The 288,358-nt window shown below is 37.3% G+C and overlaps 2 protein-coding genes across 3 annotated transcripts; one reads left to right on the top strand and one right to left on the bottom strand.

The window, feature by feature from the left end:
• Positions 1–86,209: 86,209 nt before the first annotated feature.
• LOC145991684 (uncharacterized) lies at positions 86,210–137,366 on the bottom strand. The gene is made up of 4 exons (XM_083127766.1): positions 137,343–137,366; positions 103,810–103,925; positions 101,208–101,408; positions 86,210–86,325 (listed from the first exon to the last, which is right to left on the bottom strand). The coding sequence occupies exons 2-4, from the start codon at positions 103,893–103,895 to the stop codon at positions 86,304–86,306; spliced, it is 309 nt and encodes a 102-aa protein (XP_082983892.1). The 5' UTR covers positions 103,896–103,925; positions 137,343–137,366; the 3' UTR covers positions 86,210–86,303.
• Positions 137,367–160,802: 23,436 nt separating this feature from the next.
• Positions 160,803–264,769, top strand: muskelin (muskelin 1). Of its 2 annotated transcripts, XR_014442399.1 has the most exons (16): positions 160,803–160,908; positions 171,734–171,803; positions 175,351–175,493; positions 178,267–178,465; positions 192,761–192,953; positions 204,771–205,012; positions 216,660–216,773; positions 217,267–217,433; positions 227,583–227,760; positions 231,054–231,251; positions 233,597–233,676; positions 235,280–235,391; positions 239,463–239,602; positions 258,453–258,555; positions 260,702–262,574; positions 262,608–264,769. XR_014442399.1 is itself a non-coding variant. In XM_083131287.1 (15 exons), the coding sequence occupies exons 1-15, from the start codon at positions 160,823–160,825 to the stop codon at positions 260,873–260,875; spliced, it is 2,199 nt and encodes a 732-aa protein (XP_082987413.1). In that variant the 5' UTR covers positions 160,803–160,822; the 3' UTR covers positions 260,876–264,769. The 2 variants fall into 2 exon arrangements, 1 of the variants encoding a protein (XP_082987413.1); XM_083131287.1 differs by having other exon boundaries at positions 260,702–264,769.
• The last annotated feature ends 23,589 nt before the right edge of the window (positions 264,770–288,358 follow it).

The raw sequence follows: 288,358 nt of genomic DNA, 5'->3' as shown, positions 1-288,358 counted from the left end.
CAGTTTTTCACTTAGATGTTCGGAATATTTTATGTCGAAAACGAAGCGAATACAGGCGTTCTGGATTCGCTGATAGTGTTTAACTTGCTAGTGATTAACGTCCGAATTAACACTGTCAAAGGAATCAATTATAGGGAAATCAAGAGATTGGACAAGTTTGGTTTTTATACTTTGGGGAGGTAGTTCTTAAGCCGGTAGAGAGAGTGTGGTGTACCAAAAGCTCTTTTACTCACGGAGTTTACGTGTTCCCTCCAGGTAAGATGATAATTGAGTGTAATTCCCAGATTTCTAACTGTACTGTAGAGAGGCAAGTGTATATCATTCACCGTGAGTTTAGGGAGATATAATTCGTCAACATATATTGTACATTCTGTGAAACATTTTAATACGTTTTCGACTTTCTGTAGATAACTTTTGGACGTATTTTGGATATCATATGGATCTTTTTTGGATATGATATGGATGATTTCTGTACAGTTTGGGACATCACTACGACTTGGCTTATGTGATTGGGACGTTATCTGAATGGTTTTATTTCATTGTACATAAGGATATATAAGAATTTTACATTAATTTTACATTTTAATTATAATTACAAGAAATATAGGAAATATTCATAATGGAAACATCCTTTTATTGTTAGGTGGAAGATGTACAGAAAATATAATAGGGAAAGGAACTACCTCCTCCTCCCTTCCCACCCATCATAACTTTGCTAAAGGACGTAGGGCAAAATTAAATTGAAAGAAAAAATATTATGTTTCCTGACCAGAAGAGAAGCATAGATGAAGAGAGACACACTTTATACACGTAGCGGACATAAAGGAACCATTCCAAAGTGAAAGCCGCTTCATTTGAGAACTGAGATGGCTGGGTTTTGCATTACATCGAGAAAAGTATCCAAAGTATTGAGTAGAATTGGGACAATTTCTAGAACTTAATTTTCGAACTATCAATTAAGCTATTTAATTCACAATATGTTTCTATTATTGGTGACTGCCTAATTGTTTCATTAAAAAAATCCCGCAAAATACGTTCCTGCCAACAGGCACTGGCTGGAGAGTGTGGAGTAGGCTAGGCACTTACAGTCCCCTGAAATTGCTCAAGAAGTTTACACACGCTGGCCATTAAGAAGATCCCATACAGCACATAAATGTCCAAAAGACATCCATTGGATATCGCTTAGAAATTCTTATAGGAAGTTCTGGATATCCAATAGATATCCAGGAATATCCGATAGATATCCATTGGATGTCCCCTAGGTATCCATATCTCCGCATATGTGATATCCAGAAAAGGATATATTATGTACGTTTCTTGATAACTTTCGGACATGTTTTAGACATCAAGTGGGACATTATGTGGACATTATCTGGAAGTTTTAAGCTTTGATTTATACATTTCTATACATACTTTGGATATTTTGTGCATAAGAATAGTACAATTTTTAGGCTACATTTGAATCTTATCCGCACATTATTAGATATGAAAACAAAATTTTCTGGACTGATATTTAACATATTCTTGTCATTTGAATGTAAGAAGGATCTTTTATGTATGTTTTATTTACTAGATTGGAACTTTTTCTGGACACTTCTTTTTAACATTATGTGGATTCAACAGGAACATATTTGGGTTTTTTCATATATTTTATGAGTCATTAATAATGACGTATCAAGTGTACAAACTTATTTCATTCTAATTGTCTAACGGTGTAATAAACTGGCCTGTAATAAAGGCACGCCTTCTTTGGTACTATCCTGGAATTTAGGACACATTTTATAGTGTATTTTCATTCAAATGGATCAAAACTTATATTCTTTAAAAGCTTATGAATTGGGCTACCATTTTTATTTAAAAAAAATTCCTGTCATTTAATTAATTCAAGAATTACAAGATAAAAACTTCAAAAAGTGCTAGAAAAATTACATATTTTAAAAATTATGTTTTAAGTTGCGGTGAAACCATTGGGTTATCTGTGAAAAACTAAACAGAATCTTTTTTGTAGTCCATCTAATGAGGATCAAGACTAAAAAAATCTGTTTTTTTACCATTGGTTACTGAGATATAGGCCATTAACTGGAAATTTCGCCATATTGGACGCCACCTTGAATTACTCAAATTGCTCAAGGTTGACAGAGTAGCATCAATCGGATCTGAAATATACATAACGTAAGCTTTCAAAAACAGTGAAAGCATTTTATTCATTCCTCAAAACAAGGTTATGCTACTTTTAGGCATTTGGCACCGGGAATACTGCATGAACTCCATAAACTTATGTAAATAACAGAAAAATGTTGCTAAATGTAAAATGAAATGTAAATCTATGCCTATACATGATGAAAATGAATAGAAAAATTACCATCTTTCATGTATATCGTTTCGTTCCATTTCTTGAAATGGAATTATTAATTAAAGAACAAGCAAATAGAATTTGTTATCAGTGACAAAGTTTCATCATCATCTGCTGAGCTCTCATCATGCCAGTAAAGTTATTGGATATAAGGAAATTACCAGTAATTAAAGGAAATTCCATTTCTTTCGTTAACTAAAATTCTCACATTCTTAAAAATGTACCATATTGTGTTCATACCTGGGTGCATTCCAATAGCAAAGGAATTTCTGCATTTACAGAATTTTTCATACATATCATACATGCATTCCGAAGTACATGTTCCTTTAGAGTAATATCTGAAGTACTTTCCTCTGTCCCTTGGCAACCTACAGCGCCTTGCTCCCTCTGGTAAATCTTCCACAGCCCTATCGAAGTTCACCTCCCGAACAAGCACTTTTACGTTATCTGTTACAAGATCTAAATGTCTTGAATTGTCTGCTTCAAACGGCGATTCGTATGCTGAAGTAATTTTAATCTGTAATTAGTTGTAAAAATTATATAAAACCAATCATTGTGTGATCCAATGAACATATTTTATTTTTAAGGTTTAATTAAAATGTCATACTACTAATTAGGTTAACGAATATTTAAGCAGAATAAGAAATAAAAACTTCAAAACTAACATGTCAAATACATGAAGGAGGTGTAAGCATGTAGTGTAGTACGTTTCATGTAACGATGTCAAGTAGACCAGGATTATCATGTGATTAAAGCAAGCTATGCTATTTGCTCGACCTCGGAGCTGTATGAGCGAAGGGTTTGTTGTGGCAGAACCTTGCCGACTTCAAGACTGGACGAATGACCCCTATACAGGCTGAGTATATTGTAACTCCGTGTACTTATTTTCGGTTTGCTGGCCTGGTAGTAGTTTGCCTTAAATTTACTTATAGTTCTTTAAAATATATTTAACTTGCTTAAGTTCTTGAAATATAATTGTTTTGTAGATTTCTCTGGGTCATGGTCTTATGTATTTTATGCTGGGTTCCAGTAGACTCGATAAAGCCATATCTTCTGACGACTGATGAACTGCTTGACTAATATACGAGGACTAACTTTACATTACTAAATGAATGCAAATTAAAATTAAAGAATTGAAAGCAATAGGAGTATTATTCTTGTTTAAGGTTGTTCGCCACAATTTGAACAATTAGGTTGTACTTTTTTCATTATCATATACATTTGGGATCGTTTTGTTTTGATTTGATTTAGTTTATTTTACTTCGCGTTTTGTGCCTCTTGGCTAATTTGCGAAGATGGGGATGAGTGATGAAATGATGAAATTGATGAAAGGACATTCACAAACAACCAAGCCCGACCGGGATTCGAACCCGGGACCCTTGGCGTCGCAGCGCGATGTGCTAAATACTCGGCCACAGGGTCGGGCGCACATTTGGGATGGGTTTTAGTTATTAAAATAATGTGGTATTTATATTTAATCCAAATAATTGTTAATACAATTTGGGATAATCCCCTTCTCACTCTGATTTTAAACTGTGTGGTGAAATAAGAGGTTCAAGGGATTATACGGTGCTTTCCACTTTCGAGTTGTTCGTGGAGCGGCGGCTAGCGCACCAGAAAGTAAGAACGCATTTACCGGCATTTAGACCTACAGCTTTACGCTGGCCTTGGCACTTGACGCGTCAGTGCTTTAGCATCCAGATAGCTGGTGCCCAGTTTTCACGTGTTTGTGAAGTCTTAAGGTTTTAACAAGCGTTTTAGATTGTTTTGTTTTAGTTTACGTATTACTGGTGTGAAAGTATTATTTTGTAAGTAACAACGGCAATATTGTCGAAGCTGAAATTTGTTTTATGCATTTTCTTGACTGGACCTACATTTTAAAATAGGATCCGAACCAATAGACAATGCCGCTTCTCCAGAATCTTTGGTTACAAGCGGATGACGTTACCACCACTTCGTCAGTGATGTCCTTTTATATTTCGTAATGCAGCTCTATAATTCAGAAGGATTTTCCTGTTCCCGTCACCGAGTGGAGTGTTGTCTGCTGGCAGGTCTTGCCAATTATCACATGAGTTCTACTATCCATTGACATCCTTTGTTCTCTGCTGGCTGTTAGAATAATTCTTCTCTATTGGAAGAATTCCAGCTTCCATGGCACAAACGTTCTCCTTTATTTTCCTACTCTATGGTTCAGACTAATTTACATTTACACATGATTTCGAACAGCAGATTCAAAATAACTATACATACTTCGTTCACTTCCAATGTGTGACCACATGGGTGTAACACAACTAGCCTAACGAATAAAATGCGTAATTTGCTGTTGAACGAAGTGAGATTGTCCAATTACATAGGTAATAAATCCGCCGTAGTTAATTGGCACTTTTGTCGGCTTGAAAATACTTTATTTTTTAAAGAGAATAATATTGTTTTATAACGCTAATAAGATTTATCTACACTAAATTTCTAAGTGAGAGTATCAGGAGAAGAAACTGCCTCTTGGCCACCCCTATCCGTGCGCACAACACTGTTTATAATATGCAATCATTCAGTGTTATCCTGCGACTAATTGTTACGTGTATACGTCCGTAAATGTATCCATGAAACATAACTGCCCATATTCCCACATGGTGCTCTTACCATATTCCCACATGGTGCTCTTATTACCCCCAGCGATGAGTTTTGCAGACTTTTGTTTGTGCATTCCTTGTTCCTTTACAGAAAGAGATTTTTACTCATGTGTTCTATTAGATACAGTGCAAAGACTGACCTTCACTTTGCTAATTGAAACTTATTTTTATTTCAATAAATCTCTTAATTATTAACAATTGAGGGCTAAAAGGGTTAACGTTGTAAGTGCTAAAAGCGAAAGCGTTTGGAAATCGCATCGTTCCGCACAACAGCTCGTACGAACGTGCACACTAGTGACCTCTTTACACGCCCATTGAACTACGTACTTAGAGGGCTACCAGCCACATTTCACGTTTACCACATTATAAAGAGTGGCATATTTCACAGTTTAACGTGGAAAACGGTGTTTGAATTATTGCGGCACTTACAGCGTTTACCAATTTTGTCTTCAATGTTTGCCTTGAGGTGGTCATATTCCCCCCGGTTCCAATATCCATCCATGTTATACATACTACAGGGTGGCTCAAAAAGTCACTTAGCACTCCCGGTACAAGTCCACTGCAGCGTGCAACATGGAAATGATGATGACCAATCGTTATCAGGCCAAGGTAGAACCACATTGACCCGCACGGTTGGCGGCCATCTTGAATTCAACTCTAGAATTTTAAATGGGAAGGGTGTGATATGATATATCAAATCAGGCTAGAATTTCACCAGAAATGCAATGGTGAAGGGTTTTTTTATGTATCTTTAACGAGTAAAAAGTTATGACTGAATTCTTGTACCAATTTGCTTCTTTTCGAGGTGTTACAAAAATGCCTTCAAATTTGTTTAGCGCATCGGTAATGCATCAAGATCAAAGTGACATCTACGGAGAGAAGTTCGCATGCCATTGCTCAAGATTTTAATCGTATACATCCACGAAGAACTGTGCATTATGAATGGTTGTCGCGAACAATTTACAGTGTGACACTTCCATTGAATTAAAATTCCTTCACAGTGAAAAGGCTAATGTTTATATTCATAAGTTCATGAACAGCATATGCGACCCTTATCATCTGATAACTAACTTTGGACAGAAACTGCTTCACAACGTTCCCATAGCGTTCTGGTGTTCCTCCCTATTGAAAAAAAAACTCTGTAAAAAGTACCTTCTTCCATAAAAAAGGATGAAAAAACTGTTTATTTAACAAATCCAAGTAGCCCTAAGCATTTAATGTTCCGTTGAGGAACAATTGACTACCCAATCGTGTTCCACACAGCACGCCACACCATTAACTTACCAGCACTAACCATTCAGCTTTGATCTGTCGAAAATGGGCTATCAGATAAAAAGCATCGAATATTCTGTTTATGAACTTCCTTATGAACATAAACATTAGTCTTGTCACTGTGAAGGACTTTTAATTCAATGGAAGTGTCACACTGTAAATTGTTCGCGACAACCATTCATAATACGCAGCTCTTCGTGGATGTATTCGATTAAAATCGTGTGCAATGGCATGCAAATTTCTCTCCCTAGACGTCAGTTTGATCTTGATGCATTACCGATGCGCTAAACAAATTTGAAGGCATTTTTGTAACACTTCGAAAAGGAGCAAATTGGCACAAAATTCAGTCATAACGTTTTACTGGTTAAAGATACGTGAAAAAAAACCTTTACCATTGCATTTCTAGTAAAATTCTAGCCTGATTTTATATATCATATCACACCCTTCGCATTTAAAATTCTGAAGTTGAATTTAAGATGGCGGACATCAAGATGGCCGCCGATCGTGCGGGTGGCGTCAATGTGGTTCCCCCTTGGCCTGATAACGATTGGTCATCACCATTTACATGTTGCGCGCTGGAGTGGCCTTGTGGGTGTTAAGTGACTTTTTGAGCCACCCTGTATATTTCTTTCGTGTGATGAAGTCTTAAAGGCGTGTATCTCAGATACTTCCACCTTACCACGTTTATTTTTCCTATATTTTAGTGCAGTAAAGAGCTACTTATATTTGTCAACATTTTCATTGGGTTTCAATGTCAAAATTTTAACATTCACTACTCACAATTTCGAAAAAATGTTCCACGTAGTGAAATTTGAGGACCACTGAAGCTCCAGGAACTATCTGGATCCCATCCCCATGGTTATCACTGTAAGATAAATTGCATACATTACATATATATTTTATATATATATATATACATACACACAAACACACACTATATGCAGTGACGAACCGTAGAGTTCCTAGCAGGGTAGGCACAGAAGTGTGATAATTTCCATTAGTTGCTTAAATCTGTAAAAAGAAAGGGAGGGGGGCTATATCATGGAGAGTGGTTCAATGTTATCCCTTCAGGGTAAACGAAACTGCCTACCTCTTCGCTTGTGTCGGCTGCATAAAAAATGTCTGCTTGTAATATTTATTCAACGACAGTGTTAACGCATTAAATAACGTTTCAACAACTTTGAATTTTTTTAAAATATTTTGCTGTCACTTGCCACTGCTACTTGCAAAGGAAAATATAGTTGAAAACATTTTGGAAATGATTGTTATAAGAAGTAAACATGAAAGACCAAAAGTGGGTCCTACCTTACTGATGATTACATCTTCACTCAATTAAGGACTCGATTGTTCTTGTTGTTCTTGCATTTCAGTCCAGCACGTCTTGCATAAATCTGATCGCTGCACACGACACGAATCAAAAATAAAGCTCTACCATCACGAACCTCGCGCTCCGAGCCAAGCTCCCTTCTAGCGTCGTGAGCAGGAGGTAAGTTTTCACAGAGGGGGAACGAGAGAGGGAATCCCCGTTCACGATAAAAATAAATTATTCTATTCCAGTGAAAGTAAAAGTACTTTGTAAATATAAGGCGTAACTATCATTTTAATTTACGTAATTTGGTATGAAGACTTACTTTACAAATATAAGTTCTTTGGACTTTCTGTTTACGCTACGGTGTTGGGTGAATCGACAAGACCATCAGCACTCTGACCAGAAAACGAAGTCCGAACTACAGTACTCCGTAATTTTCAATTTCACTTACACTTGTCGATGAAAGGAAGGAAAACCTAAGTTTCGTACAAAATATGGAGAATGTACAATGAAAGAGAAGTCTCTCTGCACGAACACAGACTAATGTTTATAAAAAATGCTGGTACACCACAAATTTCCAACCCTGGCGGAAATGCAGTGTTGCTGACATTCTCTTCGTCCTAGTGGGTAACACCGCGAGGCCGGCCTCAGGAGTACGTTATAAGCATACGTGCAGTACTCGTAAGATTAGGCTTCCCGCATATACGACCGTAGGACGGAATGTGAAGAGAAGAGGCCCTAGCAAATGTGCCTCACTCCGTGGAAAGTTCGTATACTGGACAGGGTTAGAATTTTTTTGTAATTATCATAAATGAAAATTCCAAACTTTTCCTTTGCATTACATATGTTTTGACGAAATAAGTAAATACACCTTTAAAAGAGTAATGGCGTGGGTAGGCCCGGCCTCCTAGCCTCATAGGACGCTTCGCCACTGACTATGTGTCAAATATGTTACATTTCCTTTCTTCCTCTCAGCTTAATTCCAACGAATAGAATGCAGTAAACCAATGAATCGGGTGATGGGAAAGACACAAAGGTTCGTAATTACTTGACTCAGGGCCAGAACCTCAAACTCTTGCTTATAATTATGTGCATTATAATAGGTGTCCGGCACCGTGGCCGTTCGCTCTAAGGCGCAATTTTGGGCCCCGACTAGGGGTCGCGTTGAGTCTCCTGGGGGAAGCGTAACAACTGTTCTCCTGGGATTTCGGCCTGTGTATGAGACCAGTGGCCATCACCATCGTGAGGAAATCTTAGAGCTATGGATGAGTAGCATAACCCGGTGATAGAAAACCTACAATAACGACTGGGGGTTCGTCGTGCTGACCACTCGTTACCCCGAAAATTGTTGGGTAATCTCCCACTTCAGGTTGGTGTGAGACCGGCAGTCAGTAAGTAGACCTTAGCCGTCACAAACTGTAACGTTACGGGTTGTCATTATTATTATTATATTAGGTTTTTAGTTTCGTCACAGCCCGACAAGTAGTAGGCATTAGTGTACTCAGAATGATAGAGGTGAGCAGTTTTTTGTTGTTTTCTTTCAGCAGCAACGTAAGTGTGGAATATCCAATCAGATCTCCCGATATAACACCGTTAGATATGTACATCTTGGGAACTGTGAAGAATGATGGGTACGCCACAAAGCCACGGGCACTGGATGACATGTGACCTTCGAGTGAGGTTAAACACTCTAGTCCCTTAACCATCACCTACCCCTACCTTACAGCCATGGAGCTGTGCTGAATGTCCGAAGCAGGGTTCCATACCGGCTAATTAGTGTCGTATGGAGGCATGCAGAATCATGCTAATCCTACCACTCACCCCGGTCACGTGAAGGTCACGGGTAGTAAAGGTTTTTTTCTAGCTGCTGTTAGTTATGGTACTGGATGCATCCTTTATTACCTGTTCATGACGCAAGTACACCGAAGGTGATGGAGAAGGGATAACATGTAGCCCATAAAATATAGTGTCCCAAAATAGTGTTTACAGTCTTTGAACGTTATAACAGTAAAATAATTTTTCTCCTTTCTACACACTAACGGACATGAAAGGGACACTGAGAGACTTTAATCGGTGACAGTTGCGGGGAGGAATAAATATATCTTAAAGAAGGATCCAGACGTGCTATAATGATAAATGCAAACAATTTTTAGTCACGAGTCCAAAAAACTACTGAAATTCATTGGTAATAAAAGCCGCCAGAATATTATCTGTTTATCAGATCCAATGTTTGGAAAATAGAAGAAGCCTTGGTGGATAACAGTCGTGGGTGACGCACAAGTGAATCATCAGTGTACCAAGCAACAGGTGTTGATTGGTGCGCCGAAGCCGGTGAAGCAGGATCGTGGGCTGGCATGTCAACAGTATATGTGGCAACATGAAGATCAAGAAACTTTCTGCCGTCTTTTGTCAATCACTATTTTCAGCTCGGAACAGTGTGCACTAGTTGTTACCGTCGAGATGAGGCCCCTTTAGGTGGCACAGACCGAAAATAACCAGAGATCCTTGAAAGGGCAGACAGCGATCGTATGTCGATCAGCGCATTTGACATAAATCTGAGTAACATGGTATCATCACCGCCCATGCTCAAGTCTCTGAATGGTATGGCATTGTATCAGTTGTACAGTGGTGGCCAAAAGTCTGAAAAATGCTTTAAGAAATCTCTTTTTTGGCTTTCACATACAAATAAACTGTATATGTCCTTCTATTATTTTGTTTTCTATTAGCCTACACGTTCATACAAGTGGCAGGATATTATATCGATGGTTTCTGTAAATAATAATATATTTTTCTTCTTCTTCTTCTTCTTCTTCTTCTGCAAAGGTTGTCTTCTCATTTGAGCTATATATAATTTTATGAATGACTTCAAAGCTTATTATGATGTAGCGAACAATATTTTAAGGGTATTATTGAGTGCATTGTTGAAGTTTCTGTTGCAACATTTTTGACTTTATTTGATGTTACTATGAGCGGATTGTTGCTTGATAAATACCAGTGATTGTTGTTGGGAAACAGTGGATATCTGTGAATTGAGAAGGTACAGTACAGTTGTATTCTGAACACTTGTTAGTGGGATTTCAAAATTGAAAGTGGAAAAAGAGACTTCCTTTTAGATTTTTGTGTGTCTGTGTTTTTTTAACACTTCTCGTTTATTATACAAATATAAACTAGTGCTAGTGTGTTAGCTAGTGTGTATTTTCATCACCTGCACCTGTGTTTCCGGGAATAATGTTGGCAAGAAGCAAAAGGATCTGAACTGAGCCCAGAGACCAGGGCCCAGATTAGCATATTGCATCAAGAGGGTAAGTCAAAATCCGAAATTGCAGCCCAATTCAAGGTAGCTCCAAGTACTATCACAAAAACACTGAATAGAATTCAAGAAATGGGTTCATTCAAGTCTCGCACACGAAATGGCAGGCCACGTGTTACGTCTGACCGAACACACACAACAATCGTTAGATTATGCAAACAATGTCCCAAAACTACTTCTGCTTAAATAAGATCAAACCTTCCAAAAGACATGAACAAACAGAGTTGCCGAACCATTATACGTAGACACTTTGATGCAGGTCTGAAATCCTACACTCCAGCAAAGGAGCCGAAACTATCACAAAAAATACCACTGATCGTATAAAATGTTGTCGTCGTTACATGGCTTGGGTAGCAGAGGGCTGGGAATCAGTGGTTTTCTGATGAATCAACATTTACTCAGTTTTTCCATTATAATAAATATATTTGTAAGATGCCCTAAAAACAAAAGGTATGACCAACGTTATGTCGTCCCTATACTGTGAAGCAAAAAGGACGTGGATCACTATGGATAATGCCAAGGAACACTACCATAAATGGAGAGGTGTGTCTACAGATCCTTCAACAGAAGCTTCCAGCTGTCATGGACATTCATCAGTGTACTTATTTTCTACAAGATGGAGCTACTTGGCACGGTACTAAGAAAGTGAAATCCTGGCTAACCTCGCGCGACTGCCAGTTGCTCCATCCATGGCCAGGCAGTTCACCAGAGCTAAACATCATAGAAAATGCATGGTCCATCATAAAGATGGAGGTCTCGGAGAAGTCGCCAACGTCATACAATGACCTGGTACAAAAAATCAAGGAAGTATGGGTCACTGAAATTACGCCAGATTACTGTCAACGCTTGATGCACTCTATGCCCAAACGGATATTGGAAGTGTTAAAAAAAACAAAGGACATCTACAAAATACTAGAGTATGGAAATTATGATACTTTGTATCTATATTTGTTCAAGTAATCTTATAGTATACATTTTAAAAATAAAATGTAAAATTTCATTAAATGTATTACGTGTGAGAGAATTAAAAAGTATGAATAATTGAAAATTTTGATGATTTTCCAGACTTTTGGCCACCACTGTATGTACCGGAAGCGCCCAGCGCGGACCGGGCAGAAACCAATCACCGAGTGGTCGAAAATACGCAGGTAGCCTATCGGTGATGACAGGCAATGGAAAAGAGCTTAGAGTTTCCTTCGGGTAATTTTGACACCCTCATCTAAGCGATGGGTAATCGAATGAGTCTGGTGAGGCGAGATATTAATTTTGCATTTAATGCTGAGCTAAAAATTGAATAGACATTTTGTATGTTGAATTCCAGTTGGAGTTGTCGATCGACACCTTAAGATAGCGATTGGCAAAATAACCTAAAGCCCATGAAAAGGTCAAATTTGAAATTATATTTTGAACTTTTCAGTCGGAAGGCAAGGAAGCTCACATGAACCCCTAAACTAATCAGGATGGACCAGTTGTGATGCTACACTGTTTGGCAAAATTATGTCTAAGAGGTAGAGTCCGGAACGGCTAAGCCTAACGGTCGCAGCAGATTAGGAAATAAATGAGTCTTCCATTCTCAACCTCTTCCGAAGAATGCATGTCCACAACAAAATGTGTCATTTACGTCTAGACAAAAATCATGCGTATGGAAACACCACTCCTTGGACTTGGAAACTCCCTCATCTGTAGACGAAAATTCTGTGCATGTTCCTTGATCGTTCGAGCTTGAGCGAGAATTCGCGGCGTTTGTCTCGGTTCAATTGCTGAAGCTGTAGGAAACCATAGTCCGTCGTGTGAAGAGTTTCATGATTCCTCGGTAGAGTTCTCTTGCGTGTAGAGGCCCAAAAACAATTGAATGGCATTTATAAACAGGGCCAGAAGCGGGTGTGGAGCCTGATGAATATAGGGCGGGCGGGGGGAGATTGCTGTGGTAGGAGAGCCAATCCTAGATGCAATCCGTAATGATAAATCAGTGTGAAGCATGCTTACACCGTCCTTTTTTTCGCCTTCATGGCAAGGAGGAGTCAAAATCATTACATGGTCTGTCACTAATTCTACGAAAATTGTTTCATTGAAACTAGGTTCAAAAAGACTTAATATTCTTCAAAGTAGGATCCATGAGTGTCCATACAGTTGATCCATTGTTGCTGCCACTATTCGTAGCAGCGCAGGAACCCTTGACCTGAGATGCCTTTTAGAGCACTCGTCGCTGCTGCTTGGACATTTTCAACCGTCCCAGAACTGTGTCTATTCAGGCCGAATTTGAGCCTTGGGAACCAAAAGAAGGGTCGAACAGGCCAGGTGGAACGGTGGATGGAGAAGCGTTATAACATTTTTCTTGGCCAGAAATTCTCTCACTTGCCGTGATGAGTGAGATGGTACGTTGCCGTTGTGGAAAAAACACGTGTCTCCATATTCAAATCTTCCGTAAAACATACGATGCACAACAGATTTTGGTAGCCCCAATTTATTTATGATCAATCTCACACTCAAAGGTCGGTCAGGGTACAACACAGACCTCAATTGAGCCACATGGTCGACGATTCTGAACGTTGATGGGCGCCCTGAGCGTTCTTCGTTCTCCGTGTCTTCTCGTCATTCTTTTAACGCCTTGTGCCATCACACTTGTGCTTTCGACAAAGTCCGGTCTGCATAGTCTTGCCTTAATATTTCAAGCATATCGGTAGCGGATTTACCGAGTTCGAAGCAAAACTTTATGGCGCTACATTTTCAACCGTGAGGGAACCCTATAATAGCTTCTTACATTGCTGGTGATCCGAACGCTGTATCTGCTCGGAGACGACTGGGTTTCATCAGACTGTATACCTGACATCCCCACCAAACATCCCTCCCAGTATATAAATCCGTCGACTCTTTTGGACGTTGATGGGCGCCCTAAAAAATGATTCATTACTTTTGGGACAGTCCTTGTATGTCGTTCCTTACAGAAAGTGGCAAATTACGTGCTTCTTCTTCAAGAGGCAGTGGGAATCCGCAACTGGCCATTGACGAACTGGTTGACGAGGGTGATGTAGCTCACTTATCATTCATCCTTGTGCATTGAGCAACTCACTGCTCAAGGTGAGCCTAATGGCAAAGAGAAAGAGGTACTAAACTATTCGCATTTTAGAAATGGGAAAACACAAGCATTTGGATTTATACCTTCAAGTCTAGATCAACATGGTTGGAAATAGGATAATACCTGCCTGTCTGATGATAAAGAAGTTCCCGTAGAAGACTCTCAGATTAGGTCTGTATTGGCTCGCTTAATCTCCCCAGTTCCTTCTCGATTCAAGACAAAATACCCCACACTGCCCGTTGTTATCCAACTTATTCCTTCTTCCAATCCCCTGGTCATTGGCCCTGCTATTTCCGGGTGATCAGCACCTTAACTCCACTCGACCAGGAAGATTGGTTAATTCCTGACATTGCATTGTTTGAATACCTGAGAGAAAAACGGCGGTAATGGAGGTTAACCATTGGCTTGGTACAAATCTCTATTTAGAAGAGATTGATACGATACTTTCAGATATGGCACCCAAGTACATGGAGGAAAGCTGAACTTCATTGACGTTACATACTTGTATCTTGAGCGTTGTAAACTACAGTGACCAGATTTTCTGTATCGAAAAGCAGGATATCCATGGATGCGTACGGGGAGGGGAACGTGCAGCAATAACTAAACGAGCACATCCAGTGCTCTCTTTGGAGAAGGTAAAGTCATGCTGGTTACATGTGTCCGAACATTTAGTCTGCTTTCTTTTTAATTTGAACTGATCTTTGTATAACGTCTCTTTCCTGTCACGTTTGGCTAATTACGACAATAAGGATGAGTAATGATTTGATTGAATTCATGAATGGGCAAAGGATATTCATACATTCATACCCAGGCTGGGATTCGACCCGAGAACCCCTTATATATAATCGTTCCGCCAGAGAGGTTTTCCCTTCTCATTTATTACCTTTTTCATTTCTCTCTTATTTCTTTCTCCTTTTGCTTATATTTTTAATTTTACAGATTAACTTTCCTATCTGTCGCGTTCATACTGTTTTTTTCCTTACGTTCTTACCATAAGACATCCATACATTGTGAAATAATATTAAAATATTCATCAATACTGAGAATATATTTGTCTCTTGGCGCAGCTGTAGGAATTATCTCATCAATGCATCAAACATGCAAATCCTCAGAATTGGGCTATTTTCAATTTTCAAAACTACGTTGCATATACTTTTAATCATCACTCCGTGTGTCGGCGATTGGGTTCCAAAATTGCGGGAACAAGATGCCAAAACTGGATGGGCCCTTTGTAGATTAGGTTTAGCATAGTGCAGGGGCAATAGTGGCAAAAAGTGGGGACAACTGCCCTCCTCACCCCCATAATCGCCGCCACTGCTCGGTACCTTTCATATCATATCATGAACAGACTGCATGCAATATCTGCTTCTAAGCAATAAATATAAGCTTTACGGTAAGACGAAGGTCTCGAGTAAAGCAAGCGTGAATTTGTTTAGATCTACAAGTATTTCTATGTAAACTAACAATACTATTAATTTAAAAGGCACTAACCGTTTCAAAGACTTAAATAATTCGTCTGGATGTCTTGCAGGACGCTGTTGATTTCTTAGAGTGCCATCGCAGACCGGAGGGTATGGCTGTCAAAAAAAGGACTGTCTTGCGAAAATCAGGACGTCTGGTCACCCTATTGCAAACCTGCCTGCTTTGTAGATTTGCTAACCCCGAGTAGTGAATTATAATTATTTCACAACTCACAAATTCTCAAAAGTGCTTGACAGAACACAATCAAAATTTAATAAACGTGTCCTAGCAAAGGAGAATATTACAACAATAGTATTGTTGAAGAGGTTTTCTCGGGCAATCAGCCAGGTGATTTCCAGGAAGGATTCCGAGCTTACGAGGACTAACGTCACACTCATCTTCAGGGAGATGAAAAAAACAAGTTTTAATGCGACCTCAATACTTCCTTGATTGCTGAGTCAAGTTATAATTACTTGTGTTTAGGCGTGAACAATATCGATTCAACATTGGTATTTTATTAATTAAATCACCCATACAACGAATATCTTGAATATCCCCTATAACATGAATTACCGCCCCAGCACATAAAAAAAATAAAGACTTAAATATAGCATGTGTTAATAAGTGAAAAAAATGCTAACTCCTTTAATCCCTGTATTATTTCTTTCTTACCTTCAATGCGTGACCTGTTTTTAAATCTAGTTACCGTCAAAAAGTTACTGAAACTCCTAAAAAATACAAAAACAATTATCTCAAGAATTGGTGTTTTATTGAATGCTAGCAAAATGGATCAATGAAAAATCAGAATGCTGGACCCAAATCCGTGTAATGACCCCTAGTTGGCCTTTACTTCCTGGTTTTATACTTATTATTATTATTATTATTATTATTATACGAATATTTTTATAGCTTATATTATCATCTCATGTTTATTATAGTTTCACGTATTATAAAATTAATAATTCATATATATATATATATATATATTCATAAATATTCTTTTATTGCCTTCAGCCAATTTTCCAATATGGCCGCCTTTATAACCGTTAACATTATACACTGATATATCTATAAGTATAAATAACGGAAAATTTAAGCAATATACTTAATATACTTAATAGCAATAGTTTGATTCGTTTCTAATTCTTCTAAGGAGTGTTATAAGTTTAATTTTGATCAATGAATTGAAGCCGAAGTTATTAATTTCTAAGGCAAATTCCTTATATTCATTTGTAGTTCATGTTTTTGGCAGACGCTATTCTATTCCGCATTATTTCAAATTGCATTGTTGATTTATTTAAATTATTTTGTCGAGTAGAAGATCACGCGTTCCTGCTTGCATTGTTTCCACGGCATATAAAAATTCACTGTGCCAGATGACTGTATACTTCTAATATTTTACTGTTCAAATATATCCAATTTCTGGTAATATAAAAGTAGTTGTGTCTGGTACCACTGTAGCAATAAGAAGGTGTAACCGTCTCCCAGAGAACGCCTAACAGTTGTTCGATGAGATCTCGCGAAGCAGAAGCTGCTTCGCATCGCGGACGATTTCGTGTACGTATCTCGCACGGATAACGGTCGGAATTGTCTGTGTTTATGTTGTATTACGTAGTATACTATTGTGTTTAATCCAATATATATATAGCCCCAATCCCACCACTCACTCACTGACATAAATGTTCTCCATGAAGGAAGCCCCGGAGGCGAAAAACGCCCGATTACGACCCCCCATGAAATCGTCCCAAAAGGCCGAGAAAATTAAAAAATCTCTCAATCGGCCTTTCCTTAAGGGTGAAAATGCACTTTTCTCACGTCCTTAGCAACCGTTGCCACGGGCATTTCTTTTGCACACATTGTTTCCTTCAATTCTTAATTGTCTAGCTACATTATATTTCTCACAGATCAATAGCACACAGATGAATGAACTCATGACTTTGAAAAGGTGCCTGAAACAAGGGTGACATCTACATAATAAGGAGTTTCAGCCCAGATACAATTACGTATATATTGTTATACTCAATGCGTAAATATCTACATCGTGCTTGTTTTAACTAAATGTTTAGGGGGTCCAATATATATAAAGCCCCAATCCCACCACTGACTGACTCACTGACATAAATGTTCTCCATGAAGGAAGCCCCGGAGGCGAAAAACGCCCGATTACGACCCCCCATGAAATCGCCCCAAAAGGCCGAGAAAATTCAAAAATCTCTCAATCGGCCCTTCCTTAAGGGTGAAAATGCACTTTTCTCACGTCCTTAGCAACCGTTGCCACGGGCAGTTCTTTTGCACACATTGTTTCCTTCAATTCTTAATTGTCTAGCTACATTATATTTCTCACAGATCAATAGCACACAGATGAATGAACTCATGGCTTTGAAAAGGTGCCCGAAACAAGGGTGACATCTACATAATAAGGAGTTTCAGCCCAGATACAATTACGTATATATTGATGAACTCAATGCGAAAATATCTACGTTGTGGTTGTATGAGTTAAATGTTTAGTGGTATAATAACATACAATTATTTAGATAGTTTGCGGTGCTTGTTGTTCACCATGGAAACGGACGTTGCTAGAGAACTTAAACTAAGTTTATTTCACCCAGAAAACTACTGTAAGTGAATTATGCTAGACTTTTCGTATTTCAAAATACAAGCGTCAGAATATATTGCAGAGGCAAGGTAGGAATTTTAGGGGAATGACGGAAAACAGTTATTATCCAATTACGTTCAAAAATGTGAAAATTACAAAATACGTAAATATTGCATTTTCAATTTAGTCGCTATTCAATTCGTTTATGCAAAACATCCAACTACTTATCTTGAAACGGTTATTACTTACTCAGTTCATTATTAAGAAAATAGACAATAATATTTTCAATATTTGTACCTTATTAGAGCCCATACACACACAAAGTTACTTTATAAACTTTTGAAATTAGCGAACATATACACATGTTCTCCATCATCCAATACAACATACAGACATTTTCAAAGTCATTAAGATCATTGTGGAACCCCATCAATAACATGATTGCGCCCACAACGTGGCCGAAGGTCACGCATGCGAGCGTACAAGACGTGGCCAAGGGCCACGTCGAAAGTGCGCGAGTCCAATATATATATAGCCCCAATCCCACTGACTCACTGACATAAATGTTCTCCATGAAGGAAGCCCCGGAGGCGAAAAATGTCCGATTACGACCCCCGATGAAATTGTCCCAAAAGGCCGAGAAAATTAAAAAATCGCTCAATCGGCCCTTCCTTAAGGATGAAAATGCCCTTTTTTCACGTCCTTAGCAACCGTTGCCACGGGCATTTCTTTTGCACACATTGTTTCCTTCAATTCTTAATTGTCTAGCTACATTATATTTCTCACAGATCAATAGCACACAGATGAATGAACTCATGACTTTGAAGAGGTGCCTGAAACAAGGGTGACATCTACATAATAAGGAGTTTCAGCCCAGATACAATTACGTATAGATTGTTATACTCAATGCGTAAATATCTACATCGTGCTTGCATTCACAACGTGGCCGAAGGTCAAGCATGCGAGCGTACAAGACGTGGCCAAAGGCCACGTCGAAAGTACATGAGTCCATTATATATATAGCCCCAATCCCACCACTCACTGACATAAATGTTCTTCATGAAGGAAGCACCGGAGGCAAAAAAATGCCCGATTACGACCTCCCATGAAATTGTCCCAAAAGGCCGAGAAAATTCAAAAATCGCTCAATCGGCCCTCCTTTAGGGTGAAAATGCCCTTTTCTCACGTCCTTAGCAACCGTTGCCACGGAAATTTTTTGCAGCACACATTGTTTCCTTCAATTCTTAATTGTCTAAAGTTCAAATCACAAACCCTGAGACCTTCTGTAAACAAAACCACCTGCATGCAGAAAGCATTGCAAACTCATAGAAGTAAAATAATCCACACGAAAATCCAGCGTTGTTACAGGATACATTACGTAAGGTAAAACAATGGCCAATTTGTAGTATGCGATACGCTGCCGCAAATGACGTCTCACTCTAAACCCAATGCTCTTTCTTTTTTACTTATTGCTTCACCTTTATGGTTAACTCTTTGCACCAGTAATCATTTCCCATAAATTTGGCTTCTTTCTTGCATGTGAATTGAATATATTTTCCTTGCATTTCTTTAGACAAAATGATATAACATGGTAATTTATATTTCTAAGGATGATATACATAGGAGTGTATTTGAAATTTGTTTGTAGATTTTATGTAAATTGTATCTTATGTAAATAAATTATATAATGGGCATAAACAGCCATATGCATTGCTGTAAGTCCAATAAATATATTGATGATGATGATCAAAACAAGACAAAAAGTTCGTAAATTTATTGCGGTTGGAAACTTTGACAAGCATCCTAATAACGATTTTTGTTCCGCCAAATATAGTGCACTTTGTAAAATAACTTGGTGACATTGCAAGGCAAGATAAGTGTGAACATTTTGTAGTAATATGCATTGTAACTTTCAATGAGCTTAGAGATTTGTGTACATAATGATAATTTATAACATTGGTTATTTTCTAAAAATAATCATTTGAACAGAAAGGAAGTAGTGCAACTTAGTAATATTGCCTGACTTATCCTTAGAAAAATAACATGCCAAGTTCTATGGGTGCGGGAAAGTCTCCGTGTTCTCCGAGCTCGTTTTCAAAACACCAGCAAGGACAGCCTTTGAAAAAGGGTGAGAAACAGATTCTACTCAATATTTATGTAACGTTCTGTCAGTGGTATCCTGAGAAACCAGTAAATGAAGTGGTTAAGTTCGTATCTCAGCGCAGTGGTGTGTCAGTGTCTGCAGTTTTAAGGGTTATGAAAGAGAGAATGACCGGGAGAGTAACAATGTATGCGGCTGCATATTCGTCTGGTGTTTTGAGAGCGGGTTCTCACATTCAGAGGCTCTTATATAAAATGAATAGGTGCGGCGAACTATGAGTGTAACAGCAGATGATTGCGGTCATGAATCAGCTGACGCGGAGTGATACATCGAATCGGTAAGACCGCTTGTTTACAGAGGGTCTCAAGGTTGGTGATTTACACTTTAGCTACATTATATTTCTCACAGATCAATAGCACACAGATGAATGAACTCATGACTTTGACAAGGTGCCTGAAACAAGGGTGACATCTACATAATAAGGAGTTTCAGCCCAGATACAATTACGTATATATTGTTATACTCAATGCGTAAATATCTACATCGTGCTTGTTTTAACTAAATGTTTAGGGGGTCCAATATATATAAAGCCCCAATCCCACCACTGACTGACTCACTGACATAAATGTTCTCCATGAAGGAAGCCCCGGAGGCGAAAAATGCCCGATTACAAACCCCCCATGGAATCGTCCCAAAAGGCCGAGAAAATTAAAAAATCTCTCAATCGGGCCTTCCTTAAGGGTGAAAATGCCCTTTTCTCACGTCCTTAGCAACCGTTGCCACGGGCATTTCTTTTGCACACATTGTTTCCTTCAATTCTTAATTGTCTAGCTACATTATATTTCTCACAGATAAGTAACACACAGATGAATGAATTCCTGGTTTTGAAAAGGTGTCTGAAACAAGAGTGACATCTACAAAAGAAGAAGATTCACTCCAGATACAATTACGTATATATTGTTATATACTCAATGCGAAAATATCTGCATAGTGCTTGTTTTAACTAAATGTTTAGGGGTATAATAACACACAATTCTTTAGAGCTTGCCGTGCATGTTGTTGTCCATGGAAACGGACGTTGCTAGGGAACTTAAAAGAAAGTTTATTTTCAGGCGGAAAACTACTGTAAGGTAATTATGCTAGTCTTTTCGAATTTCTAAATACGAGCCTCAGAATAATTTATTACAGAGGCAAGGTAGGGATTTGACAGGAATTATGGAAAACAGTTATTATCCAATTACGTTCAAAAATGTGAGAATGACAAAATACGTAAATATTGCATTTTCAATTTAGTCGCTATTCAATTCGTTGATGCAAAACATGCAACTACTTGTCATTAAGATCTATGAAGAACCCCATCTATAAGATGATTGCGCCCACAACGTGGCCGAATGTCATGCATGCAAGCGTACAAGACGTGGCCAAATGTCACGTCGAAAGTACGCGAGTATTCTAATAAAGCCAGATTAGAATAGACCGGTCTTCTTTATTTAAAAGCCTTTATACTTAGTTCAGAGCAGGAATAGGAGAACATCCACGAAGCCGTCACGGAACTTTACCAGTGAATCAAAGGGAAAGGAACATAGTTTCTCAGCACGAACCCGGAGATGTTCATATCAAGTTCTGTTGAGCTTACAAGGTAAGTGTACTTGTGGAGTGCATCACTACGGGACGTAGCATGCTGTACAAAAGTTTGGAATATGCTGCTGATTCCCGGAGACATTTTTTTCTAAACTCTACTTCAATTTTTGCAGTTTCTTGTTCCACTTACAGAATGTCATTGCCTGCCACTTCATGTAAGAAGATTTCTTCTACAGTGCGAATTGTAATTTATAGCAACAACTTGATAATTACAAGGATTGCATGTTAATATTATAAATATCCTTACATGGACTGGAGAGAGTTGAAAGAACAACAATGATGCTCGAAGAAATAAGTGGTCTTGAATATCTTTGAGCACTTCATTGGGTGTCCATCCATTGAGCAGTTTCTCACACAAAGGCTGCAATCTTTTGTCCTAGAAAACATTTAAATAATAAGACTCAAGTATAGATAATATTGAATATCCTCTTCTAATAACACCGGATCAAAATTTAGTGATCAAACGGTGTTAAAGTACCAAATTTTAAATCTAAATCTTCCGTGTTTCATTGAAAGTACAGTTACATATAGCCTATTTCTATTAACTAACTAAACTAACTCCCTAGCCTTCTTAAACCCGAAGGTTCATGGTTGCAGCAACACAGGCCTTCCATCTTTCCCTATCTTGAGCAAGTTCTATATACTCTTTTCCATCCCTACCGATTTCCCTTAGGTCCATCTCAACGTTGTCCCTCCATCTTCGTCTTGGCCTTCCTACAGGTCTCTTACCATCAGGTTTCCCAACAAGAATCCTGTAAACTACTCTTTCCTCTCCCATTCGTGCCACATGGCCTGCCCACCTAAGTCTTCTTGATTTAATTATTCTAATAATATCTGGACATGAATACAAATTATGTAGTTCTAAATTATGTAACCTTCTCCACTCGCCTGTCTCCTCATCCCTTTTCGGTCCAAAGATTTTTCTAAGGATCTTATTTTCAAATACTCTCAATTTATGTTCCTCTTTCAATGTAAGGGACCAAGTTTCACATCCATATAATACTACAGGCAAAATTACTGTTTTCTTTATTTTAACTTTTAGTTTCTTAGATATTAAACGAGAAGACAAAAGTTTATGAAGAGAGAAGTAACATGCATTTCCTGAATTAAGCCTACTTTTTATTTCCTCTTTAATATAATTTTCATTTGTTAATATTACTCCTAAGTATTTGAATTTGGAAACTGATTCAAACGAGTTGTTATCAATAATTAGATTTTGATTATTACCTAACACTTGGTTTCGGCCTGTAAGCATATATTTAGTTTTCTCTTTGTTAACTTCCAAACCTATCTCTTTAGCAGTTTTGAAAAATATTTTAGCATTATTCTTAATTGTATTCACATCATCCCCCAGTAAGTCTACATCATCTGCATATGCTAACAACTGAGTCACACCATTTAATTTTAGTCCTTCTTTAGTTTCTTTTACCTTCCTAACAGCATATTCTAAGGCAAAATTAAAGAGCAATGGAGATAATGCATCTCCTTGTTTTAACCCATTATGAATTGTAAATTTGTCAGACATATTATTACCCACACGAATTTTACTTTCTGTTTCACTGGTGCATAATTTTATCATACTAACAAGCTTCTTAGGTATTCCAAACTCTACTAATATATTATATAATTTATCTCTTTTGACCGAATCATATGCTTTTTTGAAATCAATGAATAGTTGATGGACATTTTGATTATATTCCCACTTTTTTTCAAGTGTCTGTCTCATGTGAAAAATTTGATCTGTAGTTGATCTGTTACGTTTAAATCCACATTGATAATCACCTATAATTTCATTAGCATATGGGGTTAGTCTTGTTAAAAGAATGTTAGATAATATTTTATAAGTTGTTGAGAGTAGAGAAATTCCACGGTAATTATTGCAGTTCATTTTATCACCTTTTTTAAACACAGGAACAATTATGGATTCTTTGCACTGTTGAGGGATTTCTTCTTTATTCCATATTAAACAAATTAATTTATGAATTTGACATATTAATGAATTTCCACCATATTTAATTAACTCAGCTGGTATTAAATCTATGCCAGGTGCTTTGTTATTCTTTAGTCTTTTAATAGCATCTTTCACTTCAGTTAAGTTAGGTTCTGGAACTAAAGGTTCTGCTGTGTGTACTTCATTTACTTCTGATTTATCTCCTACATGAACATTTAAAAGGTCATTAAAGTAGTTCTTCCATCTATTTAGAATATCGCTTGGGTCAGCTAGAAAATCATCGTCTTTATCTTTTATCAAGTTTACTTTAGGTTGCCACCCCTTTCTAAACTCATTTACACCTTTATATAAATCTCTGATATTTTTATTTTTGCTGTTTGTTTCAATTTCGTTAATTTTGCTTTTCAAGTAATCTCCTTTTTTACTTCTAACGTGCGGTTAACATCTCGCTTTATTCTATTATAATTGTTTAGATTTGTATCATCAGAGTTATTTAACCACCTAAGTCTAGCCTGATTTGTTATTTCTATTACATTATCACATTCATTATCAAACCATGGCTTACTTTTTCTCGGTTTATGGTATCCTATACTTTCTTTAGCTTCTGATTCTATTGCATTACGTATGTGCCCCCAATTCTTATTTACGTCTGTTTCATTTATATTTTCATCATCATTTAAATCTTGCAAAACATCAAATCTATTTGACAGTTTAATTTGGTAATCTTTCTTAATTCTTTCATCAGTAAACTTTCCTGTATCAAATTTTAGAACTTTTAGATTTTGTTGCTTATGATTTATCACTGAGAGTCTTTCTCTTAATTTAGCAATTACTAAATAATGGTCACTAGCACAGTCAGCACCTCTATGTGTACGAACGTCAATTATACTAGTATGCCTTCTCTTATCAATGAGAATATGATCTATCTGATTATGAGTTTTACCATCTGGAGAAGACCAGGTATATTTATGGATATCTTTATGTTTAAAAGTGGTACTTTTCACAATTAAATTCTTTGAGGTTGCAAAAGTAATCAATCTTATACCATTATCATTACTTAATTCATGAAGACTTTCTTTACCAATCGTGGGTTTAAATGTCTCTTCTTTGCCAATCTGTGCATTACAGTCACCTAACAGAATTTTCATATCATACTGAGAAAATTTATCAAAGACCTGTTCTAACTCTGTACAAAAATCATCTTTAGTATTATCATCTTTATTTTCCGTTGGTGCATGTATGTTTATTAAAATAATTTTACACCACCTACCCTGTAAAACTGCATATGATATCCTATCATTAATAAATTCTACTGTTTTAAGAGCCGAGATAATTCTATTATTTATGAAAAAGCCTGTTCCATAATTATGATTTTCAGTACCACCATATAAAAAAGTATAATTTTTAGTTTTACAATTCCCTTCTCCTGGCCACCTAACTTCCTGGACAGCTACTACATCTAATTTATACTTAACTATCTCATTAACTGTACACTGAAATGCCCCAGGCCGGTAAAGGCTCAGAACATTCCAGGTGCCTAATTTAATATCCTTATTCCTAATGTAGATCTTATCCTTAGTCCAGGGACCTCCCAAAGTAGTCCCCACCCGGAGATCCGAACGAGGGACTATTTTACCTCCTGAATATTTTACCTTGGGAACATCCATGGCCTTATATTGCTGTTTCTTGACATTTTTTTTTACAGTGCAGAGTTGTCAGCTCTACGCCTAACCCCCAATATGAATGGAGGAACTACTACAGAACACAAACACAAACACATTAGACAGCACAATTACTACACAAGATGAACACAAACACATTAGACAGCACAACTACTACACAAGACACACACAGACACATCACAACTATAACACAATATAAACACAAACACACCACAACTACTACACAATATAAACATAAACAAACTGCACACCACAACTACTACACAAGACAAACACAAACAAATTAGACAGCACAACTACTACGCAAGTTTCAGTTCACTGCTGGAAAGAAAATATAGTTTTGTTTTAAATTGTGAATGCATATAATAAGTAATAAAACATTGCTATTCATGTATCACTAGATGTACTGATCCAATTTGAATTGGCACACATTTCTTGATGAAACTGGATTACTACCACGTGGAAGACCCTGGTTTGATTCCCAGGGTGGGTGATCTAAGATTGGATTCTTTGGGCCTGTGTCACTACATAAAGCAGTTCTGGGTTTCACCCAGCCACAAATAAATGGGTACCTGGGGCGCAACCAGGAGGAGAGGGGGTAGGCAGCCCAAGCATAGTACTGTTCAAGCAGGTGGGACAAGGGTATGCAAAATTATCTTAGCTGGAAAGATGCTTTATGAAAAATTCTCGAACACTGGTTATTGGCATCACAGTCTTGCAGTCAGTTATCCTAAAATGACTCATGTTACGTGTATGTTCATGGATTGCATAGGGTATGTGAAGGAATCAGAAATGTATATCCTAATGTAGATAAATTGGTTTCGAATGGAAAAAAGGTGTTTGTGAAATCGCCAACAAGAATTGAAATCTTCAAAAAGGAAAATCCCCAAACACCGTTGCCACCCACACCTGTAGTTACGTGGTGGGGAACATGGCTTAATGCTGTTGCATACTATGCAGAAAATTTTGAAGAATTTTCATCTGTTGTTAATGGACTGAATAAAGATGATGCTTCTTCAATTGAAATTCTTCAAGGTATGTTGAGTGACTCTACATTAAGAAATTTGAGTTTCCTATGTAATACGATCAAGAAACTAGAAGCAACGGACATTCCTTTGTCAGAAGCAGTTAAAGAAGTTCGTGAAGTGGAGTTTATTGAGTTTATTGAGTTTATTGAGTTTATTGAGCAATTTTCACACCGAAAGTACCCCTGAGGGGCATTGGTGCATGTACATTACAAAATACAACATGTTGACATCGCACATAATATATACATATACATATATACATCAATTTGGCAGATTTGTTTATAATATAACATAATATAATAGTAAAACATAGACTGACAAATTATTTTTGAAGTGAACTAGTGCTGTAAAAGTACATATTATCTAGTGTATACAATCTACATTTATTTTATAAAGTTATTTAATTCTTGAAATTCTTGAACTGAATATAATGTGTATTCCAATAACAATTTTTTCACTTTACTTTTAAAGATTGTGGATCTTTCAAAATTTTTGTAACTTTTTGGTAATATATTGTATAACTGGATGCCTGAGTAAAAAGGTCCCGTTTGGTATGCAGTTAGCCGCACTTTGGGAATGTGGAAGTTATCTTTTTGTCTGGTATTGTAATTGTGAGTGTCTATGTTCTTTGGATAGTTCGATTGTGTTTCGTGTATGAAAGTAAGTGTTTCAAGTATGTACAAACTTGGAAGTGTTAATATATGGAATTTTTTGAAAAGAGGTTTACATGTATCAGTTTTGTGTGCATTTGCCAAAATACGCAATGCTCTTTTTTGAATTTTAAAAATCCTCTGCGATTGAGCCGAGTTCCCCCAAAATTGGATACCATACCTCAAAATACTTTCGAAGTTTGAGAAATAGATATTTAGCATACATACTGTATTGAAACTATTTTTTAAGGTTCTTAATTGGTAACATACGGTGTTTAGCCTCTTGCATAAATGATCTATGTGAACTTTCCAGTTTAGACACTCGTCTATAAATATTCCAAGAAATTTTGTATTGTTAGTAGCTGTTATAACGGCATGCCCTACTGTGAAATTATCTTGCTTAATAGAAGAGTTTTTGGCTCTAGATACACCAAATTTTATTATATTAGTTTTTTCGTTGTTCATAGAAAGTTTGTTTGCTGAAAACCAGCTTTGTAGTTCAGTAAGAGCTTCTTCCGTTTTTTGAATTAAAGTTACATCGTTAACAGAATCTACTAAAGCCGTAGTATCATCAGCAAAAAGAGTAACTTGGGCAGTTTCAACATTTGCTGGAAGATCATTTATGAACAATAAAAACAATAGGGGTCCTAGTATCGATCCTTGGGGGATTCCAATAACCACATCTTTCAATTCGGAGTAATATGTTATTTGCGTCCCATTATTGGATAAGCTATTTATTGCAACGCTCTGTTTTCTATTCGATAAATAGGATTCTATTAATTTATTTGATAGACCGCGGATTCCGTAGTATTTTAATTTCTCTAGTAGTATGTGATGATTCACACAGTCAAACGCTTTTGATAAATCACAAAAAATTCCAACAACAGAATACGTTTTGTTTATGGCGGAAAGAATATTATCAATTACATCAAAAATGGCATTTTTTGTTGTTTTCGATTTCACAAACCCATTTTGTTGCTTTATGAGTATCCTTTTATCTTCTGCATACTTTATTATCCTATTATAAATTAATTTTTCGAAAATTTTTGAAAAAATTGACAATAAGGAAATTGGTCTATAGTTTTCAATTTTTGTTTTATTTCCTTTCTTATATAAGGGTATTACTTTTGATATTTTTAGACAATCTGGAAAGCTACCATTTTCCATACACTCGTTAATTAATTTAGCTAAAGGCTCGTTAATGTACGTGCAAACCTCTTTGATCACGTTAATCGGCATTGAATCTAGCCCTGTTGACTTTTTGTTTTTCATATTTCGAATTATGTTGGAAATTTCTTCGTCTGTAGTAGGGGTCATATAAAAAGAATGCGTGAAAGATCTTTTCACGTTATTTAACTTTTCTTTGTATGTGTCCGTTACGCTGATGTTACGTTGCAGGTTAAGTGCTACATTAACAAAATAATTATTAAAAGTATTAGCTATTTTTTGAGGATCTGTCTCTATTACATTACCTGCTTCTAATATGATATCTTGATTCGAGGTCGTTTTTTTACCTGTTATATGATTAACTATTTTCCATAGTTCTGCAGTTTTGTTTTCTGAATTATTCAACTTTTTATCAACATACAACTATTTGCAATGTTTTAATGATTTCTTGTAATTTTTGTTGAACTGCTTGTAATGATCTTTAAGGGTAGGGCTGTTTGCATATTTACTCTGTTTATGCAATGATCGTTTTAATTTGCTAAGATTTTTAATTTCCTTGGTTATCCATAGGCAATTGGTTTTGTTGTGAACTCGTGCTTTTTTTATGGGAAAACATTTATTAAAATGGTATCTTACAGTATCAAGAAATTTTTCGAATTTCGCGTTTACGTTTACAGCCATATTGTTTATAAAATCCCATGTTTCTGATTTAAGCGCGTTTCTGAATTTAGAAATGTTCTCATCATTGTTTGTAGGTCTAATAACTCTGAATTTTACGCGTGGTTTATGATTCCGCTTGTCTTCTATTACGTTTACCTTAATAAGCTGAGAATCATGGTCAGAAAATCCTATGCAAGTTTCTACTGAATATTTATTAACGTTTATATTGGTAAAAATATTGTCTATTGTACTTTTTGTTTTGTTGGTGATTCTAGTTGGAGTTGTAATTGTATGAAACAGACCAAAAGAGTTCATTACATCCAGAAAACTATTTTTTTCTGCTGTGTCTTTAGATATATCAATATTAAAATCTCCACAAACAACAATATGGACCAAAGGCACAATTGCTTCGCAGAAAACTCCAAGATATCATGGCATATCTATTAAGGTTTTCATTTAATTCACTACCTTCGCCCTAACCTAAAAATTTATGAATTCATTTACCCAGCAGACAGAAGTGTATATTGGAGCTGAATCTTCAATGAGTTAATATTGAAAGTCATGAAATTTAAGATAATGGAACAATGCTGGTGAATTGGTGCAAATATGGTAATATAAATTATTATACAGTTATCATGGAATACTATCCACTGTTAACACGTTAACTGTCATATGAGTTATATTTAACTCACGCTAGTTCTACGCCCATGGCTTCGGGAAGCGTATTTAACTCACACGTTTCTTTACAATGGGAGCCTCGTGGTGATCCGCCAACTCACGCTACCGTTCTGTAACATATGTTACGTCAAGAGTGGCCCCGTGGACAATATGTTGTAGATGGTGTGAGAAAATCTTATTTAGTAATGCTGTTATTGTTACAATAGTTATATACAAACAACATAAAAAGCTTGAATGAATAGATGTACATTAACATCTTTTATATTTTTGCCTTTAAAGTTCACTTAAAACTGACAAGTAAAGAAAAAAACATTTTCAGTCATGAACAGATTTAACGTTTTGCATGTTTGGCGTTGAATTATTGCTGGGCAGCCCTAGAACGATATCGAGACAATAATATACGACAGGGTCATGTCTAACATGTCATGACCAAATGCTCAGAAAAAAATAATAATAATGCTGAGAAAAAACAATAACAATGCTCAGAAAAAAATAATAATGCTTGAAAATACTATAAATATGCTGTGAGCCAAATGTAACTCACGTGGCGTGTATAGTAATAATTTATTCAAGCTTCACGTGCGTTGCATATGACTCATGCCCATAAAATATTATTGTAATAAAATATTGTGGCCCCAGGGAATTTTTCTCTATTATGGCAGTCAGCGTGCATTTTTAATGAGAAGTTTATACAATACATGCTTGCCAACTGAAAATGTATATAGCTTCTCCTCTCTTATAAACCATCACATCACATAATATTACCACAAACTATTGATAGTTTTGAAGGAAATATATAAAGTTACATACACAAAGCCAATTTCCTGACACAAATGTAATGCTGGTAGAGAAACATTAAAATTATTCATGTTTTCTTCCACAACATATCCAACGGAATCGTTGTAATAGATATTCAAAGCTCTTATCATTATTGTGATTGTTGCACTGATGAACAGGGTCAATGTCACTCCCCATACCATTCTGAAATGTGGATATAACATATGAATATGCATAATGTACAATTGATTTTAATCGAATTCAAACGTTATAGTATTATTAATAGAATAATGTTTTCTTTTCTCTTGCGCATAAGTAGACAGCAAAATAATGATAGACATTTATTTTTATTAATTTATATTTTATGCATGCAAGTGCAAAAAAGCCATTATATCGCCATAGTTTCATATGAAATATTCAAATATGAATGATCTACTGTAGATGTGGTAAGTTATGAAATTAGCCCCAGACGTCATATTTTCCATTGTCCAATAGTGATTCATGGATGTATTATGAAGCCCAAAATTACTTCTTACTTTGTATTTACGAAAGAGTGAAAAAGTAACCTTAATTTGTGCGTTCGCCCTTGCACCACTGTGCTGTCACCTGCATTAAAAATGGGACACCTACAGCAGTCAACTCACGAGATCAACAAGGGTCGACGAAGTGCAGGGGTAGAAGGAATGTCCGGTTTATTTGCAGATTTTAGGGGTAGCAGGAAGTCTTCCACTGCGGTCTAGTGTCCTTTTGGAAGTGCTCGGGAGTTGATTTGCGTCAATCACACAGATCGTTTGTCTGCGGCAACAGGATGCTGCTTTTCTTTCAGTGTACATAATACTTCTGTATTGCTTATCCTGTGCATTACTCAGACTGTATTCCAAAGAATTTCAAAACTAATATACGGCAACGACTTTAGGGTTACCAGATGACAAGATCACCGACAGAGACTGGTGTTGAAGTGCATAGTGGTCCAAAATCACAAGGTAATGTTGTCGCAGATAACCTCCGAGATGAATTTCCCTGACCGGAACCTTTCATCAACTAAAACTATCGAACGGGAACTGCATTTCGGGAACTTCATGGCAGAACGGCTATTCGAAAACCGTTGTTGACACAGCATAATTCTGTGTAGCGTCGAAAATGTTGTCTAGAGCGCAGAGGCTTGACACAACAGCAGTGGACACAGGACATCTGATGTGACGAATATGCATTCATATTATTCCAGATCACTTGCCGTTTTGGGGTGTAAAGAGCGTTTGCAGAATCCTTTCATGTTGAGTGCTTTTTACCTATTGTTAAGCATAGTGGGGTTCTGTGTTGGTTGCAAAATATTTGTGTGTTCTTGGACCACTTGTAGTCCTCCAAGGAAGGATTACAGTAGAGGAATATCGCATAATTCTGCAAAAACATCTCCATCCTATGATCCAGACAGTGTTTCCTTGTGAAAGATCTGTGTTCCAAGACAACAATTTCCCATTCACACTCCTTGGTGCCTCAAAGCATGGTTTGATGACCTCGGAGATGAAGGTAGAACATCTCATATGGCCTCCTTAGTTGCCTGATCTTAACATAATTGGACATTTGTGGAGTATTTTTTTCTTGGGTGGGGGACGTGTGCTTGGTTTCAACCTCCAGTCATACTTTCTGAAATAGAGAACACTTTGCACGAGGAATGGATGTGTACCTTGAACTTTGTGTGTGGCCTGCATTTTCCCACCACATTCCGGATACAGGCTGTAGTTCAGGTCAAGGGTAGGTCAGCTTCCTGTGGAAGGTTTCTGTGTCTTATCACGTTTCACCACCTGTATCTGAATGACTATGTATCTATTATTGTCAATTTTTTTTTATATGTTGACATATTAGCATGTAATATTAATTGGATGTTATTCGTTGTAAAGTGTTATTTTACATATTATACTAATTTTAACACTATGTTTCAAGAGAAATTGTTATTAAAATGTTATTCCATATTCTCCGTTACAGTAGAGTTTACTAGTTTGTGATTGACCATTAATGACTATTAAGAGTACATTTCAATTAACAATAACATTACATATAAATATACAAATATAACTGTGGAATGCATGTATATAAGAAATTGGGATATTCTATATATTTATACATGAACACTCATACTTACTTCTCAATGTATCCTGAACGCTGTTGTATCACGTACTTCATCCCGTGAATCTTTGTATTTTTGCAAAAGTTCTCCACTGCTTCTTTCACGATAGGGAATGCTCTACTATTTACAATTAAATCTTTGAAATGATGGAGTTTCTTCATAAAATTGATGAATATCTTCCTTGTCTGATTTATTATGCTACAAAAGATTATATACTGTTTCATATGTTAGTGTACAAGTGCGTAAATAATACGTTGACATGATACGTATATAGATAAGATATCAACGATATCAATTTTATATTCTTAAACACTAACCAATGTTTTCCAAACCATTGATTATGACATTCAACTTCACTAATTCCAACCTTATGGTTAACTGGTAATAATGCTAATAATTTTCAATTAAATTTTTTCTTCCTTTCACAAGAAATATTATCATGCAATCGATTGTATGAACGACGATTTGTAAAAAAAACTTTACTAGTGGTACAATACCACTACTTGGACGTTAACGCAACAAAACTCCTCACTCTCTCAGCAAGTCACAGTTAAATAGGAAAATTAATTATCTCTAAGTTCATAGTCAATGATACTCACTTGCTTACTTCCACTGCAGTTAAACGCTTGAGAATTAGCTCAATCATCGACTTACCTGGGCACTACACGTAAATTTAGTACGTAAAGGAGCATTCGCGACACTGCATCCTCTCTATCGACTCAAAGTGTCCTCTCCAAACGTATATAAACCAGACATGTTCAGTCTCTTATTTCCTCTATCATGGGTTACTGAGACACTGCTTATTCAGAGCGATTCTAATGGGACAGCGCCAGAACTGTAATCAAGAACGCCCGCAGAGGGGGCCAGGAAGGAGGGGCACTTGCCCCCCTCCCCATCGAGCTATCTAGGAAGACTTGATGTAATTAAAATGGTGAATGTGCATCGTGAAAAAATGGACGAGGGGTGCCAGGAAAGACAGCAGATTAATTACCTATGTAAATTATCCTACTGCTGGATATGATTTATGAGACTTTTAACGTTGCCACACAGTGCGCGGGAACCAACGACTTTGGTTCCGCTCTCGCTTTGTTTCGCCTATACGTGGCACCAGCGCAATTCCGGCCAGCCGCCTATTTTCATGGCCGTGCGTTTAATCATTTTTTTCAGGAATTTTGAGCCATTTTGTTTTTGGAAAATACTTCAAGATTTTTAGAGCCTAATTTAAGATATTTGAACATATTTTAGGATTTTTAAGTCTATTTTAGGAATTATAGAGTTTAAATTTCAGGAACCTAAAGCACACTTTTTAGAACTTAGAATCCGAGGTCTATCAATGCTACATGGCGAAATAAATGGCAGACCTTTGTGTTATGCTTGGACACGACAGGTGGCGCCACCACACATTGCTATGTGCAGGATTCCAGCTTGTTATTGTACTATTTCCTGTGGTCCACCCTGGATATATAACGTGAATAAGTTATACAGGGTGAACATAAAGTCCCAGCCCATTTTGCAGAAATAATTAATGCATGGTTTTTATATTTCAGGTAAATGATACTCCGAGGAGATGCTAACAACAGAAGAACGAATTGTGATTGTAACGGCACGTTTGCGTGGTCAGACATTCGAGGAGGTCAGAGAGACGTTTCGTAGAAAATGTGGTCGAGAGGCTCCAACACCGGATCTGTACTCGATGAGGAACGTACAGGTCGACCATCGATGTCGGGTGATGCAGTAGCACGTATCCGTGAAGCCATTGAGCGTAGTCCCACTGCATCAACTCGTCGCCTCAGTCGAGAACTGGTGATACCTCAATCATCGGTGTGGAAAGTGTTGTACTACACCTTAAAAAAGAAAGCGTACCACGTCCAGGTTGTCCACAAACTGGAACCGGAGGATTACGCTGTACGGAAAGACGTGTGCTACGAACTCTGCGCGGCTGCAGCACAGGATGGATTAATGGAGAACATCATTTTCAGTGATGAGGCGACATTCCACACCTGTGGAACTGTGAAGCGTCATAACTGTCGTATCTGGGCTTCTGAACACCCGAATGCTACTATCGAATGGGAACGGAATACACCCAAGGTGAACGTATGGCTTGGTTTCACGAAACAAAAACTCTATGGGCCATTCATGTTTGCAGAAAACACCATCACAGCAGACACCTATCTCGAAATATTGCAACTGTTCCTCCAGCCACAGCTACAGGATGATGGGATTCTTGATTCCGTGATCTTCCAACAAGACGGCGCACCACCGCACTTCGCCTTGACTGTGCGGGAATACCTCAACAATATGTTTCCAGACAGATGGATAGGAAGAGGATCCACACGTGTTTGGCCATCGCGGTCCCCCGACCTTACTCCATTGGATTTTTTGCATGGGGTTTTATCAAGGAACAGGTCTACAAGAGTAAGGTTGCAAATGTGGCAGTCCTCAAACAACGCATAAGGCACGCATGCGAACTCATCACCTGTTGGACACAGTGTTTCGAGCAACACTGACTCGTTGGGAAACGTGTTTTGAAATTGATGGACATCACGTTGAACAGCACTGATATGCTGTATACTAATGTTGTAATATCACATTCATTAATACATTATTTCTGCAAAATGGGCTGGGACTTTATGTTCACCAGTGTATATTATCTCAGTGCTTAGAAAGAAGTGACTTGAAAATTTTCAAACACTTCACTTCATTAGGAAGTGATTGTGCCGTTGTTAATATTAAAATAAGTAGTAGAATACATTAAAATAAAATAATTAAAAATCTACATGAACAATAATTCCTCATTTAAATGTAATTTTTGGGTCATGTTTGACAGCACTGTACTCTTATAGCTCTGGATATTCAGATGTAAGCGAATTCAGCTTCAGAAAAAAGAGAAAAAGAACATCTTTAGGGTGAGTAAAATTACTTAATATCATATTAATCAGTTATTATTATTATTAAATCTAATTATATTTTTTTTCTAACGTACCCTGAAGATTTTTAATCGATTCACATTGAGATTTGAAATTTATAGAACACATTCTAATCTCGCCAAGGATCTTGAGATATTTTGCTACGCCAGTGATCGTGAATATAAACGTTAAAGTTTATGCTGCTAAAGTTTGGGACAACTGTAGTTCAAATATGAACTAGAATATTTGTTCACAATAATGTAGAAAATGTTTGTCTCTTTCTCCATCAAACTTGTGACAAGTATCCTCTGAATCCACCTTTTCAACAATTTTCTTATGTTTACTTAAAGTACGCGTATCATTAAGATTGTTTCTGTCAAATCGTCGAAGACAAAAATTCATTTAGTTTATCTGTAGCGAAAACAATATATTTTGGCTGTGGCTATGGAAAGCCTTCGTTCCATAATTGTTTAAGATTTTTTTGGAACAACTAAGTGTTGAAACTGTTGTGTGTTTCGATTCAACGTTCAGTACCTGTAATCTTTCAATCATAGAACAGGAAGCATGTAAATCAGTGCTTACAATAATAATACATGGCGATAATAGGTATGCTGCTACTACTGCTATAACTAATAACAATAGGCAAGGTATTCGGTGGTCTATATCTTCAGAGACACACAGAAATTGGTATCATTTTACTGTTAATATCATTTAACTAACACATATTTTGAACGTCTGTTTGTTATTTTCATTTATCAGTATTAGCATTATGAACAATATAATCTTAAACCACTGCTGAAAACAAAATAAAATATCAATTATAATACGAGGTGTATTTTTTTTAAGTGAGTCCGTTTGCCATTAACATGTTATGTCCCGCGCAGTACCGCGCATGCACATGGATTCCCGGCATGTCTTACAAAGAAGCAAATGCAAACACCATTTGGAGGCACGTTGTTAATGTGTGCACTTCGTGTTGTGTGGCAATGTCTAAGACGATCAACCGGCCCGCTGGCCCGCTGGCTGGCTTCTCTCCTGAAACATGACTGGAGAAGAAATTCAGCCAGATTTGTAAAGTGTACGGCCCCAATGCAATGAGTGTTAGCAAAGTGCAGAAATGGGTGAGAATGTTCAAGGACTGGCAGAAGAATATGTATGATGAGGAGCGCTCAGGTCGGCCAGCTGTAACAGCGACGATTTGGTGCTTGCGGTAGACACCAAATTCTATGAAAACAGACTATTCACAATCTCCATGAAGTTCCTCGACGGTAAACGTTTTGGCAACGACAAAGAAGTGAAAATGGGAGTTAAGGAATGGCTTACCTCGTAAGCGGATGACTTGTATGAGGAAGGTCTACAAAAGCTCATTCTAGTTATGACAAATGCTGCAGTGGTCGTGCGAATCACTATTGCAATCGATAGAAAATTATCGTTTTTACCTATTATTGGTCCAACTTTAGCTACTTTTGTAGCGAGAATGGGCTTTATGAAGCATTCCGATTCACTTAACAAATAATTATGTGTTTTTCCACTCAACACATTACAGTAGTGAGGAATTTCTAAATCTAGTGCAATACATTTGGATATGATGAAACCAAACAAAAATACATACCTTACTTTTGTTATTTTCTTTCCTTAAGAAGCACAAACAGGTTGTGATTGTGGTTGTCTGGACACACCCAATGCTTTAATTTATAACAGATTTTTGAAACACCTACTTATATACGTACATAGAAATAGTACGTATCCAGAAACACTACCGTCAGTGGTCACGTGGATCATTATTGTGCTCTACTGAAATATGAGCTCTAATAGCAAGAAGACAACCTTGAATGAATTTCGAATAACGGCTGCACGAACAGAGTTCCTGTACTGTTTCAGGAAGGTAGACTGGGAACCAATATCAAGAGTGTTGCCAAACTGCAGCAGCACTTGAAGATATACGAGTATATCACTATTGTGAACCGCACAACCACTGCAGTGTTAAATAGCCACGGAAACTGGAAAAAAAGATCAAGGCATGTAGAGTCTGATACAAAATAAAGTTTCACTAAAAACTCGACTGTGCAGTTTTTTGGCAAAATGGATCTTACTTTAAAAATATCCCTCGTGTTAATAATATTCAAACATCATATAACATTACCCTTGTCTCCCTGTATATAATTCATGTCCTTGGATTTGTCTGCCACGAAATGGCGACTCCTTAAAATCTTTATTTCTGCATTCGAAGGGCACTATCATTTTTGCGACGTTTAGCCTACGTTTTGACGACTGTCTCTTTTGATGATCCGATAGGGCCATATATTTTTTGTAAGCAGCGAGAATTATGAAATAAATTATTTCAGCCAATGACAATAAGCTCCCTCCCGTAAACAGAGCAACAGTGGAGCCCAAGGAAGCTGCAATGTAAAAGTAAACACACGACCATATGTAATTGAAATAAATCATAGTACTATCATTTTGTCATCATATGTGAATTATGTGAGTATGAAATAAAATGTTTCCAAACAAGAAAGCCAGATTAACTAACTGGAAATAATGATTTTATTTTCATGAAATGGCATGAAAAGTGTGAGAATTTTATGCCTATAATTTATTCAACATTTCAACGTAATGAATACATACATTTCTTAACTACATCTTGAAATACCCAAATAATAATTTGTAAACTAAATGTGAGTAATACTGCGATCTCTGAGGTGATAACACACTGACAAGACTGCAAACCACATCTCGCGCGTTTTTATAGCGGAGTTCCAGTTCACATTAATAAGTGCTGAAAATTTACGTAATATTATTTGTAAACGCAACGTTCCGCACCACTTTCATCACTCAAAATATGCATCCAACAAAGCGATTCGCTGTGCAACAGCGGCACTGCTCTGAACATAACAAAATCTTTTTTTCAAGATCATTTCAATCTCTACTGACAGGCTTGCTAACTAATCCAGATTAATGCTTCGGTAGCTTTTTTTAAAAGTATGAGTGCGGGAACTTTTCGAACGCTATGTACTTCTACTTCATTACAAAAGGTACATGTCGAGAGTTCAGTATGAAAAACAATTCTGTCATATATGTCCACGACTTGCTCTGCATGTAGTCACTCTATCGATGCCCTTACTGATGACTCTTACACAGACTAGCCCCTCGATTTGGCCGATAACACGTGGAATTTTCTCCTTGAGTTTTGGTAAGGTATGGGGGATTCTCAAAGGAAGAAGTCACAGGGTGTCAGGTCACGTGACCTTGCTGGCCAGTTTTAGTCGTCGTTCCGCGAAAGGACAAGTCTCGTGGGGGTTCTCCCTTATCACACAACACTAAAGCAACTTTGCGTTCTGACGCCAGACGAGGAATGCCTAAGTGGCTAAGCTATGTCTGTTAGGTTTGGTTATATTAGCATAAACACATTCAGAATTTATTATTTATGCTGGAGCACTAAACCTAGCTAAACTAACCCACCAACTTAGGCATTTAGTCTAACAATAAAAGTATTCCCCGGTAACGTCAGAACGCAAGGTTTCTCTAGTGTTGACCAAAAAGGGAGACCCGCCGCGTGTGAGGTGAGGCAGGTAACGTCATCGTGCTGGAACCACAAGTTTTAAATATCCACACCATTCAAATAAGGCCACAACCATTTACTAAACATAAAAGACACCATTACTTAAATTTATAAGAACAGTGCCGCCAACCCAGCAACAACAAGACAACAATGAAAGATACCAGTACTTAAATGTATAAGAACAGTGCCGCCAACCCAACAACAACAAGGCAATGGCGCAATTCAAATCCGGCGTTCTTGTTGGAACAACCTATATTTAAGAAAATATTGAAACAGTTATAACATGGAAAGTCTCGCAACTCTAACTTTTATTGATAACAACATGAAAATGGGAAGAATGATATTCATACAGCTTCCTCTACATTAAATAACCTATATTTTAAACAACTTAAGTTTTTAATTCAAGTTTACTCAATACAGGGATCAATTTTTCCGTCAAATGTCACTGATGTCACTTCAGAACAGATTTGTAGTTGCACCTTGCTACACTGTTCCACTTTTCCCTGCCCCATGCACTGACATTGGGCGAAATGTCTTATTCGATTACATGGTCGAAGTAGTGTTTACAGCTACCAAATCATTTACTCTCAGAAGTAAAATGGCAGACAAATTTATAATTCGCGATTTCTAAACGATTCCATGGTCAGTACTTTGGTGTATTTGCCTGTTTCGTGCAGACAAAATTCTGCAATACTTGCGTCGCTAAGATTATATGCCACCAAACTTCACCTTGCCCATGAAGTAGATATTTTTAAATCTATTACAGTAAATGTCGCATTCAATCCATATTGTTCCAAAAATCAGAGATTGGCATTCTGCCACCCAAAAAATATCAAATGCCATTGTGCACCCGTCAGATTGTACGGGGTCCAGCCCCTTACCATAACAAAAATATAACTAATATAGCATAACCAGAATGTCCTCGGAAGGTCTAAAATATTCTTACTTGGGTTAAAAGGACCGTAAAGGAGCACTCAGCACACATGTGCACAAATCACAGGACAACACACACACACACACACACACAAACAATCCTACAGAGGATGATGGCCGTAGGTCCAGACACCAGAAGTCTGCTTAACACTCGACTGTGCATAATTCAAATACCTGAGAGGAGTGGACAGCTGGTGTAAACAAGTGAACGAACCTTGGTGAGTTGAAGCTTCTAGAGAAAGTTTAAATACAATCAAGAATAATCCTATGGATTGATACGGTACTACGTGGACGTGAGGTTGACAATTGGGTGTACTACGTGGAATAAATAAATTTTGGCACGACATTCACTTGTAGCAACCATTATGCGTAGTAGTGACGCATCACTAAGGGGTTATAACACAATAAAACGCTCTCATCTTGATAAAACCATAATGCTTATACTTTTCGTATCTCGTAATTAAGCCGTCGCCTTGTAATTAAGGGGGGCCAGGGTCCGATACCCGGAAGAGGCACATGGTGGTTCGGATCCCACTTTAAACTGTAGGTCCAGTCCCGATTAGCCTTACTGTGCATAAAGTGGACTTAAAACATCAACTCAATCAATCAATGAATCTGGTAATTAGATTACATTTTACAACGAGAATGATCATAAGCAATTGGAAAAATGAAAAAAATGCAGCAAATGAAGATAAAATAAATTACTAATTTCGCAGTACCTTCCAGCAAAATTTCCATTAACTTTTTTCACCCAAAGAAACACAATATAAAATTAAATATATGTGGAATATAATTTATTTATACATATATAAATACTTGCCACAAACTATACGGATTTCATACTTGCAAGATAGATAATGTTTATATGTCTTACAAAAATTCACTTAAACTCAGATAGATTCAGAAGCAATATAGCCGGCCTCCGATGCAGAGTGGTTAGCACAGCGCGGTAGGACGCCAAGGGTTCCGTGTTCGAATCCCGGCTTGGGCATGGGTTTTTATCAGTATACCTTCATCATATCATCACTCATCCTCATCTTCGCGATTAGCCAAAAGTAGCGGAAAAACGAAATAAAATAAACCAAACCAATCATTCAATCGGAAGCGCCATGAAATACTCTCTCGGTAATGTACGGAAATTCGAAGGATGCAGAAAGACGCTACGCTTAATTTTCTTTGCAAATCACAATATTCATTTTTAACAATAAACAATAAATTACTTTTAAACTAAAACAAAACTAGATCGAAGACTTGTAAAAGGCATGGATCACGATTGCAAAAGGTCCAGGAATTTTCAATAAATTCAATATCGGTCCAGAAGGGAAGATCAGCAAGCGTAAGTGGGTTCTGGACCCTAAAGAACATGTTTATCTGTAAAGTATTTCAATTCGGTTCATGAACCTTTTTTTTTTTTAAATTTCAGATCATTTTAAATACGGTTCAGAAAACCTTTGTCAATGAAACAATACGCAAACATGGACCGAATTTAAATTGTGCGAGAAAAGAAGTTCCGGTCCTGTCACGGAACCCAATAGAACCCATTAGAATTTATGTGTTTCTGGACCTTCAAGAACCATGCCATGGAGCACAAACAGATAGTCCAAATCATTAGCATGTGATTAAAAACCTTTGAGATAAAGCGGTGCAATTTTTTTCTGCAATTCTCGTTTCCCTTCAAGGACGTGGATTCTTTCATCGCCGTTTAACATTACTAATGTTGTTTACATGATGCCTACGTACCTAGTAATTGTATGTCTCCAAAGACAACATTTCTCTCCATTTCCATACTAGAATGGGATTGATGGTTGATGGGAATCCGATAGAACTTGTTCCTATAAAATAATGGTAAGAGTGAAATTAGAAATGCACACACCATGTTTCTGTAATATACGAGGGACAGTCAAATGGAAACTTTTAAAACTCCAAAAAAAATTGCACGACAGACTGTAAACAGCTCAAATGAGATATCGACGGTAATTTACAAACCGAACTCAAGGCTGCAATATTTTCAAGTGAGCTTTACAACACCATTTGTGTCATTTTAAAGATGGCGCCTCCTGCATACACATGCGCCAGCGAAGAGCAGTGGTTTCTTGCCCTCTGAAAGCCTGAAAGATTCTACGAAAAATGATAATTCAATGTCTTTATACATGCTTAACGCGCCTGCAAGTTTACATGTACAGGAGGAAGTTCGATAATAGCCTTAGTCTGCACGCAGAAGGGTGGAGAGAGCTTCGCGATGGCTGATGTGATAAGTGACTGCACATGGGTTCTAACTAGCTCAAATTTGAACAATGTGGATCAGCAATGGGTCTATGCTAAAATGCAGCAATCCTGTGCAACTTTACATGTAGAAATCTACTTGATAAAAGACCAAAAACAAATAACAAATTAAGGTTTTCATTTGATTGTTCCTTGTGTGTGTGTGTGTGAGAGAGAGAGAGGGGGGGGGTGCGAATAAATATATGAAACTGAACATCAAATAAATAGGATAAAGAGGTGATAATAATAAAAATAATTAATAAGTTGAAATAATAGTATCGTCCAAAGAATTAATTATTTTAATAACATTTGTGGTACTTACTCAATATAATACGTCGCTATATAATAATTCACAACGTAGTCTAATCGCTCACAATCACTGAAACAATTGCAATTCTTCCAGCTTAAATTTTTAAATCTCTCATCTGAAAAAGAAGCAATTGTATTAAGCACTTCTATCTATAATTACATTAATTTTACTTGGTTTAATGCACAAGTTGCTCATGATTCAAAAGTGTGCGACATCCGTTTAAAAAATTCAGAATGTTTTGACCTGATTCTTGATTTTTTTGTTAAATTAAATAAAATAATATACCATAATACGTTAATAAAAATCTCTTGCATATACGTATGTGTGTGCACGTGTGTGTGTATATATATAATATATATATATATTATATATATATATATATATATATATATATATATATATATATATATATATATATATATAGTTATTCTATGTAAAATCAGACACAGATTTTCATGATATTTGGTACACAGCTGTGTATTGCTACAAAACCGACACCTGTGGAAGGATTTTGCTGAAATATGATTATTGTGTAATATATGAGTGTTTATCAAAAAATCATTTTTCACAAACATCAATTTTCAATTGCGTATATCTCGGGAGCGAATGAACATACATAAGCGTTCTTGAGCTCGTTCTAAAAGGAAGGACAGTAGAATATCACGAGATGATCAACAGTTGAAACTTCGTCGAATTCGAATACTTCGTTCAAATGTTCAAATTTCAAGTTTGAACACCCCAAATCGATTTCTCTCATTTTTGGACATTTTTAACTACCATCATTCCTCTTTCGAATGAGGAAGTCTTATCGGGTGTTTCTTTCATTTAAGAAAGAAAAATGAGATTGAAATTTGTCCTGCACCAGGAATGAAGTGAACCGCAGTTTACCTATGCTGAGACTTTTCATTTGTGTCGTGCTAAACGATGTATATTGTTACTGTACAGCAACAATATAATATTCAACTTGATTTTTGTCTTGTTTGTATGTTGTTATTACTAATTTGTTCATTGCTGTTTCCATATTTTTAACCGCGTTCTTTTGCGACGAGATGTGGACGTGCTGGATGTCATGATCTTATTCCTTGAATAGATGTGCATAACAAATCATGTTTGAACGTTGTTTGTATTTTCAATATTTCAGATTCACTTACAAAAGATAAGGTAATTATGTTATATTGTGTTATGTCTAGTTTTATAATTATTGAAGTGTTGAATTTCTCAACAATACTCCTAATTTTAACCGTTATCTTCTTATAAGATTGTTTAAATTGTTTTAAAATAATGAACTCTCAACGGTTTGCATCTCCACTGTGTTATAATAAATTTATAATTCTCTCTGTCATTGAAAAATTCTTATTAGTGTCACACAAAAATTATGAACTCTACAGTTATGGTAATACACAAAACACTGAGTCTTCACTGTAATAAAGGAAAAATAAAGAAACAATGTTTTTCAAACATTTGGCAATCTTCAAAGAATGGTTTAGTTAATTCCATTAGTTCCATTAAGATTATTAAATGTAAGGAGCAAAGCAGAAACTATTGATTACATGTAAATATATTTTATATTTTTGCCCCTCTTCTGTTTTTTCTATACTTGAGTGTTACTTTGATATATATTTTTTTTAAAAAGACATGTTTAAATTCATGACTATTCTTTATTGTATCTTAAGGATCCACTACTGGGCTTCTAATTTTAAACTTAAGTGTTATATATCGAAATAGTTTAATTTATTTTTTTGACAGCAAAAATGAAATTTTTATTTTAGTACAAAAATAACTTACCATGTTTGTGAACGCATAATATACCTTCAAGGTCACATTCTTTATAACCATCTGAAATAAAATTATAATATGTAATAATAATATATAAATGTTACGAACGTAAAAATACTGGTTCTGGAATGTTCTGTATTTTAACTATATTAATATTTCTTAATTATTTAGACACGCTATATTATTGCAAATTTTATATTTATTAGTAGATCTATCGTTAATCGTGTAGTTTCAAGTGGTGTACAAACAAAAAAAACAGTAGGACTGGATGGATTTTACACGTGCAAAGAGTATTCAGAAAACGGTAACTTATCGAGACCGTTTGTGTCATTAAGTTGAAATTCGATTTAAGATATCTACTTGAAAAGCTTTTACTTTCCATGGAGGAATTGCAATACTGAAATTCACAACTACTTCTTCCACAAAATATTCATGTTCCTTGCAACACTGCCATGCACCGTTTCACGACAGGAAAATGCGTCACAGATGCGATCAAATATTGAGTTGGGTTGCCAGCATACAGGGGCAAAACGGGCTCTTTGAACGTATCTAGTGCCGAAACGCCGCACGAACTACAAAAGTGGTACGGAGGAAAGTTGTTTGTTTTGATGTCCTCTGCACATTTCTTTGGTCTCTGGACGTAACTTAAACGACGCTCTGTCTATGACTATTAACTATTGGGTTATTCGTAAAGTTCCGAACGTTTTCAACACGGGTATATTTAATTTATTCCCTGTGAAACCACACGGTCGGACAACAGATGAAGTGTTGGTTGCGCCGAAAAGAATACACTTTACTGCATCGGTTACGTGATCGAAGCTATGCTTCTGCATCGTATGTTAAACATGAGTGCTCAAACGTTTTCGACACATTATGTTATATCTCTGCAAAGGGTTTAAATTCAGATCTAAGCGACTGTGCACATCAGACTCTACAAGGGTTGGAACCCGCAACCCCGTGATTAGAAGGCGGCAACTTATTTTATCTGTACATGCAAGGGGTAGCTTAAGCAAGCATAATACTAACCACTGTGAATTTGGATTTGGATTTATGCATACTAAGGCTAATCTGAGCTGGACCTACAGTTTAAAGTGGGATCCGAACTACTGTGAACTTAAACAAATTGGCGTAATGTAGTTGATATGCTACTCAATGATTTTCACTTGATTATACAATTCTTACAACACCTAGAGAATTTAATACTAAAGTGTTTCAAGAAGGGTGTAAAAATGATTTATCTCCTACAAATACATGATGGTTAAGAAATGTGGAACCACACATAAAATTTCTACAGATGTTACTGGACATAAATGGGAATAAGAACATCTAGGAGACCAACTACTGCATCGTTACACACCCCGTCTTGGATGGCCATCTTCGATTCAACTTAAATTTTTCATACGAATAGGGCTTTGATAAATGTCAAACTAATGTGAAATGTTCTGCTAACTCGAATGATGAATCTACTACTAGACATTATTCGGTAACTAGCATGTAGAATAACTCTTATTAGGTAATAAGTATAAACTTTGTCTGACTATATCATTAATGGAAGTAACCCGTTGCGAGTGAAGTGAGCAAAATGTTTAGATGTTTAATTTGCAAACTGGTAATAACACTTTGAATGCAACCCCTATATTTTACTGTTCTCCACAACATTTACTCTCTTTTACAACATTCTCTTGTTTGACGTCCCTTTTGCCTCGGTGCCCGGGGAAATGCCTCCTTCCCCTCCGTATCTACGGTTCCAAGTAGAATATTCTAAATGATAAAGTTGCAGATGACGAAAATAAGCATTTAAGTGTGACAAATAGTTTTAAAAAATTTCTAAATTCTTAGTAGTCGTGGACACCGAATGAGATACAGCTGATTTCGTCTGCGTAAACAAAATTTTGTCAGACGGTACGGGCTTGTCATTTATGTATTTTTAGAATTTTTACACAACAAGCTTAATCGTCAATTTTTTCATTTGTACTATTCAACAATATGATCATAGATAATAATAGCGAGTAGTATTTAAAGTAAATTAACTGCAGTTTAATGAAATATTAGCTAATTTTTCTCATACTACGGCAAGGGCCTCGCCGATAGAGCAGTGGTAGCGTCGTCGCCTTGTAAGCAAGGGGTCCCGGGTTCGATACCCGGTGGTAGCACATAGTGGTTCGGATCCCACTTTAAACTGTAAGTTCAGTCCCGATTAGCCTTACTGTGCATAAATTGGACTTAAACACCAAATCAATCGATCATGTAACGGCACTTTATATTTTCTTTCGAAAGTCACTATGTTGACCAAAATGTTCCATACCCACCTGACCACCCACCCCTAGACAGGGGTAGCGCTCGCTATCCCTGTGTATATGGAGTTTCCGCCACTGTACAGGGTGGCGCAAAAGTCAGTTTACCCAAAAGGCACATTGATAATAGTATTAAGATAGTGTACGTGCTTCTTGTGCTAAGTAATATTTTTCTAGGTATGCGGTTGGTAAGATTGTGTGACACTGGCTACAGTGCACTCGTTATTCTTTTGTCGACAGTTGAGTCTCTGGCTTGTTGTAGTGTGGTTGTTTGTTGTTTTCAAGTAAGTTCTGGTCCATGACGTGTTGAATGGCACATAGGTACACAGTAAAACAGCGTGTGTGCATGCTTCAATTGTGGTGGAAACATGATATAACCGAAGTGCTGGCAGGTTTTCGTGTCAAGTTTCCTGATGCACCTTCACCAACACGGCAACAAGTGTGGCAACTGAACAAAAAATTTTAACAAACGGGAAGTGTTGCAGATGCAATAAGGTCTGGTCGACCTACAAATGTTTGTACCGAAGAAAACAGACAGTTAGTCGCCCATGAATTTGTAAAAAGTCCCCAAAAGTTCACAAGACAATCAGAACAGCAATTGCAAATAAGCCGTCGGAGTGTTCAGAGAATTTTACTTGACATTAAATTCAAATCATATCGTCCACGCTTGGTTCATGCACTACATGAGGATGATTTCGATAGAAGAATGGAGATTTGTTTTTAATCCGTAATTAAGAAGATCCACATTTCTGGAAGTCTGTGTTATGAACAGATGAGGCGCAGTTCAAAATTAACGGCCTTGTGAAGCGTCATAATTGTGTCTACTGATCTGATACAAATCCACATGCAATTATGGAAAAGGAGCTGAATATGCCTGGAGTGATTGTTTGGGGGGGGAGGGCATTTCTTCGTTTGGTGTAATGGTACATTATTTCTTTGATGCACATGTTACTGCGGAATCTTATCTGGAGATGCTGCAAGATGTTGTGTTAGTTGAACTTAAAAACAACCTCACTTATTCAGATCACTGTTTTGTATTCCAGCAAGATGGAGCTCCTCCACATTATGGACGTGATGTTCAATTTTTTTTAGATGACACATTTGAAGAGTGGATAGGACGCCGTGGTACCAATGATTTGCCTGGGCGTTTTTGTTATTTGACGCCATGCTATTTTGCTTTGTGGAGAATTCTTTCGCATATGGTATATTCATCATCACCGGTAGATTTGGATGCACTGAAAGACTCAATTATCAATGCGTTTCATGTAATCAACAATGATAAAAGATTACTGCATCGTATTTGCAATTCTGTTGTTGATCGTTGCACACAATGTATTGCAAACAATGGAGGACACTTTGAACAAAACCTCTGAAACTGGAGTTTTGTGTCTCTACTTGTATTTTGTATGTAACTTGAATTTTGTGTATAAACTTGAATTTGTGTATGGGTAAACTGACTTTTGCGCCACCCTGTGTATACTTACGTCTGTCTATACATACATACATACTTACATAAATATATATATATATATATATATTATATATATATATATATATATATATATATACACACACACACACGCACGCACGCACGCACCCCCCCCCCCCCACACACACACACACGCGCGCGCAATTTTGCAATCTTACATTATTTATGAAATTTATGCAAATGCAATGTGAAGATATAAATTTGCAAATGTTTACTAACCTTCCACATCGTAGAAGTGTGGATAACACCCACATTTCTGTAAGTATACGTTTAGTTTACATTCAAGTAAGCATGCACTTGTTGTGTACATCTTGCCAACCTTACTTGATTTTTCGTCTCTGAACAGACATTTTCTTTGACTGGGGCTTAATCTTCTTACGTCCGGAGAACTTTTGGTCTCCATAAACTCTATGGTGTAGAATACAGTGGTATATCCATTGCTTTCACGTCCCTGAGTATGATGTATTGGGTATCCGTAAGGAGAAACGAAGAATTCCTGAAATTTACCTTAGAGGTTAGTATTTACAGTATGTAACATTCTTATTCGTACACGCTGATTTTCAAAGAAAATGCTTTAATATGTGAAAGGACATACACTCTTTTGAAATTGTTTCTTTAGAATTCAATAACTAATATCATTTGGAACATAAAATCTTACCCAAATTCTGTATAACCAATAACAATAATAAATTAAATGAAACTGAAAGAGAAAAATGCCATTTTTGTAAAACTTTTCTATTCGTATACTTAATAATATAAAAGAAAAAAGTATGTCCAGAGCAAATTGACTGATAGTTCTAATACTTTGATGTGTATCCTTTGGCTTTAATTACTGCTTGACACCTGTTCTCCGTAGAAGTAACCAGTTTCCGACATGTTTCAGAGCTTATTTTATTCCACTCGTCTTGTACAGTAGTTTTCAACTCCTGTTAGAACTTGACGCCTGCTTTATGGACTCGCCTCTTCAAAATTGCCCATAAATGTTCAATGGGATTTAAGTCTGGACTTTGAGCTGGTGTTTCTAGTAGTAGGGCACATTCCATATTAGCCAATTCATGTTAACTCGCGCCTTATGCTTAGCTACTGTCATTGTCTTGTTAGAATCTGTAGATAGGCGGCATGTCCATTTTTTGGGCACTCTGCTTTACATTGTTCTTCAATATGTCCAAATAGACATATGCATCCATGATACAATCAATAAACTGGATGGTACCAATACCTTTGGACGACATACAGCCCCAAATCATTAATGACGCACCACCGTTTTTAACTGTTGGAACTGTGTTAATGTGATCATTGTCTTTATTTGATTTTCTCCAGACCCTATTTATCCCATCTGACCCGTATATATTAATCTTGGACGCGTCTGACCATATGACACTATCCCAAAATTCCTGGTCCTTGTGGATGTGCTCTTTCGCGAATGAAAGTCTATTCCTGCGATTCACCTTATTTACTTACGGCCTCCTTCGTGGTATTCTGCCATGATATCCATGCTTCCACAAGGCACGTCGGACAGTTTGATCTGACATCATCTTGCCAAAAACATTTTCTACTAACGGTCGTAACTGAGGAACACTTAGTCGGGGGTTTTCTCGCACTCTTTTTAAAATAAAGCGTTCATCACGTTTGTTCAACCGTCTCTCTTTTGGTTTACTCGGCACATTCTGTGTTGAACCTTCCTCTCTAAATTTGTTTATTATGTATTGAACTGTGGAGTGTAATGTATTGACTGTTTGTCCAATTTTTCTTAACGAATAACCTCTAAGGGCCAAATTTATAATAACATTATTCAGATCGGAACTAAGTTCCTTCACCTTGCCCATTTCGAACACGCTGATAGATAGACGATGGGCCTACAACAATACCTACGCCAGCATTCCGCTTGACGGTGCTCCTGAATGTTCGAACTAGTTACGAAGTTGCAAACTGCACGAAATCGTCCGAATAACGGTGGCGCTGTATGCAAGGAAAATTGAAACTCTTGTCTGTACGAATAACAATGTTGCATGAAACAGCGTGTTTTTCTGTTTTCACACAAATTATATGCTCTGTTTATACACTTTGAACATACATTTTTATTGACGTTTGTTGGTGAAACCTTCATTAACATTAATTTCCAGGTACATATGAAAATGATTATATTTACTAGTAGATATAACATTTTTCCCTCGGAAATTCTATGTGTACGAATAACAATGTTACATACTGTATGCCATGCTGGCTGGCATTATGGGATAGCATGCATGTACATTCTAAACGATGCGTTTATACAGTTTGACTCAAAAGAAAGGGAAATTTTGAAAAGGAGATTAATAGAAGAGAACACATATCTTTGAAACATCTAGTGAAGCCAGTGATTAATATAGAGTTAAGTTTCATACCGTTAAGTTATTTCTTGAAGATAACATCCGCCAGACCACCTTCTCCGCGGAGATATTCCTGCAGTCTGTGAGAGACATTGTGCAAGACGTGACGTAACGTTGCAGCAAGAATCCTGGCAACGCCCTCTCGTATTCTTGCCTTACGTTCCGTCGTAGCAGATCGAGTACTGTAAACCTCGCTCCACAGAAGAAGTCGCATGCTGTGATGTCAGGTGATCTCGGGGACCATGCAATGTCACCGTTCTTGTAATATGCTTTGACCACAAAGCACGCTGCACACCACTCCACTGCTCTTTGACTACTAACAAGGGAGGTTCTCTAAGCGTTCCCCTTCGATTTCTATGAAACTTGGCAGGTGTATAGAGGTGCCCAAAGGAGGAAATACTTGTTTTTTTGTTTCGGCTAAAAAACTGTTTTAGGGGGTAAACTCCACCCTCAAATGTCAGGATGAAGACACATTGAAGTGCGGATCTGACCCCTGAGTCCCCCCTCCGATTTCCATGAAACTTAGCAGGTGTATAGAGGGGCCCAAAGGAAGAAATACATGTTTTTTTTTGTTTCGGCTAAAAAATTGTTTTAGGGGGCAAAGACTCCCTCAAATGTCAAGATGAGGATAAATTGAAGTGGGGAACCGACCCATGTGTCACACTCCGATTTCCATGAAACTTGGCAGGTGTATGGAGCGGTCCAAAGGAAGAAATACGTGTTTTTGTTTGTTGTTTTGGCTAAAAAACAGTTTTAGGGGTAAATCCCTCTCAAATGTCAAGATGAGGATAGATTGAAGTGGGGATCTGACCCCTGTGTCCCCCTCAGGTTTCCATGTAAGGTGGCAGGTGTATAGAGGGCCCAAAGGAAGAAATACGTGTTTTTTTTTGTTTCGGCTAAAAAACTGGCAGATATACAAGTGGAGCATTTGAGATATGGTGTGCATATCACTGGCAAACACAGGTATCACCGACGTGACGAAGAAAGGCAAATATGCCACGCGAGAGCATACAATGTGACAAAATGCGTTACATAACACACGATACATGCTTGACACAAATCATGTGCAACGTACCTACCACGACGTATCACCGATGGGCAGTCTGTCAGGAGATACCTCACAAGCAGAGGAGATAAGAGTAAGGAAACGCGAAATCGTGCCAGGATGCCAGTTAAACACAATTATCAGGTGTGCTGTAGTGGGATGGTATGCACGATAAGACATCATGAATCCAAATTCCGTATGTGTGACCACGTATATATAGGCTCACAGAAGAAAATAAGGACAACCGTTCTGTATGGAGGTACCATGTTGAATGTAGTGAATGTGGTCACACTTTTAATACAAGGCATTTAATGCCAGTAACCCATCTCCTTTAACAGCAGAGGAGGCATATGTCGCAGACATTGTGAAGGACGTCATTGAAAGATGTACCGAATATCCTGCATACATTGTTGAATTTGCTACTTCCATGGACTTTGACCAGCAAGACGATACGTATGCACACGCTCTGGAAGATACAGATGATGACACGGAAGAAGACTATACCGACCATTGTTCACCACATACTGTATCCATTGGATATAAACGAAGAGCAGTTGACTTTTGGAGAAGTGGACAGAAGCGAATTTTGTCTCCGACCACCGTGCAAAATCAGAACCTGAACACGGCAACTACGAAGATGGAAGAGCAGGTACGTGCAGGAGGAACACGAAAAGAAAAGCTGTGTCAGGTTTCCAAATACGTTTTAGACAACTTTAATAATGCCGTGCAAGCACAGGTTCCAATTCATGATATTGATATTCGGAGATGGGCTCTGCAAGCTAAAGCTGAATTGAACGTTCCTCGGTTTACAGCGTCACGGTTTGGGCTTTGGAAATTCAAGAAAACACATCACATCGTGTCCCGGAAGGTCACCAAATTCGTTACACGCACAGCTGCTGGCAAGAGGGAACATGTTCAGAACGAACGTGACGGCTTTGTGGATACTGTTAAATCATGTATTGCACAGTACTCTGTCGTAAATGTGTTTAACTCTGATCAAGTAGTTTTAATTTAGAAATACACAGTGGTCGCACCCTAGCTATTAAGGGAACGAAGAAAGTGGAAACTATTGTGCAATCTGTTACATCCACAACACACATCTACATCATTCAACCAATTATTTCGGCCGCGGGAGAGGTGTTGTCTCCTCTCTTTCTTGTTCTGAAGGAACCTCGAGGGTCAACCGAACACTGTTCCGTCCAGCAAATGTGTTTATTGAAGCCTCTACATCGGGGAAATTGACAACAAATCACTTTAAGACCTGGCTCAAGGAGGTGTACTTCCCAAACACAGGTGATTTCGGTGTTGGATTCGTGTAGTGGACATAGTGATATTGTTATGCGAGAGGTGACACCACGGGACAAAAACATTACTCTGTTGACAATACCTAAAGTATTGACTGGCACTCTCCAACCATTAGATGTGTATGGATTTAGGATTAGAAAAAATTTCGTGCGACGGTTTTCCGATCTTGTCCTGTTACTACACAGTAACATAAATCTCCACCTACGCAATAACATTATCAAACTACAATCACTCACACATAACCAGTTGTCCTCACCCAGGTTTCGACACGTCTTCCAATACGCATGGTATAAGAGTGGGTATTTTCCCAAAAGACCACCTCCATTTGAGAATCCGGTGGCATTCTGTTTTGGTGGTGACAGTAATCCAATATGTGATGTATGTGATGCAGTGGCAGTAATCAGATGTGCATGGTGTAATCGAATATTATGTTTAAATCATTTTTTTGAGGAGTACCATTACGGTGACGAGTATGTACAGTGGGATCCATGAGTATTACCCTGCAAATTGTCCATGACTAATTTCATTAATTTTTCTCTTACATCCTATGTGTTTTAAGCGATGGATTCTTATCTACGCTGGTACAGAAGATGTCAACAGCTTGTTTTGAGTTTTCTTTTAATTCTTGAAGCTCTTATGGGGCCAAATAAAGTGCATGAACATGGTGATGGACAATTTGCGCGGTAATACTCAAGGATCCCACTGTACATTGACACCGTGGAAGCAACAATAGGAGGAGTTTTCAATGTGATGATGGATGGGTGCTTGTCTTTACTTTGTGTTGGCAGATCGGTTACCATAACGTTGTTTCGTGTTACTTTCTGGTGGTAATAAATGTTTTATACATGCTGTGTATTCATCTATGGAACTATCCTCTTGTGTCCTTGGATATGGATATCACCTATATGATATCTAGGTCATGCTTGATGGGGTTATGGTTCCGTGTGCGGCTATTTTGATGCCCTGTTACCCTGCTTTGGTCCCGTGCCTATCTGGGAACAACGGTGTCAATGAATTCGGCATCTCTCTACAATTGCACTGCGTTTGGTACCGACAATCCTACAGTTCTGTGCTGTGTTTGTTCCAATTATAATTATATGATCCTGTTCTTCCTATGCCAGATTTACGTGGTTTTGGAGTCAGATCCCCACTTCAATCTGTCCTCACCTTGACATTTCAGGGGATTTTACCCCCTAAAACAATTTTTTAGCCGAAACAAAAAAACAGGTATTTCTTCCTTTGGGCCCCTCTACACACCTGGCAAGTTTCATGGAAATCGGAGGGGGACACAGGGGGTCAGATCCCCACTTCAATTTGTCTTCATCTTGACATTTGAGGGAGGAGTTTGCCTCCTAAAACCCATTTTTTAGCCGAAACAAAAAAAACAGGTATTTCTTCCTTTGGGCCCCTCTACACACCTGGCAAGTTTCATGGAAATCGGAGGGGGACACAGGGGGTCAGATCCCCACTTCAATTTGTCTTCATCTTGACATTTGATGGAGGAGTTTGCCTCCAAAAACCCATTTTTTAGCCGAAACAAAAAAAAACAGGTATTTCTTCCTTTGGGCCCCTCTACACACCTGTCAAGTTTCATGGAAATCGGAGGGGGACACAGGGGGTCAGATCCCCACTTCAATTTGTCTTCATCTTGACATTTGAGGGAGGAGTTTGCCTCCTAAAACCCATTTTTTAGCCGAAACAAAAAAAAACAGGTATTTCTTCCTTTGGGTCCCTCTACACACCTGCCAAGTTTCATGGAAATCGGAGGGGGACACAGGGGGTCAGATCCCCACTTCAATTTGTCTTCATCTTGACATTTGAGGGAGGAGTTTGCCTCCTAAAACCCATTTTTTAGCCGAAACAAAAAAAAAACATGTATTTCTTCCTTTGGGCCCCTCTATACACTTGCCAAGTTTCATGGAAATCGGATTGGGACACAGGGGGTCAGATCCCCACTTCAATTTGTCCTCATCTTGACATTTGAGGGGGGGAGTTTGCCTCCTAAAACCGTTTTTTTAGCCGAAACAAAAAACACTTATTTCTTCCTTTTGGCCCCTCTATACACCTGCTCAGTTTCATGGAAATCGGAGGGGGTCACTTAGATAAAATCCCTGTAAGTGGCAAGATGTTGTGAGCAGCGTTGAATACATATGCCATTCAGCGGTACCAACCTCCAGGGTTGCCAGGACACTATTAAAAATCTCCCGTTCTTGCGAGTAGTCATCCTTTATTAACACAGGAACAAAAACGACACCAAGTACCGAACACTAAACAAAATAACTGCACTTATAGATCTATACTGAAATCAGGAAGTAATAATAGATCGAATGACCGTTATGGATAAGGTCATTTAAAATATAGGCCGTTAAATACAATCATGGTTCGAAACAGAGAAAGTTCAAAATTTTAATTGCATTATTGCCTCCATAATTGTTAGCAAGAGTATATAGATCTGTAAATCTCATGGGCTTAATCCAATTGTAAAAGAACCCACCTCGATAACACGCAATACTGAAACTCGTATAGATCACATTAGCACTAACATGCCTTCTGACATGATGAAAGCAGAGGTGATCCACAATTTAATATCCGACCACACAGCACAACTAATGCAAGTAAACCTGCTCACAAACCATAATGTAACAAAAAGATATGCAATAGAATGCAGAAATATTAAAGGAAATAATATCAGATAATTATCTTATCTTCTAAAAAGAGAAGAATGGACAGAAGTGTACCAATCAGATACTACGGAAAAAAATTGGGAAAATTTAATAAACACACTCATGTATTATCTAAATGTTGCATGTCCTATTAAAAAGAAATATATATTTAAATAAAATAAATAAAGATTGGGTCACAAACAATATGCTGCAGAAAAAAATTGAACTATAGACTATCCATGACAAATTCATAGCTACCAAAGAGAAAATTTATAATGACATGTATAAAAGTAAGAAAAAAGTGTACGAAAAATTAATCAAATCTGAGAAAGTTTACCATTTATCACAACAAATAAAAAGTAATAGCAATAGTCTAAAATCATGTGGGATATACTAAACAAGCAACGAGGTAAAATTAACAATAAAGTCAAAGAAAATATCTCACTAGCTACAAATGGAACTGAGGTAAAAGACCCAGAAGCTATAGCAACAATATTCAATAACACTCTTGTGAATAATAACCCAAGCACCACATTGCAAACAAAATACAGTGAAAATTCGGGCCAATACACTAATGCCATTCAAAACTCTATCATGCTAGAGGAAGTATTTATGACCTTGAGAAAACTATTAATTCCCTAAATAACAAGAAATCATGTGATATTGATGGTTGGTTTAACCATCTAATAAAAAAATGTACACACTGTCTACTCCTGTCTCTACGATTTGCTATAAATTCATCTTTAAAAAATAGTATATTACCAAAGATCTAAAAAAAAAGAGCGTCATAAAACCGATATACAAAAGGGGCCTAAAACAGACCCCTTAAACGAATTCTGCAACTGTACAGTTTATAAAAATAATTACTGAAACCTTGGAGAACAATGAAATTCCAAGCACAGTATTTCTAGATCTGTCCAAAGCCTTTGACTCTCTCAACCACAACACACTTATGCATAAACTGTATAGTTTAGATATCCGAGGTGGCACATTTAACTTAATTAAATCATTTGTCTCTGATCGAATACAATGCACTCAAATTGAGCACGTATATAATTCATCTATCAAAACCTTCTACTCCAGCTACAAATCGTCAAAGATCCCTCAATGATCTATACTTGGTCCATTATTATTCATCCTTTACATCGATGGCATACCGATGAACAACATGACTATCACCTATGCAGATAACACGAACTTAATATGTAGGGCAAAAACAAAAGAACAATTAGAAGTTCAGACTTACATCTAAATTAATCAAATAACCCAGTACTTGAACACTAATAGCCTAAATGTAAACCATCAAAAAACAAATTTCATGATTTTTAACCCTGGCAATAAGAACTTTGATAACTTAACGGTTTACTTAGATGAAAATGAAATAGAGTATGCTAACCATGTAAAATTCCTAGGATTGATCATCGATGATAAATTAAATTGGGTATGTAATATTGAGCTATATCTGTGATAAACTCACAAAAAATCTTTACCTATTGAAAATCCTTTCACAATATAATATTAAGGAAATCAATATGAATCTTTATTATGGTCTTACTTATTCTCACTTAGAATACTGTATTACAGCTTGGGGAGGGACAGCTCACGTACATACAAAAAGAGTGTTCACACTACAGAAAATGGCTGTTAGATTTATATGCAAAATACCACCCAGATCCACATGCAAAATTGCCTTTCTATGTACGTAATGACAAGGCACAATTAAGAAATGAAAAGATTCATGGACATAATACAAGACAAAGGCAAAACTTCTATATCCAGACTAACAGACTCTGACAGACAGATCACCACATTCTGCAGGTATGAGATTCCACAACAACCTTCCCCCTTGGCTAAAAAATATCACTCCCGTAAAGAAAAAATTGCAGCTAATCAAAAAGTACCTCACAGACAGAGTTCTGTATGACATTAATGAACTATAAATTAGATTGGGTACAAATATCAATTAGACAAAGAAATGTATTAATGCCATAGAAGGAACAATGTAACTCTAATTATTATTATACAGGTATATATGCTTATCATTGTTTATAATATTGTGAATGTAATGTGCAATTTATTTTTTATATTTTTATCACATATGTGCAGCATGTAAAAATCCTTTGTTGTTATACTGTAATTGCTTGTATACCATACCTTATATTTTCATGTATCTGGACGAAATCCATACCCATGAAAAAATGGTTCAAAGGATGAATAAAGATTATGATTATGGTGTCTTTAACTGCACAATGCGGCTCTCATGAAGTGTTAATGAGGTGAGAAAACACACACACAGAGAAGTATCGCTACATAAATGGCTTTCTACATACAGGGTGTCCCAGTTAAAAGTAACCCGGCTCCGATCATGAGTTACATGCTAAGGATCATGAAAAGAAATTGTGTTTGAACTGATGACCATGAGTGCCTACCACGGTTCACGTTACAATGGACTATTCCATTTCACTCCAAGGCAACCCCCGTGGCAGAGTGGTTGGCACATCTCGCTACGACGTCAGGAATCTTGGGTGCGAATCCTGGCCTGGGCATGGATGTTTGTGTGGGTCCATTCATCAATTTCATCGTAACATTGCTCATCCCCATCTTCGTAAATTACCCAAAAGGTGTCACAGAAAGGGAAGTAAAATAAAGTAATTTAATCAATCAATCATTTTACTCCGATCAAGAGTTACATGCCAAGGATCATGAAAATAAATGAAGTGTGTGTACTGATGATCTTTAGTACCTACACGGTTCACGTGACAATAGATTATTCCACTTTACTGGTGCAATATAGCCGTCATTTGCCTCTTTGAGCCAGGCTACTTTTAACTGGGACAACCAGTATATATTATTGTGGTTCCACACTTTACATAATTTTATATAAAAAGAATATATTTCATATAATAACAAGTATCATACTGTTTTGTCTGATAAATTGTAACTTTAACTTTGGAAAGTAATTTTAAAATCTGTAGTATTTCTATAGTAGCGTTTGTATTCGTTTATTTAAGGTAGTTCCACAAGTCTGAATTTACGATAGTAATCTCAGACACAGTGTCATCAATTGGCTTCCAATTAGCCACACCTCCACCCCTTCCTCAATTATATATTCCAGTCACGGACACTTCTGGGTTGTAACGACCCTATTGAAGAAGCACTGAAGCAAGCCATCCATGTCTGACCACCAAGTGCCTTGTGACTAGACAACCCCATCAGCATTGCAATTCTGCGGCTTGTATACCAGTCACGGGTACACATCTCTGTAAATTGAGTAGTGATGCCAAAGAGAAATACGAGATGAAGATTGTCGATCGTAATGTCTAGTGTTCTCGACATGGAATAATACTCGGTCCACGTTACGTTCCATTATTTAATGTTGTTTGGGAACGAACCTGACGGACTGGGTTTATATTTTCACTCCTTGCATTACAGTAAATTCCATATTTTACAATTATATTAATGCTTTGAACGAAAATAATGCCCAGAAAAACATCGAACACACGTTCACACCATTCTTCTCACACACATGCACGTGAAAACAAACACACAAAGCTAAGTTTTAACTTCCAAGTGAATGTCCAAATAACAGTAAATGGAGAAGCACGATGTGCGAAACATGGGATTTTTAACAGAAAGAATGCGTTTATTTGTGACATACGTGGTTTCTATTAATAGACAATGGAACAATTATGAGAGAAATTAGCAAGCATATTCGTCTTCAGGTGTTGAAGAAGGGAACAGACTGACTGGAAAAAAAATGGTGCTATTGATGGAGTGTTGGTTAGCGTACAGAGCTTTCATCAATGAGGTCTTGGTTCGATCCCCACCAAGGACAATTTTTTATATTCTTTTCTACTAGTGAAGAAGTATGTAATATTGTTTTCTAGGCATTTTGACGAAAGGATACACATTAAATTTGTTCGTTTAATCTGTATTTTCATTCTTCTAATAAGTTCTCTATCGCAAGGGGATATAGAGATTCTCTAGTTATGGGATGGATATCTTCTCAATGGTTACGTAGCTACGACTCTCCAGTCCCTTCCACCCACTTGTCTTATTTATTTACTTCATTTCATATCTAACGAAAACACACATATATATGTTTGAACAAGAAACACAACTCGCGTCGAAGGTTCCAGACTCGAGTTCTGGCTCTTTTTTTTGCGAGGGTGTTTATTCTTGTGTGTCTGTTTATCATCTTTGTCAAAAAAATATTCCTCATTATTGCCGTGATTAACCTAGGGAGAGACCAAAGCGATTGAAATAACAAAAGTACAGAAAATGCAAGTCACATCTGCCTAGGCATGTTATACCTTGGGAATTAGCAATCTGAAAATTAACTTGCGTTTCAGTCGACTACTTGAAAAAGAGTTTCATGTTGTCTCGTTTGGAGTGTTTGTTATCGTGTCGGACTAGCATGCGGGCAACCCGAGTTCGAGCCCAGCGGAAGGAAAGTTCTTTTCTTTGTCTAATTTCATCCAACCTTATTTATAAAACTGAGGTTTCTGCAAAACCTTTTGAATTGCATGCCACTTCGTATGTTAGTACTCTGAAAGCAGCAAAGATGAAAATTTGATGTTCGAAGCGACGATGTATTTGTGTATGTGTTGAAAAAACGCAGTTATTTATTAGCGAAAAACATGCAGACACGTGATCACTGAGAAAGCTTCCTAATTGTCAGTGCTAATATGGCAGTAGCTACAGTCTGTCAACACACACCAACTTTCACGTTTCCCGTAAAATGATTACCTTTCCACGTATCAAAATCATGAGTGCTGTCTAAAGCAATACTTTGATACTTGCGTTTGCATTTTCGAATTTAAAGTAATACGAAAAAGTTTTCCCCAACAAATGACATTGAAACAATTAATAACTGTTTGCAATGTGATATTGATATCATATATGGAAAGAATAAAAGTGGAGAATTTCGCTTGATTCATTTGTTGTTTTAAGTCCACTTTATGCACAGTAAGGCTAATTGGGACTGGACCTACAGTATAAAGTGGGATTCGAACCACTTGTGCCTCCACCGGGTATCGAACCCGGGACCCCTTGATTACAAGGCGACGACGCTACCACTGCGCCATTGGGGAGGCCCTAAGAATTTAGCTTTAAACAACTTATAAATAGGGAGCGGAAGTTGATTAAGTTTCATCTTTTTTCTGACATCTCAGACACGATGCCCATTAAATATACTCAATATTACACTTCATCTAGAACCAAGAAAAGTAATTTTTTGCATTTGTTGCCATTTGTCAGGTTTTAGGTCATTTTCTCCGATTTTCGGCATTTTCCGTCATTTTTTGCAATATTCGGTATATTGTTTCATCATATTTTGTCACTTCTTTAATTTTGGTAATATTCTTCAATCTTTTCACCAAAGTGAATATATGCCTATATATATCTTGCAGGATTGCAATTTACGAGCAAAAGAAAACTGAACTGGTGACAGTCTTTGTTGTGTCTGGGGAAACCACCAGGTGCCCGTCTTGGGCAAACGCAGATTTAAGATCAGATAAGGAGAGGCTGGAAATACCATAGCTAGACCCTGTTTGCACTGAAAATCCTCGTTGCATATTTTAATTGAATGTGCATGTTCTATCATTTGGTGCCCTCTTTTTTAAAGCAAGATTGCATTTTGTTTAATTTCATTTTCATTTCAATTTTTAAACTGAAACTAACAAATTTAATGGTCATTTTTTGCATTTTATGTCATTTTTTTCCATTTTTTAGGATATTCTATAGGCCATATACCTATATTTTTTAGGTCATCAACTTCTGCTCCCTACTTATAAATATATTAAATTATGTGGATACCTGATGTGAAACGTACGATGCACGATCAGAGGGCCTGAATGTTGCATTGAAAACTGCAAAGAACAATGACTGACTTATGAACAGTGAAAAGTTTTTCCATGCTCCAATGGGATTTTATTTATAACTATAAATAAACAAGGGAGAAAGACACAGGTTGGTATGATGAACTAAATTGTAAACTAAAAGTTTTAATTGAAGAAACAAATACGTTCACGGTTAAAAATAGGGCATTCAATTTCAGGCACATTACAGTAACTGAAAGACTATTTTCAAAGTTAATGATATTTGGATAATCGGCAAATCCAAACCTGATAATAACCACGTAATGATTGATTGATTGATTTAGTTTATTTTACTTCGCGTTTTGTGCCTCTTGGCTAATTTGCGAAGATGGGGATGAGTGATGAAATGATGAAATTGATGATGGACATTCACAAACAACCAAGCCCGACCGGGATTCGAACCCGGGACCCTTGGCGTCGCAGCGCGATGTGCTAACCACTCGGCCACAGGGTCGGGCTAACCACGTAATGCAATTGATAATCAAAGAAACATAATTTTTCTTGAGCATGCCCTTTATGTTGTGTCTTGATTGTTGAAATAATACGTTGAAACTAGTGTTGCCCACGAGACGAGACTTTGGCCTGTCTCCTCTCGTGCAAGTCTCGTGGAAATGCTGTCTCGTCTCGAAAATATTCGTTTGTCTCATGACACATGGTCAATCTCGTCTCGTTTCGAATTTTTAAAAGCCTGTCCCGTCTCGTCCCGTGGACAACACTAGTTGAAACGAACAGTAGTATATTTTAGTGTGTGTTTAGAATCTCTTGTGTATTGCATGGGAATACTGAAGTCATTTTAGTTTCCTAATCAAATAACAATTATTCAGTGTAATCTTTAAAAAGGAAAGCCTTTGTTTCTTTGCAGCTGTTCATGACAGAAATTCAATTGCAAGACAAGTTACCAAATTAGCAATAGTTCTCTTACATATTTGTGGTATGTGCTTGTCTGCCTTATACCGGATGATGAAGGAAGCAGATATAAAAGATAGACAATTACTGTTCTTGGGTAGCTCGTCCTGCTTTTGTCAGAAAACCTGATCAGCATACTGAACCAAGCCATTACACGAGATACGACTTCAATAATATAATTCCGTTTCTGTGGTCAAATAACTCCAAAAAAAAGGCAAAAAATTGTCAGTGTGAGGAGACGGAGAAATAATTTCCTTTTTTCTTACATTATACTCTGTCTGTATGCCTAGTGTGGTTTGTCTGTCTGTTGTAACGCGTGGCATGTTTTCTTCCAGCTTACAAATCACGTAAAATACCATCGTTCTCTTCAGTGTGCTGGTTCTGCAGGCACAAGATCATGTCGACTGATAAGCAGGATACCACGTGATTCCGGGGCCAACTGTTAGCACCGCAGAGAAGCTTCAGTAACTTTTGCGAGGTTCCTTCTAGTCCTTGACAGAGCGCATGCTCCGTAATTATGTGCAGAAAACCCATGTTTTCTGTGTATACAATTTACGTATGTTTCGATTGTGTGGTCAAATGTTGCAGTAAACATAACTCCGTGACACACAGCAACAATTACAAGCGCTTCAAAGATTAGAAACTTAGCAAGCGTTACTCATAAGACGATTAGATTGTCCAACTGACAGAATACAAGGTGGTGGGGTGGTAGCGTGTTAGTTTGACACGCAGGAGATACTGAGTTCGATTCCCATTTGATTGCCTCCAATTTTTTTCTTAACTCGAACGACTATATATTTCAATTTATTTATTGCGAACATTCTTATTATATTTTCTGTGCAAATTTTTGAATTTTGTTTTCCAAACGATTACGATAATTTCTTGTGAATAGTATTATATGTTCACTCGTCTTGCGATCGTTCGCTGCGGGACGGCGTAGGATCGAATCCGGCTCTGGTCGGAATTTATTCGGCCTACGTATAGGACCGCTGGCAACCCACCATCGTGAGGAAATTGGGGAGCTCCGAGTGAGTGAGCGTAACCCGGTCAAGAAGACTTACAACGACGGCTGGGGTTCGTCGGGCTGATCACCCGTCACCCCAATACTGGTCTGAGATCTCCACGCTATAACTGGTGACGGAGGAACAGTGTGGGAGGGAGACCAGCAGTCGGTAGGTAAGCCAAGGCTGTTCAAGGGCAGTAGCGCTGTGGGTTATGTTTATTTTTAGATTACAATTTAGTTCATCATACGAACCTGTGTCTTTCTCCCTTGTTTATTTATAGTTATAAATAAAATCCCATTGGAGCATGGAAAAACTTTTCACTGTTCATAAGTCAGTCATTGTTCCCTGCAGTTTTCAATGCAACATTCAGGCCCTCTGATCGTGCATCGTACGTTTCACATCAGGTATCCACGTAATTTAATATATTTATAAGTAGGGATCAGAAGTTGATGACCTAAAAAATATAGGTATATGGCCTATAGAATATCCTAAAAATGAAAAAAAAATGACATAAAATGCAAAAAATGACCATTAAATTTGTTAGTTTCAGTTTAAGAATTGAAATGAAAATGAAATTAAACAAAATGCAATCTTGCTTTAAAAAAGAGGGCACCAAATGATAGCACATGCACATTCAATTAAAATATGCAACGAGGATTTTCAGTGCAAACAGGGTCTAGCTATGGTATTTCCAGCCTCTCCTTATCTGATCCTAAATCTGCGTTTGCCCCAGACGGGCACCTGGTGGTTTCCCCAGACACAACAAAGACTGTCACCAGTTCAGTTTTCTTTTGCTCGTAAATTGCAATCCTGCAAGATATATATTGGCATATATTCACTTTGGTGAAAAGATTGAAGAATATTACCAAAATTAAAGAAGTGGCAAAATATTATGAAACAATATACCTACCGAATATTGCAAAAAATGACGGGAAATGCCGAAAATCGGAGAAAATGACCTAAAACCTGACAAATTGCAACAAATGCAAAAAAATTAATTTTTTGGGTTCTAGATGAAGTGTAATATTGAGTATAAGTAGTGTAATTGATGATATTATTAGCGCACTTATAGCCTAGAAAAGAAGAGGTCATTTGATTAAACAGCCCGATTTGCCTACACTTAAAACTATGCCAAGATGCACTTATTCCCCATTTCTTCAAGTGTGATATGCTCTTAATCCCAAGAATCTTGAATCCTAGTGTAGAAACAAGAACCCTCAATAGACAGATTTGCCTACACTTAAAACAATATCAAGGGGGGCATATACCCCAATCAGCCATGTGTGTACATATTTAAATCCCAAGAATCCTGAATTCTAGTGTAGAAATGAAGAACTCCCCTCAGACAGATTTGCATATGTGTGCAAAGGCTGAATCTCTCAGTTTGTTGTCCATAAACTTGTCAAAAATATGCCCCCCTTGATATTGTTTTGACTACACTTAAAACTAGGTCAAAAATGCTCATAAGAGCTTTTGCTTACACAATAATATAATGTAATATATGCTTAAATACTTGTTGCTGTTATGTTAATATGTTACCTGGAATATGCTCAATATTTTAATTGGACACCAGCCTCAACTTGCATATCTAGTACTAAGACAATGCATTGTGCAAAAATCTTCTAGAATTGTTCTGTGACTCTCTCATTTCTTACATCATAAACATATGATTTTTCACCTATGAGAATAACACTACATATGGTGTCATCAGGGAGTGTATCGTGGAATTCACAGATAATTTTAATGTTTGTCCTGTCATTAACCACAACTTGTTTTCTTTTTGAAGTGTTGATGACAAACATGGGTCTCTGTGCTTTGAATTCATCTGGTGTGTAATACATGTCAGTATTGCCAGTAGTGACCCTTTTGGATGCTGTAAATGCTTCATATAATTTAAGAAAATCATCCTTGAACATGTCTAAATTATAATTTTCTCTAGGAAATACCTCATTTCTGCCATTTTTAAGATATATGTTCTTGATGTTGCAGTTATCAAATTTACTTGAATTTTTTTCCTGATTATTGTGTCTTCCATTTTGAAACAATACCACCACAAAATCCGGCATGTCATATTGTATACTGGAGAATGAATTTGTAGCATCAAACTCATAATAAGTACCAGTGGCAGGCTTCTGTACACATTGATATGTATAAAATTGTAAAGGAATCTGTGGATTTTTATTATATCTGCTTTGTATTTAAGAGCATAACTGGCTTCATATTCAACAACCGGGATTCTAGCTCCATAGTCTGAATAAGGCACTTGCCCTCATCAGGTAGGGTATTAGGCAGAGCTTCCCCTGTAGAGTTTAATGTACTGTACCTCATCAAAGCATTATTATCATTGGCAGCTCTTCTAAATGTGATTCTTAAACCACCCTTCCACATAATATCTCTGTAATCTGAGAAGAATCCTGGCAACAGGCGCATAGGGAACAGCACTGTGTGGCTCTTAGATATAATTTTATCACCAGCCTCAAATCCACCTATTTTGTAGTAAGAAGCCTCGGTTTTGGATAATTTTAGTGTGGCCAAAGCTGTGGAGGTAATGCCGGGATAATCCACTCTGTTTATAACAACACCATGCTTTCTGATCTCAATTTCAGAGAACAGATGTGGCACAAAATTATCTACCAATCTTATATTTGAATTTGCCGGATAATCTGTACCATCGAGCTTTACAACATCAAATTTGATGTATAGATCTGCTCTGTGGGGGTGTATAAAGCCATCCCCTACATCAAGATCAACCTCAATCTCTGTGTTGGGTTGATTTAAATTTGCAAAGGTCCTCCTGTTTGGGGGGAATGATTGTAGCTCATAACTCTCAATATTTTCCATTTTCTTTTGTATGTATTTTTATTTAAATATTAATCTCTATGATAGCAGTTGTTGTGGCTCCAGCAAAATCAACTAATTCTTCTTTTTCATTAGTGACCATCAACTCAATGTTATCTATTCTATTATGGCACACAGGAAAATATAATGTTGGTGATGGAGTGTAGATGATGGGCTCCATAAATTCAGAATTAGGTTTGAATGTTGCAATGATGCCAGTTTGTTTGTGAGTGCCTATGCCATTTGATTTGGTGATCATACCCTCGGCCACATTACAGTGAATATTCAGAGTCTCTATGGCTAAGAATTTAGGTATATTAATAGCAGTGTGTTTGATGGCCGGTTCAAGTTTTGTGTTGTTCTCAAAGCCTAACAGCTCTCCTATAGTACCCAGATCCACTGTTTCTGTAGCAGATACAATCTCTACTCTGTGAGTGACAGAATTTTGAGTTAATACTATACCTCTGGGTAATTGAGCATTTAGAGTGGACAGATTATACTGCCCTGGAGTGATGACAATTTTTTGATCCCCTACTGCAATTTTGTTGTTGTGGTGTGTAATATTAGGGATCAAGTACATGCCATAAAATGCTCTGAGAGCTATTGTTTTGGGATACACTATATCATCATGTAATTTGAGTTTCAATATTGAATTTTGGCTGGTGAGATGGAATACCCCCATGATGTTTTAAATACCACAGGGCCTTTTGAAAATTTTCAATTGATGGTTTATTTATTTGAGACATATATCTAAGAACAGATAAACACAAATGTCCACAATTAACATCTTTGAAGTTTTGAACACGGGCATTATTGTAATAAAGATTAGTTGATTTTAGATATTTTACTTAATTTTCAGGTGGAACACCTCCAAATGAATCAAACACAAATGCCTCATTTTTTAAATATTTAAGATAACAGATCCAGTGAGTGCCCTGATTTTTGTACTTATCCAAATTAACAATGCCACACTCTTTGTTGAGTGGTTGTTCTGGTAAAGAATCAGACATGTACACACCTCTAAAATTTTTGATGCCCAGTGGCTTGATTAAAGCTTCAATATCTTGGTTTGTAAGCGGCTCTTGTTTTTTTTAAACTTATTCATGGCTCTCTTAACACCTTTGCCTTGTTTCTCCATGGCCAGGTTATGGCGCTTCAATTCATCTAATTCTGCCCTATTTTTCTTGGCATCTATTACTGTTTTTGCTATGGCAGCTGATCCCCCAGCCAAGCTCCCAACAGCCCCAAGTGCTGCTAAGATGGCCGGGATAGTAAATATGAAACCCCCCACATGTGATTTTTTTCTAGATTGTTGTAGTTTTTTTAATTGGGGGGTACTAAGCAACAATTTCATACCATGGCCCTTGGCAATACAAGAATTTTTTTTCTTGCGCTGCTTTTTGGTTAAAAGACTATCAATAGTTTTAAGAGATTTAAGACCTGCATAAGGTATTTGATACATAACACCCTTGGCCTTCATCCTAGGTTTATTATATATATATTCACAACCCCCACCCCAGTTTTTGTTTGGTGTTCATAGCTATGGTGGTTCCCAATGCTGCTATTCTATCACTCAAAGAAGCATCTTTGCTTACAAATCTACCAAATGCAGCCTCTTCTAATTTCTTGTCTGCAACATGTCTCTTGTCAAGATCAGAATGTGTGTTGTATGCTATGTCATGGTCTCTACAAGCAGCATCTAGGGGATTAACACCAGGATCACCTCTGTTTAATCTATGGTCCAATTTTGTACCGGGACCACAATACTGATAGCCTGGAATATGTAGTTCAAATGGCAGCTTGTTTATAATGTCATTAACCAACCCCCGACCCTCAGAAATATTCCAAAATTTAGGTGGTAGAGTATTAATAATTTTTATAAGATATCCAATTCCCTTAGTGTCATTCACTATAAAATTAGACAATTTGGTGCTTATCATGTCCATAATTCCAACCTTTTCATTGTAAAAATTGTGGTTGCCAGCATTTTCCTCCCCAGCTATCACCAATAACCTATCTACAAGTTTCCTGACATCATCAACCCAGACAAATTCTTTAGGCAGGGTGTTGTATTGTTTGATTCCACTGCCTGTCTTAATTTGTGACCATATGGGCTTGATTAAATTGTTGTATTTTGCTCCACTGCTAGACTTGACTCTTTTTGTGTGGGATCATTGTTCTGGTATAGAGCATCTGATTTTATTAATATTTCTTTGTAGTGCTCATAATGTTGATCTGTATAGCTGCCAGGTCTCTTCCTAGTCATCAGTTCCTACAACCCAGGTGTGCCGGGATATTTAACAAAACCACCTCTTTCTCCAAGATGAGATTCTGAATATACAATGAGATCATCTCCCATGTGTCAGCATATAAGCCAAAGACCTCATCTTTGTTGTCTTTAGGTGTGCTTAAATATTTTTGAGCAAGAAGACCCAATTCAATAGGATCCTGACTAGCTTCAATACTTCGAGGAGCAACAGGACTAGGTGTATGAATACTGGAAAGTGGGGTGATTGGATAATCTAATATGTTCCTAGCAGCTACAGGTACAAGCTCTGTGATCAAATTTTGATTTTGCTCTGTAACAGTTTTGATATTTTTACCTAATTCACTAATAGCATCAATAATAGGCTGTTCTGTTTGTTTGTGTTGTTCATAAATTCCTCTGTTCTGTGATTTCCATCCCTTAAATCTTTTTACAAGATAATCTCTTAATTTAAGATCATCAATGATTGGCCTTTTCATGGTTATTTATATATGTTTCAATGTATAGAAAATTGCTAATTTTATTTCTATATTTACCACTATTGGGTTTTGTTGTCATATCAATTGTGACAAACCCATAACTGTCCTGGTTCCAGCACCTACTGCAAAACTTGGAAAAATCATTGTAGCTCAAGTCCCCACCTACATATTCATCATGTATGTGTTTGAGGTTGGTATGATCTTGATTAAACACACATATAAAATTGCTGTTGTCTCGGATCAGCTCCTTCGGTATTTTAGAAAAAGTCTGTGCCAGGTAGAAGCAATCAATGTTTTTGTGTCGGCCCTGTGTAAAGAAATTTCTAACCTTGTTTTGATTATCCAGTATAATGTCATCAAACACAACAACAGAATTATCGAGACATTCATGGAGTGGCTTAACATCTGGTTCAAAAGTGGCAATATCCAATCCATCATATAGCTTCATCAGCTGCTGATATTTTAATTGTTCCAAGCTCTTAGAGAAAACATACAAGTGCCTGTTTTTCCAGTCTAACCAGTTGGGGGCCAATAAAAAATTATCAATCATTAGTGTAGTTTTACCACAAGCTGATGGCCCAGCAATAAGACATCTAATATTATCAGGCAGCAAGTTGCCATTTCTCTTAATCTGCTGTTCAGGTTCTGGCAGCCTTTTTATAACATCCCATATTATCACTTTGTCTGCATCGATCCAGCTGTGTTCTGGAAGTCCTAGCCATTTGACAAATAACTTGTTGCCTTTTCTGCGGATGATTTTTTCTATGAGATATGTGTCAGGCTGTTTAGTTTTGTTGAGTTCTTCTTCATAGAACCGGCCTTTGAGAATTTCTCCTCGGTGGTCTTTTATTATATATGTGTTAAGGGTTACAGGTTTAATTTGAACCACTGTAAATAATTCAGTGCTCCAGTTTCTTGTAAAGAATCTTTTGAATAAGTGTTTATATTTGCTGATTCTTACTTGATCACCCACCTTGTATTTGGCTTTTCTTGTTGTTGGCTGGTATCTAGGATAATAAACAGTTCTGATCAATTTTTGCTCATCAGATGAAGTTACGTCAGAGGGTTTCATGTTGATTGTGGAATGGACCGAGTTGTTATATTTATGTAGAAGTTCTGGAAGAATATTAAGCCATTTATAATTACCTTGAAGTGTAAATTGTTTATACATAAGATTTTTTAGAGTTTTGTTGAATCTCTCTACAATTGAGGCCTTGAGATCACTGTAACTCGAATAATGTTGTATTGACTGGCTTTTAATAAATTGTTGGAACACAGAATTATAAAATTCTTTGCCATTATCTGTTTGCAAATAGCGCGGTGATCTTCCACTCTGTTTGATGATTGTCCTGAAGGCTTCTGTAACACATTTTCCAGTCTTGGATTTGAGTAGCACAGCCCAGGCAAATTTTGAAAATGTGTCTATTACAGTAAGTAGATACTTGTAGCCCTTGTTGATTTTGTCTAAGTTTTTCAGCTGTCCACTTGCCATCTCAATCAAGTCGCTCTGCCATAAATCATCTATGCCTTTTGTAACTACTGGCAGTCTCTTATAATTATGTCTGGCTTGTCTGTGTAATTCATCAACAATAATTTGTCTAGACATAGTATGTAAACAAGAATATTGCAACTATGGGGTGTTCAGCAGCTGATACTACAGGATTTTCTAAATACAGTTTGTCTCCTATTTGTATATGAAATTCCAGAGAGCCATCATCTTCAGCATAAGATGTTTCTAATGTATTGGGATCTGTAAAATCCTCTAACTCTACACTGGTGATTTTTGGTTTGTTGTCAGCATTTGTTATTGATAAGGTGGGGTAGTGGTGTGCCTGTGGTTGAAGCCAATATTTGATCTTGATTGGTCTCAGTGTGCCCCCAACAAAAAACTGGTAATAAAATTGTGCAGGGGACAGCATATATATTTTGCCACCTGGTGTAAATGGTGAATCATATTCTTTGTTGGGGATGCTGTACAATTCAAGAATTATTGTATGTTTAGGATTCTCGATTATGCCTGTTATTTCTTTTTCTGCTGTAAGCAATCTGCTTGTTACAGATTCAAGGTGCTCATTAATAGTCCTAACAACATCATCATGGCCTGGCTTGATTTTTATGTCCACAACAAGTTTCTTGTATTGTTGCACAATCTCTTGAAGCTGGGTGGCAAAAACAGACAGAGCATTTGCTTGATTGGATTCCATGGTCCCTAGCTGTTGCTTGATATTAGCTACAATTTGTTGCAAATTTTCCATAACTGCCAATTTTGAATTTTGAGCAGTAAGATCATGGACCTGTCTTCTGATATCCTCAAACAGGGCATGCAGTTCATTAATATGTTGATTAGTTGGTAGAGTGGCCACTGTCTGAGTAAGTTGTTTGATCTCTGTCTGGATATTCTTGATATCTTCTGATTTCAATATGCGATTCACTGCTCTCTTAATATTTTTAAGTTCCTGTGATGTAGGCAGATTTGTTACAGTATTTTGCAAAGATTCAAGTGCCAATTTCACATTATTTAATTCAGAAGCATCAGCCACATTTTGCATAGCATTTTGGAGCAGGGCTATATCTGCCTGAGTGGGTGTTGATTGTTGTAAAATTTCAAGCTTTGTTTGGATATCATCGATCAAGTGATGAAAATGAGATAGCTCAGATTCAGTGTTGAGGTTTTCAAGCTTTGTGATCTGTTGCTGGACACTGACAAGTGTGTCTACAATATCAGGAAGGCGAGATTCTAGAGATTCTTGTACATTTGTCAAATCACTTTGCACTGCTGCTATTGTACCCTCAAGATGGGTTATGGTACTTTGAATTTTTCCAAAATCTTCATATGTTTCAAGTTGCAGCTTAATGTTGGCAACACTCCGAGTTATTGCACTCAAAGCATCAGAAGATGGCAAGTTGTTCATAAAATTTTCAAGTGTCTCAATTTTTTCTTTAACCTCGGCTATGGCATTGTTCAGAGGGTCCAGATTAGGAATCTGGAGTGATTGAATCTGTTCCTTTAGAGTGGAAATCACTAGATCAAAATCTTCTTGTGATTTTATGCTTTTGACAATTGTTTGGAGCTGTGTCTGGACATTATTTATCTGCTCTTCCAATTGCTGTTTCAATTGCTCAGAGTTGGTGGCCTGGGTCTTAAATTTGGCTTGAAGAGCTGCTACAGCCTCTTCTAAACTTTGAAAATTATCCAATGTGGCCAAATCAGTTTATTTCTGAAGCAATAATTTGAGTTCTGAGTCAATTTTAAGAAGAGGGTCCATGCATTGTGATTGTAAATTTGTAATTTCTAGTTGAAGACTGGCATTGAGTGTGGTTTGTAAAACTTGTAAATCACTTCTTAATTTCTTGACTCTGACATCAAGCATCAGAATCTCATCACTGTGATCTGCATGCCTTGTATGGCCAAATATATCATTAGGCATTTTGTTTTAGTGGTTATTTATTATTGAATATCTGATTCTTAATTCTATAAAAAAAGGTATAAGCTTGTCATATGATCCCGGGACCTCAATATATAAGCAGTCACCAGCAGAAACAGTATATACAGTGCCAGAAATCATGTTTGAGTGCTTAATTCTATAAATATTTCTCCCTACTGAGATCTTGACATTACCCTCAGGGGTTGTAATAAATTGCAATTGACCACCTACAGGTAATTGGTAATGATTTAAATTATTGTTAAATATGTACAATGTTTTACCTGTTTCATCATCAACATCTGTAAGTATGCTGTTCAGATGAATAATTAACAAAGCACTTAGTTTAGATATTATATCAGAAGAGGGTTGTGGTGTTGGCAGGTCCATAATAGCCTGTTTTTTGAACCCAAATAAGTTCATAGGCATGTTTATTTATTTCAAATCATGCTCTGTAATTGGGCATTGTTTGCCACTTTTCAAATCACAATGACCCCATGGTAAAGTATGTATGCCACATGACAAAATGCATCTCTTATCATCATGTGGGTCCAGAGCCACTTTTCTTACAACATTTGTAGTCAACAAGTGATCCACACTCTGAATTCTGGATTCTGATGTTCTGATTGTGCTACGTAATTTGAGGCAATTTTTGTAATCTTCAAATTCAAGCTCTTTGTCTACAGTCACTCTGCCAATGCCCTTGGCCTTTTTGGCAACAGCGCCACTACATGTTTCAAAACTGTACATCTTGGCCCTTAACCCAGCAAATGCCACAATAACATCACCAAGTGTCCCATCTTTTAACTTGCCAGGCACCTTTTTGTTGTGGGGTTTAATTTTTGAATGTTCAGTGGTATCAAAATATTTAAACAATTCAGGCTGTGCTATATCTTGATAAACATCTTCTGTTTGAATATCAAGAACAAAACTATCTGTGTCCATGTACATCAGTTTTACACGATCCTTATAAAAAGGCTTCAACACATCATAATACAATTTTAACATGTGTAATTTGGCCAATTCCAATATCACAGCCCCTACATAAATAGGCTTATCAAACTTAATCTTTGTTTTTTTCATGTTGAAAAGTGCCATATTCTCATCATAAATTCTTCTGTAATTGAAGTTGGGCTTTGCAATCAATTTTTTGCTCCGGCTGGGGTCAGTAATTATTTTAACATCAGTATATTTTCTGACATTTTCTATTGTTTTGCCATACACAGAATTGACCATCAATTTAAACAAGGTCTTATCAAATTGGCTCATTGCAGATGTTCGAAGCTCTGTGTTTGAATCAATATATGGTTTCAACCATCTTGAGTGCCTGAACCTCAAAACTTTGCCAATTTTGGTGACTTGAACACCATGATGCATCAGAAACTGGAGGTTTTTGTAATATATGACATAATCCTGTTTGGGCTCTAGAGTCATCATCAATTTCTTCTGTTTAGAGCCAGATGAGCACTCAACCTCAGGAATTGGGGGCAGATCAGAAAATGTGTTGTGTAAATCATCAGGAATTGTCAGATCAACCTCTAAGAACAGGCCATAGTTACTGTCATCAAAATCCTTAAGATCTTCAATATTGAAATCTTCAACCCACTCAAGCCCTGCATATGGCAGTTTTTTCATCATAGCATAACCATAGAGGCTATTGGCATCTACATACAGTATATAATTTGATGGCAGTGCTGGATTATAATCAGGAATATATTTGTTATTTGCTCTGCCATATCTCTGACAACATTGCACCATGCCTCCTCTTGTACATTGTTCCATAAACAGATACATATCTTGATCCTGGATCAGATCCAATTGCATTTTAGTGTTTAAAAACATTGCAGACCATGCTAGGCCCGGAGCACTGTAAAAATACATTGGATCCAGCTTATAATTTTGCATGGAAGATTTTCTAAATGCCTGACGTATATCAGCTAAGAGGGTCACATCAAGTTTTAAATATGCCTTGTGATAATCACCAAATGTCTGGCATTTTAAATTGTTCCACATCAACTGGGCATGGTGATAATCATCATCAGTGATTCCAGATCCTCTGATTTTGCTGTAAAACTCTTGTTGTGGTGGCAGAGAACACTCATCAAATTTAGAAAAATCTGTAACATAATCATATGGATATACACCCTTCCGCCTAATTAATTTCAGCTCCTGATTTGGAAACAAAGCACATGTGATTTTGAATTGATCATCAGATAATTGAGTGGCCAGTGTAGCCAGGCTAGCAGTCAGAATTCTGTATGAATCAAGAAATCTTAAGTGAATAGGAACACCATTAACTTTAATTATTTTGCTAATGGCAATATATTTCTCATTATTTTCAGCTAAAATATTTAAATTCTGCTTGTCAAACCCCTCGTACCTGATCAAATGATGAAAATCATAATTGGATGCACCATGGCAAAATATGGGGACAAATTTTGGTCTCTGGATCTTAATATTACAGCTATTACACAGGGCCATTAAGAATTTACCATCTGTATGAGAATGGTGTTTCACCTTGATATTTGTATCTGAAAATTCACAATCACATACCGGGCATTTTTCTGCATTATTGAAATCTTCAATCTGATCCTCTGTTAAAGGCAACATAGGTTTTGATTTTAATAAGATATTAGATGCTATGTTATGGCACTCATTTTCTATTCTATGTGCAAATTCTTTGATGGCATCTGCTCCCATGTATAAATTTTCTTTACTAACAACACCATCCTGTACAACAACATAATAAAAACTAGAAGGTTCATGTAACTGGTATGATGTACTTGAAGATTCCTCAGGATCTGGGCTAGAGAATGCAAGAGGTTTGAGATTTGATTCAAAATCACAGACTATATATGCTGGGTGTTCCAACAAGGATTCAAATTTTTTTGAATTTGGCATTTTCACTTGGATTAGGCATCACCATATGAACAGGTTTATGGTTGTCACAGTATTTCAGATGCTCAATTAACTTGTTTTTAGCAATTTCTGCATTCTCTTCCCGAACCCCATTCACCATTTTTTGACCATCAAATACAGTTCAACATCTTCTACACAACTTGAATATTCTATTAAATTTGTCTAGTTGTTTTCTTACTAAAGCTTCAAGACTGTGTATCAGAGTGTAATGGTGTGTATCATCCCCTTCAATTAAGAGCAGATCAATCGGAACAGCAGAATCATCATCAAATGTACTGATTCTGAGAGGTGCTATCAAGCAATTGCCACGGGCAGTAGAACAAATAAATACATTAATAGATAATTGTTTACCATTGATATTCCTGGCCTTTTTTTTCAAATTTATCAATATTCTGAACAGACATTGGATATTCTAAACCCTCCATTGCCTCATCAAAATCATTTTCATGTTGTTTATAAAAAGTTATTCGCTGAGGATCCTTTGAAATTGGATACAAAGCAGCTAAAATACACCACAGAAAACATTTCTCATCATTATTTTTTATATTAACCACGGCTCTTTTGTTTTTAATATTGGCAGGTAATGGCAAATATGTAGATCCTTGTAATGGGCTGAATTCAGAAATATTAACATAGAGCTTGTGTGGAGATCCGCATAGGCTCCATCCACATTCTTTTCCAGCAAATTCAGAGTGTTTAATATTCAATTGATCTATCAAACTGCTTATTATTTTGTCTGAATTTGCATTTGAATATACCGGTACAGTTTCTGTTATGTGGGGCTGTGTAAATTTTGTGCCATTTGGCTTCTTATATTGTGTAAACAATTTGAGGGACAGCTTATAAGAGCCATTTTGTGCATTTAGAATTGCCTGCACATCAGAATTTATACTGTTCAAAAAATTCTTAATGTCACATTTTGGCTCTGATACAAACCGGTGATCCCTAAGTTGGCCATTAAAACTGCTATGGATAGGTGGTGCATAGCGTGGCTGCTTTGCCGGTCCAGCATTAACAGGTGCTTCATGCTTTCTTTTCAGACCAGATGTAGATGGTTGTGGGGGCAATGTTGATGACTGTTCATAACAAATACACTTATGCCATTTGTAATAAGCCTTGCTTAATATTTTATGGCATCTTGGACACATTTTTGTAGCCTTTCTGCATTTCTTAGGGTCACAAATATGGCGATGCCTAGACCAATTAGAACTAGATATATTTTTATTACACTGATTGCAATATTTTTGATTTGGCATTTTTGTTGTTTGTTTATATAAAATTAATTGGTCCAAGAAAACAGAACTATGGACAATATGCCAAAACAATTATAACAGCAGTTAGTGGCTGAGCTGGTGCTTTTATACCCAGACAACAGCAGTAACTAGGCTCTGGTGATCCCCAATATAAAATAGTTTTGCTCTTTTATGCTGTTGTACAACACACTTTACCAGGTTTCAGATCTGGGAGCTATCAGTTGTATATCAACTAGAAGTGAATATTCTCAAAATCTCACTTATGGAGATATTATTTTGCCACATGTATTTCAATCTTACACATTTTACCAGGACTCAAACCCAGAGCTCTTGTTTACAAGGCAACAATATTAACACTTTGCCATCAGGAGAGGCTTCACATTTTATCAGGCCTCAAACCCAGAGCTCTTGTTTACAAGGCAACAATATTAACACTTTGCAATCAGGGGAGGCCTCACATTTTACCAGGACTCAAACCCAGAGCTCTTGTTTACAAGGCAATAAGCCATGGGACTATGTCCATATTCTATTGAGCATCAGAACCCAGGAGTTATGAGCTCTATATCAGCTAAATACCATTCAAAGTTGGACTATGAACTGTGCAATGAATATTCTGTAAGTCTCACTCGGGTATATATTATCAGAAGAAGGCAAAACCTGAATCCAATTCAGGCATATATGACAACATGCAAGAGGCCAATGTTCTTTTTACTAAGAATTTCCCTTGGAGTCAATGACATGATGGCATGTATGGGGAATTTTTCCTGAAAGGGCACAGTGTAGATTTTATCTCATGCATGCAAGCATATAAAATCTCCCAGGCGTGCATAATTTATTGCTGGCCGGGACATGAAACTGATCAAAGATTAGAAAAAACATGAAACCAATTTGCTTCCCTGCCCTTGCCCTATTGTATTGATCTGTAAGTTGTAGAGGATGAGAATATAAGCATTTTTGACCTAGTTTTAAGTATAGTCAAAACAATATCAAGGGGGGCATATTTTTGACAAGTTTATGGACAACAAACTGAGAGATGTAGCTTTTACACACATGGGCAAATCTGTCTGAGGGGAGTTCTTCATTTCTACACTAGGGCTCAAAATTCTTTAGATTTAAATATGTACACACATGGCCGATTGGGCTATATGCCCCCTCTTGACATAGTTTTAAGTGTGGGCAAATCTGTCTATTGAGGGTTCTTATTTTCTACACTAGGATTCAAAATTCCTAGGATTAAGAGCATATCACACTTGAAGAAATGGGGAATAAGGGCATCTTGGCATAATTTTAAGTGTGGGCAAATCGGGCTGTTTAATCATATGAGCTCTTCTTTTCTACGCTATAAGTGCGCTAATAATATCATCAATTACACTACTAGTATATTTAATGGGCATCGTGTCTGAGATGTCAGAAAAAAGATGAAACTTCAACTTCCGCTCCCTATTTATAAGTTGTTTTAAGCGAAATTTTCCATTTTTATTCTTTCCATATATGATATCAATATCACATTGCAAACAGTTATTAATTGTTTCAATGTCATTTATTGGGGAAAAAAAGTTTCGTATTACTTTAGATTCGAACATGCAAACGCAAGTATCAAAGTATTGCTTTAGACAGCACTCATGATTTTGATACGTGGAAAGGTAATCATTTTACGGGAAACGTGAAAGTTGGTGTGTGTTGACAGACTGTAGCTACTGCCATATTAGCACTGACAACTAGGAAGCGTTCTCAATGATCACGTGTCTGCATGTTTTTCGCTAATAAATAACTGCGTTTTTTCAACACATACACAAATACATCGTCGCTTCGGAACATCAAATTTTCATCTTTGCTGCTTTCAGATTACCAACATACGAAGTGGCATGCAATTCAAAAGGTTTTGCAGAAACCTCAGTTTTATAAATAAGGTTGGATGAAATTAGACAAAAAAAAGAACTTTCCTTCCGCTGGGCTCGAACTCGGGTTGCCCGCATGCTAGTCCAACACGATAACAAACACTCCAAACGAGACAACATGAAACTCTTTTTCAAGTAGTCGACTGAAACGCAAGTTAATTTTCAGATTGCTAATTCCCAAGGTATAACATGCCTAGGCAGATGTGACTTGCATTTTCTGTACTTTTGTTATTTCAATCGCTTTGGTCTCTCCCTAGGTTAATCACGGCAATAATGAGGAATATTTTTTTGACAAAGATGATAAACAGACACACAAGAATAATCACCCTCGCAAAAAAAAAAAAGAGCCAGAACTCGAGTCTGGAACCTTCGACGCGAGTTGTGTTTCTTGTTCAAACATATATATGTGTGTTTTCGTTAGATATGAAATGAAGTAAATAAATAAGACAAGTGGGTGGAAGGGACTGGAGAGTCGTAGCTACGTAACCATTGAGAAGATATTCATCCCATAGCTAGAGAATCTCTATATCCCCTTGCGATAGAGAACTTATTAGAAGAATGAAAATACAGATTAAACGAACAAATTTGATGTGTATCCTTTCGTCAAAATGCCTAGAAAACAATATTACATACTTCTTCACTAGTAGAAAAGAATATAAAAAATTGTCGTTGGTGGGGATCGAACCAAGACCTCATTGATGAAAGCTCTGTACGCTAACCAACACTCCATCAATAGCACCATTTTTTTTTCCAGTCAGTCTGTTCCCTTCTTCAACACCTGAAGACGAATATGCTTGTTAATTTCTCTCATAATTGTTCCATTGTCTATTAATAGAAACCACGTATGTCACAAATAAACGCATTCTTTCTGTTAAAAATCCCATGTTTCGCACATCGTGCTTCTCCATTTACTGTTATTTGGACATTCACTTGGAAGTTAAAACTTAGCTTTGTGTGTTTGTTTTCACGTGCATGTGTGTGAGAAGAATGGTGTGAACGTGTGTTCGATGTTTTTCTGGGCATTATTTTCGTTCAAAGCATTAATATAATTGTAAAATATGGAATTTACTGTAATGCAAGGAGTGAAAATATAAACCCAGTCCGTCAGGTTCGTTCCCAAACAACATTAAATAATGGAACGTAACGTGGACCGAGTATTATTCCATGTCGAGAACACGAGAATTACGATCGACAATCTTCATCTCGTATTTCTCTTTGGCATCACTACTCAATTTACAGAGATGTGTACCCGTGACTGGTATACAAGCCGCAGAATTGCAATGCTGATGGGGTTGTCTAGTCACAAGGCACTTGGTGGTCAGACATGGATGGCTTGCTTCAGTGCTTCTTCAATAGGGTCGTTACAACCCAGAAGTGTCCGTGACTGTACATTTAACTGCCACTTCTTAAAACTCGCATGTTTTGCATCTTGACTTCTTAACTCTTCACCAGAGAAAATATTCGGAAATATCAGCATAATTTGCATGTTCTCAAAAATGCATTTCTTGCCTACCATCCTGAAATGCGTTAATCGATGTGGCTCAACCGATCATCGGAAAAATACATCACGTATTTAACATTTTCAGCTACAAGGATATAAACATCCTGCAAATGTTAAGCCGGAATATTTTTGCTATTGGCCACGAACACATTTCACTATACAAAGAGAGTTTTACATATTTTTTTTAAAAAAAACTAAAATTTAATCGGTACCCCGATGCGAGTGTTGTTTCTTAATCTTCGAAAATATGGTGTAGACAAAAATTTGAAAATATCGTCAAAATTTGGATCACCAGCAACTTAAGCAAATCTGGTATTCTGTTTCGCTCATTTCAAACACTGTTGACCGATTTCACTCAAAGGTATTACCAAATAGGTCACATCAAAGGTTACCGTGCCTAGATGCTGAATAAATTTCAGCATAAAACTTATAAACTGACATCAGTTATTGTTGTCACAATATTGACGTCTTTCCTTGAAATTATCACTAGCACCTTATCGTTTTTATTTCTACCATTGTTAAATGCTTCATTCGATTTCTTTCAAATACAATATCACATCAGCCAACGCATGCATTTCATTGTTGTATGGATGTCTGCTTAAAACTTGAAAATTCGATACAGTTACCGGTCGTGACTTACACACCGTACAACTAAGTGAGGTCGTACATTGATCTCGTCACTGAAGTTCCTGAGACCTGGGTTGCAGTTCCGGCCTAGCCATGGCCGTTCTTTGTGAGTGTCCTCTCGCCAGTTTCATCTCATCACCACTCATTCTCATCGTCCCGATTTGCCAAAAGTAGCAGAAACGATTAACTGATTAACAGATATAAATTGTATATAGCTATAACACATCATGTTTCTTCAAAGTTCAAAAGATATTCGTTTCGAGAATATGTCTTATATTGCAGTTTAATAATGTAAGTGCACAAATGTGAAGAAGAAAACATTTGAAACACTTGATACAAATATCAATTTTGAATTTTTGCTTATATAAATATGTTCAATTCAAAGATTCTGTACCTGTAATACATTTGAGTTTTTCGATACACTTCGTATGCTTTTCAATTTCTGCCAGATTTGCGTAGGTTAAACCATTTTCGAACACAAGAGAAAAGGGAGTATGTAAACTTTAACTGCATACGTTAACTTCAAGTTTTAAACAATAAATTAGAAGTTTAAATTTACAGGCTCAGTAGTTGTCTTTGTCAACCTTTGCCCATGGATCCATCCAATGTCCATCAGTAGTCCACCAACATAGATACATTCTTTATCTTCTGGTATATTGTTCCATCTCTTCGATAACTTGATAAAATATATCACCTTCATCTTCACTCATTGTAACTAACCTTTCTGGCGAATTTCGAGTCTCATTTTGCTAATTTTTAACAATACTTTAATTAACTGCTTACTTACGAAGAAGTATCTATCAAGACCGGTTCAATATACTTCAAAGTTATACCTCTTTGAACTCGAGTCCTATATTCTTCAAACATTTTATCTTCTCTTAGAAGAGTAATCTTTAATTCTCTCGTGGGGTGCTTGCGTTATTTATGCACAATGTCAATAGCATGCAGTTCCCTAAGAAATATCTTCATTATTATATGCAACGTATTCATATTGACATTTCATCTACCAGCTCACGAAGGTAAACTTCCAGTTACACCTATGATACTGACTGCGAGTCCAGACGCCAGAGCCTCGTTAGTCCGCAAAATCCAGTCCAGGTTGCACTCACTTGAAAAGAGGTTCATATTGTTCCTTCTGTAAAGGTCACTGTAGGTGACTTTAAAAAAATTATTAATGGTATACTAAAACTGTTCCATGGCACACACAAATATAGTTATAATCTGAAAAGAAGTAAAAAAGCAAATAAAGGGGGGAAGCCCCTGTCGACCCCGCCTCCGCCCGCATATTTTCAGGGATATGCGCTTCTTACCCGTATGCCTTTATATAGAAACCAGGGCGTCAGTTTTCTCTGAGTTTCGGGTCCCCTATTTATCTATTAACAAACTTTATTTTGGCTTACATGTAAGTAAATACAATATGTTACAAAGTATAATTTTGTTCCCGACCTATTCTGGGATCCAGAACAGGTCGGTTGCACACTCAGTTTTCAGTTTTATACTATCCATTATTATTTTAATCTTTATTCTGATTGTAAATTGGAATTACAGATTATGAGAAAAGTATATTTGCTTAGATTTGTTTCAATTCTATAAATTGTTTTATTTTTTAGGTTTATTTATTGGGGTATTAGAAAATGAGAAATTGGAACTTGGTGTTCCATTTAAAACATCATAATTGGAATTTAGAGTATCCTGTAATACAAATTACTATCATTGGTTGCATATAGTATAAGTGATATATATTGGATTTTTGAATTTAAGTAAAATAAATTAGATTAACTGGAAAGAAATATTTAATAGGTGGGATAAAATGTATTTGTAGTTTTGGGACTTTACTTGTGAAAGTAATTACTTTGTCTTTCCATTTTTATTTTTATTTAAATTTTTTAAAGTATTTATTTTCTTTTCCTGCTGGGAAACAGCAATGTTTACCGTACCGAAAAGGAGTACCTCGATTCTGCGGGCAGATGTAGCAGTGCGCAGTGCAGTAAACATATGACTGCTACTTTTCCCACATTTCTAGAGCGAACTGAAGTTCTTAGAATGGACAGATCTTAATAACTTGATAATACTTCCTAAAAAAAATCGATGGAACAAGATTTGGAATTAAATTCTAGAAACTACTATTTTAAAAGTATGTTAAAACTTTTACCCTTGAAAACTTGTCATGTAATTCCTTATAATGTATTATACATTTTATATATTATATGATGATACACGTTTGATAGATAGTAGAAAAATATAATAACCTTTGCACTGAGTCGAGCATAATTTAATAAATAATAGGATCTTCGTAATCTATCTGATGAATGTGTATGAAGAATAGTGGATCGATTCGTTACATTCCTTTGGCGTACTCTGGAGAATAAATGAGAAAATATTCCTTTCAGAATCAATAGAGGATTAATATATAAACATTTAAAATGTTAAGAAAGATAAATACATGAGCAATTAAAATATAAGTAGCTTCGTTATGTAGGTACTTTTTGTGATAATTGTCGTCAATTACATTTTGCATTGAAAATTTACCAGTGTGAGAGTATTGAATATATTAGTAGTATGATAATAATTAGGCAAGACAAAATTCACAGCTAACACAACTAATTCGAAACGTCGTTGAAGAAAAGAAATATTACACGGTAATGTATTGTGTTACATAACATTGTGTTCCCAAGTTCCTTTCTTCTTCAGCTGTTTAGAAGATTTGTGGGATTTTAGTGACAGGTGCATTCAAGGTGGAGAACTTTACATTTCTAGCAGTATATTTTAAGATACACAAATTAAATTGTTAGATGCATAAACGTTTGACACTACTTTTGTCTCTTTTCCAAGAGGTACGAGAATGATCCTAATATTTGATGTTAATATCTCGGATTTCCATTGAGCACAAACGAAATTGGTTTGTGCACATTCCTACATAAATGATGCACAAACGTTATGGCAGATGCTATCGGTGAAAAACTAGTTGAGAGATCAGCGCAGGGATTGAAATAAGTTCGCTGCAATATGCTATATTCTTTCATGATCATTCAGGAATTTGTGACCAAGCGCATTAACTGGTGAACATTCGGTCTCGCCAATGAAGTTTCCAGGTTCGAATCCCGGCGTGGACATAGGTGTTGTTTGTGAGTATCTCTCAACAATTTCATAATCATCACTCATCTTCATCATTGCCATTAGCCAAAAGTGGGAGATGAGTGATGCTAAGTAACAAATGATCGAAGAAAGAGATCATTGAGCCGGCTGAGTGAACTTCTGTTACCAGCAGAACACGTGTGGTGACGTCAACGTGAAAAACGTTAATAAATATACTGACTTATGTCGTTAATATTTGCAAATGAATAATCTTCTCTAGTTTCCATTATGAGAGGAGCATATCCAAAACACTTAAAAATATTCAAGTTCAACTACTGTTACAACAACACAATGTGACACCAGCCGCTACTCGACAAACTGAAGATATTTTATATTTTTGCCACATTCTCACACCACCGCACTAAGCAACTTTTCACTATTTCCCGAATTGAAGGTATTCATATGTAATGTTCGAATTTATTTGTATAAATAAATAAATAAATAAATAAAAACATTGTATTGCGTTAAAGGAAAATTTAAGTTACTTCGTAAAATCTTATAGAAATATGAGCATTATTGAATCACAGTGACGTTGTGTATTGTGGTGTGACGGTTTGTACTCAGAAATTTTAGAAATTTGTTTAAATTTTAGTTTCCCTAATTTCTATGTCTTAAATTTCAAACTAGTTATAGAACTGTAAATAAAGAACTTTTTCTTTGCAAAGCCTAATGTACAGTAACGAACTCAATTATTGGATAGTATCCCAATATCAGATACCACTGTTTCTCATCAAGCAAGCGTCGCACTTGAGTGCCAGTATGTGTAAATAATACTTCATACGTCAACGCTGTGTGAGGCGACAGGTGAAGCTGTAGTGTTTCTTGTGTGAAAAATTGGATTCCCTAGTTGGGAGGGGGGAGTTCTTGATTGGTTGATTTGGTTTATTTTACTTCGGTCTTCTGCCACTTTTGGCAAAGCTGAGAATGAGTGATGATGTGATGAAATTAATAAAGGGAAACTCATATGCCAGGCCGAGATTCGAACCCGGGACCCTGGCGTCGTAGCGCGCAGTGATGTACATTGCGCCACGGATGTCAGCTAGTTGGGAATTTATTTCAGTATCATTTTCGCCTGCATTTCTAACTCACGAGTTTAGTATTTAAATGCACAATGTAAAGTGTGAAATGTCTACTTTAGGTTTCTCTTAATTATGGGCTCTATGAAGTTCCATTTGTGAATCATTGAATTGTTATTTTACGTCCACTTTATGCACAGATAAGCTAATCGGGACTGGAACTACAGTTTAAAGTGGGATCCAAACCTCTGTGCCATATGCCTCCACCAGGTAGCGAACCCGGGACCCATTGATTAGAAGGCGACGACGTTAGTACTACGCCATCGAGGAGGTTCGGAGTGTATCTCTTTCCTGTTGTTTGTTTTCTAAAAGCAAAGGAAGATGTGAGGCCCTGTATCAGAGCGAGAATTCCTTGCTTCTTTTGCTTGATTTTTTCTTCTGAATTGTGGTAAAGTGTCAATTTCTGAGGGGCCGAGTACAATGAACTCAATCACACCAAAAACATACAATATTTAAATTTTGAATTGAATTAAAATTCCTTGGGTGTGTCAGCACTGAGGCTATTTTGCACCCGTCACACTATACGGGGTCCAGCCCCTTATCATAACAAAAATAAAAGCGTGTCTGAAAACTAAAATTTCCTTACCTTGGTTAAAAGCTGAGGCTAAAAAGGGCTCTCAGCACAAATAAGGACAAAACACAAGACAACACAGAATTATACTGGCCATGGGGTAGTCGCCAGAGCCTCGTTAGTCTGCAGTCCAGGGTGTATTACGTGGAAGTGAGGTTGACTATTGGGTGCACTACGTGGAAGGAGCTCCCCTTACACCCCAAAAGCATACAATAAAAACACAATATGTTCTGCTCTCTTCATTTTATTTTCATTATTTAGTGTAGCTTTTCTGCTACATATGGCTAATCGCTGCGATTATGAAATTGATGAAGAGACACAAAAACATCCATGCCAGGCAGGGATTCAAACCCGTGGCAACGTAACGCCCTGTGATAACCGCTCAGCCACGGAGGTCTGCGTTACACGCTTGAAGTTTCCCTGTACATATATAACCTTCATACATCGTATCTACAATACATTTTTCTTGCTATATTCTGTAATTTATTATTTGATTTTCTCTTCACCTTGCAATATTATTTACCTACCGTCCTTATCGCATATTAGGGCACTTTTATACAAATATTTCAGTTATATATTCTATTGAGCTCTCCACGAAAATAAAATAAAAAACTTTTCAAGAAAACACACTTCTTAGTTTGTACCGTAGTAATTTATAAAGGTGTCTGCTCCATAATTCACATGAAATTAGGTGATTGTTCAGATATCATAAACTTTCGTAAACATAACGTACCGTGTGTTCGATCCCGTTTCCTTACTATAGCGCTTGGTCTAGTCTTAGGGTGGGCGCCCTACATGATGGCAAGGGAAGTAGGAAACGGAGAATACGCCGCAGACCAACCAGACAACTACGGTGGCGCCGAGAGTTACGAATTCGCGGAAGGAGCTGCGCGCGAACCTCGTTGTGCAGGGTGCTGTGTGACTTATCGCTCTGGATTGGTCGCTTCCCCGCTCCCACTTCCCTTTCCCAGACGTAAGACTGGACAATAGCTATAATTTCAAGTTGGGACAACGGAATAATATTACTTGATTGTATATGTGTATCTGGACTACTTACCCTTCGTACGACCCTAAGACAGAATTATAAGCGTAACAAAGGCCATATTCCGTTCTCACGTATTTCATCTCTTCCTTTCTTCTGTCCTCAATTCTCACGAACACAAACGGTGTAACCTACAATTAAAGCAATATTGCATATATCAAATCAAAAATGAAATCTCATATATATAGTAAAGTGACAAGAGATAATCCATATGATGGTTTTATTTTTCTCAATAAAACGCTAATTACAAAATTTGCATTAGTTGACTCGAAAATTAAACCTGTGTAGTTGCTAGAAATTAGCATGTCATGGATGGGTGCCAGCTTTATTCCAGGCCGGAATCATGAAAATCGGCAACGATGTTCCGCCGGCTTAAAAATAAAGCAACGTAGTATAGCGCGAATAGTAAAACTCATGTTGCTCTTGTATAAAACAAGGTAATCTGCGTAAAATGTTTTTGTTTTTCCAAATCTGGAGAGAAGATTGACATTACGATGTAAGTGAAAGTGAAAAGCATGCATTAACAATATAAATATAAATTTGCTGTTGAATAACTGGAAATAAGCGAAAAATACAAGGCCAACTGTACATTTCACACATTGCCCTTATTTTATTTACCATTTCGGAATGACATTCAATTCTCTTTAACACCTTAATATTTAAGTGATGTACAAAAATTGGTTTTGTGTGCATATAGCCCATATATACAAGGCTAAAATAATTCCGAGTGCTGGTGACAACTCCCTGCGAGAAAGTGGATAATTTTGCATGGTTTAGAAATTAGAAGGTGTTACATTTCCGTTGTTTTTCTCTTGCGGAGATATGTTACAGTGAGGGAATTAGTGCTTTTGGGTTCTACTCTCTTTGTTAGGTTAGGACTGTTCACTTTTATCACAGTCTGTGGTTTTAGGCTCTTACAGGTGTGATTGAGTTTGTATTGTTTCCTGATTTTTTTTAGTGTTGTAGTTTACCCTTGCACTTAATACAAGTAAGAGCTTAGCGTGTGTGCCTCATGCACACAACTTCTGAGAGTGGAATTTGCTTCTTGCGTAAACATGTTTTAAATTAGTCTGCTTCTATGTCACGGTTATAGCTCTTGGACGTCGTTGATTTATTTTGCAAATGATAATTTAAAATCTTAATGACATCAATATTGGATATTTAATATATTTGATGCTTCACCACATGAGAAAAGTAGGCTACGAAATGCTCCGTAAAATGCTGGTATGTGGCTCAGGAAATCTAATGTGTATTTTAACAAATTTATAACATATTGCTTTACTTATGAAAAATAACGTTGAATACACTAGCGAATATAATTTGAGCGAATGAAGTAATTACAGGATGAATTGGTTACATAATACAGGGTGTTTCCGGGCTGATGATACAAACTTTCAAGGATGGTTGAGAAGGGCAAATGTATCAATTTGAGATAAGGAACACTGGTCCGGAAACGACTTAGTCGAAAGTTATAAGCGAAAATCGGTGTACGAAGATGTCTTACTTTTATTACCTGCACAAGTTTCAGAAGCTGCTACATTCACAACAGTTGTTCAAAGTGGCGTTCCCAAGTTTCGCTACAGGCATGACATCGTCGCACAAAGTTCTGGCGTACCCGTTGGAATAACCTGCGAGGCTGAAGATAATCTCCTGGCAAGAATTCTCGCTGCCTGTGACATTGTTCGAACTACCCCGGGGTTGTTCCAACGGGTACGCCAGAACTTTGTGCGACGATGTCATGCCTGCAGCGAAGCTGGGGGACGCCACTTTGAACAACTGTTGTGAATGTAGCAGCTTGTGAAACTTGTGCAGGTAATAAAAGTAATACATCTTCGTACACCGATTTTCGCTAATAACTTTCGACTAAGTCGTTTGCGGACCAGGGTTCGTTATCTCAAATTGATACATTTGCCCTTCTCAATCATCCCTGAAAGTTTGTATCATCATCCCGGAAACATCCTGTATAAATACTTTTTTACGTTCATTCTTTAATGTTCCTTCCGAGTGACATCGGCCGCCTGATGTCACATTTTGCAGGGTTGCCAAATTGAAGACTCCGGCCTCCCTCGGATAAAAGATGGGCGTGGCCGTGCAAATCCAGGACAATGACCTCAGCTGGACGCGTTCTGCTGGTGAATGAGGCTGGTAAGGCCAGCTTCTCTGATGAAGATGTCTTATTTTTGAATAGGAAAAAGGTTCCCTGTGCATATAGCACCGTGCCATGAATGAACATGTAGAGGATGTGGGGGTAGTGTCCCACACAATCTCGATCTCTGCCTTTACCCGCGAGGATTACCCACAGGTACGCATTGATTTGAATCTGGGTGAGTCCCAGAACCGCTTTATGCTGCGACAAGGCCGGACCTTGGATCACCCACCCCAAGAATCCAACCCGGTTCTCCCGCGTGGTAGTGAGACGCCCTACCAACTATTTTTTTTCTTAAGAAAAGGAAAGGAACTACCCCTAAATGGTGGTATCCTCACTTTTCCATTTTTTCTTAATTTTTTCATTTATCAATTTTCTCGTATTTCTCTGTATTCTCATTGGAACAATCACAAACATCCATGTCCGAATCTCGATTCGAACCCAGGACCCCTGGCAGTGTAGAGCAATGTGCTAACCACTCCGCCACGGAGGTCGACACTGACTAGACCACCGCGGCTGTATAAAGAATGGAAAATATCACTTGTAACATTCTTAAGGCTGCCAAATATATTAAAGAACACTTGAAAACGAACATTTTAATTCATTTCGAAATATATGGTGCGAGATAGTGTGTGGCCAAGAAAGCCAAGAGCCTAACTATATCGCCTCCCAAGGTCACAGGTTCGAGTCCCATTCAACCACTTTATGTAATTATCACGTATGCTCATCGTCACGATTAACCAAAGTGGAAAACATAACGTATATTTAAAAAATACACACACAGGAATGTTATGTAAACAATAATATAAATGCTTTGTAACAATAATTTCCGATTTTCATGACAAATATATTTTAATGAAAAACCTTGTATCCTTGTCAAATTTGTAAGTTGCCTTTGTGAAAAGAAGTGGACGATCAAAAAAGTTCGGTGGGATATTCTGACAAACTTTGTTCTCCGAGTTTTCTAAAACTACTTGTTTTCAAACAAATTCAAACTGGATGCAATCTGAGCCGTTTTCGTCACGAATGATGATTGGAAAATGTACATTATCATAAATATGTATATTTAATAATATTAGTATATTTATAATAATTGATTGGGCTCTCTATGTTAGTTATTTTTGATTTGTAATAATCATCATCACTGATTGAAAAAAAATCATGCCATTATATTTCAGATAAAGCATTTGAATGTTTTAAAACATTTTCCATGTTAAACTAACGTACTGTTTATTGCTCGTAATCAGCTTTTAACTTTAATATTTTAGTATAGTAAGTGGCTTTTCTGGCGTTCGACCACCTTCATAAAACTTACATGTGTTTTACTAGATATTACCAATGCTTACGGTAGAATCCTCATTCATATGAATCACTGAGAGACATATCCAACGTTTTACTATTGTTTATATATTTTCTGTACGACATTCGTGTTAACATTGGCCTCTGTAAGGAATAACTTCACCTTCTTCCCGACAACACAATGTCTACTCTATATACTCTCTCAGAGCCAAGAACAAGCATGTGTTTGTGTTCTTTCTTTTATGTGTTCAGTCAATCATCATTCATCTACATTGTAGCAATTATCCTAATTGTGATGGAAAAACAGGTTTCGATAATAAATATATAATGAAATACTAATACGTTACTTCAACACATGTTTAACTAAAATATTCCGTATTAAAAAAACTATTTGACGAAGAAATTTGCATGCATTTCAAATGTTGGCCAATAAATAACGAGTTCGTGAAACGTAAGAGGTAGACTAAAATCCGGAGTAGTTATTTCACGAAATTGCCTCACGGAACTTGCTGATATTTGCTATTTTGGTGAAAAAACATATGACTGATACCACGTCAAATCGCCAGGCCATGCAACCCACCGATTCAGATTTTAATAAAACTTGGTGTATTTGTTAATGCCAACAAGGTACAAGCACAGCAATTTTTTTCTTCTCTACACCTCATAGTTACTGAGAAACAGGAGGCTAATTATCAGAATTTTGCATGGATCGGTCATTGCCAAGGCCATGGTGGTGGCCTGCAGTGCTTAACAGAAAACGTAATACCTCGGAGTCAAATCGACATATCACTTTCATTTTTTTCTCCTAAATTTCATATATATATTGTCACCAATATTCCTTTGCACTCAGAGTCAGAAAAAATATTGTAAATAATGTTGATTTTTCTGTGTCAACGTATGACGTTATTCAAATTGAATTATCACTAAAAGGCACTGCAGGTTATCATGCCAATTTTTCTTTCAAATTGAAGCTTAAAGTATGTTCTAAAAGGCTCAAAAAAATTATTGGCTGTTTCACTGCTTCTATTAATAACTCTTCATTAAACAAATTTTATGAACATTCATTTGGGTTATTCCATGCCAAATCATCACCAAAAAATGAACTTTTCAACCCGAGCATTTCAGATTTTCATGAAATTTAGTATAATGGTAGAAGACATGAAGCAACTTACATATGTAAAATTTTAGCCCTCAGTGATACACGGAATTCATACAGGAGGGTTGCCAGCCTTACAATAAATGTAAAAAATGTAAGTGCTTACAAGTAAAATAAAACAATTCTTTGCTTTGCTTTCAATTATGGTACAACCTTCATCTTGGGATTGTTTTGAAGCTAAGGGTGCATTAATTTTATAAAAAAATATATTTTTATGAAAACATTGAAATTTTTACTTCAAGGTCACGTGTTATGGCATTCGACGTTGCATATATAAACAAACATATGTTCAATTTTGTGGGGAATAAAGTTCACTGGGAAAACGATTTAGTTCGTCTTCTCAGTGAACATTCTAACGAACTAACTCTCTAGCCTTCTTAAACCCGAATGTTTACGACTGCAGCAACACAAGCCTTCCACCTGTCCCTATCCTAGGCTAGATCAATCTATCATTTCATCCCTACCGATTTCCTTTAGGCCCATCTTAACGTTATCTCTCCATCTCCGTCTTGGCCTTCCTACAGGTATATTCCCAACAAGAATACTGTAAACTCCTCTTTCCTCTCCCATTCGTACCACACGGCCTGCCCACCTAAGTCTTCTTGACTTAAGGTTCATGAGATAAAATTCCTTTTCTACGCTGGTATTATGTCCAGGAACACTATCGAGGAATTCCTACAGTCTCAATAACTCTGAGTAACTGCAGCGAACAGTCACACTATCGAAAGAAATACATTATTTCCAAACAATAGAGCAGATCTACCAACTTCGAATCGTATCCAGCAAAAAATGATAAATGGGAAATGAATCCTAATATCGAGAGCATAAATAAGTCAGTAAATGCATTTATTAAAAACCGGAATTCTCCCGGAAAACCGAAACATCTGGAAGCCTTACTCTTTGTTATTTTACGTTTCGTTTCTATCTCTCTAGGTTAGACAAAACGATCTACATTAGCTAATATTAATAATCTCCTTATGACTTTACATAGCGAACGAAGTTCACCCGTAGTAACACTCTTACTACCCAATTCTCCACTAAACGAAGAAACAAGCTCATGGAAAGGCATAGACGTCCAAGAGGGGAATATTGAAAAATTAATGTCAACCTAAATTATTAATTGACATTCAATTAATTGACACAGTAATTTCAGTTATTGAAATGCAGGAACGTTATAACTTTAACGTTAACTTCTTTTCGGGAGATACGTTATTTTGGAAATAAATATGCCTCTCTCCGTGAAAAAAAATACCTTACTTTCATGCGGATACGTAAGGTAAGCCATAAGGATATCTCTAGCTATAACTGTTCTAGAGATATATTACTACTGAGAAATGCAATTTCGAACATATTTGAGTTTGAAATCCATACAAGATAAATACGAGTAATTGAGACTAACGGCAGAGTATATCAGTAAATGAATATATTAAATTTTGATAGGTAATAATATTTAAAATAAATAACCCTTATAAGGAAAATTTTCTAGTTTGTATTAATTTTTATTTATATTTATATCCACAAACTAGAATACAATAGATTAAAAACAAAAATAGCAGAATTCATGCAAAGCATCCTCTAAATAAATATGCATTTACCTTTCCTTTACGTTTAAATGATTTGTCTATTTTCACTTGTCTCCTTATCTTGCTCATATTGAAAACATCCAACGATTTATCCCCTTGGAACTTCTCTAAGTCTCCTATGTTGCTTTTGTTTGCATTGGCTATCCTGTAGACATACTCCTCCAGGAAATCTTTGCGGGTTACATTTACCCCTGGGAAATGTCTGTAATGTACATTTTGAAGCTTTTAAACAACAGAAAAAATAGGAGAGCTCTGTAATTTAGCACGACGGTAGTTCATGGTTAGAGAGACATTAATAGAAGAACAGAACAAAATTGTGTTCATTAAAGTTATCCCTAATATCTCTGAAAACAAGCACTGTTATGTCCTGAACGTTTAACACTTTAATAGTCGCGTGAAAGAATTCCCGTCAATGATCAAGTGGATCACTATTGTGATGCATAGATTATCATCATTTTTACCAATTATTGGTCCAAATTTCTCTGGTTTTATAGCGAGAATGTCCTTTTGTAAGTATTCTGGTTCACTTAACAAGAAATCATAAGTTATTTCACTCAACGCATTACACTCGGAAGGAAATTCTAAATCTAGTGCATTATATATGGATGTGATGAAACGAAAGAAAAATACATATCTTAGAATCTTATCTTGTTATTTCCTTTCAATAAAAATTCAAAAATAGGTTTTTGGAGGTCTGGGCAAACCCACTTTACATATTCATAACAGATTTTAGAAACATTAATATATATATATATATATATATATATATATATATATATATACGACTTATCGGAAAACGTTCCCGTCAATAGTGGTTTGGATTACTATCGTGCTCTACTGAAATATGAGCTCTAATAATAAGTCAACAGTGGATATATTTCATATAATGGCTGAACGAAGAGAGTTCCTTCACAGTGTACTTTTCGTATTTTCCACTCATTTTATTGTTATTTCACAATATGAACTCCAGTTATTGGTACTATCATTCTTGAGGTGCAAGCATATAGCAATTTGTTCCAAGGTACGTACGTACGTACAGTCATGGAAAAAAGTTCTTCCCCATAAGGCTTTAATAGGAGCAAGTACTGCAGGAGGGTAGGCAACACATATTGCACCCTTCGATGATCGGGTGATTTTGCCTGTCTTAACACCGAGAAATGTGTTCCACGCGAAGGTCAACATGACAGGAAAGCAAAGAGGGTCACGTGACTATTGGTTACGTGGAGTATTGTGCTTCTCCACGTCCCCAGTTCTTGATCCACATTGCAGAAAAAGTAGAGCTGCATGCAATATATGAAAATAGGTTGTTTTCAACTACACGCTTAATTATGATTTTCCCAATTGTAAATCTATCAGAAGTGTCTCCCTATTTAGTCGGGACAGTCTTTTACTTTGAATTCCTGTTTGTCATAGGCGTAACTTGACGGGAGCAGAAAGGGCATTTGTAACCCCCCCCCCAAATCAGGTTTCTTAAAGCTGCTAAAACAGGAAATAAATACTATGATTTGACGCGTCCAAAAAAAGTATTATATTGAAAGATTGTTCCCAAATACGTAGATAGCAATTTAATACTTTGAAAGTGTCTCAGATTTGTTTATTATGTCACATCTTAGTGTGGCACAGGTCTACTACGAAAGTGGAATTTCGTAACAGAAATATGAACCCACTCCTTTTATTTCGTAGCCGATTTTATCTTGAAACTGAAATTAAGAATATTAGTTAACAATGTCATTGGTAAACAATAAAAAAATGTGTTAGACCCAATTCTTTAATACCTTATCATAATCTTTATCGCAAGTTTAAATTTTGTTGTAAGTCCACTTTATGCAAAAAAAAAAAAAAGGTAAAGTTCTCACCTGTGCTTAGCGCTACGCCATGAAATCGTATAGGGGGTGTGGGGGTAACGCCCCACACTTTCTTGATTCGTTCGTGAGTGGGGGTGATGTGATCAGCATCACGCCGCCCCACACTTTCTTGATTCGTTCGTGAGTGTGGGTGATGTGATCAGCATCACGCCCCTGACCGCCTTTACCCCCAGGGTTTCCCCCAGGTAGCCATGTCATTCGACGCTGGGTGGGCGCCGGGGTCGCTTCCAACGTTAGAAAAGTTCCCGGGCTTGAACCGGCCGGGGATCGAACCCGGGGCCTATAGCATGGTAGTCAGACGCGTTACCGACTGAGTCACCGGCACAGATAGACTAATCTGAAATGCATACAGTTTAAAGTGGGATCCGAACCACTATGTGCGATCACCTGGTATCGTACCCGAGACCCCTTGATTACAAGGCCTTACCACTACGCCATCAGTGAGGCGCACACAATCTTTGTATTTCGACCTTTTTAAACCTATATGTATCATATAAGAGGTTGTTTAACGTTGCTATGCCTCTATGGATTATATTTAGCCAGTATTCGAGCACATAGCGTCAGGTTTCATAGAATATAAGCTTCTCTTCCATGTTTATGGTTTCCTGTCTGCAGTAGAAAAACTGGCAGGTTCCCATTGCTTTTCTTTCAATAGTCTTCCAATGGTTGCATATCATATCACTCAAATTTGATTCATTCGTTGCGAACACAATCCCCGATGGCGGAGTGTGATCGTGGGCGCCTTGTAATTAAGGGATCCCGGGTTCGATACTCGGTGGAGGAACATAGTGGTTCGGATCCGCCTTTAAACTGTAGGTCCATTCACGATTAGCCTAACAGGACATAAAGTGGACTTAAGACACCAAATCAAGCAACCAACACAATCCCGTTATTGTCCAGATTATCGAATCCAGAAGCTTCGTCGCGAATAACATAAGCAGGAAGACAACGTGAAATAACCGAACAGAAACAGAACCTAAAACCTACATCGGATAGATTGGATTAAGTCGACGATACAGCACGGGTTCTGAAATGAAAAAGAATACGAAAGTTGAAGGACCTCTATACGCACCCACTTTTCCTCCACTCAATGGGGAAGATATCCTTCTAGCTGAGAAGCCTTTACGTAGGAGTGCCCTGAGGGAACTTCAAGGCCACGACGATAAAGTGTTCTACGTGCAATGACGGGACCAAATCATACGTCAGATAGCTGTGTTCCTCCTTATTTCGTACGCCATTGATAACTGGAACACGTGACCTCGTCTTTGGTAGAGCAGAAGCCTGCTTGCTTGCCACCACCCTTTAGTTCAGTGACCTTCGCCCGTAGTCAGCAAGAGTGAATGACTCACCATATACTTGTCTGTGAGGCTACACAAGAATAGATATTTCGTTAGTGGTTGTAAGTATTGTTTCATCTGCAGTTATATCAGTTACCATTTCAATAGTTTCCTTCCTAATGGTTACTTTAGTGATAAACATGTAAATTAGTTCTCGAGAGTGAACGTTTTATCTATTTGAACATGGGATTTTTATACAGCCTGCATGTATTATTTTTTCCTGAAACAAGAAGAAATTCGAAGACGCAAAAAAAAATTTGTATAAGAGTAGTTAACAAAAGGAAAAAAGAAGAAGAAATCGAAAATGTAAATGCTGAAATAAATTATGGTAGAGATCGAGTGAATAACATTTTGTCATGGGGCCTCCTCGATGGCGTAGTGATAACGTCGTCGCCTTGTAATCAGTGGATCCCGGGTTTGATACACGGTGGATGCACATAGTGGTTAGTATCCCACTTTAAACTGAAGGTCGAGTCCAGATTAGCATATCTGTGCACCAAACCAAAACTAAGAAAGAAATTGTCACAGTGTAAGAAAATTTCATGTTCAACCAGATACGAAACAAAAGGGAATAATATACTGCAGGTTGGAGTTCACATCTGTAGCATCTAACCAGCACAATTATGAATCGCAACATATCGTATCAGATCCATTTTTATTATACATGTATGATAATATAAGGGAAGTAGAGGAAAGAGAAAACCAAGCGAAACACGGACGCCTTCTCCAGAATTTCAAATCTCGTTACGTAAGGTTCTGGGTTGGAGTCCCGAACAGGCATGACTTTCTTGTTCTTGCCCTTTTATCTGCTTCATTTCATCATAATTCATCGTTATGGTTTACCTGCAGGGAAAGAATAATGACAATAATTGCCAATACAAAGCCAATGACAAACAGAACAACTCGATTACGGAGGTGCCAAGAAGAAACGAGACTTGACAGTTTCTCCGTCTCTCGGTTTGTCGAATTAAAAATTGCTCTCCCGTTCTCGGTCTCGATTAGTTAAATATAGAAATCGAAAATGTATGTGAATGAATATACATGTATTTTATATATTCCGGTTTTGTAGGAGATTTCGTGAGAGATGAAGTAAGTACTCTTCCATCGTATTTATTTTTATAATTTTTATTCCCTGTTCGATGATCGCGACGATAAGGACGAGTGACCATTACATGAAATTGATGACGAAATAGTCAAACACCCCCGACAAGGGCGGTACTCAAACCCGGGAACTTTGGCGACGATATCGAATGTCAATCACTTAATGAGCTTGACCACCGAGCCTGCTTAATGTTGTTTCTGTCAGGTAATTCGTAATAACTATCATTTGCTTCATAATTTATCTTATTGTTGTGATTAACCTGAATTCAAAGAATTAGTTGAAAGGCAAAAATGCAAGATTGAATGTCTCTGATGTTACTTCGTGCCGAATAATATGACGTGGTATTATGATATGAATTTATTAATCATATAATATGCCTATTCATTCCATTGATTGATCCCAATTGAGAACACAAAATATGCTATAATGTCCACTCCATGGAGGAGTGGTTAGCACAGCGCGCTACGATACCATGGGTCCCTGGTTAGAATCTCGACTTGGGCGTGGGTGTCCTTGGTAAGTGTCCCTTCATCAATTTCATCACAGCATCACTCATCTTCATCGTCGCTATTTGCCAAAAGTGAAAGAATAGCAAATCTAAATAACAAACATCCAATCAAATCGAACATCTCTACCGATTTAATTCTATACGGTACCGAATTCCCACTTTATTACTGCATCTTAAGTCATTTTACAGCATCTCAATTGTTTTCCGATTCGAAAACATTTGGAATGTTGTTTTGTGCAGTTGATTGTGCATTGTTTCTTTGTTTGGATTGTTTAATTAACGTCGCATTAATTAGTTTTAGACCAATCGTGACGGGGGAAGCAAGAGCACAAAGGAAGAGAAAAAGACAAGGAAGAGACCACGGCTTTCTTTAAAGATAGCATCCCGTGAATACAACTCAAGTGACTGCAGAATATTATGAATAAAATTTATTTCGCTTTTTCCTTATATTTCTATTTCAGTTATTTTACTTCGCTTTTCTTCTACCACTCGCGTTACTCGTGTCGGTGAGGAAGAATTATAAACTCGTGAAATGGACGATGGTACAAAAAAATATATGCCTCTCCCACGGTTCGAAACTGTCAGTACAAAATATTGTCTTATTTTTAAAATTTACGGGCAAATATGGTTTGTCACGTAGCAATTTTCGCTTATCTATTTTTCAAGGGGTTCCATTGCCTCTCTGATGTCGTAGTGGTAACGTCTTCGCCATGTAATGAAAGCCTTCCGAATTCAATACCAAATAGAGAGGATTTGGTTCGGATCCCATTTTAATCTGTAGGTCCAGTGCATGAACTGGACTTAAACAATTAACGTGTGGCATGTGGTCTGTGATGAGAACCATCATTTCAGCGAACCTTCTTGACAATGACTCTAATATCACTTGAAAGAATAGTATTTCCTTACGAGTAGCTTCGTCAAGAAACCAGTTCCTGAAATTTTCTTCTGGAGGCATCGTAGCACCCAGCTGTTTGTTTTGGCTGGGGCACGAGTCATGTGACTCATGCTATCAAAGCTCAATCCTTCCCGAGAACTCAGAATCACCAGGCAAACTTAAGCGAATGTTTTGTTATTTGGGTTGCATAAACAACAGGCTTAAGACGTTACGAAATTCTACGTCCCGTGGCCCAGGTATTTTTTTCTAAGACTGTACAGTCAGGGTTTTAAGGACCTTATTGAAAAAGCACTGAAGCAAGCTGTCGATGTCTGACACCAAGCGCCTTGTGTGCAGACAACCCAAACAACACTGCAGTTATGCGGGTTATATATAAATCACGAGTTTCCATCTCACAAGGGAGGTTATCTAAGTGTCCCCCTCCGATTTCCATGAAACTTGGCACGTGTATAGAGGGGCCCAAAGGAAGAAAAACGTGTTTTTTGTTTCGGCTAAAAAATGGTTGTAGTGGGCAAACTCCCCCCTCAAATGTCAAGATGAAGACAAATTGCAGTGGGGATCTGACCCCTGTGTCCCCCTCCGATTTCCATGAAACTTGGCAGGTGTATACAGGGGCCCAAAGGAAGAAATACGTGACGGAACAGTGTTCGGTTGACATAGGGTCCAAAGGTACCTCCAGGTTCCTTCAGAACAAGAAAGAGAGGAGACAACACCTCTCCCGCGGCCGAAATAATTGGTTGAATGGTGTAGCTGTGTGTTGTGGATGTAACAGATTGCACAATAGTTTCCACTTTCTTCGTTCCCTTAATAGCTAGGGTGCGACCACTGTGTATTTCTAAATTAAAACACATTGATCAGAGTTAAACGCATTTACAGTATCCACAAAGCCGTCACGTTCGTTCTGAACATGTTCCCTCTTGCCAGCAGCTGTGCGTGTAACGAATTTGGTGACCTTCCGGGACACGATGTGATGTGTTTTCTTGAATTTCCAAAGCCCAAACCGTGACGCTGTAAACCGAGGAACGTTCAATTCAGCTTTAGCTTGCAGAGCCCATCTCCGAATATCAATATCATGAATTGGAACCTGTGCTTGCACGGCATCACTAAAGTTGTCTAAAACGTATTTGGAAACCTGACACAGCTTTTCTTTTCGTGTTCCTCCTGCACGTACCTGCTCTTCCCATCTTCGTAGTTGCCGTGTTCAGGTAACCTTCTTATACTGATTTTGCACGGTGGTCGGAGACGTGTGGTCGGTGGTCGTGTCATCATCTGTATCTTCCAGAGCGTGTGCATACGTATCGTCTTGCTGGTCAAAGTCCAAGGAAGTAGCAAATTCAACGATGTATGCAGGATCTTATGTACATCTTTCAATGACGTCCTTCACAATGTCTGCGACATATGCCTCCTCTGCTGTTAAAGGAGATGGGTTACTGGCATTAAATGCCTTGTATTAAAAGTGTGACCACATTCACTACATTCAACATGGTACCTCCATACAGAACGGTTGTCCTTATTTTCTTCTGTGAGCCTATATATACGTGGTCACACATACGGAATTTGGATTCATGATGTCTTATCGTGCATACCATCCCACTACAGCACACCTGATAATTGTGTTTAACTGGCCTCCTGGCACGATTTCGCGTTTCCTTACTCTTATCTCCTCTGATTGTGAGGTATCTCCTGACAGACTGCCCATCGGTGATACGTCGTGGTAGGTACGTTGTACATGATTTGTGTCAAGCATGTATCGTGTGTTATGTAACGCATTTTGTCACATTGTATGCTCTCGCGTGGCATATTTACCCTTCTTCGTCACGTCGGTGATACCTGTGTTTGCCAGTGATATGCACACCATATCTCAAATGCTCCACTTGTATATCTGCCAGTTTTTTAGCCGAAACAAAAAAAAACACGTATTTCTTCCTTTGGGCCCTCTATACACCTGCCACGTTTCATGGAAACCTGAGGGAGACACAGGGGTCAGATCCCCACTTCAATTTGTTCTCATCTTGACATTTGGGGGTGGTTGCCCCCTAAAACCGTTTTTAGCCGAAACAAAAAAACATGTATTTCTTCCTTTGGCCCCTCTATATACATGCTAAGTTTCATGGAAAGCGGAGGGGGACACAGGGGGCAGATCCCCACTGCAATTTGTCTTCATCTTGACATTTGAGGGGGGGAGTTTGCCCCCTAAAACTATTTATTAGCCGAAACAAAGAAACACATATTTCTTCCTTTGGGTCCCTCTATACACCTGCCAAGTTTCATGGAAATCGGAGGGGGACACTTAGATAACCTCCCTTGTCAGTAAATTGAGCAGTGAAGCCAAAGAGAAATACGTACGATTGATTGATTGATTGGGTTGGGTTGGTGTTTTAAGTTCTCGTGATGCGCAGTAAGGCTAATTAGGACTGGACCTACAGTTCAGAGTGGGATCTGAACAACTATGTGCCTACACCGGGTATTGAACCCGGGACCTCTTGATTACAAGGCGACGACGCTATATCTGCGCTATCGGAGAGGCCAAAGAGAAATAATAGATGAAGATTGTCAGACGTAATGCTTCGTGTTCTCGACATGGAATAATACTCGGTCCACGTTATGTAAAAGTAAAGTGTTCCCCTGTGCTTAGCACCACGCCATGAAGGCGTATAGGGAGTGTGGGGGTAACGCTATGTTCCTTTATTGAATATTGTTTGGGAACGAATCTGAGAAGGGGGCACAGATTTGCTTTATATTCTCACTGCTTGCGTTACTGTAACTTCTATGTATTACAATTATATTAATTGATTGGACGTCAAAAATGCTTAGAAAATCATCCAATATACGTGCAAACCACTCTTCTTTCACAAACGCACGTGATAGCAAACACATTACATAAACAAACATTACATTACTTTTAAAGCTATTTCATAAAAGTATGGTAAATATATTGAAAATTATCATAAAATTTATGTAAAATGTTAGTATTTTTGAAACCTGTAATCACTTGCCACTTCCACCCCACACACCCATGAACAGAAATATCGATGGAAATTTTTGGAAGTGAATCTTGTGGAAGACAAAATTAAATAGAGGTGTTACTATAGAATAAGACATATCTTTATACTCGTACATACCGCGAAACAAATGCTGATATCTTGGATGGCGACGTGATGTTTTCTGGGCAATAGAGTAAAGCTGAGATTGGGGTAACATGGTGCATTGCTACCTGCTTCATGGTGATTATAGTTGGGTTGTCCTGAAAGTTTGTCCACGACGAATAAACAAGCTGTGTAGATGCGCTGATGAAGGACACCAGGATGCAAGTCCAGAAGAATCTGTAAAATGTATGTGGAATCATTCTCCCCCTTATCTGAGTTAACGTTAGGTTGAAATTTGGTGTTCCGGCGGTAAAGGCAAATGGGATCGTGAGACACTTGTTTCAAGGTCTGGTCTACACGTAATGTTAATCGCCAACCTTGCATGATAAGGTAAGTTTGACAGATGCTTTCTCTCAGTCTATTCTTCAGTCGTTCCAAAAACACCATCGATGAAGCATTTCTGACAAGTATAATTCCAGCGTGTGCGGTGAGATTTAAAAAATGAACATCGTCTCGAGAGTGGATACTTAAAAGGGGTAAATTCTTACATGTCAATTTGCTCCGTGAATTATGGCAGAAACATGACGATTGACATAATTATTTACATATGGACATGGGCTCCTACAGCAAATTATTAACGATAACCACAGAAATTTTAAAAAAAGATCTTACTCATCCAATATAAACGACACCCTGCTCAAAATTTAGCAAAGTTTGGTCGATTTGGAGGATTTATCTACATGCAATAAAAATAATTGTAAAAGAGCATGGAGCATGAAATTATTTGTATCCTATTAAATCAATGTTGTTTTCAGTTTGTAAAAATTTAGATCTAAAAATTGCCTTGCTCGCTTCTCTCGCAATTTCATTCTCTTCTGTAACGCATTGTAAGTTGCCTGAGAGGGAAGTAAGACAAACTACACTTCAGATTGTTTCTGCCAAACAGTTTGGTCTTAAATGAATGAACAATTGTTTGGAGGGAAATCAGCGCACACAGACACGATTTACGTCGCTTCATGTCGCACATGTGTAAAACCTATGCTGTACATGAAAGTTATACTAATAATTATGTACAAAATGAATTACGTTCGTTATGCATTTTCTGACTTTCAAAAATATAGTTTGGGTGCTTGTTTCTCCATTATTAGCTACTAATATGAAATTGAACGTGCTAAAAAAAAATATTCCAAATCGTTTGTTCCAACACAAATGCTTTAGCACCGACTTCAACCCCCTTTTGCGTAATTAGAGAATAATAACGTCTTTGATACTACTTATATTATTACTACTATTACTACTACTACTACTACTGCTACTATTATTATTATTATTATTATTATTGTTGTTATTGTTATTTTTATTATCATTGGCACGTATATCCTGTAACTTGCCCCAGACAAATATTCGTGGTTGCGCCTCTGTTCATGGGCGCACCAAAATAAGCGCCATTTGCAAGATGTCATTTTCCGCACTCAATGTAGGTGTAAACTTATTTTTCCCATAATAATGGCACACGTATGTCTGTAAGGCTAGAACATGAATAAAGACGAACTCCTTTTACTTACTCTATCATGTCATTCTTAAAATCATCTAGTTTATCAGCTGAACTATGTTTATTCCTTTCTTCGCACCCGCCATTGGAAAATTCTTGCAGAGTATCATGGCATGAGACACAATTAGATTTGATTGACTTGCTTTATTTTACGTTGCTTTTGTGCCACTTTTGGCAAATTGCGAAAATGGCGATGAGTGATGATATGATGAAATTCATGAATGGACACTCACTAACTTCCATGCCTAGGTCGGGATTCGAACCCGTAACCCCTGGCGTCGTAGCGCGATGGCAAAACACAATTAGAAAATGTGATTGTAATTAATTATTTTAAAACCGACTAAATCGAAAAACCCCTGGCGTCGTAGCGAGATGGGAAACACAATTAGGAAATGTGATTGTAATTAATTATTTTAAAACCGACTAAATCGAAAAAGCATATATCGTCTTCGTTTTTAAAGACATATATTTCAGAATTTCAGTATCTAAATTTGTAATATACACGAGATAATACAAGGGGGAGTCAAATGAAATCCTTAATTTGTTATTGTCTCTTATCTAGTAGATTTCTGTAAATAATATTGCACATGTCTGCTGCATTTTAGCACAGGACCTATTGCTGATCTACATATATTTTGAACTTTGAGTTAGTGCCTGGATACCTTAAGAAGAATAAGTTTTTGGAGTCGATATGCAGTCACTTATGAGCCATTGCTAAGGCCTTTCCACCAATCTGCCTGCGAACTGAGGCCATTGTCGAACCTTCTCCTCCATCAGTAAACTTGCTGGCGTGGTAAGCATGCACAGATATATGGAATTTTCATTTGCCGAGAAATTTCTGTACGTTTTAGGCTGACAGAGGGCAATAAACCACTCCTCTTCACTTATGCAAGTGTGAAGAGGAGGTGCCCTCTGTAAAATTAAATTGGCATTTTGACACTCACTTGATTAGTTTTGCAGCCTTGAGGCCATTTTGTAAATAACAGTTGATTCCTCATGTAAATTTGACCTGTGTACAGTCTGCCCTTCAATTTTTATTGGATTTTCAAGGTTTTCATTTGATTCTTGTAATAGATTCAGAGATACCTTTCTAACGCTCTGCGCCTCCCATCGAATGCAATGGCGTATCCGTGAAAAGAAGTTTCTTTGCTGTACTTCTGAAACCAATACATGGCGGAATCACTATTATATCCCAGATGCACCTGCAGAATGAAAATTATATAATTAATGAAAAGTCGATCTTTTAACAACAATGGAAGAGTAGGATTGTTTATTCGATCAGCTCACATCGACCCACACTAAAACATAAGGTGAGTAAACACAATATGGCCTACCAATGGTTTGCGATTGTTTCTAATTGTGTACAAAGTCAGGAAGGTAAACCTAGTGGCAAGATTCAAAAGAGGTAACATTTCTGGACATTCTCTGCAATTTGGAGCCAGCCTCAATGACATGGGTGCAGTGAAGATATTTTTAAAAAGTAACGTTTATGGCACATTGGGTACGAGTACCCAAAATTGCCTAGTGTTATATTTTGTTCATTCTCACAAAAAAATGCAAAAAGAATTTTATAGAAAGTACCACAATGTTACTTCAATAGCTATAAATATATTGATACAGTGACTTTACACAATGACACTTGTTTCCCCTTAAACAAAAAAGAGACTGAAACAGGTTGAAGCAACATAAGGATGACGTAAGATTAAAGAAGGAGAAAATGCTTTATTCAAACACACAAAAGAAACGGGACACGAAATAGAATGGGATAAGGCTAGAAGGATAGGGAGGGAGAAGAGAGGAATAGTGAGGAAGTGGAAAGAGGTCAAGGAAATAGAGATAAAAGGAGAAGAAGAAATAATGAACTGGAATGGGGGGGGCTGAAAATCAACATAAAATGGAAGGGACTGTAGAAAGGATGAGAGAAAGGAAGGAGGAAAGATGAAGGAAGAATAGCGAAGAAAGAAGAGAGGTGGGAAGGAGTCCAGGAGATAAGGATTCTGTCCAGGTCCATTAGTGAGAAATTGATACGGCCAGGCTCTTATCAGGTACCTGTCAATCACCTGTCAGATAGTGTCAATTACATGTCTGGAGATTCCACACTCAGGAATTCCTGACAGGAAATGTTCTAAGATAAGGACTGGTACCTTCCTGTTGTTGTGTGTATGGACCCTGTCTGGGAGTGTATATATATAAGATGATGTTTTGTATCTTTCATGAATTTATTGTGAAGTTTCGTCTTAAGAAGACCCTGTTAGAGTGTGTAAATGTTACGTTTTTAGTGTACATATTTTTTATACTATAAAAAATTTTGCCTTGGTCAGTATTTTAATGTTTTAAAGAAATAATATGTTTACAAAGCAATAAAGCTGACCCCTGTGGCGGAGTGCTTAGCATAGTGCGCTATGATTCCATACAGATTTCCGGTTGGAATCCCACCTAGGCATGGGTGTTATTTGTGAGTGTCCCTTCATAAATTGCATCATATTATCACTCAACCTCATCTTTGCATTAGCCAAAAGTAGCAGAAAAGCGAAGTTAAATAAACCAAGCCAATCAATCAATCAACAAACGAATGAAGAAGGAAGTGACGTGTTACCAGCAGACTATTGATTACGCATCAAAGTCTCAGCTGTTATAAACAGGGCTTTAGACTGAAATCTGAACTAGATAGAGTATTGTACAGTACATACAAATGATGATCTACCATAATACTGACTAGAGATATAAATTCACGTCACTCGGAAAATATAGGAACTAATAATTTGACTATGCAATATTAGATCACGCGGAACACAATCACGAGGTCCAGCTATTTCGCCTCTTTGACCACAAGTTACTACACTATTAATGGACGTCAACAGCTTGAATCACGTCATTCGGACAGTCTGAACGAGATAGTAACGTCATTCACCATGCAACTACTTAGAAACAGCATATGAACAGCATTGTGTACTAGGTCATATTGAGTTCAGATACTTATATTTCCAGTAAGACATGCTCACAATCGAGCTCCCTATTTACCAAGGTGTCACCCTATTACATTTCTCATTTAACATTTTTGGAGAGCCCACCGAAAACGCCATCCTGGGAGGTACAATATTTAGTGTTTAAAAACATTTTTAACATTTCACCAAACTAAATTGACTTGCCAAGTACCCTTTCCTGACAGGAATGTTCGTTTTGTTCTCCGGTTTCAAAATCGCTAGATCTTTCCGGAGTGAAATGGTAGGATTATGCAATTTGCATTGGACTCGGTGAAGTTTTCTGAAATTGGTAAACATAACACGAAAACAATTTATCTACAGTATAGCTCCCAATAATCTTTTTTCTTAATGCACACAGAAATGACCAAAATGTCACTTGCCATGTTTTACACCCGATCTCGTCAATTCTGTAATTAGGCTTAAACGATTTTTCATGGGAGAGAGGGCGTTCTCCCGTTTTAGGGCCAAAATATTATGGTCACCCTATACTTCCTATGCTGATAGATTTGTCTCAGAGTCACGATGCCATTTCCATTTCGTTCATCAGCCCTTTAACCGGATTTTTCAATGGGTGATTTCTAAAATATCACTTTTAAGTACGTTCACGCCCGCTTAGCAACAGAAGCACCTCTTCTAGTTTCGGAACGCAGTCTGTACCCTTCTCAGGAATGGTTGTAATGCTGCAGACAACTGCACATAATGGAAACATTCAAGTAAACATATTACAATGTATTTTGTTGCTTATACATTATTTACAGACAGCTGCAACGTCGCTTCTCAGCACTCTCACAGACTACTAACTCACTTTACATTAGGCATTAGAGTCAGAATCTTGCAAGTCTTATGTGGCCATCTTGGCTCCAATTGTATAACTCACTGAACAACATACTTAGCTGCATATGTTGGATTAAAATCACCACTATGATTGCTGGCATGAATGGAATCCTCCCCGATGGCATAGTGGTAACGTTGTCGCCTCGTAATCAAGGAGTCCCGAGTTCGATACCCGATGGAGGCACATGACATACTTTAAACTATCGGTCCAGTCCCGATTAGCCTTTCAGTGCATAAAGTGGACTTAAAACAACAATTAAATCCAAACATTCAATGCTGATATGATCCCCAGAAATGCTCCTCATAGTGTTGGAATATATTGAAACAGGTGTGACGTCTGCAATTTACCATAGAACCGTAAGAAGTAAATCTTAGAGTGATTTGGAACCTTTCAGCACATCGTAGTCTGCACACCAATAAGTGTCCCTCATAACCACATGATCCAGGTTCTAGTATCTGCCAGAGCGCATCTGTATTTCATTTTCATTTCTCTCTTTTCCACCTAACAGTCATTGATCGCCATGGACAGAATAGCCCCGTCCAGTTTGCTGCACTTTTTGACTCTCTTTGCACTGAAGCGTCTAGTTGATCATCCGGTGCAACACCGAGCTGATCTGGTGTCAAGTAGTGTATTTGTTGTCCGCACCGTTTGCACTACGTTCTGGAGGGGTGTAATATGTGGTGTATGGTCACGTGGTGCGTGCTAACTAATCAAGTGAACATTTAAAGAAGCAGACACGCATTTGTTGAATATTCTGAACTTGAGCACCGCTATCCGTTTACTTTGTTGAATATTTCCTTTCAACCAGCCTGACACCGGGATAAACCTAGTGTCAAAAAGTTCAACGAACCAAACGGGGCTAAGGAGGTAAGAACTGACATTACATAACCACTATCAAATGAACAAAAGAATATCTACGTATTTCACTTTCCAAAATCTAATAGTTCTAACTGTACATCATGCGATACGAGTTTCAGTACGAGAGAAAACCTATTATGATAGAACAGCACGACATCAGTCCCGGCTTTCTCTGGAGCCAACTAAGCGCAAGTAGTGATGCGAGACGGATCCACCAATGAACACGTGAGAGGGAATGGGATTGTATAGAGAGAGGGAAGCGGACTGTACTTACCAGCCTTCCCAGCAGCTTGTACAGTCAACGGCAAAGATAGTGGTACGCGAATTGTCCACCGATATTTTCATTACTTTTTTATTCTACATCATGTGTTGTTTTAAAAAATGAAACTATGTTGGTTCGAAGCAGGCATTGTTCTCTGACGTCTTTATTCAATTCATTATCATTACATTGTGTAATACTGACCGAATGAAAATGGTGATGGACAATTCGCCTACTGTTTCATTTGCCGTTGGATGTACTGCTTTGCTCTGTCCACTCGATTTCCCCCTCCTGCTCTGTCGCTATGCGCGACCTTGCTCCAGAGATAGACGGGCAGAGTATAGCCCACAGTTGCAATGCGCAATGGAAGAAGCTCACGAGAAAAGGTGGTTGTGGCCTTTAAAGGCAAGTGGCAGATCGCTGAGGATGAACAACCACAACTGGAGACATTTTGGCCTTTTCTACGGCGAACGAGGAGAACCGAACGGACGTCGCACAATATAGTTACTCCCGTTGAACTTTTCATAAAATTACAAATACGGGTCTTTGCTGTTAGATACATGATTTATGTTTGTTCTGCGAAGGAAGTTTGTAGGTGACGTGCAAGGTTGACTCTGGGTGCAGTGTCTTATGTCCAGTTTCTGAGATCACAGTAGCCCCGTCAACTTTGCTGCACTTTTTGGCACATGCTGTAGTGCAGGTGTGTTCCGGTATCAGGCTGGTGCAAGGGAATGACGTTCAAATAAGTAGACGAATAGCGGTGTTCAAGTTCAGAAGATTCAACAAACGACTGTCTGCTGCTTTAAACGTTCATTGGATTAGTTATCACGTAACACGTGACCATACACCGCTCCAGAACGTAGTGCAAACGGTGCAGACACCAAATCAACTAAGTTGACGAGTCGGTGCTGCACCATGTAACCAACTAGAAGCGTCAGTGCAGAGAGAGTGAAAAGTGCAGCGAACTAGATCTAGTGAGTTTGAAAGTGCTGACTATACGCCATGTAATTGTATGAAATTTGTAGTTTTCACTATTCGCACAATTTATGTGTTACTTCTTTTATTATATTAACATTGCTTCAGAAGATACAAGTGTTACTAACCTGACAAATGCTAACTTGTAGAATATCAAGGATTGGTTAAAAGTATCAGAAATGTTTATAATAAGCGTTGAAATGATAAATGTTTTCTGTCGTACATTATTATTATTTTTTTTAATTAACCTCTGAAGTAATGCAGTGGTCATGATTATATGTTATGGAAACAGCAAATGTCACATAATGACCTGTTCCATTTCAAGAAAATTGTTTGAAATTTCATAACTTTTCATTCTTATTTTTCACAACGCAATATTTCTAATGTTCAATTAAGCAAGTAAAACGTAACTCGATGGGGGGGCGTTCCATGTAGCTGTTGGCATTATTACATCTTATACAATGGAGAGTACTGGGAGAAAATATGTGTGAAGCAATATGCTTGAAAGAGTCATTTATAAAACCTTCTCCATAAATTTTGCAATATTACACTACATTATTCAAAATGAGACGCCGTGGTCTAGTAGGGTGTCGGCCTCCGTGGCGGAGTGGTCAGCGCGCTATGAAGCCAGAGGTCCCGAGTTCGAATCCCGGTTCGGACAAGGATATTTGTGTTTGTTCCAGTGAGAATACAGAAAATATATAGGGAAAATTGATAAGTGTAAAAATTGATTAAAAAATGTAAAAACGGCGGATACTACACACAGAACCCAAAACGTGTCAATTGACAAATAAAAAAAAATGTGAGTTGGCCGTCACGCGGGAGACCCGGGTTCCAGTCCCGTTAGGGTGATCTAATGTCGGAATTTTCACGTCCTTGTCCTCACGTCGGAGCGTGGTGTTGATCACATCCCCTACAAAATGACCTATTTCGAGAATGTGGGGGGGCCCTAACCCCACATCCCCTAAATGTGCCTTCATGACACGAGGAACTTTACCTTGTTATTCAAAAGTATATAATAGTTTCAGTTTTCCCACTAGCATGAATGTATTTATTAGAGCCATTTCCATATTAACAGGGTTGCCCAAAGTACGGATCGCGACCTATATCCGACGAGACATGCTTTTTGTGTTTGGTGAAGCTTAGTACTTACAACCTGTACTTATAACTTCATTTTGAGATATTATAATTAGTGTGAACAAAATCTAATGCATTCACTAAATTCTTTTCTGATGCATTGGGCTCTTGTGATATTATACTCTTAATCCATGCAACTCAAATTGAATATTATTTGTAAATTAAGTAAAATTGACCCCTGTCCATTGCATTTTGTTATGAACGCACATAGAGGTTGTGCATGTAGCACGACAGAGGAGGGGGTGTGATCAACGTCATACTTCCGCTGTCTTCGATAACTTTAGTAGTTCATAAGTTTGTTCTTATCCTAACGAAAGACCTTTGGTTTCTAGCATCAAAAGAAACCAGGGTCTAGGGCCTCAACTGATCAAAAATTAGTCAGCCAAATTTTAAATTTATCGGTGGTGATTTTTAAGTTAATTTTGGCTTAGAAAGGTCCATTATTCCTCTTGACACATCATACGTCATGTTTTGAAATAAGAGTCTACATAAAACAAAGGAGAAGTTTTTGTCCTTCTGCCTATACAGAAAAGCTCTCTTAAAGTAACCCAAACTTCACGACAGCAAAGCACATAACAAAAGGTCATATCAACATCTGTCCGGAAGCGCATATTTGCCAAGGTAGATGGCACTGAAGAACGACATCATCCTCTCATAACAACACTCACAGTCTGTTTTTGTGTGTTGCAGATTGTGTGAAGCACCATGGTTAGTAATTCATACCAGGAACAAGCCGAGATGGTCTTCGTATACGGTCAATCAGTAGGAAACTGTCGAGAGGGCGAACGGGTTTATCAAGCCACGTACCCGGACAGACAGCACCACTGGGGCCTTTCATACAGGCGAACATGGAGGGCGGCCGCGGCATGTGCGTACACCAGATCTGGAGGAACATGTGCTACACGATATTGAGAACAACCCCAGTACAAGCTCCAGGCAAGTGGCCCGTCAGCATGGTGTAGGCCAAGCGACAGTCTTGTGTATCCTGCATGAACACCGCTACTACCCCTATCACCTGCAACGTGTGCAGGGATTATCACCAGCGGATTTTCCTCCAAGGGAAAGGTTTTTTCGCTGTTTTTTGCAACAGGCCACCACCGGATTGGGATTTCTGTCGTCAGTCCTCTTCACCGATGAATCGACCTTTGGTAGAGATGGCATCGTCAACCTACACAATCATTATCTGTGGACTACAGCCAATCCTCGGGGAATGGTTGAATCGTCTCATCAGCAACGGTTCACCATCAATATTTGGGCAGGGATTATTGGCGACCACCTACTTGGACCATTTGTTCTTACACAATGCCATAACGGACAGACGTATCTGGAATTCCTGCAGAACACTCTGCCTCTCTTGCTTCACAATGTGCTTTTATCAATACGACAGGTAATGTGGCTGATGCATGATGCACCTCCAGCCCAGTTTCGCATTATTGTTCAACACCTCAACAACATCTTCCCCGGAAGATGGATCGGAAGAGGAGGCCCTGTGGCATTGCCCGCTCGATCGCCGGACTTAATCCTCTTGATTTTTACTTGTGTGGTCATCTGAAAAGTGTTGTGTATGCTGAACCAGTTCCTGATGTGCAGACCCTTGAACAGCCTGTGACGCTATTCGGGTACAGGCTGGAACATTCGAACGAGCGAGGCAATCCATGATGCGACGTGTGGACGCTTACATTGCATCCCATTGAGACCACTTTGAACACCTTTGTAACATGGATGAAAGTCATGCCATATAATGTGTACCGGTACTAATTGCTTTATTGCAGACTCACCGTCCATTTCCGGACATACGTTGATATGAACTTTGTTGTTCCTTTTCCTGTCAGGAATCATCTCCTGAAGTTTGTCCCTATAGTATATATATATTTTTTTTTCTCTCTATTATGTGAATATACGAGAATATATTTCCCAACTTATGGTACTTGCCTTTTCATTTTATATCTTACTAATTCGTAGCATGTTGCACCCCACTGTACGCTACATAACAAAAGTAGTTGTGAATGTTGGCTAGTTATATTTATGTTAACGTTTCAGTAATTAATTAACTAACATCACTACGATATCACCATTAGAAAGTGTACGGAAGAACCTGCACACTCACAATATCAACAGAAATGTATGGATGTATACACAGTACATATATGTACTGAAGTGTGACTCAAATAAATATCGCGGATCAAGAGTCACCGGGATGTAGCAAATTATAAAGCAAGAAGTTTACGGTTCATAACTACTGCAAAAGGGAGCGCCCCGGTCAATAAAGGAAAAGATGAGTTATAACTGAGTGTTCTTGAAGAGTCCTGTCCGAGACGAATATGTAAGTTGTATCCATAACTTGCCAGAGTCCGTACTTAGACTCTGACATGCGCTCCTCCTGTTATCACGTACTACGTGTAGTGATCGGATTTATAAGTTGACTGAGAGCGATGTCCTTCCGGACCTCATGTTTTATACTCCTGCTGGACTGGAGGTTATTACTCCTCCAGTCCTCTATCGGCGAGGTGTACTTTCGTCACCTCCGTATAGACTCAACACGGAGACATTAGGAAATGCAGCGCATTCCTGGGATAACTTAGAGGCAGTCGATGGAGACGACAGGTTAATGAACAGTGTAAAAAGAGCATTAAAGGAGCCTCTTCTCTAACTTTATTACCAAAAAATAAGGGGAAAAGTCCCAGAATATAGCGTGCTTCAAAATGGTTTGAACGATAAGAAACCGTTCCTGGAGCGATAAAACTTTAGCAACAATTAAAGTTCTATGTAAATACTTTCAACCATATCCTCAAGTTTTGTTTGCAATGGTCGTAGTAGTTCCAAATTTCTCCACTAGGTGGCAGGGTGATACGTTCCAAAATGGCTGCCTGTGGTGCAGAGAAAGCTTTTTGCGTCCTACAGTTTCACGTTTATCGGTCTGTTGTTAGTGTTGAGCATGAGTTTCGTACGAAATTTCGTAAAGAACGACCATCCAAAATCTCCATACGTAAGTCGTATGATAAATTCAAGACAAAGGGATGCATTTGCAAAGGAAAATCGTTTCTGTAGACCGTCCACGTCTGAGGCAGATGTCGAAAGAGTTCGAGCTAGTTTTCAATGCAGCCCCCAAAAGTCTACAAGGAAAGTGAGTCAAGAGCTATACCTGCCGCAAAATTAGTTTGGTATTGACGCTTGGGAAGCACGTGTTGAAATCGGGTCTACGGCACTGCGGGAGGGTGGGTTGCTGGCATGCGAGCCAATCAAAATCTTCCCAGTGCTTCACCCAAGCCCTGGTTACCTAGCAACAGACAACGTTTATCTCGGTGTTGCCGCTTATCTGGCGATTCTTCCTGCGATCAGATTTCATGTTGTTGGGATAGGATGTGTTGTTTGTTTGTTGCGTTGCTGTGATATTTTAACCGGTCCGTTGTTTAGTGTTTATTGAATTTAGAGTATTCTTTGTTATATATAGCGTGTTGTTTTAGTTGTTATTTTTTGTACATAATTTTCTGTGTTCTTGAGTGTGTCGTGAGCTTGTGTGAAGAATGTCAAGCACAGGAGGCAATACTCGAGATGACAATGTACCAAAGAGGCCATGCACTAAAAGAAAAAGAAATTCTTCTCAAAGGACAAACGCGGGAGATGGTTTGTTCTGAGCGCAAATAATTTGAGCAAGAGAAAAACAATGGGGCTCCAATCATTTCTGTAAATAAAGTTCTGGACAGGACTGCTGCTGCTTTCGGCGTGTCTAAGAACACTATTGTTACTATAGGGAAAGAAAAATATAATGTGGTAGAAATAAATAAATAAATGCGAGGCTTCAAAATTGGAAACCCCAGGAAAGAAGAGGAATAGCAATAAACGCGTGACAAATTTAGATACCTTTCAGCAAGATGCTATTCGTCGCCATATTTACTCTTATTATAGGAGGAAAGATTATCCCACTGTTGGGAAACTGCGAGTTTCGTTGAAAGATTCGGCATTTTTTCAAGGTGGGGAAACATCTTTAAGGACAGTCATAAAATATCTGGGATTCTCATACAAAAAAAAATAATGGACGCAAAATAAAGTGAAGTATGTAGGCATATGGGGATGTGGAGGTAAAGCTCCACACATTCTCGACCTCGACCTAGGCCATATTATGGAGGTGATGTGGTTCACCAACCGCCTTTACCGCAGGTTTGCCCCAGGTACTCACTTGGGCTGAGTCAACCCCGGAGCCGCTCGGGATATTTGAAAAAGTTCCACAAACCACCGCGGGTCTCACACGTGAAAGTCAGACGCCCCACCAACTCAGTTGCGGTATAATTGAAAGATGGGCAGACTTTAACAGGGACTTCGGAAAGAAATGATTATTGAAAGTGTATATACAGAATGGATTGAAAAGGTAACCTGTAAACAATGCTTGTTTCGTTAATTCGTTCATGTTGTAAGGGAGATGGAAATGAAGAGAGAAAACAATAACACATTCATCATTGTTGTCATCATTGTTATTCCGTTTTCCTCGAAAAACAATAACACATTTCATCATTGTTCCTTTTCATAACACGTTTTCCTCGACACAGCGTCAGACGGCTGCACTGCGTACCGTACCGCATGATATGGCAACACCGTGACGCGTCTTCCTTCAGCTCTCAATACCAAACTAATTTTGCGGCAGGTATAACAATGTCTCGAGCAACTGTTTGGCGCGTAGTGCGTAGGCGAATAAAGATGTATCCCTATCGAGTGCAGTTGTTACAACATTTAACACCTAATGATCACACGTCCCACAAAAATGTTTATGAGTCACTTCTAGAGTTATGCAATGGTGATGATGATTTTATTGACAAACTTTGTTTCAGTGATGAGGCTACGTTCCATGTGACAGGAAGAGTGAACAAGCAAAATGTTCGCATCTGGGGGACTGAAAATCCTCGTCAAATCGTTGAAGTTGTGAGTGATTCACCGAAGACTAATGTGTTTTGCGCCCTTTCATCTACCAAAGTGTACGGTCCGTACTTCTTTCACGAAGAAACTGTGACTGGACAAATATTCCTACACATGCTTACAACAAATTACCTTAATAACAGACTGCCAGACCGCTGGATTGGGCGATCTACTCAAAATGATCAACAGTTACTATGTTGGCCACCAAGATCCCCGAATTTAACCCCCTGTGATTTTTTTTCTGTGGGGACATCTAAAGGACATTGTGTACACACCTCCTCTACCCGCAGATGTCAATAAACTGAAAGAGCGCATTACTGCTGCAGTGCAAACTGTTGATGCAGACATGTTGAAACGGGTCTGGGAGGAATTGGATTACCGAATTGATGTATGCAGGGTTACAAAGGGGGCTCACATAGAACATTTGTTCAAAATTTTATCAAAAAAACTTGGACTGCTTTAGGAATTGAGTGTAAAATTTAAAGCAATTTGGACGAAAAATAAAAAATATATAAGGATTTGAAATCGTTCACATCATTTTGAAGCAGCCCGTAAAAACCAACACATCCGTCACCTCTCAAAGTGACATAAAAAAAATCTTCACCAAAACCAAAATTCAGAATCCATGCATCGAATGTAAAGAAGTAAGAGTTCGAGTGTCATTCAAAAATAGATTTGCGTACTTGCATTAGTAATCGTAAGTACTAATAAAAAAGTCCCAGGGATAGGCCAAGGTCCATAGGTGCGACTAAAAGAAGAAAACACCTTCAAAATGGACAAACGTAAAAATGGCTTTGCAAAAGAAAGTCCAAAAGATATCCAAATCACATGAAGCATACGAGACTGTGAGTCGTGTCTCTGCACTGGGAGAAGTTCGGCATCGAAGCAGCAACTGGAGGCCACGAGAGAGCGGTGACACATCTGTCACGACCAAGGATTCACCCGGACGTCACAACGTAGGTCACATCTCGACGACGGGAAAAACTGCTTCCTGATGGCTGAGTACGCAGGCAGAGTAGAGAGAGCGTGGGGGAGTTAATAACTCAGTTATAACAGATGATTGTGACTGACGTAATATACAGAAAAGTTTCCCTCAGAGCGATGTGACGGGACGTTATGGGTCGACAGGTGGGGCTAATCAGGCAATGTTGGGCTTCTCGATGCGGCTGACAGGGGACGGGAAGCAAGAGCTTATGAGAAGATGGCTTGGGGGTACAAGAAATAGACTGTAATTCAAAGGGGGAACTAATTGTCGGTTTGATTGAAATTTTGGTGGCTGTAGGCTTAGCTGGGGTTGAACTACAGCAACATGAGTTGATTATTAAGTAGAGAATGAATGAAAAAATTAGAATTGCAGCAATTGCAATCAGGGTTAGGTTCGTATAATATGTTAGAGACATCTCAGAGCCTTGTCTGGAAAAAAGTGGGGAAATCATTAAAAAAATCTAGTGTGTGTGTACTAGGCATTTCATCCTAGTATTTTGTGTAAGATAACAGGTATGTAAAATGGTTAAAGTGTAATTGTACAGGAGTTGTAACGCGCTCCTGATTCACCCTAACGATATGTAAGCTAATGTAATGTAAATAATAGCAGTAAAATTGTAAGAGTTGAAAAGAACAACGTGGACTGGTGGAAGAGAAAAAAACACGGGGATAATTCTGATGAGTGAACGTTCCTTTACGTTACATAAAGTGTAGGTAAGAGTTCAATTACATAATGTTAGTAAGAACAAGTTCCTCGAAATTGTTTATCACCTCAGAAGTTGTCTGTTTTCAGTGCTGGCAGTTATAAATGTAAACAGTTCATCTTGTAACAGTTACTTATGGACTTAGCACGGCAAGGATTGCCAATTCAGCTTATTTACTTCCTGGCTTCATTTCTTACTTGCTTTCTCTCTTTTTTTCTAATTGAAGCGTAAAATGTACCGGCGAATGAAAAGAAAGGTAAGTACCAATTTCGCTGGATACGCAGTGAGTTAAATCAAAACTTATTGATTAATTCTGACTTGTGAGGCGTGTTCATCCATTTTTATTGACTTAAGCAACATGATAAACAATAAAATTAATATTTAAAAACAAGCTAGTAATCTACAAATATTCATGGGGAGGGGGGAATTTTCATTAGTGTTACATTATTATTATATTGTAACTTTCTTATGGATGAGTTCGTCAGGCGAGGAGAAGGGGAGAGAGAAAGGGGAAATTCTGCGGAGAGAAAAGTTATCTCTCAAGCGTGCAGTGGAAGCGAGTTGAAGTTGTGCGTGACGTAGTGACGCGGAACGGGAATATGTGAATAATAAATCAAATTTCAGTGGAGGTGTAAAAAGTGGGGGAGACAGTGCGGTAGGGATTTCGTCTGGGGTGTTCAGTTATCGGCATCATAGTGAGGTTTTAAACGGGATACGGTGATCGTGCCTGTTTTTGGTTTCCCACGTCCAGCAATGGATGTGACTTCGTAAGAGTCCCCATCTATTTTGCGTCTGATAGTTCCCTTATACTTATATGAAGAAGGAAACGCCTTTGAGACCCCCGGGGTTTGGGTGGAATCCAATAACCAGACATGCTGTCCTGGTAAGTATTCAACCTGGCGTGTGTGTCGGTCCGCATATCGCTTTTGTTCTTGGAATCATTTGCGAAGGTTGTCATGCGCTGTCTTTCGTATGGAGGTCAGCTGTTCGAGTCTCTGTGCGTTTGAGAGGAATATATTGTCAGGGTTGGTAGGGAGTACAGCGTTTGCTAAAAGTAGGGGGTGGTGACCAAGTAATGTGTACTAATGGCTGTGGCCTAGTCCTGAATGAAGACTTATACTATGACTAAAGCTAGCGCTGGCTAAATGATTGCTCCATTCATCTTTTTTTTTCTAGTACATAGATCCTCATTATGTTCTTAAGTTCTTCAGATTAGCAGAAGCAGGCCCCGTTCCTCTGAATGCAGATTAGCAGCAAAGCTCTCTTTACCACACAAAAACATTTCATGAGTTTTAGAATAATTGGAGAAAAGATTTAAGAAACTATACTTCTTCTAAAGTAGACCTGATATTGAACATAAGGCAAATGCAGTAAAATCACTTCGAGTATGGACATAATTTGATTATGGCATTCCTCGATATAGAAAAGGCATACGATAGCGTGGACAGAACAAAGATTTGGAAGGCTCTAAGAGAGAAAGGAATCGAGGAAGAGATAGTGTGTAGAGTGCAGAGCACATACAAGGCCAACCAGAGCTGTGTGAAGATACCAGTGGGAAGAACGGAGTGGTTCAGTATAAGTAATGGACTAAAACAGGGAAATGATCTTTCCTCACTGCTCTTTATAATTACAATGGATGCAATTAACGAAGAGGTGGGGAAGAAGATAGGAGAGGAAGAGACGAAGGCCCTGTTTTTGCTGATGACATAGTAGTATGGGGGAACAGGGAAGAAGAAGTACAGAGAAAGCTTGATAGTTGGAATGAGGAAATCAGAAGAGCAGGAATGAAATTCAGTGCAGAAAAGAGCGAGGTGCTAATAACAACAAGAAACATAGCCCGAAATTATCCAAGAATAAAGATGGACACGGAAGAGTTGAGGGTAGTGGAGAGCTTCAAATGTCTAGGAAGCATAATTGACAGAAGTGAAAGAATAGATGAGGATTTAAACAGAAGAGGACAAGTGGGTGGTGGACTATATCAAAGTGTTCGAAGATTAATATGGAACAGGAATGTACCTATGAAATGCAAGAAGGTAATATATAACACATGCTATGTACCAATAATTACGTATGGAGCAGAGAATTGGAAAATGACAGAGAGAGACAAAAGAAAGATGCAGGCAGTGGAGATGAAATTTTTAAGGAGTATATTAGGGACAACTAGAAGGGATAGGATAAGGAATGAGAAGATTCGACAGACAGTGAGTGTGATGAAGCTTCAGGGCAGGATAGATCAGGCACAGATGAGGTGGTTTGGACACATGAAGAGGATGAATGCAGATAGACTACCAGTAAGAGCTTACCATGCACAAGGAGTGGGAATAAGGCCAAGGGGGAGACCAAGATGTCGGTGGAGAGAGCAGATAGTGGAGAGTGCTACGAGAAGAGGACAGGATTGGAACACCGTGGAAAGAGAGGAATGGTGGCAGCCAGGAATAAATGTAGAGGCTTTACTTCTATGCCGACCCAGCCAGAGGCAGGAAACAGCGAAGGATGATGATGATGACTTCTAAAGTCAAAATTAACCCCAATAAAATACATATCTATGGTATGATATATTATATTTAGATATTAAACTTAAACCTTGATGTGAAAAGTATTCTCTAATAATTAGCCTACTATTATAAGTCCGTCCTTCTGGATTCCATCAACCTAGCGTGAAACATTTCTCTGTGCTTTTTATTAGTCATACGTAAACGTCTCTGTGGTCAAGCGTGTTGAGTGGTATACTGGCGACCTAGTTACCAAAGGATCCGGTTTCGGGATGCCGAATCACACGGGACTGGATTTCCAGTAGGAATTCCCTAGTTGGCGCTGGACTGGCTACCCATTTGCTAGTTTTCGCCTCACACGATACTTGTTACAGTACTTGTCGATAGACTTTTGTTCCCATAAGACATTGCGCTGAGCAGGCATTCTGTAAAGATGGACGAGCAATTTGAAGGATGTTGTAGGAGAATTACTGCTTTGTGCTTTTATTAAAAATTAAAAGTATTGGCTCGAAAAAATATGGTACATTTCGTGTTCTCTGTGAGAGTCCGTTCATCAATTTAATCATATCATAACTCATTCTGACAGTTTCAATTAGCTAAAAGTGAAAGAAAAGGGACGCTAGATAATAAAAATCTAGTTAAATCAAATCTTTAGTTACATTGGCATATTACTCGTATCATAGATTCATTCTAAAAGTCGATTTGTTTTTGATATATTGGCTAAAGGTTACATGCGTGTTTCATGATTTTTTTTATTTTCAACATCGCAACCCCTAAATTTCATTCCGCACCCCCTCAGCACCCCTAGATGATAAATCCTGGCGCCGCCGTTGCTCTCATATATAGACCACGGGCGAATAAACGATCACAAAATGAATTATTCATTTCAGAGAGTCGATAAGTATGTTAATAATATTTGTAAAAACCAGGACGCATTTGCTTCCGGCATTTCAACTATTTTTTTTTTCTTCGTTCACTATTGCGTTTACTTTTAAGTGTGCGTTTGGTGTTGACTGTAATTTTCCAATAGGTTCAGGAATGAATGCTTCTGTACTTCGCAAGCTATCAAGTTTTGATTGCTAAGAGAGTTGCATGTTCTTGTTCCATTAAAGGGCCAATTACCATGGTGCACACTTGAATAAGCGGCAGGGTGTCCCCAACCACACCCTTTTCCACGTACTATCAAAAGTGCATTTTTATCCACTAAAGATCAACAACATTTCGATAGAACTGTCGCAGGTGAATGTTAGCGCTCACGGAACTTTCGTCTGAATCTGCTATTTTTTCATTACAAGAAATGTTGTCGTAAGGTCAAGCAAATCATTACACTTCAGAACTGCACTTAGGTAACTAATACTAACTATTTCTGTTATGCTTTTTGTCTGCTATTTTCTGCAAGTTTATAAATTTATATAACGCATATCACCATAAAAGAATTATCAAATTGGTAATGTGTGACAAACATTCATTTAGTCAGATAGGTAGTAAGGTAGCCTGTGTTTCCAAGGTGGCGCACTTTACGAAAATCATATTAGTATTTATCACATACTAACAAATGGCACTACATTAATATACCCAGTCCCCCTCAGGTGCATCATGCAGAAAACCAACTGTCTCTGGCTGCCAGTAGCCATTTTATGTAAGTTATTTTATTGGGGAAAGAGCACATTAGTTGTTGTTATTTTCAGGTAACATTGAAAAGTGTGTTTGTGCATCCTTGAAATTAACGAATCTTAATATTTTATACATATTTGGAAAGCTCGTTTCATTGTCTTTTTGATCATGAAGTTATATTGTAAAAATATTTTTTGTATCAAAGTAGCGATGCCTTTTTTGTTTAAAAACGTGATCCAGAAGCGAGTTCCTAAGGTGGCGGATGGCGGAGTTGGTTTATGTAACTTCGCTTTTTGGCAATTACGGCTGAGTGACGATATGATGAAATTGATGAAAAGACACTCACGAAGAACACCCATACCCAGGCCGGGATTCGAACCCGGACACCTGGTGGGTTCGTGGGGGCTGGGTTAACCACCCCTCCACGGAGGTCGGCTATTCGTCGTTACTGTATGTAATGCATGACAGCAATCAAAAGTTTGAGACAACAATATTTATTCATGCTTCCATAATTCTACAATTCATTTGAGAAAGTTATCTCCCATTAAAAGTTCGTAAATTGCACTAGAAGCTTAACTACGGCCACTTCTGAATAAATTATTTTGTTTTACATATTTAGTTAACGACTCTAGGATAAGAATTTGTTATTTTCCCGTAAAATGTTCTATCCAAATACCTGTTTAAACAATGTTACCAATGACTCTTTGGGGGGATGTAGTGTAGTACAATATAGCATCTCCAGTATTACACAAAGTGTTCAGCCTAAAAACCACACTAACAAAATTATCAGTTTCCGGTGCTGGTAATGTGTGTTTTATTAGTTACAATCATATAAACAAGTCGTCCACCGAGAATGTAAATGTTCTATATCCAATTTTCTTCTTTTTCACTGTTGCGCTGAAAGTTTGTATCATTGTATTGAAGCCCCAATAAAAGGATTTAGTTGATTGGTTAGGTATTTATCCTGTAACGCATTGTTGAAATTTCAGATAGAACAATTGCACGCAATACTAGCTTCGATTTTAGAGTTCCAGTGTTCTATCTACGTACCAGATAGAACATTGCATTTTAGAAGTGAGATGATAATTAAACAATTTCATTATACATTTGTCATTTGGTAGCAAATTGAAGTAAATATTGCATGTTTTGGGAAATCAATTAACCATTTTGATTCCATTATTATTCAATTTTTTTGACTGTTGACAACAAAAGTAAGAACCTAAGACCATTTCTATTGCTAAGCAGCTCCCACAAAGTACTGAGGTTGGAATGCAAGCTGTTTATCTTTTCACTTGGATGGTGCTTGTAGTTGGTTGAGGAAATTGTCATAAGGTTTCATTGGCTGTTGAAGTTTGCATTCTCGGGGTTGCTTCTAAATTCTGTAGATGAAACAAAAACACACTCAGTGTATCAATATTGGTTCTATGTAGACAGACGAAAGCGAAAATGAAACAATTACATCCGAAATAGCCCATAGCCAAAATATCTGTATTTCTTTACAATTTGGAGATAGAACAAAGTACTACCAGAAGTTGTTCTTAGGGTAGCTACTGTGAACTAATTTCAACTGGTTATCACTCCTGTAGGGACTACCTAGGTACTATAAAAATTGTCTACTAGTGTTCATTTAGATCGAATTTATGACTCAGTAACGCATGTTTTATGTAGAACATTCTATCTGGGCGATATCTTATGTGAATGTTAACAGCAGGGTTGCTAAATGTCCAGGAACTCATAAATTGTAATGGGTTCTATTGGGTTCCGCAACAGGACAGGAACCTTTTTTCTTCCAGAATTTAAATTCTGTCCAAGTTGCGTATTGTTTCATTTCAATTCGGAACTTGGACCGGATTTAAATTGACCCGTAAAAAAGGTTGAAATTCATCCGAAAAAAAGTTATTTACGGTTCAGAACGTTTGCTGATTTTCTCCTGGACCGGAATTAAATTTATTTTAAATTTCTGGACCTTTAACAACACTGGTCACGGACATTTCTTAAGACCCATAGAGACTACCGATTATGGCATTCTGGCAACGATATAAGCTTATTGAAAGCTTTATACATTGGCAAAAAGTAGGAGTGGTGCATTGCGTCTGATGTAGGGTACGTTAAGTTTTTAAGGCTGGAACTTTAGACATAGGTGTATGGACGGGTAGTTGAGATTATGTTGTTATGACTGTGTTTTTTAGAAGCAGCAATGTTTTATATGTTAAAATATGAAAAATAGAGCCCCACAAGATGTGCCCAGATTGTAGATGTTATTATGAGAAACAAACAGAATTACTCAGTAACTACAATTATTTACCTAAAAATCACTGATATTGCACTGAGAAATGAGCTGTAAAGTATGTGTTGAAAATGATTAGCTTCAAATATTATATTTACACTTCTGCTTTCGAGGTGCAATGTTCAGCGGAACAGCTGAATCCCGGCTGCAATTTAATAATAATAGCAATACAACCGTTGAAGTCAAGGGTGATGAAAAGAGACAAATATGGGGTTTCCATTCACATTATGCTACGCAGGTAATGTCTCGGGTATGTGATCGTATAAATTGGTTTTCAGTGAATTCGACGTTACATTCCAGGGAATGTTTGTTTCCTTGTTAAGAACTATCTGAATAAAAACATCCTCTTGTCGTTTGCCTCTTGTGTGAAAAGTGAGACTTGGAAATGTCACCCTGTGTTCAGACCTCTATTGTCCAGACAATCAGAGTTTGGCCTCTTTGATGGCGAAGTGGTAGCTTCGTCGCCTTGTAATCAAGGGGTCCCGGTTTCATACTCGGTGGAGGTACATAGTGGATCGGAACTCACTTTGAACTGAAGGTCCTTACTGTGCATAAAGTGGACTTAAAACACCAATTGTACTTAACAATAAGAGCTGGCGCTAAGCAAGGTTGGTTGGTTGGTTTGCTGCATTTTACTTCGCTTTTTGTGCCACTTTTGGCTAATTTGCGAAGATGGGGATGAGTGATGACATGATGAAATTGATGAAAGAACACTCACAAACATTCATGCCCAGGCTGGGATTCGAACCCGGGACCCCTGGCGTCGTAGCGCAATGTGCCACGGGGGGCGGGCTCAAAATATATGATTGAACGTCAATGTTATATTCTCTTGCATGTTTAAGACATGTCTGTTATATGAAAGGAAGTGTAATTCTATGGTCGAACTCAATAAATCAGGTAACAAATTATAACACAATTTTCTCTTCTTGCAGGTTCTCTGACAACTGGGATCTATACAATTGTAACATGATGATGTATAACCAGAAGAGCTTTCACTTTAGTGTTTTATTTGTCTACGCAGTGAATGCGACCCTCAATTCGCATCGTCTGAACGTTTTATGGAAAATGGATGAAGTGGAAACACAACTTGGAATCATGTGCGCCAGATACTTTCCATGGGCAGAATTTATTACTGTAATCGAGGAAACCAGTGAGGACTTCTCTTTTTCACTGAAAACCATTTTGCGAGTAGCGTATTACCCACCTGTGTTGGTGGCAACATCAAGTACTACTCTTAGCATGCACCATAAATTACATAACGGTCTAATTCTCCTTTTCGTGAAAGACACACAAGCATTGACGTACTATATCACGAAATGGTTGAACACATTTCTCGCTATTGGAAGGATAAGTTTTATAGTTGTCTACGTAATTACTTCGGACAACACGGAAGATGTGACAGAATTCATAAAATTATTTTCATACCCGAAATTCTTGAATATTGTTGTCATTCAAAGAACATTTACGGCTGAAAATGAAATTAATTCTGAGAAAGGGATACAATTTACAATATCAAGATATGAACCTTTCCTCCATGAATTGCGGAAAGAAATCCTTAGCTTCTCAGATATTGAAACTGTCTGCGAATTATGCTCTGAAGTTTTAGCCAGAGCAACACCAGCAACATTCCATGCCTACAAACTCAAGGGATCTGCTATATACACCGATAAATTGCCTTTTTACTGCAAAATGAAAGCATTTGGTGCTTGTGTGAGAGAAGGTTACTATGAAAACATATTTAGAGCCTTCAGTGAAAAAATGAATATCACAATAGAATCGTCCATTGTCTACGAAGATGGAAATTATGGTACGAAATTAGCAAATGGAACTTGGACAGGCATTGTAGGTGATCTTGTCTACGAAAGAACTGATATGGCTTATACAATGATTGGTTTTGTAGCTTCGAGGGGAAACGTTGTAGATTATCCAGTAGCCATCACGGTGCATCCACTAGTTATTTTGGTGCACAAGGCTCAGCTGATTCCACAATGGCTGTCATTAGTCTATGGTTTTAAATTACAGCTGTGGGTGGCACTCATTTTAAGTTTGATTGTAGTGTCTTTCATTTACAAACATTTATCAAACTGTTCACCAAGGTTTGAAGGCAAGTATAACTTTACCACGGCATTCCTAGTCATGTTCTCTGTTCTTATGCAAACATCTTTGTACGAACCAAAGTCAACATCGCAGAGGGTTGTCATGATGTCGTGGATGTATTGCACAATGGTCGTAATAGCTCTGTATCAAGGGGTAATTGTCGGTTTGCTGACTATTCCTAGACATTACGCAGACATAGACACCCTGACAGAAGTTGCAGAACAAGGACTTCAAGTGTCTGGTGAAAGGGTTTACAAGATCTTGTTCGACGATAAAACACACCCAGTGCTTTACAAGATACACAAGAATTATGATCCTATATTAAATTATACATCCAAGTTAAGAGAATTGTTGCATAATGATGGCATGGCTCTCATAGGACAGAAACATACCCTGGCGTATGATATAACTAAATCATTTGCACATTCGCATTGCAGTTCTCTTTTCCATTTTGTGAAAGAAGACCTTGGAGTTCAATTGGCTGGGTTTGCTGTTACCAAAGGGTCCCCTTTCCTTCCTCGATTCAATATGATTATCAGAATGTTACAGGAAAGTGGGCTTATTTATAAATGGGAGAAAGATACTATGAGAAATACCAAAAAACACAGAGGATTCAAGAAGACTTGCAACTCTGAAAGGAATACAACACTTTCCACCACCCATTTGCAGACAGCTTTTTTTATTTTGATTGGAGGTTCATTAATTTCATGTATGATTTTTGCATATGAACTGAAGTATCCTCGGTCAGCATATGCCCGTAGCTAGAATTGATCTCCGGGGGTTGGGTTCAAGGGTTATCCAGGGTAGGGGGGCTTTTTAAACCAACTCCCCTTTTCAAAGTTTTAACAGTACTAAGTGAGGGTAAATTATGTGTTGGGGTGGATCATTAAGTTAATATAAAATACGGAATTTAGAAATATCATACACACTAGTTTTTCTTCTAAAATATCTCTTGAAGTGTTAATTGACTGCTACTGACATAATCCCTTACAACACACTCCATTATAATTTTGATCAATCAAGAGAAAATGCACAATATTCAATTATAGTGCCCACCGTAGATTCCATCCCCGGCGGAAGCAATAAAACTCCCCTTTGTTGCCAAAACTTGGTAACTATTGACCTTTGACGCAGATTTGGAAGGAATGTAGATGATGACGTGAAAGTCACCGATTTCTGTCTAAACGGGAGGCCGCAACAGAGGCAGCGAAGGTAGAGATATAGAATCTCCCCATTTGATAGAACTTTCAAGGTCTAGAAAATCTTCTAAATACTTGCCGCTACTTAGACTTTGGCTCATAAACAAGTTGAACGAATGTAATAGCTGCTGTTCATGTTCTGTGAATTTATCCTTCATCAAGTTGTGAACAAAATAGTACGTGATGTCTACATTTTCACTCTTCACTGTAAACAAATTATACAAAATAGTTTTACCTAATGTCATGTGGGCTGAAGGCATCTCCAGGGGAGCTTAGCCCCCCGGTCCCTGCGTGGTTATCGACCTGGCAATAACTGTCTGCAAACAATGTAAGGGTTGTTGATTGCATTTTTAATGAAACTAATGGAAGAGTCGAGTCAGTTCTTGGTTCAGATCACCAGGTTGTTAGAAATAGAAAAACATGTAAAGCGTAATTGATCACCAAAAAGAGTTTGTTATAAGTTCATGATACGTTCAGATTAGCTATTGGAGACTATAGTGGTTCAGGCTAAAGAATGTACTTGGAAATTCTATTTTTGTATTTTCTGTCGAAAGCGAGGGAGGGTCACATGAACAGCTGAACCAATCGGTTTGGTCCAGTTGCCGTAATGAGGGGAAATTCTGGTCGTATTGTGAGTTGCCAATTTTTTTGTTTCGGGTCGTTTTCGAAACAGGTGGCACCCACAACAAGGCCAAGCACGGCGAAGCCTAATGGTTGCCGCAGCTCAGGAAGCGAATGGGTCTCTGATTCCCTGCCTCTCCCTGAAATGCGAGCGAAAGGGGCATGTTGAAAGGAGGAGGTGTCGTGTACGACTGGACAATGGACAAAAATCAGGCGTGTAGCAACCGGGAGGCGGAAAGTCTGAGTTTCCTCCAGTTCATTCTTTGGCTGGGTGGACTTTAGGCCTACGGTTTAAAATAGGATCTGAACCACTGCGGAACGAATCGAACCCACTACCCAAGTGTCTGCGTTACCTCTACTCCATCAGAGATGCCAGTCATAGTTCACTGCACTACTTCCAGGAACACATATGTATGTACCTTCGTGGGAATAGCTAATTTTGATAGTGCTTAGAGTGTTTCCTACAAAGTAGTGAATTTAGGCCATCGATTGCAACATTGATCAAGATCACCACTTTTCTTCAGTTGGTGCTATATTCCTGTCCACTCCTGTGCTATACTCCTGTTAAAATGTAAACGTGAATATTGAATGCTGCCGTGTAGTCGTGGAGGAATAAACTATAAAATATATTTATTACAATTTTAAAACGTGTTCAAAGACAAATATGATAATCGCGGGTCATTTTGAGGTGTAGGGTGTGCCTTTACCACTATAATTTTTCCGAGGTATGTACTGTTGTCATTGGAAAAGGTCGATATTCTAAAATTTTCGGAAGGAGCTGTAGTCCCCTCGGCTCTCCCTTGGTACGCCAGAACTCGTGTGTCAAACAGTGCAACATACTCTACACCTAGACTTCCAGAGAAATCCAAAGGTACAACAACAGCAGCAAGATTCTACTAGGAGTTTATTGATTTCATTGAGTTCTTTTCACACCGAAAGTATCCCTGAGGGCCATCGGTGCATGTACATTATAAAATACATGTTGACATTACACATAATATATATCTATACATCAATTTGACAGTATGTTTTTATAATATAATAACAATTGAATAATACAATGTAAAATCATACGATGACAAATTATATTTTTAAGCGGACTAGTGTTGTAAAAGTGCAATACAATCTAAATGTATCTTATAAAGTTATTTAATTCCTGAAATTCTTTAACTGAATATTATGTATATTCCAATAGCAATTTTTTTTCACCTTACTTTTAAAGACCGTGGTTCTTTCAAAAATTTTGTAACTATTTGGTAACGTAACTGAATGCCTGTATAAAAAGGTCCTGTTTGGTATGCAGTTAGCCGAACTTTTGGAATGTGGAAGTTATATTTTTTTGTCTGGTATTGTAATTGTGAGTGTCTATGTTTTTTGAATAGTTCGATTTTCTTTCGGGTATGAAAGTAAGTGTCTCGAGTATGTACAAACTTGGATTACGAGATTTAAGTTAATTCAGTCGATGCAAGTACATAGTCATTCACTAATATGTAACAATACAGGAACACTGGAATTGAATCATCATTCCTCGATTTTGTTTTCTTTTTAATGCAAAATCGAAAATCTATAAGATCATGGGCGATTGCAGACCCTCTGATTAGGGATGGAAAGCCTTGATGAAAGTTCAATCGGAGAAAGAAAACTTCCATTTATTGTATTGATGGTTAGAAACAAGTGCGTATATAGAGTGTATCCAGACCTGGCGAAAATCGCTGTATTAGAGAGACTTCAAACTTCCTTGGCGCTAACGTTCATGGAACACTTACCTTATTTCTCTCTCTGTGGTTCAGAGATTAATTTGCACATAAACACTGTTTCGTACAGCAGATTCAAAACAACTACACACAATTTATTCATTCCCAACAGTGACAACCATTAGGGGGTCGTGTAGGAGTCGGTTGCCCTCTCCCTCACTTTTTGCCTTCCCACTATGGCCTCTAAATGCAAAGCCTTGCCTACCAAGAAAAATTAAACTGTCATTTCCCTCCCCCCCCCCCTCCCATCCTTTTCCTCCGTTTTGGCAGCCAATTGCCGCTACTGCTTTCCAATATATGGGGAATATATTCTAGAAAACACATAGAGGTAACACAACTAACAAATAAAGTGTGTAGGAGTGTTAATAACAAGAAATTTGCTTGAGAACCAAGTTGGATACTTCAATTACATAGAAAATAATAAATTTCTTCCGTAGTTGCTTGGAACTTTCGTCAGCTTGACAATACTTAATTTTTTGGAGCATAATTTTTTTTAATAATGGTGATTAGATTCCTCTAAGTAAGTTTCTGAGCGAGAGTATTAGGGCAGGAACTGTCCCCCTCTTGCCCCCCCCCCCTACGTGGAGAGAAAGATACCACCTCCGGTTAGCGCGAACGAAAAAATACCAAAAGGTGCATGAACCGAGAAAAGAAATGATAATACATTTCACAGTGTAATTTAAAATATGGAAAATTGTAGGTGAAGCGTTCCATGGTATGCGTGTTTACGTATATGCTTTCTGCATTATTTGCCAAGATGTAATATAATTAAGGTTTTAATCACAATGTCAAAAATTGTCACGTACTTGTTTACAATGTTATTACACTCACTACAGTTAGCATGCCATATATATATATATATATCCGTTCCTTTATGTAGTTGATCTAAGCAGAGATTATAGGTCGGGAACTGTACAGTCAGAACTCACTTGAATATGTTTGGTAGTTTAGAATCTACTTTTAAGAGGAATTTTTATATGAGGAATTTGAACTAGAATACTTCGGTCACTGCTAGTGACACTACAATGTCAAATGCGTCATGGAGGGCATTTGTTAGAGAACTTACTTCACATTTAATGCCAATGTTTACCCTTTCAGTTTATGTAATTACTTTGCCAACTAATGAATAAATAAAATTATTTTTCTTCAATTAAATCTTGCGTTTACTTTGGGCTACCCTACATATATTCGTGCGTGTGTGTGTATCTATGAATGTAAGAATGTAATGTGTCATACCCATGGGCGTATTTAAGGGGAGGGGTTCAATGTGTCCAACCCCCCCTTTTGATTCAGTTAAATTACCAGGTTACCTGTTCTGTCCGTTTTTTCATAAAAATTTCTTCGCATTTATTTTATTCTTCTCCTAAATTAGAGACATATAGAACGGGATATAGATGGGAAGGAAATTACGTAAATCCGCACACCAGATGGAACTGCAGACCAAATGTCTGCAATTTCCTGATACTTTCGGAATTTCTGTTATAAAAAACTGCAAAGGGACTGTCAAATCAGTTATAATTTTTATCCCTCGAGTCTTGTTAAAGGAATTTGGTTTTTAAAAACGCAGTTTAAGAAAACCAAGGAAACACCGCAACATTCTCAAGTTGTTTTATACAAGATGAAGAGAAAAGTATTAATACTAAGTAGCGTGACGTGAAATTGAATTCACAAATTGTAGAAACTTTACAGACGACAATTTACTAGTAGAAGAGAAATATTTCAGCAAGTTCTTGAGTTTCTTCACTGTGTAACCTGTGCGGAGTTTGAAATATCTCCACTTGTTCTAACCAAATTGTTTTCATGCAGTACAAGATTACGTTGGGCACCTGAAACGGTGGACTGTTCAGTACTGTGAAGATGTCAATATTAATATATATATATATAATAAAAAAATAAAAACGAGAGAGTTCTGAGAACTTCAATGAAATTTATTCCAAAGCAGAGAAACTGCTTATAGACTATGATGAAGAAATGAAAAACCTAGAACACTCAGCCGTCAAATCTGAGGAAACAATACAATTGCACCAGCTGTGAGCACAAAAGAAAATTACAAGGTAAACCTTAGTTGTCCATTTTTCGACCATTTTGTAGCAGAATTGAACTCATGTTTCTGTGAACACTGTCATCACATTGTAAAATTGCAACAACTTATTCCAAAAATGTGAAATGGTTATCTCTAATTCATTGTGTCAAAATTTTGGACGGCCTGGTTGATAGATTGGATTTGGATAGCCTGATCATGCCTAGGCCTGTTATGCGTCAATCCCTGAAAGATATATAATTTGTCCTTGAGTCCCGAATAGTTTCTTCGGGATGCACAAATATCCTGGAATCTGCTAGAAAACAAGAAATGATTAAAACCTTAACTTTATTTATACTACACTATTCTCAACTTTACTTATATGTAAATGTGTAATATTAAAATGCTCATTTTCCTAAACAATCTAACTGTACATTGAACCGCTCCTCCTCGACAAAAGATATCGAGTTACAAGAAGATGCAGCAAAGATATTGACTTCACGATAGCGCCGCCGTCTGCTAACAGCACTCAATTTCAGATGAAAATATCTTCCATTGCATAGTAAGCTGCTTACTGTAAACAGTCAGTGTTTGGGTGTCCGCACTGTTCAGTCCGCAGATCTCAAATAAAGTTTTTACATTGTGAGATAGCAGCTTAGTTCATTTTGGCACCGAAAATAAATTGCAAGATTAATGATATACAGTAGAGTCTCGCTCATCCGACCTTCCGTATTATCCGACATACCACCGGAAAAAAAATCATCAATTCGGCAACAAGAACTGCAAGTTGCGAGCGTGAGCGTAATGAATTCAATTCACAGCAAGTGTCGGTTGGCTCGACCGATGGAAAAAACTCTACGGTATCCGTCAGTTAACTGTTTGTGGTGAAAAACTATATAAAAGAACTAAAAACCGAAGGAACCATTCTACCTTTAGTGCAACTTATCCCTGGATGTGAGAATGCATCTTTGCAAGATATCGAAAGTTGGATGAAGGATGATGATGATCAGTATAAAATAACTGATGAAGAAATTGTCGCTCTTGTCAATTGCGAAGACAACGAAATTGAAGATCCAGATCAAGTACCAACTGTTGAGCCTCGCAAAATTTCACATAACGATAGCGTTAAGGCTCTAGAAACTGCAATTAAATACATTGAGCAAGAAGAAGAAGCTACAGGAATCGACGTAATGATGCTGCAAAGTGGCGAGACTTGGCAGCGAAGAAACGGCAATCGTCAGGAAAGCAGACTACGATCAAAAAATTATTTCAATCATCACAGGACTAAAGTTTTGAAGTACTGTACGTACGTACTGTGTTTAACTTCAGACAATTCTGTAACTGTAAGTTCATTTTACCAGTTATTTTTTTCTGTATTGTTGTAAAACATGATTACTCTATTAGGTTCGTAATGTGTAAAATTATAACATTAGTTTGAGGTTTAATAGGCTTTTTCTTAACACCTCCCTATTATCCGACATTTTCGCTTATCCGATGTTCTGCCGGCCCGTTTATGTACTGTACTTCGAAGTGGATTTTTTTTAAGAAGTGTAAAGAATATGATAATGGATATGTACATACACACAACTTTGTCGGGTCCAGCACCCCCCGCTCCCCAATAAGCTTCCGGTCAGCAGTGCCCCGGATTTTCACTTATGAAATATAGTAACCTAATCAGACCAAAAGTTCTGAACGTGAACTATGTATACGCCCATGGTCATACTCCAAATTACTTGCAAAGCAAAGGTAGGTAGAATCAAAACAAAATTTACGCCTTAAACTCAATTAAATTCTTAAACTCAAACTTTAACTGCATACACGCTTGCAAACTAGACATATGTTTTCAAATATTGTATAACGAAAACTCTGTTCGCCCAACTCCTGCATTCTTTAAAAAAACTACTACAACGTTAGTTTTCATTCAGTTGGTAGGCGGCACCCGTGGCGCTACAACGCCAAGGGTCCCGGGTTCGAATCCCGGCCTGTGCATGGATGTTTGTGAGTGTCCATTCACCACTTTAATCATATCATCACTCATCTCCATCTTCTCAGATTAGCCACAAATGGCACAAAAGCTAAGTAAAATAAAGCAAATCAATCATTCAGTTGGTGCATTTGAACTAACGTAAGTGTTTGAATTGTTGATTTAAGTCCACTTCATGCACAGAAAGGCTAATCTGGGCTGGACCTACAGTTTAAAGTTAGATTCCAACCACTGTGCCATGTGCCTCCAACGGGTTATCGAACCCTTGATTAAAGGCGACGACGTTCTCACTATTTTTTATATATAAAAGTAATATCCCTAAGCTGTAGTATGCCCCCTTTTTCTCAATTTTCACATAATATATCAATTTTTTTCTATACTCTGTTATCTGATTGGGATAAACACAAACATCCATGTCCGAACCGGGATTCAAATCAGGGACCCCTGGCATTGTAGCTCGCTCTGCTAACCACTCCGCCAAGGAGGTGCCCACATCAACTTCATTCGCCTAAAATAAACAGCTTTTCAAACACTGAAATCTCGTCCACTCGACACAGCCACATTTATCACAGATTATTCAAAGGCACTGATACTTTGATCAATGAGCAGGAGCACACAGCGTCAAGTAAATGACCTGTCTGCTCAACGAGCGAAAATCTTGCTCAGCGAGCTCGCTCACATACTTGACGCGCCCCTGATTTTGCTAATCGCAGAGAACATTCAGCCACACGAACAAATTGTCACAGAAAAAGCACTGGTACAACGCTAGTCATTTTGCCGTCTATGGCGGTCGCAGTAGATGGTGCTCCCCTTCGACATTACGCAGCAACGGGAAAGTGAAAATTGATATGTTCCTAAGTAACTAAGTAAAATATGAAATAAACAATGAGACCTGTTACGCTATTGCAATAATGAACTTAGTTCAAACTTTAGTCTAAAATCTTGCTTATAAGATAGAACGAACACTATGTAAGGTAGAATCATTATGGCCTACAAAGGAAGATATCGTGATAAACATGCGCAAATGTAACATTTGTTATTTTAAAGCGTGTGGTACCTTCTAAGGATGATAAGGCTGTATCATTTGCTGAGACTGGGATGTGTAATACAGTCTTCTTGTGACAATTTGTTTGTTGATTAATTAATTTGGTAGGTATATTTTCCTCTCTTTTCGCCCCCTTTAGGCTAATCGCGAAGATGAGGATGAGTGATGCTATTATGAAATTGGAGCACTCCCTAGAAACACTCATGACGAGGCTGGGATTCGAACCCGGGGACCGTGGCACTCCGCCACGGGCAGGGGCGGCGCGAATGGGTGCTTGCGCATGCCTTAATTTTCTTCCGCATCCCCTACATTCAACTAAAAACACTATCTTTTAGAGTGTCATATTATGTCATGTCGTCATATTGAGCACAGACTGTTAGGTACTGAAGTATGACCGTTATTATTGTATGCGACAAGCAAGCACTGAAAGAGATGCCGATTTACGTACGAGTACATACTTTCCTGTACTGATGGAAGCCTCTAAAAAGATCAGCGGACCTTTTTTTACTGTCGTCAGCATTGTTGTTATGAATTTTTCTTCTTTTGTTTCTTCAAGTGGTTTTCGATAATTGCCTATAGTTTAATGTGAGTTATGTTTTTTTTTTTTTTTTGCATTGTTGATAAACGGTTTATTCTTCCGCATGCTTCTGATTCCTCACACTGAAGCCAAAATTTCAGCTGCTTTCAAGGTATCACCAAGTCGTGCTCGGGAAATTATTTAAGAATAGAAGCATCCCCCTAGCTGTCCCCAAAGTCTCGAGCAAACATCCTCCCATGTAACAATTTCCAGTTCAATGAAATGTCACTCACAAGGAAACATCATGCCCAGGTCGAGAGTCAAACCTGGAACATGCGACTTCCTCAGATAAATCATGAATTTTGTGTATAATAACTACAACACCAGTTCATTCCTGGTAATTCTGAATCTGCTGTTTGGTTTGCATATATAAGCAGGATAATATTCAGTTTTCGAGGCTCGTACCGTTGAAACGAGGAGTCAAAAAAAATATTAAGAAAGGTTTTTTTTTTGTATTTATAATGATAAACCTTTGCATACGTTGTTAATTCTATATTTTTCGAGACTTGAGACGAGAACGAGAATTGCCCTCCCAACTCGAGACGGATGTTTATAAATTGAGACGAGACTCTCAATGAGACATTTACAACTCTCGACGAGAACGAGACCAAGGCTGCCATGTCTCGTCTCGATAGGATCCTTAGTGGTGAAGTTGTGAACCAACCAATTAATGCGTTCGGGATAACGAGATGAGGCGGTTTTTTCGCAGTACAAAATTCAAAATATATCGTACCATTTCAGTATGGGATATTGTTATACACATGGCATATATATATAGTTCACGTAGGGGGGTGGATCAACTTTTGGTATGATTAGGGTTTCTTTATTTCGTAAGTGAAAATCCAGGACACTGCTGGCCGGAAGCATGTTAGGGAGCAGGGGGTTCTGAACCCGACAAAGTTGTGTCGTAGCGTAATCTTTTTTCATGTAATAAAAAAAAACATTTTAAATTTTGGTGAATGGCAGAAGGTTCAATTTAAACTTTTAATGATTACAATTTCAATTTTAGAAATTGTCTCGCAAGACGGGGTGTCGTAGCATACCCGTTCGATTAAGAAATATTGACCATGGCAGACCTTGTCAGCTCCTGCTCAGAAATGTGTAGGGTAAGCCTTTCACAGGAAATGGTAAGAACACTGGCCTTTGGCAAGAGGTGACGAGAGGCCAAGCGAGGGTTTAAATAGGTGCGTATGAGAGCGACACGAGGTCTTTTAATCTGGAATCATCGGAGAAGCAGGAGCTACTGGTCTTATTTCTAAACCGAACAGGGTAAGCTAGTCTACACCCTTATCTGCCATTCGCATTGCTCACTTCAGTCTAAACCGAATTATGAGTTTATTTTAATGATAAGTTAGATATTTGTACCTGCCAGTTCAGGGCTGTCTCTACCATCAATGGTACTAATCGGGAGGGGCAAGTTACATCCCTATTTAAGATCCCCGCGTTCATGTTGGAACGCTACGGTGTGTATGTAGTCAAGAAGTCACGCTAGTATTGATACTTTTCTGTTCATCTTGTGTCACTGCGATTTTAAAAACCAAATATCTTCAAGATGACTCGAGGGGAGAAAAATAACTGATTTGACAGTCTCAGTGCAGTTTCTTATCGCAGTAATTCCAAAACTATCAGGAAATTGCAGACATTAGCAGTCCCATCTGGTGTGTGGAATTACGTAATTTCCTTTCCATCCGTATCCCGTCCTACGTCTCTAATTTAAGATAATAAAATAAGTCCGAAGACATTTTTATGAACAAGCGGATAGTACAGGTAACTCTGGTAATTTTACTGAACCAAAGGGGGGTGGACCCGTTGAACTCCTTCTTAAATACGCCCTTGGTTATACACATTATTTCCTTGTAATAATTATACATAAATTAAGTATTAGTATGTACTGTGCAACTGATGTAATCTTCTCAGTGTATTTTCTCCTAATTGCCCAAAAATATTTGATCGTAACTTGCGCAACAGAAATGAAACACAAACTGAAATTGCTTTATTGAAAATAGGCTTTATAAATAAAGTGAAGAATGTGAAAATTCTTATTTTGCACTACATAGGTTACGGTAAATTTCGATAAATATAAGTTTAAAATATATACATTTTTGAAAGTTTGGTCAGCAACTAATTTTACAAGCAATATTTTCCGCGTGACCTGAGAAGACGCACGCAGCAGAACCCTTTCATTTATCTTGCTCGTGATCAGCAGGGATATTTCATGGAAGAATGATCATTACAAAGCATAGCTTTCCTTTCCACTATCGTTCCTTCTTCCATTATTTAAATCTGTACAGATTTGTAAAACTGCTGCACATGTTCGCTCACCGTGGGCTACCCGCAGTAAACTGGACGCTCGAAGCAGACGACAAACGAGCTCTCTCTAAGTCGTGACGTATTAACATGGTGGGGCATGTTTTCAGCGCAACGCTAGCCTCGCAACTTTGGAAGTCTCGTTTTTGCCTTAAACTGTACGCAGAGAAACGCGAGAACTTGCAGGGGTAATTTTTCCAGGGTGTAGTTTTAAAATTGTTGTAAAAAAAATTGAGTGAAAATGTCCATTGTTCTCAGGTATCTATGCATCGTTTTCAGACAGACCCTATATTGAAAGATCAGTGGATTTAGACAGTAAAGCGAAAATTTTGGACACAAACACGAGGGAGTAGGCTCTGCAGTCGGCACTTCATCAAATCAAATGAAAATATTTTACGTGTTTCGAAAATTATAATTGTCTAACGCACATGTGTTGATTACATTTAAAAGTTGGAACTATTTATAATATTATAACGAATTTTCCTTTTGGTTGTTGATAAGCGCTCTCCAGGGCCGGCGCTAGTCATTTCGCCGCCCTCGACTGTGGTGGCAGATGCCGCTCACTTTAACCCCCCCCCCCCCTTTCCTCATTACGCAGCAACGGGAAATTGAAAATCAATATATTCCTGATTAAAACATCAAACTATAAAATAAATAATGAGACTTGTTACGCTATTTCAATACTATTAAGCACAAAAGGATATCTCGCTCGAACACAGGTAAACTTTAAAAAATGCGACACTAATATAATATTATTATTATATTGTATGAAAACTCTCTCTCTTAAACGTATCTTAAATGTAACAAGTATTAGGAAAGAGATGAAGGCTTGACTTCATATGTTTACCGTTGTAGGCCTGTGATATATTTCATTGGATTTTATGACGTTTTTTAAGCACTCTAGGCGTAATACACAAAGAATACACGTCACTTTGCTTCGGTAAAACACAACCTGGGATAAAGAAATAAGATACTTACATTTTTTTGATTTCAGCTTCAACCATCATTCTTTTAGTAGTGCTCATGATCATTTTTTTACCTCATTCTTTATTGATATTTTTTCTTTCCAGAATTGAATACAAATTGACATAATTTCTCCAAAGTTTTATATTAACAAATTTGAATAGTTTTTTTACAATATTGTCTGATGATAACTTATTATTGAATAATTTGAAATATAATAGGTTTTAAAAAAAAATTGCTATATGTTGGGATATGGATTGCAATGGTGAACAATAGATGGCTCTGGACTTATGAGTATTTTCTAACATTTTTCTTTATTGTTTCTGAGTGTTTTACTGTGGTGGAAATGAGTTAATTTCTTGATCTTTTTTACAGAATTTAAAATTTTATTTGAAATTAAGAAGATAAACCACATGTAGGAAGATAACAAAGTTTAATTTCTAATTGTCATAAAGAAAAATGAATGTAATTTCTTTTTATAGAAGTAATAAGAAAGCTAAATTTTTCTTGCCAAAAGGCTTTTATATCAATATTATGATGATATTGATATATGGCGCTCAACAAGGGTTTGAACTACACGAACCTGAATGTCCCAAACCATCCACTGCACAACTCAACCAAGACATTTTACATGAAATTTTAAAATGTACATAAGTATGAAATTTTTCTTGTACAAATGATATAATTACAATTTGTTTTTTGAATATCCTGAACTTTTCTGTTTTGTTTTGAAACATTTACCTAAAGTGAGAATCATAGAACTTCAGACCTTCTGTAAACAAAAGCACGTGTACCCTAACAGTGTTGCAAACTTATGAAAGAAAAAATAATCCACATAGCCTATAAGGTGTAAAAACATTCCATTTGTCAATAGATGCGGAATATGCAGTGTATCACTGAGTGATGACCTGTTGAAAGTTATTGAATGTATGTTTAAAAAAATTTAAAAAATGTACATCTTGCCTGGTGGCCGACTTTCAGACTCATCACCGAAGTTCCCTGGCTCACCCCGTCATGGGTGTTATTTGTGAGTATCCCTTCATCAATTTCATCTGACGATCACTCATTCTCATCGTCGGGATTAGCCAAAAGTGGAAGAAAAGCAACGCTAAATTAAAAAAATCAAATACAAAATGTACATCTTATCCCCCAGGAGTAAGACGGTTCCGTACCAAAGGATTAATTTTCTCTCATATTTTACTAAAAAAACATTGCTAGAAGAATGTGACACATGAGATAAATTACGTTTTGAAACCGGGGTTTCTTCATTAAATTTATTTGATGTTGGAAAGTGTTATGATTTATTATTATAGATAATGAAAGTAAGCTAATACATATGATTTGATTGACTAAATTAATAATTATGCAGCAAAGACACCAAGGAAAACTAAAACGGCAACTTAGAGATGCATAAAAATGGGGAAAGAAGACTGTAGAATACAGAAATATTTTGAGGCAGTCACATTTTATTGTACGCTACATATAAAATAAAATGCATATTTGGGGGTGAATTTTTAAATATTGTCACATTTTTCTTCTCTCTTGTTGTGAGGTGTTCATTTTAAATCAACCTCCCTCACCCTACGGCCTGCCCTCCTTCACCTGCAAAAGTAATTTTTTCACCATCCAGATGGTGAACACCTCTGGATTATAGATCGACTCCCGCATCCCACCCCCTTCCCCATCCCCGGAGGATCGTCACTGACAATGTGAAAATATGCTATCATATGCCGACAATCGACATACCACTTCCGTTTCTGTACTTAGTGAGAAGTATTGTGGTTGGCAACAGCCTAATAACGGATTTCTTCCGCATCATGTAGTCCGTTCTATGAAAGTACGCTAATGGAAGAAAAACGTGTAAATTACATTGGATTATACATTTTAAAATATATTTTCATTAAAGGTTTCTGTTTATAATAATAATACGTGATTATTGTATAAATTACAATCGATCACGTGAACAGCAAGAAAATAGCGCCAGTTTCGAACATGGCGACTTCCATGCGTGCAGGAAGGTCTCCCGTGTTTTCAGAGTAGTCTTTCGGAAATACAGCCGTTTGAAAAGTGGCAAGAAGCAGGTTGTTCTTAACGTTTATGTGACGTTGTGTCGGTGCTATCCTAAGCAAGCAGTGAAGTTGGTGTCCAAGTGTAATTGTGTGTCTGTGTCTTTGTATTTTCGGTGTGGTGAAAGAAAGTAAAACGACCGGTCAAGTTGTGAGTCCCGCGAAAAAAAAAACACGTTGTTGCTCGTATAAACAAGTACACCGATTTTGAGATAAATGCAATACAACGCGAGGTGCTTTCGTATTCTTTCAATCCTGTCCACTGTGGAGAAGATGTTGATAGTGATGATTGATGACGATCTCCCCAATTTTAAAAGTCGACGTTATATCGCCTCTTGTGCCACGTTGAGTTCCTTTTTGGGAAGCAAATTTGACAGACCGTACTCTGTCGTCTGTGTCGAGCGCCGAAAATGCCTCAAGTTCAAAAAGGAACTGCTGAATCAAGGTAAGAAAATACATTACTTGCATGAGACGAGCGTAAATAGTGTGCTTATTATCGTCTTCTTGTTTTCTAGTGCACGAGAAACCGAGAGAAAGATAAACAATCTCTTTTTATTCGCCGGCTTATCTTTGTTCAGCTTCTGTTAAAACTGGCGGTATATTTGTTGCACAAAGGAGAAAACAATACTCCACATGTCAACAATGTTGGGCAATAATTTGGTGGAAATAAAACCAAAAGGCTTGAATTACTGAAACGAATCTCTCTCTCTCTCTCTCTCTCTCTTGTATAACTTTGGCGCAGTCATACTGAGAGAGGGGGGGGAAGGGGGATCTGTTAAACCAGAGTCAGATAAATTGAATTTTTGGCGTAGAAAAATATGTTCATTCTTGAACAAGAACACGTATTTAATCACTTGTAGAAAATTTATTATACTTCAATGTGTAGATTATCAGTTAAAATAAGAATACGTTTTTCCATGTTACGTAAAATTAAAGGTTGCGAGTGAGCAGCATATGATGGCCGCACCATTCACAAACAGCTGGCGCGGAGTGATACGTTACTCGAAGTGAGACGGTTGTTTACAGAAGGTCGGAAGGTTCGTGATTCTTACTTTAAATAAATTTATTTCACAATGATTTTTTAGTTTTACTATGTTTATATGGAAACATACAAAGGCAAAATGATATTTGTACATAATAGAAATCAAGTGATAAAGATTCTGATGTGAAATTATGAAATGAACCCATATTTTTTTTTTAAAATATGCTAGCTTAATAGCGTAATGCTATAAAACCAAGAATAGTAAATATGGTATAATACCTGAGTGAATGACTAATTCGCAATGACAACATGCAACAATCCAATCATGTTACAAAATAGTAGTAAGTTCCACAAGAAATTTTAAAGAAATTCAGCAGGAAGCACTTTGCTACTTCCAATCTTAATGCAATACAAGAAATAGTACAAACTCTTCATTTGTGAGCAAGATGCATATATATATAAATATATTTATTTTTGCTGACCTCACATTGTCAACATGAATAAAATAAGTTTAAGGAATGAATATTGTGTATGAAATATATTTTCAACTGAGCGTGTGTACACCACATGTCCTTCAAATGCCAATTATACCTGAACATGGACAAAAGAAGCATATTGAAGGAGCATACATATTTTACCTTCAGCAGTAACTAATTAAACACTGGGCATATTCTTTTACATGTAAGTGTGTGGAATGCCATATCGGCACAATACCACCTTATTAATCTTGCAAATTTAAAATTTTGGTTATTTGCTCTTGCATATATTATGCTGAGTATTAACTATGAGTGAAAGCACAAAATTTGTTAACTGGTTATTCCGACTATTCACATACCATCAGTGTTTATGCTCATTGCATACCAAGATTGAATATTCAAAAATTAAGGTTGCATACCTTAACTATTCACAAAGAACAAAACATTTAAGGAAAATCTATCTCCGATGAGCTAGGTACAACTTACATTATACTGGAAAATAAATATCGTATGATTTTATAATATTACCTTGAGAAATCTAAGGTTATCACATATACATTTTCATCACATTTAATATATCACTCTACAGAGCTTACGCGTCTATGTGTATATCAAGTTACAAAATATTACCAAATTTACATTACTAAGAAAATATTGCATACCTTGTACTTTACTATTTTTTTTACTATTAAATATATATATATTTTACCATGCACTTATGTCTGAATAATTAGAAAAATTAAACAGTCAGTATACTTAAGCTAAAATGGGATTGCATTGATTAAAGTGATTATTTCAATGAACCAGACAAATTACCATCTAAATAAGAAATACCATTTCTTTTTATTATTATTTTATACCATAAATATCGTTACGCCAAATGCCGTGTATCTACAATACTGCCACAACAACTTTATAAAATCAAATTTTATTTATATGTTTGTATCTATGTTGTACTAATTAAGCATGAACCACAAGTGAAATATTAGACCTAATTGACCACTCAATTTCAAGATTGAACATTCAAAGTACAGTAAATCACATGAGACAGACTACTAAATACCTTACATGTGACTGAGACACTGAACGAAGTAATGGAATGGTGAAAATATAACTCACTATCTAGAAGTCAAACATTACCCTAATTACTATAATGCCTTTGCAATATTTGTCTTTAACAGAGATGTGGACACCAAATTGATCTTTACAAATGTTTGTTTTTACAATGCCAATACAATTTCAGGTAAGTTTTCTCCTAGTGTCTTGTTATCAAGAACTTTGCAATCGATTATAGCATAAAAGTATACAGCTGGCTGCAAATGTATCACAAAGTACATTGCACTTCACCATATTTACTCTCTGTAATCTAATCAACATTACATGTAATTCTAAAGAAAACACTTTTATAACATATTATAGTACCGAATCATTGTCTGCAGATAATTCAACGGAAGGCTAAAACATATAGATTGCTTCAAAATGAGCATGCATGTCTCACAATAATAGATAAACATGCAGAAATAATATCTTACTTTGCTGTTGTACAAACATAAATTCAGATCTCTGAAAACAATATGTAACACCTTGCAATAGCATGTGAATAAATATTTAGTACACTGTATCACATGAATGCATCTTATTGAAGTATGTGTCCGTGGGTTATTTGTTTACTATTTTAAATACATGTTCTTACATACTGACACAAATATTTACTCATGTGTTATTATTTGGAGTTCAAGAATTAAACATAAATGCAAAGACACCGGAATACAAATGCTGGACTAGCACCATGAATAATAATGTTATTTTCAGACATGAAGAATATAAAAATAATGTATTTATTTTCAGCTGACTGTACTAAATAGTGATATTTAAAAACTGATACTTTTCAATTCTCTAAATACTTGATTTAGGTTTTGCCAGCAAAGCAGTTTTCATTACATCAACATACCTAGATGTATGCACATATAGAGATATACATGAACATGCATACACACTTATCATCTCTAATATTTTAAAAGTACTACCTACCACTCAACTTATTATTAAAACATAATTCATAGTACACTTATGAGAAAACAAAAATAGTTAAGTTAATATACATAAGCTTCTAACATATTACCTTGCACTTAACTTTTTTTTTAAAAAAAGACTTATGAAAGAACAAGACAACAACATGTTTCACTATAAATCACTTTTGAAAGAATTACAATACATATACATCTTGTTAATTTCACAAAGCACACTATTGACATTAAGGCAATACTAAGAATTTCGTGTATGTGTTTTCGGATCCAAGATTGTCTGTATTGTTGCCTTTATGATCACCATGGTTCTTCATTTTCACTTTTTTCTTTTGTCTCTCGTCGTCTTTATTTCCTGTTTGCTCGAAACTTGCAGAACCAATTCCTTCATCTTCCGTACTGTCTGTAACATGTTTTATCTTAAAAGTTTTCCACTTTGTGTGTCTTCTGACATCTTCACTAAGCATTGGTAAGTCTTTATCTTCTATCAAATACGCCTTCTCACTGTCGGAACTTCTACATCCAGCTTCCCTTCTAGATTTCTTTTTTCGCTTTTTCTTCTTTCTACTTTTTACCTTCTTCACCATTTTCTCTTGTTTGTGACTAACTGAGGAGTCGTTACTGCTACTGGATATCTTGGAGCTGGCAATGTTAAGTTGCTTTACATCATGTGTTTGATTTTGAGAAAAGTACGTAGAATTGTTCTTATGCAAACTGTTCTGATGATGTACGTTTACTTCCATAAATTCAAGCAAGCTTGCATTGATTTTACTACTCTCCTTAAGAGACTCTCTAATTTCACTTAAGGCATTAACTATACACTTGATGCTTTGTTCCACATTGTTCTTACTTTCTTTTTCCAAATCAAAACTGTTCGTGGCAATAACTACACTAGAAGGTGGACATGCATCATTTTCTGGGCACAGGAATTTACATACCTCTTCCATGTCTGTTGCATTGCTGTGTTCTTTTTGCTCAATTTGGATTTTTGATTGGCTAACTGTTTCTGTGTCTAACTGACCAATAAGTGCAGAAGTAGGAATCAAGAATGGTGAGTCATCCAATAGATTTCTTGAAGTACCTATGTCTAGCATGCATCTCACTTGTTTTTCTTCTAATTCTCCTAATCTATTCTTAACACTTCCTAATTCTTGCATCAACATTGAGTTGGTTCCATTTTCACTTTTATTTAAAATCTTTCTCACCACCTCTTTGGTGTCTGCTAACTCCTTTCGAATTTCACTGATTGAGGCAGTGTTGTGCTGGATCATTCTTATACTCTCCTCATTTTTCTTCTCCATCATGTCAACATTTAGCTTTAAACAGGTGGTTTCCCTGTTTTGTGTATCTATCTTCTTATCTGACTTTTCACTCCTCTGACTACACTCTACTCTGTACTGTGCCAAATCCTTACCCATTTGTTTCATTTCACTTTTCAATTCCTCAAACTTTCTGTCCGAGCTTTTTTCAAGACTAATTTTTGTGTCCATTATCAATTCCATTATTTTATCTAGTTTCTTCTCCATTTTGTGCTGATTTTCCTTTTATACACTTGCACTGAACTCACCTGCCTAGTTCTTTGTTCAGTATAAGTCTTGCACATGCAATTTATCTTATGTCATTTATCCCTTCTAAGTCTCATAATCTTATGACGTTTTTTAAGCACTCTAGGCGTAATACACAAAGAATACACGTCACTTTGCTTCGGTAAAACACAACCTGGGATAAAGAAATAAGATACTTACAATTTTTTGATTTCAGCTTCAACCATCATTCTTTTAGTAGTGCTCATGATCATTTTTTTACCTCATTCTTTATTGATATTTTTTCTTTCCAGAATTGAATACAAATTGACATAATTTCTCCAAAGTTTTATATTAACAAATTTGAATAATTTTTTTACAATATTGTCTGATGATAACTTATTATTGAATAATTTGAAATATAATAGGTTTTAAAAAAAAATTGCTATATGTTGGGATATGGATTGCAATGGTGAACAATAGATGGCTCTGGACTTATGAGTATTTTCTAACATTTTTCTTTATTGTTTCTGAATGTTTTACTGTGGTGGAAATGAGTTAATTTCTTGATCTTTTTTACAGAATTTAAAATTTTATTTGAAATTAAGAAGATAAACCACATGTAGGAAGATAACAAAGTTTAATTTCTAATTGTCATAAAGAAAAATGAATGTAATTTCTTTTTATAGAAGTAATAAGAAAGCTAAATTTTTCTTGCCAAATGGCTTTTATATCAATATTATGATGATATTGATATAATTTTTAAAATAATTACATGTAATATTCCCGGATCTCCCGCGTGGGTGATCTAAGGTTTGAATTCTTTCCTGCGTTGTTCTCTGCATAAAGCGGCACCAGTCTCAAATCAATAGGTACCTGGGGGCAAACCTGGGAGGTAAAGGCGGGAGGAGAGTGGTGCTGATCACATCACCTCCAAAATGGCCTAGATCGAGAATGTGTGTGGCACTACCCCCACATCCCCTAAATGTGCCTTCATAACATGGTGCTATATGCACAGGGAAATTTACCTTTGCACGTGACATTATTTTACGTATAATGCTATCTTGCATAAAATGGAAACAAGCGTGTTTCAGATATGATTGACTGAAGATAGTAGGCTATTTTTATTAGCCTTAATTTCCCAAAAAAAAACTCGTTGCCACTTGCCACGGTTACCGACAAAGTTAATAAATTCGAAGTTCTACACTCACATTAGGTGCTAAATCATGACCCTCTATCAATTTAAGATCTCATTGGGTGTAATTGTTTTATTATAGCCCAAATCACTTTTAGTTCATCTTTAAATTCAGTAGCCTTCATGTGTTAACATTCTGTCAAGTTTCCTACACTTTTCAGGCAAAAGATCATAAAAGAAATTGAAAAATTCACTATGATGTTTAAGCTGCTCAAATCTTTCTCTTAGAGCTAAAATAATCGTCTAGGACCTGGTAATAAAAATCAACTTTGTACCGTTTTTGTGGATCTTCAACAGTTTCATTATACTGAAACTACTACTTCTTTCGATTTCGGCTCTGTACAGTGTTGCCTATCTTTGGATCATTTATATCTAAATTCGATGCCATTCTTTCTCATCACCCGGGACAATCAGGTCGCCGCCCCCGACGCCTCCACGAGTGGAGGGAGGGAGACCCTGCCAGGCTGCCAAGTAGCGTCTAAGAAACTTTGAAAATTTTCATCACTCCTGCTTTTTTTAAAGCGCTTATATGTTTGCAAGAAATCATCTAACAGCATCTAGCACATCGTAGATTAATTAGATTAATGCTTTGAGGACACTTGCTCATTACATAACGTGGGGTAAAAAGTAATAACAGATTACTAGTGAGCAAAGGAATGTAAAGCCACACAACTTTTTTGCAATACACTGAGCCTCATGTGCGACCATTTGGACAGTTTTATTGACGCCAATTATTTGAAGGAGCGCATCATAGACCTCTCCCACTTGATATCTGAACGGAGTTAAAGTTTGGTTTGGTTTGAGTTGGTGTTTTAAGTCCACTTTATGCACAGTAAGGCTAATCGGGCCCGACCCTGTGGCCGAGTGGTGGTTCCGTGGAAGCCTTCAGAGAGAGCGGACGCGGAAACTAGTTGCTCCGTGAAGGTCAGTGAAAAGTTGCCTTCAGGAAACAACGAGCGGGAGTGCCGTGTGTGTGTTGCTTGTGGCGTTTGGTGCAGTTGGCTGGCGAGTAAGTAGAATTGGAAAAGTACTTTAGAATAGTAAAAAGATGAATATTATCAGACAAAATACCATCCAGATACGTTTTCCGTTCGAGGCACCGAGGCCGTCGGCGCGAGAAATTCATGACTTTATTCATGGACAATTTCAACTCCACGTAGATGAGATCTTGGGAATACAAATACCTACGCATTTTCGATGTGTTTTCGTAAAATGTATCAGAGAAGTTATAATGACGCGAATATTAGAGAAATGTGGTCCGGAAACAAACTTTTGTTATGATAATGGTGAAACTGTAAAAGTGCTTTTGAGTGATGCGGGGAGGGAAAGAAAAGCGGTAAGAGTGTTCAACTTACCACTAGAACTAGATGATGACTGCGTGAAAGAAAAAATGACGGAATTTGGGAAGGTGGAATGTATAGACAAAGAAACGTGGTCTGAAAACTTTAAATATTAAGTTTACAACGGGGTGAGAATAGTGAAAATGGAACTGAAAAAACCGATTCCGTCGTTCATTACAGTAAAATCTCATCAATGCCATGTGATATACGACGGACAGCCGAGAACGTGCAGGGTGTGTGGAAAAGAAGGACACGATAGCTGGCAATGTGATAGTCGTCAGATAACAACGCTTCGTGTGAATAAAAACCGAGAGAGAAATTATAGTGATATAGTAGTGGAAAGGGGGAGTTCCTCGAACGTGAAAAATCAGTTCCAACCAGATAATAATCAAAACAGGTCGGAAGGTCTACAAAATGTGATAAAAGAACAAATGAAAGATAAGGGGATAAAGAATGTGCCAAGTGACACCCGCCCGATGGAAATGTTCCCACCGGTAAATACGGAGACCACAAAGGAAGAACACAACCAGAAAATATTACCGATGGACACAAAACAACCGGGAACTTCCCACCTAGACAAACAAGAGGAAAAAGGAAGTGAAGAAATGCAGGATGACCAGATGCAGGACGAAGGAAACTCAGTTGATCTTCCTCCCATCCCAGCTGCAAAGGACAACGTCCCAAAAGAGGAGGACAAGGGACCATCAAAAGACTGTGAGCTGGAAAGTGAATTGAATACAGAAGAAGAAAGTGACGAAAGTGTCACTTCAGTGTCAAAGTGGAAAAAATCTCAGCAGGTGGGTGCAAAAAAACGGACGAAAAATACTTCGAAAGGTAGCGAGAACACAGTAGCGAAGAGGAGATCAGTGAGAGAGGTAGGAGGTATGAATAGAGTAATGAACAGAAGAAGTAAACCCTAAAAAGGGAAATTTAATTTGATATTTCATTTGTTGTTTGCATTTCTTTTTTCAACGTTATGAGGGACGATCGGAAAGTACTATTAACTATGTGCTATATTATTCATTTATTAATGGTATATACCACTAGAATATGTACTATTAATATTAATGGAATCTTTTCGCCTGTAAAATGTAAAATGTTAGAAGAATTTGTACGGGTACACTCCATAGACGTATTGTTTTTGCAGGAAGTTTGTATGTGTGACTTTCCATCAATATATGGTTACGAAGCGATAGTTAATACTGGTATCAATGGCCGTGGGACAGCAACACTTGTTAGAAACGGCCTAACCATTACTAATGTAAAAAAGTTAGTAGATGGGAGAGGCATTAGCTTTCAAAGTAAGAACTATACTTTTGTGAATATTTATGCCCCATCAGGCAATCAAAATAGACAGTTACGTGAACAATTTTATAATCAGGACATTTTATATTTGCTACCGTTAAATGAATCTAAAATAATATTTGGGGGTGATTTTAATCAGGTATTAAATCCCACCGATTGTTTAGGAGCTTATCAAAAGAGTCCAGCCCTTGCAACATTAATTGAAGAATTGCATTTGAAAGATATTTGGTTACAGAAGAGACAGGATATAATATTTACATATTTTAATAATAAATCTGGATCGAGAATCGATAGGTTATATACAAATACAGATCAAATAAAAAATATAACATCCATAGAAGCATTGCCAGCGCCCTTTACTGATCATATGGCAGTAAAAATGGCAATTAACCTGGAAGAAACAAAACTAGTCAGGGGTCCTTCATATTGGAAGCTAAATATACAGTTATTAGAGCTTCCACATATCAATGAAATATTTGCACAAAAATGGGCCGACTGGTGTAAACAACAAAAGTATTACAGTAATCATAATGACTGGTGGGTTCGATATGTAAAACCAAAATTAAAAACATTTTTCTGCTGGTATGGAAAAGAAAATGCAAAAGACAGAAACGGATTGATCAACTTTTATTACCAGTGTTTATACGAGGCATGTCAAGGGAGAGATGTCACCAAAAATTACCAAGCCATACAGCAGTATAAAGCCAAAATCTTAACACTGCAGAGGCAACAAATGGAAGGCATAACAATAAGAACAAATTCCAAGAATTTAATTCAAGATGAAAGAACTTCGATGTATCACTATGTACAGATGCAAAAACAACAAAAAACACTCATGATAAACAATCTTGTGGATTCAGGTGGAGAATCGCATGCGAGTCAGCCAGGAATCATGCAAACATTTTATGACTATTATGGGGAGCTTTATCAAACCGGGGAGGGGGAATCAGAAGCAAGAGAGACAATACTGAATTCTTTAACTAATGGTTTGCAAGAAGAGGATAGACAACTTTTAGATACTGAAGTAACAATAGAAGAAGTATATGAAGCGTTACAAACATGCAATCTTAAAGGAGCACCAGGAATAGATGGTATTGGTTACAAGTTTTATTTGCAGTTTTTTGAGATTATAAAATATGAACTAATCAAAATCATACAAGATGCCTTTAAAAATGGAAAAGTTTTACAAAATGAAGGCATCATCATATTGATACCGAAAAAAACACATGCAAAACAAGTAGACGACTACAGACCAATAACATTACTAAATTGTGACTATAAAATAATGGCAAAGATCTTAGCAAATAGGTTAAAGTTAATTTTACCACGGATACTCAGCGAGAAACAAACATGCATTGGCAAAAAGCATAACATATTCAGTGCAGTTGGAGGGATTCGCGATCTGATATCCTATTATCTGGTGCAGAAACTTGATGCATGTGTGCTTGCTTTTGATTTCAAAAAAGCGTTTGATTTAGTGTCGCATGACTACCTGTTTGAGGTGCTAAAGGCATATAGATTCAGTGATAAATTTATTAATATTTTGAAAGGTTTCTATCAACAGGCAACATCTCGGATAATGGTCAATGGATTCCTGTCGTCCCCAATAAATATAACAAGATCAATTCGGCAAGGATGTCCACTAAGTATGCTCTTGTTTGCTTTAACCCTGGATCCTTTGCTGCAATATATCAGGAAAACTACTCCCGACGCGATACACGCCTTTAAGGAAAACCAAGTGTTTGCTTTTGCAGATGATTTATCCGCTTGTATCACCACAAACGAGCAAATGGAAAAAATGATGGCAGCGATACATATATACTGCCGTGCTAGTGGGGCCAAACTAAATATGGAAAAATCAAAGGCGTTACCCTTTGGCACATGGGATCAAAAATATCCAGATATAGGGATCCCATATGTACAGGAAATTAAAATATTAGGAATAATTTTTCACAGGGACGAGGAACAAATGTTAGAATCCAATTGGCAAAAGATAGCGAGAGACATTCGCATACAATGTTATAAAATGCGAAGCAGACAGTTGAACATGATACAACGAGTGTGGTTTTTGCAAACATATATGTTTAGTAAATTAAACTATACGGCCCAAGTGATCCCAATCAATCAAAAATACCTCAGAATAATGAATTCAGCAATTGGTTGGTTTATGTGGTATGGCCATTTTTTTCGAATACCACTATCCAATCTATGGCAAATGAAACTAAAAGGAGGATTGGAGCTCACAAATATTGAGATCAAATGCAAATCCCTATTCCTGGCAAGATCCTATACGCTCTATGGCATCGAAGATTCCATTACATCATTATGGATACAGTTATGGACGGAGGAATTTCCACCCCAAAATCCGCCAGATCTACGCAGATTGCAAAACGGACCGATATATCTACGAAGTTTGATGCAAGAATTCAGTTATGTGGTGCTTCCGCCAAAAGGTGAAGATGTAAAACTCTCTCAATACTTATATACACTGTTTCACAAACAGTTGCAGATACCGACTCACCGCATTGAAAAACATTTTCCCAATAACAGATGGCAAAATATTTGGAAAAATTTAAATAAGAAATTTTTGGATACATCAGTGTATAGTGTTTGGTACAATGTAATACATGATATTATACCAACTAATGAACGCTTACATAATATCAAGAGACAAACAACTAATAAATGCCACATGTGTGGAGAGATAGACACCACTGAGCATAGAATAGTAACATGTAATGGAGTACAGGAAATTTGGAAATGCCTAACGACATATCTAGGACAAATATGTCGAACATCACCCCAATACTTTCAACCGTCGATGTGTACAAGACCAGATTTCAAATATTTTCCAGAAAAGAAAAACAATGCAGTAATTTGGTTAATAGCTAATACAATATATTATGTATTTTGTAAAAAGTATGAGAGCAATAGCATTTTGTTCACACAGTATTTAAAAAGAACTAGATGGAAAATGTTACAATATCCAAAAATGTATGAGTATTTTGGAAACTACCTCAGTGTTGTTTAGAAAACAATAATTTTGTACTTGTGGTGTGAAAGTGTAAACAGGTATTAAATATATGAAGAAATGTATATTTATATTACAGGTACAAATGCATGTTTACGCCAAAAATATTGTATCAGATAGCCAAAATGGGACTCTTACTATAATACTTACTATGTTAAAAATTCTATACAATACTTTAACAGAATTCATGTAAGAAAACAGACATATTTTGTATATATGCTGATAAAATAAAATTTTGTTAAACAAAAAAAAAAGTGGTTAGCACATCGCGCTGCGACGCCAAGGGTCCCGGGTTCGAATCCCGGTCGGGTATGGTTGTTTGTGAATGTCCATTTTCATCCATTTCATCATTTCAGCATGATAATAATAAACAAAAACAATAATAAATAAATTCGAATAAAATGTATTCAATTAGGTATTATTAGTGTATAACAAAAATTTTAATCGTAGTAATTATTATTATTTCTTTTACTGCTGTGATCGAAGTATTTCAATGTTTATAATTAATGTAAGCTTCATTTCAACCTGGAGAAGTCTTTTCCAAAACGAAACTGATGGTAGGATCAACATTGCCTTGGAAAATGTTAGTATTGTCCCTTATATCTGCATCAAAACGATCCGGGAGATTGCCAATCTTTTCTAGGTACCTTTGTTACTCTGCATCATTCAAAAATTTCAAGTGATCCATTTTGTTTCCGATCTTTTATAAGAAAATAAGCTCGGTGACGATCTGTATTCCACTTGTTTACATTAGAAAATTCGCCAAACCGGAAGTTCTTTCCCCGCCATCAATAATCGAATTGTCTAATCGATCATTTTTTGTTTACTCAGGAATAACACCCCTGTTGTAAAATTGAAGTATTTCAATGTTTATAATTTATGTAAGCTTTTGTTCAACCTGCAGATGTCTTAATACGAAACCATTGGTAAAATATCAACATTGTCATGGCAAATATTAGTATTGTCCCTTATATCTGCATGAAAAGCGTCCGGGAACTTCCCATTTTTTCCAGATATTTTTGTTTTTCTCTATCGCTTTCAAATGTCAAGCGATCCAGTCTGTATGCGATCTTTTGTAACATAATAAGCTCGAAGGTAATCTGGATCCCAGTGGCGTCTCCTGACCCTGAACTTAAGGCGTTGTCAAAGAAGGAATGTTAACCCCTCCTCCTCTCATTTCTGTGACCTAATATTACTCATTTTCTACGAACATTTTTGGTGTAAATTTAGAAATATTTAGTAAAACATTAAATTACATAAATTATTTAAAATGAAGTAAATACTTCATTTAAAATATTAATATTTTTGAAGGGTAAGGACAAGCAAGGACTGTTTAAACGAGAAAATTAATGTTTAATACTTCGCCATACAATTAATTTTTAAAGCAGCAGTTTGCAACCAGAGGGGTTCGTGGAACTCCCATCACCCCTACAAAAAACACCCTGGACATAAGAATGACCCGTTCATTGAAAAATCGCTAAAATGCACATTCCCGGTTTTTCCCCTTACCCTTCATTTATCCTTCCAAAAAGTAAATTTTGAAAAATCAACTGCTCGTTACTTACAGTTACTTGAATTCCAGCTATATTCTTCTTCCTTTAAAGAGAAATGCGCTGATCACCGCCTCATAAAATTTGGATTTATCCCCTTCTCTCAGCTTATAAAGTAATTCTTTCTCGATGGAGATAATTCAACTGACCACTAATTACAGAAGATCCATTGTATGTCTGAGCAATTAATTTATCCCCACACTTATATTTATCCATTATTTCAGTCACGTGACTAAAAAGAGCTCCTGCAGTTTTATCGGCGCTCATGTCATGAAACCCAAGAAATCTTTCAATGACTTTTTTCTGTGAGTCCGAAAAAAAAGGTAACACTGTTGACACCTGAGATTTATTGCTAATGTCTGATGTTTCATCGACAATGATAGCCACAAAGTCTGTGTTTTGAATTTCATTGTAGATTTCATCTCTCAGAACATCGAAACTGAATTTATTAAATAATTTTGAATGCCTGCCGAAGTACCGCGAAAAACTGTAGAATTTAATAAATGTTCTTTTAATGAGGGATCAAACTCGACACTTGCAATAAGGAATTCCATGTAATTGCCCTTATTTAGAGATGCTGCATTTTCCTCATGGCCTCGGAATGGCAGTTCTTGCTTTGTTAAATAGTAGACGGCGTTAATCAACCTCTTTAATATTTCCCTGTTCTTTTTTACTTTTTCATTGTGTAGCTCTGTTTCAGATTTTCGTTGAGTATCCAAAAGACCGTCAATTCTAGTAGGGGTGGCAACAAAACTACTAAATTTAAAGAAACTAGAAAGATGCAATTCAGACTCACTGTGTTTCTTCACTGCAGTATTGAGATGATTCAAATCCGCATACCCTTGATAATTCCAAACACCTTTTTTAGTCGAAAGTCGGGACGGGGTATTTTTTAAATCCCGACATTCGGGACGGGAAATGTTCGAAATTTTCCGAACCTCTTGAAAAATGGAATTCTACACGTCATTTTCACCTTAAGTGATTGTTTTTGCATTTCTGATACAAAAACTAAGAATTTCCGATAAGTCCAGACATTTGCAATGCCGAAAACATCGAGAATTAACAACTTTTTACAATGACCATTCGGTATTTCCCGACTGCTCTGGATCCCGAAAAAGTCGGGAAGTCATTTCCCGAAGTCGGGATCGGGACAGGAATTTTTTTCCCGATCCCGGTGCCGACTTTTCGGGATCCCGCACTCCCCTAAGAATAATAAACATGTTCAACAGTAAAATTTATTCACCACATCACACCCGCAAAGCCAGTCTGAAATTTCATAGAGTTCTTTTCGAAAATGTCTCTCAAAACCTTTTCAAGCACAACTTTTTCCTTTAACATATGTTGACATCGTGAGATTCGGACATGGTCGACCATTGTCAATCACTTGTTTCTTCTCTGAATACGAAAGCGAAGAAAAGGAATCATTTAAATAGTTTTGCACAACACTTTCACTATTCTCCATCTTAAAATAATCACATCACTTCACACGACACGTTTAAAAAATAATGCACAACAATCACGAGCAAAACAGCGCGGAACGCGGGGTGAATGAAAGCCAAACCGTTGGAAACAAATACAACGCCTTGATAAGCTAACCATGGTGGTGGGTGGTAGGATGCGCATGCGCAGTCATCCTATGATTCGGCAGTGGTAAGACGTTGTATTTCCTCTCCAACGTCCTGGCAGTCTGGGACCGATCTGCCTGCCTGACAACCACTGCGCGCTGCGCCGCGTTCGTAAACTACCGGACGCTCGAAACTGACAATTAAAGAAAAACGCTCAAAATCGTAATTTATAAAAGTACAGATACTTTCTTCTTTATTTCATTTTCCTTTGGCCGTTGACACACGACTTACACACCCAGAGAAATCGCCACTGCTGTATCCCACTTTTTTTACATTGGGAATTCGGTCAAACCGGAAGTTCATATTGTACAGTTGGATCCATGAGTATTACCTTGCAAATTGTTCACGACTATTGTCATTAATTTTTCTCTTACATCCTATGTATTTTTATGTATGCTGATGCAGAAGTTGTCAACGGCTTGTTTTGAGTTTTCTTATAATTCTTGAAGCTCTTATTGGATCAAATAAAGCGCACGAATATGGTGATGGGCAGGATCAAATAAAGTGCACGAACATGGTAATGGGCAATTTGCACGGTAATACTCATGGATCCCACTGTACATGCGATAATCCATTATTTTTTGCTTACTCAGGAATGACCCCCATATGCCAGTGGTACATGAACATGAAAACAAAAAAATTGCTCGTTTTGGACCTCCCGATCGCAGAGTAGTAACGGTTTTGGTTTGTAATATGTATCCAAAATGACGTAGTGATATATTTTGTTCTTTCACACCAAAAAATGCAACAGAAATTTCAAAGAATGTACCACAGCGTTGCTTTATTGGTTGATAAACATATTGAAACACTGACATTTTATGTACATGATGACATACGAGATTACACAAAGAAATAACATTGTTTACAAGCCGCCCCCCTTGGCTAGCGGCGGCGCCAGGATTAATCATCTAGGAGTGCTGAGGGGGTGCGATGCTGAAAGTAAGGAAAACATTAAAAATACGCATGCAAACTTTCAAAACTGGGGGAGCAAGGTGCCAAAACTGGGGGAGGGGCAGAACAGTTTGCTTTACTTTGGTAGAAAAGGTTTAAGATAGTGCGGAGGCAAAAATACACTTAGCAAAAAGCGGGGGGCAACTGCACCCCTAATCGCCGCCACTGATTAACATAAATTACTCACTGAAATGAAATTATATGTGTGAAATACGAGTATATAACGTTTGATTGGCATTCATTTTCCAGGGAGTCTATGCCCCCCTTGCCCTCCCCCTGGACTTCCATGATGATGTGCATTAAGTCTTCTACTCCAAGAAAGTGGGCATACAGTGTAAGCATTCAGATACACGTTGTAGTCTTATTAAACTATGTTCTGAAATATAAAATGAAATTATCCTTGCCTTTGAAAACACAATTTTTAACTTTCCACAGCAACTTCGCCTTCGTTAAAATCGCTTCTGCCGCACTGTCACCAACAACGAACTGTAAAATTTATTCGTGAACGTTGGCCTTCTTCCTAACAGTTTTTGATAAAGCTTGAAATTGTACGTTTACTAGCAGGGACGGCGACAAGGGTGGGCACGGGTGGGCAAGCGCCCACCCAAAAATTCCTGTGCCCACCCGATTGCCCACCCAATCGAATTCAATAAGTACATATACTTGGGGATATAGGAATGATTCAATAAATAAGTGTATTCTGGTGTTCATAACATGTACATTTTGCTTGTGAATGTTATCTATGCTAGAAATGTTCACATATTATCATCCCATATAAAGCCAATTTTCTCATTAGAAAGTGAAAGCAATTACTAGAGCTATTGAAACAAAAACTGTGATCAAATGAATACTTCCATGATTAAAAGCAGCTAGTAGGCTTAGGAGGCTCAAAATTATGCAGGGTATGATCAAGATTAGATCAGAATTTAGGGTAAACTTGAGGACTGCAGCTCCGGGCCTTCACTGGGAAAGACTGCTTTGAAAAGTACCACATTATGAAAAAAAAAATAAAAAAAAATAGGTACTTCGGATGTGGTAAAAATATAATAACAAACCACACCATGTAACTTGGCAAGAAGTTGTAACTGAAACTGTGTAGAGGAGATTGGAGTGAGGTCTTGGTGCTGTAAACTCCGGGCCTCCACATACGTATATAAATCCCAGCCTGGGTATGGTTAAAATAATCTCCAAATAAACAAATAAAAACATCATCTTATCGTTACTTCCAGCAACACAATAAATTATTTAGACTTTTTAATTATTATTATTATTATTATTAAAATAATTTAATCAAGAAGACTTAGATGGACAGGCCATGTGACACGAATGGCAGAGGAAGAATAGTTTACAGGATTCTGTTGGGAAACCTGATGGTAAGAGACCAGTAGGAAGGCCAAGACGAAGATGGAGGGATAACGTTGAGATGGCTCTAAAAGAAATCGGTAAGGATAGGAAAGATTGGATTGATCTTGCCCCGGATAGAAACAGATGGAAGACTTGTGTTTCTGCAGCCATAAACCTTCGGGTTTAAGTATGCTAGAGAGTATAGTATAGTTTAAATTAGCTCTGCATTGAAATTCCAGAAGTGTCCTTTTTTATATTTCATTACAATTTGTATATACCTGTCATCTTCAAATATCAATATGGTATGCGAAATATCAACTTTATATTCGTTCTACTAATAAGAACGAATCACAATAATCACTACAATACCGAAGTGAATACATTTTAATGAAGCAGTTATGTATGGAAAAAGCTACAGAATTATTCAATTGCTAATGACTGGCTTATCATATTTAGAAATCTTCGTTCGACACATAAATTTTGCCACACGAATCAGCCGAAAATGTCGACAGAATCTGTAGATGCAGCTGAAGTAAAGAAAAAAAAGTTACGTCACGAAGTATCCAGAACACGATTTTGTTTGTTTGTTTCTAAGCCCACTTTTATGCTCAGATGGGCTAATCGGGACTAAACCTACAGTTTAACGTGTAGTCCGAACCAGTGTGCATTGTGCTTCCACCAGAAGAGGGGGGAGTCCAACACATGACGTCTATCCATCGGGGAAAAATATACAGAAAGAACTCGCACCAAACGTGTCATTTTATCATCACAGAAGATGCGTCCATTTTAAGAGGGTGATTGCCTGAGACAAATTGAGACTTTCGGAAAACAACGTCATTGTTCACGGAATTAGCTGCCTTGATCCACTAATGAAACGCTGTGCAATTGAAACTACCACCTCAACTTTCTAAGAGGTACGAGCTAATGAAACTCCATTTTTGGAAAAGAGTAAGTCGTGGTTGATTTGTTTTATTTTAAGTCACTTTTTATTTTAAGTCATTTCAATTGTGATTAGATGAAAGTAACGAAGGGGCGAAAACAAATACATTCTGACACTCAAAATATATACCCTCATAAATTATTACTTTGACAGTAGTTCCCGGCTCCAGAGACTAGTTGCCCTGAAAGAATAAAGTTTCCAGGGTATGCTGCACAGGTTGACATTCTAGTGTATTCGAAATGGTCACGCCATACAACCCAAGTCATCTATAAAAAATAGATGAATTATTACTGTTACGGTGATCAACTTGGATGAATTCCTTGTGTCCTAAATCATTTTGTTACCTCAAAAAATATGTTAATGTAACCATACGTGTGTTGCTTCTCCCGCATTAGTAACATGAGAGTTCAGAAAACGAATAGCAACTTAGCTAATAATCTCTTCAATTCTGAACAGATTTTTCAATCTTACTTGTTTATTACTTGTGAGTGATATTTTGTCAAAATAGCCTTTCATTAGCCTAGGAATACTTCATGGAAAATGAACAAAGAATTGGTTTTCCGTGTGTGTTTTAAAACATTCCTAATAAGACGTTCATTTTAATCCAAACATGCAGTGGCGGCGATTAGGAGGAGCGGGAAGTGGGGGATGCAGTTCCCCCACCACATTTTGCCACTTTTTCCCCCGCCCTATGGCCTCTTTATGCTAAGCCTTTTCTACCAAGAAAAAGTATATTGTCCTTGCCCTTTAAATGTTGGCACCAAATCGCCGCTACTACAAACATTCAGATAGATTTGTCAGTTGTGCAAACCTTGTACGCTAAGAAAAGTGATCCCCAAAGGAGTAAGAAAACTCTTCCAGTCAAAAACTCATACAATGAAAATACTATGTTCAGGAACATGTCTTCAATTACGAGAAACTTCACGATTCTCTACCATCGCACTTTCTATTACTGTCGCTCCGGCTCCCGTGGCGGAGTTGTTAGCACATCGCACTACGACGCCAGGGGTCCTGGGTTCGAATCCCGGCCTGGGCTGGATGTTTGTGAGTGAGTGTCCATTCATCAATTTCATCATGTCATCACTCATCCCCATCTTCGCAAATTAGCCAAAAGTGGAACAAAAAGCGAAGTAAAATAAAGCAAATCAATCAGCCAATCAAATCAATCTATCACTGTAGCCGAATACATAAAATCAAGTATGTGCCTTGTATTTGCAACACAAGCTTAAACCTAATTCGCATTTATTTCACTGTATTAACATGCATGAAATAATGTGGTTAGAATGTATGGCTGCACATGCTACACCCTTCCTTGAAATAATTGTGTCCATGAGAGACAAAGCGAAAGGAAATGGAACAAGATGGGAGGATAGATTAGAAAATAATAAAGAGGAAAACAGGATAAGGAAAGGGAAAAGAAGTAAGAGGAGAATCGGGAGTGTAAGAGAGAGGGGGATACATTACGTCTTACATACACATATATACGTAGTATATATGGTCTTATATTTATACTGCCCACCTTAATCTAACAATATGGCGCTTCTGCCCACCCAGTCGAAAATTTCTGGCGCCGTCCCTGTTTACTAGACATGTTACGTGGAACAAATAGCTACGTACATAGAACGTATCAACAAGAAAACTACCCTTCACGTTACAACTCGCATTAATATTAGTGTTGCTCACGAGACGAGACATTTTCCGTCTCGTCTCATAAAAGGAGATGGGACAAGTGAATGTTTTCGAAATGAAATGGGACAGAAGATAAAGTTCGTCTCGTATCGTGGCAAGTTGGGTGATACTTAGATTGTGCTTGTTGTTGGTGGTGGTGGTGGTAGTGTGTGTGGGGGGGGGAGGTGTTCTCCTTCACTCCGACATCGAATACTGCTTGTAGTCATTCATCTTCATTGTAGCGATTAGTCAAAAGTGGGAAGAAATGTGATGTTAGAGAAGATACATATTAAATTAACCATGCGTTCTCATCGTTGCGGTTAAACAAAGTGACGGAAAAGCGACGTAAAAGTAGGCTAAATACAAAAATTTGCAATATATATATTAACTGAAGAAATCTGTCATTTACTGCAGGAAATTTTAAAACTCCCCGTACCTTTTTATACCGTATCACCTCTTATATTGTAGAAATTGGCGTGTAAACCAGTGTTCTAAACGAATTGTCTTAAAATTTGCAAAGAAAATATTATGACGAAAATAATTGTAATTCCAGAAAAGACATTCCTATAACATTAAGTTCTTGCCAGTCAAAACCAACCTATGTATTCGCAATGAACAAGGCTGTTCACGTGTTCAGCCATTGACTGTTACATGTTTTGCTTTGTCACCCTAATGGGAAAACCCTCTGCCGAGTGGCTGAATTATAGTAAATACTGCTATACTGCTAGCGCATAATTCATCTCCAAGAAATGGAGCACAGATGTTTGCAATGAAAGTTACGGGACTAGCAGAAGCCCTGCCTGCACAAATTTCTAAGTAATGACGTCAGAGGACCCGTGTCTGTGGAGAGGACGTTTTCAAATCCGTGACGTAGGAGGTGAATTTCAGCGGTGTTTGAAGGCGTGTTTCTCGAGAACAAAAACAAATATATATTGCCGAGGTATCTTGCACATCTCATGTTTGTGTCATTATCTGTAAAATGAAAGGATTTAAAACGTTTTACATATTTTCCAAGAAACTGCCTTTACACCATTGAATTCAATGTTATTATTTTCAAAACCGGAAGTGCAGTCCCCGCCACCGCCAAGGAAGCACAGAAATATAAACATCTGGTGAATAACGCCCATACAGACTTCAAAAAGAAAGGTCTCCCTTATCGCACAAAGCGTTATGCCTTATGACATCTTCTAGAAAATCTTTCATTGTTAGGCTAAATGCCTAAGTTGTTATGTTAGGTTTAGTTCTATTGGCATTAATAATACACTTGCAGTGTATTCATGCCAAGAGAAACAAACTTAATAACGTAATATTGATATGTCTGACGTCATAACACTAGGTTGGAATCATGTTGTGCAATAAAAGAGACCCCAAAATGAAGGTGTGCAAGCGTGTTTCACTTGTCTACTGTCTATTCTGAGAAAAATAAATACACAGAGCGTTGCGCTATCTGGTGATGAGCCGTGTGAACTGAAAACATGGCGGCTATTCGACGCGAGCAGACGAAGAAACTTACTTATTATGTACACAAATGTTCGAGTTATTCGTCTACGTACATTCCAGAGTAAGTGAATAGACAACAAAAGAAGAGCATAGATTTGATATTGGTTTAAAGAAATTGTTGACAGCAAATCGTATTTTTGCAGTGATTTAAATAATGTTAAGGAGTAAAACGCAGATATCATTTGCACTTACTTCACTTTACAGTTGATTAAATTGACTTTAAGAGGAGATACTGCTATTTTTCAGCAGGAAATTCTAAGCAGTCGTGAAAGGTTATTGTTTAAAAACATGTACATCGCATTCTTTCTGTTTCTTAAACTAACGCTATCTCACATAACCGGCACCAATGTACCAGTTTACTACGATGTGAGCTAATTATATGTGAACAAGACAAAAATATATCTATTGCTGTAATTATGTAACATGATATATCTTAGAACATAGTATGTATCAATATGGAGTCATTTTAGCCAATACACTGATCTAGCCAAAATATCAATAATAAAGATTGGAGGTCCTTGTACGTAATTCATTATGCTCTTCCAACCAAAACTCATTGTTTAATTCCGAGGAGCGAATTTACAATACCGGAAGTATCTCCAATTTGTTTGAAATTCGGCATACTCACTAATTTTGGCCTCCTAATCACGAATCTGCAGTTGAAATTTGGCTCTCGCGTCTAGAAATTGCAAAATAAGACTAAATACGTGGGTCCGTGAACGAAGTAAACACCCTTGATTTATGAAGAAAACAACTATTTTTTTGCAATGGTAACACTTTACGTGAGACAGATTTCTTCAAATTTACACCTGAATGTACTTACGCAAATCGGTACGGAACATTTCTTTAGGTGAAATAATGAATTTCTAACGAAAATAATGTATATTTCTTACATTAACAAGTACTTACTGTTGTTCCTTATTTCCCACAAACCATCCACGGACAGCCCCACGAACCATCACGGGGACGAGGTATGCCTACTAGGTTAGGTTAGGCCTGTTAGGTTAGGTTCCATTAGCACTCCTTTCGTTCAATTTAGCATATACTGACAATACGAGAGCGTATTGTGTACTGTAAGTACTTTCTCCTGTAAATTTGAAGAAATCCGTCTCCAGTATAGTAAAGTGTTACCCGCAAATCATTTTCTGTAGTGTTGTTGATGTTTGGGAATGTAGTTTTGATCCATTTTAATGCGAATGCATGTGGTTTTCTAAGAAAATCTCTTTCCGACGTGCTATTGCTGCTGACCCCTTTTGCTTTCTGCACGAGACTACAATGTTCTGTGTGTTACATACGTAAGCACTGTAGTCAGTGTTTCAACCCACGCTGTGTTTTCACTATAAGATGGCGTGTCGAGGATGCATTGTGAAGTTGTTACCGGGTGTGGAAGATGCCGTGGAATTTGTAATTCAACTCGGAATCTTAAAGAAACAAGTGGAATGCAGGATGTGGAAAGTTAAAATTTAAAGAATTCCATGTATTTCCTTTAATCGAGAAAAACCGATGTTATCCGTATATGCTAAATTGAACGAAAGGAGTGCTAATGGAACCTAACCTAACAGGCCTAACCTAACCTAGTAGGCATACCTCGTCCCCATGAAGGTTCGTGGGGCTGTCATTAATTTTTGGGCTAACTTCAATGGTTTAATAATTACTCTTTATGTCAAAAATTGAACTTTAGGTATTTTTCGGTGTACAAGCTTGAAACACTGCATGCACACTCCAAATCGACAAAACACTGACACAACGTGCGATCAACGGGTAAGCTATCGCCATATTGTGTATGGAAATAAGTAAGAACAGTAAGTACTCGTAAATGTAAGAAATAGGCATTATTTTCATTAGAAATTCATTATTCCACCTAAATAAATGTTTCGCAATGCAGAATAGTACGTTAGGAATGTAAAAAACTGCGAAATAAATCATTGATAGGTGTCTCACATATAGTAAAGTAGTACCTTTGCAATGATTAGCATTTCAAAACTATGTTTATGACGACCCTGAATTTTTACTATGCTTGCCTAACCTAACCTTACCTTACCGTGAATGGTTTGTGGGGCAAACATTTTTTCCACCTTATGCAAGATGCCACTTTCGCAAATGCAAATCCATAATGAATAGCGAACTTCACTTGTTCACATCATCAAACATGGCTACCATAATAGTGTATCGACAATCAGCGTTAATATGTGCACGTAATTTTGCAATTTTTGGAAGTGACCACCAATTTTTAACTGCAGATTCTTGATTACGAGGCCGAAATTGCGTAATTTCAAAGCAATCTGAGATACTTCTGGACCAATTCCGAACTAAGTTCCGTGGTGAAGGGTGTTTCAAAATAGTGTAGAAGGTAGTTTTTTAGATCTACGTGTTCCAAAAAAATTACGTTTTCTTAATATTATCATTCCTTACGTATGTAACGTCAATAGGGTTTTTTAGGTCCATCATGGATTCATGTCACAGGCGCACGTCTGCAAATTTTCTTTTTCATCTTATGATTGACTTGTGCAATGGGATAATTTGCGATTGCGATATGTTAATTGTGTGATGTATTGGCAGGGTGTGTAAATACGTTATCTTGTGGAACATCATGCACATTTCTTTTTGGCAACTGCAGGTCTTAAAGGGGAGGTTTGTATTTTCTGAATGACTTGTGGGATGGGATAATTTGAGACTTCTTATTTATATGATGGAACGGAAGGAGAGGGTAGTATTCTGTGGAAAGGACAAAATACTTTTGTCATACGACTTACTTCTCTTTTGGACTTCCAAATTCAACTTCGAGCTGCAATTCAGTGCTTGGCCTCGGAAAAAAAGGGGTAAGTTACCTTCCGAGGTTAAATTTTAGCCTTCATTTTTTGGAACCTTCATGTGTCAGTGCGGAAAATTGTGTTGGGGGCAGGTGGCTCGGCCAGTTTCTAACATGCCATCCACGGGGACTCTGTAGAGAGAGGAGGGGCCACGTAAGCGGTAGGTTAATTACCCCAGGGGCGGAGCCTGGAATCAGCGGGAAATTTAGACAGCAATTTTCATGACATTTCTTGGAGTATAGTCTTGAAAAACCGACATTTACATACATACATCCATCGGTACCTGTGCAACGAAACTAACATGGCCGCAAGTAGACTTCCACCTTGCAACTTCAAACGGCTACATCTCAACTTTAACCTTTTCAGTCCCAAGGCCATTTTCACAAGTAAGCCTCTCTGTCCCGAGCCGATTTTCAGCAAAATGCAGAGTTTCAATTAAATGAGTGTAGATTGGAGACTAATTGCCCTAGAGAGATCAGTGATATACCGTTGTACGCGGAATGAACCAGAGATTCAGACTATATGATTTATGCAAATTCGGCGTATATGTGGGGGGAGGGGGCTAACTCACAAAATTCCAAAATTTCGGAGATAAAAAATTTGCTTCCCCCACCCTCCCCCCAAGGAAAAAGTACATGACAGTGTCGACATGCACATGGAAATGATCGCTGACATGTAAGGAACACAAAAATATTTGCATTATTATCATATGACCAATGTAACGAGTTGTACCCCCAAAAGGAATGGTCGGCACGCCACTGATTCAAGCTTCAAAATGCAGCGGTACCTTGAAATGACTTTAGCTCAGAGACTATTTGCCCTGGAGATATGAACGATATACCGTTGTACGCAGAATGAATCACAGATTCAGACGATATATAATTTATGCACATTCGGCGTATATATGGAGGGGGAAATCCCCTGAAAATACTTTTTTTTTTAAAAAAATGGGGTTTCGCCCCCGCCTCCTCGAAAAAAAGGGTATGAAAATTTCAAAATGCACATAGAAATTATCGCTGGCATGTAAGAAACAGAAAAATATTTGCATCATTGTCGTATGACCAATGTAACTTGAGTTGTACACCCAAAAGGAATGGTCTGCACGCCACTGATTCAAGCTTCAAAATGCAGCGGTACGTTGAAATTACTATAGCTCAGAAACTAAATGCCCTAGAGATATGAAAGATATACCGTTCTATGCAGAATGAATCACAGATTCAGACGATATATAATTTATGCACATTCGGCGTACATATTGAGGGGGAAAGGGGGAAATCCCCTCAAAAATACTTTTCTTAAAAAAATAGTGTTTCCCCCTGCCCCTGAAAAAAAGTCAAAATGCAAAATTTATGCAAATTTGGCGTATATATGAAGGGAGAAAACCCCCAAAAATTATTTTAAAAAATTGTCACTTCACCCAAAAATTGTATTCGCACTTGGGCACAAAACGACACCTACGCACAACATTCACGGACAAAAAGCTAGAACGCAGTGGAAAATGAGCGCCTATTCTTGCAGCTGCTTGAAATTCTATTTTTAGACAATGCAGGGTAACCCCTGTCCAGGTGCGGCTCGTGCATTACTTACCCGGGGGTTCACTGAAGTCATGTGACATATATTCAGTTTCCGCAAAATAGACTTCCTTCGCCTAACAAAAGGATGGGTGGAGGGCTCAAAAGATTTGTCCAGAATTTTTTGTATCTGGGAGTATAAGGTTTTATAGGAGGGGTGTGCGAATAAATTTAGGGCTGAAACTACAAAAAATTGTGCCTTTATGAAAAAAGTTGAGTTTTGTTGGAATATCATGGACGTCCTCGAGTAGGGGCAATATATTTTTTTCCCAGGAGGAGCAAAAAACACTCCTTCAGTCTGAAGGTACTGCAACGCTTTTATAATAATTACCAAAAATTACTGTGACTGAAATTAAATTATATGCGTGTAATATATAATTTTTGGTTTACATTCAATTTCCATGGGGGCGGCCCCCTTTTCCCCTTCCGGACGTCCATGCCGACTAATCAGAACTGGTCCTATATTTATTAAAGGGAAATGGCAACTAATGGCATGCGCATACTAGAAATCGAACCTGAGACCCTTTCATTGATATGCGACAGCTTTGTTCAAATTTGGGGCTGGTCGACCAGCACACGCATTTTTTCAGTGGACAAGGAAGTTTGTTTACGTTAATTATGTGCATTTCAACATGTCATTTCTTACCTGCACGGACAGCAATGCCTACACTGCATCATGTGACATAACCTAGGTAAAGTCCATCCCTCGCTTCACTCCCAGCATCACTTAATACTTTTCAACAAGTATCCAAGCACTTCAAAAAGTAACAAACTTGAGACGATTGACACCGAGCGACAGCGAGTCACGTCTTCGCGCCATTCTTTCTCTTTCGCGAACCCGAAGTGTTTCCACCTTTAAGGAAAAACCTCTGAATGCATGCACGAGCTATTTTGGTAATGTATCTCTTTTATTTTAATTCATCACATCTAATTCCAGCGTTTATTTGTTTCCACTCATCCATCTCTGCCACAATCTTGCATTTATTCCAAGAAGTTTGGTGCAAAAATGATACAAGAGAAGATTGAATATGTAACGTGTGTGCTTCAAACTTGAACCCCACACAGCAACACTGGAAGTTAGGAAGCAGCGAGAACAGAGCCTTGTCCCGCGGCTTCTGCGAGAGAACGAACTGCGCATGACCGTTGGGTGGAGACATAGGTTCTGCAATATCCTGTTCCATGTATTTTGTCCTATACCCTCCTCGAAGCACGAAGCTTTCACAATGGCACAAGCTGTCCTATGGGGGTTCAACTTAAGGTCTGTATCAGGGCGACCGATTCGCGGTTTCTTCTTCTCAGCAAAAGAGTTCGCCATATTACGGACACAAATACATGACTTATTGTGTAGAATTTTTAGCGAAATAATGTGAAAATGTAAAGACATTGTTTATTCTCGAGGTGATTATCGTATATTACTGGGGGTTCACTGATCCTGTGCGCTATAGGGCCAACCGTGCCTGCCCCTGTCGCAACTTGTGGACACAACACAGATTCAACAACCAGTCTTCCCCCTCCCCCTGCTTGCGCCCTCACGGAAAACTTTCATTTTGACATCGGATACTGATAAACAAGCTTCCGTCTTCCTTTGTTGGCAAAAATTTGACCTTGAAAAGAGACTCAAAAAAGAAGTCACTTTTTCCACCCTTTCCCCTCCATTTTCATGAAGACAAAAAAATGCAAAAAAACATTTCTGTTAAATACATGTGTTAGGAACAATAAAAAAAATCGAAATTCTAGCCAAAAATAGAAACGTTATAACGTAAAAACTACGACCTTGACACAGCGTCTCGATCGAGACACTTGGGACTGAAAAGGTTAAGTGGCTGTACAGTCGTAAATACTTGTTTCCGTGCTCCAGAATTTTGTTTTTCACAATTGTAAACACACAATCTTCATTTTAAAAAAAAAAAATCCTTTCGAAATCGAGGGTGTAAAATGCGGCCACGGACCTTCTGTTACTCCTATATGATTCTTTGTGAGCAGCCGTCTACTCTGGTCTTGGTTACAATACAGACTGCTGCAGGATTCTAGAATTGGAACTTCTTGATAGTCATGTGCGTACAGCGCAGGGGTTGTCTGCTTCGGATCTGTGATGTTGTTACATTCCAACTTAACGAGAAATGCTTTCATTATTAGGTTAGACAGGTCAAGTTTAGGGCTCTTACAAATAAAAAAAATCATGCTTTTGTATTTAGTTTCAATTGCAACACTCCTTCTCTGTTAGTAGATTCATTTCTAAGTGAGTAATGTGTCCGACTTATCCATATATCGGATGATATTCACAAGGTTCACTATAGAGCGACCACAAGGGGAAAAACCTTTGACGAAAAGTCCCCGTGCAGCTTTCCTTCTTCCGTTCAGTTCGGGCCATAAGGAAGCATGGTCCACTCTTCCCCTCCCCTCCTCGAGGGAGTATGGTGAACAGGAGTCGCGGTTTCTTTGCTTGTGGTCCCACTATAGATGATAAGGGAAGTGCTTATAATTTGGTAAATTAAACTAATATTTGAAGTGTACATACAGAATGTGACACTCTGACAGTTGTAAGTACTAATTGTTACAAATTACATAATAGTACTGAAAAACATACAAAGAAGAAGGAACCTAGTTAATGTACATGTAAACATATATGAAGAAGAACAAAATCTTGACATGGATCTCCAGAATAGACGAGAGAACTTTCTGTGCAGTTGCCACTATTACTCCGTTTCCTAGGCAACGGTCAAATGTCCGCTCTCTGCCAAAGATATATGGGACAGAGAAATTGTTCTAAACGAATTCATAATACCTCCTGATAATGCATATGAATGATAAGGACTTAAGCATGTAGGGGGAGGGGGTCAGAGAGCTTTTATCATTCAGGAGGGGGAAATATTATGTATATCACATGTAGATGAAGTGAACTCACCCTGAGCAGTCAAACTTGCTACACAACTATGTGTGCTTATTATTTGTAAAAAATAAGCTGCTTTAGAGATTACGTATGCTTCAGGTGGAGACTGCTACCGAAATAACAACAAAAGATTTATGTTTTACGTCCCCACTCCTTCACTTTCAACCCACAGGTTGCTGCACACATTCAAAGGTTGCAACAAATTGCAATATTTACCCCACAAATTTTATTGAAACAACAATACAATCTATGCATTTGTGGGGGGGAACTGGGGAATGAGCAATGAATTATAGATTAGTGTCTGTAAATATCAAGAAGTTCAGCTAGCTATTCCTGTTGAGACATGTTCTTTTTCGGTTAATGTAGAACTCACTGGAATACACCACATATCTCTGTTGTATTGTGAGGCATGATTTAAGTAATCACTTTTATTCTTCCAATACTTGTAAGGTGGATCTCAGACCCAAGTGACGAGTGGCAAAACTGTCACCTTCAGACTATAAGCAAGCATTCACAATGCATGCACAAACAACAGATGGAAGATTTGCTTTATTGAGGAAACAGTACCAATATATGTCACGTGTTGCTTTGTTCTCAAAGCTCCCTGAAATTGTAATATTATAGATATGTAGGTTGAGCTTTTTATATAACATATTTTTTCATTTACTAGAGTACAGCATGAGACCACTTTCACTCACTCGTACTCATTCAAGCTGCAACGCTCGATTGTATAGGCCTACAATGGAATATCATTTCAATGTAACAGTTATTGCAGACACATAAGTTTAATATATCTGCCTTGGTAGTTTCAGCCCACAGTCATTATTGCATTTTCATGTATCACTGTGTATTGGTATGATAGACTAAAGTAAATTTTAACATCGAGATGATGACTATGTTCACTTAAGTTTCAATTTCACTACTGTCTTTGACTTCACAATCCACTACCACGTTATGGTCTACGTGGGACTCAAGCAAAATTGTCTCACTGCAACACTCTAACGTATACTGTTACATTATTATTATTAAAAGTGATAAATATTAGGTATAAAATTATAAAATTGATTAATATGAAGACTTTAACATGAACCACTTAGCTTATAGTTGTGGTTTTAACATAGAAATTAAAAAAATTCACGCACATTGTAATACAAGAAAATTATTTTCCATAGAATCCCACTGCTGTCCCATTATGAAACTTTCCACTCAAATAGTCAATTGAATCACTTGTTTCAAAAAAAAAATCAGAAGGGGTGTTTTCGAGGTTTTTTTTTTTCATTGAAAAGTTACACAATTACAGTCATGTTGCATTTCAAACTAAAGCTCATTAAAACAGAATAGAATGATGTGAATTTGAGCTCTCTAGGTCAGATTGTTTTTAATTATAGCTGTTTAAAGATTTCAAATTTTGAAGAGGTTTTTGCTTTTTTGGAAGTCAATGGCTCAAACACAAAGAGCCTCCAAAAGTCAGAAATTTTACAGTTTTTGATAATTTTGGGGTGACTACCACTGTATCAAAATCATCAATTTCTGAGATATCAAGGTTCAGACCATTGATTGATTTGAAATGGCTTGACCCAATTAATAACCATGAATGACATTGGATTCAATTCAAAATTGACCAGTAGACGTACATGAATAAGAGTTACATCAGAATTTAGATCATTCAATTGTGCATTAATCTGTGGCAACAATTTTTTTTCTATTTTTCCTTAATTTTTTTTATTGCAAAGGACAAGAAGTGCCTGGGTTTCCCTGACGGTGCAGCGTTAGCATCATCACCTTGTAATCAAGGGTCTGTGGTTCAATACTTGGTTGAGTCACATAGTGATCAGGTCCTGCTTTATACTGTGGGACTTTAAACAAAAACTGAAATAAAATTAAAAATAAAGTGCCTGTTTATTTTGTTTTCTAAATGAGCGTGCAGCCATTTGTGATGATAATTAAATATGCTGCAGGTACAAATGTTTTAAACAATTCTTAACCTTCATCAGATTTTTTTACTGGTTATAAAGAAGTTGTCATCAGTTTTGTGAAGAAGCTTTTTCTTAGTATTGGGTAGTCCTACAAATTCAACCTTGATCTTGATTTGAAGCTCTTTGCTGCTGTTTTTTTTTTCCCTAAAGCCATTATCATTGTAAACTCACATTACTAAACCAGTTTCATACAGATTCATGTTCAATGGATTAGCAATGTGCGTTGAACGTGTCAACACTGCACAGGCTGTCGCTGGCAGACTTGCAATGACGGCTTGTAAATTCCACAGTTCAGAAACGTTTCTGTTCTACCCTCACACAATTTGATCATGCATTTTTTTCTTACATAATTTCAAGAACAGTTGTTTGGAAAACATCAAGATACCTGCACTTTCTTTTTATTCTTACATTTATAAAAAAATTGAAGGCATATTTTTTTAAAATTTAGTTACCAGAGATTAATGCAGGATTGAATAAGCTAAATTTTGATGTAACTCATTTTTATGTAGGTGTACTGGTTAATTTTTATTTGGAGTTCAAACTCGTATATCCATAATTTTTAATCCAATAGTAATTTTCATAGAAGATAATGATATAGGGCCCATTCCAAAAGTCACACAAGTTCAATGTGTTAAACGAGTTATGGTCACTAACTGTCCCATAAATGCTCTTGTGCATTTCATGAGTTTCGTTATGCTGTCCCAAAAGTTGCTTTCTGTGCGTTTTGTGCATGGCCTAGGAGGCTGGTTTGTTCGGTGAGAATCGTCTGCTTCTTGCAGACAACGTGCGTGCATGATTGCTTCAAATTGCACTAGTTCGGAAATTGTATTATAATTTTAACAGAGAGCGATATGAAGCAACATGCACAAGATGAGTGTGCCTCAACTGTTCTTACAATATGATTAAAATGAGTAACAGTATCAGCAGTAGAGTTTATCCCAGAAGAACATGCTTTCTTCTGGATGCCATGCGGAAAACGTTGCACCTGCGCTTTCACCTAGAGCATCCCATAAGTCTGTAAAATGTAAAATAACTGGTTTCACCAGGTTCACAAGCCCAGTTATTTTCGTTGAATTTGTTTGTTTCGTTAAGACTTTCGGAATGCACTCATAGTAAAAATGAAGGTTCTGAAACTCGACAAGATATAATCACTCCCCCGTGACATCTGAAAAAAACGAAGAAATTTCATGAATTCCCTCCCAGACGCACCAATATCCATAACAGTAATCCAGGCGTCATAACCTTATATATCAGATAGGGAATCTTTGGCACATGTAATTCACAGTTCATGTAGTTAAGATGAGATTTGTCATGTTAGTGACATGATTGTTGCATTGCCTGTGTTGTACATTCTCTTTTTTTATTCTATTATTTGATGATAGCTACCATGTTTGTGTTCAGGGAATAGATAAACATTGTTAATACCTATTTAAATTTGTAAACCAGTATCTTACTCATCCCATTGAATATATCATGATGAGCACTCTGCACATTATTTGTGATCCTGTTTATGATTTATACAACCAGGATAATTGATGTGTAAAATCTCTCATTGTCACATTGAAAATTATGAAACTATTTTATATTTGTTCTCCAAAGAAAAATTACATTCTTTTAAATATAAAATTCTCTGTTCCAGGCACATCAAGTTTGATAAACCAAATGACCAATGTTCCAGGTGGTCTTCAGACACAAATAATCCACCACAGGTATGTAACCTTTTTGGCTTTGATTGCCTTATTTATCATTTTCAACGGAATTAATTTGCAGAGGTGTCATTCATGAGAAAATCTTGTGGCAGTAGTAACTCCTTTGGAAGATTTCAGACCGAAGCAGCAAGCTTCATGCAACATATTTCTCTTGGGAACTAAGCAATCAGCAGCAACGTTTCACACCATAGTTGAATGACCAGCTGAACGTGTCGCCTCTCTCTTCGATGTGAATTCTCCTGTAAACTTACAGAAAAGCTATTTGAACTTAGTGAGTAGGGAAGTGAGTAAACACAAGAAGAGGACTGGAGGTTGGACTGAAAATGCAGGTGAGAGGAGTGTAGCGAACAGGGCCTCAATGAAAGGCATTGTGTGATCGGGATAAATAAAACAAAAATAATATAGGCCTCTAGTAACGTCATACAAAGAAACAAACATAATTACCAAGAATGTTTATAGCCATTTAATTGTTATTTTCAATACAGACCTAATAAACTCAGTGGTTGTGTACAGAGTAGTTTACCTTTTTTTGGAACAGATTTTAGTGATCACGGCTGCAAGGTGTAGAAAGGGTAACTTATACAAAACATATTGTTAAGATTCTCCTGCCATCCCTTTCACATCTTCCCGCTGTGCGTCATTGTTGCTATTCTTCACTCTTGTTATATGCATCAATTTACCAAGATTTTTGTTATTAGAATATTAAATTACATGTTGTGTTATCACAAAATTATTTTTTTTTCACGTAAAAGTGATGCAAAATGAAAAGAAACTTGAAATTTTGCATAACTTCCAGAATAATGAGACTCCCTGAAAGTGTCATGCAGCATTTTTGCAGACTCCATGAAAACCAATACCACTGGTATTGGCCAATACCGATAAATCGGTATCGGCTCAGCTCTACTTGAGAGCCATGCAACTTGTCCGTGTTCCCTGTGTGACCTACTGTGCATAGCAGCAAATTTCGTTTTCCCAACACAGTGACAACTTTGACGTTGGAGGGTTATGTTATTCTCAGACAAATGCTTGTTGCATTCATTGTGGGCCTCCTCATTCAGGTCTGTGCCAAGCCACGTATCACAAGGAACTTCCTGCATGAGCATAATTAAGTCACAGAATGGCCAGCAATGAAGCTCAACTTCAATCTATTCAGAATATGTGGAACATGCTTGATGGATAGGTTCAAAGGCATCCAACTGCATCTTCTCAGGAGCTCACATGAGCCCTTATCGAAAAATGGGAATGGGTTCTTCATTGTGACATCCTGAATTGTGGACAGAGCATACCGCATAGGTGGCATTTGCCATTGAAGCTGTGGTGAGCGTATACTAGACCCTAAAACCTTGATTCCAACTGGACTGTCACAAAATAATGAACATTCCTCACTTTGTTTTTGGTGGTCATATTGCATTTGACATTTTATAGAAAAATCAAGTCGGAAAAACACCAAGATTCTCTTTATGCTCTGTAAATTAAAATTACAGTAACGTTTTTCTATCGTGTTTACTTTTGTATTACTTTTCTGTGCAAAAACATGTTGTTCTAATTCTTTAAAGTCAGCTTAAGCCTAAACAAAGGTCAGTGCATTGTAAAATATGCAAATGCTGATGTTGGCAATGCACAACATTATGTAGGGATTTTACAGTTTCATGTAAATGGTATTAGACAAACGTGTAGTCATTTTTTTGTAACTATAAGAAAGAGACGTCCAAATAACAGGAAAAGAAGACTTGGTTCAACTCTTTTCCAGCCTCTTAATTTTACCCTGGCTTCCATGTATTTGTCCTCAACCAGACAACTTGGCTGAAACTGGAACAGCGTATAAGTCTTGCAACCTATTCAAGTAATGTTATGCATAATGTGGCTGCCTGAAAGTGGGTGGAGTTAGTCAAATCTGTTTTGCCTTTGCATATACTTTGGCTCGTCTGTGTGGATTTCCTGACAGGGTACTCACCGGGAATTCCTTGAATTTTGGGAATTATGCGTAAATCATTGAGTGTGTGAATTCTGCATGATTTTTTTCTCTCTAGACATGAAAAATGCAACTTTTATTAATTCAAAACCCATTGAATTTATACATATTTATAAATACATTGAGGTAATTTTTCCCAGTTTAACTTTAATTTTTATCGAGGAAGGAAAGGAAATCTGTGTGGAAAATAAAACAGGTGGGGGAGCATCACAACTTCTCTCCAGAGATTTCGGCTGGTGTGTGGGATCGGTAGCCACCCACCATCGTGAGGAAATTGAGGGGCTACGAATGAGTAGCATAGCCCAGTCATGGAAAACCTACAACAATGGCTGGGAGTTCCTTGTGCTGGCCTCACGTCAACCCATAACTGGTTGCCCACCTCTGCTGAGGCATGTGGAAGTGAGACCGGCAGTTGGTAGGTAGCTGCTGGCCCTCAACAGCTGCTGCGCCATGGATTACATGAATGCACCAATAACTACACCCTTTCAGTTTTCTAACATGCCCTCTTCCATGGAAGTATTCGGTATTGAAAAAAATGCATTCATGTGATAGCTTTATTTGTATGAATTTCTCTGTGTTCAGTTTTTTCAGGGTTGCTACGCATCTGGAAAACAGGTTAATGTCAGGGAATTTGGCTTGTGGAATTTTGCAGATCATCTGGAATTTACGTGTATTTTGTAATCTGCAAGAGAAAAAGTTGCAATATGAACAAGCAGTTCACTTTCACTGCTGGATTCGGTTCTCCCAAAATAGATTCAGTTTAGAAACTTGTTTCTTTCTTTCTTTTGATTCTCAGTCTTGTGCAAAATTATGGTTCCTTCGAATTTCTGTAATAAATTTTCACTTTTATAATACTAGATATTGGAAAGAATATCAAAGTCAAACTTGCAGTCCAGATATCTGATTGATAACTAAAGTACATTGACAATATGATCATAATTATCGGAAGGGTGATAAAGATGAGGTTATCATCTATTATTTTATATATCTTGTTGGTATTTCCTATAGAATTCCTATTTGCAACAAAATTTTCTCCAGATGATGTGTACTTATAAATGTGAGCAAAAAACAGCATTTTGTACGACACTATAAATCCGCCAGAAAATGAAAAATTGTGTATGGTCTATGAATTTTTTCTGTTGTTTTTATATTGTGGAGATCTGTTATGGTGAGATAATGTACTTCTGTTACCTTAGCCTGAAGGCTAAATGCACATGATTGTAGCACCTAATACATTTGATGCCGATTGTAATTCTACATTTTACTCTTCAAATTTTCACATGTTCTTGCGTGTGTAGAATGAAATTTGCTAAAAAAAAAAGTTATGAAAGTGAATATTCATAATAATTAACGGATTATATATTTAATTGAAAAACACAAGGTTCAAAAGCAACAATCATGATGATAAGCATGTCTGGATAAATTTAATTTTTGGACTGGAAAACCTGGAAATGTCAGGGAATTTCATAATCAAGAAATCGTAGCTGTTTTGTTTTCTGTCAACTTACCTGCCTTCATAACTAGTGATTATTCATTTACTGTAAACATTGTAAAATGTTTATGTATGTTTTCTAGTACCTTGTATTGAAGCTGCAGAGGCCATCCATAGTAGAAACAATTACTTTTGGGAAGTATGAAAAGACACATGTTTGCAACTTGAAGAAATTTAAAGTATATGGAGGACTGCAAGATGAAAATATGATTGAGCTCCTGTCTAGGTAAGTTAAATAGAAGTTACTTCATTCATAGCTATATTTTCACTGCTATTAACAGTTATAGCAAGCAGAAATACAAGTGTACGTGTGTGTTCAGTATAAAAGCCCATAGCCAGAATCCAAAACGTTCACCTTGGACTGCACAGTCACGATGCAGGACAACATTTATAATTGCTATCCCAAATATGAGGAAGAGGACTCAAGAATGGATAGGTATCGTATGTGCATCCTGAAAAAACACAAGTACAGAGTGGTTTATATCCTGGAAAGATATGAGTTTTTTAAACTTACTACAAAGATTCCTTAATGAACTCTGGTATCTACAGTATAATATGTGTGTGTGACAATGCAAAAGACCCAACAAGGATTGATTTTCATGCCACTTGGGTTACTCCTCTCCAATCTTTCACCGGCTGGGAATAAAGCACATGTACGTATCATGTGCACATACTTCAACTTGCCACTAGCTTATTCCACATGCAATTGAACGAGAATGTGGAACAAATCGGTAGTTCACATAATTTGCATTCAACTGGTAAGATAGTAGGTAAACTGCAAGTGCTGCCATGTAGAGGAAACTACTGAATTAGGTTCATTTCACCAGTAAGATGACAGAACATGAAATACAATTTTCCTGGTGATTGCATTTATGCCATATCGATTGCCTAATTTAATTTTTGTGATTATTTTTTTGTAAATAACCTTTAAAAGTTAGTCACATTTCATGAAGTGGTCTCAAAATTCTTGAATAGCATCAAAATGGTACAATTTTGTGAATATTTTGCAGGTTTGTTTCACTGTGTGATGAGAGCCACCCACATCTACTGCTAATTTTTTTCCCCTGTTGCAGGATTTTTTTTTTTTGAATTCTTGAGTTGCAAGATTTCACTAACTAACATATACAAGGTATGTACTAGGGCCTCCCCATGGTGCAGTGGTAGCATCGTTGCCTTGTTATCAAGGGGTCCCGGGTTCGATACCCGGTGGAGGCACAAGTGGTTCGGATCCCACTTTAAACTGTAGGTCCAGTCCCGATTAGCCTTACTGCGCATAAAGTGGACTTAAAACACCAACTCAAACAAGGTATGTACTGAAAGTAATGAGCCAAGTGATGATACTCAAAGTCAGAGACCACTATTTTTTTTTTCTACCTACGGTAATACATAATTTGGACCTTATTTTTACTTTTCCACATAACATCCAGATTGGTCCACACTTTTGTGCCATCATAACAGCAGCTGGAAAATGCCACTCTTGTAGATGTCCGTTGTGGACCTCATCCTTCACATCATTATCGTTGTCAAACTTTGTACCCCGAATGTTGTTCTTCATCCAATGCGTGGTTCACGTCATTGAGGATTCGGGACCCTTGTCCCCTTGTATGGTTATCTAATAAATGGAACAAATTATTCCTTCCATTCAAGAAATGCATAATTTCCAAACAGATACTCAATTGTTTTTATACAATTTTCATATTGTTTCATGTGTGTAAAATTTCCATACTAAAAAATTGTTCATTGGGTGACCAAGAAAATGTGTTAAAAAGAAAGTGCACAAGTTTAGTATTACTAGACTATATTTACAGAAATTTTTAGAAATACTTAGACAATAAATGAAATTTATGAGGCAAATCCTTCAAATAACCTTAGAAGCAAAACTGGAATTTGGTGAGTACATTCTCCAGCACATCTGTTTTGATGGCCTGGATTTATTCTGGGTTGGGACTGCATGACGGTTATTCAGTGCCTTCCTCATTGAACCTCTTGTGTCAAAGTTAATTGGTCTTTATCCTGGAAAACCCATTAGCAAATCAATGTGATAGTGCGCTATCCTGCATGAGGCAGTAGGCGACCAGCCATAGATATCATGCTGTCATCCCAAATTCTCCGCTAACGTGCACCAGTATATGTTCCATATCAATGGATATTTTTCTGATTATGATTTTCTAATCGTTTCAGGTGGTGCAGACTTATGGTCATAATGTTCGTTGAATGACAGTACTGCATCTAAATCCATAGTATTTTACCACTGCTCCATACTGAGGAACACCATATTTAAGAGGGTGTTTTAAAGAAATGTGTTGGCATTTTAATTTGTAATTTGCACTTTTTTTAATGCACTTTTCTGCTGCTTTTGGCTAATTCTCATGATGTAAATGACCGATGACCAGATGAAATTGATGAAGAAACACTCACAATGAGATGTCCAAGCTAAGACTTGAAGATCAAACCTTTGGTGGCAAGCAAGATGGCTGGGAGAAATTTTAAAATTTCAGTTCCTGTACCTTCCTGTAAACAAACAGTAGTGCAGTTTGAGTGACAAGTAAACTTAACAGAGCACTTTACCTTCAATGCAATAACTTCTTCACCCTATATTCATATTATACATATTGACTGTTATGATAATTTAAAGAGATGTTTTCTCATGAGTTTGTCTAGCCTTCCTGCATCTAAATTGTTCCTTAGAACATTTCAGTTCTTGACAGAAATACTCCCTGATGCGATAGTGTAAGCAAGGAGTCCTGGGTTAGATATCCAGAGGAGTCACATAATGGTTCAGATCCCACTTTAAACTGAAGTTCCAGTCGAGATTAGACTTTCTGTGCATAAAGACTAAAAACTAAAAACAAACCCAACAGAATTACTAACAAATGTTTTTGTTTTTAAATCATGGATCATATTGGTTAAGTTAGACAATTCTGTTGATCGTCTGTGTAAAATAGTTGCTCTAGGACAAATTTGAGGAATGTTTTCTGTAACATTTTTTTTTCTTTTAGTGGCCTGAAGAATGACAGTATACCTGAGACATTCGCACTTCGTCATAAAATAGAAGAACATCCTTTTCCATGCCGTTACATCAAAATCATGCCATTGCAGTCTTGGGGCCCAAGTTTTAATTTTAGCATATGGTTTGTGGAATTGTGTGGTATTGAGGATTGGGATGTAGTGAAACCATGCATGAACTGGTTCAATATGGTAAGCTTGTGCAATTGTTTAACATTATATGAACATATTCTTCTAATGAAATAAGAGAATTTAGTCTTCTTACTGTGAATATTTTCAACATTCTGAAGTTTTTATGAGTTTACTGCAACATGAATACTAGTATGTATATTCATTTGCTTCTTTTAGATAAAAATATAAAGGGTGTCCCAACAAGAATGCCAGATTGAATAACATAAATAAAATATTTTATTTCCATGAAATGGCATATATCTATCTCTACATCATTACAAAGAGTAAATGTTGCCAGTTATGTATGAAAAACAATATGTGTGATATGTTCCCCACAACTTGCTCTGCATGTAATCACTCAATCGATGAAATTCCTGGTGACTCTTACACAGACTTGGTCCTGAATTTGGTCGACATAATTTCCTCCTTGAGTTCTTGTAGGGATCGGGGATTGTTTTCATAAACTTGCGATTTCACATACACCCAAAGGAAGAAGTCGTAGGATGTCAGGTCACATGATCTCGCCGACCGGTTCTGGTTGCCGTTGCGTAAAAGGACTTGACCCAGAAATCTGTTGTGCAGCAAGGCAATCTTCTCGTGGGAGGTGTGACAGGTAGCACCATCCTGCTGGAACCACAAGTGTTCAATATTCACACCATTCAAATGAGGCTGCAACCATTTCGTAACCATATTGCAGTTCAGTACCGCCAACCCAACAGCAACAAGACAATGGCTTTATTCAAATCCGTAGTTCTTGTTCCTGCCAAAAATGAATATGTTATTAAAACACATCTTGAAATAATAGTCTTATAACAGCTTCATCTGACAGTATTCGTAATTTATAACTATACAACATGTTTATTCATTTTTCAGATGCCTGTGGATAGAGCACTTAAAATGAAGGAAAATGTAAAATCTAGAGATGTTAGATGGAGGTTACATGCCTACAGGAATACAATCTTGTATTCAATTCTATTCAGTTGATTTTGATACTGACTGCTCTCTCATCCATTTGTATTCATATATTTCATTTTTTTCTAATGCACACTTTCTTCTCTATATTCTTTACACCCCTTTTTGTCACTTGTTCGACAAACAGACTAGAAAATAAAAACAACCCTACACTCTTTCCAACAAAATATATTACTTTTTCTTATAAATGGACCGATATAAATTTATGGCTGATACAGATAAGGTACCGATAACTGATATTCTACCTATCCGATATAAAATTCCAAATTGTCTTTGAGCACCTGAATGATTCATTGACCTCCTTAACAAATGTGTTTTCTGAGGTGACTGCAGTGCTAATGAAGTTCCATATTTGGGCATTTACTTTTTAAAAAGTAAGGCACGGAGATTCCACAAAAAATGTAACAAAATATCAGAATTTTGCACTAAATTATAAGATGTTTATAGATAGATAGGTAAAATGATCGGTAATCTTACCTATACACCGATATGCCTATATACAGATAGAGTACCGATTAATCTATCCCATCCCTACTTTTTCTTAAATGTAATAACATACTGGAAGTATAAGAAGTTCTGTTACCATTTTAAGTAATTTATCTGTTTCAAACAATCAAGATGACCAGTGTTGTCTTTTCCAAAGTGTGTAAATGGCAACATCTCACGAGAAAGCACTACTTACTGTTGGATGATAATTTCGCCATCACTGTGGAAAGCATTGTCTCTCCAAACAAAAATGTAATAAATGCAGGGAAAAAAACTTTTTTGTGGCAGAACACTTTTGATTTGCTGTGAAATGGTATTGGAACTTGATGTACATGATGTATATCAAACCCAAATATCTGTTCAGACAATGAACTGGCAAATTTAATGGAAATTGTACATTCATACTTTCTATAAAATATTCCTTCCTCTACAAAATTTTCAACATTCCACTATAATGTACTGAGAGTCAGCACTTTCCTATCCACATTCACATTTCTGGTGTATAATTACTATTTACCATATTTTAATTAATACTACTATTGGGTCTATGCATAAGTTCGTAGCATTTTTTTTTCACTGTGGCAAAAGTTTTTTATTTGATACTAATTTGAGATGAACAAAAGACTTAAATTAATCAGTAATATATTTTCCTTTATTGCCTATGACTGTCTACCAACGCTAGGGCAGTGTTTCAATTCAATGCCTGAAGAAATCAGCTGATTCGGGGTTAAGCATTGTCAAACCAAGTTTGAAGAACATTTTTGTCACCAAAGGAGCGTCCTTGAAGACTTGATGGATTGAGAGCTGAAAAGGTAGCAATCCAAGGGTGCGAGATTGGGGGAGTAAGGAGGATGTGGAATAACTACCCAACCAAGCTTCTGGATAGCAGCTTTTGTCATATTAGTGGAGTGTCGCAGCACTTGATGCTGTCTTCCTGGCCTACTCGCTGATTTGGTTGTTTTCATTTATAGCATGCGGTATCCTGAACCTTAAACATGGAATGCAAATGTCGCATGATGGTTGAATGGTCACAGTTCATCACATTTGCTAATTCTCGAGTCGACTGGTGTGGATTCTTGTGGATTAGAGCGTTTAAACTGTCTTCATTAAAGCTTGATGTCTTCCTGAACATGGAGAAACGCTTATGTCAAAAATGCCCTCTTTGTAATGACAAAACCATTTTCTTGCCCTGCTTTCGCTGTTGACATTCTCCCGTCATCGTTTCCTGCCTCTGACAGGACAAGGGACAAATGTTTCAAGCTGCCTCCACTGTCTTTACCCCTATGTTAAACTCAGACAGGAAAATATGTTGGAAATGTTTTTTCCCCCCACCGGACACTTATTGTTCTTTAGCCCATGAATTACACAGTTTCTCTTCAATCTGTAAAATTCAATGTGTGTTCACAAGCACAACAATGCCACTCCAATTAGTGAACGTTAAACAATAAACAAACTCCTAACACCGCAGTGTTGCCATACCAAACACAAATGATACAAACTTATGCATCAACCCAATACATTTCTTGCTCCATTCATATAATGAGCAAAATTTATTTATCTCTAGTTCCAAGAGCAATATCTTAACACATTCATGCTGTGGCGAATACTATTTATTTATTTAATTACGCTTCAATTTTGCACGTACCGTGGCTACCCGATACCCAAAATTTTCAAAAAGGCAATATTGAAACGTACAACGTTGTAGAAACGGCTACTGTAAATTGTTAATTCGCCCGGCCCAGTGTAGGACCCTGAACTTCGTGGATCGATTCGTTTTTTGATTTCCTCCAGGACACAAAAACAACTTAAATCGCCGAGTGCATGCAATCTGGGTTAACGTAAACTTCTTGAGAAGTGGGGGGAATCGTCTAGTTCCCCTTCCCAAGAAAATTACGTACGCCCCTTAAACAACCCAGATATATTCTCTCCAATCCACTACATTACGCTACGTCTAGTCCTTTTGCAAAAGAATAATCACTTAATCTATTTTTTGAATTGATCAAAATTAATATTCCATTTTAAACAAACTTTTATTCATAGACAGATTAGTTTTTGTAAAAAGGGTAACAGTGACTTTATCAGAACAATATTTTTAATATTTTAAATTATGCAAAATGTAACAGTTCAATGAAAATTCCCTGAGTCTATAAATGTTTACAAATTGGAATTAAACGAACCTCCAAGTACTACTTTCACCTTCGCTTATTCCCTACTTTATCCTTTCTTATTTATAGTTCCAATTTAAACAACTTACAATAAATAACAATGATCTCTCCCCAAAATTTAGTTTGTATATATATATATGCATTCAATCCCTTCCCAAATCTTCATCAAATATTAAAACAATTAAATATAAATACCTACACCCTGTCATGAAATACGTCTCAACAATTGTGGAAAAAGTATTCGAGATGTTGCCGAAACAAGTCATTGATCAGGTTATCAAATAAAGGGGGTACTCGCAATGTTCCAGCCGGTTACGGAGTGGAGAGAGACACAAAAAAATATGATTTAATACTACTTGATTTCTTTGTAATAACCAATTCAAAAAAATAAGTGGCTCAACAATTTAGAAGGATTAATCGGTTACTACACAATTCGCGTATGCATGTTAATACAATGAATTTGACAAAAGCCCCATATCGACCTTCTTCCTTCCCCGTTACGTAATGGCAAAAAGTCCTGATGACTAGGACGAAATGGGCTGCTCAAACGTATAACGTTAGCTACAATGCCATGCCATATACGCCACAAAGGGGAAAAAAAGGTCGGGCTCCTGTTTCGCGAACTACTGTATATACCTGTTCGTCTCTCCTCTCCGGCTGGCGAGTAATCCTGGTCTGTCCTGGGCAACGCGTGTAAGAGATCTCTATCGTGACTGTTCGTTCTCAGCTCCGACCGCTGGTCAAACGACGAGTCTATTACGCATGCGCGAGTGACGACTCGAGGCAGCGAACAGCCTCTGTCGAAAAAGTGCGCAACTTGATACATTACGTAATGATCCATGAATTGTTTCGGCGCATGACATATCTCACTCTCGTAAATAAAGAGAAGAGAGTGACTGTGGCGGGATGATATTTATGTAAGTATATCAACCGTCACAACCTCCCTCTGCTCCGAAAAATCCAGGTCACACCGGCATAAAGTTAACAATAGAAAACCATAAAATTACACCCCTAAAATGACTAAATACATATTCTTAAAATTGCAGCAATTAATTTTTTATATATGTGTATATACTCTTTTTGTTTTTTGTTTTTTTTGTTTGGTTTTTTGCAAATTTTCTCTAATTACTCCCATAATGAACTACAAAACCCCAGAAAGAAATTTTGATAACCATAACTATTGAATTAATTATATATATAATTGAGATCCAAATCATGATTAGATATAAGCCACTAAGAATACAGAAATATACACATCCTTGTGGTAAGCAATCAACAATGCATTAGAGGAGATCCACTCCGCAAATATAGCAAGTAACTCATTTTAATAAATATGTCTAAAAGTCTATAAGACAAGATTATAATAATATCATATGGTTAATCTGAATAAATATTGGGAGAATGTATCCCAAGATATAAATGACAATAAATAAATATATTATAGTACTCTGATAATGAAAGACTAGTAATAATAAGAGGCATTATGAGCCCATATCTATACATACATATATATACCACTTATATATTTCAATGAGGAACACCTATATAACACCACACAATTTCATTATATCACTGAAAAAAATATTAAAGAAGGTGTCCTGCTTTTTGTTTAACCAAGTTTCTGCACTACAAATATATTTCAAGTTTATAAAATCCCATTAATTCCATAGTGTTGAAATACATCTTACCAATATAGTGTATGATTTCGCACAATACAAGTTCCTGGTGACAGAAATCCCAATAAATGTTCATGTATATATACAATCATCTTCTAAGAATCCCTATGCTTCCTGCACAAGGTACACAAAGAAGAGAAAAAAACTCGACGAAAATATCCATATAAGAAAAGGGGATGTTTAATCCTGTAATCGGGAACATCCTATACAGTTCATACGTTTATAAGGGAAAACGTGTATATAAACCCGTTCCAAGGAATCCTTAAACCATTCCATCTTCTTGAACAAGGTAATTTCGTTTTATAACAAAAGACATACTTCAATACATGTTCATCAATGGAAGTATCATCACTAGAGGTCTTTTAAGGTAATACACTAAGGTCACGATGCGGCATATTTTTCCTAAATTTGGTCACAGAGTGCACATTACATATCGTAATTTCTTCTTCGTCGTAAAACACTATCTGCAAAACATACCTGAGGAACACCAGAGTCAATCGGTACTAATCCCAAGTATCCGTACTAGATCCTTATCCATCAGGGGTCAAAGAGATGCAGAGGTGACGATCTATGTAGAAGAAAATTTAAATCCATTTTTTCTAGTGCAGTTGATGAGCGAAGATCTCCAGATAGACGACTGTGACGTATGACTACAGGCAAAAAGGCAGAATCTGATAGCAGGGCACTTCGATGAAGATGTCGATATGCTCAATAGGTGTAGTAGGTCATCACGGTACAATTCTCCACGAAATGATAATATGAAAATAAATACAAACCAAAAATTACTAATAAGAAGAGAAAAGAAGGAAAAACAAGAATTATAGGAAAGAAGAAGAAGAATACCATATGATTAACATATACAGATGTACATTTCTACCAGAAGGTGACATTATACGTGTAATGCATAAAGTTATTAGTTGTTTACATTATATTCCGATTGTCTACGATCATTATTAATATTCTGATTAAATTTGCCTCCGGACCGTACATTTGCCGGTAATTTAACACGGCAGGTAGCCTTAACATGGCCCCATTTTAAACATCTATAGCATTGCTTATTAAGTCTAGAAACACTAGAAGTAGGTATATTGCCTGTGACCTGATTTGAAGTTGTCGTCATCAACCTATGATTCTCATAATCCATCCTTTCATCATTTACAGGAGCGCGTGTAAAATTCCGCTCCAATGGGGAAATTCCCTGAGCTAATGTAAGTAATTCAGAAAGGGTAGTTGGTGTTGGTTTAAACAACAAAAAGCCACGAGTGGTGGGGTGTAGATTTTGTAAAATGGTCTGAATCAAAACAGACTCCTCCCATATAATATTTAACGCATTAGCACAGTCAACTATAGTTGAAGCAAATGAATATAGCGTTTCGGTAGTTTTTTGAAATCTACAAACATTAGAATTTATAAGTAAGGTAAGGATATTAGAAGTTACTAACGTTTTCCAAATTTGACATTTTAATGCAAACCACGATGCGTTTGCAGCCAAAGCCTCACGCCACAACATTTAGAGGTTTCCCCCCGTTTTCCTTAGGACATTCGTCAAAATTAGTGATTCTGGGTACATATTTACGCTGACAATCAGCTGAACTGATAAAACGAAGAAGAATAAATTATTACTATCTTCTCCGTTACACAAAGACAGTGCATCGATATCGGCATCCAAATTGCGTAACATTACTTTATTTGACAATGATGATTTGAATCCCGATTCTTTGGGGTCCTCAATGTCTGATTTATCCGCACCTGTTTGGGTGGGTGGGGTAAAAAGTACTTTGGGCATTTTAACATAATCTGGCCGCTTGGGAGTAGTTGTAGGATCTAATTGAACAAAGCCCTTAAACTGAGACATGACGTAGTAAGGCTACAAATAACAATTAATTTTATAAGTCTGTCAAAAGGAGCTAGGAAAAAAAAACTAAAGATTACTAAAGATTACACTCCGCAATTTAAGTTCTCCATGCCTGCTACCATCTTTTTGTGGCGAATACTATTTATTTATTTAATTACGCTTCAATTTTGCACGTACCGTGGCTACCCGATACCCAAAATTTTCAAAAAGGCAATATTGAAACGTACAACGTTGTAGAAACGGCTACTGTAAATTGTTAATTCGCCCGGCCCAGTGTAGGACCCTGAACTTCGTGGATCGATTCGTTTTTTGATTTCCTCCAGGACACAAAAACAACTTAAATCGCCGAGTGCATGCAATCTGGGTTAACGTAAACTTCTTGAGAAGTGGGGGGAATCGTCTAGTTCCCCTTCCCAAGAAAATTACGTACGCCCCTTAAACAACCCAGATATATTCTCTCCAATCCACTACATTACGCTACGTCTAGTCCTTTTGCAAAAGAATAATCACTTAATCTATTTTTTGAATTGATCAAAATTAATATTCCATTTTAAACAAACTTTTATTCATAGACAGATTAGTTTTTGTAAAAAGGGTAACAGTGACTTTATCAGAACAATATTTTTAATATTTTAAATTATGCAAAATGTAACAGTTCAATGAAAATTCCCTGAGTCTATAAATGTTTACAAATTGGAATTAAACGAACCTCCAAGTACTACTTTCACCTTCGCTTATTCCCTACTTTATCCTTTCTTATTTATAGTTCCAATTTAAACAACTTACAATAAATAACAATGATCTCTCCCCAAAATTTAGTTTGTATATATATATATGCATTCAATCCCTTCCCAAATCTTCATCAAATATTAAAACAATTAAATATAAATACCTACACCCTGTCATGAAATACGTCTCAACAATTGTGGAAAAAGTATTCGAGATGTTGCCGAAACAAGTCATTGATCAGGTTATCAAATAAAGGGGGTACTCGCAATGTTCCAGCCGGTTACGGAGTGGAGAGAGACACAAAAAAATATGATTTAATACTACTTGATTTCTTTGTAATAACCAATTCAAAAAAATAAGTGGCTCAACAATTTAGAAGGATTAATCGGTTACTACACAATTCGCGTATGCATGTTAATACAATGAATTTGACAAAAGCCCCATATCGACCTTCTTCCTTCCCCGTTACGTAATGGCAAAAAGTCCTGATGACTAGGACGAAATGGGCTGCTCAAACGTATAACGTTAGCTACAATGCCATGCCATATACGCCACAAAGGGGAAAAAAAGGTCGGGCTCCTGTTTCGCGAACTACTGTATATACCTGTTCGTCTCTCCTCTCCGGCTGGCGAGTAATCCTGGTCTGTCCTGGGCAACGCGTGTAAGAGATCTCTATCGTGACTGTTCGTTCTCAGCTCCGACCGCTGGTCAAACGACGAGTCTATTACGCATGCGCGAGTGACGACTCGAGGCAGCGAACGGCCTCTGTCGAAAAAGTGCGCAACTTGATACATTACGTAATGATCCATGAATTGTTTCGGTGCATGACATATCTCACTCTCGTAAATAAAGAGAAGAGAGTGACTGTGGCGGGATGATATTTATGTAAGTATATCAACCGTCACAATGCCCAGCTCTGGAGGTCATTCAAACAGCCAGTCCATGCATTTTCTGAATCAAACTTACCCCCCCTTAAAAAAAATATGTGACCGCCATCATAAATTTTTGAGATTTTCAAAATGGCGCCCTGGAGTCTGCAAATTGCACTTTCTCATCGACTTTTTCAGCCCAGTGGATAGGAACCTGACCTCTCCGAGGGTTCCTGCTGGTGTCCCCTGCCGATTACCCCCATTGGTCCTCCAAGGATCCGAACCTGTTGGACCCCCTCTGGAGTCCTCGGTAATTTGGGGCCCTGGACATGCTCTCAGGTACCACATCGAACCTCCTCTCCAAGTCACATGGTGCACCCCTTTTCGTTTGCCATTCAACAAGGGGGTAGAAAATGCCAAAATACTTGGGAAAATGGACACCTCAGCTAGATGACCTTAGTCATTTATCAGCAAATACAAGTACACTACTTTTAGGTCTCCCCAATGGCAGGTAGCGTCATTGCCTTTATACCTGGGGGAGGCATATAGTGGTTTGGATCCCACTTTAAATTGTAGGTCCAGTCTCGATTAGCCTTCCTGTGCATACAGTGGACTTAAAACAGACTCAATCAATCAAGACAAGCGCATACTTTAAACTGACGATAGTCATTTATGGGTGGGAATGTGATAATAATAGGGATTAAATGAAGTGTGAAAAAGAGATGCATACTTATTTGGTGTAACTTCTCTCAAACAGTTAATAACATTAACATTCCTGATTTGCAATCTGTAACAATGAAGTTCATCCTATGTAATCATAATTAATATCTAATTTTGGAACACTATTCTGCTTATTTTCTTGCAAATCACTTAATTTAGTTAAAAATGCATTGATATTGAAATATATGTATTTGTGTGTGTGCGTGTGTGTGTGTGTGTGAGAGAGAGAGAGAGAGAGAGAGAGAAATGATAGATGAATCTAATTGGTTTTGTCATGTACAAACAATACACGTATTTAGAAACTCTAAGTTTAAGAATGAATGAAAGAATATTGAATTATTAAAGCAGACTATGTGCTGTTTACAACTATTTTATTTAACCTTACTGATTAATAAGTTCCAATTTCCATTTATATATTCTGTGGGGACATGGTCGATAGTTAGGGATCTTAATTTTTCGCAAATACAATAACACCAAAAAATTTTAATTGTTGCAAAAGTGTGTTTATGTATGTGCAGCAAGGTGCATGATTTAAATCACGTTAAAGAAATGATCTATAGAATAATGTACATGAGGATTTTGTAGATATCAGAATCATTTTTGGTGAAAGTACATTGCTCTTGTAATAATTTAATGGTGTTTACTAAGCTCTAAGAAGGAAAAAAAGGAAACAAAATATTGTATGTTCTGATGGGCTGTAGCTCATATGAAAAGAAATGTAACATGTTAACTATAAACACATTTAAATTTCTCTTGATTTAACATCAATAATTTGTATAGCAAAAATAGCAAACATTTTGTGTAGAAAAATATACAAAATACTAATCATGTTATACGTAAATAGTGCCATTATCATTAAACTGTAAATAAACATAGCAGCTGATATTCTGCAAACTATTGTTAAAAAAATTGCCAAAATTCAGTAGCAGAGAATATAAAAGTATTTTAAGTTACAATTACATATATAGCACATCCCGAATGTTTTTATTTTCACTGGAAGAAAAGTTACTGAAATTATTATAGTTTCATTAACACACTCAATAAACATTTCCATAGCGAGTTCATATATATATACAGTATCAAACAGAAAAATGTATATTTACAAATAGTTTTTTATTTGCTTTAATCAAACTATTCAAATACTTTACAGGGCTGTTTAATAGACAAAGCCTTTCTATATAAATATAATAATAAATAATGTTTGGTACAAAAAAATACAAACAATTTTTTTTAAAAAATAAAAAATGATTTAAATAACAAAAATAATCAAAACTGATTTTTGTAAAATAAAAATCATGAATATTATCCACCCTGATGTTGAGTGACTTGTTTTGAACACATTTTTCATGCATTTGCAATCGTGAAATAATGTGAATTTTGACTTAAAATGTGATTTGCAATTCTAACAAAAGTCAACCATTTTATGTTTAAAAAATGAAAAATACTATGAAAATCGAACATTCTTTTGTTTATGCTTAAAAAATTAAATGTACCATTTTTAACCTTTTGAGACCCAAGAGTCTCAATCGAGATACCCAAATGTAACCCTACCGGTACCAAGCGTCTCGATCGAGATGCTGTGTCAAGGTCGTAGTTTTTACATTATAACTTTTCTATTTTTGGCTAGAATTTCGATTTTTTTTAATATATATTGTTCCTAACACATGTATTTAACAGAAATGTTTTTTTGCATATTTTTTTTTTTTTTGTCTTCATGAAAATTGAGGGAACTTCTCTTTTGCGTCTCTTTTCAAGATCAAATTTTTGCCGACAAAGAAAGACCGGCTTTGTTGTTCTAAAGCAATGCTTTTCACTCCCTCCTGTTAACTGCATTCGAAGGAAGCTTGTTTATCAGTATCAGATGTCAAAATGAAAGTTTTCCGTGAGGGCGCAAGCAGGGGGCAGGGGGTGGGGCAAGACTGGTTGTTGAATCTGCATTGTGAATATGGAATTTCGAAGCGTGCTGAAGGAAACCTTTGTTTTTTTAGCACAAGTTGCAACAGGGGTTACCCTGCATTGTCTAAAAATAGAATTTCAAGCAGCTGCAAGAATCGGCGCTCATTTTTCACTGCGTTCTAGCTTTTCGTCCGTGAATGTTGTGCGTAGGTGTCGTTTTGTGCCCAAGTGCGAGGACATTTTTTGGGTGAAGTGACAATTTTTTAAAAAAATTATTGGGGGTTTTCTCCCTTCCCCTCCATATATATGCCACATTTGCATAAATTTTGCATTTTGTGCATTTTGACATTTGGGGGGGGGGGGCAGGGGGAAACATCATTTTTTTAAGAAAAGTATTTTTGAGGGGATTTCCCCCCTTTCCCCTCCATATGTACGCCGAATGTGCATAAATTATATATCGTCTGAATCTGTGATTCATTCTGCGTAGAACAGTATATCTTTCATATCTCTAGAGCATTTATTTTCTGAGCTATAGTAATTTCAAGGTACCGCTGCATTTTGAAGCTTGAATCAGTGGCGTGCAGACCATTCCTTTTGGGTGTACAACTCAAGTTACATTGGTCATACGACAATGATGCAAATATTTTTCTGTTTCTTACATGCCAGCGATAATTTCTATGTGCATTTTGTACTTTTCATATCCTTTTTTTCGAGGGGGCGGGGGGCGAAACCCCATTTTTTAAAAAAAAAGTATTTTCAGGGGATTTCATCCCTTTCCCCCTCCATATATACGCCAAATGTGCATAAATTATATATCGTCTGAATCTGTGATTCATTCTGCGTACAACGGTATATCGTTCATATCTCCAGGGCAAATAGTCTCTGAGCTAAAGTCATTTCAAGGTACCGCTGCATTTTGAAGCTTGAATCAGTGGCGTGCCGACCATTCCTTTTGAGGGTACAACTCAAGTTACATTGGTCATATGATAATAATGCAAATATGTTTGTGTTCCTTACATGTCAGCGATCATTTCCATGTGCAGTGGTGTACACTGTCATGTACTTTTTTCTTGAGGGGAGGGTGGGGGAACCAATTATTTTTTTTCCAAAATTTTGGAATTTTAAGAGTTAGTCCCCTCCCCCGCCACATATATGCCGAATTTGCTTAAATTTTATAAAGTCTGAATCTCTGGTTCATTCCACGTACAACAGTATATCACTCATCTCTCTAGGCTATTAGCCTCTGATCTACACTCATTTATTTGAAACTCTGCATTTTGCTCAAAATCGGCTGGCCTTGGGCACCAAAAGGTTAAACATGTGTACTGTGGACAATTTCCATAATTCTGACAGCTACATGAAACCACGTATAAATGAATTTTTCTCCCCATTTTTCATTTTCTATCGGAATATTTTCCATCACCTACCAAGTAAATTTTTGACGGAGGTAGGTAGTGTGTGCACCTATTGTCACATTACTGTCGTAACATCGGTACATGTTGCGCGAGAAATGTTTTTCATTACAGAGCAAAGTGGTGAGGTTTTGGCAGATATTGAATGAGCATGTACCATCTCACAGGACACCTTCTTCTTCTTTTTGGCATTACCAAATGTAGTGTGTTTCTGGCAGAGATCGAGTGCGCAACCACAGGCACAAGAAAGCCATAACTTTGGTATTTGTCACATGAAAAATAATGGAATGCATCTTCCTGAAAAATCATTTCCAACATATGGAACTGTCAAGTACAGACATAGGCCATGTGACCTACAATAAAATACTAATGTAAATGCACAATTGATGTCAGAAAATTGTGCTAAAATAGAAACAAGAATTTTGGAAAAATTATACCAAAAATTGAAAATAAGTACAAATTTTAAAAGAAAGAAATAGCACCCAACATTGAGGTCCTTGGTTAACGCACAGTTATAATGACTTATCTTTTCTGAGGATAAGACAAATGTATAAGTTTTGTTACTAAAATTTGCCACCCTAGGAGAGAGAGTTTGAAGCTATAATTTTAGGTATATTTGGCAGGAAAGTGTCAGGGTGTCTACAAGTCTGGAAGTCCTGGAAAAGTCATGGAATTTTCTTTTTTCTGGAAAAGTCATGGAAATGTCAGGGAAATTTACTGTGTTTATGGAAAATCAATATTTTTTTGAAGTGCACTAAAAGTATTCTTGAGAAAATGCACAAGCAAGAAATTTCCAATTTGTTGAGGACAACTACAGTTTGATATGTGGAGTATTGCTGGCAGTTACAGTAGAAATTACCCATTATATGCTATAGAAATAGGGGACATGTTTAAGTATTTTAAACTAGAAAACTACCACTGTAAGTAGTTATTGTTATTTACTGCTTTCTTTTTGCAATTTTTTGGTTGTCTTTAGTTGATATTAGGATTAATACATATGTGAATATTACTAATATTTTCTACAATTATGTATTATTTATGCCATAATAGTTATGATTTTTTATTGAAAGAAGAATTCTTTGTTTACTAATACGTGGCAGGTATTACATAAATGCTCACCTCTGATGCCCCTATTCAACAGTCAATATATGTTGTTTCCCTTCTCGTTGTTAATTACAACATGTGAAGTGAATATTCAACAAACTAAATAAGTGGGATTCTAAGTGCGGTGTTTAGTTAAAATATAGTAACCTTCCTGCACACATGTTTAACTACAGGTTTTGCCCTAATAATTTGGTCTGGAATACCTGGGAAAGCTGGAGAATTGTGTTTTTACAAATGGGTAGACACCCTGAGTGTGCTAAAATGAAAACGTGAAATTTCAGTAAAAATAACACTGACATTTTTTTAAAATAACACAGAAAAATCAAGGTCTCTGTTGACAGTTAATTCATTTTGCATAATAGTTATACTATTGATATTATATACTCATGAGTATCCTTGACAACTGTTTAATAATGGCTTTATTTCCCGTAGTATCGTGAAAAGGAAGCAATCAGACTCTGTTTAAAACATTTCCGACAGCACAACTACAAAGAAGCTTTTGATTCATTACAAAAGAGGACAAAGATCCAATTAGAAGATCCACTTCTAACCAATCTTCATGACATTCTCGTGGATAATGGAGATTATGAAGGAACAGAAGGTTTCATGGAGCAGTGTGTAAACAGTGAGTAGATTTTATATTGGATATGGTACACTTTCATTCATTCTTATCTTTCCTAATGGAATATTGCGAGCATCTACTCTTTAATCATATTTTCTTACTGTTGTTGAGGGAGTATTATTTTTAAATTGTTATTTTCTACCAAATCGAATGATCAAATCCATATTAAGATATCTTGAATTGTTTTCAAGTTATTGCATGTGCTCAGGTGGGCATGCCATCCTGCTGGAAGAAGTCGGCAAAACGGCCAGCTTCCTTTAGATGCATGTGAGGATCAACTCTTGCAGAACTAGAAGATAACTTGCACCAGCAAAGTACCATCCGTGTATGTCATATTCCACATCACAGCATGACTTTCGGTGCACCTTGCATCCTATCTTATTGAATCCAATATGGATTCATGTCGGTCCACCACAATGTAAGCTGGTGGCATTACACTCTTCTTGGATCAATGGCATCTTGTCCCCCTGCACTACAAGGAACAAACATTGATGAATATAATACAGTTAACAGGGGCATTTTTTCTTTTAACATGGAATAACTTCAAAATGATTCGATTTGGCAGAAAATTATGCATGGCTCTGATATGTTACATGCCCCTGTTCTTATTTGAAATAATTAAATTGAATCCAAGATGGCAAATGGGGTGTGTTACATGCATCGACCAGTAGTTGGTCTCCTAAGTGTTGCATATGGTTCCATTTATATACAGTGATATCTGTAGAAATTATATGGATGGTTCCACAACTTTTAAATCACCATGTTGAAAAAGTTCGAAAAGTCCCCTACACTTAAAGTTTGAGAATTTTATGCTTAAATTTATTGAAGTTGTCAATGTAATGGATACATACATTTGATAACTATATCTTGAAATACACAAAAATAATGTGTAAACCAAATATGAGTAATACTGCAAACCCCTTTTCACGTGTATGCTTTGTTGTCTATCATGCACAGAGCCCGTATTATGAAATCAGCATACTAGATCATACACTGCACTTTTACCTGGTGCCGGATTATTGGGAAATATACTTCTCCATTTCTCCAAACATCTTTCATATGACTTCAACTCAAAATATGCTTCCAGGAAAGCGATTTGCTGTTCACGTGTAAAAGGCATTGTTGACAAAGTGTGATTCTACGTCTCACACCGAGGACTGTAACAGCAGCACTGCTCAAAACATAACATAAACTCGCTCTTCAAGGTCATATCAATCCCTACAGACTTGCCAACACATCCAGATGAATGCCTTAGTAGGTTTTTAAAAGTATGAGTGTGGGGACTTTTTGAGCACTCTGTATAATGAAAAGGTGTTTATGTGCGATTTCAAGAAAAGCTTAGGTTTTGCATGAAAAACACATTGGTTTGCTTAATTTTAACAGCTTTTGTCTTTATGCTAATCTGAATCCTTGTTTTTCTCTTATAGGTGAATTGATAGATGAAAATTTTAAGTCTTATCATTTTTCGAAATTTCCTTCTTTAACTTTGACACTGCACACACAAAACCATTTTCTATGTTCTCTGTGTTTCTCTATTTTTGGACTAGGTTGATCAGCAGCATCGTCAATAAAGCCCCCTGTAATGAAAACACTAGATTTCAAATGATATAAGTAGGTCCCGATAAAAAAGTAAAGTGCTCCCCTGTACTTTGCACCACGCCATGAAGACGTATAGAGGGTGTGGAGTTAGGGTCCCACATTTTCTTGATCACGGCCTAAGGTGAGGGTGATGTGATCAGCACCACACCCCTGGCCACCTTTACCCCCCAGAGTTTCCTCCAGGTACCCACTTTATAGGATGCTGGGTGGGTGCCAGAGCCACTTGAGCAGGTGGGAAAATCCCGGTTCTCCTTCAACAAGGATTGAACCCAGGTGTCTCGCATGGTAGTCAGATGCCCCAACGACTGAGCTACTATGGCTCAATACTTTATGTTATAACATTTTTTTTTTATTTGTCATCGTATCAAATACTGGGATGAGATTTTTACTTATGTGATGAAAATCAGCTGTAATAGACAAACTTGATACAGCATATTTTGACATATTTCTTTAATTTTCTTGTAATTAGGCATATTTCTGCATAATTTTGTATTGCCTTAAATATAATCTGTTATTTTATAATTGATTCTTCGTACTTTTAGCGCAATGGATAGTTTGTTATCAATGGCAGGATAAGGAAATTATGGACAAAGAATTTAAAAGCAGATGTCGTCTTTTCATACCAACTAGTACAGAATAATAATAATCACCCCTTTTTTTTATCCTGCCGACAATTGATAGCCATGTGAGCATTATTGAGGAAAAACATTCTTCGTCATCAGTGGCAGCGATTAGGGGGGTGTGGGGACAGTTGCCCCCACGTTTTGCTACTTTTGCCTCCGGACTATGCTAAACTTTATGTACAAGGGCAAATCGAAAAATCTTTGCACCAATTTTTTTTTCAGCCTAAATAATAACGTGCTGGGAAATCAAAATATAGGAATTGTTCTATGTACCTTGCACTATTTTTCTACAGTCACCACAGCGGTTCAGGCATTTGTCCCATTGCACCACTAGTTTGGAGATGTCACTGGTGTAGAATTCGGCCGGTTGATCGTGGAACCACCACCAGACAGTGGTCTTTGCTTCGTCGTCACAAGTGAACCCCTGTCCTACCACGAACTTCTTCAGTGGACTGAACTTGCTGACTGACGCATGCTCCAGAATCTCCCATTCGAATGACTGAAGTCTGTTGATGGTCCTGTTTGCCACATGAAGCCTGGCGTTATCATGGAGGATAACCACATTGTCCACATCGAGAATCTCTTGGTGCTTTTTCCTGATGACAGCTCGCAGATGTGAGAGTGTGTCACAATAGCTGTCAGTGTTGATGGTGTCACCTCGTGTCATGAAATCCAGCAGGAGTGGTCCTCGCCGATCCCAGAAGACCATGAGCATCAACTTCTCAACTGATGGTGTTCTGCGGAATTTTTTCGTGACATGCAAATGTGGATGTTTCCACACCATGCTATGCTGCTTTGATTCTGAGTGAAATGCAATACCCATGTTTCATGTCCAGTGACAATGAGATCCAGGAATCTTTCACCCTCCTCGGCGTAACGCTGCAAATGTTTCAGTGAAGCCATCATTCCCTTGACCTTGGTAATGTTTTCCATTGTGAGTGAGGAGCGAGGATGCTCCGACCGCTCATTGTCATGAAGGTCTTCTCGGCCACCACCACATACTTCTCAAAGCAACACTTGTCCCCATATGTCGGCTGCATTTCCCTATGGATCTCGATCGGCGTTTGTCCCTTGCTCCATAGAAAACTAATAACACTTCGCTGTTCATATGATGTGGACGTCATACTACAATCATCTTTGCAAACTGACAGCAGCCGTGCCGCAGAGCAGCTGAGAGTTAACTCTGGCCATTCCCAGAAAAGACTATTGCATTGGAATGTATATCTCGGTTCTCAATGACACTAATATTTTCGCTGAAAAACAATAGGGGCGAGGACTTTTCGATTTGAGCTCATATATAAGGAAAGTAAACTGACCTTACACCCCCCCAAGTTTTGCCACCTTGACCCCGCAGTTTTGGAACCCAATCGCCGCCACTGTCTGTCATTGTTGTGTGGGCATGAGAACTACCAGACAGGAAGTAAACAACTTTGTTCGTACGTTACAGCCCCTACTCTATACAGAATTGAGTACGAGTGTCTCAAGTTCACTTGTCACTTGAGCCAGGCACGTATCACTGTTAGTTCGAGTGAATAGAACGCCACGAACAGGAACTTCTGCGGCAAGATTGTAAGTGCATTGTGGAACAGAAACGTATTTAGTGTAACTTGATATGACAAAAAAATTGTATGCTGTTGTGTTTGTGTATTGATTGGCTAGATTTACCAGAGCTGTAGTGACCTGCCAATTATGCATTAGTTTTGAAAGGTGTAAAAATTACATAATATCAAATGAAACTTAGGATAATTGCAGTGAACCTCACAATATTTTTAGTATTTTCCCACTAATTCCAACTTCATTCAATACCCCACCCACCCCTTTGTCGACTGAAGGATAAGATACTAACTTCCCATATAATGAGAAATTCGAAAGTACTCTTGTGCATATTTTTGGCTTTATTGGGAATTTTTCTGACATATTTTTGAATTATTGTGACATATTTTTTAACTTTTGTCAAATAATTACATACATATTTTACAGTTTCATAGGACATAAATTCCTGGGCCCTAGATATAAGGATTCAAGTTACGTTGAAACTAAATATATTATGTTTCTTGTGCAATTGTAGCTGATTTTGGTATGTCGACCTAACAAGTTTCCTCCACCCTGTATTATTAGCCTGGCCCAAAAATTTTAAAAAAGGGTCCCATTTTTTAAAGTGAAAAGCAAGTCACCCTCTAGTTGGTGCCAATGGATCTAAAAATAACCCACACGAAATGTGGGAATCGAGCAACATTTTCCTTTCATGTTGGGTCATTCCATGTCAAGTCAACCAATTTTTAAAAAAATGGTTGCATGACCATTTTAAAAAAATTTCATTTTTAGTACATAGGTTTGTACATGTTTCTAGATATCAAAACCAATGTTCAAAAAAAAATTTATTGTCTCTAGTTCTCCTGGGGCAGCCATCTTTCCAACATGGCTCATGGCTTTTTTTGCTCATTTAGCAGTATACAGAAACCTTAATATCTCAAAAACCATTAAAGCTAGAGACCTAAAACAAAATTCATTTTGTAGCTAATGAAGTATACTTCCTATGATATTCAGATATGTTTTGCTTGAAATTGCATCGTAAGTACGAAAATTATGGTGGAAAATGGGGTAACAATAGTTAAAAAGTTGCATTTTTAGCCTGATTTTGTTAATGAAGGGGTTTAGTCTAAGGCTTGATTTTTTTTTCATGTGTAGACCTACCTGCAGGGTGTCTGTAAATAAAATATCAGTGCTTAGAAATGCACACCTTTTTTACAACATGGGCTCAAACATGGCCGTTCATTGAATTTTGACAGTTTTCGGGGTTAAATATCTCAGATGGGTCCCCTTTAAAAATTCTGAAATTTGGCACATAGGAAGCCCTTCATGAATCTCAACTTTTAGATTCAACTCGTTTTGGTCAATATGAGGTAACGTATGTCACCTAATTTCTGACGTTGCAAAGTAAGGTTAAACTACATTCCATACTTAGAATAATGAAGTATTTTCTTTTTCTTTTTTAAATTTCGGTTAAATAAAGGCTCAGAAAATATAGTAACATAAGGTTTTAACACTTGACTTACCATAAATTGAAATTACAAGGTATGACAATTGAAATTTGCGAAATTTCATTGCAAAAGGTTTTGATTTATTAGGTACCCAGGACCAGTTGGTACTGTCAGCTCCAAAACTGAGCTTCCCCCATACATGCAGCTTAAGATAGGCAGTGGCATGCCCAGGAATTTCGAAAGGGAGGGGAGGGTGGTTACATATACTTTTTAGTATACGGCCTTGTTTTTGCCACATTATCCTGCCTTTGACGTAATTGTGTATGGAATACTAGGCAAAAGGTATTGGGTTATGACCCTCACAAACCCCTCCTTGGGTGCACCACTGAAAGTAGGCTATTTATTTGGGAGTGTCAAAGCTGGTAGAATACATTATCTTTTGTTTCCTAGGTGGCCGCGGTGGCTCAGTCGGTAACGTGTCTGACTACCATGCTAAAGGTCCCGGGTTCGATCTCTGGCCGGTTCAAATCCGGGAACTTTTCTAACGATGGAAGTGGCCCCGGCGCCCACCCAGCGTCGAATAACATGTACCTGGGGGAAACCCTGGGGGGTAAAGGAGGTCAGGGGCATGATGCTGATCACATCACCCCCACTCACGACCGGATCAAGAAAGTGTGGGGCGTTACCCCCACACCCCTTATACGCCTTCATGGCATGGTGCTATGCACAGGGGAGCACTTTACCTTTTTTTTTGTTTCCTTTATTTTCCACTTTTTTTTCTTCCAAGAAAAGACATTCGTTGAAATAGATGTGTGTCATGCACAGCAGAAGATTCAGAGACATGTTTTGATAGGATGTGAGGCAAGCCTGGAATTGATCTGTGCATGTACAATCTCTGCTGTCATTCTTCCTTTGCCTAATGTGCCGAGAGTAGTGACTTGTGAATGTTTGTTATCTGTAACAGGAAATGTAGTGTTCTGTAGAATTTTTAACTGGAGAGGACTGGCATAAATACACTTTGGTAAGGTTCCCAAAGACCTAATTAATCTTAACGAATACAGTGAAAATGATAAAACACTTCTTAGGTCAAGACTCCAGGTGGATGGCTTAGAGACAATATGCAAATACCATTGAAAATAGTTTTTTATATGGTAAAATATGTTGTGATCTTCAGAAGTTCCACTTAACTTTTTCTTTAAGTAAGGGAATTTTTAAAATCAATTTGCATCATATGGTAAGGTAAAAAAGTATCAAGTAAGCCTTATACTAGTTAAATCAATATGCCTGACATGTTGGAGTAAAATTTTCATATCTGGAGAAAATGACTCACTTAAATGCCAGAATGGAAATGATGTCTTTGTGCCAACACAAGAAAAACTAAAGGAAATGCATGAAGTCTGTACTGTTTTTGATGTATCTCCTGTTTCAAAAGTGAGGAGGTTGATTTCAGAAAAACAATAACGTGCCCTTCCTCGAAAAACTATTCACATCATACAAGGAGTTAAAAGGAAACTGGTAAGTTTCTTTTCGCAAAGTATTAGAACTGAAGAAATGGAAGGCAAGTGTGACAATGCTTTGCGTGGCCAGTACAATCATATCATGGAAATTATACAAAAAAAAAATGTAAATTAGAGAAAACTAATGTTGAAAAGGTCAGAATCATCAGTGTGACCGCTACCACTTGGTCAAGAAAAGATATATGTGAGATGAACTGAAGGTTTCAGATAATTTAGTTAGGAAGTTAGTGAAAGAACAAAGAATTCTGCCTGATTTAACAAAGAGAATGAATAGGAAACTGGAGCTAAAAACACCAACTGGCCATGGGTACCTAATAAATCAACCTTATGCAATGAAATTTTGCAGATTTTCAATTGTCATACGTTGTAATTTCAATTTATTGTAAGTCAAGTGTTAAAACCTTATGTTACTATATTTTCTGAGCCTTTATTTAACCGAAATTTAAAAAAGAAAAAGAAAAGACTTCATTATTCTAAGTATGGAATGTAGTTTAACCTTACTTTGCAACATCAGAAATTAGGTGACATACGTTACCTCATATTGACCAAAACGAGTTGAATCTAAAAGTTGAGATTTTTACTGTGAGTTAGGTTCATGAAGGGCTTCTTATGTGCCTAATTTCAGAATTTTTAAAGGGGACCCATCTGAGATATTTAACCCCGAAAACTGTCATAATTCAATGTTTGAGCCCATGCTGTAAAAAAGGGGTGCATTTCTAAGCACTGATATTTTATTTACAGACACCCTGCAGGTAGGTCTACACATGAAAAAAAAATCAAGCCTTAGACTAAACCCCTTCATTAACAAAATCGGGCTTAAAAATGCAATTTTTTAACTATTGTTACCCATTTTTCCACCATAATTTTCATACTTAGGATGCAATTTCAAGCAAAACATACCTGAATATCATAGGAAGTATACTTCATTAGCTACAAAGTGAATTTTGTTTCAGGTCTGTAGCTTTAATGGTTTTTGAGATATTAAGGTTTCTGTATACTGGTAAATGAGCAAAAAAAGCCATGCTCCATGTTAGGAAAATGGCTGCCCCAGGAGAACTAAAGACAATATTTTTTTTGAACATTGGTTTTGATATCTAGAAACATGTACAAACCTTTGTACTAAAAATGATTTTTTTCTAAAATGGTCATGCAACCACCATTGGATGGTTTGGCATGGAATGACCCTGTTTGTATTTTTCCCATAAGGTAACACATACTACCCCAAACATGCTCTATGATGCTCAAATTGTCTATTACTTTTCTTTTTTTTAATGTGATCTGAAACTTTCCTTAACATATTTGAAAGCAGTTGATAAGTCTGTTGATATTTTGCGTTTCTTCGGTGAAGGTCCAGGCTTCTCTCCTACACTGACTGCCTGCATCATTTTTTTTAGAAGAATGATATTCATAACTGCTGCCTGTTGCTGCGCTACAACTTGAGGAGGAAAATGAATCAAGATCTTCATTGGCACTGGCACATCCCTTCAAAATGGCAAGAGCAGTTTTCCTCTTCCACCTTCGCTTTGCGTTCTTCACTAGCCACCTGATGCAATGCGTACTCCTAGTTCATCTTTGTCATGAATTATGATCTTACTTTCTTCTTTTACAATTTTCAGAAACTTTTTGTCTACTTCCATCATTTTCATGATGTTCAGATGGAAAATATCAAATAGACCATCCACTATATTTGAGGGTGGCTACTCACTGGGAATTCTACGTGAATTATTGGTTCTGGGAATTGTGCTTCAATTCTTCGTGAATTTTTCTCTGTAAACGTAAAGAATTGCAACTTTTATTAATCCAAATCCAATTAAATTTGTACATATTTAAAAATGCCCTTTAGCTCGAAGTTGATTAGTTAAATTTGAGTTTGAAATTCTTATACAATTTACAATTTTTTGTAGATTAGTATATCCCGTAACATTTGTGACTTTTGTTTCTAGATATAGTTTGAGTCTGAGTATGTGAAATGGCAAATGTAAACTCTGCATTTTAAATTAAATATTTTAAATATGTATACCGTTTAATTTAATTAGAATTTTTGAATACATTGGAATCACACAGACCCTTTATATTGTTAACATATTTGCTTGTGTATGTGTGTGCGGGTGTTGAGAGGTGGTGGTAATATGTAAGGTTGAAATATAGAAAACATCGGCCTTATATTTTTGGAAAGTTTGCCGTGAAAACCAGGAATTATACTTGAATTTTATCATAGTCCTAGAGTGGCCACCCTGTTTTTGCAAACGTCGCCTCTCTCTCTCCGGTTTTTCCATGGTTCTCTTTTTGTTACGCTTACGCACACTTTTCCATTCATGATGCATACCCTTATGAGTTGAGTCAGACTGCCAAGTGGCACGATGGCCTCGTGGTAATGTACCAGTTTCATGCAACAATGGTTCTGGGTTCAATTCCCATTCTATTGCCCACACCATCTTTTTTATTAACTCAAGCAACTATTTACTGTGCAAATTCATATTTTATTTCCTGTGCAAATTGTAGAAAAATATTATTTTGTTTTCTAGGCTTTTACAATAATTACCACTCTGGATCATGTACCAATAATGTAAATAAAAACATTGATTGTGAATAGCATTCTTGATCATATGCAAATGTGTGTAAAATCAGAAAATTGAATAACGTGAAAAATCGTTTTCATAAAAAAAATTGAAGAAACACTAAAAAGGAAAATTTTAATAAAATTTTATTACATCTTTATTTAAATAAATTGTTAAGTAAAATGTAACCAATAGTTGTTTGAGTTAATGAAAGAAGATTAGAGGCAATTAAATGAGAATTAAACCCAGAACCTTTGGTGAATGAACCATATTTGAAAGCAGTCTTACAACCGGTCCACCATCCAAATGTCTTCACCTAATAAGATCCACTTGGAAAGCTTTGAAACTTGAAGGACTATTTTCTCAGAGATCTCTGTGCACACTAGCACATTGAAATATCAATACCTATTGGGTACCCTACCACTACATGTAGTCCCATCCCAAACTCAATTTCTCCATCCGTAGCCTCTCCTTGTAAGACGTAGACATCGCCTACATAAAGTCTTCTCTTCCGAAGAAAACGATCCTTGAGAGTATCAGAAAAACACAGGAACCCTTTTTGTTGGGTCATCAGGCCTTTACCTGATAATAATTCTCTTCTCCAGCTTCCTTCAGGTACTTTTCTCACAGTTATCAGATTGTGCAATGTAAATATAAATTATAAACTGACGTGGGTTAAGGCATTGTAATAACAAATGTGACCAATTACTATGACTGTCCATTAATGCAACATTTCAGAGTCTGTATTTTTCTTAAATTTCAAGGCATTTTTCTCCCTCATACTTTTGCCAATACATCTCATTTTATGAAACTCATGTTAAAAAGTGGTATGACAAAAATTAGAACAGTTTATAAAAGCAGGAAAGAAAAGAAAAAGAAAAGAAGAGTTGGATTGTTAAACTGTTGCTAAAATTAATGTCCCAAGGTTGAAAGAAAGTTATAGAAATGAAATATTTATTAATTGTGGTTCTTTTCATATAAATTAAATATATTTATTAAGTCCACCACCACTCAAATTTCTTAAGATAAAAAGTAAACCAATGCCCTGTGCATTTAACCATGTCATGAAGGTACAGAGGGTTTGAAGCTGTAGCGCTGATCCACCCATTCTTGATCTTATTATTAATGGAGTTGATGAGATCAGCATCACTCTCCAGCTGCCTTTACTCACCAGGGTCGTCACCAAGGTACCCTTTGATGAGATGCTGGATGAGTCTAATAGCTGCAGAGACATTATCTGAAAAATTCCCCCCTGAAATTTTTAAGATAGCAGGCAAAGGAAATAAATTTAGTGAATGGAGATTATTTACACTTCTTTCACATGAAACGAAAAAATCTCAGGTTATGCTTTGAGTAAACCACTTCGAGAGAGAAGTAAAACATACTTTTATGATCAAATTCCAGTTAAAAAATTATTGACAATCACTTTATGCACAGAAACTAATCACAAGCATGTTTGCATTCCAAACCACTGAGCCTCCAGCAAAAACTGTGCTGAAAGCTGGATTTACTTGGTACCAGTGTTGACTAGTGCTGAGAGGCAATCTCAATAAGAGAAAATTAAATCATTTGATACAATAATGTAAATTGTTTGTTTCTCCCCAGTTATCTGAAACCCATTATTTGTGTTAATGATACTTTCTGTGGCTCAGATTGACTGGCATGAAGAAAACTACAACATACATCTGAATAGAGGAACCTGAAGACAGAAAAATAAAGTAGTATTCTTAAATTGTAGCTGACCTTGAATAAATTTCTTCATCCACGATATAAATGTATATGTCATCCAACTTCTCCATTGGAATGTGTGCTTTGGCAAAGGCTTACACAGTTCCTCCTCCTACTCCATATACCGTATATATTTAGTGAATATATAAGATATTGGGATATTTTGTTCGTAGTTCCGTTGCACTATGTAACATAAGAAAAATGCAACTTTTAAATTATTGCCACTTGTGTTTATTTACATTTGAATAAAAAAATCAATTTCCTTTTTAAGCATGATGTGTTATTCACTGTTTGAGTAAGTTGTTTTACCCCACCAGAGAGTAAGTTGTTTTACCCCACCAGATGGTCCTGCTTGCATGGGTATACTAGCATGTGGTTTACATGGCAGAAAAAATATATGTACAAGTGAATGGAAAAAATGTTACGTGTCCCATCCTGTACAGATTATTTTTGTTGATAGTATCTGCATTTACAGAATTCACAGCCTATATCAGATTCTTAGAAAATACGACTGTGTTAATCTGTTAACTGAAGCAAGTTCTGTTTATAATCATTAGACTCCCGGCCCGGTGGAGGCACATGGCACAGTGGTTTGGATCCCACTTTAAACTGTAGGTCCAGTCTCGATTAGCCTTTCTGTGCATAAAGTGGACTTATAACAACAATTCAATCAATTCAATAATTATTAAACTCTCAGGACATGACATGTTTTATTTTTTATTATACATTTACATATTCTGTTGATATTCAGAAGTTAGCAAATATTTTCAGTGGTCTCTTGACCTTAAATATGCTGTGCTTTTGTACTTCCCAGGTGGTCTTCTTGATCATTACATTGGCCAGCAGGAATACAAGCCAGTGTGGTGCCCCATAGTTCCAGAGGATCCGGAGGTGAAGCCCGGCATGCGTGGGGGCCACCAAATGTGTATTGACCCTTACACAGAGACTGTTTACTTGTTTGGAGGTTGGGATGGAAATCAGGATCTCAGTGACTTCTGGTCATATCACATCCAATCTCGGAAATGGACTTTAATATCAAGGGACACTGAAGCAGAGGTGCGATGTAGTGTTTTTGGTACATGTATTGCTGAGTATGTTCAACAGTTATAAAAGTTATTATTTTATTTTTGACTATTTAAGTTATCATACTAAAATGAAGTATATTAGCAGTTATTGCAACATTATTACTATGTATAGATATTTTAATTTTCCACACTGTGGCCATGCAGTCTAAGACGTCATGCTTTGGGCTCCAGCTACAGGATACGTGAAGGTTCGAGTTTCCTGGGGGAAGCGTAACAACTTTTCTCCTGAGATTTCGGCCTGTGTATGAGACCAGTGGCCACTCATTGTGAAGAAATTTGGAAGCTACGAATGAGTAGCGTAATCCAGTCACGGAAACCTACAACATCGACTAGGGGCTCGTTGTGCTGACCACATGTCACCCTGTAACTGGTTGAATCTCCCACCTCTGCAGGGGGGAGTGAGGCTGGCAGTTGGTAGGTAGGTCATAGCTTTCATGGGACTGTTGCATCACGGGTTATTATTATTATTATATATATTTTAATAATGGGTGGAGATTACATATCATTGGTATGAAATGAAAAAACAAACTAATTTTCGTCACTGTTCCAATAAAATCGAGGAATTTTTTAAACTCACTACAGTTTGATCCAAAACATTTTCTAAAAACTGTAATGTCCTGGAACTTGAACAACCGTGATACTCAATCATGCTCTGGTAGATAGTTCTCCCATTTAATCTCTATATTCAGTGTCTCTTCTAAAATAGCAGTGGCTCACAGGAAATCGTAATTTATATAAGTGTTACTTCCACTATTCACCAGATTCATGATTTCAAATTAATTTTTGAGAATATCGTTTTCTGATTGTTCTTTCCATAAAGAGGTGAGGTGTAAAAGCTGTTTTTTTTTTTTTTGTGAATTATATACATTCTCTGTTTCCCCCTGATTCAGAAACATTAAAAATACAAGGGTTTACAAGGCTCAAAGTTGATAGACTTTTATTTCTATGAAAAAGTTGGAAAGTCCTATAAGCACCAAACCCCCTGAGCATTCAGACACCGCTGCAACCTGTTTGTCAGTTCCCTGGGTCCTTTCACATAGAAGAAAGTTGACTGCTGTTGTAGATGTTGTAGGACATCTTTTGTCAGTGCCTTAACGTCTTCAATTTCTTCCCTCTCATATACTCTTTAAACATCTCAAACAAATCTTATATTCACTGAGGGCAAAGTCCGGAGTGTAAGAACATGAAGCCAAATGCTTTTGGAGAGTTGTTGCTGTCGAATTGACCATGTGGGGACGTGCATTGTCATGGTGAAGAATGACATTTGCAGACAACATCCCCAGTCTTTTCTTGCGAATGGCATTACATACGGCACCATTCATCAATGTGCAGGAATACTGGACATTAATCAGAACTCTTTCCCCCAAAAAATCCACATAAGGAATACCTTGCATGTCCCAGTTAAACAAATGTGTCAATGCGGTTCATTCGTCAGTAACTAGCATTCTTTGCCAGTGTTGACATCATTCGTACACTCTTGCCTGTGATGTCATTTGTTTCCCATACTGTGCTTGAAATCTCAAAATTTCAGCTAGCTTCAGGTTCTCCTTCACAACGGATTTGATCATACACCGCTGCTTCACAGCTACAGACACACTACTTGCTGCAATTTTTGTTAACACTACTACGCATGCGCCAACTACAGGGAGGTTATTTAAGTCTTTTACCGTGAGAGCGTCGGCCGCTCGGCGGCCTCATCATGCAACAGGTCCCAGCAAATTGCGTTACAGGAAGTCCGTAACAGAAACCGCTTGTTTTGTAATGTTTCCACTTTTCACAATTACAGTTACAATTACAATTGAAATAAGCAGATACCTTATCGCAAGGATGCTGGAAAAGGTGTCCTCCCAAATACAAATATTTCTGGCATCTTATTCCTGACATCTAATCTTAGATTAGACAATGCTACTTTATCCTCAGTTGACAGAAAGGGAAGACAGCATCCCGGCGCATAAAGCAAACCGAAAGCGTAAAGTGATATTTAAAAGTAATAATAATGATGATCACTAACCTCCTGTGTTATAAGATATGTTGAAAATGACCTCCTTTAACAGCAATACAACATGTTTATTAGGTTCAAGAGATCCTGTCTCGTAATGGCCTGACCACTTTTCTGCAAGAGTTCGTTTTCACGTAATTATCATACATAAAAACTCTTTGTTTCAAGACTATATTTGTTTAGCGGCATAACTAATGAATGAATAACAATTAACACACAATAAAGCACTAAGCCCCGCGACAGGTTAAGTTTGCAGCAGGTTTTATGTATCAATCCACTCTAGAGAGCTACTCAGCATCCCCGTGCCAGTCTCACCTTAACCGCTGAGCTGTTCACATCACAGACCGTGAGAAAATCCGCAGTATTGCAGCGGACCTATTTTCTGCGTGCACGTTTGGGTCTATATATGCGAAAAGTTGCTGCAAGGTTAACCTGTCACGGGGCTTAGCACTGAATAGCACATTAACTCAATAACACAGTATAAACAACATGCGTACTGATAAACGCAAATAGAAGTGAACATCAATGAGCGTAGACTCACTACGTCTGGTAGCCGACAGTGTTGCCAACCATTTTTCGGCAATGTCCCTACAGACGTAGTCAAAATGTCCCTACAACTGACCAAATGTCCCTACGCCAAGTAAAGCGACTAAAAAACAACACCTCATGAGCATGCAAAAGAGAAGATAAAATATGCACATTTACTTACCAAATCTTTCTGCTCGGTGCTTCCACAATTAATGAAGGAGCGAATTTACAATACAGGACCCCTCCCCGATTTTTGTAATATTTTGCATACTCACTAATTGAGGCCTTCTAATCACGAATTTGAAGTTAAAATTTGAGGGTCACGTGTAGAAATTGCAAAATAAGTGAAAGTGAGTTGTCCGCGATTGTTGCTCATTATTTACCGAAAGATTTTGTGTTTCCAATACTTAAAAAACAAAATATACATTCCTGATATTACTACGACCCCAAATTTTAACTATGTTTGCCTAACCTAACCTAACCTTACCGTGAATGGTTCGTGGGACTATCCGTTAATGGTTTGTGAGGCTACCCGTGCATGGTTTTTCAACCCAAAATTTTAACTGTTTGCCTTGTCTAACCTAACCTTACCGAGAATGGTCAGTGGGGCTATCAGTGAATGGTTTTGCCCTAATTGTGATTACGAACTGATAAAACGTCTTATTTTCGTATCACTTTAACGGCAAACATTCATCATCGAAGATGCCATTTTCGTATCCTGCAATTTTACGATCGATGCACTGTTGCCAAACTTACCTGTAATCAAATCAGTCCACATTCCACATGTTCTTCTACATTGTGATTGTCACTGTCACATGTAAGCACCTTCTTTGGGCAAAATACCGAAATCCATAAGTTTATTAATTAGCCCACGGCCATCCTCCTTCACACTCCACCAACAATCTGTACAACATTAACAACTTTTTTACTGCTCTCTTCCGCCATTCTTACACGATCCATGCTCTCCCAAGTATGAAATCAACAGTGTGGCAATGCTGTAGACAGCGTAACTAATTGCGAACGTCAGTTGTTCATATCAACAAATATGGCTACCATACTTGTACACGGAGAATCATTGCAATAATTGAAAAGCTTATTTTACAACTACACGTTAATGAACATTTTTTTCACCTCACCCAAACATGTTAACCTGAGATAAATCATCACGAGTAATTATTTCTTGAGTATAAGACGTAGCATAGAAATTACAGAAGGGTCCGGTATTGTTTATTCTTGCCTTAATGAATAACGTTGAGTCATTTACTGTTCATTATGTTATTTGAAGTCATACATGCTGCTGCTGTGAAGATATAGATGTTGGTTGGTGATGCTGTATTTCCTGCAGTCTTTAAGAATTCTGGTCCCATTTTATTTCTCTTTTTTGTTTTTGTATCACTTAGGTAACATTGAAAATATTCTTTCCGTTCCCGCGTTAGAATGTGGCAATGTTAGCACTATTTTCGCGAGAGTGGAAATGTTTTTAAACAAGAACTTGCCTTGAAAGTTCTTGGTAACCGATAACATGTTCCAAAATTCTGATGGTGATTTGTTAGTTAGTTTTTTCTCCTCCTCGCTAAAGTATCCAGATAAACTTATCCATTCATTCCAAACCGAGCGCAGAGAAAGTGCAACTGACTGGCGAGTAAGCTTTGCACCTTTGCACAATAAAATGTTATTTTCCAAGATTGAAAAAAGGTCCCTACGTTTTCCCTCATTTGGCAAAATTTGTCCCTATGTCCCTACGTGGGCGAAATATAGTTAAAAGTCCCTATGCGTAGGGACATGTCCCTACGTTTGGCATCACTGCCGACAGGTGTCGCATTCGTGCAGTATGAAGTGCCCTCTCGCGGCTGACAACATGCTTGCGATAAGGTATCTGCTTATTTCAATTGTAATTGTAACTGTAATTGTGAGAAGTGGAAACATTACAAAACAAGCGGTTTCTGTTACGGACTTCCTGTAACGCAATTTGCCGGGACCTGTTGCATGACGGGGCCGCCGAGCAGCCGACGCTCTGGCAGTAAAAGACTTACGTATTTCAAGTAAAATACACAAGAGATATTAATTTCTTTCCACAACTGTTTACTATTTGTAACAATTACTATGCTTTTGCAGTAGAAATGTCCTATGATACACATTATGAAAATTAAAATTATATGCATTGTGACTGAGGTAAGCTACATGTTAAAATTTATTGGCATTGGAATTATAATTAACTGCCTTCAATGCATTTATTAATAGCTTTAAGTTTAAAGTGAATAATATTGATCCTAGTTATTTCTATGGACTTTGACTTTTCATTTTAGTTTTACTTAGTTATTTTCTTGTGAGTTTTTTGGCATTATATAAAATTAATTTAATTTAACCAGTATTAACTTTTAGCAGACCGATGGGAGATGTATCAACCACACAGCTATTTCTGTTGAGGACAGATGGGAGATGTATCTCCCAGCAACATGCAGCAGCAATTAATGTTGCATTTCTTGAAAGCTACACACGATATTTCAGTTCTGTCATTTTTGATCATTAGTATACATACTGTATAACATACTTGAATTACAAAACAATATATCCATTGTTACCATTATTAATAAGCAGTCGAGAAAGAGTCCTGTGCTACCCCTCATAATATTATAGGATAGATTTCTAAAAATGGCTATCACTCCAAAACCACTGTATTTTTAAAAAGAAATGTATTTTACATGAAATGATGAGTTAAAAGCAACACTTAAAACAATATGCAACAATTAAAGGTCCAAGGGGAGGAGAGGGGGACATGGGGCAAAAGTAACACTTTAAAAATTGGTCCGAGCTTTCAACTCCATCTTGTAATCATCATTAGGGATATTTGAGAGATAGCGAAGAAAACACGGCCTTTTGTGCATATGTATCCTCTTCTGGGTAGGCCAAAACCCATCATAGAAACCAACCACAAATTACCCCATGATTGCGTTTCCTTTTTGGTTTATGCTAAAGGGAAAATAGAATGGGACATCAAGGAAGGTGTACACATGATTAAAATACAAATAATCTCAGCAACAATTTTTGTTGAAATCTTTATCTTTTATTGAGGTATATCACAGTCAAACTAAAAAACCTATCTCTCTCAGCCATCAACCAGAAACTTACCAATACTGCAAGACCGCAACAATATCTTCCGACAAAGGCAGCAAGCAACATCATCGGAACCTCTTCGCTGTCTCCTGACCATTCCTGATGATGACTCCCAAGATGGAGTCGAAAGCTCGGACCAGTTTTTGAACTGTTACATATCGAGCTGTTTGTGTGTTTTGTGTTGTTTTTATCGAGAATATACCCATTGTTACTATTGAAATTCCGGATTTTTTTTCCATAAGCTGGCAATACTGTTGCTCTTAAATATTGTTATTGTTTTTCCCCAAGAAGTATCAGCCTATTTTCACTGAAACTTTGCATGGTTGTAGGAATGTACCACTACTACATACTATTTTTTTTTTTTTTTACTTTGCTCCATTGTGGGGGCCACAGAGGCGTGTCTTATGCCATTTTTTTAATTTCAATTTTCTTCTTCTCCTTCTTCCTTTACTCATTATTTAGAGGCACAGGGTATACATTTTTTTTAAGAAAGAAAACAACCAATTTCATCTCTATGACAATTAGTTCTCAAGCTTTGATTTTTATCTACTCAGCTTATTATAATAGTTAACAGCAGAAATGCAAGCCTTTGAGGAAATCTTGACGGAAACAGGATAAAATTGTCTTCCAATCCATCCTAACATGAATTGAAACAAAAGTAGTGGGAAAAGATTGAAGAATCAATAGGAGTACTATCCGTAAATGAAATACAACAAAGAAATGTTGTTTATTCATTCCTTTATGACTGTGTTTACATGGTGAAGTTAAGGCTGTAATGTCTTTTCCCGCAAGTAAGATACACATTGCATTCAATGGGAGTAAGATACTGTGCTGCTAGTATTGCTTTAGCTTATTGTCTCTTGGCACAAATCAACACGTATAAACAGCCAAAATAATCCAAATTCTGCCAAACTTCCTTTGTTGATTGTAATGAGTGTGACTGATTGTAGTACATGTATACTACCTTCACAGTATATATGTGCTCATTTCCAGCTTGCATACTTAGATATTTGTTAACATGGTTGGGTATTTGTGAATGAAATTTCAGGGTATCTACTGACCTGGAAAACCTGGAATTATCCTGGAATCTACTTTTGTACCTGGATAACCTGGAAAAAGCCTAGAATTTTACCAGAAGTGGACTACATATGTCCACTTCACTTAGGGGCTTATGTTTGTGAGTATGTGGATGGTGACCACGGGGATACCTGAGCATAGTCTGTCACTGCCTCCACTTGCATTTTGGGGGGAATGCTGCGAATCGAGGGAATTCTTCATTAATTTTGAGAAAGTCAGTGAAAACTTGGTCCTGGGCATGACCTTAAACTGCCCCTCTACACCCCTTCACCTCTTTCTTGGTGTAGTGTCTTTTCTCTGAATTCCATATTATTTCTTTTTCATGTACTGACTTCTCTTTTCTCTCTCTTGTTATCATCTGTTAACGTGTAACTAGTTGTAGGCAAATTCAATGTTCACTGTGTAATAATTTTATATTTTTTCAGGTAGTCCGGTAAGGATGAAATTATTCCAATTGTTATTTTTCTTTCTTTTAGGTGGAATTTCTATCCATATTTTATGTGGCAATCTTAACACGCTCTTTGTTTCAGGTACATTCCATGTAGTATAGGAAGTCTTTTTCTCGTTTACGTATATTGATGGAAGGTATAGTAATACCAATATTTGATTATCCAGATTTTAAAATTGGAAAAAGCAAGACTACATTTCGAGAATCGTGGAAAGACCAGTGGAAATGGGCTATTAAAGTTAAAGATCCATTTAAGGCAGGATGCAGACTATGTAAAACTGAATTTGATGTTTCAAATATGAGAGCTGGCTCGTTGAAGTCTCATGAGAAAGGGAAAGAAACATAAAATAGCTTTTAATGCACAGTGTTTAAGTTCCAGTATTTTACAGTTTTTGTGTAGTGCTAGTACCAAATCCTCTGCTTCTACGGAACAGGTGGCTGGCACATCATCAACTGAACCTGTTGTTACGGAAAAGAGTGACAATGCTACTAGCCCAGCAGAAACTAGTGGTGCGTTGACAAGTACATAATCAATGATCAAGTGATGAAAGCTGAAATAATTTAGACCTTAAATAAAGTTCACAACTCATTCGTCTGCCAGAAGCCAAGGTAGTGCTACCGAATTGTTTCCCTTAATGTTTCCTGATTCTGAAATTGCGAAGAAAATGCAATTACACAAAGACAAAATAGGTTATGTTACCACTTTTGGTTTGGGTCCGTATTTCCAGCAGACATTTCTTCATGACCTACACAAGTGTGACTACTTTTCAGTGTCTCTAGACGAAAGCCTAAACAGTATCTCATAAAAACCAAATGGAGTTAGTAGTTCGTTTCTGAACAGTAAAGCAAACGAAGTGTCGATGGGATATTTAATGTCAGTATTCCTTGGTCATTGTACTGCTCAAGATTTGTTGAATGCATTTTTAAACACTTTGAAGGAAAAGGGTCTCGATTATTCTAAGTTACTACAAGTTTCTCTTGATGGCCCCAATGTTAATTTGAAATTTCTCAGCGACTTGAAGACCTTTCTGAGTGGAGAATATGGTGATCGTCCACAGCTCTTGGAAACAGGAACATGCTCGTTACATATTCTTAATGGGGCTTTCAGCACACAACAAAGCTGGTTGGAAAATAACGGAGTTTTTGAGATCATTGTACTACTTATTCAAGGACTTTCCATCTAGAAGGGCAGACTTCATTACAGCCTCAAGAACACAGGCATTTCCTCTTGAGTTCTGCTCCATTAGGTGGGTGGAAAATTCAAGACTGATCAATCGTGCAATGCTCATGATTCCTGCCTTAAAAATGTATGTCGATGCAGTGAAAACAAAACCACCTGAAACATCAAACTTTAGTAAAGTCAAGACCCACATCAGTGACGTACTTTTACCTGCGAGATTGGGGTTCCTTTCTTCTATATCTGTAGAGCTAGAAGAATTCCTCGTAATGTTCCAGACAGACAGTCCACTGCTTCCGTTTCTTTGGAATGACAAACACTTTGATTAGGAGTTTGTTAAGCTGCTTCGTAAAAGGAGATATTTAAAAGAGTGCAGCTACATCAAAGAGTTTGCTCTCATTGGATGTTTATGATAAGAATATCTTAAAACCAGTTAGGTTAGTTTATCTTGTATTTTCTGCAGCTACATATCTTAAAGGAGTTAAGGATATTGAAGTTCTCAGTTTTAAAGGAAAATGCAGAAAATTTTTGCAAGAACTGTGCACAAAGCTTATGCAGAAATGCCCGTTGAAGTTCAAAGTTACGAGAGGCGCCAATTGCTTATCACCAGAAACTATGGTCAGTGAAACCCTTCAAGAGTCACTAATCACACTTGCTCTTGAGACATTTGTGGAAAAGCAGCAAATGGCACCTGTAGTTGCCGACACGTTTAAACGAGAGTATTTAAAGTTGTGTTTGAATCCTGAAATAACACAAAAGTTGTTAAATTTCAGTGAAAAAGACGAGAGATTAGATTCTTTCCTACATGATTTGTTCACCAAGGAAGGCGTTTCTAGTGCTTTTAACACCTTCGTGCATAAAAGTTGTGTTCTTTTTCAGCAGTAGAAAGGAGCTTCTCTGTTAACAAAGAGTGCTATGTGGAAAATCTACAAGACGAGAGCTTGGTTACTCAAAGAAGTGTGTTAGATGCTATACATGCTGCTGGAGGTATATCCAATGTTAATGTCACAAAGAGCATGATTCATTATGTTAGAAATACATGAAGTAGGAGGAATGAATATTTGAAAGACTGTAGCGAAAAGAAGTCAGAGAATCTCAAGAAAAGAAAAGCCTTAAAAGAGAAAATAAAAATGCTAGAAATAAAAAGGAAAAGGCTGATGGCTGATGCTGAAGCTGAAGCAGTTGCTATGGATGAAGAAGCAAAAAAGTTAAAAGCCACGAACTCTTAAAGTATAAAAATCAAGATTATTAGGTTTTGTTCTGCAATTTGTTATTTGCCTTACACAGTGTGTGAATATGTATGAGAACATATGCTTTCATTTATAGGCTCTGGCGACTGGCCCTATGGCCAGTATAATTCTGTGTGTTGTCCTCTGTTTTGTCGCTATATGTGCTGAGTGCCTCTTTGCAGTCTCAGCTTTTAACAAGTCAGAAAATTTTAAAGATTTTAGTTACAACACTGCATTACAGTTATGCTATTTTAGTTATGGTAAGGGGCTGGACCCCGTATAGTGTGACGGGTGCAAAATAGCTGTACTGCTGACGCACCCAAAATTTTAAATTCCAAATAAAAAAAAAATAAAAAAAAATTGCTGCTGGTAATATTTTTTAAATGTCGAGAAAAGGAAGAAAGTTATACTAGAAAATGTTGTACTCAAAGAACTCAAATTTGTATGAGTATGAGTAAATTTTGTAAAAATAAAGTAACTGGCCATTCCCCAGCCATGCAGTAACATGTAATTATATAAATTAACATATGCTTAGAATTTAAATTAATAATTTTTAGAACTTTTGTAGTAAAAACAATGTAAAAAATATACTACTACCAAGGGGTATGAATTACATGGCAGTTAAAGGTGAGAACTCGGCTTGCTTTGTTAGTTACTGCAAATTTTTCTCAACTGGCCTTCTGGTAGGGGTTATTAACAATAACAACTTTTCTTTGTTTAAAAAGATATAGACCTGGAAAATAATATAAATAGACCTGGACAAACCTGGAAAAAACGTGGAATTTAAAAACAGACATTTAGTAGACACCCTGAATTTTCAATTATTCCTTCAAAACCATCATTAGTAAATTAATTTTATGGCAAATTACTATTCACTTCGTCAAGGAGGGCCTTGTAACTTGTTATAACTTGTGTATAAATTTTAAAAATTGGACATTTTCTTTTTATCCTATATTCATATATTTCATTGTTGAATTCTTTTTAGATGTCTGAAGTTTACATTTTTGCATGAAATTAATTTTGTATTCTGATTTAGGTACTCTAGAATATTAAAAAGTTGCAGTATTACGAGGTGGTATCAAGAAGTTTTGAGAGTAGCTCCGTTTACAAGAAAGTACTTTATTTATCAACGTACCCACACTATCACCTATAAAATAGTCCCCTTGCACAGCAATACAGTGCTCCCAGCATTGCTGCCACTTCTGGAATGTATCCTGGAAGTCTTGTTTTCGAAGCATGTCAAGCACCTTCTGTGATTCGCGCTGGATCTCTGCAATGTGCAATGGTATCAAAACGGTGACCTTTGAGCTGGATCTTCATCTTTAGGAAGAGGGTGAATTCGAAATGAGTCAAATCTGGCGAGTAAGATGGGTGCGAAAGTGAGATCATGTTGTTTCTGGTGAGATACTTGCATGTGAGGAGAGCTCTGTGACAGGGCATTCTCATTGTGGAGCATCCAGTTTTTCACATGCCACTTTAACCCAGAATGTCTTCCCTCAGACACCTTAAAACTTGGCAGTAGAATTTGCTATTGATGGTCTGTCCCCTGGTGACGAATTCTTGATGCACAATGCTGCGAATGTCTGAAAAGACAAATAGCATGCACTTGGTCAGCTGCGAACCTGTCTCACCTTTTTGGTCATGGAGATGATGGGTTCTTCCACTGTGAAGATCATTGTTTCATCTTTGTGGCAGATTTGTCCAGTTTCATGCAGAATTCATGTTCGCTCTTTGTTTCAACGTACTTTCCATGATGAAAGCGCAGACGTGGTAACGAACGTGATCAAAAAAGCACCTGTTGCACAGCTCAAGATGTACACAGAACGATGTATCTTGGCAGCTATGAAGGTCAGTGCTTTCTGTGATTGTGCTTGCATCCTTGTGCTGCCATCTGTTGGCATGTTACAGAACTAGTCTCAAAATTTTTTGATGCCACCTTGTATAAGTTGTTATGTAAACCAGTTCCAACTTTTTTAGTTTTATTTGTGATTGTGAAAAATTTGAATCATTACTTATTATTAAACTGTTTCCTTAACCCACTTTTAGGGTGGCCCAAGTGCTCGATCGTGTCACAAGGTGTGTTTAGATCCTGAACGAAGGCAGATATTTACTCTTGGAAGGTATCTCGACACGCAGTTCAGAACGCCAGAAACACTCAAGGTTAGTGTCTAATTTTCAGCTTTTTTTAAATGAGAAAGTGTTGAAGTTGATTTTGTGTAATGAAATAATTAGTTGAATTCACGTAAAATAGTAATGGTGGGACACATTAATTGATAATCTGCTGATATTGGTTGGTTTGTTAATACAAAAATTAATCAAACATGACTGTCAGTGTTCCGAGCTATTACAAACTATAACCTTTAATGCAGGCCACCACAGTGCAACACAATGAAATCTATTCTACACAGACATCAAGAGTCAACGTGCATACAGGTTTTCACCTACAGTGCGAAATCAGGACACAGGAACGAACTATTAAAAACTAGAATTTGACGTATTCACAGATTCATTTAATGCACTGAAATAAAAATACATCCACTATTACACCAGTACTGCAACCCTATGTTGCATTTTGAAACCTCTTGTAATTAAAATATGCATGTCATAGTGCACTGTCTAATATATTGCATTCAATACATTATTTCCTTTCCAGAGTGACTTTTATGTATACGACATTGAAACCAATAGATGGACGTTAATAACAGAAGACACTGCTGCCATGGGAGGCCCTCAACTAATCTTTGACCATCAGATGTGTATGGATGCCGAACAGAGGACTATTTATGTGTTTGGTGGGCGTGTCCTGTCTCCTCCAGCTGGGTAAGTCTTGCTTAACACTAGACCACTAAGCCTTTTAGTTTGTAACACTATAACAATTATTCTGCAATTTCTTCATGAGATATTAACACTAGGAGGACGGTGATTTCCTAACTACCTATTACAACCTTGGTGACAATGAAGTTCGACCAGAAAGGAATACGTGATTAAATGCACAGAGGCATAGGCGGTGGAATGGGTGACCCGCAGAAGTGACGCATGTGTGTAAGAGGAGGCGTGTGAACAGGCAAGAATAGTGATCCCAGCATGTTGCACCCAAGGTCACGTAAAGAACGAAAACGGGGAACTATACGCGTGACATTGAACTTCGACCAGGCACCAGACCCATACGGAAAATTCCAGATAGTGGCACATTCGACAGAAGCATGACGTCACGGACATGATAAGGGAGTCCGCCGTATATAAGCATGTGCTGTGCACCGAGGAACCGCAGTGCATCATCACCATGGCCAGGGGCAAACCTATTGACAACACCATGAGGAGAAGAGTGGTGGAGTTGCAACGGGATGGACTCAGTGAATGGGAAATAGGGCGCAAACTGAACTTACCCAAGTAAACCGTCCACTGCATCATCAAACACCACCAAAATACGGGTACTACGGAGCCAGGTAAGGCCCCTGGTCGAAAACGCCTGCTGAGCGTGCATGACCTACGGATATTTAGGCGCTATATCCAGACCAACAATCATGTTTCTGTGGCCGAATTATGACTGTGGACTAGACAACGCTTTCACATTGAAGTGTCAACCAGAACCATTCGCCGTTACCTACAGCGATGCGGTTACCGAGTGTACAAGGCGAAACGTAAACCCTTCCTTTCCATGTTGAACAAAGGCAATCGACTACGGTGGGCACGAATGTACCGGGGATGGACATTTCGGCAGTGGAACAGGGTTTTGTGGACGGACGAATCCATTTTCAATGTTGTGTACGGGAAAATACGGAAAACAGTCATTTGTCGGAAGGAGGAACAGAATGAAGCAAAATGTTATGCACGTCGGGTACAGAAACCTGCGTCAGTATTGGTATGGGGATGCATGACGTCATCTGGGGTTGGCCCACTACACGTCTGTGAGGGCATTGTGAATGCACACACCTATACACGCATACTGGAGCGGCATCTTCCAACAGTGCGAAGGCACCTGTTCCACAGGCGGCGTCTCATCTTTCAACACGACAATGCCAGGCCTCATACAGTGTGGCTGACAAGAGAATGGTTGACTCGCCATCACGTGCGAACTCTGCCATGGCCACCATCGAGTCCCGACCTCTCGCCCATTGAGAATGTGTGGCATGTTCTTAAGCGACGTGTGCAACAGAGGGGACCCACGATAGTGGCTGCTCTTATCGCCTGCCTGCAGGAGGAATGGCACCACATCAATATGGAATACCTTGAACGACTCGTCCGACGCATTGCCACAGTTATTCACCGACGGGGCAACGTCACACCATGGTAAACAGGATCCCCTCTAACAGTGGTCGAACTTCAATGTCACGTGTAGATGGACGAAAATGTTTTACAATATTTCTCACTGTTTTTTTTCTGAAAGTGAAAAAACTCCTGTGTCTCTATTTCCTTTATTTTCACATTATTATAAATATTCATTACAAATTCTGGTTCATGCAGTGGCTAATAGAGTGGCACAAAAGGAACAAAATGTCTGGTCAGAAGGACCGTGTTATTCATATTCAGTTAAATAATGGAAGACATGGAGTTAAATTAACATTGTCAAAATTATATTGAAATATATCCATAAATATATAAATAAATCACCAAGGTGTGTGTGTGTATTTTATGTATTTATTTAATTTATTCCTTTTATTTTTTATGGGTGTATTTTATTTCTTTATGGTGTATTTTTATTTATTTTTTTAGTTTTTGTATTTGTAGAAACATTTTTCATTACCATTTAGATTACAATTCCCTTTTTCATTGATGGGAACTTGATATGATCCTCCCGAACCATATCAAAGATTCAGTCATATTTAATATTATTCTTAATTATTTTACTTTTTATATTCACTATAAAAACGTTATGAAAGATGAGATATTTAATAGTTGAACTAATGACCTAATTCTGTCATTCGAGAAGTTTAGAATTTGTTATTTGCAAGCTTCTTGAAAGCAAAATCTTTCATTGTTGACAATTAGTCAAAAATATGTGTTCTCAGTTTTAGAATCAAACTATTATGAAAGCCATAAGAGCTAAATTTCAGTTGGAGTTATTAGTAATATAAGCCTTATGGACATTGGAAAGAAGTTTTTAAGAATGTGACAACTTTATAGTAGAGAATATTATAGAAACTTTAAGGATCATAACTGTTGTGTTAGACATAGAAAAATGAACCTTATGGAACATACTGTTTAATCTTTAGAATATTGCCATTATACACAAATTAGTTCTGCATATCACAGCTGTAGCTATGTTTATTTTTTGTGTCACGGGAGGCGCTCTGCTTGACATGCAAGGATATAAATACAGCTTCGGAACCTAATTCTGGGGCATTTTCATCACCGACTCTGATGGATTAACATCTTAAATACTCAGCTCCTTTTATGGGAGGGTTCAAGAACTCAGTCTTCGTTCCCAAATTAGCTTAGAGACATAGTTATTCTGTCGTATGGGTAGGTTCGCCCTGTGGACATGCTAACATGTCACCATACGAAAGAATAAGTTAATTTAAACTTTATTTTGAAGTTTTCTGAAATTTTAAATAAAATCTTAGCAAAATAATGTTAAATTTCGACTCAGAACTTACTGTTATTCTGACGCATGGTTAGGTTCGCCCTGTGGACATGCTAACATGTCACCATGCGTGAGAATAAGTTAATTTACGATTTCTTTCAACCTTTGTGATAATTCAGTTTCATTTTCTTCGAAACTTATACGTAATATATTTTCAATTTTTGCATAATGCAACAGGACTTAATGTTATTCTGCCATATGAGTAGGTTCGCCCTGTGGGCATGCTAACATGCCATCATACGGAAGAATAAGTTCAGATTATTTCGTCTCCAAGATAATTATTTATTGGTCAAGTTATTCATTATTGATATCTGGCATGGTTAGGTTTCGCCCTGTGAACATGCTAACATGTGCCATACCCGATATCAAGTCGATGTCTCTAATATTTTACGAATTATAGCAGTTTGTATTTCTGCATATATCTTGAAGTCAGACCATAATGTCCAATTTATATTAAAATCGGAGTCAATACTTAAAACCTTCGCCAGTCATGTCAAAGTTATGCTTCATTATGTCAAGGAGTGTTCATAAAGTTCCAAGCAAGCGCCTGGTCGTCTTTATATAACTGATATGACAGCTTGATCCATATTATGTAAATAAACTGCAAAAGTCGCGTAGATTTAATTATAAGAAGGAAATCTGTTCTGACCGCTATTTATGGAGATCTGTAACTAAGATGTAAATTTATAAAAGTATCTTGAAAATAAACCATCTTCAGGAAAATAATTGCCCATAAAGAAGCCTACTGAAGACGCAGACCTTTCTTCGGAAACAGATGTTATTCATTTATAAAATCTCCCTTTTCCATAGCCTATCAAATGATTTAGTACATAACACTTAAAGCTTCATATCCCACGTATTTGTACTACTATACCCGTACCTGAGAGGGGTCAGAGTATCCCATTAGCCCACTGAGTTTTAACCGAGGTGAAGAAACAGATGACATAGGATATTGAAAGGTGATTGAAGGAAATAGGAAGGTAAAGAAGAGGATGGACGCTTTGTCTTCGTGACTTTTTTAAATGTAATAGCTGCGATTGTGTAGTTTTTCGAAGGCTATTTATGCTCGAGGACGCTGACGACAGAGGGTGGCCTAAAGGTTTGAGAGAGGAACCGCCACGAAGCCTAGTTCAGTATGAGAGCAGCCTAAAGTGTCGCGATGGATGTTTCCGCTCACTTTCTTCGTCTCCTTCGAAGTTTAGAGCTGGTGATCGAGCGCAGGTCTCTCCCCAGCCATGCAGCTAAGCAATGATGATTTCAAAAGGATGGTATTTGTTTTATTTTGATTTTGAGCGTTTTCCCTCATCAGTTGTTATGTTTTCCTTCCTAATTTTGTGTAACGCTATGCGTCGCTCTTCATAGTCATTCACCTGTTGATATGTGCTGATAGGAATATTCGCAACCCTGAAAGGACTCCCCTTGGAATTGGAGGAAAGGAAAACTGAAGGGAGAGTGGTGGCTAATCACGGCACGACGGCACCTTACAAACTTTTGAAAAATATAATTACGTTATTCTATTACAATAATTAGAATTACACGAACACTCACTTGGAAATAAGACGTCGGCCTCTGTGGCTTAGTGGTTATCACATCATGCTGCAACGTCGGGGTTCCTAGGTTTGAATCCCGGCCTGGTCATGGATGTTTGTGAATGTCCATTCATCAATTTAGTCATATCATCACTCTTTCCCATCTTCGCAATTAGCCAAAAGTGGCACAAAAGCGAAGTAAAATAAACTAAATCATTCAATAAAAATCAATACAAGAGGAAACATCTATCTGCCGACATTCACATGTATTGCCATCATCTTGCACATCTTCATCTGAAGAATAATTGTAGACAAGTTTGTAAATCGTATGTAATGAACATCTATTCTGGCATTGTCATTATCTACTCTGAACTCACCATATTCATCAATATTGTCCTCTCCCTCAGATTCGACATCTGAAAAATCAAGGAGATAATGAAGTAGCTACATCACGATCCAGTAAGCCAGGTTCGGGTGACATATTGGACATTGAACTGAGCCAAATAGAGTAAGCAAACAGATTACTCTAATAATTCGTTTGGCCTATCTGAACTAACATTCAACTTGAAATTATGTCCGTTAGATGAACAATAATGAGCAAATAAGAACTAAGTTTCACTCACACTTAAAATACCCTACTGCTAACAGATGCATCTTCCTAAAAACTGTACCCGTCAAAATGACGGGTGATCATACTTATAGTAGTAATCCAATATACAGGGTGTCCGAATTGAAATGCCCTAATTTCAAATACTTACATTAAACATAATACACAGGCAAGAACAGTGTGGTAGGTGGTATATGGTAGCTTAGCTGTGGAAATTTTAAATAGATAGTGAATAGTAAAGATTCGTTTATTTTCCATCGTTCCAAAGGGTGAAAAGTGAAAATGACAACCAATGCTGAAAAAGCGCAAACTGTGTGGTGGTATGCAGAATTGGGATCCATTATTGCAGTTCAACGATGGTTTCGTGCAGAGTATCACAGAGACCCTCCCGATGCCAAGAGAATCAAGGTGTGGAAAGTAGCGTTTCTAGAGACAGGATCTGTCGCTAAGAGGCATGGTGGTGGCCGATCACGAACATCAGAGGAAAACGTTCAGCGCATTGCAGATGCATTTGCACGAAGTCCCAAGAAATCCGTTCGTACGGTGTGATTCCTCTCCCAAATTTTGTGTACGAACGGATGTCTTACAATAATGGATCCCAATTCTGCGTACCACACCACCACACAGTTTGCACTTTTTCAACATTGGTTGTCATTTCACTTTTCACCCTCTGGAACGATACAAAATAAACGAATCCTTACTATTCATTACCTATTTAAAATTTCCACAGATAAGCTAACATATACCACCTACCACACTGTTCTTGCCTGTATATTAGGTTTAATATAAGTATTTGAAATTAGGGCATTTCAATTCAAACACCCTGTATTATCCTTTACACATGAGATAAAAGTTTAACTTTTTACACAAGGGTATAGCATTAATATTTGTTAAAAGTCATAGAACATGGAAGCTGTGGAGTAAAATTAACATTTTCAAAATTACAATAAAAATAGGGTCACCCGTCAAATTGACGGGTCCCGTCCTTCTAGTGTTAAACTGTACTTCTACCATTTCTTTTATATACAGGGGGAGTCAAAAAGTAATCTTAATTTTGTATTGAAGGTACTCATGTTTTCCGCGAAGCTGTTTTACATTATTTTCTATTAATTTCGGTAGCCACTGCCACCATCCTTGTTGGAATTCGTTATGTTGTTGCTTGGCACGTTTCTGTTGTTTTTTCCTAAATTGCCGCTAGATGTGCTGCTGTCACCTGTATGTCTGTGTATATGTCGTCTGCTGTTCACATAAACGGTACTTTCTCTCTCTCCTCAACAATTCTAGCATCTATGATGCTGAATGCGAGTGCAAGGCTCATTACATCGGCAGATCCATCAGGCCCATCAGTTAGAGAACTCAGCAGCACCTATCAAATGCAAAAACTGCCTAACCCACCACCGGACTTGCCAAGCATATCAAATTCCAGAACCATAAAATTGAGAAAGTACATGTCAAATACAAAGCACACACTCTCATAGACACAAAAATTAAAGAAACACATGCCATCATGCACTACAACCATGAACTGAACATAGATAGTGGTAAGGCACACCACGCCTGGCTTCCGTTAATGCAGCAATTAACACAGGTGAACAGCAGACGACATATATGCAGACATACAGGCGACTGCAGCACACCTAGCGGCAATTTAGGGAAAAACAACAGAAACACGCCAAGCAAGAACACAACGAATTCCAACGAGGATGGTGGCAGTGGCTACCTAAATTAATAGAAAATAATGTAAAACAACTTCGCAGGAAACATGAGTACTTTAATTATCTATTACCGCGTCTCTCATTCCCATAGTATGAATTAATTTTGTATTCAAAACACAAATTTGCATCGTAGAATGTTGTAGTATAGGGTGTCTACCAATTTGGAAAACCTGAAAAAGTCAGGAAATTTACTTTTTCTGGAAATGGCAGAGAAATTTATGCTTCTCTAGAAAAGTATATTTTTTTTGTAGGAGTGCAGTAAGAATAAGTCTTCAACAACAAAAGGAACGAAATGGTCAAGAAATTTATTTTTAAATTAGTTGTTTACAAACTCTACTTCACTTTGATATGCTTTATATTATCACCGGTTAGATAATTAAATTAAATTTTGTGGGAAATGGGCTCATGATTGAATTCTTTATCATGTAGGAATATACTACAAGTTGTTATTGGTGGTATTTACCACTTTCTCATTGCCTTTTTTTTTTATTTGAGCTGTCTGCAAGATAATTATGTATGTTTAGAAAATATAATTAATTGTTAGTACATGACAAGTGTCACATTAACCATTAGCTGATTGAACCTTGCGGAAGAAATATAACCTTTTCAAGTGTGCACGCTTTTCAAACTTGCTGCAAATTACAAAAAGGAATTGTAACTCGAGAACTAATTGTCCGAGAGAGATGAAATTGGTTTTGGTTAAATACAGGGCTCTCAATCATGTAAAGTTTCATTGAAACAGACTGACACTTTTTGAATAAAAAACTAATAACATTACATAAAATGTCAGTGTTACCAGCTTCAAGACAATGTCTAATATTTTGCTTCTCGCATCAGCCCTATGGACACTGGATAAGATACATTTGGAGGGAAGCATCACAAAATACCACTCTATGAAGATATGTAATGCCCGTGCTGCAACATTAAAAAAAAAAAAGAAAGAAAGAAAAGAAAAGAAACATAAATTACTGTGTTTGGAAATTTTGCGTAATTACGGAAAATTTGGAACCCTTGATTCTTAATTGTCGGATGTTACTTAAAATGTTGGTTTTTACCCATTCTTGCATTTAAAATTCAATTTCTTCTAAAAGATACAGCAGTTTAGAAGTTATAGCCTTTTATCTTCAATTGATCCCATGGTAACAAAAGGGAAACTAATAATGAAAAAAGACAGAACTGACATATAGTGTGTAGTTCTGAAGAGATGGTGTGGTAATTGCTGCCATGCACTACCATGTGGTTGGGCAAATTTTGACAATCGGATCTTTGCCCCCCACGTCCCCCATGAATCCTTAACTCTGTAGCTTAAAATGTTGCTTTTTACTCATTCTGTGCAAAATTTCAATTTTCCAAAAAGATGCAATAGTTTAGAAGTTTTTGGCACTTTTATAAATCCATTCCATAATAATATGGTCGGTAACAAAGGAAAAATAAGGACGTTTTCAAACTTTGCTTCAAGAAATGGCACGTTAATTGCTGCCATGTGCTGCTGCTCGAGATATCGACCAACCGTCCTCAGTGGAAATATGTGACATGGTTTCAAAATCGACCATCCAGATTATAAAGGTTAAATCTCACCAGTGGTACTTACTTATTTGCTTCCCTCCTCCTATCCAATAGCCAATTGTTAAGTTTCTTGTTGTTATTACCTTTAATTCTAAAACCGGGTTAACTAGGATATAAGTGTGTGTGTTTACCTAAAATATAGTGGCCTTCTTCTGTATACTAATTGCTCTAATGATTTGGTCTGGAATATTCTGTTCCTTGGTCTAAAATTTGGAAAAGTCAAGGAATTTTGTTTCTCCGAAATTGTAGACACCCTGTAGTACAGATATTCCAGAGCAGTTAAATGTGTACATTATTCTCAAATTCTGTTTCCACAAAAGCTTTAGCCTTGATAAAACTCAAAATTGATACATAGTATTGTTTGCCATATTAAGTGCAAAATCATCCAAGTACAAAAAATAAAAATAGCTTGTGTAATCTTTAGGGTAGTGAACTTTTTTTTTTAGTTTATTTTACTTCGCGTTTTGTGCCTCTTGGCTAATTTGCGAAGATGGGGATGAGTGATGAAATGATGAAATTGATGAATGGACATTCACAAACAACCAAGCCCGATCGGGATTCGAAACTGGAACCCTTTGTGTTGCAGCACGATGTGCTAACCACTCGGGGTAGTGTACTGAAAGACCTAAGCTGATAATTCAATGTTTCTGTGTCACAGTTTCCTCACACATATTAATATTTGTAATCAACATAAAGATTTTAAAAAAGTATGCTAAAAATGGAGGGGAGGAATAAAGTGCAGCACAAAGCCAACAAATGTTTTTTCATAATCAAATAATAAAAAAAAGAGACTACATAATGTACTTATAATGCCGCCGCTCTAGGAACTGCTGTGCAATTACAGCACAGAATGGTTATTTTGACAAAATCCTGTTTCCTTGCTGGCTGCTTCAGGGAGGAGGGCTTTGTAAGGTTGCCACTTCTTGCCCAAGCAGTAGATCTAATTGGCTGTTTGACCGCAAGTTCCTTTGCAGGTAAACGTGGCAACAGAGGGTCACTACCAGAAAGGTGGGTCCCGCGCTGGGAGATATTGTGCGATTTCACTATAAATATCAACTAAACCTGGATCATTTTATGCAACATTAGGTTCTGAGACATGAAATCATATTTTTACAGTTTATTTCAGTTCAGTATGCAACATTGATCCTTAAATGACAGAACAGATGACCCCCTTCCCCACAATAAACCACTGTGACCAAAAAATTCTAAAATATAGCATTCTGGCTCATTCAACAATCCAAAGTTTTGTTATTTATAATAATAACCCATGACGCCAGAGCCTATCTACCAACTGCCAGCCTCACTCCCACATGACGAGGTGGGAGATCATTCAGTCAGTTACAGGGTGACATGTGGTCAGCATGACAAAGCCCCAGTCATTGTTGTAGCCTTCGGTGACAGGGTTACACTACTCATTTGTAGTTCTCCAATTTCCTCACGATGGTGGGTGGTCACTGGTCCCATATACAGGTCGAAATCTCAGGAGAAAAGTAGTTACGCTTCCCCCAGGAAACTCGAACCTGCAATGTCCCATAGCCAGAGCCTAAAACCTGATGCCTTTGACCGCGTTGCCACATTGCAGCACTTTGTTGATAATAGTTTATTAAAAAGATAGTGACACAGACGTTTGGTGAGATAGTTCTAGCTGTAGTAAGAGAGAATAAATCAGCTTTTGACATGTTTCCAATACTTGTATTGCATTGCAGTTTGAGCATGTCAGATCCTCATATGTACATAAACAAACACAAAAAACAGGACTGAAATATCATCTGTGGTTTTGGAGAATGGTGTGTTAATTTCTGTCACATGGTGGTGGTTGAAATAATTCTATCGCCCATCCAAAAAATTCCCATTTGAATATGTAACTCCCTCCTCATTTTCTCATTTCGTAATTAAAATTTCAAATTGTTAATTTGAGATGTAAAAGTGATGGTGTAGATTGACTGTAATTGTCTTGTTTGATTGCAGATTGAATGATGATCGACCAGGCTGCATGGGACTAGTTGGTACAGTGGAACCAACATTTTCGGGGTTGTTTTCATATCATGTTCCTACTAATACGTGGAAGAAGTTGTGTGACGACTGCAGTCATGCAAGTGGTCCTTCAAGCCGCTCAAGAGTGGGTCATTCAATGCTCTTTCATCCAGTAAGTTTTACAGTAGTCTCTATTGTCACAGTAATCTTATTAAGAACAGTGAAATAATCATAAAATTGTATTCTTCCAGAGTACACTTTTTACTCTGTTTATATTAGTAAAATTTCCAACATACTTGTAAAATGTACTGTTGAGACTGCTTTATATGTAACTCAGTTCTGCGTAATTCTGTTTTGCACGTAAATTACGGTAGGTCCCGGCAAAATATAATTTGAAAACATACTAATGAAACTTTATTTCTACGTAATGCATTTACACGTAATTTGATGGTGTGCATACTAATTTTCATAAAATACAGTAGATTTGTATATAATGAAGCTACAACTATGCCACTGTTACAAAACCACAAGGCAAGTTTCAAATACGAAACAGAATAGGAGGGCATGGCAGCAGTCTGTTTGTAGTTGGGAGAAAGACAAGTGTGTCCTGGTAGTGTCACAGAGAAGGCGGTAGATGCGGCATGAAATCAGAGGAGAAATATTTGCGACAGTTGTTCAGGCCATAAGATGCATTTCATTTTGTACGTAATCATGATACAAAGGTGCACACATTAATAAAATGATTATAGCTGCAAGTGGCCGCGGTGGCTCAGTCGGTAACATGTCTGACTACCATGCTCAAGGTCCCGGGTTCGATCCCCGGCCGGTTCAAATCCGGGAACTTTTCTAACGTTGGAAGCGGCCCCAGCGCCCACCCAGCGTCGAATAACATGGGTACCTGGGGAAACCTGGGGGATAAAGGCGGTCAGGGGCATGGTGCTGATCACATCACCCCTACTCACGACCGGATCAAGAAAGTGTGGGGCTTTACCCCCACACCCCCTATATGCCTTCATGGCGTGGTGCTAAGCACAGGGGAACACTTTACTTTTTACTTTTGACGTTTGCAGTGTTCCATAATAAAGGAAGAACAGTGATTCCTTCAGTGAACATTTTCAGTTTCTACCATGAAGAACTGAAAGAGGAAAAGTTACATGCTTGACCAAAAGTAAAATGAATGCAGGAATTGGATGCTAATCCACATAAAACTAAAACTGAAATAGCTGCAGAATTAGGCATCGCTTATATCACACTTTGCACAATCAGAAATGCTATTTGCATTTGAGATGAATTTTTAAAATATAACATAATTCATAAAGAAGTTAAGCAGATTTCCTTAGCAGAGAGGTTAGCACAGTCTGCTATGATGCCAGGGATCCAGAGTTCAAATCCCGGTCTGCACTTATTATTATTATTATTATTATTCCTATTCTTGTACAGTGTGTACAAGAGAGAGAGTGTTAAATGAAAACCTTAATTTGTTCTTGTTTCTTATCTAGTAGATTTCTGTATGTAGGGTTACACAAGTTTGCTGCATTTTAGTACAGACCTATTGCTTATCTACATATATTTTCAACTTTGAGTTAGTGCCTGTATGCCTCAAGAAGAATAAGTCTTTTAGGGTCCACGTGCAGTCACTTAAGAGCCACTGCAAAGACCTTTCCACCCATCTGCCTGCAAACTGAGGCCATTCTCGAACTTTCTCCTCCATTAGTAAACTTGCTGGTGTGTCAAGCACGCACAGAGATATTGAATTTTCATTTACAAAGAAATTTCTGTAAGTTTTAGGGTGACAGAGGACAAGAAACCACCCCTGTTCACTGGTGCAAATGTGTAAATGACAAAATTGCATTTTGAAACCCGCTCGATTAGCGTTGCAACCTTGAGGTCGTTTTGTAAATAACAGTTGATTCCTCATGTAAATTTGAGCTGTATACAGTCTGTCCTACAATTTTTATTGGACTTTTGTTTTCATTTTACTCTTCTACTATCATGTAGCAATGTACGCAATTAAGAATAATTTTAAAAATATTACTTTCCACTTGTACTTATCAATTCACTTCATGAATCTGCTTTAATTTGAAAAAATCTTCATTGCAGAGAAATATTCACCAGAGAGAGGCTGGAGAAACACTGCTTTTAAATTTATGTTTTGGGTAATTCCACATCAAATCAACACAAAAACTAAGATTTTGTCACCTACCCACCATCTCAGATTTTCATGAAATTTGGTATATGCCCTTCCCTTATGGTTGAAAGGAACACCCTAATTTTTTTTCACTCTATCTCAAACGGTTTTCATTTTACAGCACTTTGAAATGTCATTAAATCTGTGTTGATTTCACTTTTGACACCCTCAACACAAGATACCCTTGCTTACATTTACATTTTTTTTCTCCTTAACTAATGATCCGAGATCTTTGAAATTTTACACAAAACTCAATAAAATAATGGAGATTTCAGAAGAAAAAATACATCAGCACTCAAAAATTATTATAGAAGCCTCACAAAAGAATAATAATGGATTTGTAGCCTAATTTTTGTGGTGGAAAACTAGGTTACGAAAGCCTGAATTTTCAACATGTGGGCATGATGGAACCAAAACAATGTTTTTACACAAGCTTTCTATCATTTTTTGTAGCTGAGTTATAATTATCACAACAGTCTGGAAAGACCAGAAATGCCGAATGTCATGAAACAAAAATAGCCACCATTTTCAAACAAAGTCAATTTTTAGAAAAATAATGTCTGTTTTGAACTTCCCTTGCATAAGGGTTACAACAACAACTAAAAAATGAAAATTTTAGAAATGTTTTTTCTGCAAAAGTATTGTAGAAAATGGCTACCTAGCAGGGGTTTTTTCCCTAATGTTCAAAAAAAACATAACATTTTTGTTACAACAAGTAAAAATAACATAAATTTAATTTTTTGTAGAGAAAGAGCATGTCTTTGCAATAATTTTCCATATCGAAAACTTTTGGTTCCTTCATGCCCACATGCTGCAAATTCAGGTTTTCATAACCTAGTTTTTCCATGACAAATGTTATGCTACAAGTACATTATTAATTTTTTTTGAGCCTTTTAAAAATAATGTTGAATGCTGATGTATTTTTTTCTGAAATTTTCATTATTTCACTGAGCTTTTTGCAAAATTTCGAAGAGATCTGATCATTGGTTAAGGAGTAAAATGTAAATGTAAGCAAGGGTATCTTGTGTTGAGGGTCTCAAGAGTGACAGACAACACAGATCTAATGACATTTCGAAGTGCTGTAAAATGAGAACCGTTTGAGATAGTGAAAAAAATTAGGGAGTTTCTTTCAACCATAAGGGAAGGGTGTACACCAAATTTCCTCAAAATCTGAGTTGGTGAGTGACATGACCTCGTAAAAATGGTGTGGAATAACCTTTTTGTAAAGTGTTTTTTTATAAATTAAGTAATTGATCATTAAAAATATTTTATTTTAGGGGAGCCGGAAGCTCTTTGTATTTGCTGGCCAAAGAAGCAAAGAATACCTGAATGATTTCTTTACGTATAATGTTGATTCACATGAAGTGGAAGTAATATCAGATGGGAGCAAGAAGGAGTCTACTAACATTCCAGCTGCTGGATTTACACAGCGAGCTACAATTGATCCCGAACTAGATGAAATCTATGTTTTATCAGTAAGTTTTATACTTTCCTTGGAATAATGTTTTATTAGAGAATATAAATTTTTCACGTTGCCATACACTAATTGGTTTTCTAAATGTCAAAGCATGTTTCACTCTTGTTAGCTGATAAAATAATATGTCTCAGGGAACAATTGCCATTGTTGAGTACTTATTGTAGAACACAATAACTAAAAGGTGTCCCAACAAGAATACTGGTTTTGAATTTCACCATTGTCTTGTTATTGGGTTGGCGAATGAATTAGAATGTTACTGCAATATGGTTTCGAAATGGTTTTGGCCTCATTTGAATGGTGTGAATATTGAACACTTGTGGTTCCAGCAGGGTGGCACTACCTACGAGATGATTGCATTGCTGCACAACAAATTTCCGGGCTGAGTTCTTTCGCGCAATGGCAACCAGAACCGACCAGCGAGGTCATGTGACCTGACACCCTGCGACTTCTTCCTTTGGGTGTGTGTGAAATCTCTGTTTTATGAAAACAATCCCCGAACCCTACAAGAAATCAAGGAGGAAATTTGTCGTTTTATCAGCCAAATCAAGGATCAAGTCTATGTCTATCAATGTCTGTGAGAAATCAGTAATTTCATCAAAGAATAACTACATGCAGGGCACACAGGACAGATATTGCTTTTCATACTTAACTGGCAACATGTTCCCTTTGTAATGATGTAGAAATATACATTTTGTCAAATAAATACCGGAAATTGTTAATTTAAAAAGGCCGTGTAAAACTATGAACTTTTTTTGCTATTAGTTGTCACCAATGTACCTAATCGTCACATAGTTTTGGCGCAATCTGTCGACCAGTTTCTTTACAGCTGTTGGTTAAGTTAGGCAACCTCAAATGTGCTCTGCTATTTAGTAATGGATAAAAATATCGAACAAAGAGTTTGCCTCAAATTTTGTGTTGCCAACAAAATTTCTTGTGCTGAATCCTTGAAATGGAGAAGACCTACGGTGAGTCAACTTTATCAAAAACACGAGCATACGACTGTATAAAGCATTCATAGAAGGACAAGAAGTGGTTAAAGACTTGCCTCATTCCAGTCAACCTTCAATGTCTTCTACTGACGAAAACATCACCAAAGTGAAGGAAATGGTGATGGAAAATCGTCATTCAAGCTTAAGGGACATTGTTCAGGGTCTGGACTTGTCTGACGAATCTGTTCATACCATTTTAGTTGATGTTTTGGACATGAGACATGTTGAGTTCAATTTTCTTCAAAAAGAACACCGCAAACAGGTTGCTGAAGACATGCTTAAACAAGTCAAAAACTTAACGAATGTCATCAATCAAGGACTGTATTTGCCAGATATGGCCCCATGTGACATTTTTTTTGTTCCCCAAACTGAAATTACCACTTCATGGAAGACATTTTGCATCCATTGAAGCCATAAAACAAAATTTGCAGAAGGAACTGAAGGCATACCGGAAAGTGCCTATAAGAAGTGTTTTGACGACTGGATTATTTGTTGGCATAAGTGTATCGCATCAAATGGGGCCTATTTTGAAGGCGACAAAATAAATTTGGATGATTGAACCAATATTTTGTGTTTTATTGAACAATTCCTGGTTTTTTATTTGACAGAATGTGTCTTTTCATGGAAATAAAATAACTTTTTCACTTGATTAAATCAGGCATTCTTGTTGGGACACCCTTTATAACTTAGCACTTTTTCCTGAAAAAGAACCTTTCACTGTGCATTGCTTCTTGATTTTTAACATTATCTGACAAAAAGAAATATCAATTATAGGAATTTTAGTGTGCTCTAATGATTCAGTGACATCAACAGTTCTCTCCAGACTGTACAAATGATTATGATGTGTATTCTACAGGCAAAAAAGGTAAAGGTAAAGTGTTCCCCTGTGCATAGCAGCACGCCATGAAGGCGTATAGGGGGTGTGGGGGTAACGCCCCACACTTTCTTGATCCGGTCGTGAGTGGGGGTGATGTGATCAGCATCACGCCCCTGACCGCCTTTACCCCCCAGGGTTTCCCCCAGGTACCCATGTTATTCGACGCTGGGTAGGCGCCGGGGCCGCTTCCACCATTAGAAAAGTTCCCGGATTTGAACCGGCCGGGGATCGAACCCGGGACCTTGAGCATGGTAGTCAGACGCGTTACCAACTGAGCCACCGCGGCCATTCTACAGGCACATACAGTATAAAGAAATAAAATATAATATTCCATAGCAATATTCAGCAATAAGTTATTAGCATTGCATTTATATCGTTAAGAAAAAAGAAACATAATGCTAATCTAAGAATCTTACTCACATTGCTTTTTTTTAAATTGTTTTTATTATCCAAATGATTTTCTTGTGTGTTTTGCAGGGCCTAAGCAAAGACAAAGAGAAGAGAGATGATAATGTACAAAATTCCTTTTGGGTCTACTACATCAAACAGAATCAATGGTAGGTACAATGTATAAAGTTTTCACTGGCACTTGTGCCAGTTTTGTAATTAAATAAAATAACAATAGTACACAAAATTCACTAAAACAAGGCTGAGCCAATAGCAATACCAGTTCTCGTGGAATGGCAACATACAGTGGAACTGTGATTTTACGTTTTTCATGGGACCAAGCTGAAAAAACTTAAAATACAGGAAAATGTAAAATCGAGAAAAAATTATTAACATTTGACTATGTTGGGACCATCAAGATTGAATGTACTATAATGCAGGAAAATGTAAAATCCGGGAACGTAAAATCAGGGTTCACATGACAATATGCAGTCTTTTTAAGTGGTTTTTATTTTATATTCTTGCAATGTTTCATCCTAGTTTCCCAGAACTTTCTCAGAGAAATGTCGCAAAAAAAAAATACTTAAAATAACTGCATAATATTTTGCATTTATAAAAAGTGGGTAAAGATTTGCTTTAAGAATAACCTAATCACATGACAACTTTGTGTAAACTATGATACTTGGATTCTAAAAAATATTTTGGTTGTTAATTTGAACTGGTATTTTCCAATACCAATACCACTGCTATTTACCAATATATCTGCACCAGTTTCAGCTGAACCCTAAATGCTTTAACAGACTTCATATTGAATAACCCAAGTTAGATATGTAGTATTTCTTTTGAATAATCTCCAGTTTTAGTACAAAGTGTTCACATGAAACCTCCCTGATTTCAATTTATAATTGTGAGGAAACTATTTGACATAGAGCCTTGTGGTTTGCGACATTATGTAAAGCAACTCAAAAAGTATTTTTAGTTTTTTTTTTTTATGTGGTCTCCTTTCGTAACCTTCAAAATGTCTAGCCGATACTCGATCTCAACAGATGTGCACACTAGGATGTCAGGAGTGATGGAGTTGATGTCATTCTGAATTCTGCGGACAAAGACGTTCATGCAGCACCTTGTCAACTGTTAAGCGTCAGATGTTCAGCTCTCATGATGCTCTGTGAACTGACTTTAACGGGCTTCTCTCGAGGGCCTACCTGATCACCTCTACCGTTTCATCAGATGTGCGTTCTCTGCCAGAACCTGGCTGTCGGTTAACACTCCCAGTGGCTAGGAACTTGTCATACCAAGCCTTAATTGTCCTTACGTCTGGTGGCTTCCTTTCAAACGCAGTCTGAAATGGCTTTGGACTAAAATTAGCGATATCATTTCCACATATTACACCACACACTGCACTCTTTTATTGTGCTGTCATCATCGTTGCTAATCACTCAGCATGAAAAAAAAGGGGATAAAAGGAACTTTTTGAGTTGCTTTACATGCCGCCGTACACCACAAGGTTCTGTGACAAATACAATTGTAATTTGAAAACAGAGAGGTTTCATGTGGACACCCTGTATAACACCGTAACCTCCCAGACACTTATAACAGCATTACCAAAAAGAAGTCTTCGAGTTATTTATTCTGTGGCAGTTTCATTGTTCTTTTTCGAGTTTGAAAGTTATGGATCATGGAAAACCAGTCAATAATTTTATTCATCTTTTGTATTTAAATCATTAAACTGTTGAAACTTGCATTGCATTGAAGTATTGTGTACTTTAACAGGTCATGCATATATCGAAATGAAAATACAGGAGAACAATACTGGAACAGAATGCAACATATAGAACCTTGTCCAAGGTTTGCCCATCAGCTTGTTTATGACTATGTAAATAAGGTAAGAACATTTACATTTTGTAATTAGTTTTTTCCTCTCTTTTACTCCTTGTGCAATGTAAAGGTTTGCGTGCAGTTCTCAAGGAGATATGCAATAAGCACTTCATTGCCCCATGAAACCACAGTTGCAGTATATTTTACTCAATTACATTCTCTTGGACATTTCACTACAACCATTTATCCTACCACAACATTATTGTTCACACAACTGACAAAAACATGCAACATAAAATTTATCAGCTTGGACATTACCCTCAACTATTTTTATTCTACTAAACTTCTTTACACGTTGCAATTAAGAAGAGAACATGTTTTCTGGTCTTTCCATTGACTGTTTTTCCCCTCTTGTCTTTCCCCGTGATGAGAAAATAAATTTATGATCTTTTGATTAATGATTGATTGACTGAATTAAATTTTTTGGGTGTGTCGCCACATTATGCCATTTTGCACCCTTCAATGTATGGGGGGAAGTATCCCCTTATCTAAAATTCTTACTGAAAAATTTAAACAAGGGGTGTAAAAAGCTTCTTTGGAAAAATAAAAAGTGCAAGACAAACACACACATTGAAAAGTAAGAATCAACTAAAAGCTTTCTCACATATAGTGGAAGAGACCAACTCTTCACAAAAGCTAAAATATGTGATAAAACACTATTGACATCACTAAACAAGGATGACAAACAGTTGGGAAGATGAAAAGTCAGCCTGAGGATAACAAAAGCAGCACATTCAACAAGAATATTCTGAACACTTAAGCTTGATTCACATCTACACTCAAGTAACGCTCAGATCACCCTCCCCTCACTGTGCAGTCAAATGTTGTTAACATCTGGCGGTTCGGTCAAGGTTCGCTTCGATAACGCTCAGCTTGCACTTCAGTCACAATCATGTGGAAAGAATATTTGACTGGAGCGTGAGGGGGTGGAAATTGACTTTTCCGAAGCTTGATTGTTCATGTGAACATGGTTCAGTAACAGTCTTCAGTCCATTGCAGAGGATACGTAACCCAGTTTTGTGCGTAGACGATGAGCGGGCTGAAGTCAAGACCTATTAAAACACAGAGAAAGGCGAGTATAGATAAAATTGATTGATGGGGCAGTGCGCAAAAGAAACCCAAAATATTTTCCTCTCAATTCTGTTTGTAAAACATTGGTCAAAATATGCGATTTCATAAACCCGAGTAAAAGAAATTTAAGAGAAACACTGAAACAATCAAACTACAATTATAACCAATGAAAAGAATTCAATAGGGGACTAACCACAAATATGATCCGTGAGCACTAGTTGTGATGACCTTTATTGCATGAATTAAAATCCTTAAATCAAAAAGCTAACCTGTTGACGGTCAAATTTTTCCAGACAACAAAATTGTCATTTGTGTGTGTGTGTGTGCAAAGGGAAAGGAGGTATTGGTCAACCCTCTGCCAAGACAAAAAATCATTCTTGATATCTAGATTAGCTTGTTCTTCGTTTACGGAATACTAAACAAAAATTTTCCGTTTTTTTTTTTTAGTCGAGGAAGACGACTTTTCACATGATGTGCGTAACAATTGGGTCCTTGAAACTAGGCTTAGAACCTGATGTTTATCTGCCACATGTTGTGTCGGAAACTTTCTGATAAAAGAAATGGTCAACAATGTTGATATGAAACAGTGAGGCCCAAAATATTCGTGGCAAACCTAGTCTGACAAAGTAGTGTTTACTACTGTTGACATTTGCAGTTTTGTACATTGTAGCTGCAAATAAATGTTTGCCAATTTCAAACCGAAAGTATATCAATAAACAGTATTATATTTTAATAGCTGAAACCCATGGCTGAGTGGTCCCGGGTTTGAATCCCGGACTGGGCATGAGTGTTTGTGAGTGTCCATTCATCAATTTCATGGTATCATTACTCATCCTCATCTTCGCAAATTAGCCAAAAGTGGAACAAAAAGCGAAGTAAAATAATCTAAATTAATCAATCTGTGGCCGAGTGGTTAGCACAACGTGCTACGATGCCAGGTTCTCCGAATTCGAATTCTGGCCTGGGCATAGATGTTCTTTGTGATTATATGATTCGACACATCACAACGCATCCTCATCCTCACAATTAGTCAAAACTGGCAGAAAAGCGAAGTAAATGAACCAAATCAATCAATTCCCGTTTTTGTAATTCTTTTTCTTCTTTATTTTCTTCGAATTAATTCCAATGCTCTAACAGATATGTCCGTCGTTGAAAATCTCTTAAACAATGTAGTTAGCATAATGGGCAGGCTTTTTATACAGAAAAACCGGTGTACTCTGTGAAGAAACCAACACCAGACTCACGTTGATCATACCTTAACCAGAGCGATGCTTGACCTCTAGTGTGGATACCCCTTAACCGTGAGGGGATCCTGACCTGAGTGTTGCTTGAGCGTAAATGTGAATCAAGCCTTACAGTGACATTACAGACGCGACACACAGAAGGATCCAGCCCTTGTGTTAGCTGTGTCCAGTACGCAGTTGAATAAGAAAAACTTATTCTCAACAAGAAGGATGGAACGAGAATGCCATGCACCTATGGTGGGCTTAACAGCATAAAGCTTGTTCCCCAGTACCGCATCCCTCTCCTCTCCATTGTAATAATCTCTCCTGTGCCTACACCCTTGCAGTCCTATACTATTTTTTCTCCATATAATTGTGCTATTTTTAACTCTATCTTAGGATGCTTACAGGTATTTGTAGTAAGGCCTATGAAGCCTGCTGCTTTGATTTTTACTTTGTTTTCTATGTAGATGGAACACAAAATTTTACCTTTTTCCTATTTTTATGTATATAAACATAATTCACATGAACTCCTTAATTAATATTTACACCCACATGACTGCAATAGCTCTTTTCTTGTAAAAACTGTGTATTTAGATATTTACTTTATACAACCAGAATATATGAATTTCACTGTAATAAAGTATTCATAAAATAATAACAAAAATGGCACGGTTTTGCGTGCAACATCTGTCAGAAAAGTTTCAAACCCAAGAAATGGGTGTTATTCAGTCACCTGATATGTGTTCTGAATAGTCATGGCCTTAAAATGTTTCTATGTAAACTCACTAGGTGGCAGGGCTGAACTTAGCAACCCACTATTCGGCTTGTCGGCACGTTTAGTTAGAAGTTACACAAGTGAAGTGATGGATATGGATTCTGAGCAGAGAGTTGACATTAAGTTCTGTGTTAAGCTAGTAACCCTAGTGAAAGATGGAATATGATATAGCATGTATATGGTGTCAAGGCATTATCGAGAAGCCATGTCTTTGAATGGCACAAGAGATTTCGGGAGGGCAGATGATTCCTGAGTGACAAAGACACTGTTCATCGCATTTTTTGATGCTAATTTGATGCTAAAGGTTTGGTTTTGATTGGGTTGCTGCTTTAAGTCCACTTTATGCACAGTAAGGCTAATTGGGACGGGACCTACAGTTTAAAGTGGGATTCGAACCACTATGTGCCTCCACTGGGAATCAAACCTAGGACCCCTTGACTAAAGGTTTGGTGCACCATGAATATATGCCTGAAGGACAAACAATAAACCAAAACGTTTATATTGACGTTCTGAAAGGTTTGCGTGAAGCAATTTGGCGGCGCTGTCCTGATTTGTGGTCACCTGAGCAGTGGTTCTTATTGCAGGACAATGCAAGGCCCCATGCTGCTTTATCAGTCAAGAATATCTGACCAAGCAGCGTATGTATCCCTGCTCTATCACATCCCCCATATTCACTTGAACTGTCACTGTGTGGTTATTTTTTTTTATTTTTAATTTGTTGTTTCCCCGTGTGAAAACAGCTGAAAGGGAAGTGTCATGAAGACGTTGCAGCAATCCAAGACCTAGTACCATTAGTTCGTAAGTTGAATAAATTATTGTTTACGAGCTCAGTCCTGGAACTTTTCTGACAAAGGTTGTATATTACAGAGAGTTTTGTAGAAATGTCAGATTAGTAAAATTATCTGTCAGCAATACACTGATTTGTCCACATAGGGACAAAGTAGACAAAAATGTACCTTAGTACACACTCAGTAGATGCCATTCTTATGATGGTGTTGTATTTCAGACACATTACTTGTTCGGTGGAAATCCAGGTAAAGCAAGTTTGCCTAAACTTCGCCTAGATGACTTCTGGCAACTCCAGTTGTGTCGCCCAACCCGTGCACAGTTGCTGCAAAGATGCAAACTTATGATTCGAAAACACAGGTATGTAAGCTTCTTAACTCAAATAGACATTACTGCTGGATTAAAAATTATAGATACTCAAGCTTGGACTCCAATTAAAAATTAACAAGTAGATGTACGTAAATACGAGTTACATCAAAATTTAGCTTCTTCAATTCTGCGTTAATCTATGCTAACCAAATCTTTTCGAGTATGCCTTCAATTTTTTATCGTCGTGTGATCAATAAAAGTGCAGTTTTTTTTTCAGTTTTCCAAATGATTGCTCTCTTTGAAATTCTATAAATAAAAGATAGGTTGTCCGATCATGAAGACGTTTTAGTGCCGTGCAGACAGAATGATTTTAAACACAATTCTTAATTTTAAATTTTTTTGTAATTTGTCAAAAGAAAGGTTCTTATCAATTTTGAAACAACTTTTTTTTGGTATTGTATAGTGCTACAAATGCAATATTTGTCTTGTTTTGAAGATCTTTGCATCAGTTTTAAAAATCCATTATCATTGTAAATTCATATTGCAAAACCAATTTTATACTCAACGGAGTAAAGATGTACATGGAACGTGGCGATACTGCACGATAGCCCGCAGTTTCCATGGTTCAATGGACAGCGCTTTTATTTATGGAATTTCAAAGAGAGTGATCATTTGCAAAACTAAAGAAGATGGCACTTTTTTTTATCTCAGGACGATGGAAAATAGAAGTCGTACTGGAAAAGAATTTGGTTAGCAAAGATTAATGCAGAATTGAATAAGCTAAATTTTGACATAACTCATATTTATATAGGTGTACTGGTTAATTTTTAATTGGAGTATAAACTCAAGGTGCTATAATGTTTAATCCAACAGTAGAATAGGAGCTGTTATGAAGAAGTTAGATATGAATGGCTGTAAGTTATGTTATCTGTTTCTTTTGCTCTTACAAGTTGCATTTAACATTTCATAATTTTACTCCATGTCTTCAAAAATATTTACTAGGAGCAATTGAAGTTTTTTTTGTTCATTCTTATCAAAGTCATAGAAATGAATATGAAATCAAAATTGTGTGAAGGCATCACTTCATTGTGAAACATTCCATGTCTAAAAATGCATTCAACTGAAGCTTAACTTGATAAGGCAACCAAGGAAGTTCTGTCGGTTTCTGATAGTGACAAACTTTATGCCAACGTTAAACAGATAAGATGGTGGTCAGTTGTTGGTACGCATATCCCTTTCAGTCCAAACATTTTCCTTATTTATATTAATTTCACTTATATATAGGATTGTTGATGTCTGAAGTATGTTTAATATTTAAACATTTTTTTTTGTTTATATGAAGCCATGTGTATGAGTTTGAATAAAATGTGTTTCAATGTAATTGTCAAAATGATAACAATGACGGCTAGGACTGAGTCGATACCACTTTGAATCGATACCAACGCCGATGCTCTCACTGATTCCCACCGATACTGATACCTATACTTGAAAGTTGGAATAATTAAAAGTTGTTCAAAATATTAATTAGCGCGTGTGTAAGTATTCCACTCGAATTATATGAACTATTTACCAAGAGATTTGCTTGAAAATATTCAAGAATTACATCAGAATATTAAACTGCATGTTATGTTATAAACAAAAATCATTTTTCACACAAAACTGGTGCAAAGTAAAAATAAATTTTTGCGGAGTCAGTGAAAGATCAAAATCCCAGAAAAGTATCTGTCAGTATTGGTAAATAAATTCGAACTTATAGTTTCCAGTACCGATACCACTGGTATCGGTATCGGCATGGCCCTATTGGTGACATGGTGACTTAAATTTTATGTGCACATTCATGTGCAAGGTTACACATTCAAGCAGGCTTATGTTCGGTGCAGTTCAACGTGAATGTCAGTGAGGACAGGTGAATGGGAAAGGGGGGGGGGGGTATTTATGCTGTAAGTCTGAACTTGGAACAAATGTGACAGCAGAGGGGAAGAAAATATGCCACACTTTCAGCAGCTATAACGTGTTCACGGTAAAAGTATGGGACCAGAATTTGTGAATGACTAAGCAGAAAATGAGAGGTCAACCGTGACAGGGGGCCACAAGGGCTAAATAAAAGGGAAAAAGGAAACACTCACCAGACAGTAGAAAGACTCAAATATTCGTGGCAGAAGAAAAGGTGGAAATGGAAGTCAGAGACCTGCAGAGTTTTCAGGACTGAATCGAATATGTAAAGTATGAAAAAGACACTGTTCTGTCACCAGGTTCGTCGAAAATTGTGATTGGCAGGGTGATGTGGGGCAATTGATATATGTAGGACTGAGCTGATACCACTTTAAACTGATACACATTCTGATGCTTGTAACAGTTAAAAGTTGCTCAAAATATTTATTAATAATAGTGAGTGAGTATTCCGCTCCAGTTATAATCAGTATATATCCATCAATTTACCAGAATTTTGCTTAAAATATTCAAGAATTACATCAGAATAGTAAAATAACTGCAGCAAATCACAAAATACAGTTTTTGCACAATCAAAATTTTGAATTTTTCATAGTTTCCATGATAATTACAGTCTGCCAATCCCGTGAAATACCGAAATGCCAGAAAAGTGCAGTAAAACCTCGTTAATCTGGACTAAAGGGGGGAATAAGTTGACCTGTTTAACGAAAGTCCGGATTAACTGAAATAACCTAAAAGGACAGTAGAAAGTGCATTAAAACTCCATTTATAGCAACAAAACACATTTATTATGGCGTATTTAAAGGGCATAGGCCTAAATACACTATACAGTACAGTACAAAGTCTGCAGGAAACAGAATTTTTATCAGTGGTTGACATCCTTTTCTTTGGGAAGTTCTCTTGTTGACTTCTAGCCACATTTAAAACTTTGCATTCTGCTTTTTTTTTTCTGCCTGTCCAGATTAAGCGAAGTCCAGCTTATCGGGGTCCGGATTAACGAGGTTTCACTGTATCAGCTAGTTTCGGTAAAGAAAGGTCCCACATGAAGCAAATCTTTTACTTGAACTTCGACGAAGCATCTTAGTATTCATGTACGAAATAGAAATTAGGATTTTGCTAACTTCAATGAAACTCGGACGTCATTATTTAACATTTCTATATATTTTATCACTTATTGATGTACTGCCTTTTGTTTTTCGTTGCTATGCTCAAAATAAGTATAGAAATTTATACATCGCAATTTCACATTATCGATAATTAATTATACATCTTATTAATTCAACAACGTTTTGGAACATAACAAAATAGTAATTGATAACAACCTAAATATCATAATGCATGTTAAACACAAAAGTAAACAATAAATAATAAATGAAATAAATGAACATCTTTGGGTCAGTCACAATATGCACCCCTTCCGGGTGAAAATTTTCGACTTATTTAAGTTCTGTAAATATCGAAAATTTTACATTTAGTTACAAACTTGTGAACACTGCATTTTTAAATTACAACATAAATTATATTTTTTTTCAAACAATATTAATTCAGTTCACTATGATCTCCGTGAATCAAACTTGACTGACATATTCTTCATTTTGTTTTAGTTGCATGTATTCAGTATATTAAATGAATAAACAATATTATTGACTATGCAAATATCCAACATTTTTCATTGTAGAAGTGTCCATAGTTACCTTAACCTAACTACATTCAAGAATTATTTAGGCAAATTTAAGCAACTCTGTTTTCCTGTCGGCTGAACAATTAAACTTCTTTACATTAGACAAATTTTGCTTATTTACAGATTTTTTTCCATCTAGAGACATAAGTTCCACATAATTGTTCTTAACATTTTTAACTAAGTAAGGACCCAACCATAAATCCAGAAATTTGTGAATTTTCTTATTAAGAAAGCTGCTCTTCTCGTGGTTTTTAACAAGAACAATATTGTTGACTGCGATTGTGATACTCCTTCCATCCTCTTTCTTCGTTTTGGTTATAGCCCTTTTCTTCATTCTTGTTTTTGCCATTAGACATTTATTCTGCCATGTCACCTTCTCCAGTTCAGATGGCCAATTAATTTGATGAAATACTGTATTCTTGACATTATCATGAAGAAACAATTCATTCGGCGTAAATTCTGTAACCTCAGATACCGAACTGTTTAAAAGTCCAATGATTACACTTAAGTGTTTAAACCACTGCTGATGATTATCCTTTGTGTATAGTCTTAGTAGCCTGATTATTTCCTTATTGTATCGCTCAATTGGGTTGGCGAAAGGTGAATACATTGATGTTGTAACATGTTTTATTTCATTCGATTCTACAAAACTCTTCCATTCAACTGATCGAAATTGAGATCCATTGTCAGACAAAATTACTTTAGAAAGTGGATAGTGATAGAAATATTGCAGTTGGAACGTATTTATAATTTCCTTGGTTGTAGCTTTTCTCAAAGGGTAAGCCATTATAAATTTCAACATAACGTCCACAATTGTTAAAATAAAGCTGTGTCCTTGTGACTTCGGTAAAGGTCCAATAAGGTCTATAGAAAGCATACTGTGAGGGGTTGTAGTATGTACATGCGAAAGTTCTTTATCAATTTTTAAGACTGCCTGCTTAGTCTTTGCACATGTTAAGCAGTTTCTGAGATATTCCTTAATAGTATCTTTCATTTTTGGCCAATAAAAATTATCTTTGCATTTATTATGAACCTTAAAATATCCAAAATGTCCTTGCTTATCGTGAAGCCGATGTAGAATTTTAGGTACCAACTCCCTTGGAACTACGAGTTTCCACTTATCGTCTGGAAAGTGCTTCAGAAATAGAAGACCGTCATGGAATGTGTAAATCTCTTTGGATCCTTTCGGAGTATTGCCTTCCTTTAAATGCCGTATAATTTCAGAACAGTATAGATCCAGTCTTTGACTCTCCTTCCAAAAGTCAACTGTGTCCTCATCAACAATATCTAGATTCAAATAATTAATGTATAATTCATTGATAAGAGGAACGCCTGTAGATAAATCAGGGTACCTACTAAGAGTATCGGCAGCTTGGTTACAAGTTCCAGGTATATGATGCACAGAATAATCAAATCCTTGTAGTTTTAAGGACCATCTGTTTAGTCTCTGATTTAATGACTTCGCAGACTCCAGCCATGATAATGATTTGTGATCAGTATACAAATGAACTTTGGTTCCAGCAACATATATATAAAATTTTTCAAAAGCAAAAAGAATTGCCAAACATTCGATCTCGTGCGTACTGTAAGTCACCTCATTACCGCGAAGAACTCTGCTTGCATATTGTATAATCTTGAGATCCTCTCCTGAAGTGTCGCCATTTTGCCATAAAACCGCACCGATCCCCTTCTTCGAGCCATCTACATTTATGTTGAAAGGTTTTGAAAAATCAGGTTGTGTTAAACCCTCAGGAGATATAACTAACTCACGTAACTTCTCAAATGCCTGTGAATGCAATTCCTTCCACATCCAAGGAACATCAGATTTCAGAAGTTCATAAAGTGGCTGAGCAGTTTCTACAAATTTATTTATAAATTTTCGTCTCCAGTTGACCAAGTCAAGGAATTTACGAAGAGCTCTTTTGTTATTAGGTGTCGGAAAATTTATTATTGCAGAATTCTTGCTTGGATCAACTTTAATTTGGCTTCCAGAAACTATATGGCCAAGAAAAGAAATTTCCTTACATGAAAATTTACACTTCGAAAACTTAATTGACATATTAGCCTCCTTGAGTTTCTGAATAACAGCTTCTATATGCCGTAAATGTTCCTGCCAAGTTTTACTGAAGATCAAGAGGTCATCCAAGTAGCAAACAACATAATCATCAAATTCCCTTGTGAATATCTTATTCATTCTGTCTTGGAAAACAGAAACTGCAGACTTTATACCAAAAGGAAGATATCGAAAAAGATACTGTCTTCCACGATATGAGAAAGCAGTATAAATATATGAATCCGGACTTAACGGGATCTGAAAATATCCACAAGATAAGTCAATAAAAGAAAAATACTGCGCTCCTAAAAAGTGTTGCAACATTTCATTGATTGGTTCCACTCTAACTTGCAGACTAATAACATGCTTATTTAAATTCCTAAAATCCACAACTGGCCTCCACAGACCCCCTTGTTTCGGGACTATGTGCAAAGGATTTAAATATGGCGAAGATTCCTGGTAAATTATGTCCCAACTTTCCCATTTGGCGAGTTCTTCTTCCAAAGGTTTTCTTCTAGCAATCGGTATGGGATATGGTGCAGTAGATACAGGAATTTCAGTATCCAATTGTATTTTATATGCCTCTACATTTGCATGTCTTGGTCTACCGGAAAATTGGTTATGGTACATCCCATAAAAGTGAAAGTAAATCTTCTTTTTGAACTTCAATTATGTCATTTATTTCAAAAACTTTCTTGTGAATATCACTCTTAGAAGGCATGTATTTAGATTCGATATCTAATACAGGCACATAATTTAACAATCCACAAGATTTCAATTTATTTTCTTTGGATTGAGGTTCATTCTTAATCATAGAGGTACATTGTTCGTCACATTTAGAGTGTAACAAATTAGAATATTCATTGTTTAATGTCGCACAAATTTACTTACCTGAAGAGCTTACTAAACTTATGTGCTGTGTTCTGAGATCTACTATAGCCTTATACTTTCGTAAAAATGGAACTCCCAAAATAACATCAGCGTTAAGTTCCTTTAGAATAAAGAATTCCATAGGAAAATATTCATCATCAATTTGAAGGCTTATCGTTTTGCAACCAGCAATCTTGCACCTTTTACTTCCAACAAATCAAGACAATCTAATATCTTCAACCTTGTCTAATCTAAGATTACCAATCAATGATGTTATTTTGCACCAAACTTCGTAATTTAAAACATTTGCTTGACTTCTAGAGTCTATTATACAAGTAATAGGTAATTTACATATGAGTCCATGTATGATTGGAACTTCCGTCACAGGAATAGGAACACCATCCTCATTAAAAGTCCAGTCGGGTTCATCGTCGAACCATTCTAACAGAAAGTTTATTTCAAACGTTTTGAAAGATGAACTCGCATTATTTACATTATTATGACCTTCTTCACTAACACTATCATCATTCGAACGTTGCCTCTTAACAGGACAGCAGAGGGACTGAGGCACTTCCTTCTGCGCAACTAATTTAAAGATGCTGAGTTAGGAATTTGTTGCTGTATCGATCCTTGTACTTGATCTATTCGCGAAGTATTTTGTTCACGTGCCATTCTTGTAGAATCAGAATTAATTTGTGATACCAAACCTGCAGCTTCAGGTTGAGAATTTAATGAATTTGAATTTGCAGGAAAACTCTGATATGGCATTATTATTATTATTAGCACTGCGATTTGCATTCCTGTAATAGAATCGCGATTGATTTAGCAAATTTTCATCATTAAATTGTCCTGTAGCTGAACGATAATTATCTTGCCTGTAATTATTTCGGAATTGTCCTCCGTTTCTAGATCTCAAGCCATTATAATTGTTTCGTGCAGTAAAATTTCCATGATGTCCATAATTATTAGAGGTTCGCCTAAAATTGTTGAAATATCGACCTCGAAGATTGTTTTCCTGCCGATTTTCGTAACCTTGATTGATAACAGCATTGGCTTCTAACTCACTACTAGTTGGAGTCTGAGTACAAACACTAGTGGTCTTCGAACGTCGAACATTAACTTGCCACACATTTAACTTGCCTCTATTTTGTTCAGAGTTCTTAAAAATCTTTGGAATATTTTCACATTCGTGGTCTTCATTAGGAAGAACAACAAGCCCCTTTCTACTAAATTTTATTACATCTATTCTTCTTAACATGCTAGTTAGTTGATCTACTGAACGAATTTCGTGACAAGTAATGTGATTGGCAATATTATCAGGTAATTGGCTAAGTATTAACTGCGTAACATCTATATCTTGAGGATTTTCAACCAAATTACAATAACTGGAGTGAGTTTTTAAAGCAAAAGTCTCTAAACTGCCATGTACACTGGGATCGTATTTGCGATTCCTCAATACAGAAAGTTGTGATTGGATAACTTCCGAAAAAGCAAACTGATTAATGAATTCTTGTACAAACTGATCATAAGAATTAAAATAATATTTATGAGTCCGAAACCAATAACCAGCTCTTCCAATGAAGCATTGTTGAATACTTTGCAGTTTCATTTCTGTTGGCACTCCTACAACATTTAATATGTTATCCAGCTGTTCAATATATTCTCTCGCTGATTGTTGCTCTATCTTTCCCGAGAACTTAGGCAATTGAGATAATTCACTTAATTTTAAACGTCCACATCTTGCATTTCCTTCTCCATTGCATGTATTTCTAGTTATAGGATGATCACTTCTTCCTCTCGAACTATATGGTCGATTATAGCAAATATGAGTTGCTCCGTTTATCCCTGTGTTACTACAGTTATGCAATCTCGAACCATTTACAGAAGAATGAGGATCATCGTGATTGTTCGAAACTGAACATGGTACACTTGCATCACGATAGATATTACTAACACAATCATTTTGTGGGTTAGGTTCTGATATTTGTGGGTTAAAGTCACACCACATACAAGGAGAATTAACGCTTTGATCCAGATGACAATGTGGATTATTATGTACATTACTAACATTGTCATTATTAGATGTAAACACAGAACTAGAAGTAGGATGTGCATTTGTACCAAACAGTTGATAGCAAGCATCAGTGTAGTTATATTTCTCAGCATTTAACTCTCGTTTTTGGAATAAACCTTCTGTGTCGTCACATCGAAATTTCTTTACGGAAGTTTCTTCAGAGGTAGGTCTTACAGATTTATTATACTTGTGCTTCCAACGGACATGTTTACGTGCACTACTGTTTATAATATTCTTCTTACCAGAAACTATCCTAGAAGAATCATCTGATATGTCACCAGACGAAGTACTGAGTCCAACATCATGCTTGGATCTTCCATTGTGACATGTATTAGATTCTGTATTATCCAGAACAATTGATTTTGTTCTACTTTTACTATTTGTAACAACAGAATTACGAGCATTAGAATTAACTTTGGCTGTTAAGGCGAAGAGGGACAATTACGCACCAGGCATGCATTTTTTCCAATATCGTCGGAATGAGCAATGCTACTAAAAAGATCTCCGGCAGAAATGAAGAGTATGAATTTCTCCCCATGTGGCAAGTGGAAGCGGTTTCCTAAATTGATTATTAAGCCTTATACTATTTTTGAAAAATATGATGAATTATTATTTACCTAATCCCATGTATTCCTTATGGGACATCAACTTCAACTTCAAGTTACGGCTCATCAAATGGGAGTTTCGACTTTTCCTACTGCTATGACATAGTTCTACGTGTCCTTTTTCCGTCCATGTACTTTTCTACGTCATCGGATGTTTGATATTCCCGAGAGAACGAATAAAATAATGGTCCCATAAGCCTAGTGCATTTCTCCTTGCCTCCTACGGCCATCCTGGCAGTGTTGCCAAACCTGATGTGCATAATAGAGCTAAATTTCACCATTAATATAGCTAAAGAGGACTTTCAAGGAGCTAGATTAACAAAGGCTGCATAAAGTGCCTACTAGGGTAATTTTAGTTGTCAGAGGGGTAAGGGTGCTGCTATTACCGTTAGCTTTAAAGTGATGGCAATTTATTCTTTCTTAGTTTTCACCGCCTAGATTTGGCGGCATCACCCATCTCAATAATCCAATGATGTTAATATAAAATCGAAAATAAAGGGTTCCCGGATAACAAAATTGTCATCTTCATCTTAGCCACAGCGCTATATATAAAAATACATGGGGAGGAAACAAAAGGTGGGTGACGCAGCCTATAGCTATACGAATATCACGTCACGTGCAAAATGTACACTCATGGCAAAAGTTGGTATTTTTGGGCCGGAGTCAGTGGTGGCATCATGGTGGGACAGAGGGCGGGTGCCACGGTTCACAGTCAAACGAGTGCACGAAAGAGCCAGATTTTGCTCCAAGAGAGCGAAGTTGGCAACAGTGATCAGCAGCTGCCCCAGCGAGAAAGACCAAGGGGAAATTGTCCCTCCTCGCCTTAAATATTTGCCATCAGATTGAAGGTTTTTGTTACCTTGTTCCATACCTTCAATTCGGGAATTAAACTGTTGGAACTTTTCTGTACAATCAGAAATATGCTTATGTACATCAGCATTAACATCGCTTTTACTTTCTAAAATAGTGACTCTAGATATAAGATCAACTATATTAGCAGAGCAGTCATTACAATTTGAATTGAGATTATCTAAACGTTGATCATAATCAAGAACGTGTTCTTTCAATGATAATTGCACATTTTCAAATTCAGATAGTTTGACATCAACATTACGACATTTATTATCAAACACAGATTCAAGACTTGTAGTTGATTGTAAACATGCCATAGTAACCGCATCTATTTTGTCCTTAAATTCAGACATTAAAATATTGAGCCGATTGTTAACGTGACTAATATCATGATTAACAGCTTCAAATTTAACATCAAGCTGTGAAGATAACTGTGTATGTGTACTAGATAATTCAGCTTGTTTTAAGGATATAACGTCGAGTTTAACCTGAATATTTTCATTAGACAGATTTAATTCTGATCTAAGTTCTTGGTTAGACTGTTCAAACTGAGTCCTAAGTTCTTGATTAGACTGCTTAAGTTCTTGGTTAGACTGTTCAAACTACGTGAATGTCTAGACTTAGTTTCTTTAGTTTTATCTGCCATGACTGCACAGAATAATAATAAACATAAAAAAAATATTTAGGGTCACCAATTTTGCCTTCGCAACATGTTCAACAAATTGCAACTCGAAGACAAAATAAAATTTTAAAAGTCTGTAACAACCATTGCGCAAACCTCAAACCACGCATCAGAAGATTGTCCTTTTCTTCTTGAATCCTGGCTGTAGGTGCCAAATTATTGAAGCAAACCTTTTACTTGAACTTCAATGAAGCATCTTAGTATTCATGTACGAAATAGAAATTAGGATTTTGCTAACTTCAATGAAACTCGGACGTCATTATTTAACATTTCTATATATTTTATCACTTATTGATCTACTGTCTTTTGTTTTTCATTGCTATGCTCAAAATAAGTATAGAAATTTATACATCGCAATTTCACATTATCAATAATTAATTATACATCTTATTAATTCAACAACGTTTTGGAACATAACAAAATAGTAATTGATAACAACCTAAATATCATAATGCATGTTAAACACAAAATTAAACAATAAATAATAAATGAAATAAATGAACATCTTTGGGTCAGTCACACACACCATGGCCACGCGATATAAGCTTTGGGTTCCTGTTACGTGATACACACAGGTTCGAGTCTCCTGAAAGAACCATAACAACTTTTCTCCTGAGATTTCAACCTGTGCATGGAACCAGTGGCCACCCACCATCATGAGTAAATTGACGAACTATGAATGAGTAGTGTAACTTGTTCATGGAAACCTACAACACCGACTGGGAGTTCGTCATGATCACACATCACCCTGTAACTGATTGGATGATCTCCCACTTGCCGAAGCTTAAGTGAGGTGGACAGTCGGTAGGTATACCCTGGCCCTGACAGGCTGTTGTACCACAGATTATTTATTTTTATCAGTACATGAAATCCAAACAATAGTTTTTCTTGTATGCTTGCATTCTAGAATTATTTCTCTTATAGTCTACGGTTATTACAAGCATAAAACACAGTTTTTCATTGTGAGCGTGTGTTCTTCTGAAACGTCACAACGAAAAACTGTGTTTTTATGCTTGTAATAACCGTAGACTACAAGAGAAATAATAGTTTCCAATACCGATATCACTTGTATCTGCCAATACTCATATATCATCATCAGCTCAACCCTAGACATACAACCTTCAATATCTCAGATCTAAATGAAGCAACAAATACATATGCAATTTTCTGTTTCTATAAAGTATCAATTTCATTCTAAAAAGACTTGCCTGATTGGTCTAATACAATTATAAACATGAGGGCTATTCAGAATTCAACTTCCGATTGGCTCGTAAAAAAGGCGAATACATAATCGAAGCGACATAAGGCATGTGCAGTAGCCAGCAGTAATGTGTAATTGCACTCCACACACAACCGCAGTCCATTTGCTTCAACAGTGTGTGAGTAGGAAATGACGAACATGGACACTCGTATTACTGCTCCCACCAGTTGTGAGGTGCATGGTGTGACCCAATTCCTTCAAGTAGAGGGAGTCAATGCAGCTGAAATTTATCGTCGATTGTGTCCTGGAAATTTGAGGAAATTCCTCAGAGAGTTGTGAAATTATGAAAGGACTGAAAATGTTAAATCAAGGTTTTACTGTGTACAGTGAATAACCGTCATTTCTAAATAAATTACTTCTTGCAACGATACTTCACACTGAATATATATTGTACGCGAAGGATGAGCAGACTAACACAATTTTAGAATTAAATTGCAAGTCCTCAGCGCTCAACTGGGTTTCATAATGTTATTATACTTACATTGCAAGATTTAAGCAACACAACTCAACTTCCAAAATATTATTTCACTTTATAACATTTGATATAAACTCATTTTTCGATTTTTAACACAAGACATTTTTAATTCAATCTTCTTACATATATAACAAAAACGAATCGGAATCAACAACTTAAAACAAATATCGACAATGATACAGCGTTCTTAATCTCAATAGTTCCCTGTTAATTTTATAAACTTGTACGCAATCGAAATAAAGTAAATATTGGTTATTTGTGAATGTAGAAGACAGTCACATAGTCCCCCCACTCTGTATAGAAAACTACTCGAGGGATCAAACATTTTATGATCACCCTGTATGTTATCTAAAATGTGCAGATCACAAGGAGTTTTCTCAAGACATAAAAATTATGGGTCAAATTATGAGGCATATATAATTCACACATACGTGAAACAATACTTAGTAGTAGCCTTGCGGAACCCAATCTCCTTGTTGGCTAAACTACTTAATATAAATAAAATACAATATGTACAGTCATAACACGACTCATCAGTACATTCATTATTGAATTATTACACATTCAGTAAACAACTTGCCTCAAACTATCATTATTTGATCCCTATATATAACTTCATTAATATTATTTACCTGAACAAAGCTGATCTCTGCATAACATTTAGATATACATACGACAAGCTTACTAATAAATACTATTACTCCTGAAAGTAACACATTTCATAACTATCATGACTGACTTCACACATCATTCTACAGATCACAGTGAAATTAATTCACCTTTCATTTCTACAATAACATTATTAACTTCAATTAATTATATTTCAAACGATGTCAATAACTGTCATTTCTTTCCCTCATAACAGTTAAAATATTTCAAACTTTAGACATTCTCTAATGTATCACCTATTGTGTACAAAGGCAAAATTTTCTTAACACTTAACTGGAAAGATTCATAATTTGCCTTTCGAAGAACCTGCAATGTATACTCCAAATGTTTGAAATGTTCACTAGCAGTCGAACTAAAAATAAGAATATCGTCAATATATACCAACACAAAAGAACTGGTTTCCGGTCCAAAAAGGTTGTTCATGCGATCCATAAACACAGACACCGCTGATTTAATACCAAAAGGTAAATAACAGAACACGTGCTGGCGCCCTCTGTATGAAAAAGCCGTATATGGATAGGAGTCTGGAGTTAGCGGTATCTGGAAATATCCACATGATAAATCAATAGAACTAAAGAATGTAGCACCATGAAAGTGTTGCAGAAGTTCAGTTATGGGTTCGACTTGAGTGAGAGGGGAAATCACATGCTGATTCAAACGACGAAAGTCTACCACTGCACGCCATTCTTCGTTTGCCTTTGGAACTATGTGCAATGGATTGAGGTAAGGGGACGACATTTCCTTTATAATGCCCCAGTTCTTCCACTTATTCAATTCACTCTCCAAAGCTGTTCTTTTAGCAAAAGGAATCTGATAAATTGGAGCACGAATTGGTAAATCAGTATCCAACATTATCTTGTATGGTTCAACATTAGCGGGTCTAGGCTTATTCGAAAACTGTGTTCTATATTTTAATAGCAACTCACGTAAGAGCGCTTGCTGACGTGAGGAGAGTTTACTACAATTTTGTACTGTTGATACAATTTTCTCTTCAGTTACTATGTAGATTTCTTTGGAATTTGTGTTCATCAGCAAATTTTCTGCCGTAATGCACTGAACCCTTTTATCAACATGCTGATCGTTAGACTTCAGTCGATACAAAGACTGTGTCACCTCTTGTTTTGCAGGAGATACCAACGTAACTTCTTCCTTTCTAAAATTCAGTATAGCTTTATATTGCCTAAGGAATGGTATACCTAAAATTATATCTGCATGTAATTGTTTTAACACAAACATTTCCAAAGGAAAAATCTCCGACTGTATTGAAAGGTGAAGGATTTTCCTACCAACAACTCGAAATTTTTGCTGTCCAGCAAATGGTAATAATTTTACCTGATCTATCGATTCCAATCTCGCACTTTGTACAATGGACTTTATACTGCACCATAATTCGTAACTCATTAGATTACATTGACTTCCACTGTCAATAATACATCGAATTGTTAAATTACAAATAGACCCAAAAATAACAGGTTGATCAGTAATAGGAAATGGTACACCACTATCATCCATGGTCCAAGTGGGTTCCTCTTCGTACCATTCCAATTGGAAAAACACTGCTAGCTGGTCATTGTCTTTAAAATTATCATATACAGGAAAAATATTTGTAATTTGTGACTGAACATTTTGTGAACCATATTCTGTGTTAAAACTTGCAACACAGCCCTCTGTATTATCACTGCGAGTAAATCGGGCTACATTTACCCACGGCGTTCGTTTGACTGTGACTCCATCGCTGATTGTATTAATTCTTTAACTTGTGTTTCCCTGGGATCAAATGAAACAGCATTTTCATTCAATCGGCTACCTGAAATAGCATTACTGTTTAGAGAAGCGAATGATTGTTCACAGGGTTGACGACAATTACAACATAAATTTACTTCACTGATTAAACCTTGACTATTGTTCGGGGAATAAGGCAAACAAGCTACATTAGGATCTGAATTGGACCTCGTTTGTAGATAACCTTGCCTTGTATTAGAACGTCTATCATTCTGTGGTCTCGCACTGTCTCGTCGAAATTGGGTATTGTTATAACTTCTGTTATTTGCATTTAAATTTCTTCTAAAGAACTGTTGATTGCCATAATTATTTTGATTCCTTCTTCTGAATGTAAAGTCCTGACGCCGATCAGAATTGTCATTTACATTTTGCCCTCTATTATACGAGTTACCACCGGATGTAGAACCAGAATTAGAATCTCTATTGTTGTGAGAAAACTGTCCATCATTCCTTTGATTAGGATTTTGCTCGCTGTTCCTTGGTTGCGTGTTAACTGTCTGAACTTTGTACTTTTGCTTATCTCTGAAATCTGACGCATTTGAATCCTTAGTAAACCTGGATGTTCTCGCTTCAAAATCACTAGGCAAATCACACTTCTTACCAGATCTGGTCTTTATCAAATCCAGTCTCTTCAATAAATTAATAACGTCGTCAACCTTCGTTAGGCCAGCACCTAATATCGTCTGTGCCGTAATCGATGGAAACTGATTAATCAAAATGTCTATGACTTCTGCATCTTTAGGACGCTCTACCAAATTGTAATATGTTGAATAAGTACGAGTGGCAAACGCCTCCATGCTTATACCGCTATTTTGATCATACTTTCTGTTCCTCAATTCGGACAACTGAGCCTGCGTCAATGAGTATGAAGTGTACTTGTTCAGAAACTCATGTACAAAATGTTTGTATGTCATAAAGGAATCCACGTGCGTATTGTACCATCCCTCGGCTGGCCCTTGAAAACAATTCCGAATACATTCCAATCTCTGAACGTTTGGAGTCTGAAGCAAATCCAAATGTGAAGTTAAGGTTTTAATAAACTTCCTTGGGCTAGATTTCTCTGGATTTCCAGAAAATTTAGGCAACATATTCAAGTCATTCAACCGTAGATACTTTCGTGGTTGTTCCTTAGAAGTAGATGGTTTATTTGTATCAGAATCAATGATAGTAGCGTGCCTATGGTGCTTCGTGTTATAATTAGGTTTAAATCGTTTGCCAGAAGTTGCTTGCGAATTATATCTAGTTTTGTTTACTTCAGACATATCGGAGTCTATATTGCTAGATTGTGAAGCATTATTTGCTGGATCAACATAACTAACATGTGAAGTTTTATGAGGCTTCTTTAATCGAGAATTTCGCACATTAACTGGTGAAGTAGGAGCTGACAAATTAGATTTAGGATTTCCTGTAGATTTGCGTTTTCCTGACATATGCAATGGAAAAGATTCATCTTCTGAAGCACTGGAAGATGACAAGGATAAAGATACAGGATGCTCTGGATTACGTGATATTTCAGTAATGTTGCCATTGTTCCCTGCAGCTTTATGGATTGTTGAAGTATTAGTCATCCGCAGTTTAGCTGTTACATCACTTAATCGTGCTTCACAGATCTCAACACGTTGAATTAAACCTTCATTATTATTTTCCCTAATCTGGCTGATAACATTCCACTGCTCGTTTACCTGCAAACCCAATCCAGCAACACTATCTTCTAACTTACGAATGCTGTTGGTATTCGCTTCACCAGATATATTCAACTGTTGGAAATTTTCATCCAACACTTTAACGTGTCCCTTTATTTGATCATTTGCTGTTTGGCAAGCTTCAGCAACCTGCCCAATCTCCATCCGGAGTGAGTTGCCCAACTCCTTAACAGTGTTGTTCATATTTTCCATACACTTCACCGTTCTGTCTTCAAGTTCTGCAAACTGCTCTTTCTGAGATTTCTCATGCTCTGACAATTGCTCTCTCTGAGATTTCTCCAGCTCTGACAACTGCTCTCTTTGAGATTTCTCCAGCTCTGACAACTGCTCTCTCTGAGATTTCTCAAGCTCTGACAACTGCTCTTTCTGAGATGACAACTGCTCTTTCTGAGATTTTTCAAGCTCAGACAACTTTTGCCTTACACTGTCATTCGATTCCTTCAATTCCCGAAACATGACCAATAATTGAGCATTAAAATCTGAAGTACCCGTAGGTAATGGCACGATAGGAACATTCTTCGTTGTCATTGCACTAATTTGTATTCACGACAACAGAACGAAAATATGAAGTACACAAAGGAAGGGACACTAATAAGTCTAAAATTTATAATTCTTCAGTGTAACCAAATTCCCGCACACTGGCCACCAATTTCTTGCAACGATACTTCACACTGAATATATATTGTACGCGAAGGATGAGCAGACTAACACAATTTTAGAATTAAATTGCAAGTCCTCAGCGCTCAACTGGGTTTCATAATGTTATTATACTTACATTGCAAGATTTAAGCAACACAACTCAACTTCCAAAATATTATTTCACTTTATAACATTTGATATAAACTCATTTTTCGATTTTTAACACAAGACATTTTTAATTCAATCTTCTTACATATATAACAAAAACGAATCGGAATCAACAACTTAAAACAAATATCGACAATGATACAGCGTTTTTAATCTCAATAGTTCCCTGTTAATTTTATAAACTTGTACGCAATCGAAATAAAGTAAATATTGGTTATTTGTGAATGTAGAAGACAGTCACATTCTGCACCATACAATGCTACACTTCATACAAAACACTTAATCAGTCTCAATGTCTGTTAACTGTCCATCCCGAATGTACACACGTATAGTAAAAATACACTGATCAGCAACTGAATTAAGAGACACGTGCCGTGTTGGCGAAATGGTGCTGTGGTTGCCCTGGCGAGTGGAACAGTGCCATGTGATGCGTGAATGGGAGGGCTTTAGACCTTGTACTGACTGTATGAGTAACAGTCAAGCACAGAATGGGGAAGACACAAGATCTCAGCGCATTGGATCGTGGGCAAATCGTTGGGGCCAGACGAAGGCACGGACTAACGTGTCAAGAGTAGGGATGGCCAGAATCCGGATCCAGTTGGTTCTGGATCCAAATTTTTCGGATCCAGATCCGTAATTTTTGGATCCGGATCCGTTTTGCCATCCCACATGAGCGCTTCTTTGGAAAGTAAGAACGTGTTTATAACATATTGTTACCTGCTATAATATATATATATAATACATACATACATACATACATACATATAAATATATATATATTTGAGGCGGATTTTGCCCCCTAAAACAGTTTTTAGCCGAAACAAACACGTATTTCTTCCTTTGGGTCCCTCTATACACCTGCCAAGTTTCATGGAAATCGGAGGGGGACACAGGAAATGGATCCCCTGGTACATGTGCCATCGTCCCTGACCAGCGAACAATACAGGAACCTGCTGTCACATCATGTGCACCCATTTGTGTGCCTCCAGCACCCAGCTGGGGACCTGTGCTTACAGCATGACAATGCAACAGCCCACCCCTCCCGAATTGTGACCCGAGTGGTTGGAGAGACACTCCACGAACATGAGGGTGCTTGTCTGGCCCCCGAGCCGAGGTTGCCCAACCTCAACCCAATCAAATGCATCTGGGATGCTGTCGAAAGGGATGTACCCACCATGGACCCTGCTCCAACCGATCTCCGTGCATTATAGAAGTCTGTACAGTGGTCATTGATCAGTATGGATTCCGAATGCTTCTGGTGCCTTGTTGAGTCCATCCCATGCCGCATCACTGTCGTCATCAGAGCGAAAGGGGTTCTACATGCTACTAGGTAGGTGTGTCTAATTCAACTCCTCATTAGTGTATCTTATCAATGAAAATAGTGTTTTTGCATAAGTACAAAAGGAATTATGCTTACCTTGTCTTTCTCTCTTCCAGGTTTCAGGAGTTAGCCATTGAGAACCGGATGAGTGCTCTTCAGTATCTTCAAACCTCACTCTCAGAGATAATTGATCATAATGATTCAAAACAAACAAAAGAGGTATGTAAAATTGTAGAGGAAAACCTTGTTATTCAAGTTTAAAAAGCCAAAAGTGTTAACTTTAATTATACAAATAATTATTGAAGCTTTCATGGCGATCTGTTTCAAGTCATCACAAGAAATGAAGTTTTCAACCCGACGATCTCAGATTTTCATGAAGGTAGGATGGTAGAGGACATGAAGTAACTTACATGTGTGAAATTCTAGCCCTGTTACACACGGTGTTCATACAGCAGGGTTGCCAATTTTATAAAAAAAATGTCAAATTTATGCTTGCAAGTCAACAAAAAAAAAATCATAACTTCTAATTATGGCATAAATTTCATCTTGAGCTTGTTTTGAAACTAAGGGAGCATGGAACAGATACCATTCTTCAGAGGAAATCATGAGCTATGAATTTGGTTCAGTGTATTTAGGACATAAATTACAGTGTGTTTCGTTATTTGTGTCAGAAACAAACTTTTATGCTAATTCTAAAATTTAAAGTAAATAATTGGAGCTCTCTAATTCAGTTCAGATCTAAGGTAGCTCTATCAAACCTAAACCATAATTTATCAAATTTTCGGCTTAAGACGAAACTCCAACTACTGCAGTGTTTTACTGTTGCATAATCATGCTGACTTGTTGCAGCTAGTTGAAAATTGCAGAGTTTGCTATTGAAATGTCAATCTAAATATAGAAGCAGCAGCAGTGAGTTGCGGTGGCTCATTGTTGTCTGTTCTGAAAACTTTCAGACTGGCCCTCGCATTGTTTACATCTATATTTCTTATGAAACAGAGTTTGTATGTGCTAATATCCTGTAGAAACTTTCCCCTGATAACATACATACTTTGCACCCCTTACCAAACAGCCAATTACTGTTCAGTTTTCCTTCTCATTATTACTTGTACATCTGAAGTGAATATATAGAGCTGGGTAATGTGGGATTCTAAATGTGAGTGTTGAGCTAAAATATAGAGACTTCCTTATTAATTCTCCAAATGATTTGGACTCGAAAAATGTTGAATATGTACTGTAACATCATACAGTTTCATGTTTCAATTAATTGTGGTCTTTTATATGCTAAATAATATTTTTAAACAAAATACTGTATTTATACTGCTTTATTTTTATTTGTTCCCTTTGAACAGTGGCGTAGAAAAGTACATGAATAGAAAAAGGTTTTGTAGTTGAAAAAGTCAAAACACTCATTTGATTAGTCGTAAATTGAAGTTGAAGTTGATTCTCTGTAAGGAATACATGAGATTCTGTAAACATTTATTCATCATATTTTTTACACATCGTATCTTGCTTAATAATTAAGTTTAAAAAATGCTTCCACTTGCAACATGGGGAGAAATTCATACTCTCGCACAGGGTTTTTTTTAGTAGTAGTACCCATCAGGATGCGAAACCCTGGAAAGGTGGGGACAGGGGGAATCCCCCACCAATGATCTTGCCCTAAAATCCCCCCCCCCCCATACTTTATTGGAACAACATCGAAAACATACACAAAGAACGAACAACAAAGAATCTCTAAGGAATCTGCCAGCAATCCTCAGATCACAGAAATTAAGTCCTTCTCCATTTCTCATTGCCTTTCATTACGTACCACCAAGTATATAAATAAAACACGTAATAGAATTGAGATGTGAGTTTTATATGGGAAACTATTAGCTTCTTAATGTCCCTTAACTTCTGCCACTCTCCCTAGTCACGTAAATCACTGTTCATAGCATGCTAAAGGTCCCGGGTTCGATCCCCAGCCGGTTCAAATCCGGGAACTTTTCTAACGTTGGAAGCAGCCCCAGCGTCGAATAACATGGGTACCTGGGGAAACCTGGGGGGTAAAGGCAGTCAGGTGTGTGGTGCTGATCACATCACCCCCACTAACGACTGGATCAAGAAAGTGTGGGGTGTTACCTCCACACCCCCTATACTCCTTCATGGCGTGGTGCTAAGCACAGGCGAACTCTTTACCTTTTATTTAATTATTTAATAATTGACACACACACATATGTATATATACATACACCTGTCTGTCTGCTCCTCCCCCCAACAATCTGTAGTGATTTCGCACCCAGGTTCCCATTCCGACGATATTGACAGTGCGAAATTGTCACTCCTTCCCTTAAGAATCAAGTCTTATGTGAAATGTTGCTTTTAGTTTCAGCTCATGGCATCTGTGTTGTTCAGAGACCAGGACGAGGAGGAGAGGGCAGAGGTGGGAGAGGTGGACTGCCATCACAGGCGGTCACACCTGTTCGATGAGCTTGTAACTTTCTTTCCTGAGTCGATGACGCAGCCAAAGGGAAACCTAATCGACTTGGTTCAGCTGTGAGGTAGAGTTGTGTCCATGAATGTGTTCAAAGATATTTTAAAAGGATGGATTATTTTGGTATTTTTAAAAAGAAGAAACATTTGAATGTGCTACGCAAAATGAAAAATACAGAGGAAAATATATGGCTGTATGGAATATACATTTTATATTTGTCAACTGTGATTCTTATTTGCGGAAGAAAGAAGACTATTTCATCTTGAAAAGATTTGGTTCAGTTCTACTAATGATATGAAGGTGAGTTTGAATTAGCAACAGACGTTTTTTCCCCCATTCCATGCAGTGATTCATATTGTCAGTCCCTCCAAGATACTTTCTTTCCCCTTGTTTGTAGATATGTTAACAGTGTGTACCTCTTTTAATGAATACTACTCCTAATGTAATGAATGCTTGATAGTGAATGAAGTAATTGACAAATGTGTGTGAATGTAAGTAGAAATGTAACTTCATATGTAAGGAAAAATTCAGGACACATATGTAAATATATGTAAAAATTTGACATGTCTTTTGAGACGAATGGTCACAGATTGTGGTCAGATTACTTGAAAGTATTTCATGAAAACAAAGTGACACCTTCAACGAAGGGACCTGTAGCCTGTTATGAGGAGGCATTTTAGTTGTAGCTGTGAGTTTCATGTTCCAGTCATCATACGTAATTCAGCATATTGGCCTTCATAAACGAAGAATGGTATTCAGAGGAGTGAGAAGTAATAGCAGAGGTGAACTTGTATTTTGGTATTCAGTGCTAGTCATAAAGATGGTATGGTTTTTGATGCTTGTGATAATAATTTTCTCATAAAATGTTTGTGTATATTTATATAAAGGAACACGATGCTCAATTGTTACTTGTGCACAGGATGGAAAATATTGGAGAAATTTTAATTTTAGAGTCTCATGTTTGTTTTCTGGAAGGAAGATTTTTTTTTTCTCATTTGTCATTGTACATATTTTTTTTATTATTTGCCTCTCACTTGCATAATAAGTAGCAACATTAAAAAATGAGTGCAATTTAAGTGAATTTCGTCTAACTTAAATTTGTCTGTGACATTCAAAACATATATATTAGTTTACGTCAGGGTTTTCTGGAAGAAATGTTTTGCTCATGCATTAATGGTGCTAAGAAGGATCTATGCAGTAAAGTGTTTATCTGTGCTCCATTATAGTTTGTGCATCTTGATAGCAACACCTGTGTATCATTTTCTTAGGTATGTAAGTATTTGTGCATGTCTGTGTATGTGTTTGACTGTTGACTAAGAATTGGAAATACTTTACTTAACCTCAGCATTCAGCAAATTAGAATGGTTCACCCTTCCTCGACCGTATTTAAATGGATCTGGAAGAAAGATTCCTGGACTGAATTGTAATACTTTAAACATAAAAGTGGTCTTTACGGTCTAGTACCCATTTACGCTTGCTGATTTTCTCCCGGATGGGAATTGAATTTATTCACATTTCTTGGACCTTTAACAACCCAGGGATTCTTAAAGATCCAGGAACCGATACATTCTATTGGGTTCCGCAACAGGACCAGAACCTTCTTTCGTGCACAGTTTAAATTCGGTCCAAGTTGTGTATCAGTTTCATTTCAATATGGAGCGTGGACCCTATTTAAACTTATCCCAGGAAAAAGGTTTCTGGACTGCATTTAAATTGATCCAAAAAAAAGTTTTCAGGACCGTATTTAAATTGATCCGGAAAAAAGGTTCCTGGAGCATACTTAAATTCATGAGAAAAGGTTCCTGGACTGTGTTTATATTGATCTGGAAAAAGTGTTCCTGACCGTATTTAAATTGATCTGGAAAAATGGTCCTGGACCGAATTGATATATTTTACAGTTAAAAAATTCTTTATGGTCCAGAACCCATTTATACTGCTGATTTTTTCTCCTGGACCAAAATTGAATTTTGTTTAAAATTCCTGGACCTTTTAACAACCGTGGTTGACAGTGCATGTTAACTTTAAAATAAAAATAAAAAAAATTATTTAGTTCATTTCTTTAGAAGGCAAAAATGTTGTTACTGTATTTATGTGCATCAATACATTATTTGGCCCATCAGTGTTTCTTTTGCCCCTTTTAGGATGCATGCATCTCCAAATCCCTAGCATGTTGTTCTATGTATATTTTCTTGAGACTTGTAGCAGGCACTACCAATTACAAATGCAACATTTTTTAAATATTTTTTTATATGCACAAAGTATAGAATCAGTTTGTTGTACTCATGTAGCAACACAAAAAATTCTGCTATGCATTTTTTTTTTGTCATCATTTTTTGTTTGTCTTTATTCAACTCAGTTATATGACACTGTTACAGTAATCAGATATTCATAACAATATATGTAGTATATTATTGTACCCTGTGGCTTATATAATTTGTTACAAATGTCTAGAAACTTTTGTAGTAGTTTGATTAATGTTGTTTTCCACAAGTTCAGAGATCAAAATTGAGACAAATGTGTGTTTTTTTAAAATTTTTGTTGGATTGTAATCAATGGTATACAGAAGACTATGGCATATGTTGTTGTGTAAATATTTAGAGATTCTAGCATCTCATACAGTCATCATACTATATTTCTTTTCCAGCTAGGCATGTATGTACATTACATTTAATATAGTAATACAAGATCTTTAATTTAGGTGTATTATTTTATTATTCTCATTTTGCCTGTTGACTTATATTCATTTATTATGAATCCACCGATTGCATTAGATAATTATTAAATTACATTGTTTTTTTCTTTGGTATTTATATAATTCATAATAATTACATTTGTGTTCATAGACTTTTTTATGTAAAAAGTATATGACTACTTTTTAATTTTAAAAGTCCTTACATATATCAATCATCAGCTTTTAGTTGTTTTTTCCCCCTTCTCATTTTCTCTATTGCTCTCCATGGAATGACCCGCAAGTGTTGCCTTCACACAAAGAAATGTTATTATTTATTTTCTTAAGTGGATCTTTGTTTTCATCTTGTATTCTGTAGTGGCCTTTCATTAATATTTTTTTATTTCGTGGGGGCATCCCTGGGTGTAAAGGTGGCTGGAGTGTGGTGCTGATCACCACCTCCTATAAATGTGCCTTCATGGCATGGTGCTATATGCACGGGAACTTTACCTTTACCTTAATTTTTTGAGCTATTAGCAAATTAAACATAATGGTTGACATGTTTTGGGTTCCTTTTCATAAAATGCAACTTTTAAAAATGATAATAATAATAATAATAATAAAATGACTTACTGTACTGAAAAGACTACTGCTAAGTGCACTGTTGTTAACTGATTGTTCATGGCATCATCTGCTGTTCCTTGCTGTCAACGGCTGTGCTAGTTGTTCATGGGAACAAGTAGTGTTGTTCTCAATCGTAGGCATTTTGGAGCACATTTAATACATGGTGGAGCCCTTTTTCATCGAACCTATTGTTTGTACTACTTGGGGAAACAAAATATTTTCAAACTGAAGAAAAAAGTTTATTTCAATAAGTTTTGAATCATCACTCAGAAGGTCAACAAAGTATTCCTTGGAAAGTCGAAGAGGGATTTTGTGCTGTCACAACAGTTCATCAATTTCAGTTCTTTCTTCAAAATAATTCTTACAAATATGTGTTTTAGGTTTTATTTTACATTGCTATTTTTGGCAGAACACCACTCATGCCCAGGCTAACCCAGAACTTCAGTGGCGATGCTTGGCCAAGAAGCTGGATATATATGTACGAGGCATGTCAGGAAAATATATCTTAGGAAAAATATGTAAGCCATAAGTTGACAACAATGACAGTAACCTTGATCCTTACTCTTCCCAGTAGCGTTCATTCTCAGTGCTGCACTGAGACTTGTGGAGTCACACGTGCTAGAAATGGCTGCGACGATAAAGAATCCCACCAAATGCAAAGTACAGGCTGTGATGCAGTTTCTCCAGGCAAAAGGTGAATGTCCAGCGGACATTCAATGACAATTGCGGCAGTTTATGGGAACACTGTAAATTGTCAAATTGTGATGATGTGGTATCATGACTTCAATTTCTTTAAGAAGATCATCAGAGATCATAGACAGCCTCCTGCTCCTGTGTTCTTCATGGATATCGGTCCTACCTCCAGTGAAGGCACCACACCACTTTGTCACATTTTGACGATTCATTATGTTCACATAAACTGCCATAAACTTTACGATGAATGTCCGCTGGACGAACATTCACCTTTTGCCTGGAGAAACCACATCACAGTCCGTACTTTGCATTTGGTGGGATTCTTTATTGCTGCAGCCATTTCCAGCACGTGTGACTCACACAAGACTAGGCACAGCCTGGGAATGAAGGCTACTGGAAGGATTAAGGATCAAGGTTACTGTCAGTGTTGTCAACTTATACCTTACATATTTGCCTAAGATATACGTATATCTGTTGTATCTTTACTATCCTGACACACCTCGTATTTTGTGTTCAATAAGAACAAAATTATATAAAATTAACTCTGTTCCACTGACAGACACAGCAGAAATTTGCAAAACGAAAAACAACAGAAGCTCACTAAGCAACAGAACACTAAGTTTGCGAGAGGATGATGGAAGTAGGCCATCAAAAATTATAGAGCATCATAAAAAACGGTTTTGCAGATACGAGTACTCTCTTCAGTACATTAATTTTCTACCATGTCTTTCATTCCCCAAAACATGAATAAAATGACATTTACACATTTCCATAACATGAGTCATACTCATATCTCCGTTCTTTTTTCCAAACTACATGTTACATAACTGACAGGAAAGGATGTGTTTAAGCATTAGTAGCAATGTTCATTATTAATGTTTCTAACATGTATTAATAACAATTGTGTGTTATTATTTAGTGTATTCTTCTAGTAGTAATTTACACAAAAAAATTGTAAATAATGAATTTAAAATGTTTCTATTATTTGTTTATATTAGTGTTTATTAGGTATGTGTAGTTTGAATTTAAACGTTAACTGTTACAAAACAAGTGGCAAGTCATGTAAATATCAATTTATTGTGCTGTCAGTTACAGTTGTCTGCAGCATCCTTTGGGTTTTGAAAGACTGTACAAGGCTGAAATGTTGTTATTTTGTTACATATATATGCATAGATAGTATGATTTATGTTATTTTAAGGAAATGTTATATGTTTCGTGTTTAATTCATCTGAGAGTAAAAAAAAGTTCACGTCAGTCTGTATACTTCCATTTCTTTTCAATAGAAGAGTAAAAAAATTGCAATATATATATTTTGTTATAATACCAAGACCCTTCCATTGTAACCCTATATGAGGGGGAACTCAAAAGAAACTGGAATCGTTCTCTGGTGGTTTTTTTTTTAACCAAAAACAGCATGTTCCGGCTTATCCACCGACCGTATTCACCCTATCTCACTCCATGTAACTTCTTTTCATTCCCTCGAATGAAAAACGTACTCAAAGGAAAACATTTTGTGGACGTAGAAGAGGTAAAGAAAAAAACGACACAGACATTAAAATACATCACTTTGCAAGAATTTCAGGACTGCTTCGAAAGTGGAAAACATGTTTAGACTGGTGCATTGCATCAAATGGACAGTACTTTGAATGAGATTAAATTTGTAACACCTAAAAATAAATACACAATTTCTTATTGCAAAATTCCGGTTTATTTTGGGTTCCTCCTTGTACGGTATTTTTTTCAACATGGGTGTACTTCGATCTCTTTCATCTTGTCAGTCATACTACTAATGATTACTATTAGTCACAGAGCAAAGAGCGATATAAAAGAAAGAATGCAAATTCATAATTTTTACTTCAAATTTAGCTTCTTGATATTTATTATCTTTTGACAGACAAATTACAAAGCCATGATACAACAATAAATAACATTGGCTATATTCTTGTTAGTGTGACAATGACAACTAAGGAGCCGCGGTAGCTCAGTTGGTAGAGCATCTGACTGCCAGACCAAGTTTCAATTTCCAGGGTGGGTGATCTAAGGCATAAAGTGGCTCTGGGGCTCATCCAGCCTCAAATCAATGGTTGGCTGGGGTGTAAAGGCAGCTGGATATGATGCTGATCACATCATCCCAACTATGGCGGAGATCAAAGATATGTGGACCTGTACCTTCACATCACCTCATATGCACAGGGGTATCTTTACCTTTACCTGTACAACTAAGCAGTTGTAGACAGCAGTGGAATGACTGAACAATGAAGATAAAGTGTATACTTTTGCAGCAACCTATGTTAACTGCTATCACATGGAGTCTTTTGGAAGAAGAGGCAACGTGATAAGGAAGAACCAGTTTGTCTAGCATTTTGCTATCTGCAGCTTCACAAGATAACATGGCAATTTGCTTGCAAACAAAAATTTGGTTGCAAGCCTAATCATAGTAGTGATCCCAGAAACTGGGTCAATCAGGAAAACTCAAGACTAGACCCACTTTAGACATTTTTACTAGGAGAAATGCTACGTAAATGCTTCCAAAAATCTTATAGCAGATAGTACTTTAAACGAAAGCATTTAATGGAACATTTCGGCTAGCTATTGCGATTGCAATATATAATACAGGGTGCAGCAAAATAATGTTACCATGTTGGGTCAAAAAAATGTTACCACCGAAAGGGTAACATACACATTTAATATATCCCTTCAACCTGTGAACCAGAAATATGGATACATTTGAACATTCTGTCAATCATGAGTCCATGACCCTTGAGCACATGTCTTGCAGTATAGAGCGTATCACTGTCGAAATTCTATGTTTAAAGTCTTGTATGTCCCGCCGTTTTGTTGCGTAAACATGCTCTACCATCCCTCCATAACCAGAAATCGCATGGGCTGAGGTCTGGTGATCTTGCCGCTCATGGTAGTGTACCACCCCGACAAGTGGTAACATTATTTTGCCCCACCGAAACACCATATAAGTGGTAATATTATTTTGCCCCACCCTGTATATACAGCATGAAGGCACATCGAACTACACCATCTATGGTGAATGCATGGTGTTACAATTGAAACAACTAAAATTTTATTCCATGCAGGCCCGTACCCAGAGGGGGCAAGGGTGCATGCCCCCCCCCCTCGAGGCATGAAATATTTTGATGCAAACCTCCAAAAGGAACATGGATAATTTTTTAATATTTTTAAAAGATTGTATAAATGAATGGGTAGTCTCCAAAGAGAGGCAGACGCCAGAAGTCTGCAGTCTACTATATTTACTAATTTTAGTTTTATAACTATTTATGCGAAGCTACTAAATGTTTCAATTTGGTTGGGACAGCAGCATATTAACTCCCTGTTTTGACTTTTTTCGAACTGCAGTCTTTGTGAGAAAATGTGCTATTAATTCACATTCAGGGAACGAATTCCCATGGCAGAAGGGGGATCTCCCACCTTCCCACCAACGATCTTGTTCTATTAAAATTTTTCCCCCATTAAAATTTTCTGAGGGTAAGAGTTTGTGTTATAACAACAAAGATAAGCAATTAGTTTGGACTTCAAACATACTTTACTAAGAATAACATCATAAACACATACAAAGAAGGAACAACAAAGAATGTCATCAGCCTGTGTGTGAATGTTGCATACATCTCTTGTTTTCTCTCTCTCTCTCTCTCTCTCTCTCTCTCTCTTTCTCTTTCTCTTTAGGGCTAGTAACAACATGGGGTGAAAACGTACTACTTCAGTCATAGATAAGATTTCAAAATTATATCAAATTGGACTATTGAAAACCTTATTAAGAACCGTTCTTTTCACCACAATACGATACGCAGATAAGCGATCAACATGCTTGTAACAAAATGCAAGTCGTACAAATTTGCACGGGTACCAATCCTTTTTTCGTTCTGCTTGTATACACAGGTTTCGTCTCTCTACGTCCTTCGGAAACCTACGAAGTGATACTTGACTCAATAAATTTGTTCCCGATCAAACTGTGCAACCATATGCTATGCAGCTGACACGCTATTTCCTTGTAAAAGAATCTCCACTTTGCCGTTTCATATTATCGTCCATAGCACCTTAATCGTAACCGGATGTTCCAGGGGAGCCAGACGAGTGTCCATGCTCTGCAGTAGCTCTGACTTTAACACTGTCTATTAGTTTTTGAAAGAATGAAGTAATGTTTTTTTGTTTTGTTTTTTTCGAAAAGAATGGTTTATTGAGTGGAACTATTCTCATAAGCACGTATAAGCAGTGGAATAGTGTCTATAGTCATCAAAACTTTTTTTTTATGTAAATCCTGAGACACTACCACTTTATTTCATTAATTAGAAGTTGTATTTTCTTTAAAACCATCTCTGAAAACTTGCGTGCATATAACTATTTTTTCTTAAAAAGTCCATGACAATTAAAGAATCTGATTCCTGACAGGCAACTTAGTAATACAAAGATACAAAAACGCCAAAATGAATAGAGAGTAGTGATGGGTCGTTCGTGAACGAGTCGTTCCTTTTGAACGACTCCTCTTGGGAGTTGTGAACTGCCAGCTCCTTCGGGATGAACGAGCAGTTCCTCTGTGGTTGTTCCTCGGAGTTGTGAGCTTCGCGTGTGTTGCCAGCAGTTCCCGCTCCCAGTCGTTCACTTCCAACTACCTGCGAGAGAGAGCGACCGTGTTTATTTCTACTTGCCGTATTGTTGTGGCGGTTTTCCACAGAGAAATGCGCTCAACTCTATTTATAACAACAATACAGTAGGGGAACAACAAGGGAGGGAGGGATGGGCTGGTTATTCACACACTTACTGTGACATGTTTTCGCAACGTGAGAATAACTATAAAAGGAACTTCGGAAACAAGCTCCGATGAAAGACACAGGGTTCCTGTTCTGTGCTCTTCTTTATTCAAATGGCTTTCAATCGGCAGAACTACTATCTTAAAGAAAAGGTAGGGGCAGGAGGACTGGGGAGAGAGTGTGAATTAAAGTGCTATTATTTTCAATCCAAGTATTAGCGTTGTGTCCTCCATTCTCTTATGGGTGTTTGTTTGGCCGTTTATACAATTGCATGGACATCCGTAAGTGGAGGGGCAAGTGGACGACAGCACCCTGAAAAATGTTTTGCAAAATACAATTATATATTCAACACATATTATTTTATTTCAGTCGCAGTAACTGGTTCATTATTAGAATGGTGTAAAAGGAACGTGACAATTTCAAACTGAAGGACTGTCCCACTATTCCATGGAAAAATATGACTCGTTTGCTTCCCTCCAGAAAAAAATACTGCGTACGTCCATGTTTAATTGTCACAGTTAATCTAACGGTACGAAAACGCATGTGGCACAACGTAAGCAACGAATCTAACCAGACCTGTAGCCAGAAATTTCGGGGAGGGGCTCATATCTTATCAGCAGTCGCTATCTAAAGGAGTAAATAGGGGTGTAGAAGCTCTGAAGATGAATTTCTCAGTATATTACAACTTATTATGCAAGGTGTTTAATTTTGCTAAGGGAGTAAAATTAATTAACATAATACACTATTTAAATTACACATTTGTAGAGTAGATGAGGAAACCCTTAGGAGCAATTAAACCCCCTTTTAATTGACATTAATGGGTTTTAATTCATTATCGAGAGGTGACGCTATTGTTAATTAATCAAGCAAAAAGTGTAGGGGGAGGGGGAGGTAGATGAGTCATGGATGACTTATGCGAACGTGTGAGCTTGGAATTAATGGTTTTCCATTAGTGTACAAAAGACACTATTATGTATCCCATTTTTACCCTAATCTAACCCTATTGTTGTACTTTATATATGTGTTAAAGCCAGATATTAGTAATGTATGCCTCATGCACACTTGGGAGCTTGATCTGAATGGTTTTCCATTAGTGTACAAAAGACACTATTATGTATCCCGTTTTTACCCTAACCTAACACTATTGTTGTACTTTATATATGTGTTACAGCCAGATATGAGTCATGGGTGCCTCATGCACACGTGGGAGCTTGATCTTAATAGTTTTCCATTAGTGCACAATAGATACTATTATGGAGTCCGTTTTCGGCCTTTTGCATCTCCCATTTATGTTTTTCTTATATGTGGTTTCAGCCGGATATGTGTCACAGATGATTCATACAGACGTGGAACTAACCCAGGGAATCCAGTTCTGGCGTATTGTAAGGCAGTTTATGCATTTCTTATACAGGAGGATGAGTCACGGCTGATTTTTGCTATTCTAAGCCAATTGATGGTGTCAGGCGAGGTTTGCAGGCATCGATGACGTCATGAGTGGGCATTTTGGCATCGGTGGCGACTCATATTTGGTATAATTAAGGATCTGGATTTATCAGGATTCAACTGTCCACGAAGTGATCTGGGTAGAACCTATTATAACACAATATATGGTGTTAGCCTATGTGAGCTTTAAAGGCGAAGAAATTGAACGATGTAGCCCATATGAAAACAAAGTATACTGGCAGAATGCATGTTATTAATAATAATTGCTCTTAAAAAAGGGAAGAATACGTTGACCGCAAGACCCCTCTACAAGGTTGTGGACGAAATTCACATCAGAAAAGAAGAATATTTCCTCTATCACCCCTGCCAAGCGAGGGATCATTGCCGGCCGAGGGTGAGAAAGTATTGTTAGTTTCCCAGCGGACCCCCTAGCGGAACTGAGGGGGATAATAATTCGTAATGGATTTCGCATGCCGCCAATAATTTAACACGCTTGTATTGATTTTTTTGAGGATCCAATTTTGTTTTGTGGAAGTAACTTAGGGGGTTTTCTTCCTCCTTTCGTAACATTGTAAAGACTATTTGACCTAAAGCGTAAGGAATTTGGCTGAACTAGGAACAATCCGGCCCAGTACCTACAGGCTAAAGGGGAATCAGGGCCAGTACCTACAGGTTATAAAGTGGATGTGATTCACTATTTGCCCTTATTTCTAGGTTTCGAACCACGGACCCTTTGATTATTGCTTTATAAGTTACAGGATGGTTGTTAATGCGTATTTTTTACGTAAGATTCACCAGATTTTGACTCTTAGGGCCAATATTTCACATTTTTCGCGTATTTTTACTCAGAAAATGCTATTTGAACAATTCAAGCAAGAGTTTATATTGCAATTTAGACACACAAAGTGTGTTATTTCAACTTTAGCTGAAGTTTAGGCTAATTTTAATTCAAATAACACTATTTATACTATTCAGGCAACATTTTTTATAAAATTTTGGACTCAAAGAATTTTTTTCATTTTTAACTTATTATTTTACAACTTCGTTATTTTTTTTTACCAAAGTAACACTATTTATGCTATTCAGGCACCATTTTTCATTAAATTTTGGACTCACAAAGACATTTTTTCAACTTTTAACTTATTATTTTAAAAGTTTATTTCCATTTTTTACTCAAATAACACAATTAAGCTATTCAGGCAGGAGTTTTTATTACATTCCGCACTTACAAAGAGATTTTTTTAACTTTTAACTTATTATTTACAAGTTTAGACTTTTTTTTTTACTCTAATAACACAATTTCATCTATTCAGGCTACAATTTTGATTGCAGTTTAGACTCGCAAAGAGATTTTTTCTACTTCTTGTATTAAGTTTTCTTTTTATTGCGTTTTGTATCTTATATTTACTAATTTCTAACTTTGAGTTTTGTTTTTTATTTAAATAATTTCTCTAATCACTAAGGAAGAAGTACTTTTAACTAAAACTTTAGCCACAAACTTTAATATTACTATTATTATTATTATTATTATTATTGTTGTTGTTTTTGATGTAGTTGTTGAATGTGTTGCTGTTGTTAGGGTTTATTCACTTCCACTATGCTAATATTTTTTTTGTTTTGTATTTCTACATTTATTTAAGTCAGGTTACGCATGCTACGTACGAAAGTTTGTTTATTTTAGAGTTTCATCGGTATATTCTTGCTGTTAGGGTTGGTAAAGTTTCCTAAATATATGAGTAGGGTTCCATATATTCTTGTTCTTGCATGTTTTGAGATGATGCAATCAGCACCATACTCCAACTTCCTTTTACCCCCTATGTTCCCATTTTATTGAGGCTTAGTGATTCATAGAGCCACTTTATACATGAGAGAAAGCTTGAAAATTTCGATCTCAGATAACACACATCCTTATCTTAGAGTATTTTAAACTTCATTTCAGACTCATGATGTGCCACTAAAATATCACTGCTTGCCTAATTTGTAAGTATGTTACACTGTTATTGTATTTTTAGCCATTGCTTACCTACTAGGTATACTGTACGAAAAGTTTAATATTTGTACTTTTGCACTTATAAGAGGCCAAACTTTTACTGTAACTTAAATTATTATGTGCCTTTGAGGACTGAAATACCTTTACCAGGGGGTCTTTAACTAGAACCTTATTAATATTGTTTCTTTCTTCCCTTAAATATAACAATTTAACAATATAATGACGAATCACAGGACAAGATGAATCTCACACTAGACTATATGAGCCTGATGTTTAGTTGACAAACTTTTCTTACCATGCTAGAATAAATATTTACCCTTATAGCCCTTTATTCAGGGTACTTTTCAAGAACTACTGGATTTCTTGAGTGTTTGACTTAATACCAGGGGTTATTTGTATCTGCTCGTATCATGCGAGGCTTATATTTACTCCATGGAGCTTGGGGGGGGGCTCGAGTCCCCCCCAATGTTAACAATGTGGGGGCAGAGCTCCCAAATAATTTTGCTTAAGAGGATCTAATGTATTATTTTGCTTCTCTTTTAAAGTTTACTCTGAATTGTGCCACATGAACTTAACTTTAAATACACATTTGAAATGTTCCAGACCATCAACTTTGGGGGCTGAGACCGCTAAACCATCAACTTTGAGGGGGAGGCTATAACCAGACACAGCAAAACACATGTATATAATTATGAGTATTGTTAACATTTTTACTAAAAAGAGTTTCCAAAGACGATGTGCATGAACTAGGGGAGTGGATGGGACGTTTGAGCTACAAATGGCTCTCACATGACATTCAGAACGAGATCATTAAAAGTCGTGAATATTTTGCTATTATGTTTGACGAAACTTGTGACATATCCATCTATGAAGAATTGACATTCTGCATTCGAACTGTGAATGAAAATGTTGATATTTTTGAGGAATTCATGGGCTTTTACGAAATTCCGAACACTAAGGCCAAAACTCTTTTTGACGTTGTAAAAGACATTCTGGTGCGTCTGGACATACAGAATCTGAGGGGACAGTGTTACTTTAAAATTGTGCCCCTTGTATGAGGGGAAGATTTAAAGGACTGCAAAAGTTAGTTACAGATCTGCAGCAGCATGCTATTTATGTACACTGTGCAGCTAATAGCTTGAACTTGGCAGTTGAGGACAGCTTGCGTCACCTGCCCTGTATCAGAGACATAATGAATTTAGCCAACGACTTGTTAAAGATTGTTAGGGAATCCCCTAGAGGAATGCAAATATTTAGGAATATTATTGATGTGAACGAGAAGACTGGCCATATTGGACTGCGACCACTTTGCCCTCATCGGTGGACGTTGAGAACCTTCAGTATCCAACAGATCTTAAAGAACTTTGAAAACCTTCTCAATTTTTATGAGAAATTTCTGAAGAAGATTCTACTGACGCAGCATCAAAATGTGCTGGATACCTGGAGACAATGTTTTACTTCAAGACATTTTTCTTTCTCTTCCTCTACTGCAATGTGATGGGTCTAATAGAAGAGGTAAACTGTGAGTCAGTCTCCACGCATTGGTGCTACAGGAGTGAAATCAAAACTAAAATACTTGACTGACATCTTTCAAGAAAAGCGAATGGGTTTTGATCAGTTCTGGCAGAAATGCACAGAGGGCAAACCCAGCCTCGTTGATGAACCAGAATTGCCCCGGCAACGTCACGTCTCTAAGAGACTTGTAAATCCTGATGCTGCCAAACCTCACAAGTTATACACTCCAAAAGAGTATTATAAATCAATATACACTGACGTGTGTGACACAGTAAAATCATGTGTTAAACAAAGACATGAATCTACATGACTACAAAAAGTAACAACCGTAGAGAGAGAATGCATCTCAGCTGTGAACAGTTGCACAACAAACTTTGAGCAAACGCGAGAATTCTTTCGCCAAGATTTGGATACCGATAGGCTCTCCTTACACCTGTCCATGCTTGGTGATATCGGCAAACAGAAGAAAGTGGTTCTAACTACCATGCATAACATAAGGAAGTTTATTTTGGAAGACATCACCCTCCAGGAGCTTCTGCCTGAAGTTACCAAATTCATGATGCTCCTCAGCACTGTGCCAGTGACGACAGCCACAGCCGAAAGGTCATTCAGTGCTATTCGCCGACTGAAGACATATTTGAGATCTACAATGGGGCAGAAGAGACTAAGCAGGTTAGCTTATTCCACATACATCAAACTGTGCTTAATAATTTGGACCTGAGACCGTTCGTTAATGAGTTCATGAAAAATAACCCAGTGCGTAGAGCAACTTTTGCTTTATTTTGAAATCATGTTCATATGTTTTTGTTGTGTATGTCACTTTATATCTTAGTGTACATGCTAGGTATTTTTTTATTATTGCAAACTTAAATTAAAAAGTAAAATATTGTAGCAAAGAACAAAAAGTAAACAATTTTCCTGCGATTTGTGGTAGCATTTATGTAAATAATTAAATAAAACTATTAAATATTCGTTACTTGTATGGGTACATCAACACTAAGATTATTTGCACCCGTCACATGTCCTTCCTTTACAGGTCTGTTGCGGACATTAAAACACACCCATGCCCTAGCCGGGACCCGAACCCGAGACCACCGAATCAAAGCGAGTTGAGTCGACCACCCAACATGCAAGGCTCCCGAGGCCGGCATCAAACTGTTAGGTTGGCCTCTAAATGTAAATACACACTTTTTAATAAAAATGTTAATTGTTATCCAAAAAAACAAATGAGCAGACACAAAAGACATAAAGAGAATTGGAAACATTTTCTAAACGTTTTTCATGTTACATTTCATTTGCATGAGGAATATAATAGCTGCTTAAAAACTGCTATACGAAGACGTAATTTTTATTTTTTAAAAAGAGAGGGAGTAAGTAATTCATTTACTATTTCAGTGATCAGAGCCCCTCCAATAATTTTGACAAGTCGGCGCCCCTGCTTACAGGGAGTACTACGAGGAAACGAAGTTGATTTTTGAGTGCTTTACTATAAGGTTACCCGTTACACAAGCAATATTTGCTATTTCAAGTAACTGCATGTACTAGAAGCCCTTACAGACCAACACTAACTAGACTTCGATTTATACTATGTTAGGGGCTAAATGTAGCAAGGACACTGATTGTACATACTTTTGAGATTGCAACTATATCAGGATTATATTTTGAACTTAAACGAGGGTCACTATTTATATTTTGAGCCTTGGCAACACTGATTGAAGTTAGGTACGATTTGACGTTTGCACGGAATCGTCTGGCATTATTGACCATAACGTACTTCAAATGTTTTGTCAATAGCTTCATTTGTGTTGTTTATGTTGCCTTGGAGATTGCGCGACAACAATAAAATGGAATTAACTCGTGAACATTTTCGTGCGATGATTTTTTACGATTTTCGACGTGGATTATCAAGACAAGAGTGCATCGATCAACTTACTTCCACATTTGGCGATGAAGCCCCATCCTTTGCCACTGTGAAACGCTGGTATAACGAATTTAATCGTGGCCGCCATTCGCTCACCGACGAGATTCGCGAAGGTCGTCCAAAATCAGTTGTTGTTCAAGAAAACATTGATGCTGTGCAAAACCTAATACTGCAAGATCGTCATGTGACATACTGTGAGATTGAGGCAACCATAGGCATTAGTTCCACCAGCATATATAAAATTTTACATGATCATTTAGCTGTGAGAAAGGTATGTTCTCGTTGGATCCCACACAATTTGACAAAAACTCAAAAAGACGCTTGCGTCAATTGGTGCAAACAAATGCTCAATAAATACAATCGTGGTGCTTCAAAAGACGTATATAAGATTTAACAGGTGACGAATCATGGATATATGCATATGAGCCGGAACGTAAACAGCAGTCGACTGTATGGGTGTTTCAAGATGAACCCAATCCAACAAAAGTTGGTCGCGCTCGAAGTACATCGAAACAAATGGTCGCCTGTTTTTTTTTCGGGAAAACTGGTCATGTGGCAACTGTGCCTTTAGAGGAACGTAGAACGGTCAACTCTGAATGGTACACAACAATTTGTTTGCCAGAGGTCTTCGGTCAAATACGGAAAACAAACAAACGCCGTCGGATCATTCTTCATCAAGACAATGCCAGCTGTCACACATCTCGTCTAACATCCGACTTTATGAACAGCCAAAAAATCGAATTGATGGGTCATCCGCCGTACAGTCCTGATTTGGCACCCAATGACTTCTTCTTCTAGACCCAAACGTGCACACAGAATGTAGTCCTGCTGCAATACTGCCGATTTTCTCACTGTCTGTGATATGAGCTGCTCGGCAGTTGAGGCAAGTCTTGCATGGGAAATGCTGAGCGCCATTCTCGCGTGGTTTAATACATAAAATCTGCTGCAAACTTAACTGTCGCGGGGCTTACATTAATATAGCAAATCAAACAAAAGTCATTTTCCCAATTTGTGTTCATAAACGTTTCCAGTTAAATTTTATTTTTTTCTCAAAGAAGCTGTCCTAAGATTGATTGATTGAATTAGTGTTTTAAGTCCACTTTATGCACAGTAAGGCTAATCGGGACGACATACAATTTAAAATGGGATTTGAACGACTATGTGCTTCCACCTGGTATCGAACCCGGGACCCCTTGATTAAAACCACTGCGCCAATTTTTAAAAAGAATGCCCCTATGTGGTAGTATCCCCTGTCATTCGCTGCTTTCTCAACTTTCACAAATACCAGTTTTTACTGTATCCTTGTTTTTTTCATTACGGACAAACACAAACATCAATGTCCTAGGCGGGATCCGAACCCGGAACCCCTGGCTTCGTAGCGCTTTGCGCTGACCACTCTTTTTTATTATTATTTTTAAAAGGAATGCCCCTACGCGGTGATATCCCCGTCATTCACACTTTCTCAACTTTTTACACTTATCAACTGTTGCAGTATTCTCAGTTTTACCTTCATATGGACAAACACAAATACCCATTCTTACCCGGGAGTCGAACCCGGAACCCCTGACGTTGTAGCGCGCTGTGTCGGGGAGGCCTAGACCGGACTCTAATTGCAAATGGCTTCTCTGGCTAATGCTGTAGTAACAACCAATCACAGTGAAAGTATGAAGATAATCTTTGAGTTTGGTAAGGAAAAGGGATCTTTTTTGACTGCTCTTTCCGACTGTTGTTTTTCTTCGCTGCTCGATGAAAAAAGGAAGCAGCAGAAACAAAGTGCATTCGTGTTCATTAATATATAGGAATTCATCCATAGAAATGAGATTTGTATACGACAGATGTGATTAGTCAGGAGCCGCGGTGGTGTAGTCGGTGGGGTGTCTGACTCCCACGCGGGAGACCCGGGTTCGGTTCCCGGTGTGGATGATCTAAGGTCTGAACTTTTCCGCTTGGCCACGCATGAAGCGGCTCTGGAGTTCACCCAGCTTCAAATCAATGGGTGCCTGGGAGGTAAAGGCGGCCGAAGCGTGGTGCTGATCACATGACCGAGATCGAGAATGTGTGGGGTCCCTACCCGACATCCAATTAACTTTTTCGTCAACTGAATCTAAAATACTTTTTTCATATTCAATGAATATTCAATTCGTTATCTATTTAACATTAATTTCCTTACCACGTCGGCAGGCACGTATCTAGAAATATGTTTCGGGGGGGGGGGGGTGTCCGAAGCAAGTGTCTTAGGGATAATTAATAATAGTAATAATGTTTACATTAAAATAATTGTATTAAATCAAATTAATACAAATTACAATAGCTACATAAATTAATATTATATTACTATTACACGAATAGGTAAAGATATAATAGCTTACCTGTAGTTAAGATCAGAATAATTTACGTAAAAAGAAGTGTCCTAGCAATGAAATTAATGTCAAATAGATGAATAATTGAATATTTATCGAATAACAAAAATGATGTTACATGTGGTTGGAGAAAAGTAATAAGTTTCTGATTAATATTTTATGCATATTATTTTGAGTAGTAGTGTACATAAATTTTCTTTGTAATGTCATTCAAAGCCGTATGATCCCAATATGATCCTTGTCTTCGAATAAGTTCAGAGGAAATAATAAAACAAATGTTAAACAAGTATATTTACATTATTTATTTTTTGTACTTAATAAGTTTTTCGGCTGGAGGGAGTCCGGACCCCCTAAATATGTCCTTCTTGTCCTTGAAAGGTGCATGATCCCAATATAATCCTTGTGTTCCAATAAGTTGAAAGGAAATTATACAATGAAAGTTAAACGAATATATTTTTCATTATTTAATTTTAGTACTTAATAAGTCTTTCGGGGGGTCCGGACCCGCTGGACCCCCCTAAATACATCCTTGCACGTCGGTTTTTTTACAAATTTTACCGAGCGTGACTATATGTAAGCTGGATAATGAATACGTGCTGCACTATCCTCATAGGCTTTCGGTTTGCTTTATGCGCCGGGATGCTGTCTTCCCTTTCTGTCAACTGAGGATAAAGTAAGCAATGTCTAATCTAAGATTATATGTCAGAAATAAGGTCCAGAAATATTTGTATTTGGGAGGACACCTCTTCCAGCATCCTTGCGACAAGGTACGTGCTTATTTCAATTGTAATTGTAACTGTAATTGTGAAAAGTGGAAACATTACAAAACAAGCTGTTTCTGTTACGGACTTCCTCTAACGCAATTTGTCGGGACCTGTTGCATGAGGGGGCGCCGACCGGCCGACACGCTGACGGTAAACGACTGAAATAACCTCCCTGTATATACACTAGACATTCTTATGCTCCACCACGTACCTTTCCTCGTGCATACTCACGTCTGTTGATAAGTTGCCAGATGACAGAGCGGGGAGAAAGCCTGTGTACCTCTCAACTGGTTAGGTTGATCTTTCTTCTTGTGTAATGGTAGATATCTGTTAATAATGATAGAAACGTTGCTTTTCCAGAGATATTTTCATCTTTTTTCAATTTTACAGGCTTCTTGCATCACGCTCATTTCTCTTTGGATGAGGATGCACGATGCACTGATTGGACAAACACGATGGTCCATCCTGCCTTATATTAACCAGGGTTAGAAGTTCCACGCAGAAATGGAAACGCATCAAATTTAATTTATTGACTACAAATGCATGGATTGATACGCCATTGCGTGTAATTGTTATTTTCTTGACTGACCGAAACTTCTCATTCGATGCATTTTTAAATTCATCAATTGAAAACGAAGTGTTAAGATCAACCAAGCGAAATACTAGAATCTCTGTAGATGATTCGAAATTTTAATGAAGTGCATTGCATCATTAGGTCATACAATTCACTTACGTTTCAAGCATTTTTCCGTTAATCTTATTCATATTCATAAACGTTGTTCTTTTTAATTTGTTGTTCGAGGTATGAAAAAGTTCTCTCAAAAAGCAAGTTAAGAATGACCAACATTTAATACGTTATACTACATTACATAAAACGAAATTTTATTTTGAATATCAGGATTCACTACTTCAATTTTAATAATTAAAAATAGCTTTGTTTGAAAGTGTAAGTTCATAAAATAGTAGAAACTTGTTTTTTTTGTGTGCAGGACCTTTTTTTCATAGCGCGTTACACTAACCACTCCTACACGGAGGCTGGCTAACGTCAGTGGCAACAGGAAACAGAGCAAAGGTGGATTAAACAGACACTAAGCATTTTCCAATAACCCATAAATTTTATACGTTAGTATTGTTGAAATAATTTACACAGAATAGAGTTAAGCATTGTTGCTCTTACTTAATATTATTTCTGATCTTGATTAATTTGGTTTCATTTTACTTTGCTTTTCTGCCACTTTTGGCTAATCGCGACGACGAAGATCGCTGATGATACAATGAAATTGTTGAAGAGACACTCATAGACACCCATGCTCAGGCCGGGATTCGAACCCGGGCCCCCGACGTCGTCTGTGTGCTCGCCACTCCTACACGAAGGCTGATAATACCTCTGATATCTCAAACATGTGATTTTTATTTGTTGTCTTTTTTTTTTAAATTAAATAGTGCTGGCATGAGTACCCGTTGTATTTAAATAGGGATGCACACAAAGTGCAAATCCGTTTCATTAGCTACATATTTATGTAAAAGCAGATAGCATATTTTGGTTCTACGATGGAGCCTCGCGTGTTGCTTTGTATGTGTCATTTCATCAGTTTCACCTTACATCTGCATTGCAAGGATTAATTAAAGAGTGGGGAAAAAATGCAATTCTAAATACACGTTTGACTACCATGCGAAAGATCCGGGTTCGATCCCCGGCGGGAGAGGGTCGGAATTTTTTCTACCTGTTCAAGCGATTCCGGCTCCCACCCAGCGTCGTATAAAGTGGGTACCTGTGGGAAAAAAGGCAGCCATGGCCGTGGTACTGATCCCCATCACCCCTCCTTCTTCGGCCGTGATCAAGAAAGTGTGGGGCCCAACTCCACACCCCCTATACGCCTTCATGGCGTGGTACGTACAAAGCACAGGGGAGCTAAATGCACTATGTAAAATAAACAAAACATTAATGTTTTCTTCAGCAGGTGGATGCGATAGACTACATATTTTCAAGGATTTTCCTGAATAGACAGGACAGAATTTTGGCTTCCTATGCGACCATGATTTTTGGGCCCTGAACTTAATATTTTATCATGGCACGGTGCAGTCGAGTGTAAACTGCATTTGTTATAAGTATTTTCTACTCTTACGGCGGCCGGTCCTCATGCTGCAAGGGAAGTGGGGAGCGGGGATAACTCCGCAGACCAACCAGACAACAGCGGTGGCGCTGAGAGTAATGCCGCGAGGAAATACTAAGTGCACCTCGTGACCGCGTGAACTCCGTGCTGGGGAAAGCAGAACCCAGGCTGTGAATAAAATTCGCGGAAATGCACAAATATACACAATTCCTCTTCCTGAATGTTCCAGCAACGATACACAGCACGAACAGGACACAAGCCAATATCACCAGAATAAATTCCATCCTGGATATTTTAAAACGCACACTAATCAGCACCACGCTTACAAAACAATCTTCTTCAACAAGACACAAAGAAAACACGTGAGTTGGACCGCAACGTGGCAACAGCGTCTACGTAAGCGCCTCTCGTCTGGCTTCCATTCGCGCCTCGCTGCCCAGGAGACGACTTTTTCCTCGTTTCTCATTGGCACCGAAACTGTCGACTGATCGCTAGCGCGGGAAACGGGACAGGTTCTAACAAACGCGGCATAAATCGGGACGTCTGTAGCCTTGCATCAATGCTTAAAAAACTAAAGCTACTCAGTATTGCAGACTGAAGAATTATGGAGGCTGTCAACAAACCCATTCATTTATTTATGCCATGACAAAATTGAAATTTGTACACATTTTAAAAATCGTGGATGCCCGACGCTGTGGCCGAGTGGTTAGCACATCGCGCTGCGACGCCAAGGGTCCCGGGTTCGAATCCCGATCGGGCTTGGTTGTTTGTGAATGTCCATTCATCAATTCCATCATTTCATCACTCATTCCCATCTTCGCAAATTAGCCAAGAGGCTCAAAACGCGAAGTAAAATAAACTAAATCAATCAATCAATCAAATATCGTGAATGTTATTTTCGTAGCTCTTTGTAGGTTCACATTTCAATATTTCATAGCTCGAGAGGGGTGGGCCATGGCCCATCATGGCCTCTCCCCTGGGTACTGGCCTGTCTCTCCCTGCGTTGCCTCTCTCTTACCATCGGTCCGTTCCGAAAGTGATAACAAAACGCACGAAAATAACAGGCCTCGTGAGTCTGGTGAAAGTAGTTATTATTAAGACTTTTGGAACGACATCTACAGAGTTTTGTTTGGTATTACCACAGACAAATGTATTAGACAGACATTGATTTCAGGCAGCCAACCTCTTGCGGTTTCTGCAAGAAATTCATAGTATCACCGCTTGGAGGCCCCCGCATTCACTTCTGGATCAAACTCTCAAACAGCAGATGGCGTTGTTAAATTTCAAGCAACTGGGGAACGTGACGTCACGGGATGCAGGTGTGCGAGACCAGGAGGTGCTCGTTCGGTTGCGCAGATCGTATGCGCGGTTGTCCGTGGCTGCATTATGTCATCGGAGAGAAGCTCAGCACGGAAAGAGCAGGTTGCATATACAAATTTTAAGATATTTGACAACGAATATCTTCCAAAATATAGTATCAGGGGAAAAGTTACAACTTTTATTGTTAAGATTCATCCTTTCTAATCAATGGACATTTCCACTTTGACATGAAAAACGTTTTAAATCCATTCATTTTACAGATAATGACACAAACATGAGATGTGCAAAATATCTCGGCGATATTTGTTTCGGTTCTCGAGAAACACGCCTTCAAATACCGCTGAAATTCACCTACTACGTCACGGATTTGAAAACATCCTCTCCACAGACAGGAGGTCCTCTGACGTCATCACTTAGAAATGCAAGCAGGCGGGGCTTCTGCTCGTCCCGTCAACTTAGCATGAGCCGCGGAAGCGACAGCATATTCACTTGTTACTGTGTAAAACAAATATCTTACAACTTCCAGTGCAAAAATCTGGAATGGGATTTCCCATTAGGGTGACAAAGCAAAACTTGTAACAGTCAATGGCTGGACACGTGAACAGCCTTGTTCATTGCGAATACATAGGTTAGTTCTGACTGGCAAGAACTTAATGTTATAGGAATGCCTTTTCTGGAATTACAATTATTTTCGTCATAATATTTTCTTCACAAATTTTAAGATAATACTTTTAGAACACACTGGTTTACACGCCAATTTCTGCAATATAAGAGGTGGTACGGTGAGTTTTTAAATTTCCTGCAGTAAATGACAGTTTTCTTCAGTAAATATATATATTGCAAATTTTGGTATTTAGCCTACTTTTACGTCGCTTTTCCGTTCACTTTGTTTAACCGCAACGATGAGAACGCATGGTTAATTTATTATGTATCATCTCTAACATCACATTTGTTCCCACTTGTGGCTAATCGCTACAATAAAGATGAATAACTACAAGCATTATTCGAAGTCGGGGTGCAGGAGTACACCCCCCCCCCCCCCCACACACACACACACTACCACCAACTGCACAATCTAAGTATCACCCAACCTGCCATGATAAGAGACGAACTTTTTCTTCTGTCCATCTCATTTCGAAATCATTCACTTGTCCCATCTCCTTTTATGAGACGAGACGGAACGTGCCTCGTCTCGTGAGCAACACTAACATTAACAATAGAAGCATCCCCCTAGCTGTCCCCAAAGTCTCGAGCAACCATCCTCCCATGTAACAATTTCCAGTTCAATGAAATGTCACTCACAAGGAAACAGTCATACCCAGGTCGAGAGTCAAACCTGGAACATGCGACTTCCTCAGATAAATCATGAATTTTGTGTATAATAATTACAACGCCAGTTCATTCCTGGTAATTCTGAATCTGCAGTTTGGTTTGCATATATAAGCAGGATAATATTTAGTTTTCGAGGGCTGTACCGTCAAAACTAGAAGTAAAAAAAAAAAATATTAAGAAAGGTTTTTTTTTGTATTTATAGTGATAAGCCTTTGCATACGTTGTTAATTCTATATTTTTCTAGACTTGAGACGAGAAGAAGAATTGCCTCCCAAACAGAGACGGATGTTTATAAATTGAGACGAGACTGTCAATGAGACATTTACAAATAAACACGAGACAGACATTTACAACTCTCAACGAGAACGAGACTAAGGCTGCCATGTCTCGTCTCGATAGGATCCTTAGTGGTGAAGTTGTGAACCAACCAATTAATGCGTTCGGGGTAACGAGATGAGGCGGCTTTATTCGCAGTACAAAATTCAAAATAATTATATCGTACTATTTCAGTATGGGATATTGTTATACACATGGGCGTATATATAGTTCACGAAGGGGGGGGGGGGGAGGGATGGATCAACTTTTGGTATGATTAGGGTTGCTTTATTTCGTAAGTGAAAATCCAGGACACTGCTGGCCGGAAGCTTGTTGGGGAGCATGGGGGGAGGGGATGTTGGGCCCGACAAAGTTGTGTATTTGTAGTCACGAAGTCACGCTACTTAGTATTGATACTTTTCTGTTCATCTTGTGTCACTACGTTTTTAAGAACCAAATTTCATTAATATGATTCGAGGGGGGGAAATAACTGATTTGACAGTCTCAATGCAGTTTCTTATCGCAAAAATTCCGAAACTATCAGGAAATTGTAGATATTGGTCTGCAGTCCCATCTGGTGTGTGGAATTACGAAATTTCCTTCACATCCGTATCCCGTCCTATACGTCTCTAATTTAAGAGAATGAAATAAGTCCGAAGGAATTTTTTATGAACAAGCGGATAGAACAAAGAAACTGGTAATTTTAGTGAACCAAAAAAAGAGGGGGGTTGGACCCGTTGGATCCCTACTTAAATACGCCTATGATTATACACATTATTTCCTTGTAATAATTATACATAAACTAAGTATAGATATGTACTGTGCAACTAATGTAATCTTCTCAGTGTATTTTCTCTTATCTGCACAAAAATATTTGATCATAATTTGCGCAACAGAAATGGAACACAAACTGAAATTGCTTTATGGAAAAGAAAGTTAAATAGGCTTTATAAATATAGTGAAGAATGTAAAAATTCCTATTTTGCACTACATAGGTTACGGTAAATATCGATAAATATATGATTAAAAAATATTTTTGAGTGTCTGGTCAGCAACCAATTTTATAAGCAATATTTTTCGCATGGCCTGAGAACACACACGCAGCTGAACCCTTTCATTTATCTTGCACGTGAGCAGCACGGATATTTCATGGAAGAATGATCATTACAAAGCATAGCTTTCCTTTCTCCTATCGCTCCTTCTTCCATTATTTAAATCGGTACAGATTTGTAAAACTGCTGCACGTGTTCGCTCACCATGGGCATTGCCATGGGCTATCCATCCGGAACTGGACGCTCGAAGCAGACGACAAACGAGTTCTCCCTAAGGAGTGACGTAGTAACATGGCGGCGACGTGTTTTCAGCAAAACGCTAGCCTCGCAACTTTGGAAGTCTCGTTTCTGCCTTAAACTGGACGCAGAGAAACGCGAGAACTTGCAGGGGTAATTTTTCCAGGGTGTAGTTTTTAAAATTGTTGTAAAAAAAAATTGAGTGGAAATGTCCATTTATCACAAAATTGATTCAAATGCGTCCAATAGTTTCCGAAAAATCGTGTTCAGAACGAACCCCTAGTTTGTTCTCTCCGCCCTACCCATGATAAGGAGTCTTAAGAGCGTTGGATTTATTTTTGCTGTATGTTTTCAAAGTAGATTCTTTTGTTCATGTCAACTGGAATCATTCCTAAATGCTATTACCTTGTCTGTGGTGCAATCAACTATTCAGATGCGGTTGCTGTGACAAAGGACAAGACACCCTTTAAAGATGCCAATTATGATTTCGTGATGTTACTAAGATCATCAATTGGTTGTATTGATATTTCCTCATGTACTGAACGTTATTACTGATTATAAAAAACAATTTGAATTTAATACCGTTGTTGCTTTGCAAGAGACTCTTTCAAGTAGCATTAATTAGTGCAGTCTCTTTTTTATGTTTTTGCCCCTGGAATTTATACAACACATATATCAACTTCCGTGAGATATGATAATTAGTAACTATAAGTGCTGATAACTAACGATTGCACTTCAGACTTCAAAACTCAAGCTGTTTGAACCGGGAAACGGTATTATAAATAATCTTGAAAACTCGCCCCTTAAACATAGGCAATCAAGGTATTTTTCGTCACTAATACGCATTTAGAGTGCTTTCGTGGGCTTTAATGGAAAGTTTTCCTTTCCTGCGAGCAATAACAGAGATAAATCTTCAAACGAGACCAATAAAAGTTTATTTACAATGCTTGTGTAGAAAGATATACGCGGACTAACAAATCGGCCGCCATTTTAAAAACGTCCGCCATTGCTGATTAACAGAGTATTTTAAATGCCTCAAATCGTTAAAATGGTATTAAGCTGTTGCTAAACTACATTCAAAGTTTCATGCTTTAATTACAAAAATTCACAATGCAGCAAATATCTGTACATATCTATCGCTGTCGCTGTTCCAAGAAATATTCCAGCTATCTTATCTGGCACGCGCAAAATAAGTGGATTACACGTCTCAAGGAGGAAACCCAAGGAATGCTACGTTATCATTTCCGCACCTAGCGTAACCTCGAGGAATGATACATGTAAGACGTTAGGTGTATCACCAAGCACCTCCTCTACATAATATAAGCAAGCATTAAAGTTTGACTGCAACCGAGTGCAGGGACCACGTTGGACGGATAACGTGGGTGCAATAGATTCAATTGCACTCCATAAAAGTCAGCTAAGAAACACAATTTCTATACCCTGCTGGTTCTGGTTTCCAGAAGTAAAAGTAATAGGCTTAAATTGAATACATTACAAAATATGCTGTCTCAGATACAGACTGAAGAAAGTACCAATGATGTTAATAACGCTGTTCTGGTGCCCTGAATAACGAGATCAGCCACAAATAATTATGCAAAGATTAACAATGTTTCTATCATTCTAACAGTTGGGCTGAAAAGTTCGTAGGCTAACATAGTAAAAAATATTTTTTTGACAAAATTCGATTTTATTATTCAATATAGTTGCCTTTGAGGGCGATACAACGATTATAGCAGTCATACAATTTTTCGATGCCATTTTTATAGTACAATTTCTCTTTAGCCTCAAAATAGGCCTCAGTTTCGGCGATTACCTCTTCATCAGTGCTAAATTTCTTTCCAGCGAGCATTCTTTTAAGGTCTGCAAACAGGAAAAAGTCACTGGGGGCCAGATCTGGAGAATATGGTGGATGGGGAAGCAATTCGTAGTCTAATTCATATAATTTTGCCATCGTTTTCATTGATTTGTGACACGGTGCATTGTCTTGATGAAACAGCACTTTTTTCTTCTTCAAATGGGGCCGTTTTTTCGTGATTTCATCCTTTAAACGCTCCAACAACGCTATGTAATAATCTCAGCTATCTCGATCAACTTCACTTTACGATCATTTAAAATTATTTTGTGGACTTTTTTTATGTTTTCGTCGGTAACAGCCTCTTTGGGGCGTCCACTGCGTGCATCGTCTTCGATGCTCATTTCGCCTCGTTTAAATTTAGCAAACCACTTCTCAACGGTTGATTTTTCCTGGTGCAGAGTCCGAATAATGTTTATCAAGCCAAGCCTTGGCTTCAACAGTGTTTTTTTCGCCAAAAAGCAATGCTTTATTAACACACGAAATTCTTTTTTATCCATTTTTTCACAATAACAAAAGCTGCTTCACTCACAATGCTATATCTCACGAACTAATTATCCGGCAGCTGTGA

Source organism: Lepisma saccharinum, chromosome 1 (assembly GCF_977018435.1).
Source record: "Lepisma saccharinum chromosome 1, izLepSacc3.1, whole genome shotgun sequence".
NCBI classification, from domain to species: domain Eukaryota; kingdom Metazoa; phylum Arthropoda; class Insecta; order Zygentoma; family Lepismatidae; genus Lepisma; species Lepisma saccharinum.
The sequence above is the reverse complement of the archived record's forward strand: the minus strand, read 5'-3'. Positions and strand labels throughout refer to the sequence as shown.

Excerpts from the sequence above, each read along its gene's own strand:
- LOC145991684 (XM_083127766.1), bottom strand. The coding sequence starts at position 103,895 with ATGTATTGGTTTCAGAAGTACAGCAAAGAAACTTCTTTTCACGGATAC. Across the intron at positions 101,409-103,809 it reads AGGCGCAGAGCGTTAGAAAG|ATTCTTCTGGACTTGCATCC; the intron begins GTATCTCTGAAT and ends TACATTTTACAG. Across the intron at positions 86,326-101,207 it reads ATATCAGCATTTGTTTCGCG|GTTACACCGTTTGTGTTCGT; the intron begins GTATGTACGAGT and ends CTTTAATTGTAG.
- muskelin (XM_083131287.1), top strand. The coding sequence starts at position 160,823 with ATGGCGGCTATTCGACGCGAGCAGACGAAGAAACTTACTTATTATGTA. Across the intron at positions 192,954-204,770 it reads CATGGAGCAGTGTGTAAACA|GTGGTCTTCTTGATCATTAC; the intron begins GTGAGTAGATTT and ends TGTACTTCCCAG. Across the intron at positions 258,556-260,701 it reads ATTCAAAACAAACAAAAGAG|TTTCAGCTCATGGCATCTGT; the intron begins GTATGTAAAATT and ends TGTTGCTTTTAG.